The 248,672-nt window shown below is 52.1% G+C and overlaps 18 protein-coding genes across 38 annotated transcripts; 7 read left to right on the top strand and 11 right to left on the bottom strand.

Annotated features, from left to right (window-relative positions):
• Nucleotides 1-26,961: 26,961 nt before the first annotated feature.
• Nucleotides 26,962-62,349, top strand: ARIH2 (ariadne RBR E3 ubiquitin protein ligase 2). Of its 4 annotated transcripts, XM_084214730.1 has the most exons (16): nt 27,400-27,453; nt 28,281-28,408; nt 31,174-31,521; nt 44,126-44,193; nt 45,862-45,925; nt 49,530-49,677; nt 50,191-50,312; nt 51,208-51,317; nt 52,148-52,265; nt 53,783-53,833; nt 53,934-53,955; nt 55,433-55,584; nt 56,657-56,800; nt 57,155-57,223; nt 58,147-58,230; nt 58,705-61,959. In XM_084214730.1, the coding sequence occupies exons 3-16, from the start codon at nt 31,273-31,275 to the stop codon at nt 58,774-58,776; spliced, it is 1,473 nt and encodes a 490-aa protein (XP_084070856.1). In that variant the 5' UTR covers nt 27,400-27,453; nt 28,281-28,408; nt 31,174-31,272; the 3' UTR covers nt 58,777-61,959. The 4 variants fall into 4 exon arrangements, with proteins under 4 accessions (XP_084070854.1, XP_084070853.1, XP_084070855.1 ...); XM_084214728.1 differs by lacking the exons at nt 28,281-28,408; nt 31,174-31,521 and adding an exon at nt 61,969-62,349 and having other exon boundaries at nt 26,962-27,453; nt 58,705-58,801; XM_084214729.1 differs by lacking the exon at nt 28,281-28,408 and having other exon boundaries at nt 27,364-27,453.
• Nucleotides 62,350-62,589: 240 nt separating this feature from the next.
• On the top strand, nt 62,590-80,256 carry P4HTM (prolyl 4-hydroxylase, transmembrane). Its single transcript, XM_084214318.1, has 9 exons — nt 62,590-62,864; nt 62,935-63,016; nt 72,378-72,568; nt 73,596-73,692; nt 75,681-75,843; nt 77,468-77,653; nt 78,051-78,141; nt 78,588-78,711; nt 79,986-80,256. The coding sequence occupies exons 1-9, from the start codon at nt 62,616-62,618 to the stop codon at nt 80,219-80,221; spliced, it is 1,419 nt and encodes a 472-aa protein (XP_084070444.1). The 5' UTR covers nt 62,590-62,615; the 3' UTR covers nt 80,222-80,256.
• Nucleotides 66,502-70,270, bottom strand: LOC311158671 (secreted frizzled-related protein 5-like; the record flags this gene model as incomplete). Its single annotated transcript, XM_084214243.1, has 4 exons — nt 66,502-66,836; nt 68,014-68,103; nt 69,035-69,207; nt 69,945-70,270. The coding sequence occupies 4 exons, from the start codon at nt 70,268-70,270 to the stop codon at nt 66,502-66,504; spliced, it is 924 nt and encodes a 307-aa protein (XP_084070369.1).
• A 204-nt stretch (nt 80,257-80,460) lies between the features above and the next one.
• On the top strand, nt 80,461-84,579 carry WDR6 (WD repeat domain 6; the record flags this gene model as incomplete). Its single annotated transcript, XM_084214172.1, has 6 exons — nt 80,461-80,527; nt 80,597-83,012; nt 83,294-83,389; nt 83,579-83,695; nt 83,886-84,004; nt 84,085-84,579. 6 exons carry the CDS (start codon nt 80,461-80,463, stop codon nt 84,573-84,575), a joined length of 3,306 nt encoding a protein of 1,101 aa, XP_084070298.1. The 3' UTR covers nt 84,576-84,579.
• A 1,134-nt stretch (nt 84,580-85,713) lies between these two features.
• On the bottom strand, nt 85,714-90,219 carry DALRD3 (DALR anticodon binding domain containing 3). 2 transcript variants are annotated; one of them, XM_084214174.1, is made up of 13 exons: nt 88,941-89,234; nt 88,524-88,813; nt 88,169-88,440; nt 87,912-87,970; nt 87,692-87,814; nt 87,497-87,567; nt 87,338-87,396; nt 86,940-87,022; nt 86,715-86,838; nt 86,571-86,629; nt 86,352-86,465; nt 86,058-86,126; nt 85,714-85,845 (listed from the first exon to the last, which is right to left on the bottom strand). In XM_084214174.1, the coding sequence occupies exons 1-13, from the start codon at nt 89,202-89,204 to the stop codon at nt 85,726-85,728; spliced, it is 1,707 nt and encodes a 568-aa protein (XP_084070300.1). In that variant the 5' UTR covers nt 89,205-89,234; the 3' UTR covers nt 85,714-85,725. The 2 variants fall into 2 exon arrangements, with proteins under 2 accessions (XP_084070300.1, XP_084070299.1); XM_084214173.1 differs by having other exon boundaries at nt 88,169-88,813; nt 88,941-90,219.
• Nucleotides 90,220-92,636: 2,417 nt separating this feature from the next.
• NDUFAF3 (NADH:ubiquinone oxidoreductase complex assembly factor 3) lies at nt 92,637-93,756 on the top strand. The gene is made up of 5 exons (XM_084214175.1): nt 92,637-92,709; nt 92,822-93,014; nt 93,101-93,167; nt 93,302-93,402; nt 93,525-93,756. The coding sequence occupies exons 1-5, from the start codon at nt 92,660-92,662 to the stop codon at nt 93,615-93,617; spliced, it is 504 nt and encodes a 167-aa protein (XP_084070301.1). The 5' UTR covers nt 92,637-92,659; the 3' UTR covers nt 93,618-93,756.
• A 1,207-nt stretch (nt 93,757-94,963) lies between these two features.
• IMPDH2 (inosine monophosphate dehydrogenase 2) lies at nt 94,964-108,817 on the bottom strand. Of its 2 annotated transcripts, XM_084214278.1 has the most exons (15): nt 108,664-108,817; nt 108,527-108,575; nt 108,330-108,431; nt 108,035-108,109; nt 107,373-107,579; nt 102,881-102,968; nt 102,123-102,322; nt 100,985-101,075; nt 100,205-100,300; nt 98,801-98,872; nt 96,493-96,636; nt 96,165-96,309; nt 95,936-96,079; nt 95,475-95,558; nt 94,964-95,205 (listed from the first exon to the last, which is right to left on the bottom strand). In XM_084214278.1, the coding sequence occupies exons 1-15, from the start codon at nt 108,759-108,761 to the stop codon at nt 95,184-95,186; spliced, it is 1,617 nt and encodes a 538-aa protein (XP_084070404.1). In that variant the 5' UTR covers nt 108,762-108,817; the 3' UTR covers nt 94,964-95,183. The 2 variants fall into 2 exon arrangements, with proteins under 2 accessions (XP_084070404.1, XP_084070405.1); XM_084214279.1 differs by lacking the exon at nt 98,801-98,872.
• Nucleotides 108,818-114,345: 5,528 nt separating this feature from the next.
• Nucleotides 114,346-137,482, bottom strand: QRICH1 (glutamine rich 1). Of its 4 annotated transcripts, none has more exons than XM_084214169.1 (11): nt 137,360-137,482; nt 135,897-135,957; nt 132,165-132,494; nt 122,889-123,905; nt 120,421-120,598; nt 119,673-119,827; nt 118,815-118,929; nt 117,382-117,490; nt 116,876-117,027; nt 116,080-116,170; nt 114,346-115,292 (listed from the first exon to the last, which is right to left on the bottom strand). In XM_084214169.1, exons 3-11 carry the CDS (start codon nt 132,471-132,473, stop codon nt 115,100-115,102), a joined length of 2,319 nt encoding a protein of 772 aa, XP_084070295.1. In that variant the 5' UTR covers nt 132,474-132,494; nt 135,897-135,957; nt 137,360-137,482; the 3' UTR covers nt 114,346-115,099. The 4 variants fall into 4 exon arrangements, with proteins under 4 accessions (XP_084070295.1, XP_084070293.1, XP_084070292.1 ...); XM_084214167.1 differs by lacking the exon at nt 137,360-137,482 and adding an exon at nt 137,002-137,012; XM_084214166.1 differs by lacking the exon at nt 137,360-137,482 and adding an exon at nt 136,931-137,011.
• A 627-nt stretch (nt 137,483-138,109) lies between these two features.
• On the bottom strand, nt 138,110-144,368 carry QARS1 (glutaminyl-tRNA synthetase 1). Its single transcript, XM_084214397.1, has 24 exons — nt 144,217-144,368; nt 143,716-143,863; nt 143,527-143,636; nt 143,345-143,420; nt 143,003-143,067; nt 142,731-142,784; nt 142,476-142,533; nt 142,300-142,371; nt 142,045-142,130; nt 141,746-141,832; nt 141,539-141,638; nt 141,340-141,418; nt 141,109-141,217; nt 140,897-141,027; nt 140,678-140,770; nt 140,412-140,549; nt 140,251-140,338; nt 140,030-140,173; nt 139,854-139,958; nt 139,381-139,473; nt 138,980-139,107; nt 138,729-138,795; nt 138,397-138,522; nt 138,110-138,296 (listed from the first exon to the last, which is right to left on the bottom strand). The coding sequence occupies exons 1-24, from the start codon at nt 144,361-144,363 to the stop codon at nt 138,246-138,248; spliced, it is 2,355 nt and encodes a 784-aa protein (XP_084070523.1). The 5' UTR covers nt 144,364-144,368; the 3' UTR covers nt 138,110-138,245.
• An 883-nt stretch (nt 144,369-145,251) lies between these two features.
• Nucleotides 145,252-147,786, bottom strand: LOC311158940 (epidermal differentiation-specific protein-like). The gene has a single exon (XM_084214686.1). It carries the CDS (start codon nt 146,499-146,501, stop codon nt 145,443-145,445), a length of 1,059 nt encoding a protein of 352 aa, XP_084070812.1. The 5' UTR covers nt 146,502-147,786; the 3' UTR covers nt 145,252-145,442.
• Nucleotides 147,787-147,983: 197 nt separating this feature from the next.
• On the bottom strand, nt 147,984-153,831 carry SLC6A8 (solute carrier family 6 member 8). 3 transcript variants are annotated; one of them, XM_084214665.1, is made up of 14 exons: nt 153,505-153,831; nt 153,015-153,233; nt 152,532-152,663; nt 151,692-151,965; nt 151,482-151,614; nt 151,100-151,234; nt 150,906-151,009; nt 150,678-150,802; nt 150,486-150,598; nt 150,269-150,406; nt 149,856-149,958; nt 149,667-149,767; nt 149,309-149,479; nt 147,984-148,472 (listed from the first exon to the last, which is right to left on the bottom strand). In XM_084214665.1, exons 1-14 carry the CDS (start codon nt 153,608-153,610, stop codon nt 148,341-148,343), a joined length of 1,986 nt encoding a protein of 661 aa, XP_084070791.1. In that variant the 5' UTR covers nt 153,611-153,831; the 3' UTR covers nt 147,984-148,340. The 3 variants fall into 3 exon arrangements, with proteins under 3 accessions (XP_084070791.1, XP_084070792.1, XP_084070793.1); XM_084214666.1 differs by having other exon boundaries at nt 153,015-153,230; XM_084214667.1 differs by having other exon boundaries at nt 153,015-153,137.
• A 775-nt stretch (nt 153,832-154,606) lies between these two features.
• USP19 (ubiquitin specific peptidase 19) lies at nt 154,607-175,584 on the bottom strand. 9 transcript variants are annotated; one of them, XM_084214640.1, is made up of 28 exons: nt 175,491-175,539; nt 171,744-171,843; nt 171,344-171,588; nt 169,498-169,554; nt 168,300-168,428; nt 167,624-167,757; nt 166,905-167,312; nt 166,313-166,580; nt 166,027-166,183; nt 165,854-165,925; nt 165,215-165,330; nt 164,669-164,883; nt 164,189-164,390; nt 163,970-164,103; nt 163,622-163,780; nt 163,430-163,540; nt 163,167-163,277; nt 162,910-163,011; nt 162,552-162,692; nt 162,262-162,380; nt 161,877-162,014; nt 161,423-161,787; nt 160,651-160,761; nt 159,906-160,122; nt 159,433-159,585; nt 159,173-159,336; nt 158,914-159,092; nt 156,086-157,078 (listed from the first exon to the last, which is right to left on the bottom strand). In XM_084214640.1, the coding sequence occupies exons 3-28, from the start codon at nt 171,450-171,452 to the stop codon at nt 156,845-156,847; spliced, it is 4,305 nt and encodes a 1,434-aa protein (XP_084070766.1). In that variant the 5' UTR covers nt 171,453-171,588; nt 171,744-171,843; nt 175,491-175,539; the 3' UTR covers nt 156,086-156,844. The 9 variants fall into 9 exon arrangements, with proteins under 9 accessions (XP_084070761.1, XP_084070766.1, XP_084070763.1 ...); XM_084214637.1 differs by having other exon boundaries at nt 175,402-175,530; XM_084214636.1 differs by lacking the exon at nt 171,744-171,843 and having other exon boundaries at nt 175,491-175,584.
• A 343-nt stretch (nt 175,585-175,927) lies between these two features.
• LOC311158921 (laminin subunit beta-2-like) lies at nt 175,928-186,157 on the bottom strand. Of its 2 annotated transcripts, none has more exons than XM_084214631.1 (33): nt 185,932-186,157; nt 185,595-185,758; nt 185,368-185,503; nt 185,102-185,175; nt 184,813-185,001; nt 184,674-184,737; nt 183,660-183,862; nt 183,452-183,572; nt 182,962-183,150; nt 182,712-182,891; nt 182,523-182,635; nt 182,328-182,407; nt 182,115-182,250; nt 181,786-181,941; nt 181,547-181,674; nt 181,347-181,464; nt 181,040-181,232; nt 180,823-180,966; nt 180,485-180,716; nt 180,246-180,409; nt 179,945-180,166; nt 179,210-179,424; nt 179,021-179,117; nt 178,580-178,952; nt 178,324-178,508; nt 178,007-178,248; nt 177,736-177,939; nt 177,499-177,643; nt 176,990-177,197; nt 176,768-176,909; nt 176,503-176,679; nt 176,267-176,429; nt 175,928-176,183 (listed from the first exon to the last, which is right to left on the bottom strand). In XM_084214631.1, the coding sequence occupies exons 1-33, from the start codon at nt 185,987-185,989 to the stop codon at nt 176,047-176,049; spliced, it is 5,352 nt and encodes a 1,783-aa protein (XP_084070757.1). In that variant the 5' UTR covers nt 185,990-186,157; the 3' UTR covers nt 175,928-176,046. The 2 variants fall into 2 exon arrangements, with proteins under 2 accessions (XP_084070757.1, XP_084070758.1); XM_084214632.1 differs by having other exon boundaries at nt 176,267-176,426.
• Nucleotides 186,158-186,416: 259 nt separating this feature from the next.
• LOC311158886 (laminin subunit beta-1-like) lies at nt 186,417-200,498 on the bottom strand (the record flags this gene model as incomplete). Its single annotated transcript, XM_084214561.1, is given in 37 exon segments — nt 186,417-186,550; nt 186,698-186,854; nt 186,945-187,121; nt 187,336-187,473; nt 187,561-187,772; nt 187,858-188,002; nt 188,356-188,559; nt 188,645-188,874; nt 188,947-189,131; nt 189,209-189,593; nt 190,059-190,155; nt 190,241-190,455; nt 190,863-191,087; nt 191,174-191,337; nt 191,676-191,907; nt 192,325-192,468; nt 192,662-192,848; nt 193,345-193,465; nt 193,588-193,709; nt 193,786-193,944; nt 194,029-194,181; nt 194,377-194,533; nt 194,703-194,782; nt 194,883-194,995; nt 195,371-195,550; nt 195,676-195,864; nt 196,046-196,166; nt 196,248-196,453; nt 196,528-196,591; nt 196,670-196,858; nt 196,970-197,043; nt 197,153-197,276; nt 197,381-197,556; nt 198,047-198,096; nt 199,764-199,847; nt 199,849-200,150; nt 200,382-200,498. Coding segments are annotated over 37 exon segments (6,012 nt in total).
• A 1,485-nt stretch (nt 200,499-201,983) lies between these two features.
• CCDC71 (coiled-coil domain containing 71) lies at nt 201,984-212,188 on the bottom strand. The gene is made up of 2 exons (XM_084214683.1): nt 212,117-212,188; nt 201,984-209,742 (listed from the first exon to the last, which is right to left on the bottom strand). Exon 2 carries the CDS (start codon nt 209,679-209,681, stop codon nt 208,494-208,496), a length of 1,188 nt encoding a protein of 395 aa, XP_084070809.1. The 5' UTR covers nt 209,682-209,742; nt 212,117-212,188; the 3' UTR covers nt 201,984-208,493.
• Nucleotides 212,189-212,372: 184 nt separating this feature from the next.
• Nucleotides 212,373-216,515, top strand: LOC311158942 (uncharacterized protein). The gene is made up of 5 exons (XM_084214689.1): nt 212,373-212,571; nt 212,645-213,030; nt 213,649-213,809; nt 214,226-214,358; nt 215,828-216,515. The coding sequence occupies exons 1-5, from the start codon at nt 212,418-212,420 to the stop codon at nt 216,032-216,034; spliced, it is 1,041 nt and encodes a 346-aa protein (XP_084070815.1). The 5' UTR covers nt 212,373-212,417; the 3' UTR covers nt 216,035-216,515.
• Nucleotides 216,516-217,806: 1,291 nt separating this feature from the next.
• Nucleotides 217,807-220,674, top strand: KLHDC8B (kelch domain containing 8B; the record flags this gene model as incomplete). Of its 2 annotated transcripts, none has more annotated exons than XM_084214687.1 (5): nt 217,807-218,213; nt 218,760-218,924; nt 219,126-219,350; nt 219,594-219,695; nt 220,478-220,674. In XM_084214687.1, exons 1-5 carry the CDS (start codon nt 217,841-217,843, stop codon nt 220,672-220,674), a joined length of 1,062 nt encoding a protein of 353 aa, XP_084070813.1. In that variant the 5' UTR covers nt 217,807-217,840. The 2 variants fall into 2 exon arrangements, with proteins under 2 accessions (XP_084070813.1, XP_084070814.1); XM_084214688.1 differs by having other exon boundaries at nt 219,594-219,707.
• A 4,810-nt stretch (nt 220,675-225,484) lies between these two features.
• IHO1 (interactor of HORMAD1 1) lies at nt 225,485-246,649 on the top strand (the record flags this gene model as incomplete). Its single annotated transcript, XM_084214560.1, has 8 exons — nt 225,485-225,540; nt 232,611-232,770; nt 234,119-234,276; nt 236,088-236,136; nt 236,817-236,904; nt 244,093-244,196; nt 244,973-245,072; nt 246,519-246,649. 8 exons carry the CDS (start codon nt 225,485-225,487, stop codon nt 246,647-246,649), a joined length of 846 nt encoding a protein of 281 aa, XP_084070686.1.
• Between the last annotated feature and the right edge of the window lie 2,023 nt (nt 246,650-248,672).

Below are 248,672 nucleotides of genomic sequence, written 5' to 3'. Positions count from 1 at the left end.
TATAGAAATCTCTTTTTTACACTCTATTTTATCACTGAAAGATACTTAATAAAGAAGTGTCTTTATTCTTCAAACGGTGAGCGTTATTTTCATATTTATTTATTTATACTGTAGGAATCCCAAGTTTTTCCAAAACCATTTGTTGTTCTGCTTTTGCAAAATCTTGAACAATGGCAGCGGGCAATGAATCACGTCAATACTGTACCCTTTGCTCTATGAGCAGCTCTTCCTTTGCAGCACTTCCTCCTGTTCCTTCAGTCAGCCTGAAGTGCTTCTGTTGGGCTGTGCCAGAGTGACAGTCACCCCATGCTTGGTCCTGGACTGATGAGAAGTCCTTCCCTACTCTGAAAACACCCTGTACATTCACACTTGGATCATTTCCATTGTTATCTGCTCACAAAGGCAGTTATTCCAAATAAATTGTATTATTAAAGCTTGACAAGATGTGTTGTCCTAATAATTGTGTTGCAGCTTCAGGAAAAGACAACTGGTTCAAGGATGCACACCAGACACAGCTTCTGTCCATGATGGACTCTGTGTATCCAGGGGGCTCTGGGGCTCCATTGTTTCTAGGCAGTGTTTTTATGATTCATCCCTTTCCAGCCTTTCCTCAATGTCTCATAAGCCCTAGGTGAGCTCTCTCTTGAATTGGTGATACCTGACATAGTAGGGTCCTGTCCTTGCTGTCTGGTGGAAGTTACTAGTGTGAAAATAATAGATATTGCCTTGGAACAGCAGGAAGCCTGCTGGAAAAGAGCTAGAACAGCCTTGAAATTCTCCTGTGAAAGTCAGAGGAGAGTGAAGCAGTGTTTTCCACCATTTCTGGAAAAGGAGCAGTCATCAGTTTCTATGGATGGTCACATATTTTCCCTCTTTCTCCTTTCAGTCTTCTGCTATTTAAAAATGCTCATTACATTAACTGTCAGAGAGTCTATGTTGAAAGAACCTGCTGAATCAAAGCATCCAGAATAAGAATGACAGCATCATTAAGATGTATCCTGCTTGGATTATTCATAATTTAACTATAAAGCAAAACATGTGATCATGAGTAATAAAGGAATGTGACATAAATGATTTCATTCAGAGCAGTGCATTAATGCAGGCACTGGCAAAGCTGCTGCAACAGCAGCTGGAGCCTTTAATTGCAACTGCTTATAATTGGGGTTACAAATAGGTGTTTATGTCTGGTTTTACCGTGATCCTTTGGCCACCCCAACTTTTCATCCCCGATAGGACTCGGTGCTTCCAGCAGCCCCAGATTTTCCCTCCATGGCGTTAACGGAAGGAGGCAGGAACCAAGAGCATCGTGTTGCTATGGCAACGCATCCCACTTCCCTGGGGATGATGTTGCCTCGGCGACACCGGGCGGGCAATGCCGGTGGATCAAATCGCCTCGGAGCAGCTGCCATGGAAAGCAGGACAGCCCCGGGCTCCCGACTCGGAGCGGCTTTCCCTGGAGAGCAGGACAGCCCCGGCTCCGGTGGCATGGGAGCCCAGAGGTTCCTGGCTGCTGCAGGTGGGAGCCGGCACCCACAGCAGGCTCTGGGCACAGAGGCTGACCCCTGTGTGTGGTCCTTCAGGTACTGAGACGAGGCTGCAGCCACAAGGAGCTTCCCATCATCAGCTGGTGTGTTAAAGTAAGATGGATGGCAGGAAAGGCAGCGTCAGTGGGAGAGTTCTGCTGAAGGCAGCAAATGCTTGGGGCCACTGCCTTGGTTTGTACGATCAGCACCTGCAAACATAACACAACACCAGAAGTCATTGTTGCACAATCCATCTGTGAATGGAGGTGAACTTGTACATTGATTTTAGAGTGCCCCAGTGCTGCTTTTCACTGCATCACCTCCAGGACCCGGCACCAGGTAGGCAGAGGATTAAAGATCAATTTACACAGGCAAATGCCTGTGTAATGCTGTGAGCACAGAGCCTCCCCCCTGTGTGCCTGCAGGCATTCCAGCCATCAGTCCCAACCCACAGGAAAGCAGTGACAGGATCTCAAGAGCCCCCAGACCCTTTGTCACAAGAGAGGTTTTGGATATGTGTACCAAACCTTCTGTGGGCTTCACTGGAGCCCTCTGTGTAGCTGCCAGTAAGAAGAGGGGCTTCAAAGCTCAGTGCATGGACTCCAGTTATGGACACCAGTCATCCACAGCTCTTGGAGAGCTATTTGAGAAGCAGGAAGGTGATAAAGGACAGAAAAATTGCACGAGACAGGTAAATTCCTTGTAATTTTTCTGTCCTACAGGAATATCTTCTCCCTTCACGCTGTTGCATTAAGAAGCCTCTCGCCTACTGTAATTAGCCCTTGAATAAACACCATGGCTGCAACACAAGCCTCTTGTCCTGATTTTGTGAGTTAGCAGTGTTTTGCTTTTTTTTTTAAACCTTACACTAATTATTGCAGAAGAGCAGAGCCTGCTCCAGGGAGTCTGGTGTTACTTTTTGCCTGTGGAAGTGTTACCAAATGCTGCAGAACTGTGCTCGGTGGTGTTAACACACCTGGCTTTAAGTAGATATTGTTTGTACTTGCAGCTACACCCTACTACTTGCTCTATCCTTGCATTTCTGTATTTTTTTACTCTCTGTGAGCCATTCTCTGTGCATTTTCCACACAACATTAGCTCTCTTTCTTCTCACAATCAGAGCTGTGGTTAATTGTGTTTACAAAGGATTCCTGAACTGTGGGAAATATTCCTCAGAATGTGCAGTTTTGCATCATTTAGCCTTGAAAGGATGCTGCTTCCCCTGACCTCTTGTTGGTTTTTTCTCAATTTCTCTGGTAATTACATCAGTAGCCTTGGGAGTCACATTTTCCTTTCACATCTAGGAAAGATCCAACCTTCCCTTACCCTTTCTCAGGGGAATCACATGTCCAGTCCCTCCTGTTTTCTGTGGCTCAACCACACCAGCTCTTTTTCTGGCTTCTTGTTTCACCCTTGTCCCAGATAAACTCTGCCACTTTCCTGGGTCATCATTTCCACCGCTCTACTTTTCTATGAAATTCTCCTGGAAAATCTTCCCTCTCCTCTCCTGCAACAAGCACATTTCTTATCTTCTCCTTTGACTTCCTTTACAACCCATCTTCAGTCAGGTCCATCAGCATTTGTTCTGGCAGCACTGTCCCCAAAATTCTGACAGCATTTTGACACCACATCAAACAGATGTGTCAGTGTTTTTTCCACACCTCCCCACCACAGCTGGGCAGAGCTCTCCAAAATCATCTGCAAAGAGAGTTTGGGGCACAAAGACCAGCATGGTCACACATGCTTCCTCCTGTTGAGGGGATTCATCTGCCATGTTTCACTTATATTTAATATCAAACTGCCTTGAGAAGGGGATTTTTTTTGCTTCAGCACACTGAGAAAATGAAAAATGTCAGCCAGGAGTGCCCCTCAAACCCACACATTTCAGGTTCTGATGTCACCTCACAGCCACTCGGTGCCCACCCTGCTGTTCCACGCTCTCTGCAGTTGTGTGTGGGGGTTCCCTTTCAAACACACATAAGCAATGTCAGGTCCTTGAGGCTAACCTGCAGTCAGCAAGAAGCTGTAGGCAACATGCAGAGAAAAAACCTGTTTCCTCTCTCTCTTCACACCTCTTTAAAGGAGACTGGTTTTTCTGAGTCACAGCTAATGCAAACCTGTTGGAAAAGATCCAGTCTAGATTTATACCGCGGCTCAGAGGAACATGAAAGACCATTTAGTGTTCAAAGTATTATTTTTAATTATTAATCAAGCTCCCTATCTGGCTGAGCTCTGTCAGGCCCTTCTTTGGATTTTGTAGAGTTTATTCCTCTTGTCATCCTGAGCAGACTTTGACGTGCAGAACACGGGCTTGCTGCTGAAATGAGAAGATTGCTGGCAAAGTTTGGCTCTGTCTCTGCATTTGCAGTAGGATCTCAGTGCAGGGGATATGCACTGCAGTAGCTCTTTTGTTCATATTTAATCATACAAGAAAGAAGAAAGTAATTAAGGCCTGTCTCCCTCGATCTCCTCCCTGCCTCAGAGTATTTCAACCCTTTGAGATAAAGGAAATGGAGCTTTTTCTGACAGCCAAGTGCAGCCCAGAGCATATCAGGAGTGATTCTGCCCCATCACTCCAGTTTCCATTTGACAACGTTTTCCCTCTGAGCAGTTTCCTGTATGAAGGAACACAGCCATTAGAAACAGCATTGCAAGTACCAAAATCTGATCAAAGCTGGAAGCACAGTGTTTGCTCTTGGCTTTCTTTGCACCTTTGACAGCCCAGCTTGCTTCACTGTCCCCTTCAATAGCTGGCTGATTTCTCTTTAGCTGAAAACACCCTCAGGCAGTTACTAGATTTCAGGATGCAGCATAAAAAGGGGTCTTGACTCAGAAATAGACTTTTTTTTTTCTATTTAGCTATTTTAGCTGTTTATTGTCTGCTTTGCTTTATATCTCAAGTTAAAATCGCTTCATTTGTGCTCTAAACTTTCCAAATGCTTTAAAGCCCAGCACAGGGTTATGAAAAATTTACTGCTAAAGAATCCTGAAAATTGGAAATGTCTCATTGGAAAGGGTGTTTCAAGCCTGCAATTTTGGTTGGCCTTGGGCTGAAATGAAACCTTATCAGCAGAGACAAGAAATGACTGGAAGGGGCAGAGAAGGATGAGTGGACCCACCCGACCCCAGGCTGAGGAGCTGGGCAGGCAGCAGGGGAGCTGGTCCAGGACCCTGATGGGGAGGGATGGTGTTGCACCAGACCAAGGAGAAACATCCCAAGCCTGAGTGAACCCTGCCAGAGAGCTACAGAAAAAATAGTCAGTGAGAAGACTGTTGATTGATGAAATTGCCTGAAATGAGGAAGGAGGGAGAAGGCTCTAATACGTAAACACTTCAGTTGCAGTGTTGTTTATTCTGATCTTTCCCAAGAACTGACAGGGTAAGTGTTATTGCTGCTTCCCAGGCTATGTAACAGAAAGAGACACTGACAGAGAAGTTTTCCACTTAGTGGCAGGGTTATTAAATTATAAAAAAGATAAGAGTTTATCACAAAAGCAATAAGCTGCAATTCTCTCAAGACTTTGCTGCTGAACTTTAGAAGAAACACTGTGGAAATCAAAGCAGTGCTCAAAAGGGAGAAATCTGCTACAGAAAAAATGCTTATTTAAATCTTGTTTCAATTTGCAAAACTGTTTTTACCTACAGAGAGGCTTTAAAAAAGGGAAAATATATTCCAGTTGCTTGGGATCAAAATCCAAGTCTCAGAAACACAAAGACTAGTCCAGAGGGAGAAGCTACTGAAAAAAGCCATGGCAAATGAGGGACTCAATGGGTATGTAAAATGAAGGGGGGGAAAGGACAAAACAACAGAAAACTTTTTCTTGCAGTAGCAAAAGTGCAGCTAAAACATGAGATTTGACTATGTGGGGAAGAAACAAATAGTTATATGGGAGGATTCCTTGGGAGTTAGAGAGTCTGAAGGTTGCACAGTGGCAGTGCTGGTGCTTAGAAGGAAAGCTCAAGGAGGTTGGTTGGGCTGGGAAGGGGTTATTCCCATGGTGGAGGAACACAGACCTGATGAGACCAGGAAAGATGAGTTAAATCAATTGGAAAGGGTAAAATGAAATGGAAGTAGGGGCCAGTGCTGGGTGCCTGCAGTGGGAGTGTGTCCTGCTGCAGCCAAGCCCAGGCAGAGGGCATGGCCATGGCTGGGTCTGCCTGGGGCAGGGGTCTCAGCCCAGCAGAGCAGGGGGGCACAGGGAGCTGCTCCAGGCTCTGCTGCTCAGCATCCTGCCATTGTCACAGTCCTGTCTGCTCAGACCTCCTTGGGCCCCACCACAGGCATGGGGCAGCCCCTTCCCTCCCTCACAGGTGCTGTCTCTATCCAGAGCAGCGCATCTGAAGCTTTAAAAAACCCCAAATAATTATTGGTTACCTTTAAACTGAGATATTAGAAGAAAAAAAAAAAACACACAAAAAAACAAAGGCAAGAATGACAAAACTGAAAAACTGTTACCCTACTTCAGGAAAGTATTTGATCAAGACATGGAAGGTGTGCTCCAGCTGCTGTTTTCTGCAGCTGGAGCAAAGGAAAGGCTTGCACTGTGCTGGTGGCCTTCAGACTGAGGCTGTGTGTAAGAATAGGATGTGATGGTATCTCTTGCTAAAGGACACAGTTTCTTTCCCAGTTATCCCTCTCACAGGATTCAGATTCCGCTCCCAGTCAAAAGCAAATAGTTTAAAGTACACTTTAAACTAGGCCAGTACTTTGGGAAAGGTCAAATTCTGTTTGGAATTCTGGGGAGTATATATTTTTACAGGAAAAGACCCAATAAAGAAGGAAAAATAGAGGAGGCAGCAGGCACTCACTGTATCAGCAATTCAGGCTCCCAGACTGATGAGACAAACTGCCTTCAGGGAAATGAGATTATACTTTACCTCTGACATACATGAAGTAACAGATTTCTCATTCATCTCTGAATTCATATTCAAACCGATTAGGCAAGAGCTACTGGAACAGGAGGAAAATCATGAGCAAGCCTTAGAAGTAGAATTTGTTTGCCAGATGAAATCTCAGGGAACATTCTTTTGGAAATGAATACTGCAGTCCCTGGAAGAAGTTAGAGAAATTAAAGATGACTGCTTCATGCTTTCAGTAAATGGAAACCTACTTATTTACTTATTTTTATGAAGACAATTTGCTTATGCAATATTTAGGGTAAAGAATATCCTTGGTTTTTTTAGAGAAAAAATAAGAGTAGTCAAGAATAAGTAAAAAATTAAATAGTAAATACATTCTTAAAATAAAAAAAAATGTTTTAAAGTATATTTAGAATTTATTTAATTTTAACTTCATGGCATATGACAAGAAAATCTGGTCTCTTATGAAAATGGAAATCAAGTGGTAAGGATCATTATTGTCAACGCTGAAGAGCACCAGTGTTTTCAGTAACATCGTTACATATTGTAGCAAAATGTGTACTGGCGTTGATAACTTACTCAAAAAAAGTTTATGTTTGATATATTTTGACATAAATAAAAAAAGATGTAACAGTTTGTCAACTGTTACATTAGTTAAAGGCACGAAGAATAAAAAATCTCAGAGGAAAATAAGGAAAAAATGCTGTAAGAAAAGAGAATTTAGAATGCTGTAAGAAAAGAGAATGTTATGGATTACGCATTCCCAGCTGGATTCCCAGCATTTTAAGCTTTGAGGGGCGCTTGAGTTGGCATCCTGTGTGCAACAAACTTACACGTGAAAATGAGCCTTTTTCCCCCCAAAATATGTCACCTCCTAATTCACCTGCAGCCCTTTATGGAGCCTGAGAAAGAGCCACGTCCTGCCAGAGGCAAACGGAGCTGCAGAATCCCGAGGGGTGAGGTGTGTCCTGCAGGGGCTGCAGAATCCCGAGGGGTGAGGTGTGCCCTGCAGGGGCTGCAGAATCCCGAGGGGTGAGGTGTGCCCTGTGGGGGCTGTGCCCTGCTCTGAGCAGAGCCAGGGGCTGGGCAGGGAACCTGCATGCACAGCCCCACGGGCTGGTTCTGACATTTGGCACAGAAAAGGCTCTGGAGGGCTGGGGCAGAGCCCCCTCCAGGGAATTTCCTCCTCATCCTCTGCATCATTAAAGGATGCAGACAAAGTGGGTCACTGCAAGGCTTCAGCCAAATGGATCTAAGGGTTTGTGAATCTCAGAGTTATTATTCATCTGTGTACGTAACAAAGCTGAAATTCCTGTTTTCATCACCAGGTCACCCAAGTGGGGTTGGCACTGCAGCTCACCCTCACACTCCTGGACACATGCATCCCAGGATACCAGGGACTTTGGAAAGATCTTCCCCTTAGAAGCTAAATTGTAGGAAATTTCAGAAGAGACACCCAATTGCCAAAGATCTTACTTGGGAAAATACTCGTGGGCAAACATTTAACAGTTTTCAAGGCTCCTAGCACTCATGTTTCAGCGGGGTAAAACAGCCATGTGACTAGTGTGATCAGCAGCTCTGTCAGCAAGTAAAACATGAGAGACATGAGAATCAAGATGAGCCTTTTCCATGGACACCTCACTTAAAGGTCTTGCCATTATTCTGAGGAAAGCCTAAAGGTGAGTTGAAGTGTGAATAAAAGGGACACAAAGCAAGAAGGAAACACCCTGAATGCAGCAGGCTGGACACTGTCAGTTTTGCCATCACCAACAACAGTCAGGATGGGGAAAGGCCAGGCAGCCTTTTGTTCAGAAAAACAGTTTGTTTATTGATGGTGCAAATGTTGCTAAGCAATATGGATTAAATTAAACCCCTCATCCTTTCCCAATGTGTACACCACCTTCAGCAAAGAATGCTCTGTGAATATAATAAAAGTTGGGGGGTTATTCCAGATCAGTCTAATTTAATTATAGAGGAACCTATAGAAGACAGATTATCAGCCAGCTACTCAATAAAGAAACTTTTAAGCATATTTAGAGATCAATACCCATTTTGTTAACCAGATGTGCCACTGCAAGAGGAAAGTATTAGAGAATAGAATAAAAATATCAATATGGCTGGTAAAAATTATATTTTTATTTTTAAAATGGTATGTAGAAGAAATACAAAATAGGGGGAAAGACGTTATACAAGGATAGGCTAAATAAGACATCAGCTTGGAAAAGAACCCAAAGGAGAAAGGCCCTGAAAGTTAAAAACTATTGCAGGAAAGACAAAGGGGAGCAATATGTTATGATTTATCACAAGACAAAATTTAAGTCACATCAGTGAAATCATTCAGCCAATCTGCAACAAAGCAGCACAAAATGAAACAGTGCTGCTCACCGCCATCAGGCACTGGAGAGGCCAAACCCAGCAAGGTGTCAGGAAGGTAATTGTAATTAAAACAAGCCCAGAGCTCTGGTGTGGATACAGGCTGCAGCCCAGTAAGTCCCAGCTGGTGGCTGTGGAAGGCAGAGCTGATGGCAGCACCCCAGTGAGGCACAGCTGGGTGCTTTGTGTCCCTGTTGGGTGCTTTGTGCACAGTTGGGTGCTTTGTGCCCCCTGCTCTTCTCTCTGCAGGCAGAGTTTTGGGCTGAGAGACCCTCAGTCTGAGGCCCAAACCCATTCTTAATGACACAGCCTGCTTTTATCTTTTCCAGAAAGAGTACCCTGAGCTGTACTAAGTTCTGTTTGCTGAGGGAGGGAGGTGGAGGAGCTGTGCTTCACCCCCAGCTCCCTTTGGGACAGGGCTCTGCAGACATTCTCACCCAGCCCTGTGCCCAGAGGAGCATGGAATGAAGCAGGGGGAGAGGGGAGAGGTCAGCACAGAGCTGTCCTCGGGAAGGGCTGCTCTCCCAAAGCAGCAGGCAGCTCTGGCATCTCTGGACATGCCCACACTGGAGAGCAGGACAGCTGCAAGCTGCATTTTGTGAGCATTAATGAGGGAAATGCCAAGAAGAGTCTGTGCTTTTGGGGCAAACTCTGTGGATGCTTCATCCTCTGAGCTGCACCCGCAGGGAAGGACAGGGGGAAACCCCCAACAATTTGTCATCAGCACCTCAGAGATTCATCCACAGCACAAGGAATTGCTCATGTCGGGAGAGAGGGAGCATTTCACAGCAGTGCCATGTCACCGTGCCTCATCCACCATCCCCGGCAGGCACAGAGGCAGCCACAGGCGCCTCCCCAGCCCGGGGCAGCTGAACTTCCCTGTCCACGGAGTTTGGGTGGGGGTCTGAACTTTCCTGTCCCATGGAGTTTGGGTGGGGGTCTGAACTTCCCTGTCCATGGAGTTTGGGTGGGGGTCTGAACTTCCCTGTCCATGGAGTTTGGGTGGGGGTCTGAACTTTCCTGTCCCATGGAGTTGGGATGGGGGGTCTGGGCCAGCCCCTTCCCCCTGCAGCGGGTGGGCAAGGACAGAGATACACAGATGCCCCAGGCGTACCCAGGGCTGTGCCCACTGACATTCCCTGTTGGAATATTACCAATACAGCCGGATGGGACGTGTCTGAGCTTGTCTGGCCCTTGCTGCTGAACTAAATAGCGGTGTTGTGATGTTTTCACCCCAGAGACACCTTTTGGCTGGCTGGGTGCTGCAGCTGGGCACTTGGGGACATGTCCAGGCATGCAGGAGCTCTGGTGCTCCTCAAGTTTGCCTCTGGCAGAGAAGCTTTATGGTGATGGTGAAGGAAAGAAGTCGGTTCTGATGGAGGGTTTGGATCCAGAGCTTTATTCTGGCCCACAGGCCTCTGAACCCACAACAGCTCCAGCAGAACTCCTGAACAGCGTGGGTGCTGCTCCCTGTAACCCCGGGGAGAGGGGCAGGGAAGGGGTAGGGAGCCACCGGCCAGGTACAAGAAGAAGTCTTAAGGGACAAATGACACCTGGATGGCCCAATGTCCCCCCAGGGGCAGAGGGCATCCTTTGAATCTGCCAATCACTCGACGCCCTTCTGGAATGCCAGGATTGACAGCCAGTGCTGGCAGGGGTCAGGGAGGGGGAAGGAGAGAAGACTGACACACCTGGCAGGGAATTATCATGGGTATCTGAGGCAAACCGTGACATCGCACGGCAGCAATTCCCCATCTCGGCAGAGCAAGAGCAGCCCCTGCTCGGCCTCCCGCCCGCCGCACTCCGGCTCCTTCCCGGGAGAAGCTCCGCGGCAGGAGCCAGCGCAGGAGCGGCTGGGCACGGCTGCTGCTCCCATGGGAAATGGGTGCCGGGCCGGGAGAACAGCGAGTTCCCTCTGCCGAGTGATCTCCTGCCACCCCCTGCCAGATCCTGAACTTTGGCTCCGGCCAGGAGGCAGCAAACGGAGCAGATAATTGCTTGGCAGGGAGCGACGGGGAGCCAAGGGTGAGCGGGCGGGGAGGGGCGGGGGATGAGCCGCAGGATTATGTTTCAGAGGGAAGTATTTTTTTAGGATTTGTCTATGCAGGCATTCGGGAGCTTTTCTGAATCACATGGGCTTAGCCCCAGGAGAAGGAGGACTCGCTGTAATTTTACACCTTTTCAGCGTTTTAGCTGATTCCGCTGCAATATCTGTAGGGATTAAAGATGGGAAGGGACAGAGCATTGATTTCCCTGCCTTTAGTCTCCAGGACAAACATTCAAAGCTAAATCACAGTTTAGAATTTTTTGAAGGCATGAGTGGAGAGAGGAAGGAGCCAGCAGCTGACAGTAATAAATAACTATTAGGAAACAGTATTAGGAAATAGTACCAAGGAGAAATGTCTCTGCTGGGATATGCTTTCAGCCCTGGGGAATCCATATCCAGGCAGCTCAGCATTTACTTTAGTGCCCAGAGCTTGTGTGCAGCTTCTGTCAGGCCCGGAGCAGCAGCAGAGCCGAGGGAGCAGCCTGAGCTCAGGTCTCCAGCGGAGGAGGGAAGTCAGCTCATTGCACACACAAACATCTCAGGCTTCCACCCTCCGTGCCAAGGGTTAGCAACAGCCCCGTGTCCTTCAGCAAACCAACACTCCAACTGTCACCTGCAAAGGGAAGTGGAGCTTATCTGTGGCCTATTGCTAAAACTTTGATACTGATCTTTACAGCCATGTAAGCCTAGGGACAGCTCATGCATCATAAACTGCTGAAAAGGATCTGTCTCGGCTTAAACTGAACTGTCTGAACTTAAACTGGTGTCTGAATTCAGAGACAGATGTTAGTAAAAATCCAGTCCAATGTCTCCTTAATGTTTACATTTTTACCAGGTTTGAGATTCACTTGCTGAGCTATTCTAATACATTGAGGTAACGGAAAAAGTCCTCAGTTTCATACACAAATCTCCCTAAATTAGAAATGGTTTTCCATTTCAAGAGTCCAGCACCAGGCAGCCTGTTTCCCCCCTCCACTGGACAGTTTTCTCAGGGCAGAGTGTGCTGGGCAGAAAGACAAAGTGTGGTGAAATGGAGTCAGAGAGAGCCAAGTCCAGAGCCCAGCCTTGTGAATGAGCACAGCTGCCCGTGATCCAATCCTCAAAAGGCATCCTGGAGAGCGGAGAAGAGGCAGAAATCCCAGCAATCCCTACACCCACCCTCCTGGGAAGCCCCCAGCTCCAAGGCAGGCATCTCCCTGCCATCATCTGAGCCAGGAGCAAAAATCCCCAGGATGCAGCTGCCAGGGCAGCCGGGTCTATTTTCAGCCAGCACCACGGAGAGCCTTGGGTGCGGAGCACACTGGGTGCCACTGTCACAGTGCCACTGTCACAGTGCCACAGCATGCATGGCTTCATGCCACTGACTCAGCAGGCATTTTAGCCTGTGGCCTGGACAAGCCTGGACCAGCAGTGGGGTGACACGTTACAGCTGGAGCAGGATGTCATGAGGAGAAGAACACAGGCCACCAGCATGCCCTTGTGGCAAAGGCCACCAGCCTGCTGGGCTGCTCTAGGAAAAGCATTGCCACCAGGCCTGGGAGAGGAACCTCCCCTGCTCTCAGCACTGCTGAGGCCACAGCTGGAGCGCAGCTCTGGCTCCCCAGCACAGGAGAGGCAGTGATATACTGGGCAGTCCAGTGAGCACTGCAGAGATGGTGAAGGAACTGGAGCATTTGCAGTATGAGGGGACCGGGAGAGATGGAATTGTTCAGCATGGAGGAGGCTTCATGAGGATCTTACTGATGGGTATGGATCCCTGATCAGAGAAGGTTCAGAAGGTGGAGACAGACTCTTCTCAGTGATATCTAGTGACATTGAAACACATCAAGTTCCTCTTAGAAGAGAATTTGTTTTTTTGTGAAGCTGGAACTGGTTGCCTCAAGAAGCTGTGAAGTTTCTACCCTTGCAGATATTAAGAACCCAACTGAACCTGGACAACCTGCACTGGTGGGCCCTGCTCTGAGCAGGAGGGCTGCACTGGACTGTGTCCAGAGAAGCCTTCCAGCCTCAACTGCTCTGTCATCCTGTGAACCATGTGGTGGTGAAAACCACTTTGTTCAGGCTGTGCACAAGGCTGGTCTCTCACTGGCACAAACAGGATATTGACATAGCAATCCTCTTATCCAAGAGGCAGCAGATAAAAAGAACAATGTAGAAATGGAGAACTGAACCACTAGAGGCCAACTGGGCACATGCAAAGCTATAGGTGGTGCTGTGTCCTAGTGTATGTTGTTATTTGAAGGTACAGAGCCAGCCCACACCCTCTGTGCAGCCCCACAGAAATAGTCATTGTTTGCCCTTAATTTAGTAAAAAACACCAGCCAAACTGATGAAGATCAGACTGGATCTGTCTCTTCCTCTGCCCAGCAGTGTCCAGCAGCAGATGCTTACAGAATTAACACAAGAAATAAAACACTTGTGCCTTCCCTAGCACACCCTCCAAATCCCATCAACCAGCAATTCAGGAACACCCTGTGCCAAGGCTTTGCAGCACTATCAGTTTTCAGTAGATCCTGATGAAATGTTCTTCTGTGATTTATTTTCTTGCATTCTGTTTAAATATTGCTTGATCTCCTCATTGTATATCTTGTCCTGTGAGAAATATGAGTAAGTGCACCCTCTTGACATTGCTCACCATTTGTAAGATCTACATTGCAATGCCCTTTTCCAAACTGGAGAGTCTGTACTGAATGTGCCTCCCACAGGCAGCTTCCCTTAATCAGACAAATTTGATCAAGACTGACTTGTCAGGGGTGTTCCAAGGACCTTTCTGTCACTGTAGCAATGCTGAGTGTGCACAAAAGTACTCACCCACAATGGGCAGAAAAACGCAAGCACAGGTTTATCTGTCATGGATTACTTCTGGAATACTTCCAGACCCCTTGAATCACCACTGGAAAAATCACTTGCATCAAAGCAGAAGGGGCCAGGAGGATGAACAGCACAGGAGTCTCGGGGCACTGATTTTGATATAGCAAAGCCAGATGTTATCAGCACAAGGAGCATAAAGAAAATTATCCTTGGTATCACTGGCTGGCACCAGTGTACCAGCTGCTGCTGTGTGCCCTTAAGCTGCAGATACACTGCCTGAATTCCCACAAGAACCTGGGCAATTAGAAAATAGCATTTGAATGCAAATCTAGGCCTCTGAAAGCAAAACAGTCCTCAGGGTATAGAAAATTATGCTTGTGTTAAAATCCTTCTCTCTTTCTGAGGCTGCACACATTAGAGGCAAGGAATTGGCAAATTTTGTATGGCAGAATCTTTAGAGATATGAGCAGCTTTTGAAATATTTCCAGGGTGCCTGGGTTTCAGTTTTTGAATAAGCAAGCAGATGTGTCTGATGAGCCGTTGCAAAGCTCTTCTTCTCCTGCCATTGCTGTTGGAAATCAGCCCCTCATTCCTGATTGTCTTCTGCCATATTTTACTTAGCTAAAAGCACCAAATGAAATCAACCACCGTAAACAACAGCATGTTATCACACAAAATACAAATCTCTGCAAAAACCTTAGACTAGGGAGAGTATAGGATATAATTAGGATAAGTCAGGATCTGAAATGTTTAAGAAAAACATGTTAAAAGGGATAGTTTGGGAGAAGGAAAAGAGCCTAGAGTTACTAGTAATAACTGAAGTAGTACAGAGTGAAGGGAACATTTCAGTCTTTAGAGCAAGTACTGCTGAAGGCCACAGACTGGAGAGGCTCAGCTGGTGACAGCAGAGCCAAGGTAAAGTGCTAAGCACCAAGGCAGAGGCCAGGACACAGACTGAGAGCGGGCTCCTTGCTGCTCAAAATGCAGGAGCTGTGCTCTCAAACCCAGCAGCTCAACCCAGGGCATTACTTGTCCCTGATTTGGTCTCCAAGATTTTTATATTTTCCACAGTCTGCAACACTTGGGATTGATAGGACTGGGGCTATCCATAACCACTAACCATAGTGCACAGCTCATGACCAAGCCTTGGGGATCTCAGCCTTCCTCTGCTCCAGCTCTTCCCAGCTTTCTGGGAGCTTAGGAGGTCAACAGGATGCAGTTGACAGGGCAGCTGGAATGAGCAGCTTTAAGCATCACTGCCTGCAGTTTTATGAAAGAATATGCACTTCTGTCCCCCCCAAGAAGTGTCAGTATTTCTGAGCACATAAATAGAATTGAAAATAAAATTCAGCTTTATAACACTTCTTAAAGCTGGAAGTTGCTCCCAGGTACCACAGCCTCAGCATGGAGATCAGAAAGAAGCCAGAGCAGCCACCAAAGCAGCACAGGGCAGCATTTTGTGGTGAGGCAGCACAGAGCCATCAGAGCAGACCTGATCAGCTTGAAACTAGCTGGGATTTGGCCTCAGTAAACCCAGAACTGTGTTTAAAACCTTTTGAGGGGTTTATATCTTGTAATCACTTCCCCAAACCAGTACTAAACTCAGTGTTCACACAAGTATTGCACTCATCAGAGGAGGAACAGCAGCCACTCCTGAGCACTGGGGAGCAGGGAAGGCCCTTGGTGGGTACAGTGGCAGCAAAATGCAGAAGCAGCTCCATGTGACTGAGATTTTCCCACACCAGGGCCACTGCCCTGTAAAACACAAGAGGTGGACTCTGAGGAAGGCAGGTTCCCTTCAGGTTATTCCAAAAAAACTGGGAAGGAAAGTAGAATTCAAGGCTTCTCAGCAGCATGGGGTAGGAAGTTTTTAGGGCTGCCCCTGCCTGTGGAAAGCCAAGGTGAAGGCTGTGTCCTCATGGTACAGGTCAAGAGACCACACCAGGTACTGTTCACAAAGTATGTGTTATATGTTCCAAGATGTGCTATTTAGTGTGCTGCTTTATAGTTAAAATTTGCATCCACAATGCAGCACCTAAAAGGACTTGTAAGGCACACATGCCAAGTGCAGAATATTCATTTCCATAGCTCATGTCAGAAATTGAAAAGCTAAAAGGCAAAGGGTTAGCAATCAAAGACAGCACAGCACAGCTTATGTCCCAATCAATCTGAGAACTAAGAATTGGAAAACTTTTGCAAAACTAAGCATGCATGACCATGCAAAAAGTAAATGAACCAAAGCACACATTCTAGCCAAGCAGCACCTAGTTTTATTGAGTTCTGGTAACACTGCATCACAACCAAAATAAATTAAAATTTGCTATTTGCTTCTCAGTATTAGTCACTTCTCAAATGAAAATGTGATCATGTTTAATAAGAGAAAACCAAGGAATAGGAGAGAGAATAAAGTTAGACAAAACTGCAGAGCCAGTGTCCTCTTCACGTGTCCCCCTCATGTCAGAGAAATTCAGTTCTTGGACATGCTATTAAATTTTTTCACATCAATGTCAGGGATTGAATGCCAGGGCAGAGTATTTGATGGATCAAATACATCACAGATTGCTATGAGCTGTGCTGTACTTTTGAAATCACATTTGGGCTCTCTTCAATGGGACAGAAAGGATTTGAGAGAAAAGTTCATATTCATCAAACACATTTCCCCACTGGCTCCCTCAGTAAAGCTTAGTACAAATGTTAAACATAATGCATTTTGTGTCCTAGTTCCACAGAAAAGATCAGCGTGCAAGACCTGCTAAGGCACCTGCAACACCCCTCAACCCACTGGGACACAGCTCTGCCTCCCCTGCCGAGTTGTGTTTGCTGCTGTACACGCACAGGAGATTAAAAGCAGTGTTAACACAGAAACAGCCACAAGTGACAAACTACAGGAGATGAGAACATTGCCTGACATTGCCTGCAGACACAACCATGTGCAGCTGCTCACTTATGCCCTGAGAGTTAAATACACGCTGCCAAAAAATTATTTTAAGGAGGTTTTCCAGCATTAATAGCTACATCTTTCTTCAGTAAATAAAAACTACATTTTAAGATGTGTCTCCTTCTTCCATGAGGAAGTACTTAAGGTAGCACGTGTGATAGTGACAGCTGTGTGTTAGCAGTGTCACTGCTGTGGTTGGCTCAGAAGATTTGTCACCCCTAGCTCCTCACCAACTCTGTCAGAGTCACAGCTTGCATTTCTGACTGGCACATAGCACCACCTAAAGAATGTGAGAAAGGCAAAAAGGTATTAGGCAAACAATTATTCCTGAAATATTAAGTGATCATTAATTTATTCCTCTGAGGCAGATTGGCACTCTCTTCCTTCTCCTCTCTCATTTCCAGACTTCCTAGTCTTCATAGACCAGGTGCAACCCAGTTAAGAAACTTCATAGCGACTTCAAAACCAAGAAAACATGCCTGGAAAAGAGAACACAGAACAAATAAAGATTCTAAAAATCTCTTTCAAACAAGGCTTTTGAACTGCTGCACTATGAACACCTAACGTGGTTTATATGGAAGGAGGAAGAGGACCAAAAAAGTCTTAACCCAGAAGCAAGAATTCTACTGTATCCCTCCACACAAAGGCTGAACTTTGGCTCTGTTAGGCTCATTATTTATTGAAGGGAAAGGGAGGCCAAACTTATTCCACCTTCTACATTCTGTTGGATGTACAACCAGTAGCTACAAACTATCAGAGAAAGTCAACAAAGAGCTTTCATGCAAAGCTTTGAAGAAAGATTTACTTGTTGCTCCTAGATTAAAGCACAGTTTTAGAATCTGGACACTAACAGTCAAAAGTACCTGCAGTGCCAAGAACCCCTCTGGAATGGTACAGCTGTGTCCCCTCCAGCCTGCAAACCCTCACTGTGAGCACCACGTCCCCAAACCCAGCGGGATCCCGGCGCACTCACTCACCGCGTTGGCAGGAAAGGCTCTGATCATCACAGCTGTGAACCCCTTGTACAGAGATGCAACTCCTTCCTCTCTGATCAGCTCCCTCAGCACATCTCTAAAGCCATTGGGGTATTTTCCTGCAGGAGCTGAAAGGGATGCACAGCACATTAGCCCAGGTGTGTGGCAGTGGCCAGGGCTGAAGGATGTGCCACAGGTAACAGCCCAGGGTTTTAAGAGGTTCACACTGCTATTGCAAACAGACACGAGAGCTCAGGAAAGGCTCAGTGAACAGAAGTTAAGTGCTCACCACAACCAAAGAGTTTACATCATCAAGTCATTGCAGGCAGGGAAGAAAGGAGAGTAACTATTGTGAGGGTTGGAAGACTGAGCTGTTGTTTGCACTGCTGATCACAGCTCTCCCAAGAGCTGCACTTAGGTGATAGGAATGTCAGATACAAAAACTGATGAAGCTGGTTAATAAGAAAATGATCCTATCACATGCCCCAGCCAAGAACACCAACAGACTTCAAATGAAAAGCACAGGATGTTCCAATGCTGATGTTACATAGATATGCTGAGGTGTTTTTAAAAGCTACTCTACTCAAAAAACAATTTCTTCTTTCTGCTGACACTGCCCTGGGAAATACTGCCTCTGCCAGCCCTCTGAAGAAGCAGTCCACAGATCAGCCCAGTCAAACAGAACCACCATGAACCCATGTCATCCACACAGCAGCACTGGGGACTGGCTCAGTGGAACAGGATCAAAGCTGTGATGGGTTTCCCTCTCAGCCTTGGTATGGTACAAACAACCACAGCAGCCATTGCTCAGAGAAAAAGAAATGAGGTTTCTTGCACCAATTATCATGACTTGTGACTCAAGAAAAATGGTCTCTGTCCAGTGGAGAGTTGAGTCCACAGAGACCATGGGGAGCCTTAACAAAAATATTCATTGACAGGACTGGCAGAGAAACCAATGAAAAACCTGTCAAACTCTGCTGAAGCACAAGGTCTGGGGTCATCCTCACTGTAATTAGGCCACAGACATTAAAGAGCAGAGCTGCCAGTCCAAAAGCAATGCTCTCAGCAAGTCATACCCTGTTACTATAAACTGCAGATAGCACAGGCTACAATTTATACAATTATGTCTGAAGTGAAAGATTAAAACCTCTCAAAGAATTACATTTGTTATAAAACAGCCATGACAATTCTATTATTATGAGTTCTATGTTTAGGTTTCAAACCAGGGACCTCAAATCAAGATCATTATGTATCAAGGAGACAAAAACAGAGCAGTGCAGCCTGACATGCCAAAAATCTGTGAGGAAACCAACTAGAATGCTAGGAACACCCTTGGGTTTTTCATGCACTTGTCTCAAGCAGCACTCAAGACCTGCTGCCTCCCAGAAGGAACCTTCCATCCCTGCCCAGCCCATTCCCAGGAGCACCACAGGAGTGTGGCTGTGACACCCTGGAATGCAACTCACCAGTCTGGAAACGTGATTTCAGCACGTCTGGTGGGATGGCAACTGCCCAGTTGAAGATCCCAGCCAGGCCCCCAGCAAAGAGGATCCTAGGCACACTGAGGTCGCTCACACTGTGGCAGGATCAGAGTGGGGTGGGAGGAAAAAGTGAAAAAACTATTTAAAAAGGAGAAAAAAGTCAAACTCATTGTTTTGACTAAGGTGACAATCAAACAGACAGCCTGGCTGGCAGCCAGAAGGCAGCACAATGCTGCAGACAGAGACTGTGCAGTATCTGAGCAACCTTTCCAAGATGGACCAACTCCACCCTAAAGATCCAAATCTTTTTATTCAGCAGCACAGATACACATGCTCTGGGGGAAAAAAAAAAAAAAACCCAAACCAACCAACCAAGCAAACCCCCACAAAAAACCCAACAAAGCCCCCCAGCATTTTGTATGCATACAGGGCTGAAACTACTTTAAGTATTCCTTACTTGGCTGATAAGATCCAAACTGGAATCTGAGAGAAACTCAGAATATTATTTTAATTGTCAGCTAACCCCAGACCAAAACAGTTCAACTTACTAGATGAGCAACCATTTTTCTCTTTTTAAAATTTGTTTCAATGATACTGCTGCAAATCTCTTCGTAGCTGGGGAGATTATTCAGCAGTGTCTGGGAAGTGCAGAGAGTGATGGCTGTGAGATTTCACTGACCTCTTTCCTTGAGGGGTCAGAATGTTCTTCAGCCACTCGTACGTCATGAAGTACATTCCGCTGGCCGGGACGTCTGGTGGGTAAACAACAAAGGCTCTGAGGAGTGGGAAACCAAAGGAAGCCCAGAGGCACACCACCCCCATGCCAGCCCAGCAGCACCACTAAGTACATACAGACTGCTTTTCTCAACCTCTTCTACAAACAAAATAAAAATCTTCTGCTGCCTTAGACAGAGGAGTCTGAACTTTCCCATGGAGAGCAGGTGCTAATGGCAAGAACTGGAAAATAACTTTTCTGTCAGCAGCCTTCCAAGCCAGGCTGTGACCCGGTTACATTACACTAATGAAGAGACAGCTCTAAACTGTCCAAATTTCTGCACAGCACATCACAGCAGCGCAGGAACTTCATGAATTTTGCACACTATTAGTTCTAATGATTCTATTTGGGGATTTTTTCCTGCAGCTGATGGGTCTTGTTTTGGTTTTTCTTAAGCTACTCCCACAGCCTATTCTTATCCCATACCTAAACTGGAGAACCAGCCCCTATCTAGGGACACTGCCAGAGTGACTCTGCGGGCTGCTACGTTTGTGTGAGAAGCAGAGGATAGAACCAATTCCTAAACTGAAGTAACAAAATACAGAAATTTCAGTTTTTCAAAGGGGAATTACTAAAATATGTAAAGGATTCTGGGTCTGGCACAATTACTTGGCTGTTGTTGTATTTGAGAGAGGGGTCATGACATCTCAGTTCAAAATAACCCAGACTCAAAAGAGTAGAAAGCATAACTGCTGCCACCACATATTTTAAAGCAGTCAGTATTATACCACAACAGTCACAGACAGGCACAATCCTTCTCTCAAGGAGAAAAAAAAGAAAAAAAAAAAGAAGAAAATAATTTTTTTTAAAAGCCCACTTCTGCATTTTTCTCTTCTCTTTGTTCTCTCTGCTCCTCTCCTGAAGTCTCTCATTCCTCTTGGCTTCTCAGATCTTAATTACTTCCTATATCCCTCTGATCCTTGTCATCTAATCTCTTCCTCACCCACTGAGAATCTCATGTTTATTTCTCAGGCCCTTTGAGGCACTGGAGTAGCTCTGCAGACTGAAAAAAAAAAAAAAGAAAAAAAGAAAGAAAAAAAAAAAAAAGAAAATGGGTGACACAGCCCCTCCAATTGCCTAAAGGGACAGTGAGATCTCCCATACTGTGTCAGGCTTCTCATCCTGCAGTCCCCCAGCAGGGACAGCCCTGTCCCTTACCTCTCATGAGGGTCAGCACCGTTCCCTTGTACACGCCGCGGATCCCCGACTCGCGGTACAGCTGCTTGGCACAGTCCAGGGAGCCACTGTACTTGGTTTCACCTGTAGCTGCCTGGATCTGCAGGGTTAAAGGGAGAGTTTCTGACCACTGAAGGTTTCTGCTCGATGCAGAATCATTCAGCCAAGGGTTAGAGAGCCTCACGTGTGTTTCCAGAGAGGAAGGAGCACACGCTCCTGCCTAGGGAGCTTCTGCCTCACTTCCTCCAGCAGCTCTCACGTTAAAGCTGAGGCTGTGGTTACTGTTCCATGCAGAGAACAGATTCTCCTTTATTTTTCCACAGTGTAAGTTTGAAGTAATTCAAGTCACTTAGGTAATTGCACACCGACAAAAAGTAGTCTTCAAATAGTGAAATTCAAACCATTTATATGTGTATAAAATCTCCCATGATAATATCCTGTCTGTCAGAACTAACATGTGACCACCCATCACTGTATTAACAGAGTTCAACACAGTCTGAAACAAGCAGAGCTTCCCACACCTGCTAAAGATGGCATTTCATTTGTTCAGGTTTGCATTTTCCAACAATACTTTCAAACCCCCGCAGGAGGTGCAGAGCTAACAGCCACCCAAATGTCAGAACACTGTTTGGAAATGCATTCCTTAGCTCTGCATGGGGAACTGTCAAGGTAACAGAACTTTTTTACACCAGAAAGAGTCTCATTATCTTGTAGATTTACACCTTTTTTTTTTTTTTTTAGGAAAAGTTTCATTCAGAAAAAAAAAACTTTTCCATATTTTGAAGCGGACTGAGGCATCCATGGATGCCTCATACAGTGTCCCACAGCATAAGGCTTGAGCTGTGTAAAATGAATACAGCAATTAATGCTGTGTGTCCTTATACTGTCATGGTGAGTTTGTTTAATGCATTAAATGACAGTTATCTCAGCCCTGTCAAAAAACAGAACGGAGTAAATGCACTAACCAAAGAAATTCCTGCTATTAAATTCCCATCACCACCATCCAATGCCTTACCTGTAAAAGGCACTTGATTCTCTCTCCTGGAGCCATGATTACTGTTGTGAACACTCCTGACAACATGCCAGCAGCAAACAGCTGAGGATATCTGCCCCAAGGAAACAGAAAAGACCCTAACACAACACAGCACACAGGAAATGAAGGGCAGAAAGACCCCTGCATCCCCAGGTGATGCTGTTCCACATGAACATGGCAGTGGAATTTGTAAGGCATCCACTGCTTTTATCAGTGCAGAAGTGCCTTGTCAATGCAGAGCTAAACATTTAAGATCTCTAGGACTCAAAGCACTGGTTCCTACAGCAACCACAACTCAGCTCTTCATATCCATTCTATTTGCTAATACCCCTTCTTTTTTGCTACAGCATTCCCCATTCATTTTCATTCCCTTTCGCTTCAGTCCCTTCCTCCTCCAGTCCCCCATACTCTTCTCAGTGACCCCAGATTCCACACAGATTGCTGCTTGTGCAGCCAGAAGCCTCCTTTCCATAACCCTCCCAAAGTCAAGTCTGTCCTACCAACCTGTCATTATCCCAAACATTCAGCACCTGCTTTCACATGGCAAAGTCTCCATGACAAAAATCCCTTAAACAAGCTGAGTTTCTCCATCACAAAACTATCTTTACATCCAGCCTCCTACTACCTCCCCTAGTAAGATGACCTAACATCTCCATTTAATCAAATTCCACACCTTCCACTTCTCTCCACTTGCCCAAGAGATGGCATTCCATTCCAATTCTTGCACCTTTCTCTACTCTAATTCCCATGATATCTTCCAGACATTCAGACCTCCCCTGCCACTCCACATGCACCTCCTACTCAAACTAAGTTTAGAGGTTTTTAGCTCACCTTGGGATCATTCAGCCCCAGAAAGGCTGAATGGATAGGCTCCTCGGGTTTCTCTCCATCTTCTTCCTTCCACAACTTCCCTTCAAAATCAGCATGGGAAATACAACCATCCAGCCTGCCTCTAGACCCATAACCACAGCACTGGGAATCTGACCTTTATTTTTGGGTCTCATGTCCCAAGCTCACTGTACCTTCACTGTGCCAGGTCTGCACCCACAGAACAGCACAGCTGAGCACAGTGACAGTACATACACAGTCTTTTCCACTGCTCTGCTTGAGAGGAATTCTACATAAAGACTCAAAAAACTACACTGTCCTTCTCCAGCTTGCTCCTTAAAACTTCCTGTTGGCACCATGTGTATAAAACACAAGGCACTGAGGTGATGAGGCTGCTGGGGAATAAGCTCACGATGCACTTGTTGTTCAGTCCCTCCTGTTCCCCTGGCCTTTCCCTTCAGTCTTGCCTGCATGAGGACACTGCCATGGTTTGAGAGAGGGTAAGTGAGAGTTCCCCAGCAGCTCAGCACTGCTTCCCCCTGAGCAATGGCAGCTGTGCTGGCAGCAGCTTGTGTTGCAGGCCCAGGTGTGCTCACACCAGCCCCGTGCAGACAAGGCTCCAACAGAAACCAAAACACCCCACCACAGTTTGCTCCACTTGATGGGCTCCTGCTTTCCGTCAGAGCTTCTACCCAGAACACAAATTATGGGATAAAATGTTGCTAAGCTACAGCCCAGTCCCTGTGGAGGTGTAAATCACAGCTCAACAAACTCATTACAGGAGTACTTTATGGCTGTACTTCATGCACAGGTTGGCTTGTAGAAAGCCCCACCAAGTTTTCTGAGCTTCCTATTGCTGTTTCTGAAGGTCAGAGATGCCTGAGAGGAGGGATGCTCATAAACACCTCTTTTCAGAGATAATAAAACATCTTTATGGCTGTTTTCATATCCTAATGAAGGGCCACAGGAAGGCTCATAACTAACAGGGAAAGGAGAATCAGGGCTGTGAATGCTATCAATTCATGCTTGACCATGAATTCATTGCTCCCATAGTTTCAGTTAATAGCAAGCCTGTTGGCAGGCAATCATTACATAACTCTCACTGTGCTCATCCACACCGGAATTGTTCCCTCGTGGCTCCTTCTTGCGTAGAGAGGGAATTGCATCTCACCTGCCCACACAATGCCTGCTTTTAGCCTGTGCTATCACTCCCACGCTTCCAGAAGCATTAAAACATGAGTGGTTTATCTTTCAGAACTATATTTATAACCTAGGAGAAGACACAAATTTACACCACAACTCAACGTGTCACAATGCAGCCTCAGGATGCCTTTCCCAACCGTCTGATTAACCAGGAACTCACGTCAAAACATCATCAGGATTTCTCTGCTGGAGTCTCTTTCCCAAGCCAAATCCAAAGAAGCACACAGCAAACATGGGTGTCACCCCGATGATGGGAGCTGCCATTCCTCTATATAAGCCTTGGACTCCCTGCAAGAAACATTATCACAGGAATTACTTGGTTTGACATAAACTTTGCACACATTTCAACTTGTTGAGAAGGGAAAGGCAACAATCCAGGATAGGATCTATCTAACAGTCAAATTCATCAGAGGAATAAAGGGGTTTATTGCTCATTTGCAGTTATACATGTTTAGCTGAGGCTCAGGGACTGCTGCAGAGGAAAGTTATCCTTCCTGGGAAACCCTGGCACCACTGATGCCCTTCTAGAGCAATACTCATCACCTGCACGTACATCTCAAGTATGAGAAGTGAAGTTAAAAGCCCCCTGAATAAGAGCCTTAATAGATTATGTCAAGAGAGAACACTCTCAGCTGCCCACAGAAATGCACCTGTGTTTTATTGGTAACCTGTCCAATTTAGTAGTGTACAATCTGACACTGAACCTGAGAATGCTGAAATGAATTCACTCTTTAACTAAAGCAAGAAACAGGGAGAGCAACTGGAATTCCTTCACTCCCCACATGGATTCGCTTTGGAACAGATTCAAGAGCAAATGATTTTTTGTTTCCTACCCTAAATGCAAGCTTTTCCCCCACACAACATCACATTCCCGATGTTTTATACATTCCTGATGTTTGCTTCCATAGACTACACATATGAAAAAGTTCTAATGCAGACCCCAGCAGCTGTATTGATTTCACTTCTCTTGCCTTTAAATTGAACTTTGTCCAATAAAAAGGAGAGTTATCTTCCTGGATAAAGCCTAGACACATAAATTAAATATTTGCTGGTCTCTGCACCCCTTTCTTCCCCCATCCCAATAAACCAGCTCATCCCAGTACATGCTGAAATCTTACAGACACAACTGGCTCTGCCATGAAATTGCACCTGGCTGAGGGATCAGCCACTGCTGCTCAAGCTCCCCTTGGGCATTGGGAAGCACAAGGCCTTGGCAGAGAGGTTTAGTAGTCCTCCTCACAGAAATGGATGAGTGCTGAGTAGGAGTAGAGAGGCAGCACTGCTTTTGAACTTCCCATCACAAGGCTGTTATTATGGCTCAGCTCTGACGTCCGTGCTGCAGCAGGGGTGTTAAAAACTGCCAGGGATTCAGAGCTGGCACAGCATTCCACTCCTTTGTGGGAGAGACCAGGCAAACAAGATTTGCTTTGCTTATATAACAACCTGTTAATACCACAATGGAAGGAGATTTCAGATTTTGAGGCAGAGCTTTCATTCAACAGGGAGTTACCTAACGAGATCCAGCAGTCAGAAATGAGACTTTAGGCAAGCAGACAAACAGCTGGGCTTTACAACCATTATTTCCAAATGGTAAATACCTGCTGAAAAAACTATGAAAGCAGAATATTGGGCTATCTGTCAATTAAAGACTTTAAATCAAAGCTGTTTGCCTTTCTAAAAACAAAACAGACTAGCTCAACAGCATGATCATGATGATTTGGGAGTGAAAAACACTGTCCACCTTCTGGAGAAGATTGAACAACTACTATAATTGACACTCTGCTCTCAAAAAAACTGAAAAAAAATCTATAAATTAAAGATCCTCTTCCTTCTCATAGGGGGCATAACACCTTATAGAAGAAAGTTAAAGTACTGCTTGTACCAAGAAAAGTCATTACCCATTTTAGAATTTCCAGAGATGACTTCAAACACCTGCAAAAATCCCAAGGCCAATAAACAACTGCCAGCATTCACTCCAGTCTAACCTCAGACATTAGTATCACGCTATTTTGAACCAAAAACATTCCTTAGCAAAACAAAGACACATCTACCAGGAGCACGTGTATGCTAAGTATTCCCCAAGCTTAGTAATTTGCTTAAAAATGTTAATTAGAATCAATTTAACTGACAACCCAATCTCTGTAGGATTCCATACAGAGAATGTACTGATACATTTGACAGGTGTCACAGTACCTCTCCAACAAGAGTCTTTCTGAAGCAGTCAAAGGTCCCAGAATAGAGTGGGGCCTGGCCAGGCTGTGGCTTAGGCTGGGTTTGCAGTCTGACCTAGTAAAATGGAGAGGAAAACATCATTTTATTAAACATTACATTATAAACTTTGATTGGCAGAACACCTCTGGCTATTATGGAATAGGTTTTCTGACTGAAGATAATGATAGAAACACTGACATCATTTTAGCTCTTTGCAGAAGAGAAGAGATTGAATTTTAATGTAATAAGTAGTGAATGTATTTAAGTAATTAATTACTGGGATAATGTCCGGATGAGGACCCCAGCTCCCCGGGCCCCACAGGGTCACTCCTGGCCTCTCCCTGGAGCAAGGGCGCGGGGTCCCGCCGCGGGACGGGGCTGGCGGGCCCAGCCCAGCTCCTTCCAGCACCGGGAGCACCGAGGCTCTTTCACCGAGCCTCTTTTCCCGGTTTTTCACTAAAACCGGGACCGCCAGACGCCCGGCCGCCGCGCCTCCAGGGGGCGCCCTACGGCACCACAGAGGCCCAGCGCCGCCTCCCGGCGGCGTTCCCGAACCCCTCCCTCCGCGCAGGGCCTGCCGGGAGCTGTAGTTCGGCCATAGCGCCCACCGGGACCCGCGCCGCTCCCGCGCAGTTTCTGCCGGGAGCTGTAGTTCCACCTCGCGGCGTCCCGACCGCACTGAGCACCGGCTGCCCCCCTCGTTCCCGGGCGCCCCACGCCACCTTACCTTGATGGTGTCCAGCGGGTGCCCCACGAACACCAGGCAGACGCCCCCGAAACCGCCAGCGAAGAAGTTCTTCAAGGGGCTGATGGGCTGCGGCTCTTTTGCCATGGCGGTGGCGGAGGGTGAGAAGCGGGACCGGGATCGGGGCGCTGCGTCCCTGCCGAGCCAATGCTGCCCCCCTCCGCGCCGCGACCTTTATCCCAGTGCGGGGCACGCCGGGAAGCGGGCGCGGGGCGGGCCGGGACCGCGGCGGTGCGAGGAGCCGCTCCCGGCGCGGCCACTGGGCGCTGTCACCGGCCGAGCCCGGCCCGGGCGCCGCTCCTTAGGGCGCGGGGCCGCTTCCCCCCGCACAGCCGCAGTGGTTCAGCCGCTACCCCCCCCCGCCCCAGCGCCGTGGCCCGGCCCGGCCCCGCCCCGCCCGGCGGAGGTGACGCACCGGGCCCGGCGGTTCCGGCGCGCAGAAGGAGCCCGGGGCGCCGCTCTCGCCGCCCGTCCGGTAAGTGCGGGGCCCGACCGCGCTGGGGCGGGCCCGGCGGGAGGGATGCAGGGCCACTTATCCGTGCCTGCTGCTGAGCTCGGCGCTCCGCCCCGGCAGAAGCCGCAGCCCGAAGCTCTCGGGCTCCGGGCGGCCGTGCGGGGCCCCCTCCTCGCCCTGCCGCCGCCCGGGCTTCCCCGCACGGCTTCTCTCCCGCCGCGCTCCTGCGCTGCCCTCCCGCCAGTTTGCGGCGCTCCGGCTGTGCGGGACGAGCGCAGGGGCTGCGTTCCGTTCCCGTTCCGAAAGAATGGAGCCGAGGTAACTTAAACGCGCTGGGTACCCGAGCCCAGAGGTGCCGTGGAATACGCAGGTATCCGTAAAACAACTTGTTAAAAGTGACGATAGGTTAGAAAGGGCAGGAGTGAAATGGATAAGTTGGCAAAGACAAGACAGCCGTGGTAGTGTGAACCGAGGCTGGCAGGAGGAAGGAGAGCAGGTTTGTTCCCGGGGAAGTGTGATACAGCTGCAAGGAGGTCCCTGCAGAGTCATCTGTGGTGAAAAAGGATGGGGCATCTTCTGGTTTCTCAGTCTTGGATGAAAAATTCCTACCTAAAGAACAGTGGAGGAGGAACGGCGAGGTGTGTGCTGCATATGTGAGGAGGCAATTGGGCATGAGCCACAAATGATGGGTTTGGGTGGAATAGGTGAAGATGCAGTTAGCATTGATAGCCAGCATGGACCTGAGGCTGTGGATGGTTTGAGGGAAAAGGAAGAGTGGTAGCCTGTCTAAAGGTTACATGGATAAGGAGTCCGGGAAACAGACTTAAGTTGCACTTTCTCTGTTTCAGATAAATAAAGAGGTGAAAGAAGAAAAAGCCGTATGAAATGGTTGTGAAATATCAACAGAAAAAGAGGAGGAGCATTCTCCAATTGGAGGAGTCTCCACAAAAAGAGTTATTAGAGGAATCCTACAAGGGTAGGAATAAGAAAATAGTGGTGTAGTTGGACTAGGAATGGGATGGGATCACATAATGAGGTGTCACGGTGGAAGGCATTTTGTTTCAAAAGACCTTGTTAAGAATTGTGTTGCAAAGTAGGAGTCAAGGAAAGGGCACTGTTGGAGGTGATAACACAGGGTAGGGGTGGGTGTGTTTGGGAGTTCCTGCAAGGGACTGGAGCAAGAGAGGTGACTAAATTGTATCAGTGCTAGTGAAGATACAGGAGTATCTTGGATTAAGGTGGTTAAGGAGGAGATCATCCTCCCTTGGATTGGAAAGTGATCTAAGTATGGCTTAAAAATTTATAATTTGGTCTTGGGAGTTATGGTCATTATTTAATCTAAAGAAACCTGGCTTTTTTGACCCTGTCTTTTGACCTTAACATCTTTATTGTCTTAAAAATTAATGCTTTCAAGTAGTAGCTCTGTCTTGTCTTTGTATTCAGAGAGTTTGATTTGGGCATTGGGCTGAGCATAGGCGAGGTGAGTTTTGTTCCTGGTTTTCCAAGTACCCTCCTTTGCTTTGTGCACAGAGCATGTGCCCTTATCCTTCCTTTCCCTTCACTTGTGTCAGGGTGGTGTTCAGTTATGCTGGAGGTGAGCTCTTTCCTAGAGTCTTGGGACAGGAGTCACAGAAATCACCCAGTCCTGCAGACTGCTTTCCACTTGATAAATCCATGTGTCCCTTTCCTGTGCAAACAGTTCCTCTGTTTGCTCACTGAACTGTGCTAGTGGCACAGAGAGACATCTCTGCCCTCCTCTGAGCCCCTCCCCAGGGACTGGTGTGCAATTGGGAGGTACTGGGCAGGCCCCTTATTCTACCTGGATATCTGCAAACATCTTGGATGTGACTTGCCATGTGTTGGCAAGGGTTTGGCAAGCAGAGGGCCCAGTGTTTTCATGAGGTTTTTTCCCCTCTCTGGAGTGTGGAACGATCTGAGTGAGTTTGAGAAGTTCCCTGGCCTGTGAAACTTGCTCAGGCTTTGTGGTGGCTGAACAAAGTTGTTGCACTCTGGCTGTTGATGGTCCTCACTGGGGTTAGGAGCTCAAATAAGTAATTCTTTTAACAAAAGTTTTAGCAGGTAAAGATCCATTACTTCTTTTGTGCAAGAGCTCAGTGTCAATGCAGATTAAGCCCAGACTCTAAGCAGGGTAGAGGGAAGGACGAGGGTTTGCCTTGTGTCTGCAATCAGATTTCACATCTGTCTCCTTCCAGCATGGAGAGACTGTGTCTGTTCCTCTGAACTCCTGTGGAAAGCAGTGCTATAAATTGTTTGTGTGCTCCATATGCTGTGGGTAGCTAAGGAATCAAGAGGCAAATGAAAGGAATGAAGACCAGAATTCAGGAGGTAATTTAATTAGGTACTAGTCTCCAGCCTCTCTGGAGGTTTGTATCTCCTGAAATCATTGAAGCCCCTCAAATTATTTTGTACATCACATCTCCTCCTGGTTATTCTCTGCTGCCTGGTCAAGTGACTGGAAACAGAAAAAAAAAAAAAAAAGAGTTGAGGAAAAATAATGAAAACTTGTGGTTGAGATTTCCTGTACTCTAAAGTCAGGATTATCAAAGCTTGATTATGGTTTCCCCAGCAGCTACAAATTGCAACACTGAGGGAATATGTTTGAGTGGTAGAGCTGACAACATAGTAATGCAGAAAGGGAATGTTTTTAAGGAACCAAATACATGCTGCTTGTGGAAAATAGAGCTTTGATTTTAATATATGTTTTTATATGTAAAATATGGTTGCAGCATTGTTTTAATTCTTCTGTATTTAATATATTCTCTCTAAGCGAAATAATTTGGTTAAATGGAAATTTACGACTAAATATGAGGTGACCATAATTCAAGGTTGATTCATGCTTTACTGCTGAATCTTTCAGAGCTCAAATTCATATGGTTCAGTTACACAAGCAGATTTGTAGTTCAGATAAGTATCAGATGTGTGAATTTTCCAAAACAAGTGAGAATCTTGAAAAAACAGTTAGCTGTTCTGATTCTTCTTCAATAACAGCTATCAACACCTGAGCATAAATTTGTACATTCAAAAGGTAAGAAGTATATATTGAGAAGGCAATAAATAATAATTTTATTTCCCCCTTCAGATATAAGGTCCAAGCCTAATCACATCCAGTAGAACCAATTTAAAGGGATGAGCTAGTTTCACAATGTCTTTTGAGATGATATTGAAGACTGTTAAATTGTGTGCACGTGAGAGATCTGTTTGCTGGTCTTTTTTTTCCTAAGTCTCACTTAATGTCTGTGGTTCTGAAGCAATATGGATTTGTACAGAGTATCACAGGTTGTACAGAATATCATAGGCTGCCTTTCTAGCTACTATGGCCATAGGTAAGGGGTTTGTGTTTTTCCTGTTAATTAAATAGATAGGATGCTACAGCATTTCAGGCTGTTGATAAAGAACTTTGTCATAAATTCAGTTTTTTTCTCTGAGAAGATCTGTAGTGAAGGTTATGCAGCCAGTTTCCAAATGTCAGAAGTCACGGGGCCTGCACTGGGGACTAGGATGCAGTGTCCCAGTCTCCAAGGATCTGGACCTGTCCTGTAGCAGCCTTGCTTTGGAGGTGCAAGAGTCACAATGGATCCAAACCAGGGACATGCACAGCAGAATCCTCTTTACTGGGCCGTCGGGTTGGTCTGTTCCTAGCTGCTTGATCACCTATTTGTTGTTGACGTGGCACCTCTTACAATTTCTTAGGCACAGAAAAAACTGTTTTTCCTCCCTTAGGAGACAGAGCTCAGATGAAATCAAAAGAACGATAAAGTTTGGAGGAAAAAAAAGAAGCTGCACTTGCTTTCCTGGTCTGCAGTTTGGCAGGGCATTAAGATGTCCGTGGACATGAACAGCCAGGGCTCTGACAGCAATGAAGAGGATTATGACCCTAATTGCGAGGAGGAGGAAGAGGATGAGGATCCTGGGGATATTGAGGATTATTATGATGGGGTAGCTAACGACGTGGAGCAGCAGGGAGCAGATGCCTTTGATCCAGAGGAATATCAGTTCACCTGCTTGACTTACAAGGAGTCGGAGAGCACTCTCAATGAACACATGGCCAGCTTGGCTGCCACGTTAAAGGTGAGGAAAGGTTTCTGCATTCTCACAGCTGTGAGACGAGTCTGTGGTTGAACAGGCAAATGCTGAGAATACAGTTCTAATGAAAGCTGTGGCAACATTGCTGTTATGGGGGGTTGGAGGAGCGTTGTTGAAGGTCCCGTGTTTGAAACTGACTCGAAGGTTTACAATTGTTACATACTGGGGCCTGAAAAATCTTCCTTATTGAATGTTGATTTATTTTTTTTTTTACAGAGCTGAGCTTCATGACCAAAATGCCTGAGTTATAACTCTGCATTAACACAATGCAAAGAGAGTATATAGAAAAGAAACAAATCAAACCATAAATGGTGCACTTTGGTACGCCTGTGTTTGAGAAGATAATTGACAAATAGGAAGGCTAAAACTCTCATTCTAACAAAAACACTTTTTTTGGTTGGTTCTGAGAGAATAATTACAGATTTTCAAAGACAGATCAGCTGTCATGCCCGTTATTAACCCTGCTGTTGCAGTGACAGCAATTCAAGTACAGTGAGCTTGCCACCTCTTGCAGCAAGTCTGACTTAATTAATCACAGAGAAATCTCACTCAGAGTTAGCTCCATGGTATTATGCTCAATAAGACTTTTGTGAAGTTTTCTTTCTCATTTTGTAACCAATTGCTGTAGTGTCAGTCAAAAGAGAAGGCAGGCTAGAGGAAGGCAGAGTTTTCTAAGCTCTAGATGTGGACACTGGCTTGAAATGACTGCTGCATCTACTTTCTAACAAACCAGGTCTTCTAGTGCTTGCTCTTGTCTGGAACAGCCCCTGAAAGCAGGACAGGTGATGACTGCAGCATGTAAAAAAAACATGTTGGGTAGGTTTTGATTCCAACTCATTCTGTCTGAATCAAATCTAATTTTAAAAATGAGAGGGATCTCTTGATCTTTATTTGCACATCAATGTCCTGAAGAAAGAGTATAACCATAAAACCTGAGGGCTGTGAACCATAAACAACAGGTTTTAAAAGGCACCCACAATTTGGTGATTTTGCCATCTGTTGTGCTTGTTCCCAGCATTTACCACCTCAGAAAATGAAGTTGTACTTTTTCTTGCTCTTAAACTTGTCTCTGTAATTACTTCAAAATGTGCATTCTGAGCTCTGAATGCCTGCAGTTCCCTACAGGTTGTCAGAAACTGGAGGCAACAGAAAAGTGCAAATGAGAATAGTTGGTCAGCACTTCTGATCCAGCTGCCAGTTGCTTTTGGTTCTTAGCAATTAAGATTTGAACAGCTTTTCTGTGCCTTATTTTCTGCCTTCAAATGGAACACTCTCCTAAAAGGTGACCCCTGCCATATTGTTTTCTTGAATTAAATTACAGAAAGCAATACTTCTAGTCCTTAAAATCAGGCTTCCAGTGTTAAAATAAAATTTTCAGGAGTTCTGAAGGTCTCATTGAGCATGTGTTATTGTTGCCCAGACTATACCAACCTGCTAGCTGAAATCTCATCTCAAATAGTACCCAAGGAGAGAAAATCTAGATTTCTTTTTATCAAAAATATGCCTGCATATTTACTGTTAAAATTAAGTGCTACACACTTTGGTTGGTGCATAAGAAGATGAAATTTAATTTGAGTAGCAGTTTGGAATGATGTGGTCTTGTAAGCCACACACTCAGGCTTTAGCCCTTGAAGTGCCACATTAACTCTCTTTTCTCCAGCAACAACAGTCCCACAGTTGCACTTCTGTTGGATATCTCTTGTGTATCTGCAGCATTTGCTTTTTGCTTCCAGGCACACTTGCTTACAATTCTTCAACAACCCTGTCTTCCTTCCCCTCTCTCCCCACCAAGGAAACTTGTGATTTTGTTAGTTTTGAGACAAAACAGAATAGAAAGAATTAGTATGGAATTAGCAAGCATAGAGAAAAAAGAAATGGAATGGAGCATGCTGAACTATTTATCATAATTATTTTCAATGGACTTAATGGATATGAGTAAACAGGGATAAACTTTTTAAAGAATTGTATTAACTTCTTTTCTATTAATTTGCTTGAGCTGTAAAAACTGCTTTTTTGTTTTAAAACTGCCTTTCGCAATGTCTCAGGTTTCCTTGGATAGTGATGATTGTTCTTCTGGAGCATTGAGTTAATTTTGATTTCATCTCCTTTATGATAGATACTGATTACATGGTGCTTTTTCAGCATTAGCCTGTATTTAAGGCAGAGTGGTTGCCCCAACAGGGAAGGCTGAAGGTAAATTTAGGATTATCTTCAGGAGATACAATGTTGAAGCCAATAGATGACCTGGAATCTAAGTGATTTACTATCACAAATTAATAGATTAACACAATTCCCTAAAGGAAATAAAAAATAAATGCAATGAATGGACTTAAAGCTGGGTTGGGATGTTGTACCACTGTCTGTTCTCCTGAGGTGATTCACTTCCTGAAGGTTAAACTCCAGGACACATACATGTGTATTGAGTGGCTTCTTTCTTTGTGACATATTGTCTACACACTTTAAAGACCAGAAACAGAATTTCAGAGCTTTACATCTTCATATTTGCTATCTGTGCTATTAGTGGCTAATAACAAGTTAAATAGATAGTATTTCATTTGCTTTGCTCATTAACCTCAGCCTTTGTTTTTCAAACTCTTTTGCTCAGCTACTTCAGACTGATTGTTAAATCCTATTTTATTTTAAAGTGTTGTAGTGAAGGATGGTCTTTGGAAACCTTCTTGGCTGTTTGCATTCCCCGTGAGTTACAGCTGACCTTGTTCTCATTCTTGCTGAAGGCACTGATCTGAGCAAACCTTGCACTGGCTGGTTAATGTCAGGTCAGGTGTGAACACCCTGCACATGTTAAAAAGTTTTCATGAAATATTGAAAGAGAATCTCTCTTAAAAAATGCTTGTGTTTTGTTTACCTCAATTAGCAACAACACTCAATTAAAATCTGAAGTCTCATACAAGCATGAGACCCTGTATGTAGGTAAATGTATGTCCTTGTATCTCTTACTGTTGTAGGAAACTTTTGCCTCAAAATCTTCTGCCTTGCTTTTTGTCAGGTGGGGAAATCTGGATAGAAACATTGGTACAAACAAGGCAGCAGGAGACTAAACCAGCTGTACTGTGTGACTGGCTTGCAGCTGCATTAGTGATTATTCCAGAACCATACAGAAGCTGGAGAGATTTAATAAGTGTTACTTTGAAAGTTTCTCCTTAGTTTTGGTTTTAGTAAGAGCTGTGAGTTCATTGGTGTTCAAGGAAAAGAAGAGGAAATCTTTGCTCCCTGGTTAGTGCTGTTAATATGAAGATCTGAGGAAGGTTCTCTTAATACCCTGACTAAAATTAGGACAGGCTATCTCTGTTGAAACATACCAGAAGAAAATCTTGAATGAATACCCAGAACTGTGCTTCTCTAACCAAAAGGCCTGTGAATTGAAGCAGGTCACTTTTAATTCCTCAAAAGTTCACTTGACCACAGTCAACACTTGCAAAGGACAATGCTCTCAAAAGCAGAGTGGCCTGTATTGCCTGCAGACCAGCAAATGAATTCACAACAGTTCTTTTTAAGAAATAAATATAATTATTGGATACAGTATCTTTCAAAAATAGTGAATTAAAATGGTATAGTAGTAGCTATGCTTTTGAGATAGCTGTGTCAGTTGTCATTGAGGGATTGTGGGTCCTGGAGTAGCTTATCAGTACATGCAAACAGTGTGATACTCAGCAGTTGTACAAACAAAGCTGAGCCTGTCACTGGCAAGCAGTAAAGTGTGTGATGATGTCATATTGTTTTTGTTTGTTAATGATGCTTCCTGGCTCTGCTGAGGTTCTCCATACATGCCTGGAGTATCTAATGTTTCAAATAACTGGCAATGGTTTCTCTGTTTCAGTGATGAGGTGGATTTTTCTAGTGTTACTTTTTTTTTTTTTTAATAAGCCACTAGATAAAACAACTGCAATTAGAATTTATGAAAAAAAAAATCAACCTTGACTTTAGGTGTTAGCTGATTGTCAGTCATGAGGAAGCTGTGATCTTTCTGCATATGCAAGCTGGCAAGGGAGGATAGTCATGTGGTTCTGCAGGCAATTGGAACTGATGTCTTTCCACTAGAACCAAAGGAATTGTAAGCCTGAAGAACCTATACTTTTCACTAATTTGAGTGATCTGCTAATATTTATCAGAGAGTAAAAAGCTTGCTTCCTGTGCTTCCTGAAATTGCAGTTTGTGATGTGGGTTTTTTTAGCTCTGTCCCTTGAAGAGTAAATCTTGGTAGATGCAAAAAGTATTTAATATCATGACATACTTCTGTTAATCTATGTTATCTTCACTGATCTTTCAGAGATAAACCAGTTTTTCATATATTCTGGCTCATCATACTGATGTTGCATCTTTCTATGGAACCAGATTAGATTTTACTCATCAAAACACATCCCTCTGAGGCTGCTCCACGCACTCAAATTGCCCTGACACAGAGCAGTTAGTTTGTAGAGCTGCTTGGTGAGAGCTGGCAGTGCTCCTTTGGAAATGCCATCTCCAGCAGAGCCAGGGTCATGTGCACGGGACTGGCAGCCTGCGTGAGCTGCCCTCCTGAAGGAGCCAGCTCCTGAAATCACCCTGTGTCAGGAGCCTGGGGGTGTGTGTGTGTGTGCCCTGCTGTATGGCTGCTCAAACCATGGCCCAGAGTGTGCTGTGGCTGCTGCTTATCTGAACCAACCTGCAGTGCCATCCTTTCAGTGCCATAATGACTGCATGGAACTTTCTGCGATGTAAAATGGCATTGTTAAAGCCTCACTGTGCCTGGGTACCTCAGGTGCAGGAGAGAGATTAAAGGCCCTTAATGTATTGAAGTGCATGTACATAAGAGCTGTGTTTCAAAAATTCATGTTCAAAGTTTAAGTCCATAAGCATCAACATGGGTAAGCATTAGTAAGCAGTAAATATTTAAATATCATTTTTTATAAATGGCAGAACCTGATAGGCAAATTTGGCTTTTTCACAGAACCCCTGTGGTGCTGTTTGGCAAAGATAACACACTGTTTCAAAGTACTAATAAACCCCCTGATGAGTCAGGACCTGCAGGTTTATATCTATACTGTGTTCTGTATTTAACACCAAGCCAACATTATGTGGGACATCAGTCTGAACTGTAACCCTCAGGAGCACTGGTGTTTGAGACATACCTTTGTCCTTTACCTGTTTTTTGTTCCTGAACAGAAAGATCCTGGAAGTTCTGCTATGTTGTTCACAATTCCTGTGCTTCAGTAGTATCAGGAGGACGTGTGTGTCTAACTTCAGTGTGACTGTCTTCTGTGTATTTTGTTTTGGCTCATAAAATTTTTTTTTTTTTAAAACATGTATTAAATATTTGTAAACTTCCTGTCAGCGGAATAAGAAAACTGGCTGGAGAGCCCAGACCTTGCAACCTTGTGACACTTTGCTGGAGTCATTTGAGGAGTGAAAACAATTTTGTTACTTATTGCCCAGGACTGCTGAAAGTCTCAACTTGACTGAAAAAATGAGCCACAAATGTGGAGGGTGATTATAGCCCACACATTTCTTTGTGATTCACACCTTAAGTGTATTTACAGCCAGTATGACTCTGCAGTGAGGAGAATTATCTGTTCACAGCTGTTGATGAGTGTGATCTTGGTGGGAGGTAGAGGCAAGACACAAGTCAATAAAAATGCCAAAACAATCTTTCAGAAAGTGTTTCATGTTGCAAGCTTACAGCTGGACATCCTGATCACAGGAGCAGCATGGAGCAGCTGAACACTTTGCCAAATTTGTGCTGTGCCTATTAAGGATGGTGCAGCGTAGGAGCTGCGTTGTGCACTGTGAAACATTGTTGTGCAAAGCAGATATTCCTCCTCTTCATCTTTGTGTAACAACAGTAAAATGCCCTTAGAGCTGGGGTTGCTGAGTGAAGGACTGTGTTATTTGGGGCTGAGCAGGGATTACTCACTGCAGAGTTCCCTAAGCCCTGCTCCACTGTGGCTGTGTGCACACACCAGTGCTCCCAGTTTGGAGTTGGCTGCCCAGTGTTCTGAGCCACTGGTCACAATTCTGTGGGTTCAGGTTATTACCAGACCTTTGCTTCTTCCCTGTGCACCTTCTGAATCATCCTCTCTGTCAACCAGAAGGAATTGTCCCCTGGTGCTGTGCTGGGAGAGTCTTGCAGGGGCTGTGCAGTGGGGTGTGTTGCTGGGTGTTGGCAGCACTCAGGGAGCACAGTACTGGTGTTCTCACACTGTGTTGCTTTGGGAAGAATAACTGCAGGGAGGACAGCTGGGGAGTCTCATGTCAATCTTATATCTGTGTGCTGTCTTACAGCTCTCTTGCTGCATTTCTTTCGCTCTAAATCTTTCAAAGAAGGGATCTCATAGCTGTTTTGTAATAATGCCTTCTGGTATACCAGCTTGCTTCAATGTTTCTGTTCTTTTAATAATTATTTCTGAATTTCCTCAGGAAGAATAGCCTAACAGCTTGAGAAATACGTATGTTGAGATTTCCTAGCTGAGTCCTACTGATCCTGTTTGTTGGCAGCTGCAGCTAAAATTGTTGCTGTCCTTGTGTAGGAGAGCAGATGGATTAAAGCCATGTGTAAATGTGGGGAAAGAGCTAGAATCTAACCCCAGGTCCCCTTTCTTCAGTATGTGGCCAACTAGGTTATGCACTGACAGCTTCACAGCAGTGGTGTAACACCAGCAGTGTTTGTCATCCCCAAACTGCAGTCTGCCTCCTAAATATGCATCTAATCCTGCAGACTGGCACCAGGTGTCTGCATGCCAGAAGGTGAGTGAGAGGGTACGGATTAAAACCCTGTGATGAAGCAGAGTTTATGAAGTGCTGTTTGACACAACCTTTCCAGGGTATTGAGAGTGCAGCTACAGTCTCTTAAATAGCATTTCTTACCTGCTGCAGCCTGCAGTCTGTAATCAGGAGAGGGCCTGAAATGTCAGACAAATCATAATCTATCCTCTGTGTGAAACCTAAAGCTGGAGAGGTTTTTCTCACTTTAAAAAAAAAATTGAGCACAAGAAAAAAAGAAATACAATACATATGTTTTTATTTCAAGACTGTCCGGTTTTCCTGAGATGAAATTAATTTGAGTTCAGTTTTGAAAGCAATCTTCTTATGCTCAGAAACCTGGAATGGGTATGAAGGATTTTGCTGCAAGACTGAACACTTGGGGTGTTTATGGCAGGTGATGTGAATCTTCCTGAGTTTTCTAGTAGGATTGCATATTGGAAGTCTGCGTACAAGAGGTAGATCAAAGGACAAAGTATGGTCCAAAAAAAGCTTTAGGTTGCCCTTTCTTAACTGGTTGCCCTTAAATCTTGATACTGCTACAGTTTTTTGAGAAACCCTCCAGTAAAAACAGGGCAGTCACATAATTTTTCCAATGGGGCATGGAGGGAGTCAGATCTACTTTCCACCAGAAAAACAAGTATAAAATGATTTTTTTTTTTCCATTTGTGGGTTACTTTCCTTACCTCAGCATATTGAAGTAAAGCATGTCTGAAGGGATTTTTTCTTCAGTGAAATTACTCAATACAAATTATGGTTTCTTTATAAGGTGTTACTCTACTGCCAGCTCAGCTCAGCTCAGTCTATTTTGCCATAGTTTCTCACCAACAGAAACAATTTCAGAGGCTTTTGCTCTGTGTTCCTTCCTTTCTTGTTGAAAGAATTTTAGTGTGTTTTTAGAGGTTTGGGTGCAACACACAAACTAGTATCTTTTGAAGTTCATCCTTTCATTGTAGAACTAACAAAAACTATTTGTGGATTAAAACAAATGCTTCTCAAGATTAATCCTATTTGTTTAAATCTATTTGTAGAAAACTTTTGATTAGGGAAAATAAAAGAAAGGGAAGCTACATTTCTTTATGCCAGATTTGTGTTCTTCTTGGGCAGACATTTCAGTGCAATCCTGATCTAACAGAAATTGTCAGCTTGGTGCAAAGCCATGGGATGTCAGCTCCAGCCAGACACTATCATCTCCAACTCGTTCTGAATTGAATCTTTTAAAGAATCATGTAATGAACATTGTTTTAAATTCCTGATACCATATCGCTGCAAAAATGAGGATTGAAATGCACCTCCAAAAAACAGGCCTTCCCTTTGAGAAAATGAACTCATAAGATATGCATGTGATATAAATATGCTTGAGCAATTTCTGTAGAATATAAGCTCTAGAAAAGATGGTGGTTTTTTTAGCTTTTAGGAAACATTTCTGTCTGAATTAGCAATTGTCAAGGTGGCATGGTTGAAAAGATTTTCTGCTGTAAAGAGATGAAACATCAGCTCTCCAAACACGTTGGCTTATCTAAGGAAGCGAGTTGAGACAATTGTTTTAGAGCCCTCTGAACACAGCAAGGGACCTGCAGAAATTCTTTACAAACTCTTTTGATATTGTCTTATCCTAAAGAGTGCCAGACTCTCTTTCACACTTCAGAAGTGTGAGAATTTTGCTTATCTTGGAGACTAAAGAACCTAGAAGATAAATGGAGATGGAAATAATAATGAAAAAAAAATATTGTGCACTCTTCCAGAAAATGGGTACATTTGTGGTTGATGCAGTGGCATTATGATTTTGTTCCACTTTCAGAATCTGATTTTGTTCAGCACTATGTAAAATCTTCAGACTTTTTTTACAACTCCTGTAGAGCCTTTTCCTTATGCAGAGCAGCTTTCTCATGGCACCCTTGCTCTGCACATAGGCACTCTGCCCCTTTTCCTGTGAACTGATCAACATTTGGTGCCATTCCTGGCAAACAGCAGCCCTCCATAAGTCAGAGTTAAACTGGTGGAGGTTTGGAAGAGGCTTTAGAGGTGATAAAGTTCCTGTTTTAAAATAAAGCTAGAAATGGCAGATTGGATGAGATTCTGTCTGTTCACCTTTGCTGCCACATCATGGAGAAAGAAGTCTGGTCTTTTGTCAGAAATTTTCCAGGTTCAGATTTGGACTGGGCTTATCTTTGATATTAAACTTTTAATCTGTTGGTGGAGAAATGAGAATGAGGAAAAGAAAAAAAAATAGCATGACTATTGCTTTCAGCTTCTAAACTTTAATAAATTTAATTCCAGGTAGAAGAGTTCAGGAGAAGTCAGGCTATATAGAAGTTCTGGCATAATTGATGGGTTGCAGGCAAATACTGAAATAGTGCAACATATAGAATATGCATCCCCCTTTGCATTGGGGTCTGTAGAAGTATTTCACTGAAAGAAGCTGCTGCCAGCAAGACACCAAGTGGGCTGTGTTACTGCCTTTTTTGGTTCTTAGGATTCTGAAATGAGGATAGGAAAGTTTAAACAAAGCAGACAATTTATCAGAGGCATTTTTTTTTTTCATGTGTTTTGTGTCTGAGACAAAGCATTACTGTTCCTGAGATCTTGTGGCACCCAGTGATTGATAGGGGACTGAATCAGTGCTCTTTCTGAAGTGTTTTGTAAGTCTGAGATACCTCATTGGGTGAAACTTCTCACTGTCAGGGAAATGCTTCATTGGACAGTGTGCCAGCAGTATCAGCTTCTGTACATTGCTTCTTCAGTACTGTGAGATACTGAATATGTACACATGGACCAAAATTCTGACTGCAATGGCATTTTTCTGTGTTCAGCATGCTTTTGCTCCTGCTTACAAAGAAATACTTCAACTGCTCTGGGGTATTATTGTGGAAGAACTGGCTGACTTGGTACAATCATTCAGTCATTGTGAGTATACGGTCATTGAAGAGAGGCTGGGAAGCGCTGCTAATCAATAGGAGCAGGCTTTTGTTAAATATTTGTTTTTCTTCACATGCTTGTTTTCTGGAATCTCCTTAGTAGTGTTGGCCCCTTATGGTATTTACATTTGTAAATTCTTCTGAATTCCCAGCCTTGCTGCCGTTTAGCAGGACATAGCATGTGGTGAGACTCCACTCAGCAGGCACAGCCCCAGTGTCATCAGTTGTTTGCTGCTCTCCAATCCCTCTTCCTTACAGTTTGAATGTTACCTATCTTTAATCTGTAACATCTGGTACTTCTGTGCCAAGGAGACTGTGCATTTGTTACTGCAGCTGTCTGACTGACTCTGGGACTTCTGTTTTGCAAGATCACATGCACTCCGATCAGGTAGTATCAAAAATTTTTCTGCTTCAGGGCTTTCATGAAAGTGGTCTAATGTCATGGATCAGGCTTTATGAATTGAAATATTTTTATATATTCTTGTGTGGTTTTACGATGAAAGCACTAAAATTAGCACTACAGCTGATCCAGTCAGTGCTTGTAGTTGGAATTAAATAGGTATAGTCACAGAAGCTTTGTTACTCTTCTAGATATGTTAGTCTGGCATTCTTCTCGAGCATTAATTCCAGATTTTGCCTGAAATATAATTTGGCTCAAAAGCTTTTGATTGTGTTAGGATAGTTTGTTAGATTTCAGAAAGGTCTGCTGGTATTTGTCTTTCTCTTTCCATACATCTTCAGTCTTGAATGTACTTGATTCCTCCTCAGAGAACAACTAACTCCATGGAATTGTGATGCTGCAACAAATGCTATACCTCAGGCTCTGAAAATCCAACTGAAAAATACTCATTTTCCTATGTTACAAATCAGCTTCCCATTTAAGTCCAGCAGTTTGTTTTCTTCTGTCAGTTCTTCCTTACTGCTACTGAGTAGTTTCATTACTGTAAAGAATGATTCATTAGCATGTGGTTTGCATTTGTAGGAAGCCACTCTTGTAGAGACCACATTCCTGGTGCTTGTTTGTTTTACAGCCTCAAATGCAGATGTTTTCCTTGTACAGACAAGTCAGAGGTGTCTGTCTGGGTCTGCCAGGCTGGGGGCTTAAGACAACAACCCGTCCCAGGCTGGCAGTGTCACTTCATCCATGCAGACTGTGTGTGTTGGCAGCAGCAGCAGCCCTGTGTGCCACGCTCCATCTAATCACAGGCTTCTGTGCTGGGAGGGAGGGCAATGCTGCCTGGCAGCCTTTGTTTTCAGAGGGTCACATCACATTGCTGCTAAAGTTGAGGAAGGTGACATGCCAGATCTTGCACAGCATGAGCAAATGCTTTGGTTCTCCTAGAAAAAGGGTTATTTCTATATTGAAATTGCTCTTTTGTTAGTGGGATTTCTTAGTGGCCAGCAAAGTGGGCACATCAGAATGTAGAGATGGATAAGAGTCAATTAAGCACCACATCTGCTTTGTGTGTTGGTGTTGCCCTGGTTTAATTCACTGACCCAACTGTCCAGCACTGAAAAATGCCAGTGCAGGATCAGGGCAGTATCATGTGGCAGCAATAGGTCAGTTGTGTTGTGAAACTGCACCTCTTCAGCAGGCTTGACTTAGGACAGTAATGAATATGCTGCTTCTGGGTGTGCAGAGCCTGACTGTTTTTCTAGGAGTGACCATTGCTTGTTTTTCCTTCCAGGATTGTGTTGGTGTGCTGTCTGTACTACATCACATGCTGTGATTCACCTGTAGCAGGGTTCAAGAGGGCCTGTGACATTTCAGCCAATGATTGGGACTGACAGCTTCTCTAGGAGAAAAAAAAAGCAACTTTTCCTGCAGCTAGAAGAGAAGGAGTTGTTTTCTGTGAGCCGAGTAGAGAGATGCCTTGGTGATAGCTCATCTTGGAGCGAGGGAGGCAGAGCCCTTTGGTGTCAGAGGGTGTTTGAATGCAGAAGTGCAGACACTGAACTTGCCCAGGTGCTTCCTAGCACAAATAGCAGTGAGGAGACAGACATTGTCAGCTCTCTGAATTCCCCTGGAAAAGGTCTGTTGTTTGGAGAACACCTGCTTTGTTTGAACTCTAGGACCTGAAAGGGTTGAGAAGCAGGGTGAAGGTCTATCAGCTCAGCAAATGTCTGTCCTCTTGGTGTGTAGGAGTCTTTTTGTGCAAGCAGAGAAGTCTGTTTTCTTCTGAAATAAACTAATACATAAAATGAAGGAGAACTTGTTTGCTTGTACCCTTGTAGCATGACTTTAAATGTCATGTTGCATACTCTGATGGTGCTCAGGCCAGCACGGATTGTGCTACTGTTTGCCAAGAGTCCACGTAATGCAAGCAGCTCTGCATGGAAACAGGCCTTGTCACTGGAGTTTTCTGTCTTTCTCTCCACTCCAGCCTGTAACTTCCTTCTCTGCAGTGAAGGGCTGACAAAATGTTTTTTATTTTCCCCATACCCTTTGCTGTCACAGTTTGCCTGTCACATTTGCTGTCACATTTGCAGCCTGTGCTGTTTCTCCACTTCAGTAAGGGGTATCTGTCTGCCCTGGGGTTCCTATTTTGCATTTTTGGTGAGGACCCTGATTGCAGTCTAGTGTGGCCCTCTGGAGTGGTGATGACAGTCAGGACTGGATGTGGGGCTTCCATGAGCAGTTAAGCTGCTCCAGTGCATTCTTGATTCCTTCCTCTCTGTGCTAGCATAACAAAGTACATGAGTTAGTTTTTGGTATTCCCATACTTCATTCCAGCTTTTGTATTGCAGATGTACTGGCTGTGAGCATCATGTCTAGCAATTTAATGTGAGTTGATTATCACTGGGATATTGTACGGAGATTGTACAATTTTTATATGAAAATCATACTCCGAAGCAGAGGTGTGGCTTCAAAATGTGTGAAGTTTGACCTTTTCTTTCTTTTATTTTTCACCTAGGTATCACATGCTGTTGCAAAGCTAGTATTAGTTAGTTTCCACTGGCAAATCTCAGAGATTTTGGAAAGGTAAGTGCAAATAGTTTTATCTCCTCTGTGCTTAGTGCTTTCCCCCTAGCTTTGCAGAAATGCTCAGGGTGCTCCATAGGTATTTTTGGCAAGTGTCTTTGGACCTGGAAGCAGGACACACAGTCCATTTTAGGGAGCAGAGGAAAGCTACTGATTTGTTGAGGCTGCACTGCCTGTAAGAAATTTTTAAGCAGGGAGAGGGTAATAGTGGTAAATGTCTTTCAGTTCAGGAATTATTGTTATGCTAGGAGCCCTCCAGAGAGATTTGTCTTAAATTTTGAGATAGCAGATTGAGAGTGCCGCATCTGTATTTATTTAATAGACATAAAGATAACGTATGTTCTGCTTTGAACGCAGGAGCCATAAGTCATAAAGGAGCACTGATGTAGTCTTTGTAGTACATTCACGCTGAAATTTTTGTTCCTTTTGACCTTAAGTGATGTTTTTTTCCCAAGCTGGCCAGTATTTGGAGAGCAGGGGCAGATGAAGTGAGAGAACTGAGCACTGCAGCTCCCTTGTTTGGTCAGTGTCACTGCAACTAACAAAGCCCTCCAGCTGATTTCAAAAAGAGGGTTCGGACTCAGCCTGAACGTATGCAGGAACTGCATTGGGAGGCACTGCTGGCTGCAGCCCCACCACAGAACACTGGCTCAGAACTGAGCATTGTCTGAAAATAGAGAGCATATCAGCTTGACTCATTCTGCCCAGACATTTTTGGCCCTGTAGCCAGCAAATTTATGCAGAGAATGTATGGAAAATGCATTCTGTCTATGGATGCTGTTGCCTCCTTGGTTACCCTGTATCCTGTGAAAGCTTTTCTCTGGGTTTCAAGGAGGGTGCGATTCCTGCATAGCAGCTCTGGGTGATCCTTCAGGTTAACTGATGAGACTTAAACAAGAGGAAATTTGGGGAAGGGTTTACTCCTAAAGTGATGAATTTGCAAATTGTTCTCCTGTTGATCCGGTCCTCAAACTTCTCTCTTGGTACAAAATGAAATTGTCAAAAGAAGGCTCAGTAGTACAACTAAAAAGTGCTGGTGAGGAGGGAGGACTTATAGCAAGGCCACAACAATGATGCTGCCGTTTCTGAATTGAGATATAAACATTCATCTACAAAAGAAATCACAAACAGCAAAATATGTTTAATTATATGGCTGCTGATAGACAGCTTCATATGTCCGAAGGGTGATAATCTGTCACAGAGTAATCACTTAAATAGACAATAGTCTGGAGTTAAAGTGAGACTTAACCAGGACAGCTTAATTTTACAGAGGAATAGGAGATAGTCCAGAGCCTCACTGGTGTGTGTTATTGTGGACAGTGGCTTGGGACTGCTCTAGGAGTGTGGATGGAAAATCTTAGCTTAAAAATAGTTTTTCAGGGGACAGAGATAGTTGTAGAAAAATACTCATCAAGATGTATAAGGGAAATGTTAATCCATTAACAGGAGAAGTAGTATTTCTGGTTCTGAGTAATCTCTCATAAGGTTTTGATGGGAGCTCAGCTCTCTGTATGAAGGAGCCTCACACAGGAAACCTTTCCACTTTCCTTGTTGAAACCTACCCTACTATTTGCACAGAGACAACTGTTTATTCAGGCGGGAAGGATCAATTTAATAATGCAAAATGTATTCAGAACTTGATTTGATCATTCTTCAATTGCCTTTTAGGCACAAGTCTAATCCTGCCCAGTTGCTAGTAGAAGCTCGAGTTCAGCCCACCTCATCCAAACATGTAAGTATGCAAACCATCCCGTCTGTTCCCTTGGCAGACACCTCTGACCCCCCTCCTGGGGGATTGCATTACTAATGGCATCCTCTGTCCAAAGTTAACCCTTTGCAAGCTCTGGTCTGACACTGATTCATTGCTGGGTTTACTTCTGAAATGCGAATGCATTCAAGAGGTTTCTAATATTTCAATAGCAGCTTTGCTCTTGGCTTGCAGGTAGTGTTCAAGAATTACTTTCTTCAAGAAAATTAGGATCATTTTTTGGCACAGGTGATGGCAGACAATGGAAGGAGCAGAGTACATGGGCTTGGCTGCCTTTTCCAATTCTGTAGAAAGACACTGAAAGGAAGTTCTGGCTGCACAGAGTGAGCAGAGCTTGTCTGTGTCTGGAACAGATATTTTAAATTTTTTTGTCTTTTACCTTTTTTATCTTTTTTTATCTATTTGCACTGCTCAACTCAGGGATGCTTAAGCTAAATCTCCCAGTGAATTGTGTTGCTGCTGAGTCAGTCAGTGCTGATATTTGAACCAACAATTTGTTTTTCGTAGCCAGGGCTACACAGATCTTCAAATACTTCCCCCCTCTTTAAATAGAAACTTCCTGTTGCATGCTTATGGATTTCATTCACGGTGGGTGTCTTGGTACAATGAAGAATTACCCTAGGAACACATTTCCATGTGTCAGATTATGGGTGATAAAATACTACATCTGGGAAGCATTCGGAGTTGTGGGGGTGAGGAGATCGTAAAAGTTTGATTTGGCATCTGAGCTCTCTTGTAACTAGCAGATAGTGAAAAAGTTAAGCTGACAGAAGTGTAAGCTTCATGGGCTCAAATTATCTGCTTAAAGTCCAGAAAAAAAGTCTTTCTAATTTGACACACCTGCAAATTAGTCTGTGTATTTCAAGATTTATCCAAGTCTTGTATCAGCTGTCGCTTGATTATTCCCCTTGCAATGGGCCATTCCAACCTCCTTGGCAGGCAAGGTGAAGACCACCAGCACATCATTTCAGTCAGGGTCTTGGGTTTGGACTGAACATTTTCCCAACTGGAATTTACAATAACTTTATATTTTGCTCCAAGGAGGTAGGAAGTGATATAGGAATCTTTTTTGCCCAATGTGCCAATACAATGCTTGAGGCAAACTTCTATACATACTGCAAAACTGACATTACAAATATAAACATGACAAAACTACTGAGACAAAATGTGTGCAAATAATTGATGCAGTGAAGAACAGTGTAACTCTTCAGTCCTGTTGCCATTTCATCTTCTCATGAAATACCTGTAAGAGGAGAGAGAAAAGAAAACCCAGTCCCACTTGGACTGGTTTTAAAAAGAAAGAACTCTCCATCTGGTGTTAATTTTGTGTTCTCTGCCATGGGCATCTGTGGCTACCCACGGGATCCCTGAGCTTTCCCCTTTGTACAGCAGTCTGACTCTTCATTTGCAACAAATCCTACCTGTCTGCCACAGGTTACCAGCTGCCCCCATGTAAGAGCAGGTCCTGCCTGCAGTCCACCCCCACAAGCAGCTCTAAGCAGTTGAGTTGCCTAAAGCTTCAATGAGGCAGGTAGTCCTTTAATCAGGGGATTTATTCTCTGGCTCAGCAAACAGCATGGGAGAAGACCGAGAGGTTGCAAGACCCCTCTCATGTATCAGTTGGATGCAAGCAGCCTATTGCACACTCTTGGTGAGGTTGCCCAGTGCTGGAGTGGGGGTAGAGATGGATTCTCCCCTCCACACGGCGTCTAAACCTCCTGCCCAGTGTGCTGTCCTTTGGGTCAGAGACCAAGGCTCTCTGCCATTATGCATTGTGAAGGACACTCTGGGACCCCAGGGTCCTTGTGTTTCATCCTCCAACAGCTTTATGCTGTCTTCCCCCATCACTGCAATCCTCCACACAAAATGTTTTAGTTTCCTTTGCATGCCTGCTGTAATTTTCTTGCAGCTGAGCCAGCTTAGTTGCAGAATAAGGCATTTGTTTAGTTGTTGCAGTGGGTGCTGCCTCCTCACACTCCATCTCATAAACAGCATCAGTCTTTATAAGTGAGCAGAGTTTAGGGAGAGGTTGGGGCTCTGGTTTTGCTGTATCAAGCTCCTCCCAAGGATAAAGGCAAGTGACATCATTGTCAGTAAGGTCCACCTCTTAAGTGAGTCTGGAAAGCCTCAGAGGCTGCAGGCTCCGGTAGGTGGGATGTGGAGCAGTGACCACCCCACCTTCACAGAACTTGTCCTGCCCCCACCCAAACACACTTTAGTTGTTTTGAGCTAGTCATAATTTCTCCAGTCTCCTACAAACTGTGATTTTATTTTAGGAAGAAAGATGATATGGTTAAAAGGTTAACTTAAACTTGATTTGGTAGGCAATTCATTACAGTCTGTGTGTGCTAGAGCAAGGTGCTCTGTGCTTCAGCAGTAATGCAGAATGGTTCTGGGGACAGATGCTCCTAGTGAGTGTCTGTAGAGGGACTGACCCTGTAGTGGTGAGCTCAGGGGGGCAGTTGCGAGGGTTTGAGGAGGCACATGAGCTTTTCAGGCTGAGCAGCTGATCCAGGCAATCAGTGCAATTACAGACTCAGTGAATCTTGTTCTGGTCTGTAAGTGAGGCCACTTAGAACAATTTTGCATTGCTTCCTCTTTGATGTGGCCATGCCATGAATCAAGCTCTGTCAGTCATGGTGCTGCTGCTCCACATCTCCAGCATGCAGAGGTCAGCCTGGAAACTGATGGCAGGCTGACACCAGCTTCTCCATGAGTAGCAAAGTGATTATATGACTTCTCTGTGGAACAGAGGAAAAACAGAAAGGAAAAACTGGAACATAAACTGCAGCTGACAGCTTTGTAGAGCCTTGGTTTTGATGATGCTGGGCTAGACCTAGTTCTGCAGGTCCCAGGGGTGAGTGGAGATGTGTTGAAGGCTGGATCTGTTGTCTAGGGACCAGCTCTGCACTACATAGGGGGAAACCAGACTACTTTCAGTGGTTTGGTGAAGCAATAGCAGTTCTGCCTGATTTGAAACAAACCCTCTTAATCCTTTTCAGCTGAAGGGACAATACCTGTTTTGCCAAATGTAGCATAGGCAGAAGATAAGAGAAGGGAGGTGATAGTTTGTGAATTCCCTTTCCTCTCTGTATAAACACTCCACAATTATGTCTTCCATTACCCTAAATTACTGTCTGGTAAAAGGGCATTGCAAACTCTGTTTGCAGTGACAGCTGCTCTCCAGAGCCTGTGGGGATAGTCAGGCCCAGCTAACCAAGAATATCAGTAAATCCAGGGAAGGACTAGCACAATGACATATTTCAAACAAGGACCAGAGTAAGAACCTGAAAAGTAAAGGGGAGTTCTGGGCAGCACTAGACAAGAGACAGAAACTCTTCAGTGACTGTCAGCTGGTGCTCTGTGAGATTAGAGGTTCTTGAGAAGGACTGACTGTTTGGGGCAGTGCGGCACCTTAGCTCACCAGCTGCTCATGAACCTGTTCTGGCCTGAACCTCTGTGGAGACCATTGTCACAGCGAGGGTGATGCAGGTGTGTGTGGATGAGCTGAAAATGCTCTGGGAGGTCTGGGATGCTCTGACTGCACTGCTGATTTGTCTCTCCCCAGGCAATGGTACATTCCTCCCACCACTGCGCCGTGTGCATGCAGTTTGTCCGGAAGGAGAACTTGCTCTCCCTGGCTTGTCAGCACCAGTTCTGTCGCAGCTGCTGGGAGCAGCACTGTACAGTGCTCGTCAAGGACGGCGTTGGAGTCGGTGAGTTCGGGCTGGATGCAGTGCTGGGTCTGTATCTACCCCACTGGCCATTCTGATGAGTCAAGAGTATGACTGTAACAAGTTAAAAACTGCAAATCTGTTGAATAGAATTTGCATCTGTGATGATGTACTGTTGCAATGCCCCTGGAGTGCTTGTGGATGCAAACATCTGTTCCCTTTGTGTTGGGGAGAAGCCAGTAGTTGCCAGGGTTGCTTTGGGCTTTTCCAAGCCTGTCTTTCATGTTGGCATGGTAGTAACATGTAATTTTCTTATTTAAGTAGCTGACCTTGTGAATACTGGTTAAAGCACTCACTGCTCCTGGATGCACATGTGCCCTGTCATCTTTTGGTGAAGACAGTTGGGTTTCAGCTTTTCAGCAGCCCTGATTTGTTTCACAGTTGTATCCCTCTTGCCACAACAACAGATGGCACTGAGGAAACTGTGCTGAGTACTCTCTGTGCATTCACCCCTTAGTATAAGCTGCACTGTTCTAAGATGCTTTTTCTTCTCAGGGGTGTCCTGCATGGCTCAGGACTGTCTACTCCGGACACCAGAAGACTTTGTGTTTCCATTGCTGCCTAGTGAAGAGCTGAAAGACAAATACAGGCGCTACCTCTTCAGGGACTATGTGGAGGTAGTAGATTTTTTCAGTTTTAAAATACCCTGGGTCAAATCACCAATGACTTGCAGAAATTTTGTTTGAAGTGTCTTGCATTTTTGATTAGAACTGCAGTAGCTGCAGCAAAATTGTCCTCAATAGGCATGATGTGGCTGCTTCTGTAGGACAGCCTTACTGACAAAATGCTCTAGCAGGTTGCCAAAGTAAATTCTGCTGTAAGGTCATCCACTAACTCCTTGGCTGGGGCTTCAGAATTCTCAGAGTGTTGCAGCTGAGAATTTCAAAACTTCAATCTGATTATTCTAGTCCTTCTTGTTCTTACATAAATATTTTTAGGTTCAGAAAAATAGGTCCCTCAGCTTAGGGTAGTCCAGCTGAATTGGCTTCCTCAATTACATTTTATGTGAGCTTTCTTGAAATTAAAGCAGCAGTTGTTAAGGTTAAATATGCAGGAATATCTGATAACTGGGAACAGACAAGGAACACTAAAAAAGCAGCAAAACAATATGAAAGCAAACTCTTCTCAATAAGAAACCCTTTGGGAAGAAATGGCCACCACAGGAGAGCAGCTGAATAGCTTCTGGGAGATAAGGAGAAGATGGGGAAGGAACTCAAATGGAGTAAAATGGTTTGTTTAGTGTCATTGTGGGGTTTTGTTTGTTGTGCTGACTTAGTTTGTAACTGTCCATTTGAATTCCCTGTTCTAGAGAAGCTGTAAGTAACTGACAAACCTCTTCCATACTAGGAAATGCAGGTTCTGCTCGGATAGCCACGACCTGGTGACACTTTCCACTCTTTTTTAATACAAAATAACTGCTTTGTATATTTTTGAGGATAGGAATGGTTAAAGTTGAACAGGTAATGGTCTCCTGCGCCCACTGCTGATCTTACTCCCCTGTTGTGTCCACAGAGCCATTACCAGCTGCAGCTGTGTCCTGGTGCAGACTGCCCTATGGTCATACAGGTACAAGAGCCAAAAGCCCGGCGAGTGCAGTGCAATCGTTGCAATGAGGTCTTCTGGTAAGAAACAGAGAAGGTTACAGATCACAGGGAAAGTGTGTGCTGTCCTCAGAGCCAATCCTTTTGCTTGCCAACAGTTTTGGTGTGTAGAAGTATCTGAAATGCTTTGCTAGAGTTGTTTGTAACTTGAGTTAGCCTGAGTAATTGGACACTTGTGATCTGACTTCTGCAGGTGGTCAGACGTCCCCTTGCTTCCTAAACTCCTGGGAACTTGGGTGTTCTGACAACCAGGGAGCACAGCTTGAGTAATCAAGGGGTTACAAATCTACTATTCTCACATTTTGGCTAGGTTAAAAATTTTCCTACGGAGACAGTGATTGATATAGATTCTGGTAGTAAACATGGAGTCCTTCTTGCTATCTGCTGGTATTAAGTTTTTAAGTATATTAAAAACATTTGACTCCCAATTTAGAGACCCAGCTTTCTAGTATCTCCATGCAAATGGCCCAGGGTATAAGCAGGTGTTGTCAAGTCATGCTAATACAGGTGTGTGATATCTGTCTCTGGAATCAGGCTACTTGTAAGTGACTGGTCCACCCCAGAACTCTGCAGTCATGTTAGAGGAGACATAGGTGGGCTCAAGGAAGGGACAAGTCAGCCCTCAGACACATGATTTGTCAGGCCTGGGTTCACTTCCATCCTCACTCTGCCTTTTACACAAGAAGAAGGGGGAATTGGACTTTAGTTTTGGTCTTCACACTCTACTAATACACAAGAGCATTTCCATCCCTTACTGGGCCCCCAGATTTTGGTCAGGAAAAGCTCAATCCTTGAGTCATTTCTGTAGAAATTGATATGTTTTTTTTCCTTTTTTTCTACCCTTTTTTAAGCTTTAAGTGTCGGCAGATGTACCACGCACCCACAGACTGCGCTACCATTCGGAAATGGCTCACCAAGTGTGCAGATGACTCTGAAACAGCCAACTACATCAGTGCTCACACTAAAGATGTAAGGACAGGCACCTGCATGTTATTTCTTGTCCTCTAGCCCTTCTTGGGAACCAGGATAGAATTCTATACACACATAGCATTGTGTTCTTCTTTTTTGCAGACTGCAAATCCTTACAGCTCCCTAGGGACTGTCAAGAAGCTTCTGTCAGAAGCTACTGTCATATGTGAGCTAATTACATCCCTATGGCAGTGGTATAGCTCAACTGAATGCCTTGGGAAAGCTTTGTGTGGGAGGCTCAGCTGCCCTCCTGCAGTAAGGACCTGGTGCTCCTTATTCCAGACCTGGTGTGAATGTCTTTGACTGCCAAGTTTGTTGTCCTCCTACAGGCTGGGAGGAACTGTGGATGCTTTGAAACAATCAGTGGAGATGTATTTAAAATGGAAGGAGAGGCTGTCATAAGTGCAAAGTCAGTACCAAATAAGGCACCAGTGGTGTTTAAGCCTGCAAAACTTTGTGCAGTACTGTGAGCTGGAGGGCGAGGGAAAAAGTCTTGATTTGGCAAGGACTGCAAAACGGAGTAGTTGAAATCCATAAATTAGACACTGGAGTACTTCTAGTAGGTTTAGACCCAAGACAAAGAAATAGTATTACATATTGTGCATGCTAGCCTATGTACTATAGAATTGTTGTACAAATATACTGTCTTTATCCTCTAAATTAGCCATCTGAGATTGGAACTTTTAATGTTGTTCGGGCATTTTGTGGCCTGACTTCAAAACAGTTCTTGCCTACATTTGTGTTACCATGGCCAGTGGCAATTGTGACAGTGCTGATTAGCTGCAAGCTTCAGTTATGTTAGGAAAGGGGGTGCTTAGATGGGCCAGAGATTTCAAGCTCCCTTCCCTCTCTGGAGAAGGTGTCAGCACGTGATGGTATTGTTTCTGCTACGCTTACTTGTAGAAATTTTATTTTATTAAGCACTGTCCTGGCATACATTTTGCCTGACATGAAAATGTATACAAAGTAGCAAAAGTCACTTCCTCCTTTTTACCTATGCAGCCCAAAAAATGTTTCTGGACACCCCAGGGTATCTGTGGAGTGGGAGTATGTGCAGCTTTCCTGTGGTTAGGCAGATTATCTGCAGGTAGCTGACATGTCATTTGTTAGTGGCTGCTGAAGGCAGAATATAGTGACAATTATCTGTAGTCAAAGTAGCTGTGATACACTGTCATACATGAACTAATTGTGTCCCTGTGCCTGAGTAACTGCAGAGGGGTAACTCAGCAAGACCTTCAGTTTTACATGGAGTAACAACAGTAGATTTGTTTTCCTGAGCAAACAATCCAGTGCTGCAGAGCAACTTCCTGACTTTGCCTTTCTGCCATCTTTTAAGTGGAGCTGTCAGGAGCTGGTGGGAAGCAGGGTGTAAATGCTAATATTCTCATATGAGAATATTTCTCATACATGAATGCATATTTTTAAGAAAAAAAGGCAGAGAGGAATAATCACACAAGTGCTGTCATTCTTCAGAAGGCTGCTAGAGTTGGATCTAACAATTGTGTCTGTTTCCTCAGTGTCCCAAGTGCAATATCTGTATTGAAAAGAACGGAGGCTGCAATCACATGGTGAGTAATTCCCTGAACATGTCAAACCTCCCTTGTTCTAAGTGGAATTTTTTCCCCACACTTTCTGCTAACCAAATGCCTCTTGTCTCTTCTTTTTCAGCAATGTTCCAAATGCAAGCATGGTAAGTTGGGTTTGGAAGCTGTTTTCTCTGCAATGTTTGCAGTGATGGTGATCCCTTCTCTCTTTTTTTGTGACATTAAGACAAATTGTGAAAACAGGCTGAAATGTTTTCTCCCTAGTAAAAGCTGAACAGGATATTAATTACAGATTTATGTGTGATAGCTTTTTTTTTCCCCAATGACTGTGATCTCAGCTGAGTTCTGCTGTGCTGGTTTGGCTTTTGCCCCTGACATGTCTATTGGATAGAGAAGTCTCCAGAATATTAACAGTGGAATCCATCTCACAGGAGAGCTTTCCATATAATTGTATTTGTAATCAGCTGAAAATATTGTCACAGGTAGCCATTTACTCAGATCAGCTTAAGTCCTTCTGCTTAGTGATGGAAATAATGAGCTTCAACTCAGATGAAACTGCAGGAGCTGTGAATTGTTATATGGAACAGCAAATGTTGAACTTCTCAGTCCACTCCTGTGCAATTAGCAGCCTGAGTGTCTTTGGCCCATTGTGTGGCCCTGTTCTTGCACTTACCTTTTCATGGCAGAATTAATTTCTGTTGCCTTGGAGTGAGATAGTTGTATTCAGCCCTGAGTTAAGTGTACCACTAGAAACTATTGTAATATCAGAATTTTATTGGGAAGGTGATTAGAGATGACTGTCCTCTCATTTCCTTTGCTTTGGGGTTCTCAGCAGCACTGGATGTGCTTTGATGGAGCTCTGTGACAAGGGGGAGCAGGCAAGTGCCAAGATACCATGGTGACTTAGCACTCGAGAAGGCTGATGAACTTGGGAATTACAGTTTTCAGTCTCATTATCATAAGTTACACAGAAGGGATTCTTATTGTAGCAACTTAGTCTCCATCTTTTTTCCTTCTCAGCAGAACACTCACAGCCTCACTCTGAAATCAGAAAATTGCCATGTTTTGCTATTTTTATTATTGCTGTCTTTACTCTGCCTTCTTCCTATTTCAGCTGCTTCTAACTCCAAGTGTCATAAGCCACTGACATCTGACGTTACCTGGGTTGTTCCCTCCTGGAGAGAACTGAGGGCAGGCTTTCTTTTGCATTACTTAGTTCACTTTTGGATCCAGTTGTTCTATTCAGACCGAGGTTTGCATGGGGCAGTGTGCCCATGGTGGGGAGGGTGCAACTCACAAAGAGACTGGCAGCCTCTTCTCTAACCCAGAGTGACAGTCTGTGCAGGGTGCAAGTGCAGTTCTGTCCAGTGGTTTTGGTGTACAGAATGCAGAACTTCAAGATTTACTTCCCACATTCAATGAGAGGCTGTGCAATTAAAATCTTCAGGACAGGCTGGTATTTTTGGCTCACTGAGTTCTGTTTTGCAAGATGATACAAAACGTGTGTGTTTCTTGGCTTAGCAGAAATATCTGAACACAGATGGGCTCTGTCTCCTGAAGCTTTTCTTTCTCAGAGATTTTTTTTCTGTGCATCACAGTGGGTTTTTTTGCTGTTTTCTGCAGACTTCTGCTGGATGTGTCTGGGAGACTGGAAGACTCACGGCAGCGAGTACTACGAATGCAGTCGGTACAAAGAGAATCCTGATATTGTAAACCAGAGTCAGCAAGCACAGGCCAGGGAGGCCCTTAAGAAGTACTTGTTCTATTTTGAGAGGGTAGGAGACATCTCCTTGGCCAGAGCTGCTGTAGCCTTTTAATGCTCCCTGCCTGGTGCAAAGGTCATTGCCAGCAATCTCCGTGCAAGAAGCTGCCCAAAGAGAATCTGTGCAGAATTTTCAGGCCCTGTTGTTTTTCACTCAAAATCCTGCCCTGAAAGTCCCATCCAAACCAGTGATGTCATACCCAAAGCAATTTGTATTCACTCCTATATTCCCTTGTGCTAGAGAAAATCAGTATTATCTGTGTGCCACTGTACTATGTACCTGCAGGCTGAGTGCTGCTGCAGTAGATAGATATTGCTCCAGTCATTTCCTTTCAGGACTGGGGAACTTCTGTTCCTTGCAGTACGTCTTTATACAGATAAAAACTAAATAAATTTTACTATGTTCAAAGCTCCATTGGCTGTAGCAAAGTTTTTACTAAAATTTCACGAAACCACATTTTTAAAAGTTGCTGTCAGAGCATGTCTGTCCACACAGCAGGCTCCATGCACCTGGCCATGCAGAGCAACTCTACAGCAGTGTCTCTAGAAGAGAAAATGTGGTAGATGTTAAATACTGCTGCGTTTCAGTATCCCCATTCAAATGAGTTTATTCTTCACAGCATGAGCCAAGTCCTGTCATAAAATAAATGCCTTCATTCCTGGCTCTCCAGACCAACAGGCTTTGGGAAATAGCCATGTTTACAATGTGCACATGAATACTGGAGTTCACTGAGCCCATGTCAAATGTTAATTTAATCTCTTGACCTTCCTATAGAAATCCTTTAAGTCAAGGAATCACCATGACTTTCCCCCTTGTTAGACACGAGGTCGCTGTGTGACCAGAGGGCATTCCCACTCGGAGGAGCTGGGTTTGCTCCCTGTTCTTTCTGCTGTCAGTCTGTTGTCCACAGCCTCTGCCACTTGCTACTGGAGGTGCTGCCTTGCCATTCTTTCCCACAGCATGTCTTGCCTTGCTGGACTCCTGCCCCACTCCAATTTCTGCTTGCTAAAGCTTGTGCTTTTACAGCAGTAGTACTCTGTTCTCATGCTGTTTTTTCCTTTCCCTGTCTCCCCACCTCTTGCAGTGGGAGAATCACAATAAAAGCCTACAGCTGGAGGCACAGACATACCAACGAATCCAGGAGAAAATCCAAGAAAGAGTTATGAACAACTTGGGAACATGGATAGATTGGCAATATCTACAGAATGCTGCAAAACTACTTGCAAAGGTGAGTAATTGTCTCTTGTTTGGCACAGTGAAGAGAATACATGCCAGAATGCTAAATTCATAACACCAAGTAAGGAAGGAAATTTAAGAGTTGTGGTTATGTGGGACAGTACTTCTGGTGTAGGACATGAACAAACCAAAAACCATTTAGAAGTGACCTCTGTGAAGTCATACTCCACAATACACAGACCTGCACAGGTTCTTCCAAGGAAGGTGTAGGAAATTCTACCAGGAAGTCTCCAGTTGTCAGGAGGTAGCTTCTTAGCCTGTAGTGGTTGCATAAATACAACTGTGCTGACTTCCAAGACTGAGACTCCTGTCTTTTTCTCTCTCTCTCCCTCCCACTCGTGGACAGTGTCGTTACACCTTGCAGTACACATATCCATATGCCTACTACATGGAGTCTGGTCCCAGAAAGAAGCTGGTAAGATGTTCTGCTCTTTTTTTGCTGATAACCTTTTTGGGGTATATCTGGCAACATGCTGGGCTGAATTCCAGAGCTGGGCAGTATCTGAAATATTAGTCCTGAGTTTGAGGTTAGGACAGGATAAATTGGTGGGTTTGCACCTTTCTTCTTCACTTCAAGTTGACCAGCAGCTCTGTCCTCTTATACATTATTTTCCCAGGGGACTTCACTGCACTTTCAGTAACAAGTCATTTATCCAGAATGTTTTGAGGCTGGAAGTGTGCATTTATTTCTTGGTAAGATTTCTCACAATGCTGTGCGCCATATTTCCTGTGAAGAGCTGCTGGAGGAGAGCTTTTCCTTGGATCAGGGTGTAGCTATGCTTTTTATTCCTGCTGTAAGTTCCTTGCTGGCTTGGTGAATCTCATGGGCTGAAAAAGTACAAAAACAACCTTGAATTCAGGGAAGAGTTTTTTCTTTGACTCAGCCGTTCTGTAAAACCTGTTATAGAATCTTTCTTCGTGGCATCATGTGTTCTCTAAGGCTGTGGACAGACGTTCTCTTCTGGATCTGACTGTGCCTGTGGAACAAGTTGCTGCTCCCAGCAGTGGTTAACAGTCCCTTCACTCTGCCTGCAGAGCCACTTATGAGAGCATCTTGTGACCTGTTTATGGCAAAATAAACTGAGTTAGGAGATATTTGTCACGTGCAGTGTTTTTAGGCTGACTGGGTTAATTTTGAGTGATGCAGGTTGGGGAGTGCTTACACAGGAAATGCCCAGAAGGAGTGATCCCATCTAGGTGAAGGTGGATAAGGATGAGACACAAACCTGCTCTGCCAGCACTGCTGTCAGCAGGACGTATTTGTCTGCTCCTCAAGTGTAATAAAAGTGCTCCACTAAACTAGTTTCTTGTTAATATCTCTTATTTTGCTCTTTGCAGTTTGAATACCAGCAGGCCCAGCTGGAAGCTGAAATTGAAAATCTCTCATGGAAGGTGGAGCGAGCAGACAGCTATGACAGAGGGGTGAGTGCTCTGCTTGCTTGAGCTTGTTGGCCAGATTTTGTTTGTTGGGCTTAACACTTCTGCAGGAGTACTAAGGCTGTCAAGTGAGATTTCTGAGAAGCTAGATCCAGAAACCACCTTTAGCCAGCAGATGATGTAGAAGCAGAGTGCTCACTGCCTTGTGGGAGAGCAGGGAGGACTGCAGGGATTCCTGCAAAATGAAACAAGTCCCACAGAGCTCTGGGGGAGACTGCATGCAGCCTTCTGGTGAAAAGCCAGTTTCTTAAGTGTGTAGCATTTTAGACAGAGCAGGTGCTGGGTAACTGCAGAGGGAGCCCGCATAAAAAGAAAGAGGATCTGGGATCTTGTAATCCAGAGTGTGCATGAAGTGTGTGATGATTGGTGCTTCTCAAGCTGGAGTTCAGTGTCCCCTAAGGAAAATGAGGTCTTCTCCAGGGATTTTATGCTAACAGTTTGTACCTTCTCTTTCACCAGGACTTAGAGAATCAGATGCACATAGCAGAGCAGAGACGGAGGACCCTGCTGAAAGACTTCCATGACACATAAGAGAGGAGGAAGTGACAGTGCAGGGGTGAGAGCAGCAGTGAAGTGATGGTAGCTTCACTGGGATAAGCAGGCACTGCCTCTGGGAGAACACGGCCAAGGACAAAGCCACCCCTCCCCTTGCAAGTCAGACACATGCAAACACCACCTCTTAGTCCAGTTTGTTCTCTTATCTTTCTGTTTCTGTTTCTGCCAGGCTAGAGGCCAGAGCTCAGATTGGCATATTTCCTGGGCCATTTCCCTCCTGCCCTTGATGGTTTCAGAAGGGGAGGGAGTTTTTTTCTGAATGGCTGTTAATAGTGTTAGATCATTACAGTTTATGTAATTTTCAACGGTTGTACAATTATACAGACAAACCTTAGAATAACACAAAACCCTTTTTAAAAATAAATTGGCAGTGGAGTGTTTTTCCTTAATCTGCTTGTAAATTTAATGGGCTTTTCCCCCTCTCCTTCTCCCTTCCTCTGACCCAAAAATCCTCCTAGTCATTGAAGGAGGTTAAAAAATATCACAGCTAGATTTTCCAATGCTCCTTTAACCAGGGCGTTGCAGCATTGGCATTGCATGAGGAGAGTGGCTGGTGTTAAGGGTGGCTGCTGCTGTGTCTGGCCTGACAGTACCAGCAGTGGCTGTGATTCAGTATGATCACATGTGACATCTCTTTTTCTTGTAAATCAGCTGTGCAAAATCCAGCTACACAAACAAAAGCAAACAGAGGAATTGTAGGGGACAGATCGGGTTAACACTGGGGGATATGCTTGAGTTTGAGAGAAATTGAGAGAAATCAGTTTCTGCATTTGATGAATTTAGGTCTTCCATGTAGATTTTTGCTTTACTTGTTTTTGTGGGGAGGATGTTGTATTGCCAAAGTGAGTGATGAGGGAGTAGTAGCATACAGTTGTTAATCAAGGCTTGGGGGTTTTGCAGAGTGAAAGAATCCATGTTATAACTGTGCCATGCAGCCTGATAAAGATTATTTGTGCCTGCTGGGTAGCATGGCTGAGAAAAATTGATCTCGTTCATCAAAGTGAGATTAAACACCACTACATTATGAGGAGGAAAGATTATGTACAACACACTCCCTGGCACGTGTTGGCAATGTGGACGGGCACTTGAATACAGGTGCACTGCTTGTGCAGAGCCTGCACCAAGCCAGGCAGAAAATTACCTAGCAAAATTAATTTATTTGTATATTAGTATTGATGCTGGTGGGAACTTATCAGAAAATTGATTGTTAGGAGCATGTGGAGCTTTTTTATTAACATTCTCTTTTCTAATGTAAAATATACACTAAAATAAAAATATGAAAAACCTAGTTCATCTTAGTAGGGGTTAACATGAAAAAGGTTACTTAAATGCTGACTCTTGCCTGTTTGCTACAGAAAGCAGGCCATATATTAGGATTTCACAGATATCTGTGTCACTTGCACCAGGAGCTTGTTTGCAGCCAGTAAGGTGCAGCTGGAGTCTGATCTGAGGAAATTTTCACCTCTGTGGGGAACTCATGGGATTCTCTTCTATGCTGTATTTGGAAGTGTTGCCTTTGATGCATCCCTGTATTGTTCTTATGCAATGTCACTTGATAAAGATTAAACTGGAGGGGGGAAAAGTGCTAAATTCCTGCGTGTCAGAATAAGCTAACTCTGCTGTTGGAGCCTCTTTCATGTACCTGAGACACGTGACCCAGGTATTTGCAGCAGGTGTAATTGGGCTCATAGATTTTATCAAGACTGATGCATTAGTTTAAACAAGGAGTATCTGTCATAGGAGCTAATCCTGTGGCCATGCTTGTTGTATACAGCAGAAAATTTCAAACTGAGAGGCCTTTTCCTTCCTCCCTCCCATCCCTGGTGTGGGATCTATCCTCAGGGAACAAGGGGATACACTGCGAGGAGCTGCTGGCCATGGAGTGACTGTTTCAGCAGAAGCAGCTGAGTGTAGGGCAGGCTTGTGGGGGGATGGCTGGAGTCAGGGAGCAGGGCAGGGAAGGGGGCTGTGGTTTCTGGGAGCAGCATTGCTTGCTGTGCAAGAGATCTCCATAGCCATGGCTCCTTATGTTCCTGCTCTGTCCTGCTCTGGCTCCCCTCGAGGCTGGAGCTGTAGGCATAGAGCTGGCCTTGCTCCAGCCACTGTCTCTTGATTTCATTCCTTACTCTGCACCCAGCAGCAGCCTCTCTGTGCCCTCCTCATGATATATCCTAGAGGTCAGTCTCTCTTCCTGTCCCCTTCCCAAATGATTGTCTTGGCATGCTGCTTCCACGGGAGGGGATAGTGGAGGGAGGAAAGTTTGCTGAGACCCAGCAGTTTGCAGTGAATACAACCAATGTTTAAACTATTCTTTAAAAATGTAATGTGCAAAGTGCTGATTAGGATAAGAGCTGGTGTTCTTGTTGTCTAAACACAACTATTTTAACACCTAATCCCTTTGCAGAACAGGTATGTGGAGTTTCCTAATCCCAAAGAATTTTCACTTCTGTTACATAATTGTCCAGCTTTGAGCTAAATGAGAGTGAGGTTTTGTCTCTCCTTCCCTCTTTCCTTCCCTCCCTCCCTCTTCTATGCCCCCACAAAATATTTTGCTATGAATTCTTGTTTGTAGACAAGCCAGACCATATAGCTGTGGCGAGGCTTACTGAACAGGCTGCTGAGATGCTTGGCTGAGGAACAGTAATAAAGATTGCACAGTGCACCCACTAATTCTTTCAAATTTTCTGAAACTAGAGCTTTGTCAACAGTTCCATTTATTTTTAAACAAACCATCCTTTCTGAAAATGGTGAAAGCCCTGGGTTGCACCCACAAATCCTATTGCCATACTCTGGGAAAACAACAGGAATTGCTTTTGCAGCCCAGGCAGGAGGACCACTTTTGTATTGGTGTTGTACAGAAACTCATGGACTTCAAGACAAAGTGTGCAGGGCACAGGGGCTGCTGGCTCTGTGTGTAAGGTGAATGACACTGCTCAGGAGGCAGGTGACAGGAAGGAAATGGGGCTTTTCAACACCAGAAGAAAAGGCCATTTTTTACCACTGTAATAAATACGTGGCCCTCTTTGAGTTAACAAGGTTATATGGATGTAGGTAATAAAAAGTGGCTCAGGAGTCATTAATTCTGAGGTACAAGTTTCCCTTTGATGCGTTAACTGCTACAGACGTGGAATGTTTGCTCTCTTTTTTCTTTTTTGCACTTGTTTCCAGCTCCTGCGCCAGCCCGACACCTCTCCATCCTTGCATCTGGTACTCTTTTATTTGGGCCTCGCTTGTGTTAGTGCATTGGCTGCCTCATCTCTGTTCGTCCTCAGGCTTCCCAGACTGTAACAAAACGTTTTCTACTGACACCATAAACTGCATGACTGCTGCCCTGCGCAGCGAAGTCTCTGTGCCCGCCCGCAGACGGGGCAGCAGGAGGTTTCTGTACTATAGTCTTGCACTCTAAATTTTAGACTTTTTAAGCAGGTGAAAAATAGAACTTTATTTTTAAATGAGGCACTTGTTCTGGGAATTCCTTTCTCGGTCCCGGTCTGGTTGGGGTTGTGGGACAGCGTTGAGGTGCGTGGGAGGGCACAGGACTGCTCCCACCCCTCGCTTTTCTTCGCAGGCACCAGAGAGGGGCAGGGGCGGCGGAAACCGCCCGGGAGACGGTTGCCAGAGGTGTGCCCGTGGTTTATTTGAAATAAATTGTGACTTTCTAACTTCGGCAGTGTCCTGGCTGTTCTTGCGGCGGCACGGGGAGGGGCGGGGGGCTCGCGTCGCTGGCCCCGCCCGCGGCCGCTGGCCCCGCCCCGCGGTGACGCAGCCCCGCCGGGCCGTTGCCGTGGTGACGCGGGGCCGGGCGGGCCGGGGCGATGGCGGCGGCGGAGGCGCGGGCCGAGGGGCCCCCGCTGCCCGGCCCGCCGGGGGGCCGCCCGCGACCCGTCTGCTCCCGCCCCTACTTCCTCGTCCTCATGGTCTTCGCGCACCTCTACGTCCTCAACGTCCTGGGGCTGCTGCTCTTCGTGCACCTCAGCGCCGGCGAGCCCGGCGGGCCGCCCGCCGCCCCCCCGCCGCCGCCGCCGCCTCCCGCCCGCGCCCTCCCGCGCCTCGAGGGCATCAAGGCAAGGCCGCGACCGGGGACCGGGGCCGGGGCCGCCGAGCGCTGGGCGCTGACCGCTGCTCTCCCCGCAGGTGGGCCACACGCAGCGGGTGGAGCTGGTGCCCGGCAGGGCCCACGCTGTGCGCACCCTCAGCCTCAAGCCGCTCCTGTTCGGTGAGTACCGGCCCCGCCGGGCCAGCTGCTGCCGGGCCCGGGCACGCCGGTAGCGGGGGGGTTTCCGCCCTGACGGCGGAGCGGGGGGTGAGCGTGTCTGTCTGACACCCGCCGCTGCCTTACACCCACTCGGGGGAACATGACTCCCCGCGTTTGGCATCACCTCCCTGTGCTGCTGTTCCTCGGGGCCGCGTTAAAAAGAGTGTGGTATCGTTTAAGGTACGTTGATGCAAAATTCGCTGAGTTTACGTGTTCTGGATGGCCCACTTTGAAGAATTTGGAAGATTAACCTTTCCAGGTTTTTCAGGTTTCTGTAAAATATTAGGAATAGACAGCAGATCCCTGTCAAGAACCTTGAAGAAGCTGCTCAATACAAAGAAAGGACAAACTTTTGTTAATAAATTATTAAAAAACAATTTAGTATTGATGCTTCAGCACTGAAGAAATGAATAACAGAAGAATTGATAGATTTAAATTTTTCCACCATTTTGTGTCCTGTTCTAGATTTATCTCTATTTTTGGCTTCCAGCATATACAAACACACAACATCTGCCTTTCAGATATTTTTAAATCTTCTTTACTTTTCTGTGATGCTTTGCTGTCACTGGTCAAGTCTCACTAATTGAACTCTGTGTTCTGGAAAGTCACTGACAATATGCTAAATAATTTGAGAGGGAGAAGTCAATCATTACAAAATCCTACAATTGCGAAGTCAGAGAAAACCTGTTGTTTCTGAAAAGATAGCATAGAGAATCTTTCAGATGCTTTCTCAATAATATAAATAGAGGGATCTTTCCTGATTCCAAATAGATCATGTACACTGAAAACCTCACCATGAATTTCTTAGTGTATTTCTGTCTGATATTCACTAAACAGACACACCAGCCTGGATCTGATAACCCCACAGCATCACAAAACTGGTGTCATTACCAGAACCACAGTCTGAGGCAATTGCTCTGGTTCTCACTGGGGAAACCTCCTGTTCCCTCTTTCCCTGCCTTTCCAATACCACTGAAGTGAAACAGTTGGTCCTGGCCCCCAAGGAAGGTGCTGAAGATGATAAAAGGCAGGTTTGTCCTGGCAGCAGTAATCCTGCAGTTTTTAGTTTCTTTTTCCAGCACCTCCATTGGTTTTGAGGGAAGCTTTGCTCCCTGAGAATGCCATCACAGACAGTGACAGGCATTCGCCATTTGAGGTGCCATGAGTCTGTTCTCCTTTGTCCTCTGATAAGGAGTCCCTTATTTAGAAACTGCAAGTTGCAAGACAATTCTTATCTCCTGAATGAACCTGCCAGAAGCTAGCTCTGACTTTAAAACACTTCCAGAGACTTCTCTGTCCATGCGAGCACTACCAATCTAATTCAACTGGTTTAAAAAAACTAATTCATTGTATCTCTGTTACTTAAATTAGTGGAAGTGTGTATTTAGCTTGGTTGTGTTTGGTGAATATAGAAGCCGTTAGCAAAGACCCTTGAGTTTTTGAAGTGCTGCAGCATACAAGAGCCAATTTAAGGAAACAGGAAAGTGCCTGATCTGTCATCTTTGCTTTCAGCAGAGCAGGCTGCAGTGGGACCACAGCAGCAGACACTCATGAATGATTTAATGTGTTCTCTCAGCTTCAGAGCGTGGGCTGGGCACCATAGGGGAACGTTAGGTTTGGTTTTTAGTTGTGGGCAAGTCACATCTGCATGGAACCCAAGCGTATTTTATGGAGCCATGAAAAAATCCCTGCCCTATTTTTTCCCCCCTCTGGCTACAAGGCATCATTTCTAAAGCTTGTAAATCAGACCATCTGTGCAGTTTTCAGTTGGGAAACTCTAGTAATCAAATAACCCTACTAATGGAAAACAAATCAGACAAAGCCTTTTCAACCTTCAGAGCTTTTATGTGTTTTGTTTTCCAAATGCAGTCTGTTCAGAAGATACTGCCATTGCAGGGACCACCTGACAGCTGATTCAGTGGATTGGGCAGCAATTTCTAAGACAAGACAGTGGAGAGGAATAAAAATTGGAAATTTGGCTGTGTTTTTCTTCTGAACCTCGAGGAAGAGAAGTAAGCACTGCACAAATGTCAGGGCGCAGCTGAATTGCAGTGTGTGCGTCTGAGCGCTCGTTCCAGCCCGCACAGTATGAGGAGGAGCCCGCAGCGTGGGTTGCTGCTGTGCCCTGCGAACACAGGGAGGCAATGTGTGCCCTGTGAACACGGGGAGGCAATGTATCTCCAGCAGACCGGCTGTCTCTGCACGGCCATCGCTGCAGGCGTCACCAGCAAAGCAGAAAGCACTCCTCCCAAAGGCTGATTTTTCCGCTTGTTTTGGTTTTTTATTTCAGCCACACGTTTCAACCAATACAGAAAACTTTCCACGGACAGTGCTTTCTTAGGCGGTAGAAATCCCACTTGTTTCCTCATTTGGGGATTTGCTGTTTTCTGCTCTGTGGTCTGGAGCACAGTGTGTGCCCCTGCAGGGAGTGACAGTCCTGCTTGAGTGAGATAGCGAGCTGCAGAGAGACTTGAGTTTTCCCATATTTTTCCCATATTTTCTATCTTCCTTATGTACAGGCAGAAGGCCAGGCAGCTGTGAAAAGTTTCTCCCCTGCTCCCCTATCAAAACTGCAATATCCTACTGTGCTTGGGCTGGAAATCACCTCCCAGTCCCGAGCAAAGCTGCTGTTCACACCAAAGCAGAGCTTTGAACAGCTGATGTCTCACTCATGCTCTGCTTTTCTCAAGGTTCTTGTGATATCCCCAGTTACCAGAATCTTCTGATCCACACTGAATTTCTGATGTTTAAAAACAGTTTTTTCCCTGTTATGTAGAAACCCTCAGCTATCTGCTCTGTGCCTTTCCTGCTTGAGAATGGCTGTTTCCTTTTGCGTGTGTGGATGCTCATCAACTCTCAGTGCAGGAAGCTGACAGGACAGCCTGACACAAGAGCAGAGTTCAGCATGCAGTTTTTAAGGGGCTGGACATAGCCAGGGTGGGTTCCTCTCCCCGTTAATTTACCTCAGACTGTTCAAGAGTAAAGTATTTGCTCCATTACATAAAAAATATCACTTCACATTTAGGGAGACTTTCATGTAATCTCTGGACAGAAAGTAAGCAGCCACTTGGGCAACATCAATGTCTCAGGATCAAATAATGAATCTGAAATACCAGCTCTGATGGTAAGAACTAGAAGGAACTGTTATTAAAGGTTTCTTCTAGTTTGTCCTCACCTGCATAGGTTTGTTGTGATGTTGGATCCTCTGCAAAGCTGAACATAGCATGTCCTGGATCTACAGAGCATTGTGAGAGGAACATGTTAAACCTGCATCCTTAAGCTCTGTCTTGGTAAAACAGGGATCTGTAGTGAAGCCCTATCTGCACTATGACTGCTTCAAATCACCTAGAAATATCACCGTACATCTCCAAAACACCACCTGCCAGGGAAAGGAGTTTTCTAGCCATAGGGAAGGGAACAGTTTCTTATTGCTGGAGGTGAGATTTTCAGACCTTCCATCCCGCCTGTTCGGGGCAGCGGTGATGCTTCCACCTCCGCACTGCCTGGTGCAGGTTCCTGTTCCTCTTCTGCCAGGCATAGGCCTTGTTCACCACCACTTTGTCACTGTGCACTTCACCACTGACAACGAAGACGCCTGCCTGAGTGCCTCGCATGATGTTGTGGGCGCAGGTGGCATCTATGTCCAGCCACTGCTGGAGCCTGGCAGGGATTTCAGTTCTGAGCAGTGGGCCGTGCTTCAGCACCTCCACTTTGGAGGGGTCCAGGTCGAAGTCTGAGATGGTGGTGGTGGTGTTCCTCCTCAGGATTCGGATTTTCACTGCTGCAGGGGTTGGAAAAAGAGCTGTGAGTTCTGTTTACTCTTCATAGCTCTCTCCTACTCCAAGACATAGAGCCAGCCCAAGACTTCTTTGCTGTCTCTGTAATGTGGGGAAGTATCTGTCCAAGCTTTTGCAACTGCAATGAACTTGTAAAAGTTCTCATTTGAGGTTAGTCTCCAGTACTGAACACTGTTCTTAGAGTCACAGAATTATTTAGGTTGGAAAGTACCTCAGAGATCAAGTTCAACCACTGACCCAGCACTGCCCAGTTCACCACTAAACCATGTCCTCAAGTGCCACAACCACATGTCTTTCAAATACCTTCAGGGGTGGTGACTCAAGCCCTTCCCTGAGTGACCTGTTCCAGTGCTTGATAATTCTTTTGGTAAAGGAGTTTTTCCTATTACCCAATCTGAACCTCTCTATTGCAACTTGAAGCCATTTCCTTTCATTCTTGTTACATGGGAGAAAAGGCCTCCTTCTCCTTCTCAATCCATTTCCCTTCTAAGAGTGGCAAAGATATATCAGTACCACTCCAGAAATCCTGGAGGAATCATGGGCACAAACAAGCAGATGCATCAAAGTCCTGGTCTTGTGCAAATTTCTCTGAGCAGGGATTTAAGGAAGTGACATGATTGACAGCTGCTCAGGATTTGTAACCTTTTTAATTGAAAAATATCTTTATTTTTCTCTATGTGTGCCTGAATTCAGGACAGTATCTTGAAAACTTCCTGCTGTCTGATTGAGCAGCACCAGTGCTGCTGCTTGCTTGGGCTATGTGAGGGAGAGTCACAATACTAGAACAACACTATTAAAGTTTGAAATAGCTGGTGTGGAGTTTGCTAAAGATTCTTATAGGCACTGATTGAAATGTTTGTCTGCAAGGGAAAACCAGAGTACTGCTTGTTTTTAGCACTCACAGACCAAAACCAAACCAGAGCCCACAGAAATAAATCAGGTCTTCACATTCAGTTCTGCCAGGAGCTGGGTCCTCCTGCTACCTCACAGGTAAGGTGGAAACTGAAAATCCCTGGGATCTGCTGTAAAAGTTGCAGTTTCTCCAAGTCAGTATGTTATGGCAAAGCTATTTTCTGTCCATGGCACTGCTTGACTGCTGGAGGGAGTGGTGGCACTTGAGAGGAATAGGAGTGTAGCTGAGAGGAATAGGAGTGTACTCACCAAAATCATTTGCACAGAGGCTTTCCAGGATCTCCCTGGCAGTGCTGGCCTCCTCAAGCTCGCAGTCCTTGCAGCTGGCTCGGGGAACTGCTGCAACAGAAATGAGGTTAAAACACCCTTGTCAAGCTTCACTGGAAAAGACACAATGGGATTTTGAGATCTGCAAGTGGTGGCTTGCTGTTTCTTAGTGATGCTTCTTCCTGAGCTACCCAGGCCCTGCAGACATACTTCAGACAGGCAAGGTGGGAAATGTTAGACTCTCCTTCCTGTGAAGGCAGACACGGCTTGTCAGTGCTTTGTTCAGGCTTGTGTGTGTTGCTGCATGTTAAAGCAGCAGTGAAAAGGCTTAATGAAGATCTCCTAATTTGGATGAAACAGCAAAACCAGTGGTATGGCCAGACTCCATCCAGTGATGCTGAAATTATGTTGAAATGTCTGTTCTCCCCTTAACTGCTCTTGAATCTCCCCCAGTGTTCATCAGGATCTGGGTGTTAATTGAGTCCTTCAGACAGACTTTTTTCCAGTGTAACTCATGTCTGCAGAGGCTCATATCCCTTCATGGGGTTTCTCATGTTTAGAGAGAAGGCTTGCAAAACATTTCTTTTTGCATGTTTTTAAGCCTCAGTCACAGCTGAAAGATCTGGGCTGCAGCTCCATAGCCACACTGGAAGCACATCTCACTGCTGGGAGTCTGCACTCCATGAGCTCTCCCGCTGTGCCTGGGCTGGAGGCTTTGCAGCCTTTCCTGCCCCCTGCCCCAAACCCTGCGGGGTCTGATGGCACCCAGGGAGCTAATGAATACAGCAGAGAGAGGAACAAGCCACAGCCAATGTTATGCTAATTTTCTATACACGGTTCCCAGAGAGAACAAAACTAAAATTTGTATTTTTTTTAAATACAGCTTAAAACCAGAAATATGCAGAATAGAAACAAATATGCAGAATAGAAACAAGTCATAGGATCATCCTTTTGAGCTTTCAGTGTTATATATGAGAAAATACATTAAGAAAAAAACTCTTACTTCTCCTGCTTGAGGAATTTTCATCCATGGAGACTGCTGCAATGCACAGCTCATGATCTGGAGGGAACTTGTTGCAGTTGAGGATTTCTGGCCAGGGGTAGCCGTAACAAGCCATGACGGGCGCACAGCTTCTCTTGACGGCTTCGCAAAGGCTGCGGCAGGGGTAGATGAGCCTGGGGAGGGGATGGGGATTCAGTGCCTCCGTGTGCCTGCCCAGAGGCTGAGGGTCGAGCCCTGACACCACTGCTGCTGCACAGGGCTTTGTTAAAGGGTTTACAAGCAGTTTGGGGATCTTTGACTTTTTTTTTTTTGAACATTCATGTCCAGGAAGCAATCAAGGAATTTTTGAGGACAGGAGGGATGAGGCAAGCTGCCAGAAGCCCTTCACCTTAGGGATCTTTCTAGTTGTGCAAAGACTGCTCACCTTTACAGGTGCATGATTACACACCAAATTTCCTTAGCAGCTCTGTACTTTGAGAACTGTACATCAAAACTGGGGATTTCTTTCTACTGCTGGAACTGTTGGGAAACTGAGAAACCATATGTTCGGGGCAGGAGCTGGGGTGAGGGGCTGCACAGGAGGTGGGAGGTGGACCTGGTGTATGCCAGCTGCTACTGCAGTGTATGAGGGGCTAGCCAGGGCATATGGCAGCAGTGCCTGGGCTGAGAGAGCAGAAGAACTCCAAGGAGGGAACATATTTCTGCTCCTGTGATGTGAAATGCTCGTGTTTTGCCTTCAGAGGGATGTTCCCTGCTGAGTAATCCAATTGTCCCTTGCCGAGAGCAGCAGCACTGCTTGTTGGGGACTGCACGGATCACATCGAATGCATTTTCTCTCGGGAGGCACACGGAGTCGTGCTCCTGCGGGGAGTGAACTGTTACACTGAAATAACTCATAAAAGCATCTTACCTGTCCAAACAGATCGGTGCAAAGAGGGAGCAGAGGAAAATCCTAGCGTCTGGGTGGCACTCCCTGGCTAGCAAGGGCAGCCAGCTGGAAGACTGCTGGATGACTTCTGTCATGGTCTCATGCTCCAGCAGGTTGGGAATCCTCATGTCGGAGTAGCCGATGTCGTAGCACAAGGCCATGCGCTGTGGGATGGGCATGCAGCTGGAGGATCTCCTCAGGTAGCTTGCCCAGGCGCCTGGAGAGCCCCAGAGCAGCAGGCGGGCCAGGAGACCCAGTAGCCACGGGCCACCCAACCTCCAGGGGTGTCTGCCAAGGGACCTGACCATGCTTGGAGCAAGTGAACCAACAGCACACCCCGGACTGAGCTGCTCCTGACTGTGGAATGCCTTTTATAGCCTACCAGCCACCTCTTTGTCAATCCATCCTCATTAAGTGCAGCCCTTTCAGAGCCCTCATGGGGAAGACAATGCTCCAATTTTCATTTGCCAGAGGCCCCGATTGTTTGTATTTTAGCAGGGGTTTGGCTTAGATCAGCAGGTGTGGAAATGAGGGCAGTTGGGGAGGGGTGAATGACTTGGCCCATGTGTCTTGGGGCTCTTTCAGCCAAGATTGAATCTCTGTTTGACACCAGTGCTCCAACCCATCCCCTTTCTCTTGCTCCAGGATTAGTCATTATTTCATAAACCGTAATGTTTTCCTCTCTTTTGTTTTTTGTAAAAGCAATCAAGTGTTGCTTAAAGTCAATTAGGAGGCATTTGTTTAGCTGGATCTATTGTTGAGCAGGCAGGGAGATAGGATGGTCTCACAGCCACAAGTTAACTGTTTGGGAGAGCTGGGGGCAGAGAGGAACTAATTTACAGCTATGGAGCCAAGTTGTTTGCAGACAGGATTGGCAGCAGTCAGCTGGAAACCCCCTCACCTTGCAACCTGCATGATCACACACTTTCCAGTTAACAGAATTCCTACTTCATTCTGAAATCCCCTTACTGCCACTGAAGAATGGAATTGTCCTTCCTCCAGCATGTAATTAAGGTTCCATAAGCCATCATTATTGTAGCCCAGTTTGGGGAACTGGAAATACTGGGTGTGTTGGTTGCCAGTGCACATGGTTCATTTGGACCTGGTGCTGTGCCATGAGGTTCAAACTGGTCAGTAGAAGCTCCAGCTCTGAAGCATCCTCTGGCACAAGGACCCTGTGCTGCCTGTGGCAAAAATTGTTTCCTTGGAGTGTGTTATGGATACAGCTGTTTGCATTGTGTTCCTGGGGCTTCCCAGGAACAGCTCGTTTTCTGCAGGGCTGGTTCTGGTCTGTGCTTAGCAGGAATCCAACTGCTTATTGACAGCTTGTGCCGATAGGGTTGATTTCAGGTCATGAAAGTAATTAATTTTTCCCTCCATTTGAGGATTGCTGCTGTAGTTGATCTATAACATGTCCTTGGCACATACCTGCAGGAGCTCTAGGGAGCTGCAATTTGGAGAGCAGGACCTTGGGTCTAGGAGTACTTAAGCTGTCCTGCATTGGTGGTTTTCCTTTCCCTTTTCAGAAGTTTCAGCAGCTGGTAGCAAGGTCACCATAGCTATGACAGACACCAGCCAGGAGGATCCTCTCAAGCTCCTGGGCCACAGTGTAACTGTGCTCTGGAAGGGGACCTTGCCAGTGCTGTCCAAGTGTGTGCCCAGTGTACCATGCAGCTCCTAACCTCATGGTCATCCATGGATTTCTCTGCACTTTCATTTGCTTAGGATTGTAGAATTGCCTGAGTGCTGCAAAGGAAAGCTAGAAATACCTGGGTATGGAGCCTGGCATCATCCATGTCCAGTATTTTCCTCTTTAATATTGAATTTGAAGACCATTTTTAGTGGGGGAATCAAGAGAATGAGTGGGAGTAAGTTAGAATTTTTCTCCTTTTTGTTTGAGCTTCATAATAGAGCACTGTGCCATGCTCCCCTGAAAGGGATTTGGTTTTGTGCAAAGTACCTTCCTCTCCACATGAGAGCAAGCAAGTCTGAAGCCCTGACCATCACCACTGTCCACTGTAATGATTTTTGGCCTCCCTTCCGGTAAAGCAGCAGTTCCCAGACTGTGATCCACATGGCACCTTTGAAATGGTAATATGTGGTGATATGCACGTGTTTGTTCACTCCTTTGTCCATTGTGGTATCTGTGAGAGAGTTTAAGGGCTTGACCCCAGGATCCAAACATTTAGGAACTGCTGCTATAAAAATACCTGCCTCCAGCAGCTCAGGTCTGTGGTGTATGCTCTTTGAGAGCCCTTCTGGTAGAAGGGTGAATGTTTTTGAAAGTCCCAAACTTAATTCCTAAATTTTCCCCCTACCTATTTTGATTTTTTTTCCCTGAGATTCCTGCAACCAGCATGGGATCCCACTGTAACAATTCCTCAGTCTCTGTTCCTACTCACACTTTTGCTGCAGAGATCCCTGACTTCCTGACAGAGGAGGAGTGCAAGCTCATTGTCCATCTGGCAAAGTTAAAGGGACTACAGAAGAGCCAGATCCTACCAACAGAGGACTATGAGGAAGCCATGGAAATGATCGAAATCAGCCAGATGGACATTTTCAATCTGCTGGATCACAATCAGGATGGGCAGCTGCAGCTCAAAGAGGTAGAGTGTGGGACAGACTGGGGAAGGTGTGCTGGAGACCCTCTGGCACACCTCATCAGATGCTCTCTTGGTTAGTCATGTGCTTGGGTGGGGCCAGACCCAAGGATATACCAATCACAATTTGCTTAATTTTATGCCTCAGAATTTGTTCTGGCCTTTAGAATGGAAGTTTCTGGGCAATGTGCAGCAGTTGTCATGCTACTGGGAGGCAGCAACAGTCCTTGGCAGGACATGTGTGTTTTGAATATGTTGGATAAAATGTTCCTGTGCTGTGGGCTGTTGCCTCTTGCTGTGTGTCCTGGGAAGTGAGTTTGTCACGTAGGCCCTGCTTTGAGCAGCCTGTGGGGAACTTGCTGTGTGAATTCACAAGCCCCAGCAAAGCAATCCCTATTGATGAGCTGAGGGGAATAATAAGCCTCTTGTCCACAGCTCTTCAGCACCCTTGCCCTGTATGGCAGGGTGCATCAGGGCAGGTACTGACAGTTCAAGTGTGTCCCTCCTCAGGCTCCCACTCCAGGTGAAGCTGGGAGTCTGAGCCATCCTGTGTACCATGAATGCTGTGGAGTATGGGAAGCTGTGTCAGTGACAGCCCAGGGCAAGGCTCCATTCTCTGAAGGTCAGAGCTTGCTGAGAGCTGTTCAGGCTACTACATCTCTCTGTACATGTTGAAGGAAAGAATTTTGTTCCAAGCCCTTACCTTGGACAAGTAAAAGCATTCACTCATCAATATCAATATTACCATCAATAGCTTTACTTTCCCTTCAAGAGAAAGCTGTGCTCTCTCCACCTCAGAGCTGGTTAACCAAGTCCCAGCAGTCATTTGCCATGACCTAAACTGGAAATAACAGCACTCATAAGCAACACTGTGTATGGCTGCCAGATGATTCTCACTGCAATCCTCTTTCTGCAGAAATGTGCTGATCCCTGTCTGGCTGATGTGCTGTGGAGGAGATCCCACCAGGCCTCATGCAGGGTCTCAGGAGTTCAAGAAACCAGTGGTTTTTTTTGATCCATTTATGAATTTCAGGTGTTGACCCATACCCGACTTGGAAATGGCAGGTGGATGACCCCTGAGAACATTCGGGAGATGTACACAGCAGTCAAAGCTGATCCTGATGGGAATGGTAAGAGCAGCTCCATGGGAATCCCTTCACCCTCAGCACCTTGGACACCTTGCACAGCCATATCCTGGAGAGCAAGAGCTGTGTCCCTGCCCAGGCCTTTTTTCCTAACTGAATTCTTTGAAGGGAAGTAGCACTGCCCTAGCCACCTTGTCAGGGAAGTACATGCAGGGTAACCCTCTTACTGCAGCACTCGTGCATCACCACTCTAGTGGCTCACTGGTCCCACTGCCTGGGCTTGGATCTTGCTGGAGCAGGACCAGACCACAGCTCTGCACTCCCTTTCCCCTGTCAGACCTGCCTTGGTTCATGCCCTGCTGTAACAGGATCTTAGGATCTTCTGACTACAGAGCTCTTGTTACCTGGGATGCAGCTGTTCAGACACACATTGCATGGCCCCCCGTTTTCAGGGAGACTTTTGAGCAGGCCAAGAGGCCCGTGTCACTCTGAGGGGAGAGTGGAATAAGTGGAGGTGGGGGTGATCTTGTCTGTCTGCCTTTGGGGCTGACACCCCTCTCTGCCACTGCAACCTCTCTGTATTCCATGAGGCCACTTCTGCCCCTCCTGCCCCCAGTCTCCCAAGGGCTCCTGCTGGTCCGGACATACACTCTAACCTCTGCTGCTCTAATTAGAGTGGCCTCAATTAAGCAACACTCCATTTCCTAATCAAATTAAGTGAATGCACAGTCTCTTCCAGTGACCTGGCACTGAGAGCTGCCCAGGAGGAGCTGCTTTGGAGTTGAAGCAGTAGCAGTGTGAAAGCATAAATATCCGGAGGGCACCCTGTGAAACTCTCCTCCAGGCTGGTGGCATTCTTGGCAGGAGTGTGACTGAGTTCTCAGTGGCTTTTCCACCATTTTGGACATTAATAAATGAAAAGTCCTGTTAAAGGGCTATTGGCAGGACCTTGCTTCCAGAGTGTTGCTTCCCTCTGTTGTTAGATTGGTACATGACACTGAGAGGCCAGGTCACAACCTGGATGTGGCACTGCATCATCAAAGACTGTGGGAAGTAAGGGGAAGTGCGGACAGAGAGACACTAGGAATAATAACAGTGAATCATTTGGTCATGACCTGAGGATGTGGCACCTGAGGAACTGTCCCTGGCTGACCCTTGTGGCTGGTCCTTCCTCCTGCCAGGGGGTGCTCGTGCCCAGGGAGCGGAGCAGAGCAGCACTGGGTTTGCTGCCTGAGTGAACTCCTCTCCCAGCCCATGGTGTGTGCAGGGCAGCCCAGGGCAGTCACTGCATGCTGCTATCAGGGACCTGTGCAAGGCTTCCCTTCTCCAGAAGGAGGAAACAACAAATGTGAGGATTTTCCTGAAGCTGACAAAGGCAAGAGTCCACCCCTTGCTGATTCCAGATGAGTGCAAACAAGAAATACCTGCTTTAGGAGAAACTGCTTTATACCTCTTGCTTTTCTGTTATTTCTCTTTGCGCAAGACCATACTGTCATGCATTCCTCATTTATGTTTTGCAGTTACACAAATGCAGGAGAATGTACTGCTTGTTTTGGGTTTGGCTTTTTCTTAATTACCCTGCAAGGTCATACAGAAAATGTGGTCTGAGGTCCCACTCTGTCTTTTAACATGTTGATTTAAATATCTAAGTCATAAGCCTCAAGACATTGGGTGGCACAGGCTTTCTTGTGCATATCAGAACTGTAGTGTCTGTTTCTCTCTTTTGATATATTGATTTGTGGGTTTCAGGAGCTTTTTAAAGTTCAAAATGGTGTTTTGCCTGTCCCAGTTCTGACCCTGCACAATTCACTTTGGCAGGTTGCTCTGTGTCCTCTGCTGCAGGTGAGAGCGTTGCTGGAGCCCATGATCATGGGCAGGAGGTGTGCAGCCTGTGCTGCACACACTGGACCCTGACTGGGGTCTGTGTGAGGAAGGCAGTTTCTGCAGTGCCCTCAGCTGGTGTTTCTCCGAGTACAGGATGCAAGAACTGTTACCTGCACAAGAGTCAGATGGCTTTTCCTGTGTTCCCATAGGTGTGCTAAGTTTGGAGGAGTTCAAGCAGTTGAATATCCGTGATTTCCACAAGTACATGGGAAGCCAGAAAGTGAAGATGAGTGACTTGGTGCGCAACAGCCAGCACACCTGGCTGTACCAGGGCGAGGGGGCACACCAGGTCATGAGAGCCATTCGGCAAAGGTAAGGGCCACGGAGCTGAGGGGAGGTTGGGTTTGGCTGGGCACAAGCATCACCTATGTGCTGGGAGAGGTAGTGGCAGACTTGCTAATATTCACACTTCCTAATTGTGTGAAAAGTCCTTGGAGTATAAAGAGGAATGAACTCAGACACAAAATGGAGAGAGGAGGTTTTCATTAGAAGAAGAATTTGCATTGTCCTGTGGAAAGGGAAAAAGAAAAAAATCGAGCCTTTCAGCGTCTCCATTCACTTTTGGGAACAGCCCTATAAAACCAGGAAGATTTGGCAGTATATGAAATCATTCATTCTAATTAGTAACTGAGCTTACTGGGAGAAACTGCCTGTTTCCAATGCTGTCTGGGTGCCAGCAGTTACTGTCATTTGCTTTAGTTACTCATGCATTTCACTGAAATCTGTCTTTGCTGTTCAGAGCTGACTTTTTAAAAAGCACGATTTCACCTTAAATTACTCAAGTTAGTTTAATCCTCCAAGCACACATATTGTAGGGCAGCTTATGGCAGATGGGAGAACCTCTTACCTTTCCCTTCATCTCAGATTTGGTACTGGGAAGAGCTGAAGCCCAACATGAAGGCCAAATCATGTAGTTGTAGTGAGTTTCAGATAACTGGCTGGAAACTTGCATGTTCTTGTGGTGCTGGTCCTCACCCAGAACATGGGTGGGTAAAATCTGTCCTGAGGCCTGAAAAACAGCTGTTGGCCCCTCCTTTTCTTCAGTGCATTCCAGTGGGAAAATGGGGCCACATATTGCCTTGATTAGAGCAGACTGTGGCTGTCACCTTCTCTGTGCCAGCTAGCCAGCACACACAGGCATCGGCATTCCGCTTGCATGCTCTGCAGTTGGCTACTCTCGGGAGGATGTGAAGACACAGCACTGAAGGAGGCTCTTGGTCCTCCCTGGGACCAGGCAGCGCCTGCAGGGGCTTTGCCATCCTGCCCAGGTGCCACATTGTCCTTGCACCTGCCCCAAGGGCTTCACCAGTCCGGATTCTCAGAGCTCTGAGTGTTCTTTGGCAGGTCTCAAGACGTACCTGCTTGCCTTGGGGATGATCTCAGATGTAGCAGTGGAAAAATCCCAGAGCAGGAGGGCTCCGGTCTCCTTGATCACTTCCAGTGCCCCTCTGCCCTGGGGGAGGCTGCTGAAAAGGCAACAGGGAAAGGTGAGTTAGGTGACAAGACTGTTCCTAGAGCTAGTCTCTCGTTCACTCTCAGCAGGGGTCCTGTGCTTTGCTAACTGTCCCTGAGGTCTGTAGGTGGTGTGCAGGAGTCCAGAGAAGTGATGAGATGGCACATGAAGGCTCCAGGGACATGCACAGAAGGAATCTTGCTGAGCAAGCAAAGTCTTCCTGAGAGCAGTCCTGCTAGAGATGCTGCCTTCAGTTTTCTTTTGATTTTTTATTAACCTTGATGAGGGTTTTCTGAGCCGATGCTGATGGTCCAACAGATGAGTAAGGAGCTGGTTGTCTCTTGGCATGCTCGCTGCAGCCCATCCGTCTCTCCGGTCTTTTGGGGAAGGGGGTTCTCTTTCTCTGGGTTTATTCACTGCTTGGGAGTAGTGGCTGACGAGGGTGAGGGTGGCTTTCCACTCACCAGCTCTGCTCTTCCCTAGGGTAATGCGCCTCACTCGCTTGCCCCCCGAGATCGTGGAGCACAGCGAGCCCCTGCAGGTTGTGCGGTATGACCAAGGAGGGCACTACCATGCCCACATGGACAGCGGCCCTGTGTTCCCTGAGACTGCCTGCAGCCACACCAAGCTTGTTGCCAATGAAAGTGCTCCCTTTGAGACCTCCTGCCGGTAAGCTCTGCCCTGAGCATGTTAGACAAGGGGTGTGAAGAGCCATTTCACCTCACCTCCTCTCGCCTGGGACTCAGTGCTCGGCCTGTGGGCTCAGGACATCACAGGCATGAAGGGGTTTTAAAGGGGAGGTGGGCAAATCCCACCTGGGTCCACACAAGGAAGGTGGAGTGGGTGGGCCTGCCCCAGCAGAGCCTACAAGCACACTCATTACTCTGGGTAGGGGTTTTCTTTGTTGTCCTTGTGTTACTCTTGGAGAAAAGCTGATGGTGTAAATCATGTGCAGTGTGATGTCTTGGAGGAGCCACTGTATTTATGGTGGAGCAGCTTGGCATAGGGAGCCCCTGTGCATCTCCTCCTGCTCCAGGTGTGTCTCCTGACAGTCTCTGTCTTGCAGGTATGTGACTGTGCTGTTCTACCTGAACAATGTGACAGGGGGAGGTGAAACAGTCTTTCCTATTGCTGATAACAGGACCTACGAAGAGATGGTAAATGAACCTCGCCTATGTGTTACCCCTGGGGATTCTGAGTCCCTCTTGGAATGTCTTTATTCATTGTGGCTGCAGAAGGGGTGTGGTGTGTTAAGTTGGTGTGCTTTAGCATTTGCAGCTAGAGCATTGGGGAGACCATGCTCCACTTACAGTCTTTTTCCTCTGAGGACAGGGGAGGAGGCACAGAGCTTTGACAGCTCAGCTCTCCCTGCTCAGAGGTGTGAGGTGTCAGGCAAAGTGTTAAGAAATGGGAGCTGTTTAGAAACAGGTTATGAACCTCCTGGGGCCTGAAACTGGCTGCTCCAGGTGGGTTATGAAAGCTCCTGCATCAACCTTAAGCCATCCTGTGGAACACTCAGGCAAGGGTGAGGGGCAGGGGCAACCCAGTGCTTGTGCCTTATTCCAGTCCTGTTTGTGACATCTTCCCTATGGTTTCTGTCCAGTCTTTGATCCAGAACGACATTGACCTGCGAGATACTCGGAAAAACTGTGACAAGGGCAATTTGCGAGTGAAACCTCAGCAAGGCACTGCTGTCTTCTGGTACAACTACCTGTCAGATGGAGAAGGTACAGGCTCACTTCAAAACTGGGCTCTTGGGAGGGGTGGGACTGCAGTAGGTGACAGCTATCATCTCCTTGCTGCAGCTGGGAGCTCAAAGAACAGCCAAAAAAAGGGTGGTAGCTGCCTGCTAGTGGGAACTGTAGAGTCTTTTTGTCAACAGCTGAGTAGGAGCTTCCTGACTCTGAAAGGCCTTTGTTTACAGGCAGTAGGTCAGTGGCTCCTGATGTCTTTGGGCGACAGGACTAGCTAGCAAACAAAGACCTTGGCTGCACTCGCCATCACCAGCTGCCTTCTATCCCACTGTGCAAGCTGAAACTCCTGCTGGAACTTGGTCTGCAATTCAAAATGTGTCACTGATGTGGTGTTGCCCAAAGGGGTGGGGAGGGGAGGTAGACAAAGGCACAACCATCAGCTCTGCAGCATGAAGACACATGGGCCACCCCATGCCACGCTTGGGGCCAATGCCTGCTTTGTAGCTCAGCCACAGCCCCATGATGTGTCCTTGGGGCTGTTTTTGTCACGAAGCGCAGTGCGGTTTTCCCTGACAGGCTGGGAATGAACATGAATCTTTAGGGCTGCTGGTGAGTATGGCTCCAGAGGGTTTCCATGGCAGATTTTGAGCTTTGGTTGGAGGAAGGACTGTAGTGTCCCACGTCCCCTGAGAGCAGCCCATGTTTCCATCTCTAGAAAATCCACAGAGGTCACAGGACCAGTGTTTGGGCTGTTGGGTGACAATAGCAAGAACCGTTGCTCTCCTATTAGAAGAGCCCTGTTGTGTTTTTATGAGCAATTTGTTCCTAAATGGAAAGTGGCTGCTGATGCAAGTCTGCCACAGAAAAACGACAGGATCCTTGTAAACAGATCATTTAGAACTGCTGAAATGCAATCTCTAAAACGGCTGCAAGCCTCTCGCTTCCTCAGGCCTTCTAGTGGCAGTACCCATCTCTTCTATACCAGCCTTCCTTTTTCCGGAGAGCTGAGAAAATCAGGCTGTGATCTGGATTGTGAGAGCCACTTGTGCTGCGTGGAGAGATGGAGGCAGTGGGCATTTTGCACTCAGGAAGCCTGCCCCAATGAACTTGTAGGCACTTGGGTGAGATGGCACTAAGATGGAGAGGTGCAAGGAAAAGTAACTGCTGGAAAATGTACCTGAGCTCAAATCCAAGCAGGTAGTGCAGGCAGGAGAGGTGGCATTGGTGTTTGCTGGCCATGTGTTCCTGTGTGGTCCCAGCTGTGTCTGCCTTCCAATGCCACTGTCTAACGGGACTCTGCTCCGCAGGCTGGGTGGGGGAGCTGGACGACTTCGCTCTGCACGGGGGCTGCCTGGTCACCCAAGGCACCAAGTGGATTGCCAACAACTGGATCAACGTGGATCCCAACCGCCGGCGGCAGCAGCAGTTCCAGCAGGAGATGGAGCGCTTTGCGGGGTCTGAGGCGGGGGCCGGGGCCGGAGCCGGAGCCCCGGGCGAGTGGACAGTGGACAAGGCCTACAGCGGGGTGCACCTGGAGCTGTAGTGCCGGGAACGCTGCTCGCGCACGTGACCTTTTCCCGCGCAGGGCGGGGGGGCGGGGCCGCGAGCCGAGTGCGCGGCGGGGCCGCGTCGCGCGCCAATAAAGCGTGGAGACACGGGCACCGCCTCCGCGTGCTCGGGGCGGGGCGGCGGGACCGGCCAATGGGTGGGAGGCGAGGCGGGGCCACGTGGGACTCAGCCAATGAGCGCTGAGGGGGCGGTGGCGGGGTTGGTGTGGCCAAGATGGAGTCGGTAGCTCTGGTGGCGCCGGTGACAGCGCTGGAGTTCGCGGGGGACGTGCTGCTGGCGGGTGAGCGCTGGGACCGGAACGGGGGCGGGCGGCGGGGCCAGCGGCAGCGGCTGACGCGGTGTCCCGCAGGTACAGGCCCGGAGGTGGTGGCGTTTCGGCTGAGCGGCGGCGGGCCAGCGGCGGCGGCGGGCCGGCGGAGCGTGCTGCGTGAAGCCAGCGTGCAGGGGCTGCGGGCCGAGCCGGGGCCCGGGCCGGCGGCGCGAGTAGCGGTCTTCGGCGGGCGCTGGCTGGCAGTGCTGGCGGTGCGGCGCGGCGGAGCGGGCGGTGGGCCGCTGCTGGCGGCGTGCGGCGGCGGGGCCGCGCGCGAGCTCAGGGCGCGGGTGTGGGAGGTGCGGTGGGCGGCGGGCGGGCGGCTGGCGCTGGCGCTGGGCGGCGGGACCGTAGCGCTCTACGAGTGGTGGGGCGGCGGGCGCTGGCTGCGGCAGGCGAGCTGTGGCGGGGCCGGGGCGCTGCGCTGCGCCGTGCTGGCGGGGATGAGCTGGGGGCGGCTGGCGCTGGCGGCCGGCACGGCGACGGGGAACGTCGTGGTGTGGCGGGCGGCGGCGGCGACGGCCCCGCAGCGTCAGCTGTGCGGGCACCGGGGCGCGGTGCTGGCGCTCTGCTACGCGGCGTCGCGGGGGCTGCTCGCCTCCGCCTCCGAAGACCGCAGCGTGCGGCTGTGGGCCGTGGGTGAGTTGGGCGGCGGGGACGGGGCCAGCACCTGCCTGCTGGTGTGCTACGGGCACGCGGCGCGAGTGGCCGCCGTGGTGCTGCGGGGGCCGCTCCCGGTCAGCGCCGGGGAGGACGGCGCCTGCCTGGAGTGGGGCGGCGGCGGCGGCGTGCGGCGGGCGCGGCGCGGGCACCGCGGGGCCCTGCGCGCCCTGGCCCTGCGCCCCGCTGGCGGCCGCGTGGCCACGGGCGGCGACGACGGCGGCGTCCGGCTCTGGCAGCCCCGGCGGGAGGCCGCGGGGGCGGTCCCCGCGGTTGCGGCGCTGGGGGCCCGGGAGCGGCCGCGGGCAGTGCTGCTCGTGGGGCCGCAACGAGTGCTGGTGCTGGACGAAGCGGGCGGGCTGGAGGCATTCGAGGTGGCTCAGGGGCGTTGGACGCCGGTGCTGCACCCCGCCGCCAGCGGGCCTCGCGCCGTGCTGGCGACCGCCCCGCTGCGCGGATGGGACGAGACGCTCTGCGCCGTGGCCGGCGGCGACGGGCGCCTCCTCCTTTTCGCCTTGAGCCGCCCCGGGGCCACCACCAAGCTCACACTGTTCGAGGGGGCCGTGCACGGGCTGAGCTGGGCCCCCCGTCCCGGGCTGCGCCCCGACACCGCTGCTGCTCTTCTGGCCTCTGGTCCCGACGGGGAGATGCTCTGGCTGGACGTCACCCACCGCCCCGGGCAGGCACCCTGGGTGCGGCTCATGGGTCGGTACCTGCTGCCGCCCTGCAAGCAGCGCTGGCACACCTGTGCCACCTTCTTGCCCCAGGAAGGGCTCCTGGTCTGTGGGGACCGCCGGGGCTCCCTCCTCCTCTTCCCTTGCAGCAGCTCCTCGGGGTGGGCTGCAGAAAGAACCAGCATTGTCAATGGTGGCACTGGCCCCATTGTTGAGGACTCCAACAATGAGCTGGGGTCCTCTTGCTTGTTGCAAAAAGAAGCTCTTCCTCTTGAGTCCCCACTGTCAGTGCTCTTTGGACTGCACGGGAAGACAGGAGTTACCTCGGTGACCATCCACAGGGGCTACATTTACAGCACAGGCCGGGATGGTGTCTACCGCCAGCTCCGCCTGCGGGACCAGCAACTGGAGGTCCTGCAGAAGCACAGGCCCTGCAAAGGGCTGCAATGGATTGAGGAGCTGCGCTTCACCTCGGATGGGGACCTGCTTGTGCTGGGCTTTCACGCTGACAACTTTGTGGTGTGGAGCAGCAGAACCAGCGAGAACATCCACTGCATCCCCTGTGGGGGCGGGCACCGCTCCTGGAGCTACTGCAGCAGCCCTTTGGCCGAGGTGTTCGCCTTTATCAAGTCTGGGGATGTGATGCTGTACCACCATGAGGCTGAGCCCTGCGAGCAGCAAGTGCTGCTGGCATCCCTGCATGGGCGGGAGATCACCTGCGTGCGGCGCTTGGGGGCCGTGGAGGTGCCCGGCCAGGTCACCGTTAACGTGTTTGTCACCGGCAGTGAGGACACCACGGCCTGTGTCCTGGTGCTCAGTGAGAACTCTCGGGCAGCTGTGCCCCTTGCCCGCCTCAGTGACCACATTTCCAGTGTGAGGACGTTGGCATTTGCCATGGGACCTGGAGATGAGGACTTTGGTGACGAGGGCTTGTCTGCCCTGCTCTTCTCTGCAGGCGGCCGTGCACAGATCGAGTGCTACCGGCTGCTGTGCTCTGGGGACACAGCGGCTCAGAGTGCTGTGGCCTGCCAGGTCATGCACGTGGCCTCCCACCGGCTGGACAAGCACTGGGAGCAGAAGAAGAACAGGCACAAGCTTGTCAAGATGGACCCAGAGACGAGGTGATGATCAGGGAACTGCCCAAGGCAGGATTAGTAGTGATCACAGTGTGGGAGGGTGTTGGGAACTGCACGGGCCTTCACTGGAATACCTCCTCTGTGCAGCTGCAGGTTCAGCTGAGGCAGACAGGGCCAGCGTGGCTTCATGTGTGGTTCGTGGTGTACAGTGCCCTGTGGGCCTCAAGGGGCTTTTGGTGTTAGGGAAAGGCTCAGGGCTGCTCTCCTGGACCACCCACCTCCTTGGGGCCCCAGAGGTGTTGGTGAATGTTGTGTCTTTGCTGCAGGTACATGTCCCTGTCAGTTGTGCCTGGGACGAGCACCAAGCAGCTGCCAACACCCTGGAAATTCCTGGCTGCTGCCTGCAGCGATGGATCAGTCCGGTGAGGAGCCATCATGGGGCCTGACAGGGAGAATGGAGCTGGTAGCAGAGCAGGCTCAAAACAGGAGGCTGCTGCCACGGGATGTGGCCTGCTCTGAGCTGGCCATAAGACAGCGCATGGTGGGAAATGGGGCAGTGGAGCCAGAAGCTCCTACTCTCCCACAGCCAACTGGCCTCTGCTCCATTACAGGATCTTTGGGCTATTGGAGGCTGCTCGGAAGTTGGTGCTGGTGGCAGAGTCATTTCACCACCAGCGCTGTGTGCTGAAAGTAGAAGCGTTCCTGCACACATGGGCAGGAGGAGAGAGGTGAGCCCTGAATGCTGGGCTGCAATCAATGGGCTTGGGGAGAAATGTCTGTCCTTGCAGAGTGCTGGCAGCTCAGCAGGCAGCGGGAAGGGAGAAGTTAATCCCTGGGGGCTGTTCTGCCACTTCCACGGATCTCTGTGGGGACCCCCAGGGCTGCAGCCAGAGACTCCCTCTACACCCCCGATTCTAGGAGGTACCTCCTGTGCAGTGCAGCCACTGATGGCAGCATTGCCTTTTGGGACATCACTGGCCCAATCATGGATGCAGCAGATGCCCTGCAGCAAGGAGAGGGAGAGATGCAGCCCTTGGGTGAGTGCTGCTGCCCAGCAGCTTTTCTGCTCTCTCTAACAAGGTGAGCATTGCTCTCATGACCGAGCCTGTTTTCCTAGCCCTGGAGGCCCCGCTGGTCACAGTCACGGCCCACAGCTGCGGCGTGAACAGTCTTCACATCCGCGAGACACCCGAGGGACAGTACCTGGTGGCCAGCGGCAGTGATGATGGCTCCATCCACGTCTGCCTGCTGGAGGTAGCCCTGGGCAGGGGTGAGGCCACGGCAGGGACCTGCCTGCAGGTCCTGGAGCGGGTGTCCAGGCCCTGTGCCCATGCTGCCCATGTGACGGGGATCCGGGTGCTGCGGCCAGACCTGCTGCTCTCTGCCTCAGTGGACCAGCGCCTGACGCTGTGGAACCGCTGCCCAGGCGAGCTGGTGCCCCTCAGCACCACCTTCTTCCATGTGCCTGACCTAGCTGAGCTGGACTGCTGGGAGGTGATGGAGGCCGAGGGCGAGCTGCGGTACTACTGTGTGCTCTGTGGGCAGGGCCTGGAGATGCTGTGTGGCACAGCCTCCTCCAAACCTCCTCCACAAGAGGCTCCTCAGTAATGGGGCAGGTGTGTGACACATCCAGGTCCCTGCATGCATTCGGAGGGCACCCTGCACTTGGGCTTTGCCCATCACTGCGGTCCCTGCCTCCAGCCTGCACACTCGTGTGTCTTGTCCTGAGGGGACAGCCATACTTGGCTCCTTTAGGCACATGCCATAGTTGTGGTGCTCAAGGCCAGTGGTCTGTGGAAAGAGGGCAGATGTGATCGCTCCTGGACAAGCCTAGGGCTTCCCCGTGTAGTAAGGAAGTCGGGCTGTTAGTCCCCATTGCCCAAGAGTAACTCTTCAAGGTGTGAAGGACCCATGTCAGCTTTCCAGTCTTGGTCTCAGAGAGGAACCTTGCTTGGGAGGGCACTGAGGATATGGCCCAGCCCTGGGAGCTTGAGAGCAGCAGGAGGCCAGGAAGGGTCAGGGCCTGTTGTGACACATGGCGGGCTGCAGCCTTATGTGTCCACAGACAGAGCCCTGTGTGACAGTACTGACCCTGCAAAGCTGAGGATGGTGCTGAAATGCACAGGGACACTGATCCTCCACAGCAGCACCCTTGTGGCATGGGGGGTGGCTGGGCTGCCCACAAATACCACCCCCCTCAGGCCAGGTGGGTTTTTCCTGCATTAGCAGCAGGACCCAGGACAGTCAGACTGAAGAAAGGAAGGACAAACAACCTGAGGTCAGACACATAGAGGGGTTGTCCAGCAACAAGTGTATTGGATCCCAATACTGGGGCCTGGCTCAGAGCCCAACAGGAGCCAGAAGCCTCAGGAGCTCCCTGCCAGCACGGAGCACCTTTCAATAAAATTTCAAGGGAAGTGAAGTTGGCATTTGTCTGTCTTTGTGGTGACTGGTCCCTACTGCCATCTCCCCAGTACTCCCAGCCCAGCTTCTGGGGTGCCACGGCAGCCCTTTTCCCTTTTACTAGTGTGGATGTGGAGGAGCATCCATGTCCCACACTGGACACAGCTGCAGAGAGCACAGACCAATCCCCAGACACCATGGACCACAGGAAGGGAAACGCCTCCCTAGGGCTGAACTGTGCCTTGCCTGCTACTGGAGCAGCCCTTGCCCTGCCAGAACAATGTGCCCTGTTCTCCCCCCCAAAGTGTGGTGTGTAGGTGACTGTCACACCATGGTACAGCTCTTCAGGAGTGGCTCAGATCTGGCTGAGAGGAGGGAGGTGCAGGGTTGCCAGGGCACTGTGGAACACATCCCTCACTGCTCCCAGCAGCTGGAGGCGAGCAAACATCTGGTCAAAGAGATGAGGGAACGGCTCCTGCAGGGAAAAAGGCAGCTTGGAACTGGTCACCAAACTGCTCCTCGACAGGCTGGCCCTGCAGGCACTGCTGCCTGTGCTCCCTTGGAGGATGGGATAGGGGGCCATCACACTCCTGGCACCATTCCTCATATGGCTGCCCCCCACCAAGAGCAGTGCAGTCCCAAAAGGACTGCAGGGTCACAAGGCTGAGGCTGGGACACCTAACTCACCCCCAGGATGTGCACCCTGTTGTAGTAGGAGCTGAAATCCATGCTGAGCTGGATCAGGAACTTGCACACCTACAAGGCAGAGACGTTCTCATGGCACAGTGAATTCTGGCTGGTCTTGGGCCCTCACCTACCCCAAGCACAGCAGAACTGCCCCAGGGACATGGCCGTCTATTCTCTCAGCACTGTCCCTGTGTTGCTCACACAGGGATGGGCAGCACCTGCTGGCATGGAGCTTTGCCCTGGGCTGGAACTGCTGGAGCTGCATCTATGGATGCTGTGGCACATGGCACTTACTGTCTCTGTGTTGACAGTGATCCGTATCCCCTTGGAGGGTGGGGGCAGCTGTGCTGCCTGCTGCAGGACTTCAGGGAAGGGCAGGAGATAGTTGAAGAGCAGAAGCCATTCACCCTGTGAAGGGATTACATGTCTCAGTGTCAGATCCTCCTGGGCCAGTAGTATCCATCATCAGAGCCGAGGGTGCACAATCCCCCCATTCCTTGTCTCAGCACTCACCTCTTCTCGGAGGCAGGAGAAGTTCAGTTCAGACACTGGTGGCAGAGGTGGATATGTGCCTGGAAAGCAGGGAGACTGTTGTGCCGAAAGAAGCCCTTGTGGCTCCAGAAGTGGCTGTCAGAGGGTGGTGGGGCTGGTGCTCACCCTGCTCCACAGCCCGCTGGAAGGTGTTGAAGAGCGTGGCCAGTCGGGCACAGTTGTACATCACAAAGGCACCACTCTTTGTTCCCTTAGTGGAGATGCTGTTATTCTCCAGGTCCAGGGTGATCTAAAGGCAAGGAAAAGTCACAGTCCAGGCTGCTCAGCAGAGATCCACTCCACTCTTCCCACAGCCTGCCAGCCCTGGCTCCACGCAAGCTGGTGACCTACCTGACTCCGGTGAGCAGTGCTCAGCATCTCAAACCTGATGGCAGCCACCGTCAGGGTATCAATCACCTCTGTCCAGGCCTCATCTGTGGAGAATGTAGGTGCCATTATGCACAGTTCGCTCTATTCCCATGTACTGATGCACCCAGGCAGGACACCCTTGCCAGGACCAGGCAGTAGTTGAGGACCACCACACCACCAGCCCTGGCTCCCATCGGAAGGAGCTGCTCTGTGCCAGTGCCCTGGATGTTCAGATGGCTTCCCAAAGCAAGAACAACACCTGACTCGATCCTGGAGGGGAGAAGGAGCACCCTGCAGGTGCAGCCCCCCCTGGCTGTGGACTCATGGGAGCAATGAAGATGGGATGGAGCAGCATCCATGCATGGAGCCCCAGCTCTCACCTTGTGCAAGCTCCCCATACTTTATCACAGAGGCCTCGTACATCTGGTGCCTTCGGAGCCTGGGAGAAACACAGACAGAGCCACCTGCTGTGGGCTGAGCAGGCCCACAGGGAGCCTTAGCAGCAGAGAAAGCAGCAGGTGCCTTGCACAGCAACTTACTGGAAGTACTGGTCTGCCCCAATGGGTGACGAGGGGTTTGTGACCTTCACTGGCCCACAAACAAGGTGTTTCTGAAAGACGGAGAAGCTGAGGCTGGGAAGCGAGTGAAATCCAGCCCTGTTCTAAACCTGGACATGGGCCAAGGATGGATGCTGGGGGCCACACTGAGAAGGATGAGAGGTTGCTTTTGCTCACCTGAAAAGCTGTGTGGGCTTCTGGATCCAAAATCCTCCAGAGCACATCCAGCTGCTGCTGCTGGAATTCCTCCTCACAGTTCACAACATGCACGATGCTGCAGCAACTGCTCTGGCCTTTGGCCTGCAACAGAGCATAACAGGGAGCTCAATCCTATTGCCTGCCAGAAGGAAGGGACACTTGGGAAGCGAGAGGTGGGCAGTGCTGTGGGGTCACTCACTGGGCACTGCAGAACAGCTTCCTGCAGCTCAGCCAAGGACAGCAGTGTCCTCTCTGTCACTGAAAGAAGGAGGGACGCACAGTGGGACATGGAGTTTTCCACCTCCCACCACTGGGTCTGCCCCAGGCTCAAACCAGACTGAAGGAGAACAAGAGGGGCAAGCCATTTTTGTTAAAAACAGCTGAAAGGAAACAGGCCTATTTGCACCCATTCTACCCCCACTGCCAAACCTGAGCTACTGTACATGTGAGGCTCACCGAGAAGCACATCTAGATTGGGGTCATAGCCCAACAAGCCCTGCTGCTCCACGAAGCTCTTCAGGTGCACCTTACAGATAACACCCTCGGCTGTGCCTGGGCCCTGCTCACAGACTGTGGCACAGGAGCACCGGCCCAGCGCTGCCTTCAAGGCCGAGATGGCATTAGTGAGGGCCGAGCCACCAGAGCTGGAGGGCCAGCAGATGCGGAGCTGCCGCAGGACATCCCAGCTCCTCTCCTCGATGAGGGCAGGGACCAGGCGGACATCGACCCTGCGAGAGAGAGCGAGGCAGGCACTGGGAGCGGCGGCCCCTGCGGCAAGGGGCCGGGAGCAGGACGGGCCGGAGGCACTCACCCCTGGGCACGCAGCAGCTGGGCCAGGTGGTCGGCCAGCAGGACGGAGCGGAGGTGGCGGGGCCGCAGGGCAGCGGAGCTGCGCAGCGCCGGGCAGTGCAGCACCACGCAGCCCGTGCGCGGCCCCGCCGCGGGGGGAGGCGGGCCGGGCAGAGGCCCCAGCAGGCGCCGGAAGGCGTCGGGGCGGTGCACCTGCACCGCCAGCCCCGCCGGCGTCTGCCGGCAGACCCGCAGCGGCAGCACCGCCGGGCCCCGCAGCGACGGCACCGACGACACGGCCTCGGGGGACACCTGCGGGCGGAGGGCGAGGAGCGGTCCGGGCTGCACGAGCACAGGGCAGCTCCGGCCCCGGCCCCATCAAACCGCTCCCGCAAATCCCCGCTCCCGACCCAGCCCTGCCCACGCCGCCGCGGCCTACCTGCCCGCCGGGAAAGGCGGCGCTCAGCGCGGCCCGCGGCGCCAGGAAATCCCGGTGGCGCAGGTTGCGGGCGCCGCTCTCCTTCACCCAGAGCGCGGCGGGCCGCCCCAAGGCCTCGTTCAGCGCCCGCAGCGTCGCCGCCACCGCCGGGCGGCCCTCGCCCATCTCCTCGCCCATGGCGCGCTTCCGCCACCGCGACGGGAAGTGACGTAACACCTCTCCCAGAAGGCCGCCATGTTGCGTGCGGCGCTCCCGGGCGGCCATCTTGGTGAAGGGCGCGTTGGCCGGGCATGGCGGCCATCTTGGGGGGACGGGCGCGGAGCCATGGTGGGTGTGGCGGGCAACGCCATGATGGGTGTGTCAGGTCAGGACCACAGGGCTGCAACCAGACACCCCGAATGGCCCGAGAGGGTGTCGGTCCCGCTCAGCCTCAGCCCAGGGGGCCATGGTGTCACCCTGAGGTGCGTCGGAGTGGTGTCCTCTCTTCTCCAAGACCGGGGAGCCCAGACCTAAAACCCTCAGGAACTAAGCGGGAGCAGGAGCCAGAGGCCGTGCTGGGGTCAGAGAGGCCTGGGCAGAAATGGGCAGCCCTGGGCAGGGAGTGCAGTGCAGCTGTGGGCATGGCCCAGCCCAGAGCACAGCCTGGTGGTCCCTGGGCTGTAGGGGACAACAAGGGGCCCTGGGAGCAGGTCCAGCAGCCTTAACTGTGGTGGGAAGAGAGGTTTGGATGGGCTGGAGTGTGTGAGGCAGACCCCAGCTGTGGGATGGTGTCACTGGCAGACCCTGGCTGGGCAGTCCAGCCTGTCCACCATGAGCCCCAGGGCTTGGCTGGACTCTTGACATGACGGCTGAGGAACATCAGCAGCACCCACATGCCTGCGGGATGGCCTCTGTGTGGCATAGGGATGAGCAGCTGTGGGGGCACACCCTGCCATGTTCTCCTGGGCCTGCCGCAGTGGGCTGCTCTCGTGTCCAGCACATGAGCAGTGTCCCGCTTATCAGCCCCAGGAAGAAGGAAGTGGAAGCGATTAGATCACGCCATCGTGGTCTTGATTACATCTGCAGAGCTGAGCTGCTCCACAGCAATGGTTCAAGCACAGATCTGACAGAAAGCTCAAACTGCCAGCTCCCTGACAAGTGTGCCAGTGGCTGCTGAACTGGGGACAGGGCAAGGGCCCAGCACACCCTCAGCCCCATGGCACCAAGCCTGCCTGACAGGGAGCAGGAAGCGCCAAACGCCACCACAGCACAGTTAGGGACCTCCCTTTCTGCTGTGCCCTTCCTGCCCTCCCCGGTAAGGCAGGTGGGGGGTGGGGGGAAAGGAAGGAGCTCTGCCCGCAGGGCCCAAACCGGTTCCTCCAGGGCTTGTGTTCATGGGGGAAGAGGCGGGGGGAGCAGGGTGAGGGCAGATCCTGCTGCATGGGCACTTCCAGGAATGCAACAACTGGCTTTGGGGCTCCTCAGGCAGCTCTGGAGCCCCAAGGCTGCAGCCCACAGCCAGTGAGAATCTGCAGCCCCAGGGCAGGAGTGAAAACACATCCCCCAGCCGTGCCATGGTGGGGTGCTCCCTGCACCACCCACAGCCAAGAGGTGATCTGAGAATCGCTGCTCACACCAGACCAACTGCTGACTGTCCGCAGGGCAGGAGCTGCCCAGGACCCCTGCCCGGCCAGGGGGACTTGCTGGACCTTGTGTCACCACGCAAGCTGGGTCCAGGCTGGATCCGTCCACATCCCCAGAGTGTCCCGCAGGCCACCCACGTGGGCCCCGGCAGCGCAGTGGCCCGGGGAGGGCTCTCGGAGGCGCCGAAAGAGCTTTGGAAAGACACGACATCCCCGATGGCTCTCTGGCTGCTGGCTCAGCGGGAGTGATCGTGTCATTCCAAAGCCATCTCTCTCCAGGGGCTGGATTCTGCCCACCCCTGCAGGCGGTGGGGTGCTGCGAGGGCCAGGAAGAGCCGGCATGGGCAGGAAGTTTGGCAGTATCGCAGCCTGCACCACCGCGGTGCAGGGGACCACATCCACCCTGTGGCCAAGCAGCCATGCTCCCCATACTCTCCCAGGAAGCCAGCTGCTATTTTTAGCTGTTGGGGGCTCAATAAACAGAAGAGCCCCCCAGCCCGGTGCAGGGGCTGATCCACGAGGCTGGGCAGCGGTGATCCCCCATTCTGACACCACCCTTCTGCCAGTGTGGCCCCAGGCGCTGCCCCAGCCCCGAGAGGGGTTGCAGTGGGACACGCGGCTCTTGCCCAGCACGGGGTGGTGGGCAGGGGCGAGGGGCGTGTGCGGCGAGGCGGTGGCGGGAGCGCGGGTAACGAAACCCCAGGGCAGCTGGGCACAGCGGGGACAGCTGCTTTTGGGATTCCGTTGCCCGCGCTGGCGCCGCGGAGGGATGGGCACGGGCACCACGGCCATGCCACCCCGAGCCTGGGGCAGTCGGTGGGTCAGGAGGGGAGAGGGCGACTTACCGGCGGGGAGCGGGGCGGAGGAGATGAGTGGGAGCCACCGCCGGGCCGTTGTGATCGGGGGTGCCGGCAGAGACCGGGGTTGTGCTGCCGGCTCCCCCCGCGCCGCGGGCCGGGTGCCAAGGGGAGGGCGGCACGACCGAGCCAAAAGGAAACGGCTCCGAACAAAGCCCCGGTGGGGCTGGAGCAACTGGTGCCAGCCCATCAGCCCCCGACGGGGCCCGGAAACACGAGCCGTCCCCGAGGGAGGGCACCTGCCCCGGCACCTGCGCCTAGAGGCGGCCCGGCCCGGCCCCGCCGCTCCCAGCGCCTCCGGCCCCCCGCCCCGGCGAGGAGCCCTCGGCAACGCCACGGGGGAAATTCAAACCGCGTGGGGAACCCCACCGGCCCCGTGCGGAGCTCCCGCGGTGTTACCCGGGGATCCCTGGGACCCTGCGCTGGCCAAGGCTGCCGGCTGTGGGAATTCCTGATGCCTCTGGCACGGCACGGTGGCGGGAAATGCTCCGCCGCCACTGCCAGGGAGCTTCCCGGTGGCCCCTGCAATGTCAGGCTACGGCTGGCCCCGGGGGTTGACACAGGTGGGGGACGTGGGTCCCCTGTCCCAGGGCACCTCTGAGCCCGCCGTGCCACCGGCCTTACGGAGAGCGGCAGGAGCAGGGCTGAGGGTGCAGCGGGAGGTCCCGGCGGCGGCTCCGGGGGTTCAGCCCCGACTGGCAACAGGCGCCCGCGGCGGGGCACACGGGGAACCGGGGCGCCGTGCCGAGCCTGGGGCAGCCCTGAAGCACCGGCGGGACCGGGCCAGGAGCGCAGCCGAGACCCGGGCCCGCTCCTCCCGCCCGGGGAGCCGCCCGCTCCCCTCTCACCTCCGGCCCCGCAGCCTTCGGCACAGCAGCCCGGGCCGGTCCGCAGCCCTTCCCGGCGGCAGGGTCGGGGCGGCGGGGTCGGGGAGGCTCCAGCGGGATACCCCGCACCCCGCTCCCGCCGTGCCGCTCCCGCCTCGCCACCGGCCGCTTTCGGTTTCGCTCCGGCGTCCACCTGGGCTCTGCAGGTCGGGGCGCGCCCGGGCCCGGAGGCGGCGGGTGTGTGAGTATCGCTGCCCTCCCGTGCCTCAGGACCGCGGGCGGGGGGACCCCGAGGGCTCCCCGGGAGCCCCGGTCCGATCCCGCTCCCCCGGTGGCGCTGTCCCGGCCCCGGCCGCCGGGAGGCGGTAGCGGCGGGGGCGGGGCCGCGCGGCGGTTCCGGCGGTGTCGCGGCCATGGCGGCGCTGCGGCGGCTCGTGCCGGCGGTGGGGCGGGCGGCGGGCAGGTACCGGCACCGCGGCTGCCCTGCGACCGGGGGAGGTGCCTGTAGGATGCCGTAGGGTGTCTGGGCGGTGTCCTTGGGTACCCCGTGTCCCAGCTGCTCACTGTCCCCGCAGAGCGCCGTGCCGGGGTCACCGGCTCACTCCGGCGGATGATGAGATGTACCAGCGGACCCGGGTGATGGTGCTGGAGCCGGAGTCCCCCAACATTATGTTCATCGAGGGCTACAGCACCCGCGGCTTCACCATCAGCGGAGACCTGGTGGTGGGGCCCTGCGCCGTCCTGCCCCGCAGCATCCTCCAGTGGAACGTGAGTGCCCGGCGGCGGGGCGGGGGCTGCCGGTCGCCACCGCGCGCCGGGGGCAGCTCCCCTCAACGCCCGCCGTGTCCCCGCAGGTTGGCTCCCACCGGGACATCTCGCTCGAGAGTCTGTCGCTGTTCCGGCTGCTGGAGCCCCAGATAGGTACGCGGGGCAGGAGGGGCGCGAGCTGCCCCCCTTGGGGCTCCTGTCAGGGTGGCTGTGCGGGGGCCATTGGTACCTGCAGGAAGGGCAGCTCGAATGCTGCCCTGCCCACCCTTGTCTTGCCTTCGTTGCAGAGATCCTGGTGCTGGGCACAGGGGACAGGGTGGAGCGGCTGCACCCTACCATGATGAAGCAGATGCGGGAGTGCGGGATTGCTGTGGAGGTGCAGGACACGGTAAGGGTGAGCACAGGCAGCATCCCATTATAAGGGAGTGAGGGGGTCATGCGCCATGTGGGGAGGGGCCGAGTCTCCTTTCTGAGGCGCGGAGCTTCACTCATTCCCTTTTCTATTCGCAGGCGAATGCATGTGCAACCTTCAACTTCCTAATGAATGAAAGGCGCGTGGTGGCTGCTGGGCTCATCCCCCCGCGGGGCACCTACAGGGTGTAGGCACTGCCTGCCATGCCCATGGGCTGGTTCCTCCCCTGCCTGCCTGAAGCCTCCGAGGGTCACTGTGAACTGTGGAGCTGTCGGCTCAGCGATGGCTCTGCACACAGGAGGGATGTTAAAATACATGGGCTCAGCTCTTCCCTGCGGTCCCTGACTTCTTGGCCTCCCTGCCAAGGTCATGCCCCACACCTTGGCTGCAAGAAGCTTTACCTGAGGGAGGGTGAAGGCTGGTGGGGTGAGCTGTACATCCCCAGGCACACCTGGAGCTCCACGAGGAAAATACACGTAAATGGGAAATACAAGAAATTGTGTGGTGGTTAATGCACAACGCATTGAGGCTGTAACAAATTGAGGGGGCATGTGCTCACCTTGGGCACTGGGCAGCATGTGTGCTGGTGGGATGCCATGTACCAGCAGCTTCCTGAGCACAGCCAGCACAAGCAACTAGTGTGTCCCAGCTGGTGCTGGCCTGGCTTGGGCTCTCCAGTGGAGAGCTTTGTACCACCCCAGCATGGATGTCCCTTGGACAGTGTTGGTCCAAGGGTGCTGCATCCCCTTTCATTGAAGGCTCAAGTTCCAGCAGGGGACTTGGAAAGGGTCCCTGTCCTAAACTAGATGGTTCATAGTTGGGGATGTCACCTCTGGGGAAGAGAGTACATGAACCAAATGGAAGCCCCATGCCCTGAACTCCACCTTGGCAGGGAAAGGCAGGGGACGCAGCTGCAAGGTTTGGCTGGCTTTACTTAGCAATTGTCTTCACAGGTAAACCTGCCAAGCCAGGGATGGTCGCACTGCTCAGGCCTGCAGAAATGCCAACCAGCTCCTTTATACACTTGTGTCCCTCCCAGTGCATTGCCCACCTTCCAGCAAACAACTGCTCTGTTGGAGACTGGGCAGGTAATCCACAGTGAACAGCCCAAGGGGGTGCAGCCACTGGGCCTGCAGGTGTGGCAACTACAAGAGGTTTAGGGGAAGAATGAAGCAGCTGGACTGGGAATGCAGGAGCTGGACCAGGAATGGGGGCCTGCAGCATCCTGGCTGCTGCCACAGCAAGGTTTGGCAGCTGCCAGCAGGAGATAATGGCAAGGTAAAAAACCATTTGCTTTCTTACCCAGCAGTCCAGCCCCTGTCTTCTGCTGTCAGGAAGGATTTGTAAAGAAGCCACAGTGTTACCCACTCAGCCCTGTCTCAGGGCTCTCTCCTCCCTTTTGCCCTTCACGTGCACACAGTCCCTTCTGGGGTTATCAGCTTCCTCTGGTAGTGTGGAAAGCAAGGGACAGAGCCAAGGACAGAGAGCAAGGGAGGTAAAGAAGGAAGAGGGGTTCCGGGCTGACACCAACTGCACATATTTTCATTTTTTTATTGTAAAACATGGCCAACACGTGCAAGGCTCCAGCCCAGGCTCACGGCTCCTGGGTGGAAGGCAAGCCCCATGGGTGGTCAGAAAGCAGCCAAGGGACAGCAGGAGCTCCAGGCAGCCCAGAATAATGGCACTTCTGCAGCAAGAGCAGCTCCCACGCAGAGCAGCGCAGGGCTGGGTGGCACAGGGAGAGACACAGATCTCTCTCAGAAGAGGCGCTTCTCATACCTGTGAGAGAAGCAGCACCAGGGAGCCCCCTGTACTGACCCACCTCACTCAGGAGAGGGACAAAGGCGCAGTATGGAATGGATCATTCCAGCCCAGGGAGGGGAACAGTCTCAGCTCCCTGGCAGGTGAGGGCTTGGCCTGGCTGTGGTGCCAGGGCAAGCCAATGAATGGCACACCAAGCCAAAGGCATGGAAGCTGAGGTACAGGGTGGCTGTTCCTCACCCCCAATACCCTCCCAGGGTGACAAAGATCCTGTCAGAAGGACTTACGAGTGGAGGCCGTGCACCCCTCCTTCAACCTGGGCAGACGTTGTCCTCTTCTCAAATTTCAGCTCTCCCGAGTACATCATGGCTCTGAGGGGGAAGGACACCTGTCACAAGCCAGGCAGAGTACAGGGAAGACAGCACTCTGGCACATGCTCAGCTGGAACATCTGGAATGAGGGTCACTGGTTCCTCCAGCTGTGGCCAGAATGGTCTTTGCTGTGTTCCCAAGAACCAGACTGGGTAATGTAATCCCAACATTTTGAGCCCAGCCAGTTGAATATGCCACAACAGACCATACTCCTGTGTCCCTGGGGCTGGCAGATCCATTATGCACTGCCCACTGGAGATGAGGGAAAAGAGCTACAAATTATCCAGAACACACCACAGCTTGAGTACAGCTGCACAGGGACTCCAGACAGCAGCACCATGACCTAACCAGAGCACAGGTATGGGGAAAGCACTCACCGTACTTGGGTCAGGCTCTTGGCACCAATATCCTGGCAGGAATGCTGGATCCCAGCAATTAGGTATGGAATGAATTTATGGATAGAGCCCTTGTCTTGCACTGCACCAGAGACTCCCTGGGCCACTTTAATTTTGTCTGTCTCACTGCATGAAAGCACAAATGAAGGGTATTTGTGAAGCAGAGAAACCCCAAAAGCTTGATCTGCTGCCCCAAAGCACCATCTCTGACCTGAAATACCGATTCTGGCTGCCCAAGTTCTTGTCCATGGCATCTAGGGAGCCCATGCCGCGGTATTTCTTCAGCCTGATGCCATCTGAGAAGAAGTACTCGCCCGGGGCCTCCGTGGTGGCAGCCAGGAGAGAACCCATCATCACTGGCACAAGATATCACCAGGAACAGCACATGAGTGGCAGTGGCTGCAAAATCCCTCAGGGTTCCTGGGCACAGCACTGGCTGCAGCCCCTGTGCCCCCAGTCACCTGCAGGTAAAGGCCCTCAGACCCAGAGTGATGCCATATGGAAACGCCTCCTGGGAGACTCCCTACAGTGGTGCTCACCTGTGGAGGCCCCCAGCGCCAGGGCCTTGGCGATGTGCCCAACCGTCTGGATGCCTCCGTCGGCGATGACGGGGACGCCGAACCTCCGGGCGTACTCGGACACCTTGTACACCGCCGTGGCCTGGGGACGGCCGCACGCCAGCACTGCGGGACACAGCACACACAGCTCAGCCCCAGCCGGCAGCACATCCCCGTCCCAGCAGGCTCGCTCAGGCTTCCAGCACACACATGCTCCAGCACTCGGAACGCACAAATCCCTGGGTGCTCCTTCCCTAGGCTGAATCCAAGAGAAGCAGATGCCCGGGAGATGCCTGCTGAGACGTCCTCACAGCCCTTGGCTCCAAAAAGCTGTGAGTGACCTCGGGACTGGGGGCTTTGATTGGATGCCTGGGATCAGACGAGACTCGTGGCTCAATCCTTGTGCACAGCAGACATGTGGGGAGCTTGGGAAGGAAATAAAGCAAACTCCAAAAGCCCCTCTCTAAAGCATCCCTGGCATGTAGCCATGTCCCACTGCTGGCTCTCTCCTGGAGCTGCCAGACCCCTTGTCCATGTACCCAGCATCTGTACGATGTGCCTGTTGAATGGAAAGGCAGTTGGCTGGGAGAGAGCTCATATGCCTGTATATGCTATAGATATAAATATATCTATGCATACAGGTCTGCATATACACACAAACACACATGCAGCAGTGGAAAAGGAAAGAGGCAGAATGGTTTGGTAATAATTTATCTTCCTGCCCTGCAATGTAGCAAGGGTTCCATCAAGTTTAGCTGCCCCATGAGGAGAGAATTACCAGCTTTGGATTTACTTGTTCTTCCCAGTCAGTAGCAGTTAAGCTTCCCGTTATGTGAGGAAAACCAGCACAAGGCATGTCTTGTAACACGTTTGTCAGCCACAGGCATGCAAGAACACTGAGATAAGCTTCTCTCAGGGAGACGTCCCTTTCCCCACCATCAACTGGAAGCCTTTTCTTCAGTCATGGTTAGTCCCGTAAACTGGGTAAGATTAAGGCCATACAGTATTAGTACTTCGGAGTGTGAAATCCAGGTGTGGTTCAGCCTGCACGGCAACAGTGCTGGCAGCATGTCCCTGGCAGAGGCCTGCCAGGGCCAGGAGGCTACAGTTTCTCTACTCCCAGCTCTACTCCCAGCACTGCTCAGCAGCTGCTGAGGGAGGGCAGCCAGACTGCAGGCTTAGATTGTGACAGAACTAAATTTAATCAGACCCCAGCATTCAGCTCAGGCTCAGCCAGCCAGGGACAGGCTGCCAGCTTTATCATCAATGCCCTTAAAGAGATGGTCTTGCAGTTCTGCACTGCTGAAGGCCACAGTGCAGCTGCAAAATGCTGCTGTGGAAGAGCTCTGCAGAGAGAAACACCCATTTCTGAAGGGTTTTGAGTCCAGGGTCTCTGAAGTGTGCCATAGACAGTGCAGGGCCTGCAGAAACCTCTCAAGCACAGAGACCAGCCCTTTTAAGGCACAGCTTGGCTCAGGGCCCCTGGGAGCATCGTGCCTCTCCGAGTGTCCCAGTGCCCAGTGCCACAGCCCCGGAGCGCAGGTGTTCCAAGCAGGGTTCTGAGCACACACACACATCACACGGTCAGGGGAAGGGTTTGTCCCTTTTAGTGTATTGGCAAAGGGTGACCCTACAAAATCATCTGCTAGAGAAAACCTTCCAGGATCTGCAAGAGTAAACCTCTCCCTTTGAGGTGTGTCAGAACTAGGAGAAAGGACAAAGCCTAAGGCTTGCCTTGCAAGGGGCTGCTTGGTCCGAGCATCAGAGCAGAGAACACTGCACCCTGTGCTGGGCAGGCAGAAGCCCCTTCTCTCCACAGGACTTGGCGGGGAAAAGATAGAACACAGCTGCCAAGGTGGCCACGTGCAGTGAAGTCTCTCTGTAACTCAGGGGAGCCAGCTCCATGGGAAGGGAGCACAACTTGCCCAGAACTAGGCCTACGTTTTGAGCACAATTGAGAACTGCTCAGGGATCGCTTCCCAGTACTGGATCAGCAGGAGCATGCCTGGCTAGGGATCCAAAATGTGCCGTCAGGCTCCTAACTGGAATTTGGAGTGGAGAGAGGACAGGCCTGAGCTCCCTCAGCTTGGACAGTTCAGATTCTGCTTTACGAAATCAGAAAGGCTTCTCAGATTTAATTTCAGATTCAAAACCAGTATCCAAAGCCACAAAACCCCAAGTGCATCTACAGCTAAATTATTCTCAAACAAGCAGTAGGGCCATGTGCAGCCAAATCAGGGTCCTGCTTCAAGACACATAATTAGGGTTGGGAACAGGGCAAGTGACTTACTATAGGTGCCCGTGACAGTAGAAGGGCATTTGGGGCTGTGGGACTTTAGGTCTGGAGGGATCTTTGGAGCAGCTAAACAAAAACAAACACACACATTTTAGAGACAGAAGAACAGCAGCAGAACAAAGGACCCCAGAAATGACCTGCTACTGGGCAGAGCATACGGTGTGGGACAGAGCTGACTTTGCAGACCCTTTCCTAGCCTGAGCCAAGCCAGAGGCCAGAGCCAAGGCAGCCAGGTCTGGCTGTGCACAGCGCATGCTCGCCCTACCCCGGCAGCCACCCAGAGAGGTGACCCCTACCCCAAAAAGCCAGAGTTCTTTCCCTTAACAGCACCAAAAACCTGGGAAGCTGCAGGCAAGAGTTCTGCAACCACATCTCCTGTGAAGTGCCACATTCTACCTCTGCTCTACACCTTCACCAATCCAACACCCAACCCCATTACCGGGGCAGCTGGAGGAACCCCAGGAACATTCACCACTCTGCAGATCAGAGCAGGTCTTTGCCTCGGAGCCAGGGTAGGACATGTGTGTCCTGGCTCTGCTCTGGCTATGGAAGTGTCAGCCCAAGGATACTACTCCCTCCTCAGAAAGCTGACCTGAGACAGACTGCCCTGACTGGGAACCCCCTGCAGCCAGGCAAAGCGGGAACACAGCACAGGTCCAGGGCTGCTCACAGGCTCCATGCTGGAAAGGGCAGAGCTAATGCAGCTCCTACAGCCAAGCAGCTGCTCACTTGCTGCCTCCTGTGGCACAGACCAAGGACCAAAGCAGTCCTTTGGTCCTTGTGCTCATGGACTGCAGCACCTTGCTGCACCACCACTCTGCACCCCACCTGAGCCTAAACACACAAGGACTGAGTCAGTCCTCAAGACAGACTTTCTTGGGCCCCGGGGGATGCCTCTCTTGCCTTTTAGCTAAGGGTGGCACAGCCTCTGCCCCACACAAGCTCTGTCTAACTGCAGAGACAAAAGCCAGAAATCCCATTTTGGCCTGGAAACTGCAAAGGCATAGAGCCCAGATCAATAGTCAAGCATCACGCACACTGCTGCTAGAGGGAAAGGGAGCACAGACAGCCCAGTGCACTTCACCCATCAGCACTGGGGATCCAGTAAGCCCCTCTCCCTGCAGAGCTGCCTGCCAGCCCCATTCCACACCGAGTCAACAGCTCCCCTCAGGCAAAGCCACCATCTGCCACACCAGCTCTACTCAGTCTCGGTCAGTCCTGGGAAATGCCTTTGCTGCTGCTGCCACCCCAAAGGTTGGAAATCCTGGACAAAGGGGGTGAAAGAGGTCTTCCTGGTGGACACTGCCCTAAAAATGGGGGAATTCCATCCCAGCCATGCTGCTTTTCAGCAGGGAATTTCTAGTAAACACGTGTGTCTTCAGGGCTGATCTCTCTCACCTTCCTGTGTGATGCAGATGGAGCCACTGCCCATCCCGACCCTCAGGGCATCAACCCCCGCGTCAATGAGGTTCTTGGCCTGAGCTGCAGTCACCACTGTGGGGAGCAAAAATCGGTTTGAAAACAGACAAGCAAATCTGCAAACAACACTTCTCTGCCCTGGAGGTTCCCTCACAGCTGCCAACATCCCCCTGCAGCCAATATCCCCCACCCTGTGGCAGAGCCAGGCCTATCTGGGAGGAGCAGTGAGTTTCTGCTCCAGCTGCACAGTGGGTGAGGTGACACTGCCCCTTTAGGCTATTCTGCAACACACTTCTACCCAAAGGCTGAGGCAGTAGAAGTCATGGCATGGTCCCAAACACTCTCTGGGCCACACGAGGTAGGGAGGGCAGAATACAGGGTAACAGCAGCATCAAGGAAAGACAAGGACCACTGAGCTCTGCTGTAGAGACAGGGAAAATTGCCACTAGATTTCCACATCAAGCAGTATTCATTATTAAGCAAAATTTTATACTGGTGTGTAAAATAAGCTAATGCATAACGTGCTATGGAGGACTGTAACATGCTGTGCTGCACAACAAAGGTTTCTAAGTATCTGCAGCAGAAAGGTACCGCCCTGTGTCTACAGTGGTCATACTCCATTCCACAAGTCACAGGAAACCACTTTAAACTCATAGAAATTTACCAAGGTGACCATTTCATTCACATCCCTGCAGCTCCCTCTATGTCTAAGAAACAAATGTCATTTAAAGACAAGAAGAGTCTTTAACACATGCCTACCGTTTCCTCCAATAACTTGTAGGTTGGGATATTTCTCCTTAATGTATTTTATCATATTGATCTGGAAGATGGAATTCCCCTGAGAGGAATCCTGCAACAGAAAGAAAATCAGTTTCAACCAGAATTTCTGCAGATTACAAATGTAGCTTCAGATTTTCACTCTGCTTGCTGGGGTCTATGCTAAGCTGAGTAATGGGCAAAATCACTCCCCAAATTGGCATGGAATCCCAAGAGAAGCTGCTGCCCAGACAGGAATGTACTTCCCTGCACAAGGGAAGTACATTATAAAGACTTCAGTATTGTAAAGACTTCGGTAATATCCTTCAGGTTTAATCCTGTAGCTTCTACAGAAGGCAACAAGCAGAACATCTGCCTGTGGATAAGAACCATCTGGCTCTATCAGCAGGACACTGTCAGCCCTGTCTCAAACTACAGATGAAATGGTGAAACCCAGGAGGGCTGGTGGGGGATGCACCTCCCTCCTGTGCAGCAGAGCAGCTCAAATACCAGATGTGGAGCAGTGAGCACTCATTCCCTGCCAATCTCTGTGACCCAGTCAAATGATGTCTGTTAAACATTTCCCACTGCACAGCCGTGCCCTCAGAGCACAGCACACCCACAGTATCACAATCGATGAGAAAACCATGTGCAAATACAGGCAGTGACAACTGTGCCTGAAAGTTTACAGGCCAGAAAGGGAGACCAGCAGAGCAGCTCCGGGCTCACGGATCACTCCTGAACATCAGTAAGAGAGCAACACAGTAACAAACACCAAAGGGACCAAGGAAAACTAATAAGAAGCTGAATATTCAAAACCAGTCAGGAACATCAGAGAGGCTGGTGGCAGAGTGGAAGAGGTATTTGTAGAAGATTCTGTATTAACTGACAGTGTTTCTCTTCATAGCCTTCAGGGCTTCAATGCACCCTAAGAACTCCTCCAGGTCACATAAATCTCCAAGGAAGAGGAATCCCTCCAATCCGAGGATTCTAACCCGAACAAGACTGAGAGGTCAACAAACTGCCATATTCTAACACAGAAAGGCCTGTGACAAAGACAGTGACATTCATCCAGCCTGGGGACTCAACCCGCAGTGTCCCAGGCCAGCACAGTGGCCATGGGTGCCCTGTGGGTGCTCACCAGCACGACGGCGTCCACGCCAGCCTGCACCAGCAGGTCCAGGCGGTACTTGTCATCCTCGTGGGTCCCGATAGCGGCACCGCAGAGCAGCTGCTTCTTGGAGTCCTTAGAAGCCAGAGGGTAGTCCCTGTTCTTCTTGAGATCAGTGCGGGCAATGATAGCCACCAGCTCGTCATCTTCATTAACAATTGGCAGCTTGCCTGGAAACAGACAGACAGAACATCACTGCAGATTTCTGCAGGAGACAGACATTAGCTCAGAGCAGTGCAGCAGACCAGGAGCATCGGGCAGGCAAAAACTGCTACAAGATGGAGACTCAGGTGTGTTACCAAATTTTGCTTGGCCAAGGATGCCAGCAGCCCTGGCCTGAGAAAGAGAGAAAGGAGTTTGTAGGACTGGAGAAGGACTCAGTATTTTTACATCAACCACAGAAAACGTGTGCATTTTTTAATAATTAGATGCACAACACCCTATTAAAAGTCAAACTACTAAACCCTAAGAGGGATGAACTGAGCACTGAAATGTGAAGGCCAGGCCAGAAAATCAAAGACATATGGCTGGACAGCCGAACACCGGGCTGCCAAGAATCCCTCAACTCCAAACGCATTTGAGACAAAGGCATGTGAACTCTGTACCCCAGCAGAGGGCCGTGGGCACTGTGTTCACCGTTGTCTCCCATGTTTCACCCACACAGGGACTGTGTGCCCACATTCACCCAGTGCTTCCACAGCTCTCCCTTGTGCCACAGTCACAGGTACCTTTTTTACTCCTTTGCAGAATTTCATTTGCTTCTTTCAACATTACGCCAGCTGGGGCCACAACAAGATCCTCCCGTTTTGTCATAATCTAGTGGGTGGGAGAAGATAAAGAGTCACAAGAACTCCTTCACATTGATCTGAAAATACCCAAACCCCCCTGCCCATGTGAAACGCTCCACAGTGGCTGTGGAGGAGCGCTCCACAAGGAGCCCACAGCACAGCAACACGCCTCCAGAAACACACAGGAAAAGCCTCCAGTGTGCTGTCCCCACGTGGGCACTGGCATCAGGCCCCAAGCCCATTAGTGCACTGAAAACAGGAGATGGCAGAAGGCCTCAGGAAGACAAGTGAAAACAACTGGAAACAAGGGACAACTCCCAGATGACCCTTATTTGGGATATCACCCTAACAGCTCTCCCCTTCATTGGAGCACATGCAAATAAGGGCCGGAGATACCTTGGGAGTCTCATGCTGCTCTGGCAGAAATTATGCTCTCAATCTTGTTTTCAGGCAGCATCTCCCATGCACAGGCCCTGGAAGGGCTCTGCCCAGAATAACCCACTGCTGCTGCTGGAAAGGTCAGTGGGGCAAAGGAGTTACATCAATCCAAATATGCTCACCCACACTCACTCTGACTAACAAGCACCAAAACACGCTGGAAAGCAAAGGGCAGCGCTGGACAGTGGGGAACATCTGACTGGTATCACAACAGTTGTCTCCCACTGGGAGAGCAGCTGAGAGAGATAATGCAATCTCCATCCTTGGAGATTTAGACACAGCCCCACAAAACCTCCTCCAGCTCAACGTGCCTTGAGCAGGTGGCTTGACAAGAGACCTCCGAGTCCCTTTCCAACCACAGCATTCTGTGATCATAAAGTCCCCATGAAAGGTTATTTGAGAAGGCTGGACAAAGCCAAAAGGGAACATTCTCTAACCCTTCAGGAAGGTAGGTCAGTTGCATACAAAGAAGGAACATTTTAGTTATTTATACAATAAGAACAGACATTTTGCATCAGAAAGAGGCTGACCACGCCTGTATCTACTGAAAAATGCTGTGACAAAACCCACATCTCAAGAGAAGCCTGAGGCATCACACACATATCACAGAACCACTAGGTCAGAAGAGACCTTCAAGATATTTGAGTCCAAGCCATGCCCTAATACCTCAATTAAACCATGGCACTGAGTGCCACATCCAGTTTTTTTTTTTCAAACGCATGCAGAGATGGCGGCTCCACCACCTCCCCAGGCAGGCCATTCCAGAGCTTTATTACTCTTTCTGTAAAAAACTTTTTCCTAATATCCAGCCTATATTTCCCTTGGCACAGCTTAAGACTGTGTCCTCTGGTTGTCAGTTGCTGCCTGGAGAAAGAGACCAACCCCCACCTGACTACAGCCATCTTTCAGGGAGCTGTAGAGAGCGATAAGGTCACATGTGAGTCTCCTTTTCTCCAGGCTGAGCAACCCCAGCTCCCTCAGTTGTTTCTCACAGGGTTTGTGTTCCCAGCCCCTCACCAGCCTTGTTGCTTCCTCTGGACACACTCGAGCATCCCAAGGTCCTTCCCAAACTGAGGGGCCAGAGCCGGACACAGCACTGCAGGTGTGACCTCACCAGTGCCCAGTACAGGGGCAGAATGACCTCCCTGCTCCTGCTGGCCACACCATTCCTGATCCAGGCCAGGATGCCCTTGGCGTTCTCGGCCACATGGGCACACTGCTGGCTCATGTTCAGCCAGCTGTCACCAGTACCCCCAGGTCCCTTTCTGCCTGGGCACTGTCCAGCCACACCATCCCCAGCCTATAACACTGCAGGGGGTTATTGTGGCCAAATGCAGGACTTGGCACTTGGACTTATTAAACTTCATCCTATTGGACTCTGCCCATCCATCCAACCGTTCCAGGTCTCTCTGCAGAGCCCTCCTGCCTTCCAAGAGATGGAGACACGCTCCCAGCTCAGTGTCGTCTGCAAATTTACCAATGAAAGACCCAATCCCCTCATCCATGCTGTCAGTAAAGATATTGAACAGAGCTGGCCCCAGCACAGAGCCCCGAGGGACACCCCTGGCTGCCAGCTGGATGCAGCACCGCTCACCAGCGCTCTCTGGGCCTGCCATCCAGCCAGTTCCTAACCCAGCACAGAGTGCTCCTGTCCCAGCCATGGGCTGCAGCTTTTCCAGGAGCATGCTGTGGGAGACAGTGCCAAAGGCCTTGCTGGAGTCCAGGTACACAACAACCACAGCCTTTCCTGCATCTACCAGGAAGGTCACCCGGTCATAAAAGGAGATCAGGTTGGTGAAACACAACCTACCCCTCCTAAACCCCTGCAGGCTGGGTCTGATACCCTGGCCATCCTGTAAGTGCTGTGTGGTGACACTCTATATAAACTGTTACATTGCCTTACTGGGTACCAAGGTCAGGCTAACTGGCCTATAATTACCAGGATCCTCCTTCCCACCCTTGTTGTGCATAGGCATCACATTGGACAGCTTACAGCCATCTGGAACCTCCCCAGTGAGCCAAGACTGCTGGTAAATGATGGAGAGCAGCTTCACAAGCTCATCTGCCAGCTCCCCCATCACCCTGGGATGGATCCCATCTGGGCCCATAGATTTATGAACATCCAAGCAGCTCAGCAGCTCTCTGACTGCCTCCTCCTGGATCACAGGGGCCCAATCTGCTCCCTGACACCATCCACCAACCCAGGAGGACAGATGTCCTGGGGACAAACTCTCTTCCCACTAAAGGCTGAGGCAAAGAAGGCATTGAGCACTTCCACCTTCTCCTAATCTGCAGTTACTGAGTTCTCTCCCTCATCCAGCAGAGAACAACAGTTGGTCTTACCCCTCCTTTTGCCATTGATATATTTGTAAAAATATTTTTTTATTATCCTTTACAAAAGTTGCCAAATTAAGTTTGAACTGAGCTTTGGCCTCTCAAATTTTTTTCCTACATGCCCTAACAACCCCCTTAAATACCTCCTGAGAGACCTGACCCTTCTTCCAAAGATAATACATTCTCTTTTTATTCCTAAGTTCCTTCAAAACCTCGTTGCCCATCCAGGCCGGACGTTTGCCTCGTCGACTCATCTTTCGGCACACAGGGGCAGTCTGTTCCTGAGCCCTCAAGATTCCTGGACACTTTTGTTTTTAAGGGCTGCTTCCCAAGGAACTCTCTGAATAAGTCTCCTAAAGAGGCCAAAATCTGCCCTCTGGAAGTCCAATGTAAAAGTCCTATTGATGTTCCTCCTCATTTCACCACGGAGTGAGAGCTCTGTAATTTCACGATCACTCTGCCCCAAGCAGGGTCAATCAGCGCAACTCCCATCAGCCCATCTCTATTTGCAAACAACAGATCTAATATAATCCCTCCCTTGATGGGCTCAGTCACCAGCTGTGACAAAAAGTTGTCCTCCATACACTCCAAAAACTTCTTGGACTGCCTCTTTCCTGCTGTATTAAGCTCCCAGAAGATGTCTGGTAGGTTAAAGTCACCCAGAAGAACAAGGGCTGGTGACACTTCCTAAGCCTGTGGGATTCACGCGCTTCTAATGAGGATCTCTGTGTTTAAGTGGATGGCAACGAACGGCTCAGTAAAGGGACTGCTGGACTGCAGGTGGAGAGAAGATTGAGGAAACCATTTGTTCCCCTAGCCTTGTCTGGTAACAGGGACAAGCACCACACACTGCCAGCAGAAAGTTTCCTGCTCTGCAGGGCTGAATGACCCAAAGAAAGTATGAGGAAAGATCCTTATCTGGTTCCTGTGAATGGGCAGCATTGCTTTGAAGGGCCATATGCACTTTTATAACCTACTCCTGGTTTAAGGCTCTGGTATCATGTATTTATAGCTGATTTCAAACCAAACAGGGATCAGCATGTGACACCACGTTTGGTCAGCAAGAGCTAAAAATATTTGTGAGCCAAGAGGAAAGCATGGCCAAGAGGCACTGGTGGTGTAACCTGACAGCACCGCAGATCTCCAGTTACACAGCTTGTGTAACTGGAATCACAGAACGTTCTCCTGCATGAGGAGAACATGACAGCGAAGCATTATGAAGGCCAGACTGCCTTCGGGATTATTTGAAAGAGCAAGTAATCCAGATGATGCATACAGGGAAAGGCAGCCCAGGAAAGGAAGCTCAGCACTTGGAGGGTTTTTTGGGCAGCACAGCTGCTACAAAGCTGGCAGTGCCAGCATGTGGGACTACAGCAGCAGCCACGAACATCAGCAAGGGTGAGGTTCCACAGCACCAAAAGATAATCCTCATGATCCACATAAACTGCATGGTCTGCACTGCAGGAGTTGCTCAGCGAGTGCAAACAAGCAAGACACTCTCCCCTGGAAATACACTCAGAGACAGATCTGCAGAGCTAAGCTGGAGCTGCTCCCTCCCACTGGCAGAACACCCTCACAGACACACACTCACCCTTATCCTTATCACAGCCACATAGCTTCCTAACAGTGTTCACACCCCTCAGGCGTGAGCACTTCTCACCTCACCGAGGGGCAGGTCATGCTCTGACTCTTTCAGGAAATCAATATCTCTGGACGAGATGATCCCAACCAGCTTGCCCCCCATCTTCCCATTGTCCGTGATGGGAATCCCACAAAATCCATGACGAGCTTTTGCTTCAAACACATCTCGCACTCGGTCATTTGGGCTCAGCACCACGGGGTCTGTGATGAATCCTTGCTCGTATTTCTGAAAGGAAGCAGATCCAGCAGCCAGGCTGAGTGGCACTGCCAGGCCAGACAGGAGCGAGGCACATGCCTGCAGGTTACTGCAGCCACTCACACAGGTCTGCCATCATCCAGCCTAGCCACATGCTCACCAACAGGACGACTCTCAAACCAGCAACAAGGCGCACCCAAATAATGTTAACATGGAAGAGCCTCCAGGCTAACCCTCTCCCTGAAATGATGGGGAATATTCCCACACCGGAGGACTCGAGTCCCAAGCTGACCACAGACAGTGCCTGGCACAAAACAAGAGGGCTGTGCCTGCAAACCCTGGCAGCACTACAGCTCTGAAACACGAAGATCGGGCACACGTCAGCAATCTCCTCACACAGCTCATTCAGCGAGGCCAGACCCGCTCCCACCTCCACAGAGCACCCCGTGCCAGCACGGTTTGGTGCTGCTGTTACAACCACTCACCTTCACCTTCCGCACTTCGTTGGCCTGGAACTCCGGGGTGCAGTTGTGGTGGATGAACCCAATTCCTCCGGTCAGCTGGGGACACAAAGGCAGCTGTGAGACACCGCAGACACTGCCCGGCGCTGCACCAGCCGTCTGCAGCAGCGGCGTCGGCACCGCTGGAGCTCCGGGCCCGGCCTCGCCCCGAGGCGCTGCGGGACCCCGGGGCAGCCACGCGGGTGCCTCAGGCAGCGTTTCCTGCCCCGCCAGCCCGGTGAGGGCGGCACAGGGGACCCGCCCGCGGGGCCGCACTCACCGCCATGGCGATGGCCATGCTGGCCTCGGTGACCGTGTCCATGGGCGAGGAGACCAGCGGCGTCTTCAGGGTGATTCTCTTGGTCAGCGCCGAGGTCAGGTCCTGGCGGGGAGGCAGGCGGCGGCGGCGGGTGAGCGGCGGCACCGGCGCAACCCCCGGCCCGCTCCCCGGCCCGCTCCCCCGCCCCGGCCACTCACCACCTGGTCCGCCGTGAAGTCGATGTACCCCGGGAGGATGAGGAAATCGCTGCGGGGTAACGAGGGGAGACGCGTCAGCGACCGCAGCGGCCCCGCGCCCCAGGTCCCGGTCCCACCCCCGTGCCGGCCGCACTCACTTGTAGGTGAGCCCATCCCCGCAGCTGAAGAGCTGCTGAGCCGTCAGCCCGTCGTCGGGCACGTAGCCGGTGCCGCCACTGATCAGGTAGTCCGCCATGGCCCCGCCGCGTGCCCGCCCCGCCACACCGAGCGCACGCGCGCCCCGACGGCCGCCGGGAGGGACCCGCTGTGCCCGCCCCGCGGCGGCGCGGACAGAGCGCCTCCGGCAGGGGCCGGTGCCGACAGCGCCGCCTGGCGCCGTGGAGGGCCCCGGAGCGCAGCAGGGCCGCTGCCCTCGCCCTGCACTGCGCCAGGCGGCAGCGGGCACGCACCGGGCCCGGCTGTCGCTCTCAGCCGCCGGCAGCACCTCCTGAGCAGCTTCTCAGCACCGAGCCCGTGCGTCTTCAGGCCGGTGACTTCGGGTAATCGCGGCTGTTCTGTGCTCAGGCCGAGCAGCCGGGTCCATGTACTGGCAGGAGGCAACAGGAAGAGAGCTGAACTCCAGTACAGCCCAGTGGGCCCTGCGTGCCAGGCTCTGCCTTGGCTGGCACCAGCTTGTGGTACCAGGACAGTGTGATGCCTGCTATAAGACCACCTAAAAAAGCCCAGCTACGGGTAACATGGTGACATGCACAGACTGTGGGTTAGGAGCTGAGTCCAACACCAAGTACACTCCCACAGCTTGAGAAGACAAGAATGGGCTTGTTGGGCCAGTGGTGAATGCAGAGCTGGGACAAACCAGCAGAATCCAAAGCAGTTTTGTAAGTCAAAGGGAGCTGCACAAAGGATGAAAGTCAAGAGGCAGCAGCAAGGCCAGTCTTGCACCTCAAGGGAATGAAAGGCAGAGAGGCAGCAGTCTCACCAGAGAAGATCCAAGGTGATCCCAGCTAGGCATTAGCCCCCTCTTCCCAAAGCCACCAGGCCAGACTGTACAAACAAGTAGTGTGACTAGGACAGCTGCACACTGGGGATGGGGGTGTAGCACCTTCAAATCTGTGCCACAGACTGGGGCTGGAGGGAGGATTTTGTAGAAGAGCAAAGGGACTGTGCCAGGAGGAACAGAACAGGCATAAACACAGATCTGCCTCAGAGGAGCCTTACAGGACACAGCAGTTGGCTTTTTCCAGGATGAGATGTTCCCATCCCTGCAGTTCCATTTGAGCATCAGGAAAAGTTCCTGTACTGCAGGTTACTGAACAACTTCCTCCTCTTGGTTTACTTGCTGTGACATTCCAGATTCGGCCTCAGAGCACGAGGGACATGAGACAACCACACCCTTTCTCACCTGCTCCCCATAACACCCTGCCCAAGGCAATCCCCTAACACTAACTAGTTCAGGGACTAAAGTACAGCGCTTCTCTGCCTACAACTCCCTGCTGCAGAAGGTTAATTCCTTGTTCAAAGATCAGAAAGCAGCTTCAAGAAATGGGTTACTCACGTTACCCTGTAGGACACAGGAAATGTGAACAGAGATCGGAAAGCGCCGCCTGCCAAGGACACACACTCTCAAGTCAGCATCACCTGTCACAGGATCAGCACAACAGGAGGCATCGTGCCAGACCAAGATCAGCATGACAGGTCTCTACCCTTATTTTAAAAAAGAACAGGCTAACAAAGGTTTGCTGAGCCTACCTGGGAGGGACACACGGATCTGAGCTGTTGTACTATGGGCACAGGCACAGCAGTAAACAGGCATGTTGGCTTCTGTTCCAACAGAAACATCAGGCAAAGTTTAATGGTTCTTAAACAGACTACAACAAAGGCTGCAGGGAAAAACATTTTATTTCCAAGCAGATTACAAAGAGCAGAGAATATAAGAGTAAAATTAAATTAAAAAAATAGTTGAGTGCATCTCTTTAAAATGATTTGTAGTGTGAGTTACTCACGGGGCAAAGCTACTGGAGAGTTCTGAAGGTCACTTTGCAGGATGCCAATCACATGTGCTGTTTAGACCTGGGTCAACACAGGAGGGACAGACAAGATGTATTTTGCATATAGGCTGCACACTCATTATCAAGCGAGGTTTTGGGCTGCAACTGGACCCTGCCTTTTTGAGACATCCCCTCCACCTCATTCTCTCCTGCAGTTCCCTCGAGCTCTAGACATGGTTTATTGCTGCTGTAAGTGGGTTTAATCTGCCTTCCGGTTCTGATGAGCTCCAACGCCAAAGGAGAAGCAGGCAAACGTGTCTGCCATGCACAAGGTTACAGGGAACGTGACTGCAGTGCTAAGAGCAGAGCTTCAGCCACGCAGCAAAGGAAACTAGTAGGGACACAGCAATTGCTTCAGAGATTTGGGGGAAGCATGGCAGCAAGACTTGGAAGAATTGAGATGTTCCTTAAGGTAGGAAGAGGTATAAGCAAGAAGGGCTCTTTCCTAAGCGTTGGCACCAACAAAACAGAAGAGGCTGAATCATCAGCATAAGGTGCTTTCCCTGTAATGTTTTAGAGGAGCAGCTCCAGCAATAAGATGGGGAGAAAAGCCCCATATAGGGTGGAAGACAGTTGATATCCACTTTAACAATGATTCAGGAGTCCAAGCACTAACTCCAAGTCAGTCAGTAATAAACTTGGGTAAGAATGTGGTATGGCTGGACAGCTGCACAGCCATTCAGTGTCCAGCAGCACTCAGTCCAGCAACAGGATGAGCAACTACAGTACCAGCAATCCTCCACCCCCTGTACACTCAGGGGGCTCTTTTCTACCATTTCTGGATCTGCTCTTATCACAGCATAGGATATTTGAGGCCTCATCCTTTCTATGTATGCCAAGGCAGACAGTAGCCCTGATGAAGTTGAGAACAAGACTGTCTTAATTTCTGCCCTAGCACCAACAGTGCAGAAGAGGATTCTTATTTAGAAATCAGATTAAGTCTTTTTGTATTGTCCAAGGCAGAACAGTTCAGGATCTACTTCAGATCTTGTGACCCCTCTGAAGTCCAGACCTCTAAGGGAGAGGCAGCCAACAGGTGAGAGCCCTATGAAGTTCTTAGACCATTTCCTTTATACACTGCTTTAGACAGGAGTGAAGAATCACTCCCTAGTCTGCTCTCCGCTGCTTCAGCCATTACCACTTAAAGAGGAAATGCCTGACCTCTTGAAAGCAAATGAAAGTCTAATGGTGCTGTGGACACATGTAAGAGAGTACAAGTCTCCTAAAGAAAGCAACACTGTTATATGTCAAGAGCTTGGACAATACATGAATCTCATGTCAGAATGTGAGGTGCTTTACAACAGTCAGTCAGTCTCTGCTTTCTATGGTTCCTTTCATAATAAAGTGACAAGATGGACACAGTTCAAAATCAACAACACACGGTCTCTAGCTTGACTTCTCAGCTATATTTATTTAGAGATAGATGCATTTTGAGCCTGTCTCGTACAAGGCATAGGGCACGGAGAGTTCCTGTCAATATATACACGCATACAAGAGCAGTACAAGCAGTTTGGCACTCTCAGAGCCAAGGGGGAATGCCCTTTAAGCAGCAGTCAAGCTGGTTATAGGAAAGTGTTAAAAAGCTATTTTACATGTTTGACTGGGAACATTTCCCAGAATGTGGATAGCAACCCTAAGCCACAGCACTCTTCTGTGCTACTCTGTGCACATCTTCCTACGAGCCCCTACAAGGGAGCAGATCATGTTCTTCACTATCAAAGAACATAGTATTTATATTCTAGAAATACTGTACCTTTTAAACTAGCTCCAGAGAGACAGACTAGAAGCCAGATCCAGGAAAATAATCCTTAAGTCACAGTATATCGATTGTCTCTAAAAATAGGGAATGAAGTGAACACAGTGGACATTCTGATGAGACAGTACAGAACAGTGCAGCAGTCCACTTCTGCATCAGCAGATCCTCTCCTATGTACATGTGGACAATGAGAAAGAAATGGAAACACTCCAGTCCATCAATCATCAGGAGATCTCCACAGCTCACCATGTGCCTAGTTTCCCTGTTCTTAACCAGTATCCTCCAAGCAGAACTCTTCGCCCTACAAAGACTTGAGATCATCTTGCAGTTAAGAGTAGTATGGAAAGTGCACAATCTAGAATTTTAAGGTAACATGGAATTCTGTTTCCCCAGAAAGCTCAGCTGAAGTTCCTGTCAATGTATAGTGTTAAGAGGTGACTCTCAAGGCTGCCCAGTAAAGCAGCTGGAACAGTGTGTATTTGGCAGATTGTTTAATATCCACTGTATTTCCGATGGAGACAGCCAAGGCAGCAGGCTTTCTAATTCTGCTCTGATGATGGGACAAACTGCCCAAAACAAAGGGAAAGCCACTGTGCATGCCTGTTGGGCACACCCTGTGCAGCAGGCACATGCAACTGCTTGGAATAGTGGAGCCTGCCCCAACCATGTCTTCAAAGACTTAAAACAGGGCCAAAGATGGACATGCCAGTCACTACGATATGGTGAAAGGATTAGAGATTTCTGACAGCTGAAGCAGTACTGGTGATCCCAAGAGCCACCCTACAATGGGGCAACTGCTGTCTCCCAGCAGACAAACTGAGGTCACAGTACTTGCTGCCAGCACTACAACCACCCTAAGCACCATCTTCCCAGCTTATCCACTGGGATTTGGGCAGTGATCCCAGGCTGTTTTCCTCTGGCCTAGTTCTGAGGGCAGACACTGAGCTAAGAGTCTAAAACAAAACAACAGTGCATTGCTACTTCACCTCTCTGCACACACCTACTTGAGCACAGAGTACTGTAGAGGGAACAAACTGCTCATACTGACACTAACTCAAGCACACCTGCTTCCTCAGGAACACCAACATCAATATGAAGCATCAGGGGCTTGGGAAGTCTCTCTAAGCTGCACACCTCAACACTGCTCACAAGCACAAAGACAGGGAACATTGGCTACTCTCATCAATTTACACTCTTGCACAATCAACAGAGAGGGCAAACCTTCCTTCTCAATACAGACAGGTGCTGGACAACAGGCTTCAGGAAAGTTGCTTACCTGTACACAAGTTTAAGTTCTTTTACTGTAATATATATCTAAATATTTATCTGTGTATTTTGGAACAGGGAAGGTACATGAGGTGGAGAAGCAGGGAAGACAAGTTCAAGAATCAGAGTCATTTCTCTGCATCCAAGAAGCTGGTGGCACAAGTAACAAGCCTGGCAAGTGATCTCCCATTTCAAGCACAGTTGGCTACCTGCTGGCTTCAAAAGAGCAGACTATTTGTTAACGATATAAAATACGGCAACCATTTAAGATGCAGCAAGGCAAGGCTACAGGGCTGGGGATTATGATCATGAACGATGCCAAAAGCTACACAGCTGTGTTAAAAACTGTGAAAAGGCTGTTAATAGCAGGAGTAAGCCATATGCTGCTCCTGGAAGGCCTTTTCCCTCCACTATCCCTCCATCATGCTGTTGTTGTGATGCATTTGAAAAGGTGGAAAGAGGAGGATTTGCCTAGGGGTGAAGCCACAGAACATTAGGACAGTCTGATCTGGTCTCACAGATCCCATGTTCCTAGCCTGGCACTGAGATTCCATCAGCAAGCAGACATTCAGGTCCTTCAACAGAAGTGTATACCCTTCTACCTTCATAAGTTGTAGGGGTGAAAGAAATCCAGCAGAGTTGAGCTGGAAAGCATGAACAGAGATGAAAACAACCAGTTTGCATACTGATCTTTGTATAATGACCCCCCCCACCCTCACAGCTCACTCTTCCCCAAATAAAGACACATTGTTCAATGGCATGTTGAAAAGACGTGCTCGTCATTCTTAATAAACAACTAGAGTAAGAATACATAAGAGAAACAGGGTGGTATCTTTATATGATACACAAGTGTATGTTACAAGAATTCCATCAGGCACAGAAGCCTCAAGCTTTAAGGCCTCAATGTTAGGCCAAAAAAGAAGAGTGTGGTAAAGTTTGTACTTTTAACATCTAAAAATGTCACTTAAAGGTCTGAATAGAAATTGTTGGTTTGTTTTGTTTTTTTTGTATAAATCATAATTGCAGTTCACTCTCTCCTCTTTCTTCCAAGATAACAGCAAATTAACGTCCAAGCACAAGAAAAGAAGATGCCTGCCTCTCCTCCACTGGCTGAGCAGGTCCATCCATCATTCTGTGCCCTCTAGGCTGCACGTGCTCCAAGGAGACAGAGGCCCCAGCCAACCAGGCCAATCCTGTAGTTCATGTTTTCTACATCATAAAAAAAACCCAGAGTCAACCAGCAGCTTTCCACAGCTCCCAGCTTGCAGGGGATATGCAGCCTCCAATGGTTCCAACAGTTTGGTGTGTTGGGTAGGATACACAATGGGTAGGTTTTCCTTTAGATTCTTTTAAAGAGAAGAAGCCTAAAAGGGCTTCATAACTACACCAATAAAAAAACCAAAAACTTAGGCATCTCCTTTAGTGTAAAAGTCTGTACAATTTCTCTTTGCTCATCCCTCCCCCATCACCCTTCCCCACCCCATCTGAGCCATGAAGGATGCCTTAGTGCATGGTGCTGGCATTAGCCACGGCAAGAGCTTCCTGAATCTCTCGTATCACCAGGATCCGGGTGAGCATCTGCTCCATCTGCTCTCTGCTGATCGGCTGGATGGAATACCAGATCGGGCTGTTGGGGGCCACCACTGGCTCCGGTGTCAAGTAAAATGTGTCATTCCGGCCTTTCACACTCTGGGGGCTGTGTGAGGAAGATCAGAAATAACCAGACTAACAAAATGTCCTGGAACAGAGATACCACCACTGTCCTCACCCCAGGCTTCACAAATCCTGACAGTGAACATCTGGCTGATGACACACGAAGGTACAGAGATACATCTAGGGGCAACATTCATTCCGAAGTTTTAGGACATGCCAAGGTTAAAAAGCCATGGTGAAGACTACAACAAAGTAGTTTTTATTTCATACTGGTAAGTATAACATACACATGGCTTTAGCGGTCCTCCAGACTGAAGAAAGGATGGGGTACTTTCACATACAGGCTACCTGCAGATCCATCTGTGCAGATGAACCATTATAATAAATTTCAGAATCACCATAATTTAGAGATGAGTCCTTTAAGGCACCCTCCAATCTCCATAGCAAGTCATTATTTTTGTTCAGAAGCTAGTTTTAATAGGACCTTAATCCTACCTTCAAGTAGTGGATGCTTCCAGATGACTTGCAACTCACAAGCAGAAGAACAAGTTCATGTCAACACAGCAAATGTCCAAGATTAAGAGCAGCCAGTTCACAAATCAGGATTTGTCTCTTAAATACCCCAAAAATTCAATTTACATGCCATCGGAGTTAATCCCACTCTTTCACATCAACACTCCTCTCCATTTAAGTAAATTTATGGAAATATAGAAATTGTGTCAGTGCTATCACACAGCACTGAAAACTAGGCCAGGCACAGCACTGAAAACTAGGGTGCAGCTCCCCAGTCACAGAAGACAAGCACCATACACACAGATGAGAGCTCTCACCATTTGAAGAGGTAGAAGTCATACAGCTTTATCGGACACCTCAGGGGGTTCTCTGGATTCTCAGTCTGCTCTGCATACATGTCATCTGTAACTACAAACCAGCCCCCCAGAAGTCTGTGAGACACTCTGTGTAAGCACAGCACACCGAGCAGTACCTTAGAGCCTCAACACTGCAGCACCTTGTCACCATACAAGAGCTATGCAAGAGACATATGGCTGTTCCAGGGCAGAGGCACCTGGCAATAAATGCTTAAAAGCATTATGCAGAGCTTGCTATATCCTAAGGCTATTGAAGATCACAACCCATCCATATCCTTCTTTCAATTTCTCCTCAACCAGTGTGCAAAATGAGGGAAATTTCACTACTGAGACTGCAAAGCCTCAGTTGCATCCTGTGCTTTTAAGAGACAGATTGTACTTACATAGGAATTCTTATGAGTTCACATGAATCAAGGCAAGAGAAGCCCTCCCAAAGAATTTTCTCCATCTCTTCATAAGCACTTACACCCAATAGTCTCTTTGCCCATAAAAAAACAAACAAACAAACAAACAAAAGTAACAAAAAAATTATCCTTAGTTCTTAATGAGTCCCACATGCCTCAGGTAAGGTATGTCCCCAGGGTTATGATTAGAAGGTACTATCCTCTCTTGGAGAGAATGCATGGAAAACACATACTGCCAGGCTACAGGTAACTGGCAGAGCCTTGGATTCCCTACCTGCAAACATTTCCAGGTTCATCCACTTCTTCAAGCCCAAGTAAGTAAAATACTACCAAAGAAACCTCCTAGACACTACCTTTCTGTCCTGTCTGGTGCATGCCTGGAGCCTTCATATAGCGGATACTCGTGCTTTTATCCTTGGGATTAGAAGGGTTCTTCTTGGTCTGCCTCAGCACCTTGGAGAAGGCCAGCTTCATGTGCTGGTCTACTGTTTTCAACAGGAAGTATCTGAGCAGCAAGAACAGAACACAGGACATTCAGAGGCAAGCAAGGGACATAGTCACAACAGCAAGGTAGTTATCTTTAGTCATCATGAGCAGGGTGAAGCTCAAACCAACCACTGGGCTAAGGACTCTTCCAGCAGCAAAGCACAGAAAAGCCACAGGTTCAGTCTGCCCTCTGCTAGCTCACTTCCTTGTTATACTGCATCTTCTTTGTCTGATGAAGCTACAAGTGGGCTCTGTGTGCAACCATTTGAAACTTGTGATTTTGCCCTACACAGTGCAGCAGTTTCACACCAATCCTGTTAAGGTCTCTGAAGTTCTTTTATTCCCCAAGATTCCCTAAGACCTGAGTACTTACTTTGTATTAAAAAACATCAGTGTAGTGAGCAAGGTGGAAGGGGAGTGAGCTCCAAGCTGCTTACACTCCCACAGCATCTCTTCTGTTACATGACTGGAGAGGATGTAACCTGCAATAATCACAAGTTGGCATCATGCCAGGGGACAGACACAACATGAGCATAGGCAGCATTTTACAGTCTATAAGTACTGGAGAGCATATAAATCTTAACAGAAGCAGAAAGAGGAGATTCTCACTAATGTCAAGATTCAGTGCTCTGCAAATAATTTTTTAAATAGCAGGTACAGTTAGGAAACACTTGTACATATCTATCAACCTCTAGCTGTGGAGAGTATGCTTCTGCAACATGCCTATACATCCCAGCCCATAGAGAATAGAATATGCACTTAAAAGCTTTTAACTGTTGGCTTGACTCCAATGCAGATGCTCTTAATCCAATAATATGTGAGAGTAGGCAGGCCAGTGTAACAAATCAGTTCTTGGCCCTGTGCACAGCTTCAGTGAGCACACAGTGCCAAGTGATGTATTTGGACACATGAGTAATCCTTTGATTCTCAGATATTTTTTCCCCCTTTGTGTAGAACAAAAATACTACACTCCAAATACACAGATAAACAGAAAGACAGCAGTATGAACTCTGAGGCTTGCGGAGTATCAAAGCACTGATCAAACAGCCAGACTGAAAACAAAAGGATTCCAAAACTCATGGTGCCACTTAGCCACCTAGCCTGTAACATCAGCTACTTTACTGAACATAAGAATTAATTTCTGCACTCATGTCCAAACATATCAAAGGGAATGAAGCAATAAGAAACCAGGTTTCCATGCTCTGAAAATGCAATTTTTATCTAGTTCTCATACAGTTCTCTGTCAAAATTTGTATCTTCTGGAACTGCCTCCCGCACCCCTGTTGCCATGATCTCCTAAACATAAGCTTGAGCTGCGACTGACTGCAGCACTGGAGGCTTTATTCACTCATTGTTTTTTCCTTTCACACTCAGTTGGTTCTGCAGACAGTATCCATCTGGCTACATGGCACTATGACAGTGCTGCATTATCTCCCAAAGAAACAATACATATTAGAGGCAGGATGTATTACCACTTCAGATGAGGAAACCTGATTCAAATCAAGGATCAGCTGGCTGCCAAGTAAGCCAATCTTATGATACTACGAAGTCCCCACAATGTGCCTTCTGACTGATGACAAGTGACAGACAAATAATGCTCAATGACAATCAGGGTTAGAGCCTGACAACTGCAGTAACCCCAGCATTCACTGCAAACATTACATTTTTCTCCCTGACCAGCTTTAGCTAGCCTAGGGATGTTACATACTTCAAAAAGGTTTCTATTCATACTACACTCATGCTGTAGGTTCAGTTTAAACATTCCAAGCTCTGGAAGTTTTAAAGTTCTTAAACAATAGCCCTTACCAAGAGGTGAAACACGAGGCTGTATGTCCTTAAGAACTTCATGCAGCCATTCAGTGAACCGAATATAGTAGAGATCTGAGAAGATGTCATCGACTCGGCCATTTTCAAAGAGATACTGTAAGAGATCACAACACAGCCCAGTACAGTGGGAGCAAGTGTGTTCCTCAAACCAGACCTAAGGGCCCACATCCTCAGCTGAGCATTTTACAGCACAGCACTGAAGACTAATACAGTTTACTTAAAGAGTGAGCACTCTTGCACCAAGGTGAATAGAGCGTAGGTAATCTCCATTCCTATCACAGCAATGCCAAGACAGAAAAAGGAAAAACTATCTTACAAAGTAAAGCTCATTGGATTTCACCTTTTATTTCAGGTGTGTTCACTTCTAGTTATTTCACATGACTCGTGGACTTTTTCAGGTTAAGAAAGATGCTCAATTTCCCTATCCAAGTATAGCTCTGTTCCTGCAGCTCTTCCAGAAAGCTCATACTTCCCATAGCACATAAAGCTAAGTTCTTGCCTGTAAAAGCTTCAACTAAATTTAAGTCTTGACATTGACAACTTCTTTAAACATCATCCAACCCTTCTCCTCCCCATCAAAAAAAGCTAAATGGATTTATTATTTTCACTGTGATACTGAATGCAGTTATTCACAAACTTAACTCACAGAGTAAACCATTGCTTGCACTAAGGACAGTCATCTCATGTTTTCAAGGCTTTTTAAGCAAAGACTTTTTTCTTATAAAATTGTTGGTAAGCTTAAGAGAAGCCACAGTCTCTATTTTTATAAGCAAGAGTCCCCCTACACATGCTGACAACATGGGCAGTTCTGCAGCACATAGAGCTGTCCCATCCTACCTTCTGAATACACAGGAAGATATAGTAGAGCACATCTGGATCATAGGGTTCACCATCACCATTCCGAGCTTCTCGTGTCATTAAGCACAGACCATAATTCAGCTCAGCCACAGCTGAAGAGATGAGATCTTCCTGGAACCTCAGCAGCTGACGCCCTGGAAAAAACGAAACAAAGCTATATTATTTAAGTGATAAAGCCATATTATTTCCTAACATTTCAGAAAAGATTTCCTACATCTCCTTTCTATCAGGCAGGTCCAGCACTACCTCATTCTCCCAGTATAGTAAAGCAAGTTGAAATAAACCCAGATCTTAGGCTGTCAGAAATAATAAAAGCTAAAACAGGCAAGAGTTTGATAGAAAGATCCTCTGCCCTACCAAATGCATGACTATTGTCTTCTTTCACCATGTCCCTAGTGAAATGCTGCCCTGCAGCAACAGGAAAACAGCAACTCCATGACTGTTCGACCAGCTTGGACAGACAGTTTGTCCATGCATCACAGCCATGCAGTGCCCTTTTCTATTGCTATCAGCCCAGGTGCTCAAGGGGGCTCAGCACAGAGCTAATACATGTCCTGTGGCAGTGGGAATACACAATAATTAGTACTGCAGAGTAAATTAAAATTTAAATTTAGGAACAATCACTGATTAAACAAAAGGGTTTTCCAGAACAGCACACACATAATGTTTTAGTCACTCCTAATCCTACTTGAAAGGAAACAAAGGCCATATTGTCAAAGTCACTTACTTCCAATAGGTGCTAGTCTATTTTGGGCTTCTTTTTCCAGCTCTGCATTCTTGGTCTGTGCCCAGCTTTTCCACACTTCAAGACCTTCTTCTGGCTTCAGAGAGTTTGGAAGTAGAAGTTCAGGTGAAGTCTGCGGCTGCGGCTGTGGTTCAACTTCAGCAACCTGAACAGTTTGAGCCTATGAAAGAAAATCCTTCAGTTTATATAAACACTTCAACACGCAACAGCTGGACAAAAACCAAGAATCCCACAATACCTGTAGCCCCAGGATATCAACCTTCTGCAACACTCCCAACAAGAAATTAATCCAAGGAATGCAGCTTTTGCTGTCCAACCTGAATTGCTGCTCACAAAAGAATATTCTACACTCCAAAAACTCCTTCAGTTTGAATGGACAGATCTCTCTTTTCAGTTCACTTGTCACTCTGAATCACCACTGAAATCCATCTCACTACAGGAGCAGCCCACAGAGACCACCAGCCCCTGAACAGGAAGGTGGCACCAACTTTATCACCACTGCTGCTCCACACCTAGACTGCTCTAAGGAAGGTCCTGGGTACAATCGCATGCCATACACCACTAGCATTCCTCCCTATCCAGACTCTCTTTAAGCAGTACATAACAGGCACACAGAATAAATACATTCTGTTCTTAGCATAATGATAAATAAGATTAATTCATTTGTAAAAGGTATAAAGCAGTAAGACTAGAACACAGCATCAAAACATCAATTCAATTTCAATGCAATGTTCTCAAAATACCAAATATTATTAATGGGGACTAGCTATTATTGTGTGAAGAGTGACTGCACGACTTATTACAGACCAAAGGCATCTCCAGACCCTTTGGAAATTTACTTTGCAGTGGGACCTTAGGTCACCAAGAATTTTAATCTCAAACTGAAACTTATTTGTCAGGCAACCAATAGCACCAATCTAAAACCTGCAGCAAGCCCTTCAGCTGCACTCACTCTGCATTCCTTGCTACAGGTTTTCAATTCTATGCCACAGAATCTCATTGCTACCTCAATTAACAACCTTACAGACCTCAGTCAAACTCTCACAGGTACCCTGAATGTTACAGAAATAGCAATTCTTATACCAAAACAGTTTTGCTTCTTCCTTCCTAAGAGCTACTCCAAAAAGCAGTTTTCCTTTGATACTGCTAAGTGCCAATATTAGTGGAAGTTGCTCTGACAGTACTAGAGACCATGACATAGGAAAACAGCCTAGACATTTTAAGTACCTGTACCTTACATAATATAAAAAAACCAACAGCTTAAGAGGCAAAGTCTGCAAGAGCCTCAGACTGGAGCCTTACAATTCCCTCTGGCTGGCTTTTTATTCTCTGCATCAGCTCTTATTAGCTTTTTCCTTATCAGCCCCTGCAGCTGCAGCATGTAGCAGTGAGAGTGACTGAATAGACCCAGCTTTAATCAAGGCAGATGGCAACTAAGTTGTGAAGCAAAGCCTCTCTGCCTTCACGAGTCCAAGGGTGAACTGACACCTTGTCTTTGTAGGAGCCAGGACTGATCTTCCACTCTCCTCCAGAGGGCTGCCACATTACTCTCCAGAGAGCTGAAAGCTTTGCAGAGACAACTCCCTCCCATCAGCCCAATCCAAGGGACAGTCTTCTGCCCTAACCTCACAGACACCTTTGTGCAGTGTGAAGGCTGGACATAGGTTGACGTAAATCTGCTGAACTGGCACATGCTTCTTAACAAACTCGTATTTTTCACAAATAGATCAAAATTGCTGCAACTTGCCCAGATCGCCTAGAAGCACAATGCCAGAGGACAGCACAGGGCAGGCAGGCAAATTCTTTCTCAGTTTCACAGTCTTGAGAGGGTCAACTCCCAAAAGTGTGATGTTCACCTTTAGTAGCTTTATTGCCCCCCTCTAGAGAGAGTACATTCCTCCTGGAATTGTCTATTTATTTAGGGTATTTTATTTTTAATACCTTATGTACTCTAAAGTACACTTGATCCAGGAAGTTTGCTCACAACTAGTCAGATTTCAATACTTTACCCAGGCACTGGATCTGCTGTCGACTCCCATGTGCAACATAACACAAAGTAACTGATCATGACTAGTACATATTTGCACACCTTATTTGGCTGCAATTATCCCTGCCAGTCCACTGCAACCCCTAGAACAGCTCAGGAAAATACTGCAGATCTCAGAATACCTGCTATGAAGAGTCTAGCAATCAGTATGTATCTATTAATTTTTAACACTAAGATTAAGCATGTACTTTCTTTTGGAATGTTTTGAATCCTTAATTATGTACCAACATTATCACATGAAAGTCTTATACCCATCAGGAGTCAAGTGCCGTGTCACATTCAGGCTTCTGGGACAGTTGCATCTTTGCTTCCCAGACACCAGCTGTCTGTTGGCATGCTCCCTCTCCAAAACATTTGTAAGTTGTTAATCACCAACTGAGACCAACAGGCAGTTTTAACTTACTGAGCAAGTGACTTGTAGCTGCTGCTGCTGCCCCTGCTCTTGTGGTGTGGGCTGCTGCTGTTGCTGCTGTGGGTCCCATATGTGCACTGTCTGCGCTGTATTCTGGTATGTCCCTGCCACAGCCTGCACTGCCACTGGAATGTGGATGTTGCCATTCATAAACTGTGCTGGAAAGATGGAATTAGCAAGAGTCTGCACCACTTCCTCATGAGAGTTCTTCACTACTGAAGTACTGCCCACCATCTTATCCTTGTCATCTTCCAGCTTCACTGTAGCCAGTGTTGTGGGTGAGCCACTGACGTGGACGGCATTGTAGGCCTCCTGAGGGATGGCAATGTGGGTTATGTTTTGCTGCTGAAGGTCACCACGTGGCTGAGCAGAGTAAACAGGGATGGTCCACGTCTCTCCAGTGGGGCTAGTAATGGTCCCAGTGGCACTGTACAGGTGGGCACTGTCCACTGTTAACAAGTCTGGCCTTAAAGAGACATAACTTTGCTGCTGGCCCTGAGGAATGGCCAGCACTGTGGCAACTGGCTGCCCTGAAATAGCATACGATACAGTAATAGGCATATCCACTTTACGTTTCTTCACTGGCTGAAGGACACTCGCAGAGCTGATCCGCCTCTCTCCCTCTCGTGGGGAGCCTTGTTGAGAAGGTGGGGGTGACAGTGCCCCAACTGTCTGGATCTGGATCTGCTGGCCACCAGTAATGGCCTGTCCTGCCACAAGCTGGGCCTGGATCTGCTGGTGTTGTATGTGTTCCTCCTGTAGCTCTGCAGCCTGGATCTGTTGGGCAGTCTGCACATGCTGCACTTGGATCTGAGCTGCCTGCAGCTGCGACGGGCTGGGGCTCTGAAGAGACTGACTCTGTATTGTCTGGGATGCCTGCTGCTGTGCCTGGCCTTGGATCTGCACCTGGACCTGTATTGGCTGCTCCGAAGCCTGATGGACAGAGAGCTGTGGAGAGAGCTGCTGGGCGGAGACCTGCTGCGGTGACTGCTGGACCTGGACCTGAACCTGCAACGACACCAAGCCACCAGTTAGAGATCAGCAAACACCAGTGATTCAGCAGAGATGGCCCGTCACTCAAGATCTACACTCTGGGTCTTTTATGCTCACTTTTGATTCCATGTATTAATCCATTAGTAAAGATTTCAGGAAAATGAAACCAAGTTATTCTAGAAGTGCCTGGTTGATAACAGTGATACAGTAGATGTGTTTGCTCAGCATTGCACATGACTCTCAGCACAGAGAGAACAGCATGTGAGCTACATCTCCACCCTCAAAGCTCTATGGGCTCAAGCCAACAGATTCCATCCTTGGAATCCAGGAGTCTTCAAAACTATTTGCATTGCTAAAATGTTACTTAACACAGGTCTTGTAATATCAAGACTTAAAGGTCATTCACATTACAATCCCAGGAGCTTGCCTCATTCTTAGCATGTTCTAAAGATTGTTCCACCACTGCCCACCCCAGTCCCAAGATGGCCACAGGATCACTTGCTGGTGACAGGCAGTAAGAAATATGGGTAAGTCGAAACCAGCACTTGGCTCTTTCCTCATAAAGCACAGGAATATTACTTTGAAACCTATCATTAATAGTAACACTACTCAAGTGGGTGCCAACACAGAATGTGGCAAGTTAAACCTCAATCTTTGTCACGCATTAATGGCCTATGCTGCAGCATGTTTTGTAAACTCTAGAAGACTTTCTTTGGCAATGATAATTAAAACCAACCTTTTTGTCATTATTTACTTATTCCATTTAATACGATTTATTGTCCAAACTACTCAGTTGTATTTTCTAGCTCACGCACTTAGACAATGCTGAATAACAAATCTGTTGACTTGATTCCCAACCAGTTCCTTTTATTTTAGAGGGGGGAAAAAAAAATCACATCCTCTCACATTAATGCTCATTTGTCCAAGGTCTGCCACAATACCTATCAGCAGTCCAGCTGCACACTGAAAGCCAGCAGTAAAAGGTAGCCCCAAGCACAAAATTCAGGTCCCAACAGCTTCACATCCCTTGTCCAGACACTTCTCCACTTTTCCTCACATTTACAGAGACAATTTGTTACATTTGCCTTGTCCTAGAAGTGGTATCTCAGGTACTCATGACCATATGTTTCTCTAGGCTTCATTAATACTTCATCTTAAGGGAGGCAATTAATTACTCAACACCTCTTTCTGAAGCCAACACGGACTTATTTAGCTGCAAGACTAAATGTCTTCCTACTCACAGTTCTCTCACCTTTTTCTACCTCACTTCCTGGATCCAGGCAGACTAATGCAGCATTTGCACAGAGACAGCACACTAGTCAGCCTGACAATACCAAAAAGAAGTACAATGCAGGCCTGCTGTGCACAAAATCTCACTTCCCAGCATCACTGCTAAGAAGTCTTGAAAAACGTTAAGGACACATTTACAGCCAATTAAGAGTTGCTAAGGAAAGAACTGGGGTAGCAAAATGCCCCACTGGCAGGCCAGATTTATAAGTCACCTCCTGTTAAGAATTAATTTATTTCCAGGAAGAATAGCGTATAGTTCCTTCTGGGAACTCTGTGCAGTATACTGTAATCCAGATGACGTGGTGACTCTATAATAATTTCCTGCAAGGCAACAAGAAGCATGTGACCTTATGTCAGCATGACAGTTTAAAAAGCTCCATCAATGAGTGATTTGATCAGGCAGTCGATTGAAAAATATTAACTCACTTACGGGATGTCTCCTCAGTTCTATTTGATATTGTTCTGCCCCGGAGAATGAGTACTGCCTTGGGCAAACAGACCCAAACATGGATACCAGGTAAGGGCTCAGTTTAAGAAAGCCAGTTGTAATCACACCCCTAAGGCAAGAATTCTCCAAAATATATCACATTAAAAATAACGAATATGGTCTTAACTATTAATTTAAATCCTTGTTCAGAAGATTACCTGCAAGGCAAAAGCCAAAGATTGAACAAATCACATGTTTTATTGCACTGATATTTTTGATCTCACACAAGAATCATTTGCTTTATCTGCTATGATTCAAAATGATGTTAAGAGGTAAATGTGTCATTTGTCCTGTACTTCTGTAGTGTTTTCACAATTTGCACAGGTTGACTGAGAGCACCTTAAAAGAACCCCCACCTTCTATCCATACAAAATTTCACATTACAGTTCCTATGAGTGCTGGAGTGCTGTAACACATATACAGGAAAGACTTTTTTTTTTTTTTTTTTTTTTTTGCTAGCAGTAAGAATTCAAAGTCTCCTCCTGTGCTGAAACAATTTTATCACACAAGCACAATTAGAAAGGTAATGGAACTGGTTTAAGAAAGAGGCATTGTCAGCAAGAAGCACGGCCTAAGAACAAATTTACCAAGACAGCATTTGCTCCCTTCTGTTCTTGTAAAGAGACTGTTTCAGTTTGAGGGGACCTCCACTGATCATCAAGTCCAACTGCCTGACCACTTCAGGGCTGACCATAAGCTACAGCATGTCATTCACAGCACTGCCTAAATGCCTCTTAAATAAGGCTAGGGGCGCCAACCACCTCTCAGAAGCCTGCTGCAGTGTTTGACCACTCTCCTGGTAAAGAAATGCTTTCTAATGTCCACTCTAAACCTCCCCTGACAGCTTTGAGCTATTAACCATTTCAGAGCCTGAGCCTACAGTGTTTGAAAGTCAGTAGCAACTTCCACTACTTTCAACAGACGAGCAGTCATATCCTGAGGTCCCCCAGGACTAAATACTAACTCCTACAACAGGGATGTCTTGCTACTGCTTTAGAGTCCGCCCTGCTATTGTTAACACCCAAAGAATGAGTCCAGACCCAAACAATATGAAGTCAAACTCCAGAATCACCTGAAGCTTTCCATGTTCCAAACTGCAGACATCATGGTTCTGACTAGAGAGCGGTCCTATTTAAAAAGATATTGGAGCTCAACCTACCACACATTATACATCCCCTGTGAATTACACATCCATTTTTAACAACTGTATCTTGGAGTAGATCCCTCCCTATTTTCAAGGGGGTTGCATCCAGAGTGCTACAAGCACCCATTCCAGCTTTACAAGCTTTAACCCAGTCTGAGACCAGAAGCTTCTTATATTGGCCTAATTGACCTCTATCTCCTCAAATAGCAAATTAGACAAAGAATGACACTCAGCAGCAGCAGCGGACTTTATAAAAGACCCCGTACAAAGGGGAATGTTTTAAATTTACAGGCCAAGACCAACAGGGGACTTTAAATCTTCATTTTATGCTGAAGATGAAAGCAAAAACATGTTATGCTGGCAATTCCTGGGTTATTGGTGCAAGAAAGGAACATGCCAAGTTACCAGTACTGAAATACTATTTATTGCCAAAAGTCTGGATCCAACAGCATGAAAGAATCACCTCCCAGCAGGCTACCATGACACAGAGAAATGCCTTTTCACCATGAAGTAGCTGGAAGCTGGACCAAAACCCAAAAGCGTCAGAAATCAACTCTGTATCGTAACAAGAGAGGAGAACTTAATTCCCTTAAAGGAAATCTTCTGTCACATCAAGCCCAAAAACATATTCTGTCCTGAACTGAGCAAATGCAAAGAGTAAATAAGTAACCCTAGGACCATGAGAACATCTGAAGCCTGGTTGCCAAAACTTTTTTTCCTAATGGCTGATAGACAAACTTTCAAGTAGGAGTCATAACATGTCAGCCCTGTGTGGATTCTCTGCCCAAAAAGGAATCAGACTCAGTTGTTTCAGAACAGCAGTTCTGAAACAACTGAGATTTTCTTTGCTTGTTAATTCTTTCATCTGCAGACTGACTGGATTATCTAATATTTCCTAAAACCTAACTCTAAATGAGCACACAGAGCAACTCTTTCCTGCATGGATTTTTTTATATGTAGCCTTTTCTAGAGCACCTGACAGGCTCTTAAATGCATCTCTTCACAGAGAGATCTTGGTTTCTGAAGCTGTATTTAAACCAGCAAGCAGTAGTACACACCAAGAGCAGATCTCCAGAGCAAGACCGGAGACATACTAACATGCCCACACTATGCCTTCCAGAAGTCTATTTCAAATTTTCTTCTGGTCTTGCCCACCAGCCATGTTTGACATCACCAAAACACAAGACAGCATCTTACAGCTTAGTTTCATCTGGAGGGAACCCCAAATGACAGGCTCCAAACCTACAAGAGGTAAGAAGGCTTTCGTCAGGTGGCCAGCTTGCCGCAGGAAGTATGCTCCAAATGCCCCAGAAGTAATGTGAGTGCATATCAAACTTCCCACACAAAGTCAAATATTTGGGAAAAAAAGTTAGTGAGAGCATGAGAAGAGTAATCTCAGGTTTTTTAAGCCAAATTTAAGGACAGAAGATTTAAAATACAGTTCCCTCAACAACAGTCCTAAGCAAGTTCAGCACTAAAAACTAACACTGTAACAGAGCTCCTTCTAAAGTTACACCAGAGAGCATACAAGCAAGTACAAAACAGATATGAAAAGTGTAAGTGAAGAGTAAGTGAAAAGACTAACCAGTGAAGTAGCTAGAAATATCAGAACTTGCTATTTAACTACTTTACAGGAAGTCCTTTGCTATCTAAGTAAACAAGGTCTACGGGAAGGGTGCGAGTCAGCTTTTCAGAACAACTGCCAGACTGACTCTCACTCCAGGCTTTTCCTCTGCTCATTCATCAACATCAGAGAGAGAATTCCATCAGCTAAATTAGGCCTTGGGTGTGTTTAAACAGTTACAATATCAAGATTATGCTGTCAAGCTGTACACTGGGGAGGGATTTAGGTCTAAGACAGTTAAAACACATGAACCAAGGAAAAACAGCTTACCTCTCCAGCAGAGGAGTACTTCCATATACCAACAGATGCTGCCTTGAAAACACCACTCTTGACTATAACCACTCTTTGAATTGTCCCACTCAGGCCCAGCAAATGCTAATTAATACCTGCTGCTACACTAAAATCATACTGGCATGTTTTTCAAACGTAAGCAAACAAGAACTCTACCATCAAGCTAAACTTCAGAACCAGTACAGAGGCAAGAGGAAGGTACATCCATCAGAACCAAAGGAAAGATGCATTCTGTGCAGACCCAGAGATGAGACTTTTTTCTAAGCAATTTAAGGGCATCTTTCCATGCCTTGTGTCATTAATAATGTCCAGCCTACTATAAAGATCTGAAGTCACAGAACAGACTGAACAGTAAACACATAAGAAACTGAGCAATTAGAAAGGCACAAATATTAATTAACTGAATGATATTTTACACAGGCATTCAACCATTCCCCATACAGTTCTGTGATCTTGTTCACACGTAGCAACCTCCCCTCAAGCCCTGCCCAAGAAAAGCTTGCCACCTAGACATCAGATTTTTCATAAAAAGCTGAAACTGAGAATTTTCTCCACACACACCATAAGCAAAGATACTTTCTGTCCTCTGATATTCTTTCAGTTAAAGTTTCTTGGGTAAGAGGCACAAGAGGTTCACTGACCTCTGCAAAAGTACCATATTTGGAAGCAAGAAACACTAAACACCTCACTGGCACCATCAATTCCATGGCCTCTATGCACAGGAACAACAAGCAACAATCTGAACAAAAGCAGAGCTGATAAAACACTTCCTTGACTGGAGCAAAACATGGACCTTCCCTGCCACTCCCTGATGCATAACAAGGTATGACAACTTGACATACTAAACTCCTTCTCAAGGTCACTTATGGCACCCCTGTGATACTGGGTGTGGAAGGAGCTCCAGGACACTTAAACTGTATCAATGACCAGTGTACATAACCCAACAGTTGCATCCACTCATCCTATAAAATAAACATTTGATAAGACTTTGTTGAGCCTTTTAGGCAAGAAAACCTTAAGGCAACAACTTCTTCAAAGAACAAATTTCTTTTTCTAGAATAACTAAAAGCAGCAAGCAGTGACACTCTGTCTTTAGTTGTTCACAGCAAGTAAAATCCAGGATGAAACCTGAGCACTATCTCCATGATTGTAAGATCACCAGCGGCACTTTCAACTGTGAGGTCATCTGACTGGTCAAAGTGTTAGTCACTCCCAGCAGCACTGTCACACTGCCAGACGTAAGCATAGTCATTCAAAGGGTCTTCCAATGACTTGCAATTGGATTAGCAAGAACTAAACAGATTACCTATTCAAGTATCAGGATGACAACTTTAATCAAAAGCTAAGAGGCCTCGGCAGATGACCAAAATTCATCATAATACAACACAAGCAGTACTTCAGCACAGAGAGGCCCCTGGAGCAGGTGCATTGCTATGGTGGAACACCGTCCCCCCCCAGCACCACAACAAAATCCAGCTTCATCCTGAAGAGCTCTGCCACTGCTCCCACAGTGACAGTGCAGAGATAAGTGAACACTAAATGATGAGTTTAACATAAACTATGTCTCAATAAGAAATCCTCAAAAACAGAAAAACACTCTTGAAAAGGAGTCTTCCAGAAAAACAAAGATAATTCTGAGCTAGCCGCTCAAATACACCTGAGTTCAGCTGCACTGCTGATACACAAAAGCTGCAGCCACATCTAGTACTAAATGTTCCACCTAAAGTGAGCAGCAGGGTAGGCAATACAAATAGTAATGATGATCTGTACAGATGGGAAAGCAGGTATCTAAAAGCAGAGGGACACCAGAAACAGGGAGAAGAGAGTAGACAGCATTCTTCAGGAAAGGTGCTGAAATCTTAATTTTGATGAGAAGCTTTTCATATTCAAGGTGCAGGTCATTCAGTTCCAAAATCAGAAACCCGTCTCTGGCAGCAACTCTATGCTTATTTACAAAAAGGTCAGGTTATTTTTCTCTGGAGCATAAGATATATGACCTCCCTCCCTATCTCTGTTACTAAAAGACCTGCAAGGGTCAAGCCTGAACATTGGGTAGTTCTGAAATGAGGCAGCAAGAGTGAGAGGGGAAAAAAAAGAAAAGATTCCTTTTGACTTTTACAATTGGTTTGGGGGTTTTCCACGTCTTCAAGGCTGAGGCACTCAAAAGCCAGCCCTTCTAGCTCTTCTGCTGCAAGAAAAACATCTTCCAGAAAACATACTAGCTAGCAAAACCAAACCCACTCTTGATCAGTTTTAATAGCCTCATGCAGAGATCCAAGTCATGCCTGAAAGAGTTCAGGTTTTTGTTCTTCAAAAGCCTTTCAACACAAGTCACTGTAGGGCAACAGGTTACAGAAGTCCCAGTTAAGCATTCATTTACTCAATAGAGAGTAATTGGAGACGAGTTACCATTGAGGGAGTTTTGTCTTTGCTGTAGGATAAAAACACACAAGTGAGCTGTTAACACAAGTCTACTGCAGCAAGTACACACTACCTGATCTCCAGTCATTTGTGACTCCATACCCACACTTGTTGTAAAAAAAGAAAAGAAAAGAAAGAGCTTGCAGCTTTACATTCTGTTACAGAAACCAGAAAGATTCATATCTCAAGTGTAGTGTATCAGAATTACAGCTATAGTCAGGGTTCAGCTGTTTAGAGACATATCATAGAAAAACTTTAGTAAATGCTCTGCCACCTATGAACTCTTCAAATTACAAAATGTATCTGAAGACAAAAGCAATTTCCTAAGTTATAAAATTGGTTTGGTTTTTTTCTCTGATAGTGGATTTGCTTACTTAATATTTAATAAAATACCTAATGTAATAGCCATTAAAAAAAACAATAAAAAAAAAAAGACAATTCCTTCCACTGTGCAAACATATAATCTACCTTGATGCATATGCATCCTTTAGAATTCCTTTCCAGTATCTTCCCCTGATTCATATCCTAAAGTTGACTCTCTTGCATTTCCTTCTCACTTAAAAGTCAGTTCAAAAACAACTTTTAGAATGTTCAAGTAAAACTATTTAAAGATTATTGATTTTATTAAGGAAAAAAAAAAATCCTTAAGGCAAGCTCCATCTCACAGCCACCCTAAACAATCAGACAGTCAGAAGGGGCTGGTATTTATAGCAGCTTCAGAGCACAAGGCTTCTGGAGTTGTGTACATGCCAGAACTGCGACCGTTTCTCCAATAGGTGACACCATTCCATTGCTATGTATGCGGCTCCTCCTACAGCAGGGCTCAAGGGAGGCACAGGCAAGAGAGCAAATTTACTATCAAATTCCTTAAATGAAAGGGAAATATTGCTGTTCTATATGAAGTTAATTGGCCCTCTTAAGTACTTGTCTGAGGCTTAAGGTTAGATAGCAGCTCTGAACACTACTCCATCAGTTGGCAAGTCATATATACATTCAGAGATTATTTCAGATGCTTACCTGCACTTGCTGGGGTTGCTGAACCTGTATCTGCTGCTCTGGCTGAGTTTGTTGCTGGATACTGGTTGTCACAGGACAAGCAAGTTCAAGCAAAGATCCAGCCACCTCTGTGCTGTCCGTGTAAATGCAGTTGCCACCCTGCTGATACACCATTGTGGTGGTGGCTGTCTGTTGAAACTCCTGGAGAGCTTCTGGCCCCTTGGAAGCAAGGGAGTCTAGAAACTCCTTCATCCTGTGCTGGGGGATCGTTCGCGCCTTCACACGGATGTATTCTTCAAAGGAAATGGTGTTCTCCAAAGAATTATTCATATTGCAAGGTCCTCAGGGTTCCTTAAGGAAAGAGAAAGTAAAAGTCTTAACTACAGCACTCCCTTGATGAAAGGATATTCTTAACTCCAGTAACTAATCTCTCATACCAAGTACTGTATGAAAACTGGCAAACATGCACAGCCAGATGCCCAAGACAGATGCTTTAGTTTTGAGGCATTTTGTGCTACTACACATTTCTCAGATTAACCCTTGGCAGTTCAGGGTAGTCTGAATGATACCCAGGTGTGACTCCTCCTCCTCCCAGAGATCACTGCCATGTAAACTCTCCTAGCTCTATACTTCACCCAGACCAGGCAAGTCCTGTACCAGACAAATCCAGTTGTACATTCCATTTGTTTGCAGCATGCACTGTTAGCAAGAGAGGCTCAGAAATCAATATCTGCGGCCCTGCTTTGCAGCCGCAGAGGTGGGAAACTGAGCAGTGTGTTCTATCAGGCCGTGCAGTTCTATTCTAGGCAGCTAATGGGAAGCACAACAGAAGAGCAACAGATGTAGCACTCAGCTCATTGCTATTAGGACTAGGAGAGCCTCATCGATTTGAACATAGCAAGCAAAAGGAGAGCGCTGGAATCGAGATGTTTCCTCAAACTGAGAGCTACACACAGGGAGAAACAGAGCTCCAGAAATGACAAAGGCAACTGCAGCATCAGTTCTTGATGTCTTTTTAATACAGGAAGAGGTTAACATGAAACATGCCGTGTGAGAAGACAACAGAAAGACAGAAAAAGAAGTTAAGATGATCAGGGCGGAAGTGAAAGCAAAGAAAAAAACCACCACCACCAAAGATAACTCCACCTGAGAACATCAGACAGCTCTAGGGTATACTCTGGCAGCATTCTTTTCTTATTGACTTATCTTGTTTAAACCCACAAATTGTTTTTGCAGTGAGTATACAGGTTATTTCTAAGGCACTAATTAGCCTTGATAGACCATAAATACATTTGAGCTATAACATCACCAGATACTGAGACAGTTGTGAAAAGATGTGAAACACCACAAGATAGGACTAGAAGAGGTGATTCAGCACTACTAGATCAAGCTGCATAAAGGAGGAAAAACAGACAGACATCACTATGTACAATTATGACTGTAGGTCTAAAGAGAACAGGTACAAAACCAGAGCTTTATGTATCCTTTCACCATGATTTAACAAAGTAGAACTGAGACAGAGTTATGGTTGAACATAACGCTGTAAAAGCCTATCTGTGCGAAAATAGGAGTTAACTCTGGCTTTCATTGGCACTCAAGCACGCTGCACAAGTCCAGTGCCAGTTATCACCAAAACCTGGCAGACCTGAAGCAAACACTAACCCCTCTTTACTGTTATGTGACAGCAGTCCAAACATACAGTTTTTGTTTACATGGAGGTTCATGGCTAGTGCATTGGACCAGGCTCACAAGAGAAAAAAACTAGTATCAAAGGTAACGGGAACACACATGAGGTAACTTGTGCTCTATCTATGGTTTCTGAAGTCTTTAAGACACATTTGTTGCTGTATGAGATTTCTACAGAAGATACTCTTAAAATATGCAGCATGTTTAGTAAAAAACACTAAATAATGGTGTTCACATAGCAAATCCAACAGCTCTGCAAATATCAGCATAGAGAAGCTCCTGTAGAGCCCACATCTGGACAGAAAAAACATTCTTTCTGAGACACCAATCTGGCATTTTCGAGCCAACTCTGGGCTCTGGGTGATAGAGCCAGTAAGACTACTCACTTCTTCAGGAGCTACCCAAGAGTACTCTATACCTCTACAGCACATATTGCTAACCCCTTCCCAGGTAACCGCATGCCCAGGGTGAAACCAAGGGAGAACAACAATGTTAATGCATCCATAGGGACTCAGGACTCGGACAAGACCTACAGCAGGCACACTGAAATGTGTTTTGCATCTAACTGCATGATGCTCCATTATATACTCTGAGGTTGGAAAACAGATTTTGAGCAATTAACTTGTCCCAGTCTTCTACTTGGAACTTTTAAGTATTTGACTTCAATACTACAGTGAGGCTTTCAGAAGAGCATCATCATTCTCCATGTCCACCCTGTGATGCACTAGCAGATACAGCTTTGAGAGGGAAGACTCTTCTGAAGAATAAGCCTCAAGGATGCCATGCTGGGATCCCAGACATGAATGCTACAGATGTTCTTTGACAGCAGGATCCCAGACATAAGTGCCACAGATGCTCTTTGACAGCCAGCTGCTGCTAAATTGGATGGGCTCACCTCTCCTAGGTGCTCCTTTCCTGCTCCTGCATTGGTTTTTTGTATGTTGTAACAACTTAGGAAATAGCTATCCACCTTCCGTTAATCTTGTCAAAGGAGAAAGTAAGGAGGTCAGCAGGGCCACTGTTCCCAATGGGAGCTCTTAGCCCTCACTGCTACTTTTGAAACTCCAACCCTTCTTTCACAAGCTACATCATTCTGTGTAAGAGACCAGAAGCCACAAGACACCCAGAAGCATAAGCAGCAGAGATCCACCACCAAACAATCACCAGCCTCTTCTGACCACCAAGCAAGCACTGATTCCTTAAATACAAATCTTAAAGCAAGCACTGATTTCTTAAATGCAAATCCTTGACCCTGCTCAGGTGGTCCATTTCAATTAGTTCTTGTTAGCATCAAAATCAAGAGCCTACTAGGCCAGTCTTCCCCTACGAGTAAATCTTCCTCTCTCACAAGCTATCAGAAGAAATCTCTTTCCTTTCTTCTACCATGGAAAAAAAATATTCCTTTACATTTTTTTGAAGTGACTACACTAAGAGCCACTAAGCTGAGCCCCTGCAGTATTCAAAGTGCCAGGCATGGACCAGAGCCCCACCATGCCACAAGGCATCTGCTCCTGCCCCAGAAGAGCTTGAGATTATTTAACTAGAAGCACTGAACCACCCTGTGCAGTAGTGGAGGTACCAGGTCCAGAGAAAGATTCAGAAATGTAGTGCTGCACCCCCAGAAATTTTACTTATTAAAACTAAACCAACCTGCATTTATGACAGAAAACCTCTGTAAGGCTCTAGGGTGCATTCAACAGGCTTTTGTAGGGCAATACATACAGCCTGCTGCTGCAGTCACTACTTTTAGTTATTAAAACACACTATCTTGTGCATTCGATTTATCCCATAGACACACACTGGAAACTGCAAACGTTCACCCTCACTGGATCTCAGCAGCATGTTTTTAATATTGCATTTTAAAATTTAAAAAGAGCATCCAGGCAATAAGTTTCACCAGTAAAGGAAGATAACTCCTCTCCGTGGAGCATAACTGCATTTTTTTCAAGAAGTAAGTTCAAGAAATTCTTTTAAGATTATGAGCACATACGGTTAGTTGATAAAACTTAGACTGAGGTTACTGAAAACACACACACAACTTGCAGCATGTGGACAATCTGGACTCACCAGTCACCATGTTGCATGTATTTCTGCTGCTCTTGTCCTGAGCTCTTAGACTTGTAACGTTCTGGAGAAGACAGAACAAAGAAGCCCTTTCCATCCCCAGTTCCTCTTTCTTTATTAAGTCATTTTATTTTTAATATGTATTCCATTAAGAAAAAAACCCAGGAAACAAAGATATGATCATCCACGCAGCTAGCAGCTCCTACTGAGGAATTGCAAGATGCCCAATTTCTAAACATCGTATCCCTCAGCCTGGTGGTACTGAGAACGACTGTGCGAGCACATCTGTCACAGAGCGCCGTGCGGCGACAGGCACGGCACGGTGGGTAACACCGGAGTTACTGGCACACAGAACTTAGAACAAGGCAGCAGCAGCAGTGACCGCATCCAGAGGCAACCCCCCGCCCCCTCCCCCCGCAGGTGTTCCAGGTGATGTCCCGAGAGACAGCCGGGAAGGCTACGGACCGCTCCGCCACCCAGCCAAGACAAGGCGAAGCTCCGTATGTAGGCCCTGAGACGTCGGCTGCAGCTCAGCCTCGGTCCTGCCCGAGCGGGGACGCGGAGTCCGTGGGGCTTCCCCCGCCCGCGGGGACCCGGCACTGCCCCAGCCGCTCCCGCCGCCTTTGTCTGTCGGCGGGGCGGCCGGGCCGGGCCCGCAGGCGGCGCCGTGACACCGCCTCCCCCGCCCCCCCGGCAGGAGCCATGTCGGGGGCTCCGCGAGGACAGGGCCGCTGAGGGCCGCGCACAGGCCGCGCCTTCCGGTGCCTCGCTGCCCGGGCGGGGGGGTGACGGGGACGCGCCCGGTGCATGGGGGGGAAGAGCAGGGGGCGCGCCCGCGCGGGCCAGGAAAACGCGCGCGCGCGCGCGCGGCAGGCGGGGCCGCCCCCTCCCCCTCCCCGCCGGGCCCGCGCCGCCCCCGGAACCGCCGCCGCCTCCTCCCGCGCCCGAAGGGGGGCCCCACCCAGCCCCGCCGCCGCCGCGCACTACCCCGGCCCGCCGGCCCGGCTGCGCCGCGGCGTGACCCGGCCCCGCCTCACCCCGGCCCTGTCGCCGCCGCCGCCTCGGCCCCGAGTCTTTTCCCCTCACAGCTCCCTGGGCGCCATCTTACATTCAACCCCCTGCAGCCAATCACCGCGCTGCCCCAGCCTCGCGAGAGCGCGGCTCCCAAGCCCCGCGAGAGCTCAGCTCCTAGGCCCGCCCCGCGCCTTAAAGGGGCCTGGCCACGGCGGGGCGCGGGGAGGGTGCGGCCGCTGGGGGGCGCCCTGCGGGGAGGGGCGTGCGGCCGCGGGGACACCGGAACGCGGCGGGGACACGGAGGGACAGGGACAGAGCCCGCGCAGTCGGGATACCCGGGATGCCACCAGCACCGCGTGGCCGTGGAGCGACGCCGGCCGAGAGGCTCCGCGCGGCCGCCCCGCTCCTTTGCGAAGTGCGGGTGCAGCCCGGCCCCCATCCCCACGCAGCACCTGGGGCGAGGCTTCGAGTCGCGCCCGTGTGGGGCCGGACCGCGGCACACGGGCTCCCCGGGGGGCGCGCTGAGGCCTGCGCGGCCTGTACCGGAGGGGCTGCGCCCTGCCCCGGGCGGCACCGCGGAGCGAAGTGTCCCCATGGAGGCGGAGAACGCCCCGCGGGACCGTGCCGGGTCTGCTTTAACGTGCCCATGTGCTCGGCGCGGCCTCGCCAGCCCCGGCCCCGCTTAAGGTGGCCCGTGGGGCTGGGCAGGGTGTCCCTCCACTTGCTTCACCTCCAGGGGTACGGACACGGGGCTCATGGCACGGAGTTCATGCCAACTCCGCGGGGCCACCCCTCTGACCCCCAGCCCGGGACCAAGCAGGGACCACCCCACTCGAGTCCACCTTAAGGGGGGAGGGCGCTCCGGCGGTATTTGTGTACAGTGTGCACCCTCTGCCTGCAGCCCGTGCCCTGCCTGCACCGTCCCGCACAGCCCCTGCGCCCCCGGAGACACCTCCCCACTCCACCCCAACACCCGTGACCCCGGTCCAACCTTATAGCGCTGGCTGGGGCAGCTGCAGCTCCCTTGGGGTCACATCAGTGCTACACAGAAGATAGGAACAGACTGTGCCCCCAGAACAAGGGAGACACCCCACATACACACCCCGCCAAGCCAAAACTCATCAGGGAGACAAGCAGGAGACCACCCCCACCCCAGCACCCCAAGACTGAGCAGGAGAACAGGAGGCAGTGACAGTGCAGGGACAGGGCTGGGATCTCCGTTTATTGAGGCGATGCTGTGGGGCACCGCAGGGGACTGCACCAAGGCACGCTGGCACTGGGGGTGTGCAAGGACCCCCAAGGAAGCAACACCACGGTGGTGTAGCAGCAGCAGATCCCTCAGGCCTTGCCAGGGTCCTCCTTGAGCGTCACTGTCCGGTTGAACACCATCTGAGGAGAAACACAGGGTCTGCTCAGAGCTCCATGGAGGGCAGGGGGTGCTTGCACACGTGTGCAGGCTGCCTCACTGCCCCCATCCCACAGGGCTCACCTTCCCCTCCTCACTGTCGGGATCCACAGAGAAGTAGCCCAGGCGCTCAAACTGGAACTTGTCAAAGGGTCGAGCGGAGTGGACAGAGCTGTCGACCAGGGCATTGTGCACCACACGCAGGGAGTCCTGGCAGGAGGGACACCTCAGCCAGCACCCCTACCCTGCTGTCCTCTCCACAGCCCAGCTCCCCCCAGCTCCTCTTCCCCTTGAGATACAGTAAGGCCTTGCGCCAAGAGGGGTAGGGTGTTCATGGAAGTGGGTGCCTCAGGACTGGGCGCAGGAGGTCCCCACTTCCCCCCGAGCCCATAACCTCAGCTGCTGCCACTACTCACAGGGTTGAGATCACTCAGAAAGCCACCAGGTACCTCCGCTGGGTCCTCAGGATTTTTGTGCAAAAACCTACCATGAGATAAGAGTCTTATCCCAAAGCTGCCAAATGAGGGGACATAGTGCCACTCATGGGACCCCAGAGCATCATCTTCCCCACCAAAGGTCTGGGCAGACCCCAGCAGGGCCAGCTGCTGTGCCGCTGCTCCAGCACTGCTGAGCTTGTGCTGGCCTCGGTTGGCAGCAGGATACTCACAGCCGCTCGTAGAGCCGCACTTCACAGGCCAGTGGCACAGACACCCAGTGGATGAAAGCTTTGGGCTTTTCTGCCACATCCGACTTGGTGCAGGTCACCTCCAGCTCAATGACACGCCCACTAACGTCCTGAGGGAGAGGAGATGAGCTAAGCTGTCAGGCAGCAGTCTTATCCCATGTGGCAGGCCCAGGGCTGAACCCCCAGCCCCACAGCTCGGGAACACCTTGTTCCCCACTGTGAGGCACAGGGCAGGCAGAGAGCAGCCACACAGGCAGCCTGAGCCCTCACTGTGTCCAGAGCAGCCAGCATGATATGACCATCACTTCTTCCATGCTGGGACATGGTCATGTCCTGACATTCCACAGCCCAACCTCATGTCACCAGTGCCCACAGCCACACACCTTGATGACATTCTGGACGGTGATGATGTAGCCAGTGTGGCGCAGCCCCACCGGCTGCCCGGGGGCCAGGCGCTTGTAGCCCTTGTCTGCCTCCTGTAAGAGAGTTCATGGCTGCATGAGGGGTCCCAGCATGGACAGCAGGTCCCCTCTCTAGCATGTCTCTCTGCCCCCACTCCTGCCATCCCAGGCATCAGTGATCCCAGGGCTGTCTGAACTCCCATGTTGCTGTGGGACATTCCTACAGACAGGCCGTTGAGAACCATTGATTGGACATGTCCTGGCCAGGCGGAGGGCAGCATTTGTCCAGTGCCCATCAGAGCTGCTGGCCCATTTGGGAGTCACAGACAGGTGCTCAACACCCACCAATGACCTCTGTGTGCAGCACCAACACCACTTCCAGGGCTGCCAGGCTCCTGCTGCACAAGCTATAGCTCCAGGAGTGAGGGTAGTATAGCCCAGTGGGCCTGGTTTACCTCCCTGAAGTCTGTCTCCTCAATATAGACGGTCTGGTGGAAGGGCACTTTGTGAAAACCACGGCTCTCATCGGCTGGAAAGTTGGGCACAAGGACCTCCAATGCCTGGAGAGAAAGAGGGCATGAGTGCTGATCTCAAGGAATCCCACTGCCACAACAGCCCACAGCAGTCTCACCTTTGGAGCAGGGAAGTTGGTGATGGTGACCTTGAGGGGCTCCAGGACAGCCATGGCGCGGGGGGCCTGCTCATTCAGCACCTCCCGGGCACAAGCCTCCAGCAGATGTGGCTCCATTGTCGCCTGGGCCACTGTCACACCAACCTGAGGAACAGTGTGGTGTTACCATGCTGGCCAGGGCATGCAGCCATCTGCCCTGTCCCACCCTACCCAAAGCCTACCCGCGCACAGAAGTTGTTGATGGCCTCGGGGGGGAAGCCTCGCCGGCGCAGGGCTGTCAGTGTGAAGAGACGTGGGTCATCCCAATCCCTGAGGAAACAGCAGTGTGATAACCAGGCATGCTCTGGCTAAGCCCCATCATGGCAGCTGGCCCTGCTCCTACCTCACAGCACCCGTCTCCACCAGGCGGATGATCTTTCTCTTGGAGACAACGGTGTAGAGCAGGTTCAGGCGCCCATATTCCCACTGCACAGGGCAGTAAACATCCAGAGCGTTGCACAGCCAGAAGTAGGAGGAGCGCCTGTAAGGGAGGTACAGGCACAGCGCAGCTCAGCCGCATGGACACGCTGTCTCCCAGCACTCTGGCAGCCACCAAGTGCTGCTCCCAGGTTTAGCTTAGCCCAGGGCCATGCCATGCATGGTGCTCACCTGGCCTGGAACTCCTTGGTGCAGAGGGAGTGCGTGATGTGCTCGATGGAGTCGCAGAGGCAGTGTGTGTAATCATATGTGGGGTAGATGCACCTGCAAGGCAGATGCAGTTAGCTCAGGGCAGAGCACAGTGCTGCTCCACTCCTGATACCTCCTCACTACCAGGAAATCCAGACCCAGCCCCACCACATGTGCCAGGACATGGCAGGCCCTCCCTACCACTTGTCCCCAGTGCGATGGTGTGGAGTGAACTTGACACGGTAGGCAACAGGATCCATCTTCCCATCCTCCATCACCAGCTTCATCCTCAGCGTGGCTTCCCCCTCCCCAAACTTGCCCTTTCTCATGTCCTGTGGAGACAGAGGAAGCTGTCAGCTGAGCCACATACCCAGAGCCCATAGGCACGCATCAGCTGCCCCAGCCAGGAGTACCTCAAAGAGCAGGAGTGACTCCTCCACAGGCCGGTCCCGCCACGGTGAAGGTGGTGGGTTGTGGCCCTTGATCTCCTCAACCTTCTGATGGCAGACATAAGCCTGACCCCTACGGAGAGGAAATGCCATCACCAGACTTGAGTGACCCATCCCCTGGGCAAGGGGGAGCCCTGACCACAGTGCAGGATATCAACACCAGCCCAGCACATTCCTGCTGCCCCACACGCTCACCTGCGGATGAGCTCCAGGGCCCAGGTGTAGAGCTGGTCAAAGTAATCCGACGCATGCGTCACTGCATAAGGCTGGTAGCCTGTGGGGATGGGTGAAACGGAACAGGTTGGAAGAACCCCAAAGGTCCAGCAGCAAGACCTGAATGCAGGGGTGTCCCTGGCACCTGGCTTGATCCTGCCTTCCCCACCCCGAGCCATACCCAGCCACTCCACCATCTCCCGGATGGCTGTGAAGTACTTCTCCTCCTCCTTCTCGGGGTTGGTGTCATCATAGCGCAAGAAGCACACGCCACCATTGGCCTGGGGATGAAGAGATAGTGAGTTGCTCCCTGAGGGACCAGAAGGCCAAGCCAGCAGCCAAGCAGCTTCAGGAAAGGCAGGGGCCAGAGTGGCTTGGTGCTTTTTACCTTGGCATAGCCAAAGTTGAAGTTGATAGCCTTGGCATGGCCAATGTGCAGGATCCCATTAGGCTCAGGAGGGAAGCGTGTCCGTACCTGAAGAGGCAAAGGGGACACCTCTGTCCTTCAGCAGGAGATCTTTACCTTCCCTGACAGCAGTGACACTGATATGAGCCCCTGGCAATGCCGCAGAGTACCCTGTGCTGTGTGGGTGCTGCCTCTGCTGTACCCCTGTGAGCTGCATGTTCCGCACCCCCCAGCTGTGTCACTCTCACATGGAACCGCTGGGCTGTGGGATATGGCCTCACCTGCCCACCCGTGATTGCCAGGTGCTGCTTCAGCAGAGCCATAGTGTTGGGAGTCACCACGTAGCCCTCAGTCTTGTAGTTCTCTCCTACAGGTAGAGGATGCTCAGGGCTGCAGCATTCCCCTAACCATGCCAAGCCCAGCAGGCAGGGGGAAAGGACACAGGACCTGTCCAGCCCTCTGCAGCATGGAGAGCTGGGACCAGGCACAGAGCCACTGGAGTGGCCCCACATATGGCAGCGGCACCTCACACTCACCTGGCTTGTGGAACTTCAGGGCTTCGCCTCGCAGCTGCTCCAGCAGTGACTTTGTCTCTGTGCCCATGTCACCTGCAGGAAGATGGGGCTGAGCTCCCTGATCACAGCTCCAAGGGCCCAGCCCAGAAGCAGGTCCAGCAGGAACTAAACGGCTGGGGAAGAGGACGGTCTCTTACCATTCTCCACCACAGCCACTTTCTGTTTCTCTGCTGGGGCCAGACGGGCTTTTGCCACCTGCAGAGACCAGCACAGCATGCTGAGTACCCAGCTGTAGCATATACCTTCCCCTCCTGGCCCAGCCTACTGGCCCCAGCACTCCCTCTAGACCTGTACCCATGGTAGCAGCTCAGCCCAGAGCAGCTATTTGGGATCCTGCTGGGACACTTGGCAAGAAAATACCATCCAATTCTGCAGCCTCCCCTTCTCCCTACCTTTGGCTTCTTTTCCAGATCAGCTTCTGTCTTTGGCCCAAGCAAATGCAGCACCTGGAGAAGAGTGACACAGTCAGGAGTCAAAAAGGCTCCCGGACTAGGTGTGTCCTAGTGTCCTGTCCAGCCATCACTCCACTCACCCTGCCTGCACCTAGGTGGGGCAGGCTGTCCCCAGGGCTGGGCCCTCTAGGGGGCTGGCTGACAGGTCCCACCCCAGCCACAGCACACCTAGGGGACCACAGCAGCACCTGACACAGTAACCTCACACCCACCTGCAGGTCCACCTCGTTCTTGATAGTCTTCCCGTCTGCCCACCGCAGCTGGCTCCGTGCCTCCCCTGCAGACAGGGCACTCCGTGGGCAAGGGGCAGTGCCCAAGCCCGGGGGAGCTTCAGCCAGGAAGCTGATGCAGAATGCCACACCCTTTGCCCCAGGGCTGTCCCTGTTGCTGGGCACTATGGCCCTGCCTGTGTGGGGGATCTGGCAGGATGACATCTCCCCATGGCAAAGGGCTGGCTCTCAGGATTCAGGGGAGCACAATGGCACTGGCAGTCATGCACAGGGACGTGACAGCCACCAGCACCAGGCAGGGGCTGCCCGGGTGTCACCACTCACCCATCAGCAGCCCCATGTTGAAGTGGTAGCGCTCTGCCAGCAGTTCTGCTCGGTGCTTGCTGATCACAGCCTCCACCTGGGAGCAGCACAGGGACACCGGGGTGAGCGAGGCAGGCAGGAGCACAGCAGTAGCCAGTCCAATGTCCCCTGTGCTGTCTCCACAGGGTCACAGCCCCACTCACCGCTTCCTCGATCTGCTCGGGGGTGATGCAGATCCCCACACCGCAAGCCCGCTCAAAGTCTGCCACGTCCAGGGGCTCCAAGGGGTGGCTCCTCACGTACTCCAGGGCAGCTGGGAACAGAGCAGGGATGAAGAGCAGGGCCCGCGGCGCCGGGGCCAGGGCCGGGAGGGGGCCGGGGCCGCACGGTACCGCTGAGCTGCAGGTCGGTGAGGATCTCCCTGCGAGCGATGTAGCCCACGAGGAAGCCGAGGTGTTTCGGGTCCTTGAGGCGGGCGGCCGCGTTGTACAGAAGTGTCCCGGTGGCCTTGTCCAGCGCCGGGCCCAGCGCGCTCCGAGCCTGTGGCCGTGCCGGGGAGAGTCAGGGCAGGACCGGGGCCCGAGCCCCGGAGAACCGACGGCACCGGGGGGCAGAGCGGGACAGGGAAGTGCCAAGGGCCGAGGCCGCTCGGCGGCGTCGGGAAGAGGCGAAGCCGGGGCGTCCCGGGAAGGCTGGGGTCGAGGGGGTGACAGCGGGACCACGGTGCCAGTGTATCCGGGTGACACCGGGGATCGGGTTACCGGGTCCCGGGGGTGACACCGATACCGGGGTACCGAGTTCCCAGGGTGGCCGGGTCCCCGGGTGACATCGGGGTGACGGAGTACTGGAGATCGAGGACCGGGGACCAGGGTGCGAGCCCGCGGCGGACGCACCTGCAGCACAGCCCGGCGCAGCAGCGCGCTGAGTGCCCCGTTGCGTAGCGTCTCCCGCGCCTTGGCCTCGCTGAGGCCGATGCCCGTGAACAGCCCCAGCGCCTCCTCCACTTCCTCCGCCGCCATCGCTGCCGCCGCCGCCGCCATGCTGCCGCCTCCGCCCGGGGGCGGGTCCGTGCCCAGCCAACCGGCAGTGAGAGCGCTCCGTTCTGACCAATGGCAGGAAGGGGACCGGCGCGGGCGGGCCAATGGGCGCGCGGGAGGCGGGCTCAGCGCGCGGGCAGTTGCATCATTTAAAGAGACCAGCGGCGGCGGCGGCCACGTGGGGGGCGGGACTGGAGGCGTGCCCGGGGGCGGTGCGGGGTCCGATCCCGCCCGGCGCCCCCGGCGCTCTGTGCCCCGCGGCTGGTGCCCGCGCCTCCGGTGTGCCCTGTGCGTCTCCGCCTGCCCCGACAGCCCCGGGCACGGGCCCTGCTACGAGCCCGTGGGGATGTACTTGCCCAAGGTCCTGGGGCGGAGAGCGCGTCGCGGTGGCGGCTTCAGCACGGTGTATGCGGGTCCAGACCGGCTAGGCGTCCCCGGCTCCCCCGGATCGTGCGTGGTCCCTTGGCCCTGCCAACCCAGTGTCCGCCCTCTTCCCTCCTTCCCTGTCCCTCTCGCTGCCCTGGTACACCCGTCATCCCAATGTCCCCAGGCTTCCCTAGACTGGTGGAACTTTGGCTGCTCAGCCCAGCGTCCTCCTGCCCTCCCCCCCGGCCCCTTCTGATGTCTTGTCCAGTCTGGTGTCTCCAGCTCTCCTTTTCCCCGCCAGCCTCCCCAGCCTGATATTCTCTAGCTCTGCCGGCCCGGTGCCCACCCCCCCCAGCCCAGTGTCCTCCGTAACCCCACGTTTCCTGCGTCAGCCCGGGAGTCCCTGCCCCAACCAGATATCCCCCCCACCAAGCTTGGTGTCTCCTCTTAGCTCAGTGCCCCCCTACCCCAGTGTCCCATCCATCCTACTCCCACCTCAGCCAGAGTAGCAGCAGACTCAAGCGGTTATGGAAGGGGGTTTATTGGAAATATGGGGTGGGAGGAGGCACCAGCAGGTCCTGCCAGCCAGAGCCACTGGACACAACCAGACAAGGCAGGTCCTGGCTCCTCCATGGGTGGGTGCTGGAGTCAACGCTGGTGTCACAGTGAGTCCAACAACACGCAGGGGAGAGCCATTGCTTAGCACCAGCACAGAGCTATATTTCCATTCTGGTGCCAGGCACTGTGTCTGTCCCCTTGGTGGCCGCCTGCTCCCTGTCTGTAGCTGGCAGTGGCTTTAAGCTATAGCGGGCACTGACATTGGTACCTGAGACGCTGCGGTATTCGCCCATCTCCGTACGAACGCTCTCGTTCTGGGTGATGGTGAGCACCACCGGCACGGAGAGCGTCACCTCCTTCCGAAGGACTTGGATGCTGAGTGCTGTGCGCGGGGGGATTTTCGCCGGCAGCTGCACCTCCACACGCTGCCGGCGAGTGCTGGTTTCACTGCGCCCTTTCTGCACCGTAAAGATGTTGGAGGCTTCCACGGTCAGCGTGAAGGAGAGCCCGGCTTTGAGGCTGGTGGCATTGCTGAAGTGGAAGCTCTGCCAGAGTGTGGTGCCGTACTCCCGGCTGCTGCTGGCCGCCAGTGCCTGCTCCGACTCTGTCTCGTTCACCCCCTCAATCTCATCCACCAGCACCTCCCGCTCCTCCTCCACCCGCTTCTGTTCCCAGAGGAGACGTGCTGAGACCAGGGGCCGCCCAGGCCGTAGCGGGCGCAGGTGAGACAGCCGAGACTGAAAGTTCAGCTCCAGTTTGTAGTCGGCGAGATGCTCGCCGGGCCATGCCAGGCAGTGCCAGCCACCCCGGCCGGGATGCTGGTAGAGCAGCCAGACGCCTCGCTGCACCATGTGGGAGGCCACCCGGTCGTTGAAGTACCCATATGCCAAGTTGGTCTCCTCTGTCACCACCTTGCAGGCGCCTTGGAAGTTGGGGTGCTCGTAGAGGGTGATCTGGGGGTCCCCCAGGTCATGGTGCACGAGGCGCAGTGCCGAGAAGCTGTTGGGCCGATCCACAGAGGGGTACTCGCCCTCCTCGAAGGCGTGCGGCTCTCCCTCGTATTTGGGGTCTGTGTAGGCAATCCATGGCTGCCCCTCCACCTTCAGGGAGGCGATGCAGTTCCCAAAATCCAGCTCGTGCAGGTCAGGCACGTCGCAGGTGAACTCTCGGCTCAGCCCCTCAAAGTTGGCGCGCTCGTACACTGTGATCCGGTTCATGGCGCTGCAGGTGCCTGCCCCTGTGAGGGCACAACAGGGGCCACGTCCCCTCCTCTGGGGTCACGGGGTGCTACAGGAGAGCCGTGAGGAAAGCCCAGCAAGCAAAGGCAAACCTCGGCACCCCCTTAACTCTTGTCCTCTGCCTTTCCTTTGCCCACCTCCTGCCTGGGCCCCGTGCTCTCACCGTCTGTCCTGGCAGCGCCCTGCAGCTGTGCCTTTTAGGAAGGGGTGGTGGGACCAGGGCGTGCTGCGGCATGAAGCAAAGGCGATGACAGTGCTCGCCCCCGCACCCTGCGCCCAACCCTCGTCCCCACTTTGTGCTGGGGAGTCAGCCAGGCTCCGCACGGCGGCCGGCACACCGGGATGCCAGCTGGTCCCACAGACCAGCCCTGCCGGAAAGTCCTGCCGTGCCCCAGGCACGTGAGGCTCCATGCTAGAGAGTCACCGCCAATTATCAGTGATGCTTCCGCCCTGCCCGCGCTAATTACAGCGTGCATTGCCGGTGGGGCAGGAACTGCTGGCTCACCCCACTAGGGTGAGAGGGCATCGTGGTGGGGCAAGCCAGCACCCCAAAACAAGAGCCTCTGGAACCCTGGTGATCCCAGCAATTGGATATGGACACCTGGCATGGTGGCCCTGCTCCAGCCCTGTCTCTGAGGATAGCTGGGGCAGAGGGGAGCACTTCTTCCCCCTTGTCGCTTCATGGGGTGCCCAAGGCATGGCTGGGGTGGGATGCTGGGCACAGCAGGACACTGACATCAAACCGAGGCATCGGAAGGCAGCCACCCAAAGCACAGCATGCTGGTGGTTTCCTCCGGGCTCCATGCAGGTTGCCATGGCATGAACTGGAGCTGGCCTCCCCAGGAGCTACTGGTGTGGGGCACAGGGCACGTGCACTCCCTAGCTGGCACCCTGCTGAAACAGGGCTCAGGCAGCTCACAGGTTCTGGGGCAAGGTTAAGCCTTTGACTTCTGGCTACATGCCCAGAGGCTGCCTCATCCACTTGACCACACAGCCCTCACCAACCCAGGATTTTTCCCAAGGCACAGTGCACGGAGTGGGCAGCCACAAGGCTGATACAAAAAGCTCCCAGTGGGGTACAACTGGATCCTGACCCACCCCTTGGGGACAGTCAAAACCCTCAAAGCCTCTGGGCTCAAATCTGCCTCTTGGAGCTAATAAGCAAGGCCAGCCCTTGGCTGCATGGGGTCCCCCAGTCTCACCAGGGTTTGGTACAGCCTGCAGGCACCCACATCCTGTGGCGGAGAAGGATGGAGACCCTATTGCTCCAACAGCCTGTATCCCGCAAGTCACCCAAGAGAGGAACCCAGGCGTTCCTGAATTCTTGAACACTATTCCCTTCAAACCTCTGTCCCCAAAAGCCAGTGCCACCCCAGACCTCGCGCCTCAGTTGTCCGCTGCTGGTGCCCCACTTCCCCTGCCTGCAGTGCCAGGACTGCCAGGGTCTCCCAGTTTATTGCCAGATGTCGGGGCAGTTGGGGTTACACCAGACAAACGCTACGGGAAGCAGTTAGTGAGTGGGGGGCCACGGGGGCCGCGGGCAGGGGCCAGGGAAGGGCTGTCCCACTCACTCCCCCGGCCGGCGGCCTCCCTGCCGTTTCCCCGGGCTGCCACGCTCCCCCGCGCCGGGGACCCCTCCTGTGCCCCGTGGCTGCCCTGGCTCCGTGGCCCCCAGCACCCCCCAGCTCGCTGTGTTCACCCCCTGCAGCGAGGCCGGCGGCCGGGGCGACGCGGGGGGCACGGGGCAGCGTGGGTGGGTGGGAGGCGGTGCTGGCATTATTGCTATGGCGGGCGGGAGCAGCGCGACCCTCCCCACGCTCAGATCACAGTCTCGAAGAGCGTCGCCTTCTCCTTGGGGGGCTCTGGGGCCAGCAGCTTGGCTTCTGCCTCTGGCGTCAGGTACTCCAGGTGGTGTTGGCCCCAGATTGGAGTGGTCAGGAGCTGCCAGCGCTGTGGGGACATAGTGTCAGCACCCAGGGACAACAGCACTGGGACTGCCTGGACCCAGCTTGGTGAATTCCCCACAATGCACAGGGAGAGGAAAGGGATGGGATTTGGATGGGGGTGGAGGTGAGACTGGGACAGGAAAGGGTTTGAAATGGGATTGAGAAAGGGACAGAGATTGCACGGGGACAGGGATGGGACTGAGACACTGACAGGATTAAGACAGTGATGTCAGCAAGGATGGGGTTTGGGTGAGGCTGGGAATGAGACAGCAGTGAGGATAGGAATCTGACAGGAGTGAGAGCAATGAAGACAGGAACAGGACTTGGATGGGGTGAGCCTAGGATGGGTAAAGGACTAAATGAGATTGAGAGAAGAACAGGAATTGTAAGGAGATAGTGATGGGGATGTGCCCAGGATCCGGATGCAATAAGGATAGGGATAGGACTGAGACAGTCAGACAGATGTAAGCATTGGTGGGAATCAGGTAAGACTGGGAATAAGACAGCAGTAGGGACAGAGATGGGATTTAGGTGGGAGTGAGACAATGAGGACAGGCACGTGATTTGGATGGGAATGAGACAGTGATGAAAACAGGGATGAGACCTGGCTGTGGATGGGACTGAGATGACAATGTGGATAGTGGTGGGATTTGAATGGGAATCAGACAGTGATAAAGACAGGGATGGGATCTGGTGGTGGATGGGACTGAGACAGAAATGTGGATGGTGGAATTTGACTGGGGCCAGGACTGGGCCAGGGCCAGGACTAAGAAGAGGACAACCATGGCTGAAAATGGGGTGGGGACAGAGGCAGGAGTGATCCTGCTGCACTGCCCTCACCTCGCGCAAGGAGCCTTTGCAGCGCAGGAGCTTGTAGATAACAGTGCAGGGGATGCAGAGCATGGAGGAGAGCGCCAGGACCCAGCCGATGGCTTCCCCCCACCACGGGTACACGTATGTCTTATTGTATGTCAGCGGCTTGTAGTTCACCACGTGGAACACAAAGATGCCCTGGGTGGAGAGAGGGAGATGAGGTCCCCACCCCGACGCGAGTCACCGCCGAGCCCCCGAGCCGCACGCTCGCCCCACGGCAGCGACACGCGTGTGCCGACAGCGGCCGCCGGGGGGCGCTCCGTGCCCGCGGCGCAGCGCGGGGCGGCGGCACACGCGTGTCCCCACGCGCGGTGGCCTCGCTCACCACGCAGACCAGCGGTGTCACCACAGCCCAGCACCACTTCATGACGGGCAGGGGCCGGTAGCCGATCATACGGGCCACATCGTCCATGAAGCGGTCGGCACCTATGGGGAGGAGGGCGTCAGCTGGGGCACTTGTGTCCCACTTTGTGTCCTCCTTTATGTCCCCCTCCCCGTGTCCCCCTGGCCTCACCATAGACCCAGGCAATGACCACGCACTCCCAGAAAGCCTGCCACAGCAACGTGATCCCGCTGGCCGAGTAGTTGTCAAAGAGCTGGAATACGTACATGCCGCCCTGCCAGGAAGGCGCCCGTGTCACCAGCATTGTGCTGGCTGCCCCGCTCGCCGCTACACTGGCAAGTCATAGCCTTGCCAGCACCGGTACCCTGCCTGGCATGGACACCCTGCATGCCATGGGCACCCTGCTCCCACAGCACCCCTACACCACAGAGACCCCCGTGCCATAGGCAGCTCCACTGACAGGAGGGTAGCAGCCCCAGTGAGCTCCCGCCCCACAGTGGGATATCATGGGAGGTGATGCCTCAGGAGCAGGCACAGGTGGCCGGTGTGGGGCTGGCCAGCAGTGTCCCTGCTGTGTCCCCCACCTGTGTGACCATGGAGAGGTCAATGAGGCAGCAGATGATGCAGCAGAGCGCAGCGGTGAGCTCACGGCGCAGCGAGCCAGCCCCCGGCTGGGGAAACAGGTCCAGGATGCCCGTGATGAAACCCTCCACACCGACAAACTGTGGCACAAAGCAGGGCTCAGTGGGGACGTGCCACCCATCCTCTCCCTGTTCCCCATCTCCCTGGTTGCCACAGCACCTGGCTGTCCAGCCCCAGCACGAGAAGCATGATGAAAAAGAGCGTGGCCCACAGCGGGGACAAGGGCATCAGTGTCACAGCTTTGGGGTAGGCGATGAAAGCCAGCCCGGGACCTGCAGGAGAGTGGGGTCAGAGATGCCACTCAGGGGGTGACACAGAGGACACAGTTGGCACCCACCATCCATCACTTACCAGACTCGGCCACCTTGGAGATGTCCACACCCTGCTCAGAGGCCATGAAGCCGAGCACAGAGAAGACAACAAAGCCGGCAAAGAAGCTGGTGCAGCTGTTGATCACAGCCAGGATGTAGGCATCCCTGCGGGCACAGCATCTAAGGAAGTGCTGGGGGGCATGGGGGGACACACCAGGGGGTCACTGGGACACAGTGGGGGGCCTGCCTGCAGCTGGCAGAGCCCTACCTGTAGCAGTTGTTGTGGAAGCGGTTGTAGCTGCCCAGTGCGGTCAGGGCGCCCAGCCCGATGGCATAGGAGAAGAACACCTGGGTGCCAGCATCAATCCAGACCTGGGTGTGAGGGAGGATGTCACGGGGTGATGGGGCTGCCGGGGCATTGTCTAGCACCAAGCTCCCTGCTGCTCTCCCTAGTGCCCTCACCTGCGCCTCAACCAGCTTGGACCAGTCAGGTTTCAGGTAGTAGATGATGCCACCCAGCGCGCCAGGCAGTGTTACTCCATGGACCAGCAGGAGGATGAGGACCACATACGGGAAGAGCGCCGTGAAGTAGACAATCTGAAGAGCAGTGGGTGGCCATGAGACCCCCCCAGGCCAGGGCTCTCTGTCACATGCCACTGGTGTCCCAGCAGGGCCAGAGCTTAGGAATGTCCCCAGCAGCTGGAAGCACTCCCAGACACATGTGGGACGCAGATCTCCCACCCCTGTGGGCTGTGGCACAGGAGGGCAAGAGCCAACAGCGCCACATGTTGAAGTCTTCTCTCATGCCAGTGGCCCTGATGCATGTTCCCCCTGCCAGCATTACCTTCCCAGTTGACTTGACACCCTTCCAGATGCAGAAGTAGACAATGACCCAGGTGGTAATCAAGCAGAGGATCATCTCCCAGTTCATCTCCCCTGGCTCGCTGAGTCCCCCAGAGAGACGCAGCACCTTGTTCCTACAGAGTGGGGCTGTGCTGAGCACCAGCATGACACTCCCAGCCCCAGCCAACACCCTCCTGGTTCCCACACTCACTCCCAAAACTCAATGACAGGTGAGCGCTTGTTGGTCATGTTGGTGCAGCTGAAGTTGGAGGTCCAAGTGCTGGCAGTGGTGTTAGTGCTGACATTTTGGCACAGGTCCAGGTTGAAGAGCTCCGTGCACTGCTCCGTGTTCCAGGAATGGCCACAGGTGGCCCAGGGCAGGGTGTCCGTCAGTGAATGCACCAGGTAAAACAGCCCCCATACCAAGATCATGATGTAGTAGGAGTTGCAGAAGAAGACGATCACCATAGAGGCCAGGCCTAAACCTGCGGCACGGGGGGATCAGAGCCCACAGGCACCTGTGGGCATCTGGCAGCCAGCATGGAGTGGGATACGGGGTGTTGTAGGGATGGGGGAGGACAGAGAACTGACAGGGACAGGACAGGGAAAGCTGGCAGTCCTGGACAGGACAGGAGAGAGCTGGTGGGAATGGGACAGGGAAGCTGGCAGCCCCAGGCAGGACAGGACAGGGTGGGGACAGCTGGCAGCATGGCACAGGACCAGGGGGGAGCCGGCAAGATACCTCTGGAGCTGGGGATCCAGCAGCATGCAGGCAGGGAGCCACAGGGGCAGGCAAGGCAGGCAGGGCAGCACGGGGTGCCATGGGACACAGGTGCAGGCAGCTGCCATCCTTGGCCGCGGCAAAGGGCGGCAGTGGGACGCGGGCAAGGTGCAGGGGAGCAGGCAGGGCGTGGGCAGGGTGCTGCCAGCCCCAGCAGGCTGCATGCAGCCGAGGCACAGTCAGGGTGCAGACAGGGTGCCGGGGGCCCTGGCCAGGGTGCAGGGGCCGCGGAAAGGGTGCAGGCAGGGCGCGGGCAGGGCGCGGCGTTACCCTTGAAGAGGGGGGCGATGTTCCAGGCGGCGATGCCCCCCTGCTTCATGAACTGTCCCAGAGCCACCTCCAAGAAGAAGATGGGGATGCCGCCCACGAAGACGATGAGCAGGTAGGGGATGAGGAAGACGCCTGGGGCCGGAGGCAGGGGGCCGGCTCAGCCGCCGCCGTCCCCCCGGCCCCCCCTTTTGCTCCCCCCCTTCCCCGCGCCGCCCGCCCGGACGCAGCGAATGGCAAAGGCGCCTCCGCGCCCTCCCCTTGCCGCGATCTAGGTCAGCACGGGCAGGTAGTGGGGGGCTCCCACGACCCCCCGCCCCGTGAGTGACTCCAGAACACCGCGGGCTGGCCCAGGAGCCCCTCGAAGGCGCAGGGCAAGCCGACCCAGCGTGGGGTGAGCCCCAGGCACACACTCCGGGGCGGGAAGGAGGTGCCCCCCGCGCCGCGGGGCGCACCCCCGCGGCGTGGGGAGAGCACGAGGCTCACCTCCGCCGTTCTTGTAGCACAGGTAGGGGAAGCGCCAGACGTTGCCCAGCCCCACGGCGAAGCCCACGCAGGACATGATGAAATCCATCTGCCGGGTCCATGTCTCCCGTTCGGGGGCGGCCTCTTTGGGGGGACCAGGGGGTCGCACCAGTGGTGCCGTCACTGTTCGCTCCTCGCCCGCCGTGGGGGGCTCTGTGCCCTCCGCCCCGCCGGGGCCTTCTGCCGAGACGGGGGTTGTGGGGATGCCCACGCCGCCGTCACGCGCGCCCGTGGGGGCGCCGGGGGCGGGGGGGGGAGCACCTCCCTCCCCCGCGCGCCCCTCTCCGCGCGTAGGGGCGTGACGTCAGATGTCAGGCCGGCGCGTGACGTCACAATGCAGAGCGGTGACTCACCCCGCGGCGGCGGGAGGGGGCGCGCCGCGGTCACGCGTGGCCGTGGGCCCCCCTCTCCCCCTCCCCAAGCTCATCCCTCCCCGGCGCTCCCCGCTTACCGGAGCCCGCGGGGGCAGCGGCGGCCGCGGCTGTGGTGGCGGCGGCGTCACGTCGCGGGGCGTCGGGCGGCTGCGGAGCGGCCGTGTCGGTGGGGACGGGGGGCATGTCGCGGGGGGCCGGGGAGCGGGGGCGGGTCGGGGGCGGCTCCGTGGCCGAGGGGGGCTCAGAAGCAATCCACGAAGCACTTGAAGGTGAGTCGGAAGAACCTCATTGAGGGCGGCGGGGCGCGGCGGGGCGGGCCGGGCCGGGCGGGCGGCTCAGAGCCGGGCTGCGGGGCCGGCGCCGCGCGGCCGCTCCGGGGCTCTCTGCGCCGCGGCACCGGGCGGCGGCGGAGGCAGCGACCGGCCGCACCGCCCCCCGAGCCCCATTGGCCGCGCTACCCGCCCGCGGCTTGACGGGACTTGCAGTTCCGACGCACTGGCACCGGCCCCGGGGCGAGGCGGGGGGCACGGGGGGACAAGGCACACCCGGCGGGATTCCGGGCACTACGGACAGCGAGGGACGGCGTTAGCAACGGTGGATACCGGGCACGAGGGACACAAGGCAGTAGGGCACGCTCGGGGACACCAGGGAGCGGAGCGCTAGGAACAGCAGGCGACAAGACAGGGAGGGGGGGACCAGGCGCTTCAGCGCACCACAGGCACTACAATTCCGGGACTCGCACGTCTCGCCCCACCAGCACCAGGGCACAGGAGAAGACACGGGGCACTACAGCGGCAGGATTTGCACAGGGGACACGAGACAACAGGGTGCAGCCAGCAGCACAGCACACGAGGCAGCGGGGAACACTGTGTCCCCTGCCGCTGCTGCGGAGTGCACCCGGCAATGGCAGCGGTCCCTGAGGGGTATTAGGGGATAGCGAGCACCAAGTCACACCAGGGAACACGAGCACGAGGGCAGCAGGGTGCTGGGGGTCCTAACAGCACACTGGGGACATGGTGCCCTGACTCACCAGGGGGCAGAGGGTCCCAAGGGATAGCAGGCGGCAGAGGCAAGTGGAGTTCAGAGAGTTTAATGAGCGCAGGACAAACCCAAATTCCCCCCATCCCCCCACCCCCCAGTGCCTGGCCTGGCCCACACCCCCAGGCCAGGCCCCCCATGACACCCTAGTCGACTTCTTCCATGCTGCTGTAGGAGGGGGCTGGGCGCTCGGCGGGGCTGGCAAAACGCTCGGGGAGGCCTTCCGCAGCCAGCGGCGGGGCTCCTTCAGGGGCCAGGCCGGATCCGAACGGCACCGGGGGCAGTCCCTGCAAGCAGAAGGTGGGCATGAGAGGGAGACTTGCACCCTGCCCACCCATCTCCCTCCCTTGCTCCCGGGGCGCTGGAGAGGTGCCCGGAGGGGGGACAGCCCAGGGGGCAGGACAGAGGGAAGCAGCGTGCCCAGGGCCGCTGGAGGCAGCCCCTCCAGCCCAGCAGGAGGGCCAGACCAAAGCACACTCCTGCCCCAGGGCTGTTCAACCACTGGTGATCGGAGCAGAGCCCTGCACCCCAGCACGGGCAGCAGTGACGGGCCACGGGCACGCTGCCAGTGCCTGCCGGAGGTCTGAGGAACAGAGCAGGGCCAGAGGGGATTTCCAGGGCTGAGAGCACCTTGTCAGGCCTCACTGCTGGCCACCCACCACCAGTGAGGGCAGGCAGGTGCAGGCAGCAGCCTGTGGGCCCCAACCCTGGGGTGCCAGCACCAGTCGGAGCAGAGGTCAGCCCACCGGCGCCGGGCACTGACTCAGACCCACGAGGCCGGCATCGTGGGTGAGCGGGGGAAGCTGCTGAGACCCAGGGCTGTAGACAATGAGGTGACTGTTCCAGGACAGGCACCTCATGACCACGGCACAGCCCTGCGGGGCTCCCCGGCTGGCACCTGCTTGGGAGGGGAGTAAACCTCAGCACGTGGAGGAGGGGCGTGGGGCAGAGGTAGGGGGAGTCCAGCTCAGGCCCTGGCCTAAAACGCAGACAAACCCCTTCACTGCAAAGCATCCCTCCCAGGCCAGCTGAGGGCACTGCCAGCAGAACAGCAGTGGAGACGGAAAAGAAAGTCACAGGGCTCTGAAGTCACCTCTCACACCCAGATACGCCAGAGCTGTCTGAGCCACACTCAGCCAAGGGCAACACGTCTCAATGTCAGACACGGCTGGAGTGGCAGCCTGTGCCCAAGCCTCAGGGGACTGCCTGCTCCTGGCCGGGCTGGGCGCGCCACGCCCTGCACGTGTCCCATGAGGCTACAACACCACAGCTGGGACTGGAGCCCAGCCTGTGCCCCATGGCACGGGCAGGCAGAGCTCTCTCCTGAACCTGCTGCCACACAAGGTGCACTAGGCACCCAGAAAAGCCCAAGGGATGGTCCTGGTGCCAGCTGGGTCACAAAGTGGCCTCAGGTGACCCCAGTGTGGAGTCCTCGCCTCTGTGTGGGAATCCCAGCACACAGGACAGGAATGCTGCATTTCTTTGGAAAACCTGGCTTTATTAATGCACCATGGTCATATCTGTGCTCCCTGACCCCATGCCTCTCCCTCAGCATGGGCAGCTGGTATCCTCACAAATGAGGCGCTGCACCACGCTGCCCTGAAGAGACAAACTCCCCCAGATGCTGCCAGCACACAGCCCCACGGACTGGTGGGAGGCAGTGACCCACAGAGATAGGTGCTCACCATGGGCACCTCGGTCTGGATTGCCAGGCTCCCCAGCACTGTCTGGGGCTGAGCAGGGAAGCACACAAGCCCTTGGTGACAAGCCCGTCCAGCCCCAGCACAGGAGCGCAGCACACACACTCCCAGTGCACAGGCAGCTGGCACCAGAAGGCTCAGCAGAAGGCTAGCAGGGCAGACTGGGCTGGCCAAGGACCATGGGCAGCCCCAGCCACAGGGGAGCTCAAGGCTCCTGCAGCAGCACAGTTGAGAGAGGTGGCCAGCCAGGGCCCGTGTCAGGGCATCCTGCCCTTGCTGCAGCCTCCCGGCAGGTCTCCACTTCCTTCTTGGGAGCCAAGCAGAGATGGCTGAAGTGCCCACAGGGCTCTCAGGCCCCAGCAACACTGCAGCAGCAACGTCCCTTCTTGAGCAGCAAGTAGCCTTGAGGCCTGCCCCACTCCCAGTGGGCAGCAAGGAAGGGCAAAGGAGCTTCTGGTTCTGGGCTGTGCCTCAGCAAAGTAGCAGGCTGGCCACACAGACCTGCCAGCTGGCACAGAAAATGCCAGAGCAGACAGACAGGAGCCAACAGCCCCATGTTTCCCTTGGCGAGTCTTTCCCAGCGATTTCTGTCCTGCTGCCTCATGTCTTCGTCTCATAGCGTCCTAGGACGGCGCGTGCCCTGGCGGCCCTGCTCCCACAGCTGGCCACGCGCCTGGGCCTATCTCCAGCGGGGCTGGTAAATGAGTGGGTAGAAGACGTTCAGGAAGAGAGCCACAATTGCAGCTGTGGTGGCCAGGACAAAGTATCTGACGCAGCCTTCATCTGGGTGCTGGGGGGTGCCCGGACTTCGCTTCTGGCCACAGGGCCTCCAAGAGTTTCTTGCAGGCCTTTGGGGTGCCTCAAGCTGCAGCTCTTGTTCTTCAGCCTCCAGTTCCTGCCAGATCAGAGAAGCCTGCGATGTGGAAACCTGCGTCAGCACTTGGAGAACACAACGGGCAACACCCCTTGCCATCCCCCGGGGCAGGCGGCTGCCTGCAAGCCCAGCCCCGTGCCCAGCCAGCCCGCCTCCCCATGCAGCACCGTCGCGGTCGCGCCCGCCCCCGCAGCTCTTCGGGGTCTCTGGTGTGTGGGGCTCCGGTGGGTGGCTCTGTGGGAGGGAGCGTGGGCAGCTGCTGGGCAGGGTCTTCACGGGACTGCAGGGAGTGAAGCCAGCAGCTGGATCCTGATGGAGCAGATGCACTTGCATTGGTGGGTCCGGGAGGCAAGGGAGCAGGCAGCAGCTAATCACAGCCCAGCTTCTGTGATCCCAACAGGATCTTTCAAAAGACAGCCAATCCAGAGCCAGCTGGAGCAGCAGGAGCAGGAGGCGCAGTGCCAGTACAGCCAGTCACAGCTCTGCTTTGGTGGGTAGGAATGCTCTGACAACCAATCGTAGGCCAGGTTCCAGGAGGATTTTCCACAGGCAGCCAACCACAGCTTGGCCCTTCATGGCGGTGATCATGCAGAGCAGCCAGTCAGGGAGCAGGTCTCTGGAGGGCACCCAGTGCCACGGAGGGTGCAGGTGGTCCAGGGTGCTTGGGGACCTGCTGAGCCCCACTGGGATCCAATGCATCCCATTACTGCAGGGGAACCAGTGCTGCCAGGAGCCCAATGAGCCCCAGTGCCACAGAGCAACCTGATGAACCCCAGTGCCATGGGGCATAAAGTGAGCCACAGTGCCAGTTCGGTCCCTGACGCCTCTCACCACCAGTGTGTGAAAAGCAGCGCAGCTCTCTCATTGCTCAGGGTGCCCCCAGTGAGTGGGGCTGCTCCAGGACACGCACGCAGGGCAGGAACAGCCCAAGCAGGCAGACACCAACATGCTAGACAGCCCTGCTGGCCTCAGAGACAGACAGCTTGTCCTCAGGCAAGAGGGCAGAGCTGGGATGCCTAACCAGCACCAGGCCAAGGGGAGGATGAGCCAGAGGGGCAGGGAGGCCAAGCCAGAAGGGCCCCTCTGGGCACACATGTGCAGTCATGCTGGAAATTAACTGAGCATTGTCCTCAGACTCAGTGGGCCCACAGAGGTGCTGAGCATGGAGGGAACGTCTGCAGCACAATGGTGCATTGGGTCTCACCAGGTGGGCACTAGCCTAGGCCTTCCTGACTTTCACAAGAAGATCAGTGGAGCCATTCCCTACCACTGAAAGCATTCTGAAAGCACCCTGCCGTCTGGCCCACCCCCAGTCCCTCCCTCCCAGGCCACCCAGCAACAGAGCTCGCTCTGGCAGGTTTCTCTACAGCACCCTGTGAAGGCTGCCAGGCCTCTGGCTCAGCACTGGCATTTACCTTTTTTGCACTTGGCTTGGCCCTGAGTTGGGCCCCAGCAGAAAGTGCTCCCCACCCTGCCTTGAAAGTAGCTCCGGAGGGCAAATTCTTACTGCTCCCTGGCACGACCAGATCCTACTGCACCGCTCACAGCCCCTCCTCCAGTGCAGACCCCAGTGAGGCTGTGCCCCCCTTCTTCCTCTTCCAGTGCCCTCCCATCAGCACTTCCACACTGACGTGCTCTCCTGTGACCCCTCAGGACACTGACTGTCCCAAGCCCACAGTGAGAACAAGGCAAGATAGGCCCTAATGCCCAGCTGACGCAAGCTCTCTGGTATCAAAGGGGTACAGGCACTGCACCACAGCTGCACCAGGCTCTGTGGGTGCAGGTAAAGATGTGCAGGGCCCTGCATGTGGGCCCCCGAGCACATTTCAAGGCTCTGTGGCTCCAACAGCGGCGAAAGGGACGCAAGTGCTCACCTGGCTGGCAGCAGCTTCGGCAGAGGGGGTGCGCTCGGCGCGGTGGTCTGAGGGGTGCCCTGGCAGAGGTCTCTCCACAGGAGAGTTCCTCCGGCGGTAGAAGAGGACATAGGCGTATCTGGTCACCACCTGGCTCTCATCCACGGTGGTGACTGTGCTGTCGTCAAAGAGCCGCCAGCCTGAGAAGGAGGAAGGGTTAAGCAAGCAGACAAGTCACGGCTGCAGGAGCAGAGGGGTGGCGAGGGTGACAGATACTCACCCACATCGCTGCGCTGGCTGTTCTTGTCGTTGGGCAGGCGGGCGTATGCTGTGTAGTGCCCTCCAATCATGCCTCCATAGTGGTTGATCACAGCATACAGGTCATACATAGGCAGCTGCTGCTCACCCTTCCGACCAATGCAGAACTTGCTCAGGTCCAGGCTCCTGTAGAGAGATACAGTGACCGTCAAGGATGATCAGTAAGGCTGCAGCTCAGCAGAGGCAGTGCCAACCCAGGCACATCATCCCCTGGGCTCTCACCGGACAGGAAAGTCCACCATGTCATTGATCTTGTCCCTCCAAATAAAGCTGCGGAAGGAGAAGCGCTTGAGCTGGATGATGAGGACGTTGGGCAGCCGCCACAGCATCAGCTGCTTGGAAGCCTCACGGTGCTGCTTGCACTTGGGGCAGTACCTGGAGGAAGAGTGTGCTCATTATTGGCATAGGGAGAGCCTCAGTCCTTGCAGCCCAGCTCAGCCCCAGGGTCCCCACATGCAGGACTGGCAAAGGGTATGTGGGAGGGCTCAGCCTCCTCTGTTCAAGGGCAGGCCAGTACAGTCCTGCAGAGCACTAGCTTTGCTCCCTGCTGGCTTAGCCCTTCTGAGTGCACAGGGAAAGCCAGCCCATTGTTCCTGGCTGCCAGCAGAAACAGCGTGCAGGCCTGGGCAGCTCCTGGGAAACCCCTGCTGCTGTCTGGGCCTGTTGGCTGGAACCGACTCTGCTGCCTTCCTCACCATGCTTCCTCTGGGGCCAGGACTTCAGGCTTCGTGAACAGATTGAGGCACTGCTCCAGGGTGAAGTGGCCAGCCCGGGCTGCTTCGCTGGCCGAGCCTGGATCCTCCACACATTCCAACTCCTTGGATTCTACCAACACGAATTCCTTGAGGCGCTCATTGTTCTTCCACACCAGGGCAAGAGAGCAGTCGTCTGTCAGATCCAGGGGGGTGTCACCTGTGAAAGGGCACAGACCTCACACACCTACCCCCCAGGCTAAACCAGGCCACCTTGCTGGAGCAATCTTGCCCACCCCAGTTAAGATACAGAGATAAAAATGTGCTGCCAGAAAGGGACAGGTACCCCCTGGCCAGGTTCATCATGCAGAGCCCCTCAATCTGCAGGGTGCAACACTGGCACAGCCCTCTCATCAGCAGCACCCTCACAACCAGCACTTGGTGTGGGCATCCCATTCAAACAAAGAGGTGGCCCAGAGATCACAGACCCTCTGAGAATACAAGATGTTGGAAGGAATTGGCTATTTGCTGAGGAGAGCAGGAATGTCATGCCCAAGAAGAGCTTCTAGACAGAAGCTCTGTGCAGCAGAGCCCTTCCCTCCCCTGTCATATGCAGCTTTTACTGTCCAGTGTGGACACCTGGGCTTATCTTGTGCCAGGCGGACTCTAGCACCCTGGCCAGGCAGATCCACTACCCTGCCAGAGGCTGTAAGGGATGAAGGTGGTGCTTTACAGAGCTCTGGCTCACCTTTATCTTCCAGCTTGTGCTCTCGGTTGGCAGCGTCGATCTTAGTGATGTAGAACTGTGTGGCGCGGCCACTCAGTGAGTCTGGAGTGTGCTGGTACCCAGGGATGGCAGCTGTGAATAGGCAGAGACAGATTTGTGGTGGCACTGCCTGTCTGCCCTGCGTAGGGGCCAAGAATTTGCAGCGCCCCCACCCCCACCTCACATGCTACGGCCTTGAAGGGACACAACCACGTGCCCGTGTCCTTGACTATTTTTAGCAGGCGCCTGCCCCTGGCAAGCTGTGCTCCTCTGCCTGCCTTGCCCCTTCACTGCACATTGCTGCCATCCTGAGACGAGTGTCTGGAAACGTGACAGCCAGGCAGCCGAGCGCGAGAGGCTGGTCCCATGCAGCTGAGTCAGAGCGAGCGAAGTGCTTTGCTCACAGCCCCCAGGGGCTCAGCCTGCACCAGCTCTGCCTTGCTCCCACAGGACTTCTGCCAGCCCCTGCTTTCCCACTTCTCCCACAACAACACAGCACTCCGGCCTCTCTGCTCATCAGGTCTCTGCTCTACACCCTCGGCTTTGCCAGGGCAGGGCAGAGCGTGGGTAGACAGGCATTTCAGGTGAGGCAAGAATGCCAAAACAAAGCTCCCATGGCTTCATCTGTGATCCAAAGAGTCTCCAGACCAAGCTCACAACGGGAGAAGAGATGCTGTGCTGGGAGGTCACCCCAAGGAGGGAGAATTGCCTGAGCTCCTGGCACAGACACAGCCAGCACTTCAGCACCTCTTACCTTCTGGCTTGAGGGCTCGCTCATAGGACGGCTCCTTCTCACAACAGCTGTCACCCTGCGACTCCATGTGCTCAGAGAATCCTGAATCCAAGCTCAGGAGGGAACTCCTAGCTGTCAGGACCTTGCTCCGGACAGTGGTAGTATCCCCCATCTCTGGCTGCAGCTCAGGCACAGCTGGGGAGAGTGGGGGCTCTTGAGGAAGGCTGGAAACCCTGTCCCCATCTCCCAGCTCGGGGGCAGAGGTGGCTGCTGCACAGCTGCTCTTGGCCAGGGGCTCCAGCTTGTCTGAGTGCAGAGGCTGCAGCCCCTGCTCCGGTGACATCCGGCCCAACTGGAACGGAGGCTGGAACACGCTGACTGAGTACCTGGGCATGGAGGTGGGAGTTAGAGCTGGCCAGACACGGGGCTGAGCTCAGCTCCGGGGCAGAAGCACTCCCCTTCCGCAGACTCTCACCTTGCGTAACCCTCCAGCAGCTGGGCCAGGCGGGCATAGGTGAGGCGGGACTCGGGCACACTGATGAGGAAGGGGAAACCGATGTTCTCAGGACGGCACGAAGCCTTGTGGTCTGGCCAGTGTGTTTTCTGACATGCCCTGTAACACATACGCAGCATGTCAGACATACATACAGCCCCTGCTGAACTCAGCGTCATTGAACAGCTTGGGAAGGAGCAGTGCAGGGCCAGAGGAGTGTGCTGGGGACAAGGGGAACACCAGGAGTTCTACTGGCTCCATCCCAAAGGGCAGATCCATCCCACCTTCTCCCAGCAGGCAGAGCTCTCCCATCCAGCCCTTCACAGCAGGAGATCCTCCATCCCTGCCAGGCACCAAGCCAACTCACACGTTGCAGTAACCAACTCGATAGCACCTCGTGCAGCGCTTGAGCTTCTCATCCTCTGGCAGCTGCTTCTTCTGGCAGGCTGCACACTTGGCAACAGGGCCACTGGGCACCTGCGGACGCTGCAGGAGAAAGGACCCATTGGACAGGGAAGAGCACCTGGGCAGGACAAGGCAGCCTTGGTGGGCATCCATGCTCGCTATAGCTAACTGCCCTTGTGTGCTGTTCTGCCCCTCCTGCTCAGTGCTCAGCCTTCCTGCATCCCTCCCAGGAATCCAAATATGCCTTCTTACCTGCTGGACCTGAAGCTCTACCACACGCTCCTTGGCCAGCTCTGGGGACAGCACCTCGAAGCAAAGCAGCAGATCCGTTGGCGAGACTGTGTCTAGTGAGTTAGATGGCAGGAACATGCGGTGGAAATGATTCTTGATCACCTGCCAGGAAAGCAGTAGAGCATGTCTGTGTGAGGGCTGCCCTATGTCTCCTCTCCTCAGAGAGCCACAGACCTCAGCCTCACAGTGAGCTGTGGGAAGAGCAGCAGCCCAAGGACGCCGTGCTCAGCTCACCACCTCACATGGGAAAGATGGACATCCCCAGCCCCTACTGTGGTGGCCTAACCCTCTAGAGCAGGTATCTGCCCAGCACTCTCACCTCTGCCAGGCGCAGGTTCTCTGGTTTCACACGCACACTGTGGGCAACTGAGTCAAGTACCTCCATGGCACTGGAGTTCTCCTTGCTGATACTCACGAGGAACTGCCACCGAGAAAGTGCCACATTAGTCACACCACACTAAGGCATGAGGGCCCTTACTTAACACAGGGCTTAGCCGGTTGGCACATGACCAGCTGCCTGGGGCACCTCCAGGAGCCTTCTTAGGCTCCCTCCCCAGGGTAGAAGGTATCCTTTACCTTGATGGGTTTCTTGTGTGGCTCCTTTGCAAAGTAGTAGACAGTCAGCACCTTTTGCTTCTGTGGGAGGGGCACAGGGAGGTACAGGAAGGGGTCAAAGGTAATAGACACCTGCAGAATAAAAACACACTCAGCTGTGGGAAGTGCTTGTGGCTGAGCAGCAGATCCAGTGGACCCAGCCTTGCCCTGCGACTTGTGCTCTCTGAGGGTCAGGAGCCTTCTGCACAATCAGGACAGGGACAGAACCTTCAGAGCTGCCCTACCTTGGAGCACATCGGGCAGACGAGCTTGGATTTGTACTGGCCCTGGAAGAGGTCTACTATGAACGAGTCATTCCTCATCTTGTGTCGCTGCCAAGCCTCCTCAGCTACCACCTGCAGGAAGAAAGGGCTTAGCACCTCATTAAACCACCGAGGTTGCTCTCCCTGGTGACTTTGGGGGAGGAACAGCCTCACCTCATCAGGCCTCCCATCTGAGTCAACAGTCTCTGTGTAGGGCTTGTTCTGGATGCGGTTGAGGTCCTCGTGCAGGCCATCAAGCAGGAAAGCCATGAACTCCTGAGCATCATGCTGGGCATAGCCAGTGAACTGGCTGGCCTTGCTGGCCACAATTGCCTGTGGGGAGCAGAGTAGTCAGGGCTGGTCAGCAGACCTCTGGCAGCACTGCCTGTCCCATGCACAAACCCTGGCTGCACCCACCCACACTCACAGCTCTCTGTGGCACTTGCAGGGCAGCCAGGTGCCCACAAAGGAATGCTGGGTACCCACAACTGCTCCTGTGAGCACCAATGCCAGGGGCCATACCTTCAGTTTAGAGGGCTGGAAGGCATGGTGTGTGCCCTTCCACAGTGCTCTGAGCAGCATGGCAAAGCCGATGGCCAGGCGTCCACCTGTCCCCAGCGGGTTGTTATAATTGATTTCTGACTCAAAGGACCGATCTGTAAGAAATGCAGGAACTCAGGGTAGCTGCTGGCTTCATCATCTAAGGGGTCAAGCTCTGCTGGGCTCCTCGTGTGGGCTCACCATGGAAGTAGTCACGCAGCTCCCGGGTGTTGGACAGGGACTGGATGACACTGTTCATGAAGCAGGTGTTGCCCAGGTTCACCAGACCTGTGAACCCAGGCAGGCAGACCTTCTTCTTCTCGTCCTCATCCTCATCATCCTCCACGCTCTCGGCACTCACTGGGCTGTGTGTCATCGGTGGCACCATACATGTTGGTTTGGGCTGCCAAAGCAGAGGTAGGTGTGAGGGTGTGGCACTCAGGGAGTCTCTCTGGGAACACCAGAGGAACTCAAAAGCCCAAGAAAAGCCCTAGAGAGGGCTGGAGCCATCACACAATCTCCCACTTGGACTGGGACAGACAGACCAACAGTTGCCCCCAATCCTGCCAACTATGAGTGAGGGGCACCACCTCCTCCAGAAGTACTTCAGTCTCCAGAATGGCACTGGGGAGGTGTCTCTCTTTCCCCTATCCAGGTCAGACCCAGTGTGATCACACTCACCGAAGGAATGTGTGGCTCTTGCTTCACTGCCAAGTGCTCCGGGGCCGTACGGGCTGCCACACCATCCAGAGCCCCATCTTCCACACGTGGCTTCTCTTTGTCACTGGTTCGGGCCTCTTCCTTGCTGGAGAGGGGGTGCTGGTTACTGCCCGGAGGGTTCTTATCCAGAGGGCTAGGGCCTGTAGGCATGGCAACCTTTGCACCACCCACTGCACCTTAAAAAGGGGGAAGGGTGGGCCTGTGGTTAGCAGCACCACACACTGCCCACAGTGGGGCTGAACTGCTCAGTCCCTACTTGCACAGGCTCTCTCCTACCCGTGAGCAAGAGAAACAGCAGTGCCCTTCCCCTTCACTTGGCTCCCACCCTGCCTCACATCCCTCCTATCTGCACCCACTCAGCCCCTCTCCTTCCCCACCAATCCATGCCAGAGGATGGAGCACCAGTGGTGCAGATGGATACTGCAGTGTCCAGCTGGCAGTGGTGAGGAGAGCCCATGGCCCACTGCAATGCAGCAGGCAGGCAGGACACGAAGGCAGGGTGCAGACCTCGTGTGGCTGGAGCCTCCAGCCCCCCCCAGCGCTGGCTCTGGCGTTTCTTCAGGCAGACATCAATGCGAGACACCGTGAAGTTGTACGTGCACTGGTCCGGCTCAATAAGGTTCCTGCAAGGCACACAGCAAGTCAGAGGTGCCCCAGACCCCACAGCAGCCTCAGACATGCCAAAGCCTTTGCATAGCAGACCTATGGCCTCCAGGCAGTAGGGACCCTGCTAACACTACACCTGAGGTAGCCCTGACAAAGCAGGGTGGAAACCCTCGAGCCTGGCCACACTGAGCACACAGAGCATCCCTTTTCTGACAGATCCATTCTGCTTGGCTCTCTCCTGCTGCACATCCTACCCAAAGGGCACCACCAAAAGGCTGGTCTGGCTCTGTCCCCAAGAGCTCTAGAACAGCCTGGGGCAAACTGCAGGCAAGGAGACACTGGGATTTCTTCCTCTGCAAGTGAGCACACAGCCAAGGCAGAGCAGGCTCAGGGCACCAGTGTAGCATGGTGTAAGTGAAACCTCCAAATGCAGAAATGAGCATTCCCTGTACAGAACCACCAGATGGGACTGGTTCCTGCTTCAGCTCTGCACTCTCACGTCCCCTGTCCTGGTGTGGGTTAGAAGGACAGGACTCATACCTGAGCTTCACCTGCCACCGGAACACCGTGTGGGGCCCACAGCCAGGATGGAGACGAAGGAAGTTCATATCACTGCAGAGAAATTGTGAATGAGCAGAGGTGAACAAACAAGTAGCCCAGCCGCAATCAAGAGCTCTGCAGCGGCCTGGCATCATCCCGAGGCAAACTTGTACCTCGTCTGGAACACTAGTGTGAAGTCTTGTTCCCGGAACAACACCTTGGATGTCTCCTTGTGGATCTCCTTCACATAGACATGCACCACCACCAGATCATTGCCCTTCTCATATGAGTCATTCTTGACAAAGGTCAGGCTTACAAAAGGCTCTGGTTCTGAGTAAGGAAAGCCATGGAGAAAGAGGTTACCTTCCTTGCATGTTGGGGCAGCAAGCTGACCCAGGAAAGGTCCTGAGCAGATGGACCTTCCTGACCAGGCTCACCCCATGGGCTCTGGCCACTCACCATCAGCTGCTGCTTCCAGAGCCACGTCATCCTTGGACCAGTCCCTCTTCTCACCATCTCTGCCCATGGGAGGTGTGGCCACTGGGATGGCCTTAGAGCTTTCTCCCAGGATGGGCAGGCAGTCCCGGCTCCGCAAGGCCTCAGCAGGGCTGCCTGGCTGCAGGACTCTCTTCTCAACACAGGCGGCAACACGGTGGGGGAGCACCTCTGTGGTAGCTGCGAGAGGGGGCATCTCCACGGGAACAGTCTCCTTGGCCAAAACCACAGCCTTTCAATACAGGAAAACACAGTGAAACACAGACACTGTCACCCCTGAGCTGCCCTAGCCCACCCAGTGTGGCTCCTGCCAGCCAGTCAGGCACAGCTCCATACCACCTGCCTCCCCCGCACATCCCATGCCAGCTCAGTCCCACTAGCACCACAGCACAGCAACTGCAGGGTCCTCACTTCACCCTCTCCTCCACCACAGGTCCTCCTATCAGCCCTCAGTATCCTGGAGCCCACCTCATCCTCATCAGCAGGGATGGGTCCTGCATCCCCTGCACAGCGCAGAGGAAGCAGGGGCACCCTGTCCAGCCAGGTCCCCAGGTACCTTCTCGAGTGGCAGTGCGAGGTCTGCAAGGGCCGCAGGTGCATCGACCTGGCTGGCTCTGCCGTTGCGGCGGCTGCCGGCCCTCCCACCGTGCCCTTTGCTGGGCTCTGTGCTCCCGGTGACCCTGGCATTCGGCTCCTCTTCTGTGGGAGCTACTTTGAGGTATACTGCCCGCTTGGCACTGGGGCCACTCTGTGTCCCTGGGCTGGCTGGGCTTTTCCCTCCCAGGACCTCGCTTCTTCCTGGAGCACGCTTGGGGTTGGAGGGCTCCCGCCGGGATCTTGGTGGCTCTGTGCCTTCAGCCCTCGACTCTTCAGGGGTTAACTCTGCAGAAGCAGCCTTCTCCTTCCCGTTCTCCCAGCATGCAGCCCCTTTGGCCACTTCTTTGGATCCGTCTTTCCTTTTCTTCTGTAAAAAGCAATGCAGCACAGTGGGAAGGTACTCAGGTAGCGGCATCTTTCAGGCTCCCTATCAACCCCTCACCCTCACTCCTCCTTCCCCGACTGCACCAGGACTCTACTCCAGAACCTGGGAATGCATGGCAGGCAGAAACAGGGGTATGACTCCCGGGGACAGGGGCAGATGGCTCATGCAGCACGTAGGTGACGGATGTGCCCCACATTGCTCCCTGGGCAGCTCGACAGCAGGGAGCTCAGAGCTCACCCCAGCTCCCCGGGGCTCCACAAGTTCCCTTCATAGAGAGATCATTTCCTCCTTACCAGAAGTGAAGACCAGTTATGGAGTGGGATCTTCTTCTGCAGCACAAGCTGCAGAAAGTTGCCTTTCTTGCACTGGATCTTGCTGCAGGAGCCCTCGATCTCCTCATAGAACTGACAGCTCCACTGGCGCCCATCTGTAAAGCAGAGGGGAATCAGCACCTCAGGCAGTGCTCCAGGCAGCTGTCACCCAGCCCCCTTTCACCTGCCCCCATGATGAAGGAAGCACTCATTCAGAGCCAAGAAGGCTGCAGGCCGGCTGCCACCATACCCCAGGAGCCTTCCAGGGCTCCAGGCAGCTTCCCTGAACTTGCATTGTACATCTGGCTGGCCTTCTTCCCAGCGGGAAGGCCCTGGGCCTCCCCGCCCTCAGGGGCACAATCACTTTTCCAAAGGATACCCGGGATTGACTCAGCCATCCCAGCAAGCAGGGGACAGAGACGCACTGGCGCGGCTGTGGACATTTGTTCATTTGGCACAGAGGCCAGCTCCTGCCCTCCCCAGCTCTACAATGCTCTCCTATCACCCTTGTCTGCTGCCTGAGTGTGTGCCAGCTGAGAGCAGGGCATTGCCTCTGAGGGAAAAATTTGATGTCAGCCTGCAGAAACCCCGTGCTTGGCCCAGAGCTGTGCCAAATCCCAGTGGATAAATGCTTGCAGCAGTTGCTCCATTCCCATACCTGGTAGTCTGACCACACAGTCCGTGTCAGTGAAATCAGCACGTACATCCTCTGCCTTCAGAACTCCAGTGCCCAAATTCAACTTGATAATGATCTCATCGGCATTCTGCTTCCAGTCCAGCAGCAGCTCTAGGAAAAGGGAGGGAAGTGTCACCCACTTACTGGGGAATGAGCCTGAAGTGCCCACTCTTTGGCTGGGGAACGCAAGCCTGAACACACACGCAGTTAAGGAGGTCACTGCAGGGAACACAGATCATGACAATTAAAAGGGACCTGCCCTCATCAGACAGGCCACAAACAAGAACACATGTTGCAGCAGGGCAGAAGAATCCCAGTGGGAACCGGAGAGATCAAAAAGGCAGCGCTGTTCTTGGCAGTGCCACAAGCAGCAGTGGCAGCTGGGAAGAAAGGATGGCTCCTGCCAACGACAAAGCAATTACTGCTTTCCCAAGGAACGAGGAAGCCACAGAATTACTCTGGGGGAATTTAGGTGGACTCTGACCACAATCAGAAATTGCCACTTCCCCTTTGCATATGCAAACTAAGAAGCCCAGCTGCAACCATCAAAGCACTGTACTCCTGCCAGGTGAGTGTGAGATGGGCAAGCTGGCCAGGGGGCAAGTACGCTTTAACGGGTGAGAAAAGAGTGCAGCAGTGATACTCTGGTGCAGGCAGAACTTCCATTGTGTGCCTGCCACACTCCAGGTGTGGCCTTTGATGCCCTGAAGTCTTCAACACAAGGAAGTAATTTTGATCACCTTGACTTCAATCAGGTTTGTTCTACCCCTGGGGCACAAGGACATCCTACTCTGTCCTCAAAGCAGGCCTGGACTGAGACAGAAACCAGCCAATGCTGCCCACAAGGTGACACAGCGTGGGATGTTCCCAGCACATCATGTCCTACTCAGAAACAAGCAGAGCAGGTGTCAGCAGCGAGGCCACCCAGGCCTGTGCTCAGTGGCACTGTGACACCTGAGTTGCAAGTAGCCAGCCACACACCCAGGGCCTCTTCCTTGCAGACAGCCTTTCTCTGGCCCTGGGAAGGCCCCATACTGTTAAGATAAACACTGAGGCAAGGGAGCGCTCGTGTTAGCTCTGTTCAATGCCAGAGCACCGGACAACAAGGTGAGAGCTTCAGATCCTGTGGCAAGGGCACTCCATGGCCATGCACTGACAGCTGGCACACACCTCGACTTACCCTCCTCTGAGTCCTTCTCCTGGGCAGTCTCAGCCTGCTCGAGCTCAGGGCGAGACACTGGTGGGCAGAGAAGCAGAGCGCAAGCAGGTCTGTCATTCTGTCACCTCACAACATAGGCCAGCAAGCTGATGCTGAAAATTTCACACATCACCTCTTTCTACCCTGAATCTGTGTCCAGGCCCTTCATCCTGCATGTGTTGCCCACCTCCCTCCTCTGCTTTCTCACATTTCTCCTTCCCCAGAGTGCTGCCTGCAGCACTGCAGCAAGTCAGCGCCAGGACAGCTGCTCTGGGCCATACCACCATATCCTAGTCTAAACAGTACCACAGTGGGAGCAACACAAGAATTCTGCACCATGTAGGCACTGCTTTTTTGAGGCACATCTCATTGTGAGCTTTTGGCATCCAGGCTCAGCTGTGTTGCCCAGCTCGGTAAACCAGGTCCCCGCCTCCAGCCATATAGAGGAGTCCTGTCTTGATCTGACAGAAAGAACCTGGTGTTTGGTCATGCTCAAACTAATTCTGCTGTAACCAGAGAACTACGTGGCCCAGCTGCACTTTAGCATTTCCATTCCTGCACAAGCTGCCAATGTCCACATCTGAAAACCTCCGTCCAGATCAGGGTGGGGAACCAAACTGACCTGACACCTAATCCCTGCTACTCAAAGAATTATCTCCAACAGCCAGAAGTGTCTCCAGGCCTGCTTTAGCCCCACAGGATGGTGAACTCTGCCAGGCAAGGGACCCAAAGGGACACCACCTTCTTCTGGAGCAGAGAAATAGTGGCAACAGGAACCGTGGTCTCCACTCGGGAACATTCAGAGGGCTGTCACTGCCTCCCTTGACTGGCTACAAACCAGTGGGAAATTTCTGCTGACCACAACAGCCACTGGTGCAAAGGTGCTGGTGGGGCTGGCAGCATGAGAAACATGGCAGTAGCACTGCCTGGAAGATCTACAGCCCCTTACCACCTCTCACAGAGGGGACAGGGGCAGCATGGCTGTCCTCAAGACAGTCCCCATGTCAGAGGATGAAGTGTCAAGCCCTACCAGAGGCACACTCCGCCCACGCAAGAGAAAGCACAGTGCTGTGCTCTGCACTGTGGGATTTCACATCGGGGACTGCGCCCGGCCGCTCTGGCACAGACCTTGCCAAGCACTCAATTACCTTGGCCTATAAAACACCCTGTGATTTTGAGGTTACAGTAATCATAACAGAGCAGGCACAGAAATCAAACAGCTTTCCAGAGCCACAGAAACTCTTGCAGGCATCCTGCCCGCAGGCATTCCCTGCACCCGAAGCATCATTTTTGTGAAAGGATACATGACAGTTACAGAAAGAATTGCTCTACAGCAACTACTTCACCTGAGCCACACCCTGTTCTGACTCAGAAGCTAAAGCACCAGCCCCACCCCGCAGGCCTTGCACTCCCCGTCACTGCCTCACAACACTGCCCTTAGCAAACTGATGGGAAAGAAGCAGCACTGCCTCCAGCTGCACGAGCACTCACAGGTTTCAGTTCCACTCTCACTGGATTGGGGCAGATCAAACCCAGTCCAAAGCAGAGTCTAGAAACAATCACCAAGGCCAGCTCCAGACTTTAGCTAACAAGGCCACAGGCCCAACCTTCCTAACATTGCTGGGGCTAAGTAGAGCCCAAAGGAAGGAGGTTACAGGTCCAGGGAGGACACTGTGTTGAAGAAGATCCCACATCACACGGGTTACCATAAGCTGCAGGAAGTGATTAGTCAAATCTGCTTATCCTGCAGCAGATGGCTGAGAGGCTCCCAGGCTGCAGGGCTGAGACACCACAGGCCTGCTCACCAGTGATGCTGAGGGGCTCTCACCTTCCTTGCTTTCCTGATTGGCTCGATCCTTTTGCTTCTTCTTGTTGGTGGCATCATCCAAGCCCCGAGACGCTCTCCTCTGGCCAGGGGCATTTGTGCTGCTGGACATTTTCAGCCGTTTGGAGGACACAAACAGCCCGCCGGGGTCGGTAATGGAGTCTGGGTCAGGGGTGCGACGTTTTCTTCCTGGCCCAGCTATCTTGGCGACTCTCTGTGGTCAAACTCTCTGGCAAGGAAGTAATGGCCTAAAGAGAGGAAAGAGCAAGCATGGCAGGAGGAGCAGGTGGAAAAGGCCCAACAGCAGCAGGATCCACTCTTTGCCTCAGGGCGAGTGCCCTTACATGACCTTCACCATGTTGTTTATGGGAAGCCCCATGCAGCACTCAGTGAGGAAACCTACCTCATCACAGCTGCTACAATGCTTACTGCCAAAAGCATGGGCTTGTCAGAGCTCCCAACATACAATCAGGGGTCTTCAGTATGTGGCACGCATTAAAAACCTGGAAAGCAAGTGTCATGCTCATGGCTCCCACTATAGCAACACTGGCCCAGAGCAGCTGCTGGCGCCAACACCCGGAGACACAGCCGAGGGCAAGGACATGAGGAGGCCTGGATATGCAAAACTGAGCCTCCAGAGTCAACGGGGGGAGCCTGTCACACAGCTTGGAGCGACAGTTATTTCAGTCAAACAGTGTCCTGTGTAACAGCGCCAGAATAGGAGCCAGTAACACCCTAAGAAGGAAGCAGGCCTGGGACAGTCTCCCATGACAGATGAGAGCAGAGCTCCCTGGCAAAAAGAGAGTTCCTCCCCCTTCTCCCACTAGCTGGGAACTTAACCAGCATGACTGCACCTTGAATATTTATCTCCCAGCCAGTTTACAGACAGCGTCAGCGGGGCCTGGCCTGGAAACAGGACACCTCTGCTCCTCGTGCCCCAGGAAGAGAGTAGGCTGAGCAGGGCATGTAAGTTGTTCACCCCTGCCTCCTTTGTAGACATGCCTTCCCTACAAAGCCAGCTCCCCTACAAGGTTTGGGAGCTGCTGGCCCAGGTGCACTCATCAGTGTTACCCTGCAGTGTTCAGGGCTTTCAGAGAGCAGAGCCAAAACAACCCACTGAAAACAGTCCCACTGGAGGTGTCTCCACGGAGGCAGTGAGAGCAGAGAGCTGGGAAGGTTTCCTCCCTCGCTGCCCTGGCTGCACACCCTGACCCTGGCAGTGCCTGCCAGCCTGCAGGGTTTGCAGCAAGGAAACGGGCCCAGCCACTCGGATCCTGCCCACCCCCAGGTGCCAGCTGCCTGCCACAGCTCCCAGTGCACTGTTTCACACACATCCCACGGCCTGGCTCCCATGTGAAGACATGGAACCAAGCCCAACAACACCTTGGCCTAGCCCAGCTCCACTGAGCCTGCCTCTCCATCAGTGGGAGGCAAGCTGTCCCTCAGGAACAACACCCTGTTCTGCTTTCACCCATGTGCCAAGCACAGACCCCTTGCTGTGCAAGGGCACGGCCAGTGGCAGGAGGCACCACCAAGGGAGGCACTCTGACAGAGGAAGGACTCTGTTCTGCTGGCCCCATGTTGCCAGGGCATTTGTTGTCTAGAAATGTTCAGGGCAACGAGTAACCACAAATGTGGAGCTGTAGCCACAAACCGAGAAGAACTCCAGAGAGCAAAGCAGCCTGGTCTTGCCCTCAGCTCTGGCAAATCCAGAGCCATGACCAGTGTTGCATCCAAACCACTTCTCTTCAGGCCAAACCGCCCTCACCACCAAGAACCACTGAAGCCAAGTGAAAAGCTGCATCCAGCCCAACTGCCTGGCACAGACAACTCCTGCCACCCACGGTAGAAAAGCCCAAGTGACCTGGAGACTGAGATGCTGAGCAGGGTCCAGCATGAGTCCAAAGAGCTTGAAAGAGTGTGGGAGGACAGCAGCATCATCCCCATGATGCTGCACTCACTGGGTCTCTCCAGGATGCAGAAGCATTTCTGGCTCCAGATGGAATGGGAAGAGCCCCCACAGCAGGGAAAGTGGCAGTGATTCACCAGGCTAGGCCTCTGATGCCAGCTGCATGCTGTCACTCAGCTCCAGTCTCCTGTTGCTGAGGAAGCTTACCTGGGCTTGGCAAACACGGGAAAGCATTTTTTGTTGTATTTCTTTTCCCTCCAGGGTGAAAACCACAGGAGAAATAGGACTTAAGAAGCAGTGACTGCTTCATGCAAGGTCAGGCGAGGCCCTGTCACCTGCTTCCCGCACCTCCAAAGGGGTGGCAGAGGATAACTGCTGGGCAGGGTTGAAAGCAAGCTCTGAGAAGGGTCCCGGAGGGCTGAGAAAGGACAGGCCTCTGCCCAAGAAGGGGTGAGGAAGAGAGACAGGGTTGCATGCCTGCTTGTCACTCCTCCAGGAGAAGCCTGCTGCTCTCACGCCTCGCTGAAGGCTCAGCTCCCTCGGGTGCTTTGCTGACAGCTATTCCTCACAGCAGGCAGGAACCAAGGGGGCTGGAACTCTGCCCATTTCAGCTGCCAGACTGATGGCAGCCTGAGGCTGCTGCACACACCCCAAGGTTTTGGAGGAGTGAAGGCAAAGCGCAGGTTACTCAGGGATTAGAACAGGTGAATAAGAGACTTTTTGCCACCAGGAAATGCACACACAGGCAGTGTGTTCAGCCCCTGGGTGCACAAAGGTTTTGGCACCACTCCTGTTGGCACGGTAGGAGTCACTGCAGGGGAGAGATGGCGAAAGGCCGCTCTGGCTAGATGCCAAGTGAACCTCTGGGAAGCACCTGATGAGCTGGGCACTCCTACAACCTTACTCAATCCCCAGAGCCAGGAAAGCCTGGCCATGCTGCTGCAGGGATCAGAAGTGCTTCCCTGTCCTCTGCTCTCCCTCCCTTTGTGCATGGTGTGTACCAGACCCAGATCCAGCCGGGGCCTTCTCCTAACTGTGTCTTGCCCCCGAGCAGTTTCCCAACCCAGCTCATGCTGAGACTGCAAATATTTTGACTAGCCAGAGGAAAGGGAGCAAGAGGCCAAGGAGAAGGGCCACTCCTCCCCAGAGCAGCACCAGACCAGGAAGGACAGCAGACAGTGCTCAATGAGATGCAATTTGTGTCCCCTGCCTGGGGCAGGTTTAGCACTTGGCAGGAGGAGCTCCCTGATTCTTGGCCACAGCACTCCCCATCAGTGCCCAAAGGCCTTTCCAGGGGTATCTGCAGAGAAGGCTGGCTATACCAACAGCATCATCTTTCCAGGGACTTTTGGATCCTCCATGTCCTAAAAACAGCCAACAGAAACACGTCCCTCATATACACAAATACTTCTGTCACCTTCTGTTTCTTGCTCCCCTGAGGGACCAGAAATCCCAAGGCTCAAGCTTGACTTTTACTTTTGTTTCTGCACAGGCCTGACACACAGGTGGAGCCAGGGCAAGCACAGAGTCCCCTGGGGCAGCTACTCAAGCCAGCACTGTCACACAAAATGTTTCCAACCCACGTGGAAATCACTGCGCGCTCAACACACTGTGACAGCAGTGAGCCTTCTGCTGAGTGGGGAACCCGGCAGGCCCAGCTCTCTCATTCTGGGGACAATCACAGAACCACAGAACGGTTTGTGTTGGAAGGAGACCTTGAAAATCATATAGTTCCAACCCGCCGGCAATGAGCAGGGATAGTGATGAGAGCGTCCAGACAGCAGCCAGGGGCCCCTGGCCTCCCGGGTGCCGCTGCCCGGCCCAAGGCACCGGGAGAGGGCAAAGGGAGTGTGAGCGGTGTTTGTGTGAACAGTGTTTGTGTGAACGGCCCCGGCGGGCAGAGCACGAGGTCACCGCGCCGGCTCCTGCCCGGGGCTGCCGCGCTCGGCCCGTCCTGCCGAGCACCGCTCTCTGCCCCCGCAGGCCCAGCTCCTGCCGCCCCGCACTTTCCCTCCAGTCACAGGACCGTCACAGGCCGCCGCTACCGCCATCCGCTGCCTGCCACGCTCTCCGCCGCCCCGGCTCCCGTGCCCACGGGCCGCATCCCGGCCTCCCGCCGCCCCCGGGCCCTGCCCGCCGCTGCGGCCCTCACCCCGCGCTGGCCCAGGCGCCGCTCGCCGCTCCCGGGCCCCGCCGCCGCCGCCGCCCCGGCCCGGCCGGCCCGGCCCTCCCCGCACTCACGGCCCCGCCCGCCGCTCCGGTCTGTTTGTGCCGCGCCGAAGTTCCGAGCGGGCCGACAACGGAGACAGGCCCGAGCCCGTGACGCACTTCCGGGAACCGCCGGGCACGCCCACGTGACAGAGGAGCCCGGGGGGCGGGTCACGTGACACGGGACGGGGGTGGTGCCCGCGCGTTCCCGCGGCAACGGGAGCGCGCGGGAGCCCCGGGCCTGTCCGCGGGCGTTCCGGGGCTGACCCGTGGGGCTGCCGGGCTGCTCTCTGGGGGTCCCGGGTGTGCTGTGCTCCCCAGCTCCGCTGCCGATTCCCGCCCCACCGCCCGACCCCGAGCCCCGCTGTGCCCCACACCCAGTGGCGGCCAGCTCCCACCCCGGGGGAAGCCGCTGCGGGCCCCCGTGGCGGACGGCCCACGGCACGGGGCAGAGGCGAGGCGGTCTTGCTCTGGAACTTTATTCACACGGGGGTACCCTGCAGCCCCCAGCCCGCCTACCGCTGCGGGGCAGGCGGAGGCCGGGCGGCAGGAGGCTGGGTGCTCCGGGGGGTCCAGACCCCTCCGGGGATCACTGGCAGGTGTTGTAGATCTGGACCTGCTGGTTGATGGTGGCCAGCACCTCCCTCATTCTGGCCTCCAGCCCGCCCAGCTGGGCTGCTTTGGCATCCAGCACCCGCTCGTTCCGCTCGTACTCCTCCTCCAGTGCTGCAGGGACACGGGAACATGAGTCAGCCTGGCCTCCCACCACTGCCCCCAGCACCGCCCCAGCATCCCCGCTCCGGCCTCACCTCGCAGCCGCTGCAGCTTGCCCTGGGCGTCCTGCAGCAGCCCTGCGGCCTCCTCCCGCAGCTGCTGTGCCCGGCTGCCCGCCTGCTGCACGCCCTGCGCCCGGTGCTCCACCAGCTCCTGTGCTGTCCGGTACCGGTCCCGAAGTGGCCCCTCCAGCACCTGCTGGGCAGCGGGGCCAGTCAGCCAGGATCATCAGGGGACCTCTGCTGCTACACTGGTGCCCCCGATCACCCACCTGCTTGGCCTCGCCGGCCCGGTCCCGTGCAGTGCTGGCTGCCTCCTGGGCACGTGTGGCTGCCAGGCTGTTGTTTGCACGTTTCACCTTCAGGGCATCAGTCTGCCTGTCCAGGAGCCCAATCTGCTCCATGGCACCTGCCAGCTGCTGCTCTGCACTTCCTGTCTGGGTCTGCATCTGGGGATGGTGGCATGGGAGTTCGGTGTGGTCACAGTGATCACATGGTGGGGAGGGGGTCCTGTGGTCGTAGGGATGAGGCTCTTACCGTGCTAAGGGCACTCTCGCTGTGCTGGATGTCACTGGCAGCCTGCTGCAGCGCCCGCTGAGCCATGCCCTGGGCTTGCCGCGCTTCCTCCAGCGCCTGCCGCACGGCCTCGGCCGTGCCCCGCACTCCCTCTGCCCGTGCCCTGCGGCCACACAGCAAGGCCTCAGCACGGCCTGGGCTGGGCTCCCCGGAGGGATTGTGTCCTCACATCCCTGGGCTCACCTGGCCCGCTGGGCGTCCTGCAGCAGCTGCCCAGCCTGCTGCACATCACTGGCTGTCTGCTCCAGGATGGCATCCACGCTGGCCAGGCTGCGCACCCGCGTCTTGATCTCCTCGGCCAGGCGGTGGATCTGGTCCGGTGCAGCGGGGAGTGACAGCTCCAGTACCCGACTGGCTACCACCTCAATGCTCTCAGGATCAGCCCCCTCCTCTGCAGGTGGAAGCAGTCAGTGTGTTCCCTACAGCACGCCAGGATGGAGGGGGCAGGCAGACCAAAGGGCAGAGGGAAACATGGAACACGGCAGGGGGGGCAGAGATGGCTGCAGGGCACAGGATGGTTTGGGCAGGGCAGGGACCAGGCAATGCAGCATGGGGCAGGTGTGGCACAACCCACATGCAGTGTTGGGACAATGCAGTGCAGTGCAGTGCAGGGTCAGTGCAGTGTGGTGCAGGTGCAGAGCCACAAAGCCCTGGGTAGGGGTGGCCAGCCCTCCCGGCATGCCGGCACTCACGGCTCAGGAAGGCCTTGACATGGCTGATTAGCTCCCTCAGCTCCTTGTTAGAGCTCTCCACACGGGCCCTGGTCTGGTTCGCCTTGTCCAGAGCTGCCTGTGCTCGCAACCGGGCCTCGTCTGCCTTCCCCTTGGCCTCTGCCACCTGAGCATGGGCAGAGACCCTTGGTGCCAGCCCCAAGGGCTGCAGAGTGTGGCTGTGCCACCAGATCCCGCCAGCACACATGTGTCACATACCTTGTGGGAGAGCTGGGCCATGTCGCTGGCAGCCTGACGCAGCTCCTCCTGGGCATGGCGTGCCCGGTCCAGAGCACTGTCAGCTTTGGACACAGCTCCACCACAGCTCAGACCCCCACAGCGTCGTCCCCCATCCTCATCCCGGCACCCGGCACCCCCACAAGGGCTCTCAGCACAGGGCACATCTCCCACCACACCGCAGACCTGCAAGGCAGCACGGGATCAGGGCAGTTCTGGGTGCCATTCCCCCAGTTCCCTCCCTGTGTCCCACCTTCTCGTTGAGCGGCTGCAGGCTCAGCGCCTGTGCCCTCGCTGCCAGGTCCATCAGTGCCCGCCGGCTGGCCGCGTTGTGGCGATTGAAGTCATCCCTCTGGCTGGCCAGGAGCTGCTCAGTGCGCTGCCGAGTGGCTGCCGAGGTGCTGACAGGACTGGGCACGGCACGGGTGGAGGCATCTGCCTGGCGCTCGGCCTCCTGTGACTCCTTATAGGACTGACGGATACTGTCATAGGCACCTGTGGGGGCAGGGACACTGTCAGACCCCTGACCATGGCCTGACCACCCTGGCCTGGCTCTGTGGTGTGGCTCACCAAGGAAATTGGAGGTTTTGAGGGTGTGTAGCCGCTGTTCCAAGTCCTGCAGGCTGTGGTTGAGGGCACGGGCACCCCGGTCCACAGTGTTCAGCACGTGGCTGGCATTGAAGTTGGCATCTTGAGCAGCCGTCAGCTCCCCTTCCACCCGTGTCAGCCTCTCAGTTGCCTCCTCGATCTGCCGCCTGCAAAGGAAGGGGGTGAAAAGCTGCCCCCACAGCTACCCTGGGAGCCGTGCCCTGTGCCAAGTGCTCACCGCAGCCCCTCCATGGTGTGTGTCAGGTGGGCAGCAGTAGCAGCAGTGGTGTTGCGGGTGGCCACCACATCACGTACAGTGGCCAGTTTCTCCTCCAGCTGCCGGAAGGTGCCCTCGAAGGCGCCAGCAGCCCCGGTGTGCTGCAGGAGGCTGGCCCGCTCTGCCAGCGCTCGGGTACGGGCAGCCAGATCCTGCACCACACGGTCCCAGTCCCCGAAGCAGGGGTGGCAGGGCTGGCAGGCAGGGAAGGTACCAGCAAAGCCCCGGGCACACTGGTCACAGCGGACTCCAGAGATGCCAGGCCGGCAGTCACAGTGGCCGCTGCTGCGGTGGCACTGGGCACTGGCTATGCCACGGGGGTCACAGTCACAGGCTGCATGGAAAGTAGTGTCAGGGCACCACAGTCTCCACTGTAGTCCCCCCACTGGCACCAGCTCTCACCTCGGCACTGCTGCCGTGGGTCACCCCAGTGGTGCTCCTGGCAGTCGGTGCAAGTCCGGCCTCCAAAGCCTGGCCGGCAGGAGCACTGCCCTGTGAACTGACAGACATGGCATGGCCAAGGCTGGCACTGCTGCAGCACACCCCCAGCCCCATCCCATCTCCCCAACCCCTGTCCCTGTCATGTCTCACCTGGTTGCAGGTGGGTGTCAGGGAGTGCTGGGGGTGGCAGGCACAAGGCTGGCAGCCTTGCCCGCTGGCCAGGTTCCAGAAGTTGGGGCTGCAGCGGTCACAGCTCTGGCCCTCCACATGGGGCAGGCAGTGGCACTGCCCGCTGTGCCTGTCACAGTGGCACTGCTGGGGCCCACAGGTGCTGGCATCAGTGCCCAGGGGGTTGCAGGAGCAACCTGGAACCAAGAGGCACTGAGCTGACATAGAGTTGAGGGAATGAGGACGAGGATGGGAATGAGATTGGGATGGAGATGGGATGGAAGTTCTGATGGGGACAGAGCAGGACTGGGATGATGATGGATGAGGGTGGAAGCAGAATGGAGACAGAAATTGGACAAGGATGGGGTGGAAACTGGATGAAGGTGGAATGTGTGCAGCATGAGGACCGCTGGTGGGGATGGGATGGAGCTGGGATCAGGGTCAGGACAGAGCTAGAAAAAGGACAGGATGGGATGGCAATGAGGACAAGAATGGGCATGAGAATAGGATGTAGATGGGATGGAATAAGTTGGACATGGGGACAGGGACTGGGCCACAGTGCTGGGCCTGGGCACAGGAGACAACATTGTTACAGGGCAGGGCTGCTGGGAATCCACAGCCCTGTGCACAAGCAAGGGCAGTCATTGGTGCACATGGTTCCCAAGGACATGTCGGGCGCTGGAGGCAAGCCTGTCTTGGCAGGCAGTGGGTACTCACGCCTGCAGCTGTGCCGTGTGGCATCCCCATAGAAGCCGGGCTGGCACTCGGCGCAGTGGGGCCCCGCGGTGTTGTAGAGGCAGCGCAGGCACTGCCCTGTGCGCCGGTCACACGCCTCTGGGTCCGTCACATCGATGTTATCGTGGCACTGGCAGGGCAGGCAGCGCCCACCCTGCAGAGGGTCCCCATAGTACCCAGGGGCACACTCATCGCAGCGGGAACCTGCTGACACAGAGCGCTGGGCAGTGCCTGGGGACAGGGCACCCCAGAGGGCCCTGAGTGTGCCGTGGCAGGTACCCACCTGTGTACCCAGGGCTGCAGTGGCAGATGACCTGTTGAGAGTGGCTGTCTTGGTAGCAGGAGGCAGCGAAGTGGCGGGGGGTGCTGGGCCCCTCAGGACAGGGGCAGGGCCGGCAGTGCTGCCCGGAGCCAAGTGCTGGGTTCCCAAAGTGTCCGGCTGCACACCTGCAGGCAGGAGGTCAGCAGGAGCCGGGGCTGCTGGCAGCACCATGCCCCAGTCTGGCCACGTACCCCACCTACCTCTGGCACCTTTCACCATCCGTGTGGTCACGGCAGCGCAGGCAGCTGCCTGTCCGAGGGTCACAGCTCTCAGCGTGCCCGTTGCACTGGCAGGGCCGGCAGACAGGGAAGCCCCAGTAGCCAGGCTGGCAGCGGTCACAACGTGGGCCATGGGTGCCTTCACGGCAGGGGCACTGCCCAGTGTTGCTATCACAGATGGTGCTCACTGAACCCTCACGGCTGCACTGGCATGCTGGAAAGCACAGCACCCACAGCGTCTGCCCCTGAGCTGTAGAGAGGGCCCCTTCCCCATGCCCCCAGCCCTGGGATGCCCAGGCTCCTCTCCCACTGGCACTCACGTCGGCACCCGCCAGGCCCAAAGCCAAAGGTTCCTGGGGAGCAGCGGTGACAGCGCCGTCCCATGACATTGGGTTTGCACTGGCACTGCCCTCCCTGGGGCTGGCACTCGGCACTGAGCGAGCCTTGGGGATCGCAGAGGCAGGCTGTAGGCAGAGAGTAGGGTCAGTGTCAGCTGCTGTGGGATAGGGGTAGGACAGGGTGTGGGGCTGTACTCACACAGCGCCCCGTCATGCAGGATGGCCGAGAGGCTGTGCAGGAGGCTGGAGCAAGGCTCAGCCACAGGTGAAGGCCCTGCAGCGTGGAAAGGCTGGGCACAGTGGTACCGCTCAAAGGTTTCCCGGCGCTCCATGGAGCTGGGGTCACCCGCAATGAACATCTCCAGTGAGGAGTAACGGGGCAGGAGCACCAGCTGCGGGCAAAGTCAGTGGGACATCATGTCCCTCTCTTCCTGTGTTCCCTATGACTGCATCCTATCCCCCTAAAGGGTTGCTGTCCCCCATCCCACTGCCCGTCTGCCCCTCACCGAATCAATGAGCACACTGGCAGTGGGATCCTGATGAGCAGCAGCACAGCCCAGTTCCAGGCGGAGCGTGTAGGAGACAGCCTGCTCCAGACAGATGGGCTGGGACAGCACCACATACCTGGATGGGGGCAAAAGAGAGCAAGGGCAGCCATGTGCCTCCAGTGAGCCCCAGCACAGCCCAACCCTACTGAGATGTTTACCTGGCACCGGAGGGGAGGCTGGTGGAGAGCTGGTCATCGGCAGGGATGGTGTTTCCACAAGGGCTGCTGGCGGAGACAGGGCTGGGGCGTAGCACCTTCAGCCTCACCTCCTGCCAGGCCTCTGGGTGCTAGCAGCCAAGAAGGGGCAGTGTCAAAAAGCCTCACCATCTGGAACTCCCCACCACTACCTCCCAATGTGGCAATATATCACACTGCTGGCTTCACCATCTGGTGCTCACCTGTGGCTCATAGCGGATGACCACATCATACTCGGTGGAGAAAGGCACATCACTCACGTGGAACTCCACCCAGCCACCTTCCAACATGCGGGCAAAGCCTGTCCCTGTCCAGGAAGCTGGACGGTCTGGGGGCGGCTCACGCTCCACTACTGAGCCCTGGTGCAAGCAGGTGTTGTGAGATGGGACCCTAAAAATCACCTTGGCCAGCAGGCACTGCTCTGCCCTGAGTAGGGAGGCAGACCACTGCCTGCTGGTTTGGGCACCCTGCAAAGGGGCACCCACTGCACTGCTCTGCCTGATGTCCTCCCCAGGGACACCTTCAATCTTACCTGATGCAGCCGTGCATCCTCCGCCTCATAGGTGTAATGATCCAGGTTGATGCGGTAGAAACCGGTCTCCACCTGTTCACACTGTCGTCCTATCACATGGCTGCGGCACTGGCACTGCCCTGTCCCCATTGCACACCTGGTACCCCAGCAGACCATCAGCCCTGATGCCAGGAGGGGATGCCCCTTGCCCTCTGCATCCCCACAAAGACTCACAGGTTGTTGCGAGCACCTCCCACATCGCAGTCACAGGGCCGGCAGCCTGGGATGTCGTGGCTCAGTCCCCAGTGCTCGGGCTGCAGGGTGTCACAGGATGTTAAAGAGCAGAGTGTCCATGCAGGGCTGCACAATATCAGTCTGTCTACTATTGTCCTGAGCACTGTGCATGGGCTGTGGCACAGCCCCACTCACCAGGCACTGGCTGCAGCTGCGCCCAGTCACCAGCCGCTTGCAGAAGCACTCCCCACTGACATGGTCACACCGGCTGCCATCAGCCACCGTGCCACGGGGGTCACATTGGCACCCTGCATAGACAGCCAGCAGTTTCCAGCAATGCCAAGCCACGTGCCCGACCCCAAGAGGTGCCACCCTGACACCTACTCTGGCAGCCTTGTGGGTTGTCGGCGCTGAGGCCGAAGAAGCTGGGTTTGCAGCGGTCACAGCGGGGACCAGACACATGCTCCTTGCAGCGGCACTGCCCCGCAATCAGGCCCCTGGCTGGGTCATCAGCACTGTCACACAGCCCACCATCCAGAGAACCCTCAGGGTCACAGTCGCAGGCTGGGGAGACAGGCAGGGTGAGCACTGTAACCACCAAAGCACCACCCCGCACAGCCTGTCCCACACTGACCTCGGCACACCGCGGGGTCCCGCAGGTCCTTGGTGGGGTCCTTGTAGTAGAAGGGCTTGCAGAGGTGACAGCGGCGGCCCATGGTGTTGTGCTGGCAGCCATCACACACACCCCCACTGGTGTTCCCCGTGGCCAGGAACACGGCCATGTCAAAGTGGCAGCGCCGTGAGTGCTCGTTGCAGTCACAGCCTGCAGGGACAGCACCGTGATATGGCATGTGGCACCACAGCCCACACCTGGCAGGCATCACCCCAAGCACCAAACCTCCCCTGCTTGGGCTCTTGTTGCTCTGACATGCAGCACCACAATCCCAAACCTCCCCAAAGTACAGCCCTGGCACCCCAGACACCCTCAACCAGTCTGTATGATGCCAGTCACCACCAAACCACATCCCACAATACAACACCCCAAAACCCCTGGCACAGCACAGCCTGGCAGCTCTGGCACTAGGATCACTGTGCCAGGAGCTGGTGCCAGCAGGGGCACTCACGGCGACAGGCGTTGGTGCTGGAGCCCTCGGCCGGGCGCCAGGGCAGGTCTTGGTAGAAGTCCTCGCAGCGCTCGCAGTTCAGCCCCTGCGTGTGGTGTTTGCAGACACAGCGCCCGTGCACCTACCAGGATGCCACGGTGAGGGACTGCGGGACTAGGCGGCACAGCTACCCAGCTCCAGCAGGGCACACAGGCCTGGCTTGCCCTACCATGCCATCGGTGGTGGCAGGGGCCCCGCTGAGCGGAGCGCACTCAGAAGCGTGCCCGTAGCAGAAGCAGTTCCCACGCATCACCAGCTCGTAGAGCGCATAGTAGTACTTCTCCCGGATCTCCCGCCGTGAGTCCAGCAGGTTGTCCCCCAGAGTGTGCAGCTTGGTGAGGTTCACACGCAGGTTGGTGACACGCAACAGGTCTAGGGCAGGGAGAGACCCCTGTTGGCACAGGGTGGCTGGGTACATCTGTGCACAGCTCACCTCTGCCAGGCACACCTGGGTGTCCATGCAGGGCTGCACAATATCAGTCTGGTCTTTTGTGGTTTTCTATATCACGCAGTATTGGCTCAGGCTTGTGCATAGTTTGGCTCACAGGCACGTGGTTGCATGTGGCCAGGCTGGGCTGCACATAGCTGTGGGGGTTCAGCTCCCACACACGTAGCTGTGCACAGTCTGGCTGTGCGTGGGCTGGGCTCTGTATTCCCACAGCAGAGGCAGGCTGGGACCCCACCAGTGCAGAACAACACCCTTGGCACAGCACTTTTACGTGTCTCAGGGCACTCACCACTGGGGGCTGTTCCCAAGAGATGGCTGTGCCTGGGGTAGTGGGCTCAGGGACCTTCCCTAGGGACCTTGGGAAGACAGGATATCTTCCCCAGAACTGCAATTTCCCAGCAGCCCTGCCCTGCAGATTCCACCCCTCCTGCTCCCAGTCTAAATTTAGCCTAGGGTGGGTGATTAACCCACTGTGTCCCATGCCCAGCCTGACTTCCCATCTTGAACCACAGCTGGTGCTGGGCTCAGCCATGGCACAGCCATCCTCCTCCATTTAACACAATGCAGCCTGATCTTCAGCTGCTCTCACAGGGCAGGGTGCAGAGGGGCCCAAGACCCCGCAGGCTGGAGCAGGTCCTGATCCCTATGAAGGGCCCAGAGCAGGGAGAGAGCAGCCAAAATAGCTACACCCAAAATAGAGCAGCCAAGCAGGAGCCCAGATGGCTGGCAACTCACTTTGGATGGCAGGGCTGTAGGGGTCCCGGATGGGAATGGCAGGGTCCAGCACCCTGTAGATGACCTGGAAGGGACAGCAAGGTGATGAGAGCAGTGCAGGGGATCCCCTGACTCTCCTGGGACACTACGAGGGCCTCACCTCCCCCTCAGTGGAGGGCTCGATGTCAGAGTAGCGGGACTCGCAGACGACATCATCGATGCGGCGTGGGGGCCCATGGGGGACGTGGGGAAAAGAAGCAGCGCAGTCGTAGGCGAAGTAGCGATACACTTTCCAGGTGTGCCCAAAGTCAGCTGAGCGCTCCACCAGCATGGCCGCGGGCCGGAAGGTCTGCGAGACAGCCGGGTGGGACAGGGCTAGCCCCACAGTCCCTGAGGGCATCTTCCATCCTGTCCTGTCCCAGCCTGGATCCCCACACACTGGGACCCACCTTGAAGGTCATGATGAGGTGGGTGAAGTGGAACTCGGCCTCCAGGTCCAGCTGGATGCTGACATGCTCCACACCTGGGGGTGACAAGTGTGACAACTGGAAGCACCCACTCACAGGTCGTGGGGGCTCATCCCCCCCACCCGGCAGTGGTCCAGGGGCGCGGCCACGGCCACAGGCTGAGTCACACTTCCTCAGTGTGGGAGGAAGGGAAGGAGAGCCCCCCCGGGACAGGACAGGATGCTCCACCACCCCCACCCACTACTCACCGTTCTCTGACTGCCACCAGGCTTTCTTGGGGCGGGGGGCAAAGCTGGTGACCACATTCTCGATGCGGTGGCTCTTGGTGTTGGTGCGGGCATCGTAGGGTCGCCGGGAGTCACAAATGAAGCACTTTTTCTCCTCCTGCGAGTTGGAAGGCTCAATGAAGCGTGTCTCCATCCGTGTCCCGTGCCCCTTATCCTTGTCTTGTCCCCCCGGGTCCCGTCCCACTCACCTGGAGGTGGCTGACGATGCAGTAGGGCTGGGGCCGGCGCAGCCCGCAGGTGGAGGTGGCACTTAGGCGGGCTGCTCGCCCCACCAGCAGGTCCCCGGTGGCCGGGTAGCAGCTGCCGCGGGCACAGCCCTGGGGGGAATCGGGGGCCAGGGCCACCCCCAGCCCTGCGGAGCGGCGGGCGGCTGAGGGCGCTGCGGGGCCGGGGGGGGCCGGAGCCGGCCGGGTTTCCCCCCGCCGCGCCCGGGGCCCCTTCCGCGACCGCCCGGAAACAGGACGGCGGGGCCGGGCCGGACCCTGGCGCCCACCGGCCCCGCTGCGGCGCGGGGCGCGGACTCACCGGCCAGCAGCGGCAGCAGCAGGAGGACGGCGGGGCTCCGCTTCGCCGGGCTCCGCATCGCGGGGCGCGACGGGGCGAGACGGGACGGAAAGGGGCGCAAAGGGCGCGCAAAGGGGGCGCTCGGCAGGTGCCCGCCTGTCCCGTCCCGTCCTGTCCTGACTCACCGGTTCCCCTTCTCGTTCGCGTTCCCAGTCCCTTCCCTGTCCCCTTCCCGGTCCCTCCCGGCCCCTCCGAACTGGCGGCAGGCACAGCGCTCGGGGCTGCGCGGAAAGCGCGGGGCGGATCCCGGCTGGAGCGGGGGAGCGGGCCGGCCGAGATAGGCGGGAGGAGGCAGAAGCAGGCTGGACAGAAGGCATCGGACACAGTCACACACAGTTTAGGGCTTTATTTACAGGCGCGCCCGCACTACAGGCACCTGCAGAGTGGACGGGACTCCCGGGCTCGGGGACCTGCGGGGCCCCGGCCCCCGGTCCCGCCAGTGGTCCCTAGCAGGTGGCGTAAGCGTTGGCCCTCTCCCGGATCTCCTGCAACAGCCCGGTGACCTGTTGCTCCAAAGCCTGCAGTCGTGTCACCTTTGCCGCCATCATCCGTTCATTGGCCCCAAAGCGCTGCTCCAGGTCTGCGGGACGGGCAACATGGTCACAGTGCAGCCTCCTACCATGTCCCGTATCACCGTCGGGACAGCCGGTGGGACAGGCCCAGGGGGACACAGGGAGATGTATAGGGAGGTGGCAGGAAATATACCCCACCATGTGCTCCCTCTCACCTTCCAGCTTCCTCTTGCTGTTGCTGGCCTTATCCAGGAGGTCTTGGGCCTCTGCCATCAGCTGCGACACACGCTGCAGGGCCCCACCAGACACCCTGTCCAGCATGCCCACCCGGTTCTTCAGCACCACATAACGCTGTGTTACCTGGGCCAGGTCCTGGCGGCACAAGGGCATGGTGAGGCTGAGCACCTGCAGCACCCAGTACCTGCTTGGTGGCATGCATAACCAGGCAGGGATGGAGCTCACCTGGCTAAGCGTCCCCGTGGTGGCGGTGGCACGCTGTGCCCCATCCTTGGCTTGCTGGGCCATGTGGTGAGCATCCCGGCCATGCTCCTGCAGGGTGGTGATGCGCTGTGCCAGCCCCCGCAGCCGCCTCTGCGCCTGAGACTCCTTCCTGTCCAGCACCTGCAGCCTGCGCTCCGCCTGGCAGGTATGGACACCAACTGCAGCAGGCACAGCAACCACCATGCCCATGGTGCCAGCCCCACTGCCCTGGCACCTGCCCAACGCCAGCCACATTTCCCAGTACCAGCCTCCCTACCCATAATGTGCCCAAGCCATCAGTCTTGCTCTCCACAGCACTGGTCCCATTACTCCCAGTGGTACCAGCTCCACTCCCCGAGCCCGTGCTCCTCACCTCCCTGGCTCTGTTCTCAGCCACCTGGATGGCATTCCTGGCGCTCTGCAGGGTGCTCCCTGCTGTCATCGCCTGTGTCCTTGCCACCTCCAGTGCCTGCTGTGTCCCCGCCAGCTCATCCCTTATGCCTTCTGCTCGCTCCCTGCAGCAGCACAGGCAGCTCCAGCCCTTGCCGTTGCAGGGGGGTTGACCTATCCCCTGCCTGGCCCAGTATGGCCCCACTACTTGCCTGGCCTCCTGTCCCTGTGCCAGCAGATCCCGTGCCACAGCCAGCCCCTCCGCTGTGCTGTTGAGAACTGCATCCACCCCCTCTAGCTGGCTGATGCTATTCCGCATCTCCCACAGCAGCTCCTGGATCTGTCCAGGGCTGCTGGGCAGGGAGATGTTCAGCACCTGCCGGGCCACCAGCTCGATGCTGCCTGGGTCAGCTCCCTCCTCTGTGGGGACAGGGTAGCAGGGTGGGCTCAGGGTGGGCTCGCTGAGTCCTGCCATGCCCATGTGCCCACCCAGTGCTGTCACTACCTGCCAGGAAGGCCTTGATTCGGCGGATGAAGTCCCGCAGCTGGGCCGTCGCCTTCTCTGCACGGCTGCGGGCGGCCTGAGAGCGCCCCAGTGCCTCCTCTGCCCTGCTGCGTGCCCCCCGTGCCAGCTCCTGCACCTCCTGCATCTGAGGGGCACCTGGCTGAGCAGGGGGCACAGGGCAGCCCCGGGAGGGGGCATTTGGGGTGAGCAGGGGGTACAAGGGGACAAGATGTGAGCCTGAAAAGGAGTGTGGGAGGGGGGTGCAAGGGGACAGAGGGTACAGCAGTGGCCCTAGGGGGCACGCACACAGGTGGCACAAGGGACGTCTCTGAATGGGCATAAGAGACACATACAGACCTAACATGCTTGGGGGCATGGAAGGGGGAAAAACGGGACATAGAAGGGGGCCATGCAAAGTGGCATGGAAAGGGCACAAACAGGACATGCAAAGGGGACACAAGGGGACCCCAGAAAGTGCCATGGAGCAACCACCCCTACCTGCTGTGCCACAACACCCAGCTGCCCTAATGCCACCTCCAGCTGCTGTGAGGCATTATGAGCACTGCTCAGGGCTCGAGCTGAGACAGGCAGTGCCCCTGCACACCCAGCGCCACCGCAATGCCTTGTCCCTGCACTGTCTCGGCACAAGGCTCCTCCGCAAGACGCGTGCTCGCAGGTCCGGTCTCCTGGTGCCCCACAAATCTGTGATGATGCCAGTGGTGGAAATGGCAGCTCAATACTACATGAAGGGTGATGCCCGTGCCACTTCTGCCAGTCCTGCTCTCACCTTCTCGTTGATCCTGGCAATGCTGAGTCCCATCACCCGTTTTTGTGTCTCCCGCAAGGATTTCCGGGCTGCGGCTGTGCCACGGCGGAAAGTATCGCCCCGCTGCTGCAGCAGCCGCTCAGTCGCCCGCTGCGTCACCTGCGCCCTCCTTAGCTCGCCAGCTGTGCCATTGGCCACCACCTCCGCCTGCCGCGAGGCCTCCGTCGATGCCAGGATACTGTGGTAAGACTCTGCGGGTGCGGCTGTTAAGGCTTTGGCCAGGATGGCTGCCACCAAACCCAAACCTTGCTGGTTGCTCTTACCGCTGAATCCGGCTGCCGCTACAGTGCCGAGGAGGATCTGAAGGTGGGAGGTGGTTCTGTTGAGACCTCCCAGCTTGCGGCTCAGCTCAGCTAGCCGGTCATGGTGCTGCATATCAGCCTGTGCCAGTTGGTCTAGATGTTGCTCCAACTCTTGGAGGTGCTTCCCGAAGTTGTCCAGCTCCATCCTTTGGGTAGGGAGGATGGCTTCAAACTTTCAGGCGGGGACGAGAGGGGTGTCCCTCCACCCCAGCCCTACATGCACACTTGCCTGGTGCCACCCAGCTGCCTGGGCAGTCCATTGAGGAAGGGACTACCAGGGCTGTGCCCCTCTCCCAGCAGCTGTTCCACGTGCCCCAGAGCCTCCTCCAGCTCCCGCAGGCGACGGGGGCTGAGTGGGAGTGCAGAGCCCCCCTCTCTCAGTGCCTGCACCTGTGCCCCGAGGCGCTGCAGCCCTTCCTGCAGGCTGCCCACAGCCAGGTCCCAGCGCCCAAAGCAAGGGTGGCAGGGTGAGCAGTGGGGGAAGGGCTCCCGGTAGCCCCGCTGGCAGCGGTCGCAGCGCAGCCCCCCGAATCCCAGCCGGCAGCGGCACTGCCCATTGTCCTGCTCGCACTGTGGGCTCTCAGCACCCAGCGGCTCACACTCACAGGCTGCAGAGACAGTTGGCGTTATGTCCCAGCCTTCCCATGGAGCCCCATGCCCCCAGACTGCCACCATGTCCCAGCATCCCACCATATTCCCCTGTGTTTCCAGAATCCAATCTATCCCCAGCATCTTCTATTGTCCCCACAGTTCCACCAAGTACTGGGTCCCCAGAGTCCTGCATGCCCCCTGAGACATAAAATGTCCTCAATGTTTCACCACGTCCCCAGAATCACACTGTTTCCCCAAGGTCTGTCATGCCCACAGTGTCCCACTACATTCCCAAGATCTCCTGAGCTGCTTGTGTCCCCAGTGTCCCACTGTCTCCTTAGTGTGCCATGTTCAGAGTCTCCCACTCCCATCATGTCCCCAGGGCCCCCATTTCCCTAGAGCCTCACTATGCACCCAGAGTCCCCCCATATCCCCCGTCCCCCAAAGCCCCTGCTCCCCCAGTCCCTGTGATATGCTCCCACCTCGGCACTCCTGCTCAGGGTCTCCCCAGTGGTGCTCCTGGCACTGGGAACAGACACGACCCCCGAAGCCAGGCCGGCACTGGCACTGCCCTGTCACCTGCAGTGACAGTGCCATGCTCACTGTGCAGCTCACTGGGCCCCAGGAGGGCAGTGGAGCTGTACCAGGGTGCCAGGGAACTCACTGTGTCACAGGCAGGATGCAGGGCGTGGGTGGGGTGGCAGCCACAGGGCTCACAGCCCCTTGGCCCCCCCAGGTTCCAGAAGTGGGGAGCGCAGCGATCACAGCTCTTGCCCACGACGTTGGGCCGGCAGGCACAGGCTCCTGTGCCACGGTCGCAATCACAGGTGCCATCAGTGCAGTGGGAGGCCAGTGTACCCCGTGGGTCACAGCCACAGCCTGCAGGAGGGTGGGTGGCCACGTGGGGTTCAGCACATACCCACTGCCCAGGCAGTGTACTGCTGAACCCAGCACCCCAAATCTGCCTGACCCCAGTGCCCCCCAGTCTGCCTGGCCTCAAACCCCTGCACAGCCCCAACACCCCTGATCCCAACACCCCCACCAATCCTGACCCTGTCCCGTGCCCAGCCCCAACCCAGGCACAGCCCCTTGCCCCTTCTAATAGCCCCAAACCTCTCCTGGCCCTGAACCCTAGCCCTGCAACACCCCAAAATTCTCCCTGACCCAACCCCAACCACCCACACCCAACCACAGCCCCATGCCTCATCCCTTCCTTGAGCCCTTGCATCACTTCAACCCCCCCATCCCAAAGCCCGGTGCAGCCCCAGCCCCACAGCCCCGCTCACGCCGGCAGCTGCGCTGCAGGGCATTGCCGTAGTAGCCCGGCTGGCAGTGGGCACAGCGAGGCCCAGCCGTGTGGTACAGGCAGCGCAGGCACTGTCCCGTGCGGGGGTCGCAGCCCTCTGGGTCGCTGGTGTCGATGTTGTTGTTGCACTGGCAGGGCCGGCACTCCCCCCCCTCCATCTCCGGAGCCCCAAAGTAACCAGGGGAGCAGCGGTCACAGCGGGGCCCTGCAGAGAGAGGGGCTATAGGTGCTGGGGTCCCACAGCCCCGGTGCAGGGCGTCCCTGCTGCCCTGTGCCTGCTCTGCCCCTCACCCGCATATCCAGGGGCGCAGAGGCAGACGATGTGGTGTGTCTCGTCATCCGCATGGCAGGTGGTCCCGTGGTAATGCCGTGTGCCAGGGTAGCCGGGGCAGGGGCAGGGCCGGCACTGCTGCCCCGAGCCCAGCACAGGGTTCCCATAGTAACCGTCCTGGCACCTGAAAGGACGACGGAGGACCCAGTGGGTCCCTCCAGTCCATCATATATCATCCCACCTTCCCATCCCATTCCATCATATCTCACCCTATCCTAGCCAACTGTATCCATCCCATTCCATCTCAATCTCATCCATCCCATCCCACCCATCCCATTCCATTGTATCCCATCCTATTCTACCCCATCCCACCATATCTATGCCAGCCCATCTCAACCCATCACACCATTCCAACATAACCCACATCATCATATCTCATCCTGTCCTACTCCATTGTATCAACCCCATTCTACACCACACCGTGCCATGCCACGCCATGGCCTCCTCTTGGAGCTGGCTCACCTCTCACAGTGCCGGCCGCTCGTGTGGTCGCGGCAGCGCAGGCAGGTGCCCGTCCGGGGGTCGCACTCCTCGGCGTGCCCGTTGCACTGGCAGGGCCGGCAGGCAGGGAAGCCCCAGTGGCCGGGCTGGCACTGGTCACACTGCCGGCCCACGGTGCCGGGCTGGCACCGGCACTGCCCGCTCACCTTGTCACACAGCTGGGACACCGAGCCCTCTGGGGAGCAGGCGCAGGCTGCAGGGCAGCACAGCTCAGGTCAGACACATGGGTGCAGGGACACAGGGATGGACAGACAGACAGGCAGGGGACCAGTGCCCAGAACATGCTCACTCCATGGGCTGTGGCACAGAAGGGCTCATGTGGATACACAGGTCCACAAGAACATGGGTGGGCAGACAGAGAGTGCAGGATAGCACAATGCTCACAGGGGGCTCATATGGATGGATGGATGGATGGATGGATGGATGGATGGATGGATGGATGGATGGATGGATGAACTGTGACTGAACCCATGGGCTACAGGACAGCAGGGCTGAGATGGACACATGGGACAGACAGACAAGTGAACGGGGCAGTGAAGAGGGTACTGATGGCTGGACAGACAGGCAGGAGAGACAGCAATTCCTGGCAGATGAAGATCCCGGTACTCACGGCTGCATCCCAGGGGCCCAAAGCCGAAACTGCCTGGGGCACAGTGGTCACAGCGTCGGCCAATGACGTGGGGCTTGCACTCACACTGCCCGCCTTGCACCTGGCACTCGCTGCTGCGGGAGCCCTGTGGGTCGCACTGGCAGGCTGCGGGAGCAGGACCAGCATGGGGCCAGGGCTGCCTTTTCTGCACCTGCCCACACCTGCTCATGCCCTGCCCACGCCCTGCCACTGCTCTCCTGCCCACCATGCCATGGGCATGGGCATATCCTGACCCACTGCCCCAGCAGGGCTCCAGCCCTGCCCACTTGTCAGTCCCATCCTGCAGCTCCCCACTCACGCAGTGCCCCGCCGTGCATCAGGGCTGAGATGCTGCAGACCAGGCGGGCACAGGCCTCAGCCAAGGGATGAGGAGGGGCCATGCGAAACACCTCCAGGCACTGGTACCGCTCCAGCTCCTCCTGGCGCGCTGCTGCCTCTGCCCCATGCAACCCTGGCAACTCTGACACCCGTGGCAGGAGCACCAACTGGGGGAAGGGAAGAGGAGATGGGGCGACGGGGGGCATAGCCAGCCTCCACTGTGGCACCTACCACTAGGCTGGATCCATGTGCTCCAGGACAGTCCCAATGCTGCTAGGGTCAACTACCCCAGCTCTATCAACAGCCCCAGCTCCACTGACATCCCCAACCCTACTGATATTCCCATATAAATTGCCATCCCCAGAAGCTTCCTTATCCCTTTCCACAATGACATCCCTATGCCAACCCCAACTCTATCTAAATCCCCAGTCTCATTGATATCCCCTTCCCCTTCAACATCTACTTCCCCATTTCCATCCCCATCTTCATCCCACCCTATCCCATCCCATCTCATCCCCATCCTGACCCCACGTACACCCCCAGAGGGGGGGGGTCACTTCCCACTCCAGCCTCTTGTTCCCTGCCCCTGCCCATGATCCCTCCCCTGCCCATGATCCCTCCCCTGCCAAGCCTCAGCACAAAGTGCAGTAGGACTCCCCTCACCGAGTCAATGAGGATGAAGGCACCAGGGTGGCGCTGGGTGACACCAGCCCGCTGAAGCCGCATAGTCACCTCATAAGGGGTGCTGGGCTCGAAGCAGAAGGGCCGGGACAGCAGCACGTACCTATACAGAGTCAGGTGTTGCATGGGCACAGCAGGGCCATGGAGACAGCAAAAGGACAGCAGCAGGACCCAACCACCTCCCTTGTTCCCATCCCAAGCCCACCCCAGCCCATCCCGTTGCACCTCTGGCTGTGGGGCAGACTTTCATGGTACATCTGCTCGGAGGGCAGCAGGTTCCCACAGCGAGAGCTGGTGGGCAGCACCCGGGAGCTGACACTGACCACGGCCTCCCAGTCCTCGGCTGACTGTGGCGACAGGCAAGGCAGTGTCAGGGCTGTGCTGTGCCATACACGCCGTGGCCATGGCTGTGGCCGTGCTCACCTCGGGCTCGTAGCGCAGCAGCAGTTCGTAGTCCATGGGGTAGGGCACGTTGTCCACGCGGAAGGTCAGGCCAGCCCCGTCCCGCACCCGGGCGAACCCCAAGCCTGTCCACGTCACCATGCGCCCGGCACTGTCCCGCACCACCTCCTCCACATCCAGCTGGGCAGGGCACCGGCACAGTTTGGCCATGGCTCTACCCCCAGCCACTTCTGCCCTGCCCTGTGCCCTCTCCTACCACCTCACCTTGGGGGGCTGCTGGCGGCTGCGGCGCGAGGGGACAGGGGGCTGGGGAGGACGGAGGGGGCTGTGCTGGTGCCGTGAGCGTCCCTTCCGCCCCGCCGACTCCCTGGTGTCATACTCCAGGCAGTCCTGGGGCACCTCCACCCGAATGGCACCCTGCAGGGATGGGGTCAGGGGACGGTGGCCATGCACAAGGACAGCTGTGCACAAGGATAGCCATGCACAGGGCATGGTAACAGACACATGCAGGACAGGGTGACAGCCATGCATAGAGCACAGCGGCAGCTATGCATGGAGCATGGTGCACAGTGACAGCCATGCACAAGCACAGTGACCCCCAAGGAAACTCACCGGGAGCTGAGGGTGGCTGTGGCCATGGCCGGTGGCCTGCTCGGCCTCATAGGTGTAGTAGTCGAGGGGGGCACAGAAGAAGCCGGGTTGTACCTGGTCACACTGCCGCCCCATGATGTGGGGACGGCAGGGACATGCCCCATCCTCCATGGAGCACCTGGGGGTGACCATCCTGTCCTTTCATCTGTCCTTCTGTCTGTCTGTGTCTTCATCCATCCCTCCTTCCACCTCTGTCTCCATCCCTCCCTCCCCCATGTGTGACTCCCAGCACTGTGCCCACTCTCGCCCCCCACCCCTGCCCCGATGGGTGCTGTGCTGGGCCCCACCGGTTGTTGTAGGCTCCCCCGAAGTCACAGGCGCAGGGCCGGCAGCCCCCCAGGTCGTAGCTCAGACCCCAGAACTCGGGCTGCAGTGAGGAGGGGAAATGTAGGGCAGGTGTGTGGCCAACCCAGACTTGGGGGTTGCCATGGGGTTGGGGACAGTCCCCCACAGGTTGGGGCACTCACCACACATTGGTTGCAGGAGCGCCCAGCCACGAAACGTTTGCAGTAGCAGTCCCCACTGATGGGGTCACATGGGGAGCTGCCTGCCACCGTACCCCGCGGGTCACACCTGCATGCTGCCCCCACACATGCACATGTGAGGGGGTGCCAGCGGGACTACACCCACATGCTTCATGGCCCTCCTTCCCCATCCCATATCCATCCATCTTCATCCCTTCAATCCCCATCCCTCCATCCATTCTCATACAACTATGCCATATCCCTCCATCCTACATCCTTCCATCTCCATCCCTTTATCCCAGATCCTTCCATCCTCATCCCTCCATCACCATACCTCTACCTCCATCCCTCCATCCTCATCCATCCCATCCCCATTCCTCCATGAACATCCCTTCATTCCCCATCCCTCCAATTTCATCCCTTCCTCCCTACCCCTCCATCATCCCCCCATCCCATCCCTTCTCCCACACCATCCCTGGCTCCCAGCTCACGCTGACAGCCCTGTGGGTCGCCGTGGCTGAGGCCATAGGCGCCGTGCCGGCAGCGGTCACAACGGGGACCAGCCACGTTCTCCTTGCAGCGGCACTGCCCTGCAATCATGCCCAGCGCCACGTCCGTGTGCCCGTCGCAGGCACCTCCATCCAGCGAGCCTGCTGGGTCACAATCACATGCTGCCAAGAGAGAGGAGCATCAGTAGTTCTGGCTACTGGCACCAGGAGCCGTGAGGCTGGGGCAGGTGGCACCAGGAGCCAAAGGGCTGGGACAAGCCGTGGGGCTGGGGTCCCACGACACTCACGGGCACAGGCAGTGGGGGACCGGATGTCAGAGCGAGGGTGCCGGTAGTAGAAGGGCTTGCAGAGGTGACAGCGGCGGCCCATGGTGTTGTGCTGACAGTCATCACACACAGCCCCACTCGTGTTCCCCGTGGCCAGGAACACGGCCATGTCAAAGTGGCAGCGCCGTGAGTGCTCGTTGCAGTCACAGCCTGCAGGGACAGCACCGCCGCGTGGCATGTGGCACCACAGCCCACACCTGGCAGGCATCACCCCAAGTGCCAAACCTCCCCTGCTCTGATATGCAGCACCACAACTGCAAACCTCCCCAAAGTATAGCCCTGGCACCCCAAAACCCCTGGCACAGCACAGCCTGACAGCCCTGGCACTCACGGCGACAGGCATTGGTGCTGGAGCCCTCGGCCGGGCGCCAGGGCAGGTCATGGTAGAAATCCTCGCAGCGCTCGCAGTTCAGCCCCTGCGTGTGGTGCTCACAGACACAGCGCCCATGGATCTGGTGGGGGAGCACCCAGCTCAGTGTGGCTGCCAAGTCCCATGGGACACTGTGCCGTGCTGGTGGGTACGTGTGCCTCACCATGCCGGGGACAGAGGGTGTCGGGGCACCCGGTGCTGGGGCACAGTGGGCAGCGTGGCCATGGCAGAAGCAGCTCCCGCGCAGCACCAGTTCATCCACAGCGTAGTAGTACTTGTGCAGCACCTCCCGCCGTGAGTCCAGCAGGTTGTCCCCCAGCGTGTGCAGCTTGGTGAGGTTCACCCGCAGGTTGGTGACACGAAGCAGGTCTGGGGGCGTGTCACTGTTAGCCCCTGCCCTGACACCAGCCAGCCCTGCATCCCCCACACCCCTGGCAACATACCCTGGATGTCTGGTCTGTAGGGATCTGCCACGGGGATGGAGGGGTCCAGCACCTTGAAGATGACCTGTGAGAAGGAAGGAATGGGTGATCCCATTCCACCCAGACCCCTGGCCCTGCTCTGCACCACCCTATCCCCACACACCTCCCCATGGCTGGACGGCTCGATCTCAGAGTAGCGCTGGTCACACAGCACCTCATCCACAAGGCCCAGGGGGTGGCTGGGGATTCCAGGGAAGAGCTTGGAGCAGTTGTAGGCAAAGTAGCGGTACACCTTCCAGGTGCGCCCAAAGTCGGCTGAGCGCTCCACCAACATGGCCGCAGGGCGGAAGGTCTGCAGGACAGCCAGATGGGATGGGGACCAGACCCACAGCCCCTCCAGATCCATCCTGTCCCATCCCATCCCATCCCATCCCATCCCAGGCATCCATGTGCCAGGACCCACTTTAAACTTCATGATGAGGTGGGTGAAGTGGAACTCGCCCTCCAGGTCTAGGCGGATGCTGACATGCTCCACACCTGGGAGACAGAGAGAGACAGGGATGGCTGAGGCTGGGGAAGACCCCCATGGCCATGCAGCGCCACAGCACATGCATATGGGGCAACCCCTCTGCCACCCTGACCTCACCATTCTCTGACTGCCACCAGGTCCGTTTGTCATGGGGGCTGCTCAGGTAAATGACATTCTCAATGCGGTGGCTCTCAGGCAGGGATGGGTCACGTGAGTCACAGGTGAAACATTTCTCCGAGTCCTGTGCCAGGGAGTGGCACCATCAGGGATGGGTGACTGGAAGCTGCACCAGTGCCTGGCTGTGTGGGTCTATGCCGGAGCTGTTCTGGGGCTGGGTGGGCTCACCTGGAGGTGGCTGACGATGCAGTACTCCTGGGGCCCATCCAGCCCACAGGTGGACGTGGCACTCAGGCGGGTGGCTCGCCCCACCAGCAGGTTCCCAGTGGCTGGGTAGCAGCTTCCACGGGCGCAGCCGTGGCTCAGGTCAGGCTCCTGCCAGCCCCCAGCCACCAGTCCCCTGACTGCAGAGAGCATGAGGGCACAGGCTGGGGGCTGCACTGGGGTGCCTGGGCACCCCCTGCTCCCCCATGCACCCACCCCACCCCCAGCCGTCCCATCCCTGCATCCCGACCCACTGATGCAGCATGAAGCTCCATGATCCGGAAAGGTGCTGGCAGCAGCGCCCCAGCCTCGTGACCAGGGGCAGGGAGCAGGGTGAGTGGGGGGCTGGGCTGCCCGTGCTCCTGGGGGCCCGGGCAGCCCCAGGGTGCCGAGAAGTGCCTCGGGGAGTCAGAAGCCAGGTCAGGCGCTTGCTAATCCTGACAGGGCTTAGTGCAGCCTGGATTCCCCGCTGGATTTTGTGGCAGCCAGGCTATGGGCGCTGCCAGGCAGGGAGCATCGCCATTGCCACCACCTCCGCTGCCCAGCACCCTCCACCCAGACTGGGGTCCCTGAACCACCACAGCTCCCAGCAGTGTGGATATGCAGGGTGCCCCAAAGGCCAATGCTTACCCAGGAGGAAAGCAAGCACCAAGAGGTCCATGGGCAACCACAGGATCTGCCTGGTGGAACATGGAGATGGCACTGCAATAGGGTGCACCGTATGGCATGGGGTGCAGATCAGCTGGTGCCTGTCCTCTCCTGGCTGTAGCACTACTGTGCAGTCCAGGATGACCCCCCCCCCACCCCACCCCCACACCAGCATGATGGTGCTTTCCAGGGACAACATGAGGAATCAGGGTCATTTGGGGCAGTTGGGTCTGAAAGTCCTCTGTGATGACATGCAGTGTTCACCTGAGCAGCTCTGGGGGACTGTCACACACACATCCAGGCACACAGCCATGCCATGCCCCACCAGAGCTGGCATGAACTGTGCCATGCCCCACCCTGCCTGGCTCAGAATGGATCTATCCTTTTGAGAATCACTAGTGTCCCTGGGGGGTACCAGCACCGGGCCAGGGCCAGCTTGGGAGGGGAGCCAGGAATGCTGGAGCCGGCTGGGCAAGGGCGTCCCTGACTCTGGCCAGGGTCCCACTGTTAAATTTAGGTTGGAGCTGTCTTTTGTGTTTCCTTCTCTCCCGGTACTTCCCGCTCCCAGCCTCACAAGCGCTGGATCAAAGCTTGGTCTCGGCTCTGCCCAAACACACGTCTCCTGTCCCCCGCACGGAGCCAGCCCAGGGCAAGGGGGCTCGGGGCGGCGGGGGGAGCCGCGGCTCCGTTCTGGCACCCGCCCCGCTCGAAGTCATGGCAGGGCGATAGGCAAGGTGGTGCAGAGCCACGTGCTGGCACGAGGGTCCCCGAGCCCCGCGAACCCCCTGTACCTGGCGTCCTGCGGCGTCCGGCGGGACCAAGGCCAGGGGCGAGGGCGGCGTGGGACCCGCTGCCCCTGGGCTGGGCGCGCAGAAATGCGCCGGGGCAAGGGCAGCGATGGGATGGCGGCTGGTGGCCCCCCTTCCCCGTGTACGATTCTTATTCAAATGGGCTGCCCGCTGAAAGGGACGGCGGTCTCCAGGCTACGGGAATGTCACTGCCGATTCCTTCTGCCTGGAGGCCCCCGGCGCCCGCCCGCCCGCGGAGGCCAGGCCGGCCAGGCGTCGGCAGCCCGGGCACGCCCCGGCCCCCAGGCGGCACGGTGGGCCCCGCCGGCGAACAAAAGGGCGCCTCGTGGGCTGGCGAGCCAGAGGCACCACGTTCCCTGGGCTCCCGGCACGGCGCGGCAGGAACGTGCCTGCCGCTGCTGGCAGTGAGGTGTTGGGGGCAGCATGATGGGATGGGTGGGCGCCTGATGCTCCAGGAACCGGGGGGTGCAGCTACACAGGGGTCACTGCATCCTTCTTCGCCTCAGGTGGGGATGGCCCATAGCGAAGGAACCTGCAGGGCTACGCTGTAGGGTGGAGCCGTGCAGGGCATCTGCTCTACCAGGAACTCACCCGGGCACGGCGGCGATGCTGCCGGATGGGAACGTCCCTCCCAAGGTACCTGTCCCTCCCCACTGCTATAGCTCCCTGGGCAAAGTCCGGCACACGTCAGCCACAGGAAACGCATGGCAGGAGAGGGGGTACCCAGCCTGTCACAGCCAAGAGACCCCACAGCTCCTCCCTTGTGTGCTGCCTCACGCCAGTTGCCAGCACCCAGCCCGTGCCATGGGCTGTGCCGCGTGCCAAGCGCTGTGCCATGCCCCAGAGCTGTGCCGTGCCCAGGATCTCCCCTACGGCGCACCGGCTCCTACCTGTGCCCGTGGGAGCCTGGGGTGCTGGGCAGGTGGCTGGTGGCCCGGGTGGGCTGCGGAGTCGGAGGCCCGCTGGGCTCGGGCTAGGCTCAGCTGCTGTTCCTGGAGGAGGGCGGCCGGTGCCTGTCTCCTCCTCCGGCAGCCGTGCCAGGCGAGGGGAGGGACCTGCCTGCACCGAGTTTCAGCCAAGGTGAGGCAGAGGAAGGTACACGCTGGCGGTGGCCCACGTGTGACACAGCAGTGTCCTGTGCCTAGGCTGGCCGGGACAGCATTCCCACAGGGCTGCTGCGCCCGGTTGTGCAGCACGTGGGGCTGCTGAGACAGGCAGCCTGGCTGGGACTCGCCCCGCACTGCACGGGCCCGTCTGTGCCTCTTCAGGGCACGTCTCTAGCAGCGGTACCAGAAGCCCTGCACTGCACTACCCCGGTACCTATGCCAGATGGATCCTGTTCACGCCCAGTGCTGGCGCTGTGGGCACTGCCATGCCCCACTCACCCTGTGCTGGTCGGTGCTGTCTGGGATCCGCTGGACTGCCTGGGCTGGGTGCTGAGCCGGCAGCCCTGGAGCCCTGCAGGGAGCACGGCTGTGCACCAGGGCCAGGTTCCACAGAGCCCTCACTGTCACGCAGGGATAGTGCCTTTTATTAGTCAAGGCCAAGGGCAAAGGAAGGAAGAGGAGTCGTGTGCTCTCCACGCCAAGGCCATGCTCTGGCCACCCGCCGCCGAGCAAGGTCATGGGCAGACAAAGAAGCAGCTCTCGGCCATAGAGATGCCAAAACCCACACCCCCAGGGACACCCTGAGACAGCCAGGCACCTCAGCAGCACAAGAGATGCTGTGCACAGTGCACTACCAGCTCCCCATAACCATGAGCGGCACTTGGAAGGCTGGAGGAGGGGGCAGGCTGTGCCCAGCGAGGGTCCAGCAGTGCAGGCTGGTGGTCAGGCACCCCTACCACCTTGTGAGCTGGGAGAGCTAGCAGGAGATGAACTGACAAAAAGCCATTAGCACTGGCCAGCGGGTCTGTGTCACGGGATCTTGCCAAGCAAACCTCATCTGCTCTGAGGAGATCCAAAGAGGCCTGATAAAGGCAACTGTAACAGGATCTCTAGCCTTGAAAAGGGAAGTAATAGTGGGAGGGAGGGAGTCTCACTGGGATGTGAGGGACGAGAGAGGCATCCCAGTCCATGTCCAGGCACCTCCCTGAAGGCTGCTCTGACTTCCCATGCCAAGCTGCAATCCCTTCCTCTGCCCCAGAGCTGAATGCGTGGGGGTGGCCCAGGTCTGCCCGGGGAGATGGCCTGTCCGGAGGCAGCTCCACTGGCGGAGATCTGCCAGCAGCTCTGCCCTCCATCACCAGCGTCTGGACGCTGCCGAGCATCCCTCACTTCCTCGGGTGTCCACAGCCTCGCTCCCCCCGCACCTTTAAGCAGTGATCAGGGCACTCTTGCAGCAGCACAGACACAACCCCCCCGCACCCCCCCCCATCCTGGGCAGAGCTCCTGGGCTCCAGGGGCAGCCTCTCATGCCTGGCCAGCCCTGCTTGGACCAACTTCCGTGCACACAGCAGGCAGCCAACACTTTCCCGAACATCCTTAACAAGCAGAGAATTACTTAACCACTTCCCTTCTCGAGGAATAAGCTCCAGCACGGCACCGGAGCTGCTGTCTGCCCAGGGCCACGGTCCCACCAGCATTAGTGCTGGGTCAGTGCACTGACAGCCCTGCAGCACAAACTGGATCCAGATCGCAAACCGTGGAACAATGGTGCTTCTGTTGAATTAGCTGGGCAGAGGGTCCCGGCTGTGGAATGGGCAGATCCAGAGAGAAGACAGAGGGTGGGCAGGCAGGCTGGGGCTGGCACAGAACCTGCCAGCACAGTGCCACCCTGCATGTTTCTAGGAAATAACCAGGAATGTGGATTTATCCCAGTAAGGCACCAGTGACATACATCCGGGGTATTTCCCACCCTAAACCAGGCAATCCTTAATGGAGTTTGAGTAATGCCAAACTTCCCTGGGAGATCTGGGGAGAAGAGCTGGGGATGTGGTCTGCAGCTGAGCGTGCCCCACGCAGCATGCAGCAGCTGGGCACATGGGAGACACCATTCCGTGGAGCTGACACAGGGCTGGGAGCAGGAGCCCAGGGAGGAGCAGTCTGTTATAGCCCAAAGAAAAGCTGGACACATTGGGTGGTTCTGAGCACCATTTTACTGAAGGGCTGGACACCTGCTAGGACTTCATAACAAAAAGTTCACTTCATTTAAGAAAAAAGACAGTCTGTTTTTTGTCCCACTCCCTTCCAGAGTGGAATAATACTAATGCTGTCTTTTCACTAAGCAATGCCATTCCAAAATATACAACATTGAGTGTGGAACAGCCCAGCTTCATATTAACATTAAATATTATTAGAACTTCAGAAACATTCTACACAAACAAATGAAACAGTAAAAAGTTCACTCAAGAACAAGATGGTCATTTGTAAAATCATGATACAAAGTTTGTGACTCGCCCTCCTGCGGAGTTGCAGTTGCTGCTCCCCAGCCGTTGCTCGGGATGCCCCAATACCAAGGAATGCCACCGCAGAGCCCGTGGCGCTGCTCTCAGCCGGAGCAGGTCGGTGCAGCTGTGCCGTGGAGACGACTCTCACGGAGATGCTGGTTGGCAGAGGGTGGCTGGGCAGTGCCCACCCAGAGCCCCTGTGTCAGTCAGAGCAGCTGCCACGCCTGGGCTCAGGAAATGCTCCTCTTTAGCTGCACCAGTACCCAGGAGGAGGAAGGGCATCATATGGTGCCTTCCCCGCCATGAACAAACACTGACACTTGTTTTGTCCCAACCCTGGCCTGGGCAGGGTGGTGGAGCAGGGGCAGGAGGGGAGGTATTTCTGGGGTGAGCTTTGCAGCACCTTCTTTTTTAAAACAGCACCATGTGCCTGTGTCTGTGGAAATCACCAGACACTCACAGGGGCTGCCTGTAGCCACAGGAACACAGGAATGGAACGGGCTAATTAAGACAATAAGGAGAGAGTCCCAGACGATAATAAGGCCTTTAAGGGACTCCCTGGGGAAGGTATTTCGGAGGCCACATGAGCAGTACCAGATTGTGAGACCAATGAAGGATGGGAATGAAGGGTTGGGGCTGCCTGGTCCAAAAGGATTCCCACTCACCTGCAGCACCAGTGTCCGTGTACTGCTGCTAGGCAGGGTAGGGGAAGCTCTGTGGCCAGGCAGGGATGGAGGGAAGACAGTGATATGGAAAGCCACAGCCTTGGCTCCTCTGTTTGCACATCTCCTGCAGCAGACACAGAAGCAGCAGGCTGCTGGCTGTCCAGGTGCTGCTGGCATCTTTAGCTTTCCCTACTCCCAGCTTCTTGCTTTTTCACCAGCCTTCCTTAGTGCTCCTAAGCAAAGGGAGGGGTCTGGCCTCAGCACCATGGCTTTGGAGGCAGCTGCTGGCCAACCTGCAAGTTCCAGCAGTGTCACAACTACAGACAAGCTTCATTCCACACTAAGGGATGGCCTGGTGACATAGGCTTGCCTCTCATGTCTTCTGGGACAAGATTCCTCCGAGGCACCTGGCACCTTCCTAACAGCATCCAGCTCCAGACAGAACAGGCTGCAAGGAGAGGGAAACCCTAGCATGGTGCTCTCTAGCAGAGTCCAGAATGCGAGGGCTCAGGAGCATCCTGCCCCGCTGTGCTCTCCACAAGTTGTGCCAGCCCACCTAGCTGGCAAAGCTGAGGGCTGCAGCATTGCCAGGAAGTGCCAGATATCCCAAAACTGCTGTCATCTCTGTGGGCCACCTCAGCTCCTGCAAGGCCATCCCCATCTGAGCACAGGAGCAAAGAGGCCAGTGCCCTTTTGAAGACTGAAAAAGAAACTGTCATTTCGACGAAAACCAACCAGCCTGGCTGAGCAGCTGGTGCTCCACAGCTCAGCACTGACCCTGCCAACCACGGCCAACAAGAGGATCCTCCCACCAAAACCTGCCTTCCTGCCTGGGAAGCTGCCCAGCTCGAGTCACACCACCCAGCTGGAGCTGAGAGACAAATCTGCTCTCCATACCCAGGGATCCCTTGAGCCATGGCCAAAGGCCCAGCTTCTAGACAGGGCAGGAAACTTGGATCCAAAGGGGAAGAACTGCTGGGCTGGCTGAACCCCCCACACGCTGGCAAGTTCTGGCCATGAACACAGCACAAGTCACAATGAAAAGGGCACAAACTCTGTGCTCAATTCCAAAACCCAGAGCCTCCCAGCCCCTCTTGCCACAGCTAGAGCTGGAGTGGAGAAATGCTCCTGGTGTAGTGGTGGGCCAGGAGGACAGGCCACAAACCACGGGCAGCTGTGGAGCAGGACCACGGAGACACATGTGCAGCATCACCCATCTGTGCCATTCTGCTGCCGATTCCCCTGGCATGTTCTTAGCTGGCAACTGGCTGAACTCCATGCAAGGAAGCACCAGGCAATGGGGGGGATCTCAGCCCACTAATCCCAGCCCTGGTAGTATGAACTGGTTTGAGAGCTGCCCAGTGAGGTGAGCACTCCAGGGAGCACATCTCCTCCACACACTGAAATACCACTCGTGGGCTGCCAAGCAGGAGTAACAAAATAATCCCTTATTTTTTTGCAAAAAAAGTGCTTAAGAAATTCTGTACAAGGATTGCTACAGCAGCTGGCTCATGGGGGATGCAAACAGTTTAGAAGCAGCAGCAATACGCTACATGGCTTGCAGGGAAGAGGCTGAAAAGAAACTTCTACAACCATAAGCAGTGGCAGATGGTGAAATCTGATCACAGTGGACATGAGCTTCAGAACATTTCTACCAATTAACATTGTGATTTCAACTGGTATCTGATGTCAGCTTCCCCTTCAGCTGCCTGCCGGACAAGCTGCTCTCCCCATGGACCTTGCTGATGGACATCTGAAGCATGCAGGAAGCTCAAGGACCTTGTCTGGTGGAGGGGAAGCATAAACTGCTTCTTGGCAGCTGAATAAAAGGAGAAATTATTTCCAAAAAATCAGTTGGAAGAACAGCCCTTTGACCGCTAGCCGAATCGTTTCTAGAAGTGACAGTGGCACAAATCCATGCATTAAAAGCATTCCTAAGAGAGTCTCCAAAGCTCTCGGCTGTCACAGTGCCCAGAACAACACAGGCCAGGTTAGGCACTTGGATGAATTCAAAGTGACTAATACAGAAACAGGTCTGAACAAGGTGCATACCTCATGCTCAGCAGAGACCACAGCGCTCTGGGCAATGCATTTCTATGTGCCTGCCAGTTACTGTTGCACAGATCCTTGGAAGTGTTACTCAACTGCCACAGAATAACACAGGATGGAAGGGACCTGTGGGGGAGACCTCTGGTTAGATGAGGTCTTGGGTAGCTCAGGTTTGATCAAACCTTTCTTCTATCCTAAACAGCAGAGAGCAACATCCACACAGAGCCCCTCTGCAGACTCGTGCACATCAGTGTTACATGCCCAGGACACCAGGAGCATTCACACCTGGGCATGAGCCGAAGGATGGGGGAGCCAACCTGCACCAGACTGAGGCACCCCCTCTGCCAGTGCTGGCTGGTGGGCAGCAGTTGCTGGCATTGACACAGAGGCTGTAAAGCCCCTCTATAACAACCTGCAACACTTTCAGTCAAGTTCCTGAAGCACCTGCAAGAGGAAGAAGAGACAACAGGAGGGCAGGGAATGGAAGTTCAGCACTGCCCTGTCGCTCAGGGCCCTGTGGTCTGTTAGAGATGCACAGGAGAACTGACAGAGAGGGGACTGGTGATGAGCAAGTCCCTGAGCACACAGCTATGGAGTGCTCACTTCCCTGGCAGCAGTCTCAATGACACAGAGGTGTTTCCAAAGCTTGTCTCTCCCTGTGGAGCAGAACACCTTTTGCTGGTGGTTTGGGAAGGACACAGGGCAAACTGTCATCACCAAGCATGCACAGAACTCAGCTCAGTGCTGGGAAAGGCACGGCAGCACTAAGGCTGGATGCTGTGCTGGATGTGTTAAGCAACAGCACAAGTCAAGACCCAAGCTGCGAAAGACAAGAGGTGACAGAAAAGAGTGAAGAGGCAGGCAGCAGTACAGCTGAAAGAAGACACACAGTGATGAGGAGGGATGTAGCCTGGTAAGCTGGCCTCAGGTGCTCAGCTTCCCACTCAGGCTGGAGGAAAAGAGGCTTCGACCTGGATTCAGCCTTGTTGATGCACGTTGTTTTTCCCAGCGGAGGCCAAGTGCTCAGCTGGGACGCATAAGGAGACTCCAAAGACAGCTCTCAGTGCCCTTATAAGGGTCTGGGAACGGGGGAAGCTGCTGAGCAGCCTGACAGCAATACCGCAGGCAGAGGTTCAGAGCCCTCCTCGGGAAACAGCCCAAAAGAGAAACACCAGTGCAGGACTTCAAGACCTGGCATTTGAGAGCGTGGGAATGAGAAAGGTCTGAAGGAGTGGGAACAAAAGGAACAAAGCAATTTTTGGCCAGTTGACAGTGATGGAGAGCCCCTGTTCATCCAGCACCAGGTCAGGACAGGGAACTCTCTGCCAGGGCATTTTAAAACCCAGAAGCAGAAGAAAATATTTCCTCCTCCTCGGCAGCCAAGCAGCAGCATTCACAGGTCAGTCTCAAACACTGCAAGTTATGATCTCTGACAGCAACTCAGAACCCAAGTGTGGGGTTCAGGGCTTGCAATCATTCCCTGAATCATAAAATCACAGAAGGGCTTGGATTGGAAGAGATCTTAAAGAACCTCTTGTTCCAACGAACCTGCCATGGACAGGGACACTTTACACTAGACCAGGTTGCTTAGTGAAAGTAAACCTCCACCCTGCTCTGTGTGGGTGAGAGGAGAATCCAGATGCGCCTCAGAACACGCAACTTCCCTGCCTTCTTACCCCCTCATGAACCTCCGCTCTTCTCTCCATACCACAGTCTTCCTTCCTGTATTGGGGATCAGACACTGACCCTGTGTCTGATCCCCAACACAGTTTTATAAACCACTGAAATCCAACCAGGTGCTTAGGGGGTGGGGCTCAAATATAAGGATCTGGGACTTCCCTGGGGAGCTCATCCCTTCAGCCAATGTCCGCAGAGATTATTAGGTCAGACAACTGGTATTTTGAGCTGGTGAGAGAATGAGTGGATTACACTACTGCTGCAGACATCTGAGCACACAGCAATATAGAGCCAGGCACATACTCAGCCCAGTGCCTCTTCCTTTCCCCAGGACACCAGGTTGCCCCTTCCAGGTGACAGCAGCAGCACTAAATGCTCCAACGAGGTGTTTCTTCTGGGATTAGTAGATCCCTCCCTGTGGAGTACAGAGAGCAGAGAGCCGTGTTCTGATCCAACAGCGTGCCCCCGTGCAGGGAGGTGACAGCAGCCGTCTGCAGTGGTTCTGCAGTGCCTCCTAGGGATTGCAAAGCCTGCATTGCTCCTTCCACACAGAGCTCTCACACCTGCCACACACCTTCTCACAACATCCTGATGGCACAGCAAGGCTGCCACCCACCACATGATGCCCATCTCCCCTCCTACTGCTTCATCCCCACAAACCACAGAAAGTGACTCTCTAAGTGCTGGTGTATGTCCTCCCAAATTTTTCACTTTACTGCTTTAACTCAGGTTCAAGTATCCCACTGAGCTCTGGGACTGGCAGGATGTAGCTAATGCATTCAAACACAGCATGCATTTCTGTTGTGGTTTAACTCCAGCCAAAACCAACAGTCTTCTCTACCAGCACCTGGGATCTGCTCCTGAAACATCCAGCAACAGCAGAGCAGTTACATGGGGGGCAGAACACTACATAGTTCATGCTAACAATTCCAGCCCTCGGGCTCTAACAGTCACAGTTCATGATCCATAGCTGCACCTGGGGTATAGGAGAGCAGAGTAATGCTGGGTGCTGAGGAGGAATCCTCTTTGGAGGCAAATCCCTACCATGTGTTCAAAACTTCTGCTACCCAGAAAGGGAGGAGGTGCCTAAAGATGTCAGACAGACTTGCAGCCCTGTGACACTCCCCCACTGTTATGCAGAGGTTACACTGGAAACAGGATTAAAACTACCAGCTGGTAATTCTCCAGATTGTTTGGAATGCTGGAGACAAACAAGTGGCTACACTGCTGCTGCCTCTGAGCTGCTCAAGGGAGCCCAGGACAGACTGTCACAACAATGAACCACAAAGGAATTCTGGCACCTTTCAACAAAAGGCTAGCTGAAGGGAAGGAGGAACAAAAGCTATCAAACCCAATCCCAAAGGGATGGAGGAAGTGCATCTTCCCACAGTTCCTGGGCCATATGCACTTATATGGATATATAGATATATAGATAATAAAGTTATAAAATTTGATCAAAATAAAACCAGTAAATGTACAGCTTGAAAAAGAGCAATATCACAGTGCATCAATGTCATGAAAAAGTCCTGTGTTCTCTCCTGCACAAGAGCACAGCCTGCCACATTCAGGGGAGCGTGGTGAGAAGTGAGCTCTCCAGCCTGCTCAGCTTGATGCTGGCCAGTCACCATCCCACACTCCAAAACAGGGGTTTGGATTTCTGCAGCCAGTTCTGCACAGCAGTGGCAGACAGGCAGGAATAGCACAAGAGTGGGCTGCTCTGTCTGCAGGTTAGTGGGCATATTGGCACCAGAGACACAGAGTCACTCCTAAGCCTCTCTGTGCTCTGGTGCCAGGCTTGTATTTACTTACTTAAAAAAAAAAAAGTGACAAAGTGAAGAAATTCAGGGGACACTATGAGAATGGGATAAGGGCTGAATTTGGATCACAGGGGACAAGTTGACCCTAAGAATCTTCTGTGCTCTCCTCCTCACTTCATCATCAGAGGAAGAGCTGCCCACCTTGATGGTCCGGAATTTCAGCAGGTTCAAAGTGCTCTGAGCCTGTTGAGTTTTCTTTCGGACAGGAATGGTATTTGCTTTTTTCCTCTGTGGTGCTTCTTTTGCCTCTGCAGCTCTTCTCTTCTTCTGCCTAGTGCCCTCCTGGTAAGTGCTGCTGTCCTTCCACTCTGTTTTTCCCAGCAGAACTTCCTTATCTTTGATTTTCAAGGTCCTGGGCTGTGGTGCTGTGGTGCAGTCCTGGGACGAGCTTGCTGCGACTCTCCCGTTGAGAACTCCAGAGGCTTTGCAGGCGTTGCTCTCCTGCAGCACTCCACCCTTTGGTCCCTTCAGAAGCTTTAAAGCACGGGTGGCAGAATCGGGTGCTTTCTTAACCAAACGCTTGTACCCCTTTCCTTCGGTTATTTTAGTGCTCTTGCCTGAAGAAAACTGCCTTGGTGGACTTGAAGTCTTGAGGAGTTTAAGGTCTGAGGGAGAGATCCCAAGATGCCCCTGTGTGTACTTGGACTCCAAACAGGACGTTGCAGTTTTCAGTGGCACCAGGGCTTCCAGAACCACTGACAGTCTCATGGCTGGATACACATCAGGATACATGCTTGTAGGGAAGCCCACTGTCGCTGCCTTGGATGTGCCAGATCCTGTCTGCTTCAAGGAGCTCAAGAGGAGATTTCTGGAATTCCCTTTGGAGACTGGTTGACTGGAGACTTTCAAAGAGCTCGCTGGAATGCTGGTGGGCAAAGGGGCCACTTTTGCCCCTGAGTTCCTGGCTGGACTCTGGGTGGGCTCAGTGGTGCTGGCACAGTTGCGCTGTGTGTTTTCTTCCATCTGACTCGGTGTGACTGCCGTGCACGAGCTGTACCCGTACACATCCTTACTCCTCAGAATCGTGGGCTGGTAACCCTCCTCCTTCAGGCCTTGGATGAAGGCCACCAGCTGGGTCTCTGTGTCTGAAAGATCCTTAGACATCGGGTTGAAGACTCGGAGGGCTTCCTCCAGAACTTTCTGTCCTGCAGAGGAAATTCTTGACCAGGAATGGACAGCTTTTTCTTCCTCATTGTTCACTGCAATATTCATGGCATTAGGCAAGCAGGTGCTTCAAAAAGGTCCAAATTACTGGAAAAACAACCCTTGACACCTCAAAAGGAGAAAGAAGACAGTTAGCTTACAGCAACTGAAATTATCCAAGTTTTTAATATGGGACCTGAAACCATTAAGCCCAGGCGTGGCTGGTTGCAAACCCTGGGCCAGACTGTGGGCTCAACCCAACATAGAAGCATCACCAAGAAAAACCTGTCACTCATTTATCTCTGAAATAAAACTAAAACATCTCTCACAAAAGTATCCTCCAACCTAAACAAAGATTTCAGGAAATCCCATCCAATCCACCCCAAGATGAAGGACTCCAATGATTAACTCAGCAAAATCTGCAGCTCGTTTCCAGTTTGAGTTTGACCCACCCCAGTTTTGGACAACCAGATCTCATTTTCCCTGGGAAAAACTGAACCCTCATTGAACCCGTTCCCTATGTACACACCTCAACCAGCACCATTGAGCCATCTCAACACTAAGAAATGCCTAACTACTTCAACTGCATCCAAGCACCAGCTTCAATTTCTCAGCTTCTTAACTGATGCCACTCAAAAATTGATTCTGAGTCCCTTGCCAAAGCTGCAGCTTCCTCCTAGAGACCTGGCAGCAGGGCTGGAGGCTGTTCCAGTTGTGCTTCATTGAGGCTGAATGCTGTGGCAAGGCAGCACTGCTCCTTGCTGTTCTCTTGTTTGAACAACGGTCCACAACTTGCTGTCACAGCAAACTGGTGTTGATCCAAGGACACTTGCTGCCAAGTGAGGAGGAAGCAGGAAATTCAAGCAGGGCAGTATGAAGGAAACACACATCACCAGGGCCAAGTGTACAAAGGCCTGAGGGACAACACTGGGATCACACTCAGGGCACTGTGCAGCTGCCTGCCCAGAATAAAAGCATCAATTATTGCTTTCAATAAAAAATAGGCACTAAAGGGCAGTCCTTCAAGAGAACTCTGATCCTGGTGGCCTCACAGCTCCACAGCTGGATGCTAGACCAACATAAAATCTTTAGCTTTATTGATACCTCTCAAAATAATAATGAAGATTGAGTTAAAAGCCCTGATCAGGGAAATGCAGGTGGTGTCAAAAACAGTTTTGGAGAGGGCAGTGCACAGGCAAGAAAGCTGTGACAGAGAAGTCAGCGCCTGAGCAGCCAGAACAAGGAACTAGTCATGTCCCACGTTCCCCCCAGAACTCTAGTCTCACCACAGCACAGGAGCAGTGCCCGTGCTGCCGCCAGCTGCACAAGCAGGGAAGAGAAACAAGCCAAGAGCAGCCACAGAAGGGAAAGCACAGGTCAGTGGGGGAGTAAGAACCTCCACATGACAGACTAATCTCAGTCAAGTGCTCTGCAGACGTCATGGCCAAAGAGGGATTTGGAGGAGGATAATGCAGTTGTTCAGAGGCAGGCGGGGGATCTCCCATAAAGGAGGGGAGGCAAGCAGGGAAGTGATCCCACAGAGCCCAGCCAGCATCACCAGCCAGCAGTGAGAGTCACCACCTCCAAAGTGACCAAGCAGTGCCAGGCACAGGAAAGCCAGAGAGGGTGTAATGTTAATTTTGATGTGGTGAGGCAGAGACGAACGAAGAAGCACAAGTAACAACATGGGTTCAACAGGGTGCAAAATGGATCATCTTCAGGCTGCAACAAGCCCAGGAGCATCTGGGACATCTGAAGGGGTGTTCTGGCTGTGACATTTCATGGAAACACGACGTTCCAGCATCCAACTGCTTGGTGCTCTTTGCTGCAGTGCCAGCTGTATTGGAGGAAAGCCGGCCACGAGCAGACACACTCCGGGACAGTCTGACCTCCTGACAGCAGGTTCCCTCCCGTGACACACTGCTGTGGGGCCGGGGGGCTACGGGAGCACAGCATTCCCGGCACGGTGCGAGCACCGCACCGGTTTAGAGGCCCGGCTGTCCGAGCGCGGAAGGGGCTCGCCCGGTGCAACGCAGGGGGAAGCGGCTGCCGCCAGGGCAGAGACGCGGGGCTGGGGCAGCCGGTAGAGCTAGAGGCCGGTGCGCAGTCCCAGGGAGGGCTCGACGGGGCCGCCAGGTCCTCGCTCAGCCTCTCCTTCTGGCCCGCCCCTCGGCGCAGGCGATGCCCCTTCCCGAGCGCCCGTCCCCCGCTCCCGCTGTACCCTCCCCAAGGCTCGGCCCGCCGGCCGGAGGGGCCCCGGGGCGGGCAGGCCGCCTGGGCCGGCCCCTCCCTGTAGGGCTACGGGAGGTGATTGGTGCAGACAGGGGGTGCGGCACCCGCGCTCGGCCCGCGCCGGCTCCCGGGACCGGGGGGGCGGGGGCCGGGGCGGGGCCCTCAGCGCCGCGACTCCTCCTCCAGCGCTCCGAGGCCACCCCAGCGGGCGGCTCGGCAGCGCCCTCGCCCGGGAGCCGGCGTGGGGCCCGGGCCCGCCGGCCCCAACCTACCGGCTGCCGCCAGACCCGTGCCCGCCGCTGCGCCGCACCCGCCGCTCCAACATGGCCGCCCGCGGGGCGCCGGAAGCGCCCCCGCTTCCGCTTCCTGTCCGTTTCCGCGGGCCGCGGTCACGCCCACAGTCACGGAGCCCATTCGGTCACGCCCCCGCGCTCCGCCCCTCTCGCCCCCGGCCCCGCCGTGTCCACGGCAACGGCGGCAAGGGCCGTCCCGGGCCGGCAGGGGGCGCCGCTGGCGGAAGAGGCGCGGGCGGAAGCGGCGCCGTCACCAGGTAACGGGGTCGGTGGCGGGGCGATGAGCGGCGGGGCCGGGCGACGGCGGCGCCTGGTTCTGCACGTGGACCTCAACAACACGGTGGTGGTGGCGGACACGGTGACGGGGCAGGCCCCACGAGAGGCGCTCAACACCTTTCTCAGCACCGTCACCTGGGGCCGCGCCGGGGCTGCCGGTGAGCGCCGGGGCCGGGGGTACGGGGGACCCGGTGTGGGGGTGCAGGGGCTGAGCGCGTTCCTCTCTTCTAGGCGAGTGGGAGTGGGTGAGCGACCGCCCGTCCCTACGCCCCCCGTGCCCTGGCGTCCTCAGCTACTACAGCCGCCACGGCCGGGACCCCGCCTTCACCGAGGCCGGCCCGGGCCGGCGGTTCCGTGACCTCCACGCCCGCCACCTGCGGCTGCTGGAGTGGCCGGACCAGCCGCACGACGCCTTGTCGGTGCCAGGGGAGCCCGGCAAACGCTACCACCTGATCCTGCCCTCCTTCTTCCGCCTCCTGGACACGCTGCACCGGGATGGCAGGGCCTTCGCTGTTGTCTTCAGGACCTTCGGCACCGACCTGCCCCGCGTCCTGCAGGCCGTCAGCAGCGCTCTGGACGGGCAGCACCCCCAGTTCCCTGCCCTGCGGGACGTGGCGGTGAGTGCGCCCTGAGGGTCCGTCGTGATGGGGAAGGGCAGTGATAGGACCCGATGGTCCCATGGAGCCCTCCATCAGACTGCTCTCCAGCTGCTTGGCCAGACTGCTTTTAAAAGCATCGAGTTCTCTGGATGAAGCTGTTAGCTGTGGGGGAGCGTGTGTGTGCAGATCCTATGTGGAATGGTCTCCTCTTGGGATATCCTGTGTTGGACAGAGCATGCCTTCTCCCAAGGAGGGGCTGCTGCAGCAGAGCAGGGCTCCCTGGCCCAGAGCTGATCACAGCTGCACTCCCCCCCCCCCTGGCAGCACACTGGGCAGGAGTGCTGGGAATGAGCTTTAGAAGATGCTTTCGTTATTCCTTGGAGTGTTTTCAGATAGCAGAGATTGCAGCTAGGAGGACATTCCTTTCCATCCCTGGGGAAGTCGTTCCTTTCCATCCCTGGGGAGGGGATGATTCTTGGTTGGATGCATTCCATGCCTCCTCTTGTCATCTTCCCAGCACCATCCTCCCACGCTGTAGTGGTGGGGAGTCTCCACCCTGCTGCTTGGTGTCTCTGCCAGTGAAACAACCTGTCTGCTTTGAAAACTTTTCCTTCCCCATTTTCTGTGGTCCTGCAGCTCCCTGTGGACCTTACCCCTGGCCAGATACGCTGCAGCAAGAAAGAGGTGGTGCTAACACGGGGAGCAGAGCGTCTGGCCACCCGGGAAGACAGAAGAAAGCTTTACAACTACTTCAGCTCCTTTGAGGGAATTGGAGGCTTCCAAGACCACTTTGACTGGTGAGAAAGAGGGCACTGAGAAAGTGGCTTGCACATTATCTTCTTTCCTGTGATTCTCTTCGTTTCTGGGATAGCTCCTAGATTTGAAACCTTTTTGTTGTTGGGGTCCCTATCACTTAAGGCACTCCCCATTTTGCCTGTGGGCAGCCTGATGGGACTCTCACACCATTCCTGAGAGTATTCCTGAGAGTTCCCATCCCCTGGTGTATCTCCTGCTTTTCTCCAAAGGCCTCCTGATTTGTCACCTTGATGCAAAATGCCTCATTCCTAGGAGAGCATGAGCAGCAGGACAGGACATTCTCCATCCTGCATCCCTGGCTCAGAGTGTGCCCTCGGCCTGCAGTACAGTCTGCCGTTATCTAGGAGCTGTCACTCCCTCCCTGCCCTGACTGTTCCTTCTCCACTTACTGTTTCAGGTGGGCCAGAAATCAGTTCTCTTCCCGGGGTGGGAAGCCCCTGTGGATAGACCCCCATGATCCTGACATTCACCACATCTTCATTGATGACAACATCCGGCTGGATGATGGAGACACCATTGTTCACCCCCAGGTAGGTGGCTGAAGGCCCATCTGGCACCAGCAGCCTGCACTAGGGATGTCCCTGGCAAGGTCAGACATGTTTTGTCCCCTTTGCATGTAGCTGCAAAGGGGAGTCAAGGCATAGCCCTGATGTCACTGCATCCTGTGCCACCAGTGTTGATGGCAGCAATGCCCAGGGAGGGTGAGATCAGCTGTCAGGAATGCACAGCAGGTGCTCGATGCCTCTCTTCCCCTCTGAGTCAGCCCCATGCCTGGAGGCAGCAGCAGTGATATCAGGGCTGCCAGCCTTGTCACCTGCCTGAATGAAGGGACAGTGTTTGTGGGGAGCACACTTGGGAAACTGAATGTTTACACAGACAGAACCGTGCCTGGCCATTGGACAGCTGTTAATGCTCAAACAAGAGCTGCACGTCCATGGGAGATCCTCAACCCCTGCCTGTTTCCAACCATATGGAGAAGGTGCAGGGGGGAAACACGGCAGCCAGTGAATTGTCTGCAGTGTTTGGCAGGCAGCCTGGGAATGGAAAGGGGTGGGATGCTCATTGGATGTTCTCTTCCATACAAGCTTTCTCAGCTTAAACATTTGTAGCTGGTGGCAGGAATTGTTACTGCCTGGACAGACCTGTCAGGAACAGGCTTTAGTCTGTGCCATGCCTGGTTGACGGGGGAACCTCTGCAATGGCTGCTGCATGCAGGTCTGCAGCAGCTGGAGCGTGGCTCACACAGCTCCACTTGCTGCATTTCAGCATCAGGCTGTTTGTCTGATCAAGGAGTTCCTCCTTTGGCATTGGTAGCCTGCATGGCTGGTCAGTCAGGCTGCTGTGCAAATCTCATGGCAGCCATGCATCCAGCCCTGGGGCTGCTCCCACGCTGGATCACACAGGTAGGATCCAGTTATGGTAGCAGCAGACCTCGTGGGAGTCTGGGCAGCAGCTAAGCATCTTCCCAGCAGGGCTCACTGTCACTGCTGGGACCTTGCTGTCCTGCAGCCAGGATCAGTAGGTGGAAAGCCATTCTCCCCTCCTCTTGCATCACTAGCTCTGCAGGGCTGTCCCTATTTCAGTGATGGTCACAGAGCAGCCCTAGGAGTGAAACAGATTGCCAGGTGGCTTTAAGCAGGCCATGGTGAAGATCAGAAGGTGAAGTCCCTGTTACATCCTATGGTAGATAAAGGAAGAGCTATTGGCAGAGGTTTGCCTGGAGTCCGCTGCTCCACAGAGCTGTTTTCTTCCAGCTGCATAGTGTGGCCTGTTTCCTTAAGGGAGCATCAGGCACATGTGTGACATGCTGGTTCAGAGTCAAAGGCAATTTCTGGGAGAGGGGGAAATCTCAAGAAATTTCACCTGCTGTTGCAGTGGAGATACGATTACCTTGCCCTCTGCCCCTGACACACAGCCAGCACGGAGGCACCTGGCTGAAGGGAGGGCAGAGCACACCACGGGGTGTGTGCATTGCTGCCAGGCTCTGCTCTCCCTGCAGGTGTTCTCGGAGCAGGGCAGCAGCAGTCCCAAGAGCGTGCCCACCTCAGCGCTGTACGACATTTGCCTGGTGCAAACCAATCTGCTGGAGGCCATTGCTGATGAGGACTATTTCCTGCGCTGTGTGAGGAGGTGTGAGGAGAACTACGACCGCTACCTGGCCTGCGTGGAGAAGGACACCCCAAGCCAGCAGTGGGATGGACAGTGATACCACCTCATGGGGCTGAGTGGCTCCAGACTGGGACACTACCCTGCTTCCTGCTGCATGCAAAGTCCCAGGCAGGCTCCTGCTTCAAGCTGTTACCTCTCCAATGTGCGATGTGGGCGTTCAGTCCTATCAGGACCTTCCATGAGCAAACACAAGCATCCTGGGAGCTTGTGTGATGGGATTTTTGGAGGAAATGGTTTTCCAGTCTTTGGCAGTGTTGCCCGTGGTGCCCACTTCTGCATGAGGGCTAGGGCTCACCATCCCTCTGCAGTCACCAGGCCTTGTCCCTTCCACCATCCTGTGATGCAAGCAGCCTCACAGTGTTTGCACCTTACTTCCTGCTCCTGCAGTGATGGCTGGTGCAGAGCAGGTGCCAGGATGAGTACAGTGTTAGCAGCAGCATCCCCAGGCGGCATTTGTGGCGTGGTGTTCTCGGCAGATGCCTTGTCACTTCTGTCTGTTTTTAAAGCAAACCTTTTTAGCTCATTTCTGTGTGAGTTTCCTGCCTGCCCTTGGCTCTGCTTGTGCTGGTGGGTGGGAAGCGCCTTTCCCAGCGTGTTCATTTGCCTGGCTCAGCCAAGTGGGGACAAAAGTGTTGGTGGAGGGTTTGAGACCCATGTGCACCTTTCCTGATGCTGCTGAGAAACCCCAGCAAAGTCTTGCTCAGAGTAGGGCTGAGCTCATGTTCTGTCCCTGCAGTGGTGACAGGATAGGGGTCATCTCTAGGGTAGGACGGTGGGGTCCCGACTCTTGAGCCCGGCACTGTGTGGCTCTGGCATCGGCAGCATACAGCAAGGGAGGGCAGAGCCAGGGTCTTTCCAGGGTCCCTCTCCCTGCGATGGTTCCTTCCCGGCCAGGTGAGCGCGGTAGGGGCACGGCGGGCCGGTGGCACCGGGAGTGCCGGGCGGAGGTGAGAGGGGCACGGCAGGGGGGCCGGGGCGGACGCGGCGCCGCCCCCACCGGCAGCGGGCGGGCCCGGGGCGGGCGGAGACGCGGAGCGGCGGGGAGAGCGGCGGAGCAGGCGGAGAGGTGAGTGCAGTCCTGGTCCCGGTCCTGGTCCCTGCCCCTGTCTCTCTCCCAACGGCGGGGCGGCGGAGGGGAGCGGGCAGTCCGGGGACGGCGGAGTGGCCGTCCGGGGCTGCGGGCGGGTATCCGGGGAGCGCCAGTGGCGCGAGCGTTGCAGCGGGAGCCGGGGGGACGCCGGTGCCAGCGAGCTGTGGGCGGGAGCCCTGTGGGTGCGGGCTGCGGGGCAGTGCGCGGGAGCGCCGGGGGTTGCGGGCGGGAGTGCGGGCAGCACCGGCGGTGAGGAAGGTGCGCCGAGAGCAGGAACCTGGCGGGGTTCGGATTGTGAACGGGAAGCCTTTGCGGGGTACGGACCCGGGGGATGCGGTAGACAGCCCCGGGCGCGAGAGGGTCCCAGTGAGTGCGGGCTGTGTACCAGCAGCACTGGGTAGTGGGAGCCCGGGGTGCGGGAACCTCGGGAAGCAAGAGCATCGGTACGTGCGGGCAGAGAGCCCCAGGGAGTGGGAGCCCGGAGGGGGCGGACAGGGAGCCGTGGGGCGCAATCGGGAGCCCGGAGGGGGTGGGCAGGCAGCCCGGGGTGCAGTGCGGAGCCCCGCGAAGCAGGAGCTGCCGCACAGCCAAGGGGAGCTGGCTAGCTGGGGCTGGAGGAGTGATGGGTGCCTGGGCTCTGACTCGGATGCTCTCCCCGCAGGAGGCCGTGGGCCGGACCAGTGGCGAGCCAGGCCGGATGGGCGGCACGGCAGGGCCAGAGCCCGGGGACCCCCGAGGCGGCTGAGCTGGCCCATGGCGGCGGGCGCGGGCGCCTTCGCGTGGGCCACCTTCCCCGCCATGCCCACGCGGCGCGTGTACTGCAGCGCCGCGCACCGCGACGGGCAGCTCTTCGTGCTGGGCGGCTGCGGGGGCGGTGGGCGAGCCCTGGGAACTGCTGAGGTGCTCGACCTCCAAGCCCAGCGCTGGACCACGCTCCCACCACTGCCCACGCCGCGGGCTGGCGCTGCCGTCCTCGCCCTGGGCAAGCAGATCTTGGTGGTGGGCGGTGTGGATGCAGCACAGAGCCCCCTCGCCTCCGTTGAGGTCTACCACGTGGATGAGGGCAAATGGGAGAAGAAGGCGGCATTGGCTCAGCCGTCCATGGGCATCTCAGCTGTGCAGAGAGGTGAGGGATAGGAACATGTTGTGACTCTTGCCCAAAGTTTGCTAAGCATCCTTGGAGTCTTGGTACAGCGCAGCATGCCAGCAGCCAGGGTTGGTCCCTGTATGTGGTGCCCATGTCTGCTCCCTGAACAGGGATGCTGTGGCGTGGACCAGGCTGCAGTGTGGTGGGCAGGGCAGAGGAGATGTCAGGACAGTGGTGGGAGCGGGCAGGGGTGCCGGCCGCACTGGAAGCAGGATTTGGCAGTATGGCTGTGTTGCCATGGTGTCTCCAGGGAGATGATACTGCCGAGAATAATTAGAGGATGGCCCTGTGCTCTTGTCTGTGCCTGATGGATGGGATGGAGAGGGGGGCAAGAGGGTCCCAGTGCAGTCAGGGCATTGCCAGACTCAGGCCAGCTGTACTCACTGTACCCCGGCTCCCCTGGAGCAGTGTTTGGCCGTGGGGCTTGGCAGTACTGCCGCTGCCTGCTCGGGAGGGCATGGGGCGGCTCCCAGCCCTTCAGTGCTGCCCACAGATCCCCCTGCCTCACTGCTGCCTCTTTTCCAGATGGGGCTGTCTATGCACTGGGGGGAATGGGTATGGACACCTCTCCCCAGGCGCTGGTCCGTGTCTATGAGCCAGCGAAGGACCACTGGCAGCCCCTACCTTCCATGCCCACACCGTGTTATGGGGCCTCTGCCTTCCTGCAGGGAAACAAGATCTTCGTCCTGGGTAGGTGCTGCCGGGGCAAACCGAGCATCCCCTGTGTCTCTACCCTCTTCTACCTCTGTTCCCAGGTCAGAGAATGACCTGGTGCACCCATGGGTGGCTCCGTGGTGCCCAGCACTGCAGCCAGCAGGCCCCCTCCTGCTTGCTGAGCACACCAATATTGCCAGCTTGGGGCACTGGCAGCTACGTCTCCTCTGTGCATAGGAGGCCGGCAAGGCAAGCTGCCTGTCACCGCCTTCGAGGCTTTTGACCTGGAGACAAGGAGCTGGACACGTTACCCCAGCGTCCCCAGCCGCCGCGCCTTCGCCGCCTGTGCCATGGCTGATGGAGTTGTCTTCAGCCTGGGTGGGCTGCAGCAGCCAGGGCCCCACAACTTCTATTCCCGTCCCCATTTTGTCAACACCGTGGAGATGTTTGATCCTGCACAGGGTGAGCTCCATGTCTCTGGGTGAGGTGGGAGCATCTTCTGTGGGTCTGAGATGATTCTCTGGTTGGTGAGAGGTGTGTGTGCCTGGGGGGACATGATTATATGGGCTCTGAACATTAGCCGCTTGTACCCATGGTGAATCCTGTGCTCCCTGGTCCCAGGGAGTGATTAACCTGCGGGTGCTCTGGCCTTGGTATATAGAGGGGAAACCCCAGCGGGCGATGCTCACTCCCTCTCATACCCAGGTGTGTGGAGAAAGCCAAACCGCACCATCCGTATGAAAGAGAAGAGAGCTGACTTCGTGGCTGGATGCCTGGGAGGAAGAGTGGTGGCTGTGGGTGGCCTCGGTAATGCTGGGGGTAGGCGTGTGGCCGTGTTCCCATCCCCATTCTTTGTGGCACATCAGTGATCTGCGTGGCAGTAGGGGGGTTGACTGTGCAAAGCCAGGAGGTTACTGCAACACTGTCTGCAGCAACATCTCTCTGTGCTCTCACAAGTGCTGAGGAGACCCTACTGCCCTGTCCCGCTGGCTGACCCACTGTGCCCCTTGCCCCTTTCACTCCCCAGTTAGGCTTTTCCCAGCTCATGTGCAGCATTCTGGGCTCACACAGCCCATGGTGGCTCAGCTCCGCTGTGCAGGGTTGCAGTGCTGCATCCCTCTCCCAAGAGAGCTGGGGAAAGGTTAGAGCTGTCACTCAGAAGAGGGGATACAGCAGGAAGGGCTGCCTGGGGAGCCTGGTGCCAGACACAGCACACCCCCAGCCCTGCAGTGAGGGCTGTCAGGCCCCCAAGATCGCCGTGGGAATAAGGAATGGTGCTGGCTGCATTGCTCCTGAGTCCTGCTGCAGCTGGAGCTGCCTTATCCCTGCAGAGTGCTGGCACGGGGAGGGGGGGAGGGTGAGGAGTGTTTGAGGGGGCAGAGCCAGCAGTTGTGGCATTAGTGCCAGCAGCCATCCCTATGGGGCTCTGCTAATCCTCTTGTGTCCCCACTAATTGCCTCTGGGATCTCAAAGCCTGTGCAGCTCAGGGCTCCTGTTGAGGCATCAAAGTGATGTGGAGGGGGAAAGGCAGAGCCTGGGGTGAGGGGCGGGGAGCTGCACAGAGGCTGATGTGGTTCTGTCTTCCACAGGGAACCAGTCCGGCCCTCTGGACTCAGTGGAAGGGTTCAGCCTCTCACAAAAAAAGTGGGAGCCGCTGCCCCCCATGCCCACTGGCCGCTGCTCCTGCTCCAGCTGCCCAGCACCCAGCCTGCTCTTCATCATCGGTGGTGTGGCCCAGGGTCCCAGTGGCGCTGTTGAGGCTCTGTGCCTGCGTGATGTGCCCTGAGTGGGACCCCGGGGACCAGCCCTGGCCAAGCACCAAGTGCCTGAAGATGGGGACAGGGTGTGTGAGCACCCATGTGTTCACCCAGGGTGACCTGGCTCCAGGAAGCCTCTGTCCCATGATGCCAGGCATCAGAGCAGCTGTGGTTTTGAGAACTCCCGGCTCCTGCAGCGCTGTGGCAATGAAGCCCAGGGCAAACTCCTGCCTGGTGGGATGGCCATCGCCAGCAGTGTGGAGGGAGCAGCGGTGGCAGGACTGCCGCTGGCCTCACTGCCCTGTCCGGCCCCATCTGTGCCACGGCGTGTCTGTGCCGTGTGTGTAGCAGTGAGTGCTGTGTCGTCGTAGACCCAGTCGATGTCTCATGTAGCACAGAGGTGCCCTGTAGCTCAGTGCCTGGGAGGTGACGTAGCACCTCAAATAAATGAAACGTGGAGTTTTATCCTACTGGAGTCATGTCATCTCTGGTTATCCTACTCCAGGCAGACACATGCTGCAGCCTGTCAGGAAAACCCCTCCCAAGGCAGAGTTCAGTGACACCATATGGTGGAGAAAGGGTAACTCTTGGTCTCCCCACCTCCAGGGTGAACAGAGCAATGTGGTGTAGAGATCCAGTCCCTGTTTGGAGAAGAGGAGCTAAGCAATGGCTGTCCTGCCTTGGCACAGCCTTGGTCCTGCTTGGCTACTGTGGGTGAAGAGGCTGTGGGGGGATGAAGGCAACAGCAGAGGAGGGACTATTTTAAAGGTACCCAGAGAGTGAGAGAGGCAGGAGATGTTGAGGGCTGCCAGGATGCTGAGAAGAAAGAAGAGATGCCTAATGTTGGGGCTCGTGGGCCCTATCCAGCACCACAGCCCCATCTCAAAGAATGAACCATGGCTGGTATGGGAGAGAGCTGGGTCCAGCTGTGTCCAGCTTCTGTAGGCAGGAGCACTGCAATCCTGCTTTCTGGCAAACAGGAAGGGAATGTAAGCTCCTTACTGCTGGTGTCTATGGGTGGTGTTTAGGGGTGCACTGTGAGATCAAGGGAGGTGGCATTTGAATTACCCAATGCTATGGGCTCACCTGAGCCTTGCTGCTCGTGGCTCCACACAGCGTCTCCCACCCAAAGCAGAAAGCAGGTGAGGGATTTGATCCTTCATTGGTACATTAGAAAGATTTCACAAGTCTGTGTAAATATCAAGTACAGATGCCTGACCTTTCAGAGAAGACAGCCAGCTTGAGCCTCAGGTGGGCTGCAAGGCTCTAGAGACAGGAGATTGAATCCCATCAGAGAGCAGCAGCATCCAATACACTGCTGGGGCAGGCCGTGCCATGTCCTGGGGGCATCACAGCATGGGAAAAGTTGGAAATTATTCATCAAAGAGCATTCAGAAGACATTTTCATGTTCCTACTTCATTGCCTCTGGTGCCCACCTGGCACAGTGACTGCAAGGTCCATCCTGATGCGTTGCATGACTGTTTGCCTGTGATTTGGGAAGAACAACTTGGGATACCTAAGCTGGTGGTACCTCAGCTGGAAGCATCCCTGCATCTGCCTCTGGAGTTGCCATAGAAACCACAGTTGTGCCAGAGCCAGCATCAACACTGAGCCCCAAATTAGACCGGGAGTATGCACTGGCAGCTGGGGAGGAGGTCAGTGGTTTTGCTGTGACTGGGGGCTGGACAGAGGGACACTTCCTCTGAGCGCAGTGTGCTCCAGCCTTCTATGAGTATTTCACAACACTCCCTAGCCTGTGCTCAAACCCCGGTGGGCTCATCCTCCTCAGGGTCCTGGAAGGTGATAGACCCCTTGCTGCCACTTTTGTATGTCTCCCCATCCTCACAGCTCTTTCCAGAATCCACCAAGGCATGTAATAATTCCAGTCCTGCTAAACCTTTGGTCATGGGGGACCCTAAATCATGGAGCTGCATTGGAAACACAAGCCTGATTAATAAGCTTTTCCCGCAGGAGCGTTGCATGAGTGGGATAAATCAAGATGCTGACTCACTGGCAAATTGACATCCCTATGTGCCAACTTCACAAGCTCCCTGCTGCTGATGGGGTGCCCAAGGCTACTTTTCCAAATTCAAGGCAGTGGCAGCTGCAAGAGCCAGAGGATGCTGGAGGGGGAAGCTGTAGCTCAGGAGTGCCTCACTGTGTGGTGTTTCCAGCAGTGAGGCTGATGATCCCTGCCCCACAGGCATTTGCCCCTCTGCCAGCAGCACTTTGTCTCCTGCACACACTTTCCTGGCACATTGACCCACCGGAGTGCCTTTTGTCTTGGCTCCTCCACCTGAGGGCAACAGGAATCTGTGACCTCTCATTAAGTCTGGAATTGTCATTCTTTTCTTTTTCTGCTTTTGAGCACAAGACCAGAATCCCGTTTGAATGAGGAGAGAAAAGTTATCAGGAAAATGTTCAAGGACATCTCAGGAATGGAGAGATGAGAGTCCTGACCACTTTTGCAGACTGACATGTTATTAACTGAGGAACTCATGTGAATTTCTAATGAAATGTGCTATGAAGTCAAAAAAGTTGAGGAATGTACCAAGTATATTGCTATCTATCTCCTGGAAGCTTCTGCTAATTTTTACTAAAGGAAAGACTACAAGGTATCTGGCTACCCTCCCTAATGCTAGATGCACAGACTGTTATTTCAGATATAAGGAGATCTATGAGCTAGTGCCTGGCAACGTGGTTCATCTCCCCAGAGCGTGTTATGGACGGGGGAGATGGAAATGGAAGTAGCTGTCAGACCTATAATTAAAAAAATGTGTTTCCATATTGAAATTTTTTTCCGTTGTCAGGAGAGATGGAAATACAAAAATCTCATTTGTCTTATTCCACAAACTTGCTAGACGTTCCTACCAGAAGGCTCCAGCCACATCAGAAATAGGAATAGCTCTTTCTAAGTACCTAAAATAACATGTTGAGCCTTATCACCAATGTGCACAGCACCAGCAATTCCTTTTCTAATGGCAGTGGAAGCACTGCAAATGGGTACAAGACTCTACAGTCTCTTCTGCAGGGAGATCTGGGCCAACTTTTCAATTGTGAGCAATAAAATGCTGGAAAATCACTGTTTATGATGCAGGACCATATAGAGCCTGGATGCACAGCAAGGCTCTTGGCAGCAGTGCCATGTACTCGCCTGTACAACAGAGCCATAGGCAGTTCAGGAGCAGAACAAGGCTTTTATTTACTTAAAAATCCCAATAAACATTAACATTTTCATTGGCTTGGGACTCTGGAGGAAGGTTTGCCTTCCAGCCCATGGCTGCCTTGGACAACCCAGCCACTACCCCATCCCTGAAGTAGGAACATGGTCCAAGCTGCAACTCCCTACTCTGGTCCTAGAAAATAAACCCATCAGAGTCTTCTCATTGAGCTGGAAGGTATCAAGTTGCCTTGATTAATCCAAGCTATTTAAACCAACCCTAGTGCTGTAATGTCAAGCAAAGCAATGCAGTGAAATCACTCCAATAAGTTTTTTATGGGTAAAAGACCAGAATTTTATTTTTTTTACCTAAAGTGAAAGGTTTATCTACATAGGATTTGATTAGGAAACCAGATCTATACATCAAGAAAGCCATTATTTTGACACCCTGAGCTCCGGGCTGCCTTTAATACTAAAGGCAGAAAAGAATAAAGGGGAATGTAAGTAATTCCCCTGATCTATCCATGAATTTATGTCAACCTTATTCCTCCAGTGGTTTAGTGCTTATGGAGTATCTTCAGAGCCAGGAAACAAACATCTTAGCTAGTATTGAAATAGTTTTGAATTAAAGGAGGAAAAAATAGGCAAGCAAGCATGCCTGTTCTACATTCCTAAACAGGAGTGTTATGGAACCACAAGGCAAAAAAATCCAGTAAAACCATATTTGAGAATGTTTCTTTAGGGAATGTTTAGATGGTGGTTATTTTTGTCATATTTCTGATGGATGAAATTAAATCCTTCTGCATTTCTGCCAGAGGTGTTTACATAAGAGACCACACAGCCTCTGGAAATAAAGGAAATGGGTGCTGTGGCTGCCATGCTCACATGGGAGCAGCTCTCAGTGTGCCAGGTTCCAAGCTTTCGGCTTTCTCTTCCTCCCAGTGTCCTGTGATGACCCCCTGTGCCTGGGGCTGTGCTTCCAGCTGAGGAGCAAGGGCTGGCACGCAGAGCGACTGGAGCTGGGGCTGATCCTGGGTCCATGGCCACGGGGTGAGGTCCAGGACCCTCAGCCCTGAGGTGACCACAGGGACCCTCATCTCCAGGGAAGGAGCCAGGGACCCTCAGTTCCAGGGTGACCCCAGAAACCCCCAGAGGACCCTGAGGCATCTCAAGCCTCAGGGTGAGGTCCAGAGGTCTCCAGCCTTGAGGAGAAATCCAGGGACCTTCAGTCATGGGATGAGACCCTGAGACCCCCATAGGACCCCCAGGCCTCTCAAGCCTCAGAGTGTGATCTAGGAACTCTGAGTTTGGGGTGACCCCAGGGACTCTCCGGCCTAGATTGACCCCAGGGACCCCCAGCCCTGAGGTGAGACCCAGGGCCTGCCCCGGGGCCCCTCAGGCCCCACAGGCGAGCAGCCCCAGTGCTCGGCTGCATCCCAGGCCTGTGGAGGGCTCCAGGCCTGTCCTGGGCCGGCAAGGCCGTGCCCCTCTGGGCTGTCCCCACAGCCACAGGACACAGGTGATGCTGCCCTGAGTGGGGCTGTCATCTTCTTCCATCTCCCTCCTCCCTGCAAGGCACTGTGGCACCATGGCCGCTGCTGGTGGGGATAGGCCTTGAGGGCCGGGGCCATGGTGCTGCTTGGGGGCTCCCTGCCAGGGTGTCAGCCCTGAGAACAACATGAACTTCAACGTCTGGAACATCAAGGAGATGCTGAGCACGCCGACAGCCCTCGGGTGAGTGTGGGTGTGGGGAGATGGAGAAGGGATGGGGGGTGTAAAACCAAACACTTGCCAGGGGTGATGACAGGTGAGGTGAAACATGTCCAGAACTGATCTGTGGCTAATTAGAGAAGTCTAATGGAAATTCACTAGCCTGCTCCGGGATCCTGTTTATACCCCCAGCCTGCCAGCACTGCCATAGATCCACCATGTGGGAATCTAAAAATCAGCATTGGCTGGAAGCTGAACCCCTGTCCATTCAGGGTGTATTTGGAGAAGCCCTGTGAGCCGTGGAGATAAGTCAAGTGTTCCTCTTGCCTGTGCAGAGGGCAGATAGAACGAATCGTGATGTGCAGTATTATTGCACATTATGTAACTCAAAAATTATTCCATATCCTGCATTTATACACATGGCTTGTTTTTTTCCCAGCAGAAGCCAAAGAGCAGCTAGAGCTCTGCACATCTACAATCTACAGTGAAGCAACAAATACTCAGATATAAACATCTGGAGGGCAAATGTGTAAGACAAGCTGAAATTTGTACTTCAGAGCATCCTTTGTATCACATGGCTAAAAAAGGCAGTGGGACTCATCCCCTTTTTGACTCCAGAAAAGCTAATTGATGAATTTGGTACTCTGACCCTCTGTTAGTTAAATAACCCACTTACATAACTAACTTGTTCAAATTCACAGTTTTAGTCATACTGTCTCTTTGACCAGATGTAACCAAAGTGATGGATGATAATGAAAACATAATAGTCTTTTTCTTGCCCATTATACAAATGCTTGTCATATAGATATTAATTAACTGAATTTTGCACAGATGCAGGGGGCAAAGGGGAGCCAATTCAGGGGAAAATTTATTTATATCTCTCACAGTTTTGTCTTTATAATTGTGCATTGCTTAACTCTATTGTCTTCTTGGTACCTGCAGATTAATTTTATTTGTTTTTTTGAGAGGTTTGTTGGTTTTCAATAAGTTGTTTCTAAGTTTGAAAACCTGTGACTTTCAAGTCAGAGAATGAGGAGGGGAGGTTTAAAGAAGATATTAAAAACCAATAATATATATAAAATATATAATTGCATTTTTATATTATATACAAGATATATAAGATCTATTTTTAAAATATATAAATAATTCTGTGGAGTTGTGCCATATGGAAGGAAATGAGTGGAAGAAGTATAGATGCCTATTTGGAAAGGGTTCACTTGAATTTCTTCCTCCTCCAAAGTAGCCTATCATCTACCACATCTTCTCTTTTAACTCATTTATTAATGCAGGAAGAAAATATAGGCAAGATTTTAACACTCACTCCTCAGCATTTTCCACATTTTTTACGAGTGAGTTCAAAAGGGTCAAATAGTGCATAAAATGTTACTGGAAATGCAGCTGGGTTTTTAGAGGAGGTAAGAAGGGGGAGAAAATTTTCTGTGGACAATTGACTTTTTCTAAAAGAAAGAAAAGTTTCCCCCAGGAACATGTGAATGTGTGTGCGTGTATATTTGAAATAGGGGGCAAAAATGTTGATTACTTTTCCCTGGCTCACTTCTATTGCTAGAAACCTTTCCCACCACAGCAGGATATGCTGTTTAATCCCCAGAAAACTCTGTCAGGGAGCTTTAAAAATTAAACATAAAATCAGCGTATAATCTAGGCAGAGTATGACTCACTCTATGAGTTCTTTGCAAGTTTGAGTCAGGGTGTTACTTCTGAGAGCAGCTGCCACCAGGTCCCCAGGAAATGCAGAGCTCCAGTGATGCATTGCCCTCACAGACACAGCTCTGCACAAGCCCAAAAGTGCTCTGTGTTTTATTTGTTATCTGTCAGACACACAAGTGCTTCTCTGCAACCGTAACAGCCTGAGAAATAGGGTGTGGGGAACCAGAGCCCCTGACACCTGGTTTTATGTATGAATATTGACATAATAGAGATATGAGAAATGAAGCAGAGGGAATATTATCAGGTTGGACAATAGTATCAGGGTGCCAGTTGTTTTAGAGGGTGGAAGGGGGACACATGACAGCTATACTGGGAAAGCTTAGGCTCAATTTGAGTGTATTGACAAAGGACACAGTTTTTATGGATTGAAATGCCAGCCTTCATTAGAGAAAGTGCCACGTTAGAGCAGTGCTGCTGCCTGCCCAGCCAGGAGGGCTGGCAGAGGGAGATCACAGAGGATGAGAGAACAGCAGACACAAAAGCACTGATGCTTCAATCAGCTTTTGATTGACTGGATAAGCATCACAGGGGTGTGATGCTGAAAGTACATTTCAGACACCATCAATACCTGCCTTGGCCAGGGAGCTCGCAGGGGAAGACACATCTTGCCTTGGCCCTGAACTGAGCACAAGATCCCTGTTCAGGCTATTTGCTCTTGTAGTGCTACCATGAGAGTGGCAGTAGGGAACTGGAGTCAGTATCTCTGCAGGAGCAGCAGAAGCCAAAAAATCCACTACTGTTAATTAAAAGAAAAAAGACAGTGGAATAGTAATAATAAGCCTCAGTAAAAATTAAATTAAACTGTACAGCCCAAAGGGTTAAATGCTTGCCTGAGGGAGAAAGATTATTTAGACTTGATTATATTGGTTTGAAATTGAAGTTATGAGAAATTTCTTGTACCATGAGAAAAGAAGTAACTTGCTAAATGCATAAAAGCTGCTCATATACTGACTTCCAAAGACATCAGAAGCAGAAAGCCTGCCAGAGAGTATGTAAGGCCAAGAAATTATGAAAATATTAAAGAGGCATTCTAAAAAGCTTCTTGAAGTTAAGGCCTACTTGGGCCACTACACTGTATGGTTTATTTCTGCTGTTGAGAATAACTTCTAAGTTTAAAAACCTCATTCAATCCATTATCCATGAAATTCCATCCCAAATCACAAGGTCAGATATTTTGAAGTTACATTAAGTTTCAAGAATAAGCAGAAAATGAAGGAGACAGCCAAGACAAAGACCAGGAGAGCAGCTGTAAAATTCTAGAGCCTCAGAGGAATGAGAAACCCGGGCTGTAAGTGCAGGCTGGAAAATGGCTTCAGGCTAGAGAGGGGGGGTAGCAAAAGAACATCCTTGTCTCCAGATACCTAACTTTTAATATGGTTGGGGATGAATTTTGAGGGAGCAAACAGGGCTACCCTGCAGAAATGCCAATGTCCTCTTAAGGAAAGGGCTCTGTTGTAACTGGCAACCAGCTCAGGACAAAGGGCTACAGGGATGCCAAGGTAAGGATGTCTGGGCAGTATTGAATCACAGCTGAATGAATAATGAAGAAAGGAAAAATGACCTTGAGAAATTAAAATAGGACCAGAGGGATTTTGAACTTGAAATCTGGAAACTGGAGGCAGTGTTTGAGCTGAATAACTGGGAGGGATTTCATAGTGGTTAATGCACTAGGGCCAGTTCCAGAATGTGTTTGTAGAAATTCTTTTTAGGATGTGGTGCAAGTTATTTGCAGCAAGAAGGTAGTGACATTCCAGAGGACAGGAAGCAGAAGAATAATTTTCTGCTGTGACTGTTTCCAGTGAAGAGATGGCAAATGGCTGGAGGCTGCAATAGCAACTCTTTGATTTTAACTCCTCCAGCTCCCCTGTGCCCAAAGCCAAGGCTGATCCTTGCTCATTTGCTGTGCATATTGGCACATTGGCAGGCAGCTGATAGTGAGGATGAGAGCAGAATAGCAGAGCTAGAGACAGCTCCTATAGATACAGGCTAAAGCCAGGAGGAAGAGCAGGTGAATGGCAGCTCCCAGAATTTATACTGGATTTGTTGTGATTCAGTCCTGGTTCCTAAATGAGGAGGAGCAGAAAGGACTGTGAGATTTTCTGGAGGGAAACCAGGAGAAGAGAGACTTTATGGCACTGATCCTACTCAAGACACTGCTACTAGGAGAGAAAGATTTCTTTAGGAAAGAGGCTTTACTGCACTTTGAAGAAATGTGTCAGAAAGGTGTAAGTGAGCTTCACCCACAGTGCTTGAGACGAAGAAGGATGTTGGCACAGGTTCAGTGGGGATGACAGAACCAGAGAAAATCAGTGCTTATGGCAGCACTGCAGATAAATGTGCATATTGTAGAAATCTCAGTTTACTTTTTCAAATTACTCTTAAACCTTGGTGTTGACACATTAGGATGGATCCAAACAACAGAAGACAAATATCAGTTCTTAAAAAAAGATTGATGATGCCTATGGCGATTTACAGTTATGAAGCTTTAGTTTGTCAATGTGCCTAGAACATCTAGGAAACTTAAGAAGAGGGTATTTATTGCATGACATGTTTGTTTTGATGTAAGGCAGAACCTTTGACTGAAAGGTGAATGTTTACATATGACTGTGCTAAAATACTTGGAGTGGAAATCAGAAAATTAGAAAAATGAAAGAAGATCCTGAAAGTTCTAACTCCTCCTATAAAGGGGGAATTTCCACTGACAACAAGGAAACAGAGACTGGGAAGATCTTGCTGATCCCCCAGATATGCAGAACGAACGCTGCAGATTTTTTAGATCACGCTCATATCACGAGAAAGGGTTGGAGCTGCCAATATTGCAATACCTTGCATTAAGTTAGGTCGGAAAATGAAGTCATTTGACCATCAGTCAGCAGAGGATGATTTACCATTTTTTGGAGCTGTCAAGAACTTGTTTTACATATCTAAAGTTGGTTTTACTTTGGATGCATATGCTAGTGCCAGTACCAAAGGAATGTTATGTGCACCAACACAGATGATTTGGGGCACGGCTCATGTCAGCAGAAAGCCAGAAATTCTCCTGAGGTAAACTATTACACTCCTCACTTAGGAGGGAACTGCATACCTGGGATGTTTCCTTGCTGTTTCTGAGAAAAGGTTTATATTTAGGACAGAACATGCATCCCTGCATCTCAGGCATTCTGAAGGGAATGGTCAGGTGGTTAGAAGAGCTGGAGTTGCCTGGTCACGGATCTGCTCCCACATGTGATCATCGTTGTCTGATCTGTCAGGGACAGGCATGGGCCAAGCATGGCCAGGGTGATGGCTTGCCCAGATGGTCTTGTTAGTAAATTAATTGTCAGCAGTGTTAAGCAAGGGATAAAGAAATCCATTGCTCAGGGGAATGAGTGTATTCAAAAGAGACATCTGTTTCACCTCCCCCTTTAATTTGCAAAAGTGCCATCATTCCTAAACCAACTGCTGAGTGGACTTAAGACGGAAAAACTGGGCTCCAGAGCAGCCAACATCTGCCTTTGGTTGTAGTACAGAGTAAGCCTAGGAAGTCACTTGGCTCATAAAGTTCTCTCAGCTCAATACTTCTCACAAAATCCTTGTTATAAGAACCTTGTGCTTCAGGTATTGAATAACATGAAGCATCTGAGAAAATGAGCATATCGTGGGGTGTGATATTCACCAGCTGCACTGGACTCTTTCAAAGGGGGTTTGTCAAGGCCATAAAACATCAGAAGATTATAAAAACCCTTCCTCAAACTAAGAGGGAGGTTTTTTTTGCTGGAAGACAAGAGGGTTTAGAAAACTGGTGTAGGAGATGTACTACTCACATTGAATGCAGGGCCTCTGCCTGTGTGGGGTCAGGGCAGCCCATGTGCTCACATCTCCCCCACATACTGCTTGTAGATTAAGAATTTTTCTCTTTTTTTTAACAAAGCTTAGCTGAGATGGAAACAAGAAGCTGTGCAAGTAAAATTGTAGTCAGATTTTTTTCTTAGCAGATTTGGGGTCCAGAGAAGGATTAAGAGAGAAGGTTTGAATTCAGACAGATTTATCAGGCTTTTTGAGAATTCGGAAACCCATACCTTATCTATTTTTGCCTGCAGCTCAGTGTACTCAGTGAGCTTAAAGCCAAAAGCATTAATATGATATTGTCAGTGACACTACTGTATAATGGAGACTGAGCAGTACAAGTGCTGCTGTTAAATCCTTTCCCTGTTGTGTTTATGATGTTTGGGCTCCTTCCAAAACTGGGGATTAACCAAACACGTCACTGCTAATAAATGTTGGGGTGATCATCGCTTGTTATACATATTATCCTGCTCCTTCTCCTTTACTGGTATAATTTGATATGGAAGAAAAATCTTGTGTAAATTTTTCATTAATTATTTTCATTTATTTTGGTCTCTAGTTCCCAGCTCCAAAGGCAGCAACACATCTCTCCATCTTGGTAGCTCAAAAAAAGCAAGAACTTAGAATATAAACCTGGCACAGCTTTTTTTGTGTTTGGTCCTAGCCTAAACACTCTGCCAGACTTTGTGGATGTGGAGCAATGGAATAGCAATCATTCAAACTGAAAGATGGTAGCTTTAGATTGATTGTTATGAAAAAATTCTTTCCTGTGAGGGTGATGAGGCACTGGCACCAGTTGCCCAGAGAAGCAGTAGATGCCCCATCTCTGAAAATGTTCAAGGCCAGAAGGGATGCCACTTTGAATAACGTGGTACAGTGGAAGGTGTCCCTGCCTGTGGCACAAGGGTTGGAACTAGGTGATCTTTAAAGTCCCTTCTAACCCAAACCCTTCTACAATTCTTTGTGGAAAATGAAAAAAGTCTTTTATATGTACTTTTGCTAACAAAAAAGTTGAAGTCAGCCTCCAACACAATGAGAAGCAGGGAAGCTGTGCAGGGAAGCCCTTGTCTGAGGGAAGCTGATCCTGTGCCACAAGCCTAGTCCATAAAGCAGGAGAGAGTATGAGAGTGTTTCTGAAGAGGAGTAGAATCAGAGCAACACAGCAGAAAATCAAGGGTATCTAGGAAAGATTTATTTGAGTAATGCTCAAGGGAAAGAAGAGCACTTTTGAATAGCATGTTAATATGTTTGAAATACTTCCAACAATTCATATCAGTTCATCCAGCCATATGCTACCTCTATTTATTTGTTGTTCTACTGTGTCAGACTTAAGGCATCAGGAGAATAAATGCCCAAGAAATGTCAACTGTAAGTTAGAAAGGTTTATTCTCTTGGGGCTGCCTTCCAATTTATCAAAGCAACACCTGAGTTACAACAGAAATTGTTATCCAGAGTAGCACTTCCAGCAGGCCATGCAGGGAATTTTGTTTGGCTTTTTAATTGCTCCAGACTCATTCACATCCCTCTCTGCCCCATTTCAGGCCCAACAAGTTTTCCATGCGGAGCAGCACTGCCAGTGACTACTCAAGTCTGAGTGATTCCCAGCTGCTCTTTGGCTCCCAGTTCTGCCCGGAGAACGCGCAGTCGGCAGCAGCACCGCTGGAGCTGGGCACGCAGCTGGGACAGCAGAACTCCCAGGATGTGAGTCTCGCTCTCACTCAGCCCTGTACAGGCACACAGCCACCATTCAAAGTTAATGGAAATGCTGAAATCGGGTGGTAACATTTGCAAATGTCAGTAACTGCTGAAATCAAGTTGTCTTCTTCCTACATACACATCCTTACTGTTACAAGGCAAAGTAGCAGCCTGGTCAGATGAATGTGGTATTTATAACAGATTGCTATAAATTATTATTGAGATAGGTATTATTTTCTTCAATCACATTTTTTAAGTTACTGAAATAATATGAAATTATTCTCAAGCTAATGTCTTTAGACCTCCTACCTAGCTAGAGTTAGAATATTACATCTATTTTTCTTTCAAAAATGATGTATTTCACTTCCTTAGCTTTCCACAAGGATGACAGAACTACTCAGTGTTTGCTTCCCTGCACTGACAATGACCTTGCTGCTCTGTTATTAAGGTAGATGCTTGGATGATTTTGGATAGGGGTGAAGAGTTTCTATGCTCACAATATTCCTCCTACAGCTCATGGTTTCTGATGTTACCAGCCTCCACTAAAATAGTTCCTGCGCAGCTAACAGAGAGAACCAGATCAGAATAAACACACCTGGAGCAAAGATTAGGGAAGAGCAGTGGTGCCAGCTTGGAGGCCCCAGGCTGTCCTTCAGTTCCAGATGCTATCTGCTGTCCTATGCATTTTGGCTAGGAGCAGTTTTCATCAGACACAAAACAGGAAATTCACTTTTCACGATTAAAAAAACATTAATGGAATTTGCATTTTCTTATGTTTTAAGGAAAAGGCATTTCCATTTTCATCACACAGTGTCTGGAAATTTTGTAGAACGAAGCTTTCATATTAATATTAAATTTCTGTTCTAAAAAGTGTATTGAAGCATGTGAAAAACTCATCTACAGTCTGTCAATGTTGCTAGCTGGCAGCAAAATGATGTCATCCACCAGGCAATTCAATAAGATTTTTTTTAGATTCCTATATAGGGAGATTCTACTGACAACTTGAACTTTTCCATAATCCCAGGAACTGAAATTCATTTATAGTCTCCGTCTTGAACATAGAAGGGAAAAAACCCTGCAAACCTTATAATTGTAGCAAACTGAAAATCCTCAAGATGAGAGGAAAGCCTGTGTCTGGAGGAATTTGGGCTGGCTCTCAGTTCCAAAGGAGTTGATCTAACTAGACACACTCAATGAGGCATAATCTCACAAAATTCTTAATCTCCTCATCCAGTGTAATCTGTCATGTCCAATCACTGTGAAGTCTGTTTGCACTGGATAAACAAATGGTTACTTCTAATTAATGTTCTGATTATTTTTGTACTTCAACGGTTTTCTTTTGTTTGTGTCACAGAGTGAGCCCAGTATTTTTACCAAATACCAGACAAAACCACAGTTATTTGATGAAGAAACAAGAGAAAAAGGTTCTCTTAATTTTGGTGCAGGAAGAGTAAAAAGTGTCCTGGAAAATTTTGAAGTGAATAAGAACAAAATAAAGGACAAATATGACCGGTATGTAGACATCCACTGGAAATTCTTTCTCTTCTGGTGATTTTCACTCTCTGCAGCTCCTCCTTCCCCTCTTACAATCATATATGGCATAGCTGCATATTTCTCCAAGAAAAGTATTTTCAGGTTTTAAATAATTTCTAATTGGAAAGGGTTACAAGGTAAGAGAATAGTGTTTATTTGCAATTTATGTAACACATTCAGCCATAAGCCCCACTGAACAGCAAACCTCTAACCTGAATTTACCTTTGTCTTTATCTAATCAGCATTGTTTCTTTTTTCTGTATTGATTCTCTGTGAAAACCCTTATTTCTCAGACTTTTATAGGCTATGTGGGGAGTGATAAAAGGGACTCTGAGGATGGCCTTCACATTTGGGCCAAATGAGGAGATTGCCAAACACACTTGTGTGCAGATTGCATCTTTATAAACCTGCACAAATCTCTAGAATTTGATTTTCATACAAGATTTTTAATGTATTGGTTTTTTTTGGTAACAGACAAGTGTTATTTGCTAATGTAATTTGCATCTGCTGTTTGTCAGATGTCAAGAATTACAGGTACCTGTAGGTCCTGAAGGACCTCTAGGAACAAGCCAGCAATTTGAAGCTCAAAAATGAAATATGGCAAACTCCCCAGTGCACCTATAAATAATTCTTAGCACTGTACATTTTGTAATGTAACATCCAAAGTAAAGTGGGTTTTTATTAGAGCCTTTGATCAAATCTGGCTATGTATCTCTCTTGCTTTTTCAATGGGCACTGCATTTCTGTTAAGACAAAATTTTATTCTCAATTGCCTATTAGAGGAAGATTTTTGTAATGAAATGACAAAGTATTTTTAAATGTTTAGGCATCACTCATAATTATTCTTTATTTTTTCTTTAAATGGATTATGCTTCTTCCTACACTCCAGACTTGCTCCCAGATTAGAAGCCTGTTTTTAGAAATAACTATATTATCTTTTCAAAGATAAGTGTATAATTTATCAATTTGTATCCCCCTCAAGTTTGACTAAGAAAATTAGTATCTTCCTTTCCATAAGCCTAGAGAGATTTCTCATAACTAGATTCTACCTGGCCTCTGCATATTTTTGGCTGTTGTAATTTAGATCACTCAAATGATTGACTTAAAATGACCCAAATCTTCAGAGAGGAAAAGGTTATCACTTTGCTTAGCAACCATTCGTGCATTTTGGTGTGGCAAGTTAATCATGAATATAGCCTGGTTCCTGATACGCTGGCTCAACTTAAAAGGGCAGATAACAGAAACTGCAGGCATAATCTCAGGAGAAAAGGATTTGCAGTATTTGTTCTTCCTGGCCTGGGCTTTGTTGATGCTGAAGCTTTTCCCATGTTTTTCCCACAGTTATTTTAGTCCAAGCACAATACCCGTGTATCGCAGCAACTGGCACGTCACTGCACAGGCTGGGTCCTTCCGGAGCTGATAACACAGTGATCACACCCCAGCAGCTAATGGACAGCTGGGCAAATGCCAGCTACAAATTTGAAAGAGAGGCCAAAAATCTGAGAGTAAAAACCCCATACTTAATGTATATGACATATATGAGCATGTGTGAATATGATTTTTTTCTTAATTTACATTGCAGAGTCTATGTTTTCTTGAAACAAGAAGGTGACTGAGGTGACTTCAAAGGGTTATGCCCCCCGAAGTAATCATGTTTCTGTGCTAACATTTCATACTACACTATGCCTTGTAGTGTTTCCTCTCTCATTTTTACAGTGATCTTTTCATTTTTTGTACACTTCAGTAATTTACATTTCTGTTTCATACTTGTTATTTTTTTTCCTTTTCAGTGAAGTCCTAAGCTCCTTTATTTCCAGCATCAAAGACAAGCTTCAAGAGGTAAGTTACTTCAAACTCAGAATGTAAAATAATGAAGAGTTAGAAATACTACAGACTATTCAGTGCTCACTGAATATACAGACTATTCAGTATTCACTTTCTCTCCTTTGCTATGCTGATATATAAAATATTACATTCTGTGTCTTAAGCACTCAAATACTTTAAACCAACGACTATAAGGGGTTTTTTTGCATATACCATTGCCTTTGTGTCCTTGGGGTCAAGGTCTTTACAGACTTACCTCGGAGCCAGTGGTGAAATTTCTGTGGGTCTCTAGAACAAAAGAAGCTGTAGTGCCAGCCTGCAAATATCAGTTCTTTTTCCCTTCTGCGTGACAAAAGCAGTCTGCTCTCAGGATTAGTCATTGTGGTCTGAAGGTGAAGGTCTCTGACCCAACACTTCTATAATTAATTTTATTAGTTATAATTAATCCTATTTTACAGATCAGCATCTCTTTTTTGAAATATGTTCAGATTTCATGAGCCTTTTGACCATCCCAGATCTTCTTTGGGGTTGCAACCAACAGCTGGACAAATTGTTTCAAATGACAGATAAACAACCATTTTCAGGCTGTTCCATTTCATGAGTTGCAGTCATTGTTCTGTGGCATCTGGAGATGTGATTTTGCGAACAAAGAAAAGGCAATGTTTTAATTTTCCCATTTATCTTTGTTTTTACAGCTGCCAGTGTGCTTTGAGAAGTTTGAAGAAATGTTTGATTCCAAACTCAAATCCAGTTTGGTTTGCCTAGAAACCCTTTCCAAGACATGTGAGTCCTTCCAGTGTTCCTGTTAACAGCAGAGGGCACAGTCAAACTGCCAAATGTCAGCGTGTTGTCTGGAGGCTGGGGTGAATTGGGCAAGTCATTCTGCTCACAGCTGTTCTCCCTTAGGGAGGAGAGAAATTAAGATTTATCCATGGTATGGACTTGTCAGTTTTTCCATTCCTACTATCTCATTTTTTCCTTTTCTCCGTTCTCTTGTACTTAGGTGTGGCATGGTTAGACACTGTGCTCAAATTGATAAACACACCTCTGTTTTTGTGTATCGTCTGGAGCACGATCATTTTTAGGCTATCTGGAGTACTAATGGAATACACAGCAAAAATAACTTAGATATTTATATTCTGAGTATCCACTTTCAGTTTTTAGGGCTTTCTCAGATTTTCATATGTTAGTTTGAAGTCTTCCATTGCTCCTCTGTGCTTGAAGTGATTAAGTTTTGGATGTAAACAAAACTACTATTGCCCATTTCTTGAATGAGAAGCCCATAGTGAAGCACACTATTGCCATGATAAAAGAGTGACCTCCAGAAAAGTTAATAATATAAAATACTTCTGAACAACTCTGTCTCTCAAGTGGCTAATCACAGAAATCTTTACTGAGGGAAAATGCTTCAAGAAATTGTTTCTAATTTAGCTTAGATCTGAGCCTTTGAGAGTACATTAATTTTTAATGCTGGTGTGATGCTTTATCAACACTCTGTCAGGACTGCTCAGAGCTTGCTCTGCTCTGTGCAAGAACAAGAGGCCATTTTCAATATACACAAGAAATGTGAAGTGAGTTGTCCTGTGAGGTGAAGGCAGCAGACCTTCACAAAAGCACAGTGGTATTCAATGTGTGGCAAAATGTGGCTTCCACAAAGCACATCTCTGACAGATAGCTTTTAAATCAACAGAGCCCTCTCAAGCAAAAAGAGAGGAGTCTGATTCATTATGCTGGAGGCCATGATAGGCTGTACATTTGAAACACCAATCTCATTGTACTAAGAACATTCCCTTGCTGTGCTGGGCAAGTGCTCTTGGTGAGACCCTAATGTAAACAAAAATCTGTCTTCTTTGGCCAGCACAGCAAATTCCCTCTTACACATTTTCTCACCTCCTAATTACTTCAGTGCCTCAACTTGTCCACTCTGCAGCAGGACTTTGCCTAATTTCGCATAGCTCGCTAACAGAAATTGTTGTCATGGCACTGAAAATCAAATCTATTGTTCATGACTCCCCCTCTTCATTCCATACAGTTTACTCAGTTGTCCTGTTTCCTCTCCATATCCATTTTCAATGAATGTGCCTTGAATGAAATGAGAAACCTCCCAGAGGTGCATGCTGCTAGATTTTCAAAGCAATTGAAAAGAAAAATTGGCACTTTCTGTAATGCATCATGCTGCAGAGTGTTGAATATATAATGAAAATCATCACATGCTGCACAATGTTGTTCTTTTTATATTTCTGGAAGGTGCATCCGTCACTGGTTAATTGCAGATAAACACTGTCATTTGACTGATATCAGAGTGATGGATAATTAAGCTCCCACTAAATAGATACCTACGCTAGTGCCTTGAAAAGAGGCAGTTTCCTTGAAAAACTGGTATAAAATTCCAAAACTCAGGTGCAAGAGCTAAATTCAGAGCTAATGAAGTTCTGAATGCCAGTGAGTGATGATACAGTACCTTGGAATGTGGGTGACATGGCAGAGATATGTTAAATGAGTGGCAGGGGAGGATTTCACAGGTAGGAGAGGAATGCAGAGGATGAAGAGAACTAGTGCACCAGAACATCCCAACAACTCTGAAAAGGTGGAACTTCAAATCAAGTCTGTCTTCATTAAAAACTTATAAGGAGTATCACAGGTTGCATTTTTAGCAGTGGGTAGCAAGCACATTTGGCAGAGTCACCAGGCAAGAGCAAAACAGAAAATATTTTTCAAAATGTATTTCCAAAGCATTTCCAAGTGCTGTTGGGCTGGCATGATCTGTGCAGGAAGATTTTTTTAAATGTTCTTTTTTGAGTGTTTGTCCGTATGTGCTTGCACACAGCGGATAGAGCTGTGTCTGGCCCTGGAAATGATACAAGGTTTGGCTGAGCAGCTTCCACAGAAGCACAGGTGCTCTGTGCCTTGCTCACATCTCAGTGTGTAATGCACAGGGAGGTAAAGAGGCAGACAGACCCTGTGGCCTCAGTTCTTCCACCTTATATACATAGAGTTTCTCTGGTTGTCTTGCCCACTCATTCTTTTGTCTTTCCTTCTGGTTTCCACTCCTGTAGCTTGTTTCTTTTCCTATTTTTCACATTTTAATTTTCATGCCCACAGTTCTATCAAAGCCTTCTATTTTTTTTATACAAATGTCAATTTTCACCACTCAGCCCTCTCTGTGCTGCTTTGCTGTTCTGTATCTGGTAGTTCCAGCTGTGACAGCTCAGAACAGCTGAATCCTCCACAACACCTTGTCTGCAGTACACACGAGCAGCATCCTCCCAGCCTGAGTGCCACAGGCAATCCTCTCACACACTGCCATCAAGGGTGACAAAGTAATGTGCAATATGTCACTTGCAGAGGTATGAGGTGATGCAGTTCTCTGACAAGATGCAGGGCCCAGTGAGCAGTTTTCAAACATGACTTGCTTCCAGACTCCCCAGGCCCAGCAGCTGCTGGCAAAGTTTCCAGGGAACATGGCTGTGTTTAAAATGGTGAGATTTGAGCTTGTTTACCTTGAACAATATGGTCCAGACTGGAACACCCAATTCAGGCTTCCTTATGTCCTGTATGGATTGAACAGTCAAAAAGTTTGAAACTGATTTTAAATTTTTTTTTCCATGTAGCTGCTAACTAGCCATGCAGTGACTGACAAAGGATTTGAAGGACTTAACCAGACTCCAAAACATGGAGTATGGATGGTGAGAGGAAGTGTGGATGTTCCAGTAGATACTGGAACCCCTCATTGTCACAATTGAGGGCTTGGAGCAGTGTGTGCTGTAGCACAGGGTGCAATATGGGGCAGCTCATCCCGCAGTCCCCTGATGCAGGTGCTATCTGATGTCTTGTAGAACAGGACCCAGGTTAAGTCAGCACATCTCTGACAGCTGATTGCTTGGAGTGTATCTGAGCAGGATGCAGCCATGTCAGCCCAACTGTCTCACCCTCTGGCACAGCTCCATGGCTGCCCAGGGAGAACATGCAGTGCTCTGCTGAGGTCCAGAGCTGTCTTCCCTGCCCGTGTCTCACCAGGTTTATAGCACCTCCAATTTCCCCTACTGAATCTGGGCATGGGGGAACCAACCTCCTTCCAAAGTGTTATTTAAAGTGTCTGTGCTGTTAGTGCCAATCTCAGGATGAGCTGCATAGATGATGATAGAGAGACATCAGAAACAGTTGCTGTTTAATATTCCTAGGCTGGGAGGCTGGTGCTCCCTCCCTTGACTGCTCAGGCTGTAGTTTTCAGCTGCTGGGAGTGCAGCTGCACCGGGGTACAGGCTGATTTGCAGGGAACTCTCTGCAGCACAGGGTGGCAGCCCTACCCCGAGGTCCTTCAGCCTTTTATCTCATGCCAGATTTCATATTCCAAATGTTATTATTGTAAACAGCAGCATCCGAACACAAGGGTACAGCAAATCAAAACACAGCAATGTCTCAGATTGTAAAAAACTGCTTTGTTTAAATTACCTCGAGAGAGGCACAAGTCTGTGCATAAGTCACCCATTAACTGAGTAAAGATTTCCTGTCTGTGATCAAGTTATTCAATAACTATCTGCTGCAGGGTTTATTTGAAGAAAACCTCTGAAGCAGTCCTTCTTGATCATATTCAAAGAAAAAAGACTTAACAGGGTCCTTGATCTGATCTAATTTGGCTGTCTCGAGGCCTATTTTTGTTTGGTAAGCCTTTATTAACGCTTATTTTCACCTTGTTTATTAGTGTTTGACAAGTCTGAACACTTCTCTGGGTATGAAAGCAGGGAGGGAAGGAGAGTGCCCCTCCTCTGTACTGAGGGTTTTTTCTGCAGAATACTCCTACACGTAAAAACGAAACACTTTCAAAAGGCTGGCTGCTGCTTGCTTGCCGGCAGCATGCTGTGCTGAGTCAAATGTATGTGCAGATCACAAGCCCAGTGGATGCAGGACTATTTTTAGACTGAGGATAGTATGATGAAGAAGAATAGATAGATTAGGGAAAACAGAAAGTTTTAAAAATAATTCTGAGCTAAAATTAAGCATATGGGGAAGAACAGCAATATAAGGTAAGCTTGCAGATGCTGCCCTTCCTGTATCTTCATGATGTAGACATGGAAGGTGATAAAGTGACATGAAAGGAGTTTCTTCCTTTAGTCACTACTGTTTTCCTTCTCTTTGTAGGTTGGCAGGATCCTCAAAAACCTGCTCTCAGATTGCAGGTAGCCTTTGTTTCTAACCAGGGAGATAAACGTTTTTAAGGCCCACTCAAACATTCACTCCCCCGTTACAAACCCATTCTACAAATTATAGATTTCCAGGTTTCTAAAACAGTCTAAATCTGTCAGAGCAAAACACTAAAAGATTAAAAACAACAACCAAATTGTCTGCAACAGCATATTGCTTGAAATACGTGCAGATAATCCTCAGAAATCAGCCAAGCTCCTACAGAGAACAAGGCAAAGCCATGTGGTGATGTGCATCCTGAAATAATGGAGAAATTCCCCTAGAGCTCAAGTCTGGGAGGTGGTTTTAATTCAATGTGTGTGAGGACGATGCACAGATAAGGCAGCTGTGGGGTTCCATCTCCCAAATGACAGCTATGTGCACTGTGCCCAAGCAGGGCTCCTTCGGAGGAGGCAAAGTTAAAAACCCAGCTGGGCACAGGGGATTCCTGGTGCCAGGAGGTGCCATTCCCTGTGCTCATCCCCAAGCAGCACCTCAGCCCTGCACCTCTGCTTTGCGTGGCTGAGTGAGACAAACACTTTCAATCTCCTTTCATAAGAGGAGATTACCATGTAAGCACTTAATTAACTTGTAGCTTTTCTCTGCCCATGTCTAGCTCAGTCTCTTTCTTTCCTTGCACATAGACAGCTGGGAAGGTGTGTGGGCTTCCAGACATCCTGAGGTGCATAGCAGTTCTGTCAGCCAGAGCTGGTGCACTGCCACTCACCCCACTGCCCAGTGTCACCTGTAGCCTCTGGTGCTGGCATTTGCATCCTTGCGTCACTTGCTAATTAACTGAATGCCCTTTGGCTTTTGCACCCAGGTGACTATAGCAGATTTGAAGCCTGTTTGGCTCATGAGAAGGCCTTGATGAGCACCTGTCAGAGCTGCCTTGTCTCCCCAGGCCACTCAGCTCAAGAGCTGGTGTTTTCCCTTTAGTTGAGGCTTATTTTTTAAGTTTCCCCTTATTTTTTCTCCATTCTTTTAAATTACATTACATCTTCCAGTGAAAAGCTTTGTTTGAATCTCCAGAAAGGTCACTGTGTTGTCTTTGGCAAAGAAGTCACCTGCCTTGTCTTAGTGCATTAAATCACAATCCACCTTTTATAAAATCTTGTTCTTATTCCATTTCCCTTCATATCTTTGAGTATTTTTCTCCTCAAAGTCTGTTTTAAAACCTTGCACCATATGAGAACAAATTACTAAGCCCATAATTGCTCAGATTTTTCTCTTTCTTCCTTCCCAAAATTTTAAAACATCCCTGTTTTTTCACAGAAGCAAAGCCTGTACAATTACTTTCTGCCTGCTGCTCCCTAATAGTTTTTAGCTCTTTAACCAATTCCATCTCCAGTTTGACAGAAGGCCACAGCTCACTGAGATAATTAAGTCCCTGGAAGCTTAATGAAAAGAGATGAGCAGGAAGAGAAGGGATCCCCAGTGCCCTGCAGCTCTGCAGCCTTTGAGCACAGCCCTGTGGGCCAGGAGGTGCTCAGCGAGGAGCTGAGATAAACACCGGTGAGCAGGAACAGCTTCAGATGGGCTCTCAGTTCATCTGACACCAAAATCAAACAAACACCTTGGATCTGTAGCAGAAGAAGATTCATTAATTGCAGAGCTCTTGTAGCAGCTTGTTGAAATGTAGGCTTTATTCTGATTTTTCTCAGGTATGCAGTGCTCCAGCACTCCAGGCCCATTGGTTTGGCAGTGCTTTACCTTAGCAAGAGTGCTTTGGATCCTGTTTGATGCCAACCAGCCAACATTCCACACCATCTGTACACACCTTCCTGCACCCTTCACAGGAAAGACCAGACACGTTTAGCTCTTTCTCTCCACTTACCAGCTCTTTCTCTCTGTCCTAATTTACAAAATTAAAGTAGACTTCCACAAGATTGCTAAAGATTTTTCATCTCCACACACACTGCAAGCTGTGTTCCTATCCCATAGTGTATTAGGCACAGCAGTGATTCCTATAAGAGTAGTTGAAGCTGTATGGGGGGGAGTTATACTCTTATCCAATCATATAACACAAATGCCTGGGGTTTTATCAGTTTTTCTACAAGACTGACTGAAGCCAAGAGCAAATTTCTCCAATTTAAAACCCTGCCAGGGAGCCTGTGCCTCCACAGGACTCTGCTGGGGCCCCCACTACTAAGTGCTGGGTACAGCTGCCTGGTTCAGGTGGTTTCTGACCCCATCTCTTCCCATGACCAGCAAATGGAAATTCCAGCTCTTTGCATACTCCTTCATAATTTCCCTCTATTCTTTCTAGCAGTTTTCCTTCAGTTTTCAGCCTCCTGTGCATTTTTGACAGTTTCTCTGGTTGCACTTCTTAGCCATTAACCTCTTACACCTCCATCCAGTTCAAGCCCCATTTGCCATCACCTGGTTGCATGAGAGAGTTGTTTATACAGGGGTGGATCAGCTATGCTGGGGTCCCTCTGCCTTGGCCATGCCTGTTGGGCACCGGGCAGACAACCAGGCCTCAGCCTTCCCTGCTGAATTCAGCCAACCAAATTCTGCAGCTTTGCACAGCCTCTCTTCTCCAGCTGCTACATTAACAGAGGGCAGTAAATGAGGTTTGGCCTATGTGCAGCATCTTATAAATGTCAAGTGCCTTGCATTAAAAATCCACCCCATTGTTCATTGCTAGGGGTTTGGGGAGATCACAGCAGAAGAATCATGTGGTGATTCATGCCGAGCCATGCAGGAAGTAGCAATAGTACTGAAAGCACTTTATTCACATTTACAAATGAAAGACCAAATGTGGTTTTTATTGATTTCCCTATTTAGTGGAAGATGCTCTTCAAAGTCACTGCAGCTTGGTGCTTAAAGCTTTGACAGAAAAAAGCCAAATGGAGCAGGCACTGCTGGAGATGGAGAGGAGACTTGCAGCCGTAAGTGAAGAAATTAATCTTTTATTCTGAATCCTCATTCTGAATTTCTCCTGCTTCTTCAAAATACTGACTGAATATTAAATTGCCTTCGAATGGTGGATTATAAAGCAGTCTGCTCCTGTTATAATGAAAGGGGAAAGACATATTAAAAAGCTAATTTTAGGCCAGATACTGACAGAGGCTTACCCAAGCACTGGCTAACAGTGCTGTAAGCTCTGATGAAGCCCTGGTCAGTAAGAGAAGAAGCCAACAGTGCCTTGTTGTGGCAGGCTGTGATGGAGCACTTACTGCTTCCTCACCTGACACACGCCTTTGCTGGAGACATGGCGCAGTGCACGCCTGTGAGGGGAGAGCATGTCATCCCTTCAGCACCTTGTCCCTTCAGCCAGGTGTGTCACAGGGAGAGGAAAAAAGACGTGAAAAGAAAACAAGTGGATGTGAGCAACACAAGAATAAACTGTCAGAGTCCTCCTGATCAGGGCTGGTTTCTCCAAAGGCCCTGCTGCAGGAATTGCTTTTGGCAAGGATATTTCACACCAGCACATGAGAAGGCAGTGCTCCTAGGAGAGGGGGCACACAGTGGGTTAGGGGGATGCTCCAGTCCCAAACCTCTCACCTTTGTGGGAGAGTTTGAGGATATCTATTACACAGGAAGATACAAATTGCTAATCTTTGGGTCAATACCAAACGGACACAGTATGGTATCTAAAACTTTCTTACTATTGTGCCTCTTTGTGTGTTTTTTACTGCTTCTGCTCTGATTTCTGCTTCCCCAGAAAGATGCTGAGATTTTGGACATGAAATCCAGTATGCAGCTGCTGAAGGAGAGTCTGGAGTCACTGCCAGCCCAGCTGAATGACCAGTTCCTGAAAGCATGTAAAGAACTTGGCTTCCTGAAGCCGTGTAATACCTCAGCTGAGCAGCACACACTTTTGTCTAGTGCCAGCCTGCCCCCTCACATGACCGATAAGTCTTTCCAGACCTCTCCTGCGCTGTGCCAGCACTGTGTCCTGAGTGAGGAGCACCTGCACAAACCATGCTGCCCAGGCAGGGGAGTTTGCAGCTGTTCAGGCTGGTCTCATTTCCCCTGTGTGACAGTGGGACAGCAGCACAGAGACTCCCCTGGAAGGAACCAGCTCACTGGAGATGGCACACCTAACGGTGACCTAAACCCAGCCCCAGGAAACAAAGCCAGCCCCATTGCTACAGCAGCCTGTGGCAGAGCAAATACCTTTCTGCAGGAGGTGAAATGCAGCTTGGAGACACACAGCTGTGCTGCTCATCCTTGCATGTGCTGGGCTGGCAGACACTTTTTGGGGAGTAGTCAGAAGAAACACTGTCCTGTACCACTGGAAGGGCCTCTACCAACCCCCCTGAGGAAGGCATTCAGGAGAGGCACTCGAGGGTTTAAACCCCTGACACCATCACAGCAGCAGCAGCCTCAAGTTTGCCACCATTCTACACAGAAAGCTACACCTGGGCAAAGACACAGCAACTGGTCCACAAACCATGAGGTGGAGAAAGCAGCTGTAGGGAACAAAACAAAACTGAGTCCAGGAAGGATGTCCTGGAAAAAAGCAATAACGAGCAAGACAACATTCTCCACTAAGGGGAAAGGCGAACGCTCTGGATGTGCTGAGAGTGGGCTGAAGCAGAGGAAGGCAAATGGGATTATTGAATTGGAAAGCTCCAGAAAAAATTCCCTTCACAGCTACTTGGTTGATCTTAATTCAGAAAACTCTGACCTGGTTTTTGCAACTCCCCATCAGCAGATCCTCAGCAGTGCTCAGACAGGGCTTACAAATAATTTCCCACCAGTGCCACACTCTGATAAAAGCCTGCAACAACCTGCAAGCAGAAGAAAGAGAAGCCTTGAAATGAAAAAAACAATGAACATTTCCAGTGTAAAAAGGTATCTCCTGGATTCTTCTCCCGAGGAGGATGTACTTTCCCTGTGTAGCACAACAGGTGTAAAGCAAATGAGCTACTTCAGCCTCCAAAGCCCCTCAAGCTCCAAGAAACCATGTCCTGTCAATCCACTGGCTCAGCAGAAAACAGCCTGTTGCTCTTTACTGTTAGATTGTGATTCTTCTGATTGAAGGGGTTTGTTTCATGCTCGGAGTCCTTAGTGCAGGATGACCATTTCAGTTGCAGTTTATTCCTCTAGGTGTGCTACCTGCATAGTCAGAGGCAAGACTCAGGCCTGGATGCTTGAAAGTGCTACTGCCCAGTTGGAGATCTTGTAAGCGATTACATGCAGTCTAAGCAGGGCTCTCCCCTGGCTTGGAAAGCTGAAGGGATCTGCATTGCTTTACTTCCCAGCTCCCAGCAGAAATGCCATGGGCTTGAACTACCATAGCATTTACACAGTAGTGAAGTACCTGACATTCCCAGGGAGGACAGGGCTGGCAGAGCAGACTGTCAGCTCAGTCAGATTTGCCACTGAGATCTAGTGGAAATTCCTCAGCTAGATTGATACAATGCTATCTCTGTGGCCCGAGGCTTCACTCTGTTTCTCACTTGTAGTATCTCTGTTGGTTTGTTATGTAAAAGTTCAGGGTTTTGGTAGAGTAGTATTGTTCTGGTTGATTTTGATCAGGTTCAGATTTGTCTCAGGAGTTGTTTGTGAACTTTGGGCAGGGAGTGGTTTAACTGAGGAAAACCAAGCCCCAGCGTCTCAGGTTCATCCAGTACGGTATCTCTTCTCATTACAGGCTGAAATTCCTCCGTTTCAGAGATTTCAGGAAGTTATTTTGTTTCTACTTTATTTGTCTTTTGTATCTCTTGGCTGATTAAGGCATTCTCCAACATACACTTTTCAAGGCCAGTGGTTCTCAGAAACCAAAGATACACCAGGCAGATCCAGCAGATGAGATGTCTGGACAGTCCCAGTTCCCACAGAGCAACTCTCTTCAGGGTACCCAGCTGTGACTGTGGGCAGCTCCCACTGCTTCGGGCATTGGTGTCACGTCTGATTTTTGATTTGAAATGTTACCAGCAAAAGAAACACTTTGGTGTTGACAAAACCAGAATGCCACAAATTCAAATTATCCAGCTTTTCCATACCAAGGGAAATGGCTTTGATCCCTTTCTTCTGGCTTTAGTAAACTCATCTTCACCAGAACTCAGTGTGTCTATGTTGGGGTTTTTTTTGGTTGGTTTTTTTTTTTTTTGGGGGGGGGGAGGAGGGAGAGGCAGAGTCCTGTTCCAGCAGGAGAACAGACAGCTGTTCTTTAGCTGTTTAACTCCCCTGGATTGTGGAATTGGGAGGATTCTTTTTTTAGCTCCTCTCTGGTGTTTAAAGACTGAAGCCTTCACCCTTCCAGCTTAACATTGGTCCAGTGATGTTAATTTACAAGGAGAAGCTTGGGAGGCGGGGGAGGCGGGGGGATGGTTACATATGTGTAGCCCCCAGAGCCTTAGGACCCTCCTGTCAGTGAAGGGGGGCGGCGATGGCTGCCGGCAGGAGTGGCTGTTTGTTTACATTGCCCTTGAGTACCGGCCCCCCCAGCAGCCCCAGCACGGCTTCGCTGGGCAAAACCTGTTTGGTGGGCTTGCCACTCCGAATTAGCAAGGACTGGTGCAGGTCTCTGTTCAGCCCCTGGTGTGGATGCAGGGAGCTTGGCAGCACATGGCTGAGCTTGGAGGGACCTCTGGAGGTGTCTGCTGCAAGCCCCTGTGCAGAGGCAGAGCACGCCGAGACGGAGCATCAGTGCCGTGGGGGGCAATGCAGGGCTGCCCTGGGGACCCTGCAGCTACTTGCCACACACATGCTCTGGAACACAGTGCAAAACAAAATCCCTGGAGATGAAGGTGTAACAGCAAGAACAGCCAGCAATGCCTCCCCTTGCACAGGACAACCTCCCTGGTGAATGGGATGAAGCCCCAGCATGCTACCCTGGCCCCCACAGTCCCCCTGTCTATTCCCATTCAGGGTCTCCTCCAGGGTTTTAGCTGCCAACAAGGGCATTTGTCCCAATATGGCTGTGAGGGTGGCAGCTCCTCTCCCAGTCTTGCTGGACAAAAATGGAAGTGTACATGCTGCATCGTAGCAGATTTCCAAGATCCTCTGCTTGCACCCTGGTGGAACTGGTCCTGCTCCCAGCCTGTAGTCCCTGTCACTGTCACTGGCTCCTTGCTAGATCAGCATGCCCCAGCTGTGTGCGGTTTCTCCTGGCCTTTGTGTCCATGGAGCTGCCAGTACCAGTGTTTGTAAGGATCTTGTCCCACCCTTCAACCAGGGAGGGTGCCAGGGTGGTTCCTCCTGCAGCACAGCCAAGAAGAACCGTGAAGGGCACAGGGCAGAACCATAAAACACAAACAACGGTCAGGAAAAAAGCAAAGCTGGGTTCCAGCTTGTCTGAGGGCATTTAAATGGGGCCATTTTCTCTGAAACTCTGAAACTGGGGTTTTGAACCTTTCTTGGGGAAGAACCCAGGAGAACAGTAATGAAAAGCCTGTGACATCCAGGTGGCC

This window comes from Fringilla coelebs (genome assembly GCF_963513975.1).
Source record: "Fringilla coelebs genome assembly, chromosome: 13".
NCBI lineage: Eukaryota > Metazoa > Chordata > Aves > Passeriformes > Fringillidae > Fringilla > Fringilla coelebs.
The sequence above is the reverse complement of the archived record's forward strand: the minus strand, read 5'-3'. Positions and strand labels throughout refer to the sequence as shown.

Bases quoted from the DNA above. Each gene is read 5' to 3' on its own strand.
- QRICH1 (XM_084214169.1), bottom strand. From the start codon at position 132,473: ATGAATAATTCTTTGGAGAACACCATTTCCTTTGAAGAATACATCCGT. The intron at 118,930-119,672 runs GTAGGATGGGAC...GATCTCTTACAG, and splicing joins TCTTCCTGTGTATTCAGAAG to TATCTCTTTGAAAATGGCCG. The intron at 115,293-116,079 runs GTGAGAGCTCTC...TTCCTCACACAG, and splicing joins GACTTCTACCTCTTCAAATG to CCCCCAGAGTGTGAAAGGCC.
- CCDC71 (XM_084214683.1), bottom strand. From the start codon at position 209,681: ATGAATATTGCAGTGAACAATGAGGAAGAAAAAGCTGTCCATTCCTGG.
- LOC311158942 (XM_084214689.1), top strand. From the start codon at position 212,418: ATGAGCGGCGGGGCCGGGCGACGGCGGCGCCTGGTTCTGCACGTGGAC. The intron at 212,572-212,644 runs GTGAGCGCCGGG...CCTCTCTTCTAG, and splicing joins GGGCCGCGCCGGGGCTGCCG to GCGAGTGGGAGTGGGTGAGC. The intron at 213,810-214,225 runs GTGAGAAAGAGG...TTACTGTTTCAG, and splicing joins TTCCAAGACCACTTTGACTG to GTGGGCCAGAAATCAGTTCT.
- USP19 (XM_084214636.1), bottom strand. From the start codon at position 171,452: ATGTCCAGCAGCACAAATGCCCCTGGCCAGAGGAGAGCGTCTCGGGGC. The intron at 160,123-160,650 runs GTGAGCCAGAGC...GCCCTTTCACAG, and splicing joins GCACAAGCTGGAAGATAAAG to GTGACACCCCCCTGGATCTG. The intron at 159,586-159,905 runs GTGAGGAAGGCA...CTCTTCCTCCAG, and splicing joins CTGGCCCCAGAGGAAGCATG to GTACTGCCCCAAGTGCAAGC.
- P4HTM (XM_084214318.1), top strand. From the start codon at position 62,616: ATGGCGGCGGCGGAGGCGCGGGCCGAGGGGCCCCCGCTGCCCGGCCCG. The intron at 63,017-72,377 runs GTGAGTACCGGC...CTTTTGCTGCAG, and splicing joins CCTCAAGCCGCTCCTGTTCG to AGATCCCTGACTTCCTGACA. The intron at 77,654-78,050 runs GTAAGCTCTGCC...TCTGTCTTGCAG, and splicing joins CCCTTTGAGACCTCCTGCCG to GTATGTGACTGTGCTGTTCT.
- LOC311158921 (XM_084214631.1), bottom strand. From the start codon at position 185,989: ATGCGGAGCCCGGCGAAGCGGAGCCCCGCCGTCCTCCTGCTGCTGCCG. The intron at 183,863-184,673 runs GTGAGTTGCCAG...TCCCTGCCCTAG, and splicing joins CTACAGCCCTGCCATCCAAA to ACCTGTTGCGTGTCACCAAC. The intron at 178,249-178,323 runs GTGAGCCACACC...CTGCCCCCACAG, and splicing joins CAAAACCTCCAATTTCCTTG to GTGCCTATGACAGTATCCGT.
- SLC6A8 (XM_084214665.1), bottom strand. From the start codon at position 153,610: ATGCCCCCCGTCCCCACCGACACGGCCGCTCCGCAGCCGCCCGACGCC. The intron at 150,803-150,905 runs GTAGGGCTCTGC...CTGTGCCCGCAG, and splicing joins TTCCACAACAACTGCTACAG to GGATGCCTACATCCTGGCTG. The intron at 150,599-150,677 runs GTAAGTGATGGA...ACTCTCCTGCAG, and splicing joins CTCCAAGGTGGCCGAGTCTG to GTCCCGGGCTGGCTTTCATC.
- QARS1 (XM_084214397.1), bottom strand. From the start codon at position 144,363: ATGGCGGCGGCGGCGGCAGCGATGGCGGCGGAGGAAGTGGAGGAGGCG. The intron at 143,637-143,715 runs GTACCGTGCGGC...CTCTGTTCCCAG, and splicing joins CACCGACCTGCAGCTCAGCG to CTGCCCTGGAGTACGTGAGG. The intron at 141,218-141,339 runs GTGAGCGTGTGG...TCCTCTCCGTAG, and splicing joins GCCCTGGAGCTCATCCGCAG to GGGTCAGGCTTATGTCTGCC.
- NDUFAF3 (XM_084214175.1), top strand. From the start codon at position 92,660: ATGGCGGCGCTGCGGCGGCTCGTGCCGGCGGTGGGGCGGGCGGCGGGC. The intron at 93,168-93,301 runs GTACGCGGGGCA...CCTTCGTTGCAG, and splicing joins GCTGCTGGAGCCCCAGATAG to AGATCCTGGTGCTGGGCACA. The intron at 93,403-93,524 runs GTAAGGGTGAGC...TTCTATTCGCAG, and splicing joins CTGTGGAGGTGCAGGACACG to GCGAATGCATGTGCAACCTT.
- ARIH2 (XM_084214728.1), top strand. From the start codon at position 26,965: ATGGTGTCCAGCGGGTGCCCCACGAACACCAGGCAGACGCCCCCGAAA. The intron at 45,926-49,529 runs GTAAGTATGCAA...GTCTCTCCCCAG, and splicing joins AGCCCACCTCATCCAAACAT to GCAATGGTACATTCCTCCCA. The intron at 52,266-53,782 runs GTAAGGACAGGC...CTGTTTCCTCAG, and splicing joins TCAGTGCTCACACTAAAGAT to TGTCCCAAGTGCAATATCTG.
- DALRD3 (XM_084214173.1), bottom strand. From the start codon at position 89,241: ATGGCCGCCATGCCCGGCCAACGCGCCCTTCACCAAGATGGCCGCCCG. The intron at 88,814-88,940 runs GTAGGCCGCGGC...CTCCGCCCGCAG, and splicing joins CCGCCTTTCCCGGCGGGCAG to GTGTCCCCCGAGGCCGTGTC. The intron at 86,839-86,939 runs GTAGGTCACCAG...CCTTGCCTTTAG, and splicing joins GCACTGCTCACCGGAGTCAG to ATCACCCTGGACCTGGAGAA.
- LOC311158940 (XM_084214686.1), bottom strand. From the start codon at position 146,501: ATGAACCGGATCACAGTGTACGAGCGCGCCAACTTTGAGGGGCTGAGC.
- IMPDH2 (XM_084214278.1), bottom strand. From the start codon at position 108,761: ATGGCGGACTACCTGATCAGTGGCGGCACCGGCTACGTGCCCGACGAC. The intron at 96,637-98,800 runs GTAAGTCACTTG...TGTGTCCCGCAG, and splicing joins TACTGTCACGGGCACCTATA to TGCTGGCGTGCGGCCGTCCC. The intron at 96,310-96,492 runs GTGAGCACCACT...ATCTTGTGCCAG, and splicing joins GGCGCTGGGGGCCTCCACAG to TGATGATGGGTTCTCTCCTG.